The sequence below is a fragment of the Lonchura striata genome, chromosome 2 (genome assembly GCF_046129695.1).
Source record: "Lonchura striata isolate bLonStr1 chromosome 2, bLonStr1.mat, whole genome shotgun sequence".
In the NCBI taxonomy this organism is placed as follows: domain Eukaryota; kingdom Metazoa; phylum Chordata; class Aves; order Passeriformes; family Estrildidae; genus Lonchura; species Lonchura striata.
The window spans coordinates 86,435,153-86,678,945 of NC_134604.1; the positions used below are offsets into that span (position 1 = coordinate 86,435,153).

General features: G+C 39.8%; 9 protein-coding genes and 2 long non-coding RNA genes across 21 annotated transcripts; 5 read left to right on the plus strand and 6 right to left on the minus strand.

Annotated features, from left to right (window-relative positions):
* Nucleotides 1-7,862: 7,862 nt before the first annotated feature.
* Nucleotides 7,863-49,030, minus strand: CRACDL (CRACD like). Of its 4 annotated transcripts, XM_021546617.3 has the most exons (12): nt 48,741-49,030; nt 48,595-48,658; nt 32,914-32,990; nt 31,823-31,985; nt 28,722-28,857; nt 28,192-28,356; nt 27,509-27,577; nt 24,118-24,345; nt 20,802-22,383; nt 10,995-11,194; nt 9,261-9,393; nt 7,863-8,394 (listed from the first exon to the last, which is right to left on the minus strand). In XM_021546617.3, exons 3-12 carry the CDS (start codon nt 32,978-32,980, stop codon nt 8,249-8,251), a joined length of 2,889 nt encoding a protein of 962 aa, XP_021402292.2. In that variant the 5' UTR covers nt 32,981-32,990; nt 48,595-48,658; nt 48,741-49,030; the 3' UTR covers nt 7,863-8,248. The 4 variants fall into 4 exon arrangements, with proteins under 4 accessions (XP_021402292.2, XP_021402295.1, XP_031359912.1 ...); XM_021546620.3 differs by lacking the exon at nt 48,595-48,658 and having other exon boundaries at nt 10,995-11,215; XM_031504052.2 differs by lacking the exon at nt 27,509-27,577 and having other exon boundaries at nt 10,995-11,215.
* Nucleotides 49,031-69,429: 20,399 nt separating this feature from the next.
* Nucleotides 69,430-72,398, plus strand: LOC110479403 (uncharacterized). The gene is made up of 3 exons (XR_013342078.1): nt 69,430-69,581; nt 70,570-70,688; nt 72,273-72,398. It is a non-coding gene; the product is annotated as an uncharacterized LOC110479403 (long non-coding RNA).
* Nucleotides 72,399-96,699: 24,301 nt separating this feature from the next.
* On the plus strand, nt 96,700-101,534 carry LIPT1 (lipoyltransferase 1). The gene is made up of 2 exons (XM_021546621.2): nt 96,700-96,763; nt 96,955-101,534. The coding sequence occupies exon 2, from the start codon at nt 97,198-97,200 to the stop codon at nt 98,314-98,316; it is 1,119 nt and encodes a 372-aa protein (XP_021402296.2). The 5' UTR covers nt 96,700-96,763; nt 96,955-97,197; the 3' UTR covers nt 98,317-101,534.
* On the minus strand, nt 99,530-104,434 carry MITD1 (microtubule interacting and trafficking domain containing 1). Its single transcript, XM_077781536.1, has 7 exons — nt 104,204-104,434; nt 103,269-103,370; nt 102,677-102,813; nt 102,508-102,594; nt 101,808-101,920; nt 101,433-101,493; nt 99,530-101,345 (listed from the first exon to the last, which is right to left on the minus strand). Exons 1-7 carry the CDS (start codon nt 104,361-104,363, stop codon nt 101,250-101,252), a joined length of 756 nt encoding a protein of 251 aa, XP_077637662.1. The 5' UTR covers nt 104,364-104,434; the 3' UTR covers nt 99,530-101,249.
* Nucleotides 104,342-106,823, plus strand: MRPL30 (mitochondrial ribosomal protein L30). 2 transcript variants are annotated; one of them, XM_021546623.3, is made up of 5 exons: nt 104,342-104,416; nt 104,861-104,941; nt 105,380-105,526; nt 106,321-106,394; nt 106,494-106,823. In XM_021546623.3, exons 1-5 carry the CDS (start codon nt 104,402-104,404, stop codon nt 106,624-106,626), a joined length of 450 nt encoding a protein of 149 aa, XP_021402298.1. In that variant the 5' UTR covers nt 104,342-104,401; the 3' UTR covers nt 106,627-106,823. The 2 variants fall into 2 exon arrangements, with proteins under 2 accessions (XP_021402298.1, XP_021402297.1); XM_021546622.2 differs by lacking the exon at nt 104,342-104,416 and adding an exon at nt 104,501-104,599.
* Nucleotides 106,824-109,308: 2,485 nt separating this feature from the next.
* Nucleotides 109,309-111,017, minus strand: LOC144248906 (lysozyme g-like). Its single transcript, XM_077790888.1, is given in 4 exon segments — nt 109,309-109,439; nt 109,814-109,852; nt 109,855-109,930; nt 110,868-111,017. Coding segments are annotated over 4 exon segments (396 nt in total).
* Nucleotides 111,018-120,083: 9,066 nt separating this feature from the next.
* LOC110479378 (lysozyme g) lies at nt 120,084-123,464 on the minus strand. Its single transcript, XM_077790876.1, has 5 exons — nt 123,422-123,464; nt 122,513-122,602; nt 121,349-121,545; nt 120,987-121,125; nt 120,084-120,214 (listed from the first exon to the last, which is right to left on the minus strand). Exons 1-5 carry the CDS (start codon nt 123,462-123,464, stop codon nt 120,084-120,086), a joined length of 600 nt encoding a protein of 199 aa, XP_077647002.1.
* An 8,841-nt stretch (nt 123,465-132,305) lies between these two features.
* TXNDC9 (thioredoxin domain containing 9) lies at nt 132,306-142,331 on the minus strand. 3 transcript variants are annotated; one of them, XM_021546646.2, is made up of 5 exons: nt 142,250-142,331; nt 140,372-140,588; nt 138,131-138,249; nt 136,009-136,263; nt 132,306-133,819 (listed from the first exon to the last, which is right to left on the minus strand). In XM_021546646.2, exons 2-5 carry the CDS (start codon nt 140,558-140,560, stop codon nt 133,702-133,704), a joined length of 681 nt encoding a protein of 226 aa, XP_021402321.2. In that variant the 5' UTR covers nt 140,561-140,588; nt 142,250-142,331; the 3' UTR covers nt 132,306-133,701. The 3 variants fall into 3 exon arrangements, with proteins under 3 accessions (XP_021402321.2, XP_021402319.2, XP_077637663.1); XM_021546644.3 differs by having other exon boundaries at nt 142,130-142,275; XM_077781537.1 differs by lacking the exon at nt 142,250-142,331 and adding an exon at nt 141,381-141,523.
* Nucleotides 142,332-144,278: 1,947 nt separating this feature from the next.
* On the plus strand, nt 144,279-180,050 carry EIF5B (eukaryotic translation initiation factor 5B). Its single transcript, XM_021546723.2, has 24 exons — nt 144,279-144,408; nt 157,301-157,426; nt 157,518-157,605; nt 157,965-158,616; nt 159,067-159,287; nt 159,460-159,610; nt 161,057-161,152; nt 161,925-162,011; nt 163,442-163,525; nt 165,645-165,940; nt 166,550-166,657; nt 166,805-166,915; nt 167,780-167,847; nt 168,955-169,096; nt 170,636-170,767; nt 171,411-171,593; nt 171,720-171,881; nt 173,591-173,722; nt 175,031-175,162; nt 175,272-175,348; nt 175,460-175,624; nt 176,616-176,754; nt 177,286-177,447; nt 178,303-180,050. The coding sequence occupies exons 1-24, from the start codon at nt 144,374-144,376 to the stop codon at nt 178,408-178,410; spliced, it is 3,657 nt and encodes a 1,218-aa protein (XP_021402398.2). The 5' UTR covers nt 144,279-144,373; the 3' UTR covers nt 178,411-180,050.
* Nucleotides 180,051-182,153: 2,103 nt separating this feature from the next.
* On the minus strand, nt 182,154-237,310 carry REV1 (REV1 DNA directed polymerase). 5 transcript variants are annotated; one of them, XM_021546719.2, is made up of 23 exons: nt 237,301-237,310; nt 222,792-222,858; nt 221,888-222,020; nt 219,957-220,125; nt 214,162-214,311; nt 211,471-212,183; nt 209,572-209,679; nt 207,932-208,048; nt 203,180-203,312; nt 202,087-202,215; nt 201,278-201,432; nt 200,230-200,349; nt 198,593-198,813; nt 197,457-197,629; nt 194,793-194,895; nt 193,103-193,259; nt 192,526-192,728; nt 190,731-190,964; nt 186,597-186,705; nt 185,373-185,584; nt 185,046-185,205; nt 184,086-184,188; nt 182,154-182,578 (listed from the first exon to the last, which is right to left on the minus strand). In XM_021546719.2, the coding sequence occupies exons 2-23, from the start codon at nt 222,846-222,848 to the stop codon at nt 182,467-182,469; spliced, it is 3,771 nt and encodes a 1,256-aa protein (XP_021402394.1). In that variant the 5' UTR covers nt 222,849-222,858; nt 237,301-237,310; the 3' UTR covers nt 182,154-182,466. The 5 variants fall into 5 exon arrangements, with proteins under 5 accessions (XP_021402394.1, XP_021402395.1, XP_021402393.1 ...); XM_021546720.3 differs by lacking the exon at nt 237,301-237,310 and adding an exon at nt 237,055-237,292 and having other exon boundaries at nt 203,180-203,309; XM_021546718.3 differs by lacking the exon at nt 237,301-237,310 and adding an exon at nt 237,055-237,292.
* On the plus strand, nt 236,529-240,744 carry LOC110474859 (uncharacterized). The gene is made up of 2 exons (XR_002466168.3): nt 236,529-236,656; nt 240,383-240,744. It is a non-coding gene; the product is annotated as an uncharacterized LOC110474859 (long non-coding RNA).
* The last annotated feature ends 3,049 nt before the right edge of the window (nt 240,745-243,793 follow it).

Sequence of the window (243,793 nt, forward strand, 5' to 3'; positions counted from 1 at the left end):
CTGAGAGAAACAGAGCTGTAATAAATGACAAGACTGACACATGCGGTCCTTGTTTTTTAAGGTGATTACAAGCAACAGAGGCCACATGTGTAGCAAAATGTTCCAAGGATGACTCCTGTTAATGGATAATTAAACTTTTAAACCACCAAGAACTAGGTGTTTTCCCTGACTGCCAGAGCCTAAGTGGGGGAAAAGGAAAGAAAAAACAGAGAGCTTCACACAGGTGAAGTGGACTTGTCTGGAAAGCAGTAGCTTTCCTCCCTGTCTCTCCCATGCTGCAGGCTGTGTCTCCTTTTCCCTCTGCATTTAGGTGAGGTTGTCAAATGCAAGAGTGTGAGCCTGGGGTTGGCCTTGCTTACCAGGGAGCCCAGCTGAGGTGGTATGTGGTCCTTGGAGAAAACACATCTGACTCTCTTCTCACAGAGTGTGGCTGCAGCCTGGCTCTCAGTCTTACCATTGCACCAATCCTGTTTCATTAGAACCTGTTTATATTTTTAATATTGTATCTGCTGCTAATTACAGCCCAACAATACTAACGCAGTGTGCAAACAATACCATCATCCAAATATTGTTTTGCATAACCAAAATGCTGGGGTTGCAAACATTTGCATAATGTTTAATTATTTAGGCAGAACATAAAATTTGTCTTCCTCTCAAAAGCATTTTTGTGAAATGTCTCAATAATTAAACACCACTATGTTTATTAACAGCAGGGAAGATTCATGAAATGTATTAGTCAGAAAAAAGCAAGTAGCTGCATCTACAGTAATCAAAATATGCCATTCCAAAGTAGGTCCCCAGGCAAGGCAAACACCAGCATGAACTCCTAGGTGCAACCAAGCAGAAGACAATTAAAAGTGTAACAGTTCAGCAGCTGTAACTTGGAGGGGTCAGGGAGCCAGAATTCAATGCATTAAATCACTCTTTAATCAATACATAGCATTTTGCGAAGAGTGGATCAAATATATTTAGCCAGCTGAAGTAAGCCTTTTGTCCATGGAAGATAAAATTTGGAGTCAGCTGGAAGCCTACACGTGGTGCTGCAGCCTGGACAAGACATCTGCAGGCTCCTGCTCCGACACGCTGCCCATTGGAAGGTGCCTGGGCCTGCGCGCCAGGTGACTGGCCCACATTTGTCCCACCCAGTGGCACCTGGGATAGGGGTGTTTTTTTCATAGGGTTCCTTGAGGCAGTTGCCTAACAGACTGGAAAAAAGCAAAACAGCATCTAGTAAAGTAGCCAAAATAATAAATAGAAACATCTGCCCTGATGGCATAAGAAAGGGGTTTCTTCTGCAGCATTTCTGCACCGTTGCTTGATGATAGGGAAGAGTGACGAGTTTGGATCTCAGTCATTGTGGTGTGTAAGTACAAACATTCTCCTAAAATTAATGGTCAGAGACTGAAGTTGACAGATGTGTCGGGATATCCCAGCACAAGGCAAGATCCAGAGGTTCTTTCAAGCAAGTAAAATTTGCAGGCTGCAAAGGAAGAGGCAGACCCTGGTGTCACCTCCTGGACTCCAGTTTGATCAAAATAGTTTCTTTTGCACAAGTGTAAAAGCACCAAATTGTATTATGTTGTTTGAAAGGAAGGCAAAATTCAGGAACAGAGATTGTTTCTCAATTAAAGGGAAAATTGCCCACTAAATTAAGAGGAAGTATGTCTTATGTCGTGGAAACAAGCATTCACCTCTAAAGTCAAATATTTTAATAATTTGAAATTATGAGCTTGCATATAAGAGAAGCATAAACTTAAAAGGTTATGTTATTTTACTTGGGTAAGATTGAGGTTTTTATCCTCTCTTTTAAATTTAACTTTATATTTCAGTTGTATTTCAATAACATTATGCAAGAAATTAAGCTTGTGTCCTTCTGCCCTCTCTGAAAGTCATCTGTTACTTGCTAACAAGAACTCTATATTACTCAAGCCAATTTCTGCAAAATGCATATAGTCAAGAGGCTCCCTTTTTGTCTATCAATTACATAAAAGCAGCCAAGGAAACCATCTCTCCTGCTCCAATACCGTTGGTGTAACTTGCAGGGCTCAGTCTGAGCATTACTGTTTTGTGGCTCGGTGCCAGGGGTCCTGTCACTCGGGACGTGGTGAGGGGATGGCTGACTTTGGTAGGTGAATTTGGGTGTTTGTGCAAAAGGATAAAGCAACCAGGGAAACCAGCACAAGTCTATCTGCTGCAATAACCACCCTCTGCTTTTGCCACAAGAAAACTTGGGCTCACATAAACAGGCTCTGACAGCAAATGCTGCATTCTTCCTCAGCCAAAACTTCCCCTCTGCTTTCGCCACATGAACACCTGGGCTCACATAAACAGGCTCTGACAGCAAATGCTGCATTCTTCCTCAGACAAACCTTCCTTCCCATCCTGCTTTAGGGCAGTAGGTCACAAATCAAAATCTGTGTCTCCAATCTGTTTTCCACAACCCTAAGGTAAGATAAAATATATTCTCACTTTAATGAGGAAAGCTGGGGCATGAAAAGGCAATTCAAAGGCTCTCTGGTGAGCATCTGACAGCACCATCCACCATTAAAAGTGCCCTGCACTCTGCTGCTGGACCAAGCTCAGTAGCTGGATCAGAAAAATAAGACACTCTTGGGTGCAGGCAGCTCTTCTGGGCTGATTCAGTATGTATGGAAAACAAACAGAAAATCATAGAGGAGGAAGCTCAAGGAAATCCAACAGTCAGAATTCAGCTGAGTTGGAAAGGTTCCCTCTGCTACCTCTAGCTCCAACTTCTTTACTTTGTATTGCTTTTCTTCCTTCCAAGATTGTAGCAGCACCGTAGCCAGGCTGTGCCCAACACACTGCCGTGCTGTCCAAAAGCACAGGCAGCCTATCAGGTGTTGGAGCACATCCTGTAAGCACTGGAGCTGCATTTACTGAAGAAGCTTTGCAGTGTCACAAGGTTGGGGGCCAGGGAGTGACTGGTGCTATGACTTGTCTTACTTGGGACTCTCGCTGTTGTGGTTTAACATAAAGGCATAAGCTAACCTACAGGCTTCATGAAGCAAAAAGCAATCCCTACTGTGTACTTGAGGTGAGTGCTGCAGGAAGAGGCAAAGGAGTTAAAAGAAGGCAAGTTGTATTATAAGGAGTGGCTAGATGGGGAAGATGATGTCTGTTTTGCCTGGACAGGCTCAGGACCTTATTCTGCTGCCTTGTCTGCAGGCAGCCTGCCCATCAAAATTATCTCCAGCGCTGAGTGCAGAGAGGATGAGCCAACAGCTTATTAAACAGGAGTCTCTGTTATTTCTGCTGAGAAAGGTGGCTTTTAGTTTCCTGAAGGGTAATTAACTGAATTCTTCCCTTGTCATACTCTGGCTGTTTCCCTTTGCTTTTTCCAGACAGTTCTCCTTGGTTCTTCAATGGAGGCAATGACTCGGTAGTCTTGTTAAATTTGGGGCAGGAAGAATAAAAATAATATGGACATAGGATTTCTTTGGGAGACACAATCACCAGAGCCAGACTTTGGGACAAATTTGGCTCTGCAGTTCAGCAACTGCTCATTTCTGATAGAGTGTTGAAATCTTCACAGCACCTTGAACTGCCACCTGCACAAACAGTCCCATAACTGGAATGGGACCCCAGAGATGTGTAAATGTTGGCCTCACCTCAGTGTGTTTTGGTACCAACTGCTGGCTGGGGAAAGCAGCACAGATCATGGTGGGCAATAGGAGGGTCTTGCCAGATTCCTCTGCCTCGTCACCATCTCTGATGGGTCTGCTTGGCCCAAAAGCAGCATGGATGGCCTGTTTGCCTTGTCTCAGAGCTGCCAGCATGGGTCACAAGTGCTGGTAATTGTTGCAAGACCCATTGGTGCAAAGTGTCATTTTTTAGTAGACAGTGACACAGAATTCTTTCTTTTTATTCTTTTTGATTAGAGCTTTCTCAGGAAGAACTGACTCTCAAAGGGAGGGTAATAATTTACATGTCAATTCTAAACTTGAGAAACCAAGCCATATTTGGGAAAAAGTGGAGACTACTGGTTACAATGAGTTAAGATAGTACTTTGCTCAGCAACCTTGAATCTGCTCCAGTGGAATTAGGAACCTGCAAAATACACCATTTCACATTATTTGCATAGGTAAATGAGCAAAGCAAAAAGAAATCAACAGTGAAAGCATTCAGTGTGATAGTGAGTGAGATGGAAGGAAGGAAAATTGTCTTCAATCACTTTGCTTCAGTAATATTTATATGCTCTTAGCTGCATTCCTAACAATTCTTAAGAGAGAGATTTGGATCCTGGAGAGGGAGATAGTTCAGCATTTCCCAGAATGATCTCCATTTAAGTTGCCTTAAGTGAGCTAGAGTGATTTTCTTCTGGGAATACAGCCAGCATACATAGAGACTTAGAATCTGCAAGAATACTCCAAAACAAGATCTGAATGATCTGTGAGTACATGTCCCATCAGTCCCCAGCTTCAAAGTGAATTCTCTGTGAGTAATAATCCATTAAAAATCTGTACGTGGTTTTTATTTTGTGAAGTCGGACAATAAAAGGTCCCATGCTACAAAAACTCAATGGCTTTTGTCACTTGTTGAGCATCTTGGCAAACATTGGGAGTATGTGAGCCTGAGTGAGATCTGTGCCCCACTGGAGCTGAAATGCCTTCTCCTAAAAGAGTTAATCCCATGCAGCCCCACTGTGCAGGATCACACAGGGTTACCTTCCCCCCTGGGGTTTTTACAGACACACAGCACTGCCCAGTGTTCACATTGAGTTTTTTTGTTTGGTTTTAGTTTTGTTTTGGTTTGGTTTTTTTTTTACTCTATAACAATACAAAAGTTATCTTCTAACCACAAACACAAAATCCTATAATTAAACCTTTGTTACCCACAGCAAAGGGCTCATCATGTATACAAAGCAAACATTTTGGCAAGTTTATTGTCTTCCTGGAGACTAAGACAGAATTAATAGCATTGCAAAATTACAGCAAGCTGCTTGCTACACTGCTGCTGGATTTTTTCACTGGAAACATGATTTTTATGTTCCTCTTCATCTTGAAAAAATAGTGCAACAGTTTTTATTGTCAAAGGCAGCACAGTGCAAAACACCTTATGAAAGTAAAGACTGATGGCATATTTTGGCCTTAAAAATTGTACTTCACAGTCCATTTAAAATCATTTAGGTGCATTTTTTTTTTTTGCATAAAATTACTAAACATTGGGAGGTAGCTAATTAGGGTAATCCGACTAGTAAACTACATGAATCATCAAATTTAGGGCTTTTGTGCTGAAAGACACAAGATAGGTAGATGACAGAGAGATAGATTATTTCATTTTCATTATGTGAGGCCTTTCACTACTGGGAAGGCACCTTGCTCATTAAACAGAAAGCCAGAGATGTCTCATGCAGCACTTCTATAAGAGGAAACTTCTATTTTTCAAGTCCATTTTGTTGTTGTGCTTTGCCTGTAATTCCAACTCTGTTAGTTTATGTGCGTGAGTCATGAACAAAAGGTGAATTTTTACATTTAATTTCCCTGTTAGGTATCATATTCCAATGATATATATTGCAGCTGCCTAAGAAAAATGGATCAGCCTGAGTTAGTCATACTACCTCTCAGCTGGAAAAGTATAATGATGTCCTCAGGAAAGCTGATCAGATCTGAAAGGCTTTTCTGGTGGCATTGAGTGTGAAACATACCTCACTGTTCATACAGAGGAGAGAACTGTATTTTTATTTGCATCTTTCTCTTTCCACAAATGAGCCATTTCATCAAAGAAAAACACATGTGTTCTAAAACTATTTTCTGCCTACCTGCTGCAGGACACCTATAGCAAGTCCTACTTGCATGACCCTTTGTCTTAGAAATCTGGAGACAGAACAGCACTATGAGAAAGTAAAAACTCCCCTGGCTGTCGTATCAAAGGTTCAAGTAGCCAAGTGGCTTCTCTTGCACAAAGGCCAAGGCCATTGCAGTGGTGGGAGAATATGAAAAAGACTACTGATTGCAAAGGTTCTTGCAGTTTTAATTGTTTTAAACAGGGAGGGAATTGTAAGAAGACATAATGGACTTTTAACTACATTTCCTGAAAACCTCTTCATGGGGCAGCAATAATTAGAGGGTACAAATTTGGTCTTTTTTAATATATTATATTTGTTAATTAGAGAAACTGAGTTTTTTTAAAGATTGTTACAAAAGCTAATAGCGTATCTCAAAATTATATTTTTTGCTAATTAGTTATTTATTTCAGAAAGAGTGTTTTGAAAAGAGAGGGAGTTGAGATGGTTTTAATGTATCTCAAAAATGTGTCAATTTCCAGTGTGGGTCCTAGAATATTAATATCAAAATGAAAAAATATCACTTGAGATTAAGGACTGTGCATGCTTGCTCATGGGGGAGAAGTGTGAAAGTTTTTTGCACAATTAGCCTCTGGGCAATGGAGCCCAAGGCTGCATGTCCTGTAATTAAGTTACAATTTCTGATGTGGATCTGTTTGACAGAGAGCTGTCTTGCCACTTGTGCTTTCAGCAGGTATCTCACACTGTCTTTTGCCATCTGTAGGACGGAGGAAACCCTGGGGCAGCTGGCAGAACCCTGTTTGGGTCAGGGCTACTGACAGTTCTGTGATGGGCTGCAGCAGGTCTGGGCCCATTCAGGACCCCAGCAGCCATGCAGGCTGACCCTGACAGCAATGCAGGCTCACTGCTCTGTCCTCAGGCTCTGACAAACACAAAACTAGCTTTTCCTCCTCCTGTTTTCAACAATGAAACACAACCTGACTGAAAACCTTTAACAGCGTCTTGAATATTCACGTGCTCAACTCTCTATTTCTTTATTCATTACTAAATGCAGTTGTCAATACCGAGAGGGGCTCAGGTTTTCCTTTCCGCCTCTGTAGAGAAGACAAGATTGCAAAACTGAAAATACAGGTGCTATAAAATCCTGTGTTTCCTAAAGTATCCCCACATATTTCCAAAGAGAATGTAATGTGATAATAAAAACAAAACCACTAACATAAACATAAATAAACCTAGGGATTGCAGTGCTAAGATAGTACTTCACCCATGCATACACAAAATTAAATGTGTGTCTTAGCAGTGAGGCATCACAGGGTTTGTCCTTTGCTTCTTTAACTCATAGGGAAGTCTTAAAATATGTTCAGAGTAGTTTCAGTCAATCAGCAGTAAATGATTTATCTTGTCAATCTTGTTAAACAAGTGAAGAGCCTTGGAGACTTAATGAGTGGGAGTCACAAACTGTGGGGGAGACTCAGGCCAATGAGCACAAGGATGTTATACAGAGGTATAAGTACAGACATGCTATCTGTATGTTACTGGTTTTTAATGAGGAATTAAGATTACGTGGGGGATGATATGTGAAGCTGGCACTGTGATGAAATTCACAGTTTTCCCCAGCCTTTCAGTTTGAACTTCAGCTCCATGATTTTCAGTTCTTAATTGTTAATTAAATTCATATTGACCATTGTTACTAATACTATCCTCCTGACTGGGAGGAAGGTTTCATAGGAAGGAAAGCTAGTTGCAGACAGATGAATCCAGGTAGGAAAGCAACTGTGAATGCACTGATGAGCTTCCAGCTGCAGTTCCATTTCCTTACTCCTTGCCTGCTCGAAAACACTGTGCAACTCAGGTTGCTCACAGAAAGAACTGAGAATTTTTTTCATGGTCACACATAAATGTGCATATTTGTGCCTCCTGAAATGCAACCTAACCCCAGAAACTGTACAACTGGCTTAGCTAGGCAAACCTGAAGTTCAAGCAACACATTTTAATGGAGTATTCACTAGCAGCTATTCAGGAATACCTCCATGGGCCTAACAGCTTTGGCAGAAAGTGTGTCATGTGATTCCAGTGAAACACATCAAGAGAATCAGGATGTAAGTGCACAATTTATAACTGTAAACAGAGAAAACCATAACAAATAGAATTTTCCAGCAATAACAGAAGTTCAGCAAAGTTTAGCAAAGATCCTGTTTGGATACAATCATAAGTAAAAGCAGAAAATGCAGGAAATACATAAGGCAAAAGTTTTATTTTCCAAAGTGTAAGTATGTCCTTAGCACAATTTAAGTAATCCATTGACATTGCAATTCTGATTGCTACAAAATTGAAGGTAAACTTTTTGACTGCACCTATTGCACACTTTCTCCACAGCTGTATAATAAAACCCTCTGTATCAAGAGATTCTTCACTGTGATTAGCTGGTCTGTAGGAGTTCAGTTAAGTAGTTCACTTATTTATGCAAAAAGTGTTTGCATCTCTCTATTTTATAATCTGTGGCATATCACTCCAAGCTTGAGACTTCTTTTTGGCCAGCTCCATCCATGCTGGCTGACTGGGAGCAGCATTACTGGCTTTCCTCAAGTGGCTTATTTCCTCCTTATCCACCAGTGCAGGCGATGGAGATACTGGGAATAAAGCACATGGACATTTTACACTTACCTGCTGAGCAACTAAACACCCTCTTTATTAAATACTTCTCATGCTTTGCCCTGTGGTAGAAAATCTTTACATTTCACATGGAAGTTTCTTATGCAATAAGTTCTTGAGAAAATTACCATTCTGTGCTCTAAATAACATAATGTTTTTCTCATCACTAATATATTTTGATCCCTCAATTTACCAAAACTCAACATGATGACCTGGATTCCTTGTTGTGCCCTATGTTAACACCCACGCCAAAGAAGTGAGAGTCTTTTCATTAGCTAAAGTATTCAAGTGTCAATTCCTCCTTTACTCAGCCCTCAGCTCACAGGAATTTTATTACTTCAAAACTTCTGACCTTCTTTCCAATTTTAATTTACCAAATAGATTTAAAACAAACTCATTGTGGGAGGACTGACGGTCAGACAGTTTGTGATCACACCATTCCTCAGCTGGCTGAGGAAGCCACATTTAAATTGAATGCTATTGTAAATATTTTTGTTTACATTTTACACTGGGATAGTGCATTTGGCCTCTGTCCTGTGAAAGGGCCTGAAGTTCTTGATTCGCATTTCTTTAACATAAGTTCTTGGCTACCCCTTTTTACTCTTGTTTGTAATCAAACTGGTCAAAAGAACATAAATAAATTAAACCTCAAATAAAATAATAAATAAATAAAACACCAAATAAAACTCCAGATGTGTGCTGAGAAAATTCTTTGCCCTGGCTGATGTGGGGCTGAGGAAGAGATTATGATCTACCCCTACTCCTTTTGCAGCACACTCAAGCAGGACTTCTTCTGACAAGGTTGAGATGTAACAACCTATATTTTAAGAATTTTGTTTCTTACCAGGGACATAATGTGACAATGAATTGGTTCTCAACAGGGGCTTCTCTGCAGACTTCGAGTCTTTCCCCTGCTCTTCAGAAGTGCTTTTAGGTGCCAAGTGTGAAGGTTTATTCCATTGTTGTTTCACTGGCCCCTAAGCACAGAGAAGGATAAAATCCAAGTAATTCAGGGACAATGAGTTCAGTTTGGAAGAACACAAGCAAAGTAGTGGATGGGGAGCCTGCCACAGTTCAGGAGACATTGGTCCCCATCCTCTTCCTTAAGCTGACGCCTGTTCAGAAAGTTACAGTGTTTTCATATAACATCCATGATACTCAATTTTACTAATTAAAACTTTTCATAATGGTATGAGTAGATAATTCTAGTCTTCACTGCAAAATGTATTCCAAGTCCTTTGCACATCTCTACAAGCATACACAGGATTTGGAAACAGCCTCATTCTCTCATGTTCTCCCTCCATCTCCCAAATTTTGTGGGCTAGGACACTGTATTTTTGGACAGTTGATGATAAATGGATTTTTCATAAAAAAGAAGTCAAACATGTCCTCCAACAGATTTACTTGCCAGTATCAAAAACTACCCTGAAGTGATAGTGCCTGGTGCCATGTGGGAGAAAGTGGGAGTAGTACAGTGGCACCAAGCCACACATGCTGCAGTCAGAAGCATCTTGGCATGTTTCTCTGCTAGCTGCTACAGGGAAATAAAATGCATGGCATGAATTTCAGGGATCATTGCCAACTAAAATCTGGAGTTTCCTGTTCTGACATAGGAACTGTATTTTGGGATCATGTTGGGCATTACTGCAGTTCAGAAATTGGCCTAGACATCTTATTAGGTATTATTTCTTGTTAATCTAACCACTGCTGTTTTTCATCATCTAGAAACCATCTCTTATTCCAGGATATAATACACCTGCCTGAGATGCTAGAAGTGCCTGCCTGAAGCAAGAATGTAGGTAATTTGCACTGGGAATGCCATACTGGTATAGGACACACATGCTCCTGCATCAGAGCAGGGTTCTTCTTTGTGCAGGACACAAAACAGGCAGCAGGTGAGTGCTCTGGATCCATGCCAAGCACTTCCACAGGCACAGCTGTGTCATCTGGGAAGCTCATTAGCTACAGGAATCACCTTGTTTTGCATGGGATCTCTGAAGAGGCAGTGTCAGCCCATATTCCATGGCACCACATGGGCTCCATCCATATACAGGGAGCCAGAATTTATATATTAGCACTCTCTACAAATTCAAAAGTTATTTTTATCCTACTTCACTTCTCAGGGCTCTAAAAATTGTTACCAAGGAGCTTCTAGGACCAAGCTGTTCATTCGGTGTTAACTCAGTCAGGAGATATAAGAGGTTCAATGAAAGGCTATGCTTAGAAGGATAGTTAAAAGAGAACATATTTCCTCTGCATTGAGGAGGATCAAAGACTACAATTTAGCACTTCCTTTTGGATATTTCAGCATGCAATACACATGTTGGATCTGGTAGGTATGCCAAGAAATTTTACACATTTCACAGAGTTCCAGGATTTCTTGGACACAAAACCAGTTCTCTGAACAATCAGAGAACTTTGAATCTGTAACACATTTATCAGAGCAGTGTCTTTTTTAGTTACAGTTACACTCATTAAGTATCTATAATGACTATGACATGACTGGTAACATAGCAGTAGATCCAAAGAATACTATAGGAGGTGATACAAAAGCATCACAAATTTGTACTGCAAGTACCTCTGTTTGTTCATTTCCTTTATTCTGTTTCTCTGTATTTGACTTATTATCTGGAGCCACAAGTTTTTCTCTGCTGAGTTCCTTCTCCTGATGCATGCCCCTCTGCTTTTGCCTTGCAATGGAAATCCAGGCTGGTTCTGTAGGAGTGTCAGGATCTCTTCCAGAGTCGCTGGCAGCCATGGGGGAAGGCACACTTTTCTCTGTTGACAGATTATTTATGTCTGGTTAGAGGAAACAAAGTTGTAATTAGCTTCAGCTCATACTTTCTCAATAGACTGATTGGTCCCAGGATATGAAACCAGCCTGGATAAATAGGAATTCTGTTTAGTTTGGTCTCCAGAGAGCAATTTTCCCGTGCTCACAGGTTTAAGTTATTATTCTACTAGTGAGAAATGCTTTGCATCTTTCTTCAGCTGGAGTCACAGTGTCACTGCTCTCACATGAGGGAGATGCAGAAATATGAATCAAACTTCTGTACTCTACCCATTTCCCAAGGTCTGCCCCTTCTGCTCCCTCTTCCACAGTATTTTAGAGACAAGCAGCAGACAATTCAAATGTAGACACAGAGGGACTGTGGTGTTGCAAAGGCAAACTTTTCCCCACTCTGGCATCCCTCAGCTCCCACTCTTCTGATGTTCACACAGCAGCAGCCACGCCTTAGTCTGGTTCCTGCCTTCCTTCTGCTCCTTTAGGAGCAGCTTCCCCCCATGCAGCAGCAGCCTGTGCCTTAGTTGTTTCCTGCTTTTCTTACACCCCTTTAGGAGCAGCCCCCCACCTCAGCTCTGTGTAGTCTGCAGGTGCAGATTCAGTCATGGGTGCCTGCGCACAGCAGTCTGTGGTGACTGAGCACACAGAAGTACTGCTAAAACCACAGAGTGACTTTCTGGTCTTTTGATGTGAGGTTTACATTGACTTATCCCTGCTGATGCTGACCATGGTCTTCACTGGGGCCAGTAACTTCCATTGTGCTCTACCAGAAATGAGACTTGAGTGACAATAAAGGAAAAAAGACAATTTCTGGAGATGAAAGTCAAAACTACTACCCTGCTGACCTCACCACTGCTACCCAAGGACATGTAGAATCCAGGGTTATGGGAAAGAGAAATCCAGGGTTGTGGGAAAGAGAAATATTCAAATATTCTGAGAAGGGAAATCCTGTCTATTCACTGAACAGAACTCAGTCAAGAGAAGAGTCTCAGCAGCTCCATTGGCTCCATCCCCCTGGTTCTCCATTTTGACTAATACTGAACACAAAATTGAGTTTCCCAACAAATGGTAGAGCTTCTGTGTAATAAAAATGAGGAACAAGAACAGGACTAACAACCTCAGACCCAAGAAGATTGATTTCACCTTTCCCAGCCAGTTCTGGTCACTGATGTATCAAAATTTGCAAGAGCATTCTTGCAAAGCAGAAGTTAAGCTTCTCATCCTCAAATCACGTGTGATCCTGCTCTTTGGAAAAGTTTATTACTTAGTCAGCATCCTGTTCAGGGGCCTGGGAGGAGGCAGACCCTGCCAGAAAGGATTACTGCCCTAGGGTCCCTTGGGAGCTCAGCTGCTCTGCTGACAGTGTAGCCAGCCACAGGACCCTGTGCAGCTGTCAGACACATTCCTGGAGCACTATGGTCTAGTTTGGCAGAATATGGCCCTGATCAGGAAAGCAGGAAAATGCTTCTGAAGGCACAATTGAGATGCTTCATGAAGGCATGGAAGATAAAAGGGATGATGCACTCCCAAGAGCTGGAGTCTGCCAACACAGGCATATTATGAAAGCCCACAAACTTGCTTTGCTCAGGGATTTTCTCAAGTCATTTTTATACCTCACCAGAGAGAAAGAGTAGTTATTTGAACAAGAAAACATTGTAAAGCCTATGTCAGCTAAAAAATGAAAAAGAGAAAAACCCTTTAACACCAAAGCAAGATGTTTTGCCAGCTGGTGCCTGCATTTCTCTTCACGTTCACCTCATGCAATCTTTCAGGAAAACCTCTGGAAGAAACAACTCAGAAGTCCAGCAGCACAAACAAAACATGGTCCCTGAACACTGAAGAAGCTTCCCTCCCTCTTTTACAGCATGTTACACCAATTCTCTGCATTCCACCTAACCCCCATTTTTGCATGACAACAGCTGTTCCTCTCATCTTTTTCCAATCACTGTCTTTTTTTTTTTTTTTTTTTCAATCAGGCTTCAACTGGCTCTCCTTGCTTCATTTTTATCTCATTTTACAGGATGATAAAGAATAAGGCTGGGAGAGATCTCAATATGTCTTGTAGTCTATCCTTCAACTGCAAGGCAAGATCAGCTGAAAGATCAGTTTCATAGAAACTGTTTGCTCACAAATATATATCTAACTCTCCAGAAACAGGACAGGACTCAGAGTCTCCCTAGGCAACCTATTCAATGTCACAGCTCTTTTTCTCTCTCTCTCTCTCTTTTTTTTTTTTTTTTTTTTTTTTTTTTTTTTTTTTTTTGGTTTTTTTTTTTTTTTTTGCCTATTGGGTAAGTAAAATCTTCCTTGCTCTAATTTAAATCCATAACTACTTCTCCTACACACTATGGACATGAGCAGATTACTCATAGTCTCCTTGCAACAGCCTGTTATGCATTTGAAGACTTAGACCACATTTTCCCTACTTTTTAAACTTTTCTGATTAATCATATTCTCTAGATCACTCTTTCTTTTGTAGGAATTGTCCTAGTTTAGTCAAATCTCCTTCAAATATGATGGAACACTGTTAGCACCATGACATGGAAGGACTACGCCACTTCACCTGGAATGGTTTTCTGTACACGTTAGTCAGTCCCCTTAACTTCCACAGCTCTCCAAGGCAGTCCAGTCAAAGTCTGCTAGCCCATCTTCTCTCTGTCTTAGGACAAACCTCATTGGGATCTTCGTAAGTAAAGCCACATAGCTGAAACGATGTGATGTCTGCTAATGCATCACATTTCCTCCTTTGCTTGCAGCCATACCCTTAAGCCCATCTGCAGGCATCTGCACCTTTTCAGGTGGTGGGCAATTTGGGCAGGACTTACTAGTGCATTGCCCAGTAAAACCAAGTGCTGTGCTTCATCAGCTCCCACAGCGCTCCTGCGGCACGTGGATGAGCTGCCACGACTGAAGGTGATGTCCCCTGTTCCTCAGAGCTGAGGAGCAGCTCTCTGGCTGTACAGCTGCAGATATGCCCCCACATGCATACTCTTCCACCACCTCTTTACCTTCCTTCACAGTCTGTAATGTCTTGGAGCTCAAAAACTTCAATGTCTTTATCCTGAAGGTCCTTTTCAATCCACCCACACTTTTTGATGATACTGGGAACCTGGCTTCTGCCTTGATACTGCTAGTGATGTACATCTTCGGTGCTGTAACTCCAAATCCCCCTTTGTGTTTTGTTCCATTTTCCCTGTCACACCATGGGAGCTTTATGTAAATATCAAGGTTATTCCTTCTCTGCTTCAGCCACACAATCCACACTGACAAAATGAATGCTATGCCCTGGCTCTATTTACTGCACTACATATAATGGTCTTATTGCTACCTGTGCTTCCATTTCTCTGTCATCCTCATGAACTTAGGATTCATCCTGCTGTAATTTCACTGTGCATTTCCTGGGACAACAGGGTTCCCAGTCCTGCAGTGATCTCTCTGGAGGCTGGTATTATGTTTTCCATAAGGCAGACGCTCTAACGAAGGCATCAAGCACCCTTACTCGTCAGGCAGTTCTCCCTGATGAGATGCCAGACATCCTAGTCATGCCAATTAGAAGGCAGCCAATTTAGAGCCAGGTATCATTCCATAAGAGATGGTATCCAAATGTCCCTTTGATAGTAGGGAACAAAAGCTCTTCATCATAATCTTGAAGATTTTATATGTATCTGTACAGGCAAACTTAGGACAGCAGAGTAGTATCACCTACAGAGGATCAAGAAAGCATGTGCTGCTGGGAGGGGCTTTCTTGTATCTTTAAGCAATTACATTCTACCCTTGTTCCTTTGACTCTTTGCTGCAGAAAGCCAGACAGGCAGCAAGGCAGAGGAAGTGCCTTATCTTCAGAAAAAAAACCCCAAAAAAACCCAAACCACATCAGATGCAACCCACTCAGGATTTCCTACCTCATCCATCAGCCAGAATTACTGTAAGAAGTAGAAGAGGCTTATTCACTATTTATTCTCTTTCCCATTGCCCAGAGGTCCTTTACATCCTCCCACCTCTAATTAGATAAGGTTTCTTGGCAGTATATATGCACCATTGTTCCAGCCAGAAGGATGAAAGGTGGTGAAGTAATTCGGAGATAGTATGGCGAAGAGAGCTGGCAGTTTAAGGTGACCTGAGACTGTCCTATGAAGCTCTTGGTACCCTAAGGGATACAAAGAAGCAAAAAGCTTTCTCAGGAACTGACTATTCTCAAGGGAAGTGCTGCTCACACATCTTTCTGGGTTCATGACTGTCTGATTACCTTGAACAAGCTCTGTCTTATCTAGTCATGGGATAGTCCATGTGCTTTTATGGTTCACCATGTGGCAAAGCACAGCATTTAAGGAACTGGGTAGCCAGAGTGGAACCAAAAGTACTCAAAAGGACAATTTTAATTCCTGCTTCCGCTGCATGTCACATGCACAATAACTGACACAGAAACTCCCAGCTGGTAAATGCCACTCTTGGGGAGATAACAAAGAAGTACAAAATGCAAGCAGTGGTATCCTCCATCCAAAGCTTAGTCAGTTTTGGCAGATCACAGCCTTCACAAATGCCCTGTGTTCCATTTCTCCTTTGTTGAAGCAGGGCTGAGCTTCTTCTTTCCATGTAGCACTTGAGAGATTTTCAGAACAAAACCAAAATCTAAATAATATTCTTCATTTCATATTACAACATGTTATTTTAAACAATGTGCTATTCAACTCATTCCTTAATAACTTCATAAGCTAATAAAGAATATTGCTGGCAGCAATTTGTCTCTCATTCATTCACAGCTTTAACCTCGTGATTGCATCTTTCCCTGGTTTCCTTGGAGTTGGCTTGGCCTCAGGCTTTTTTGAAAGAGAGGAGCCCCTTCTTCCCCTTGGAAGCCACCAACAATGGAAAGATACCAGGTCAGAACTTGTCAAGCCAGTCCATGCATAATGTCACCATGTGTAAAAGCCAGCAATTAATGTAAGCTCCTGAGATCTTCTGCTGCCACTTGAAACCACACCCAGAGGCTGCTGAAGCCTTCCCTTCATGTCCTCTCCACAGCCAACAAACACACATGGGACAGTCACAAGGTCAGCTGTTCTTGCTGCATTCTTCACCACTTCCACAGCTTCCAGACCAACCACTGAGGACAGCTCTGAAGCCAAGTGAATCATAGCCACCTTCTCAATTCCCTCTGGCAGATCAGAATCCCCTGAGCTTTCCTCCACTGAGTCTGAAAGCATCAGGCTGGCTGCCTCACTGGTCCTCTAGAGAGGGGAAACTCCCCTGCTGCAACACCATTTCATGTAGGTGTCTGTTTCTCCTAGTATCTTCCTAAAACAACTTCCTTTTTTTCCCCTCAGACTAAAGCTCTGATCTTACAGATGAAATTTCTTCTGCCTAAATATTGTGGAAATATCACTTCTCAGTGATATTTGGATATTATCCTGTAATGTGTGTCAGACTGGTTGTATGAACAATAAGATGAAGATAATACATTAATCTTAATGTACAAAAGGAGATATGATTGACTTGTTATTGTGCATAGGTTTATACACACACAGAGGAACTGAAAGAAAAAGACATACCTACTTCTGTCTATTGACAGACAGATATACTTCATGTATTCAAATGTACCTCTCTGTGTGTGCTGCTTATACAGATAAATACCACAAAGACGTATTTAACCATTACCCTGAGATTTAGGGATTAACTTTGTATGTTTTAGAGATGGCCTCAGATTTCTTTAAATATGATACCTGTTCTCTTTACATCTAAAAGCCTCTGTGCACACAAATTGTAGCAGAAGTTCTTTATGACATGGAAGTCATATACTTGGAAAAGAATATCTTATGCCTGCAAGGACTGCAAAGAGTGGTTATTCTTGCTGCACATGTGTGCAGGTGAAAGGTCAGAGCCAGAATTTAGAGTCTTTTGAAAGTCAAACCACTAACACCAAGCAAAGCTAGCTTATGGATTCCCTGAGTGTTTTAAAAGCAAACATACTCTAAACTAATCCAAACAGCTTTACACAGGGAGATAACACCCTCTGTATGTAAGTGTCATTGTTTTATAACACTGCTTATGCATGCATATTTAATTCCACACTGTTGTATCTTCACTTGTTTATAAAACTCCAGTTATTTTAAGAAGGGCTTTACAAATGCATATAGCATTTAGAGTCCTGAGTACATATTTCCCTTTGTTTATTAAACTACTACATGCATTCATGTCAGCATGCACACTCAATTCCTTAATTTCAGGTAAAACTATTCTAAAGATTTGGTTAAGTATTTCTGACACTTCTTTCTTCCCTAAGCTGCTCTGAGAGGTATTTGACTTTTGACTAGATCTATACCACCAATGCCAGAAGAGTCTTTTTTACACAAGAAACTGCTGTTTGCATCAAAGTCTATTTCACTGCTGGAAAACAGCCATGTTGCAAAATAGACTGACACAACTGAGAAAGCAACTTCTTTTTTGGGGGAAAAAAAACAGACAGCTTGTTTTTCAGCCATGGCCTGGACAGCATTAAAGCAATGTCTTTTTGATGTAGAGAAAAACACTTCTCTTGTCATTCCAGAGCCTGTATTTACCAGACAATACACACCAATTTCATTCACCATAACATCCATCGTTCTTCCTTGAGCACTTTTGCTCTTTTCAGAGGATGTCTACCCACTACAGCTCCTCAGCCACTGATTTTTGTTTATCCTAATATGCAGATTCAGACAAGTATTGCTTACTTGTTTTGCTGTTGTAATAACCTGTTAACAGATGGTAATTGTTTCTGCCCTTTATAGGATTTATAGCAAAGTGTATCAACTCCAAACAATGCATCTTAACCTTTTAAAGCTTGCAAGGACTTGTGCCTTTAGCTCCAGAAACTTAAAAATTACTCCTCCTGGGGTGACTAATTTCACACAGGCATTAAAGGCCTCCCTTATAGCCTGAGGGAGGGAAAGCAATCCCTCATTAGTTCCCCAGAAAGCTCTGGGGAGCAGGAGTGATAAGCCAGCATCCCATCAGCTCTCCCGTTCCTTTGGTACCAAGAGTGCTGAAAAGCAAAAATGTGAACTGAATGAACCACATTGCTCCTGCTGTCCTCAATGACACAGCAAACTGACTGTTTTGAAATGTATGTGCATGAGAATGGAACTGAATCCCCTTGTATCACCATTTCACAGTTTGTCTTCTTGTTCAGCACACAGATTTCCTAACATGCAGTGGGAAGAAACTCCCTGACAGCATAAATACACATCATGTCCTGATGTTGACCACAGCTCTTTGAAAAGGTTGATGAACTCAAGGGCTAGGAGAATAAAGTAAAAAAAAAAAAGAAGCATCCAAGCAGATCCGTAAGCCAGAGATACCTGATAAGACACATGTGGGGCCATGTTGATTGTGTTTGCCAGATTTCTCCTATTTGCAGTTGAAAAGACATAGTCCTGACTCACTGAACTGAGGGAAACTTTTCAAAGAGCTTAAAATTATGTTTGGGCAGGTCTATTGCCCTGCCAAGTCCTCACTGCATCCCATGACTCTCCTATGCCTCACAGAGGGACATGATTTTTGGGGTCCTGTGCAACTTTTCACAATAAAGCTGGTGTGGTTCCAGGGCACTCAGAGGAGGTGGGCACACCTCATTCACCTGTGACTTTAGGTGGCCAGGTCAGGCTGATGTGGCAATTAGGCACAAGGAGGTGATTGGTCAGGTGTCTAAAGGAAGAAAACTAATTGCCATCACAGACCAATCTGAACCATGATTTTAACCCCTCAGACCATACAGATTTGGTGTAATACTTACAGGGAGAGGGGAGCAGAGCAGGACTTATTAACCCTGTTCCAAACTCCAGGTGCATGCATCTCTATCAGGGAGACCAAGGCACAGCCTACAGATCCTATTTTGCAGAGGGCAGTCCTGCATCTCAGGGTAGAGTCTCCTTCATCCTAGGGCTGAGGAGCCACAGGAGAAGCCTGAAGGAGAAATGTGCCCCCTGGCTTCATTTCTTCCCCTTCTTCCTTCTCCAGCACTCATTATCTTTCACTGCAAGAAGACATTCCAGTCCATCTGCAGGCACTTTGGGACTCAGCAGAAGGGATGTGATAAAGGGCTGTGTGAGGGAACACTGGTACTCCCACTGCTTTCCTCCATACCCTGCCAGAACAACCCTACTATGCTAGGTCTTCTCCTTTCTTGTCCCAGTATGACCCTCCCCAAAATCTCAGTCCATCAGAGATGTGGGCTACTACAAATAATCAACTAAGGGCAACATAGAGAGGAAAACGCCTTTAAAGGAGTGTTGGGTTACATATGTATCTATCTCCTGCCCAGGGTGTGGGGAGGCTCTGGCTGGAAGGCTGTGGGGACCCCATCCAGCTGTGGATCTTAATGAATCTTCCTTTATGAGGGCTGGGAGAACATGAACATGGCCAAAGTCCTGCAAAAATGTATATGATGCTGCAGCAGAAGACAACTGGAATCAGATGTCACTTAGGACATCAGTAAGTTGCCTCTGGGGCCAGGGAGAGACTTTTGTCACCCTAGAGGACAAGTGGCGTCCTGTGCCCTGAGATCTTCTTCTGTTTTGGTGTTTCCCTATTCCAAAGCTCAGAGACAGACCCCCATCAGAGAAGAGCAACCAGGAAGCTCTGCAATGGCACAGAGACAGCCTATTATTTACTTGGCCAGCATCTTCTCACATTCGTAACATCAAACCCATGCCCATACAGGTCCAGGACAGGGAAGACTTTTCTTCCACATATCAGAAGACCTAAAGATTTATTTTTTCCCCTCTCAGCTGTTCTCTGAAGTGATGATCAGAGGTCTCCTGCCAGAACTGCTCGAGTGGGCTTCACCTAACTTGTTTATTGTCATTGAAAAGACCCCAGACAGTGGTGCCACTTACAGTCTTTTCTGTTCTAGTCCACAGTGTATAATTAGTCTCCAGAGGTCTGATTTTTTTTTTTTTTTTATCTCTAACCCAATTATATAATACAGACAACAGGGTAAAATAGAACAATCTGCAATATACATGTTCTTATGGTCTCTTCTGGCTTTGAACTCCAGGATGCTTCAGGGTTGTTAATTTTTGTTTTAAACAAGGAATGAGTAATGATAAAGACAGATAAATGAATAAGAAAACCTCACAGAAGGCAATAAATAAGTGGTGTGTTTACCATGGCAAGCAGTGATAGGGCCTCACTGCATTTCTGCTTCCATGCTATGGTGAAAAAGAAGGTCTAGAGGCCTGAGTCACTTGTCACACACAGGGCACTACACTTAATACGTGCTTTTGGATTTTGAATTGCCATGAAGCAGCTCTAAATGGGGACACTTAGTGGCTTGCTATTTCTGTTTTCCAATACATGCTAGTGTACTTTATTTTTTGAGTGTCACTTTGAACATCCTTTAAACAATACTCTGAAATTCAAAAATCAGAGGTAAAAATATCTTATTCTGTCTGCTGTTTCTTCCCTGCTGTCTTTTTGAAGGGAAAATAAGGGAGCAACTTCACTGAAGGTAGAGCCATCAGCTCATGCGCACCCAGCAGACATAACAGTGCTGCCTCATGCTCTCTCACAGGTATAGTCACTCTTTGCAAGTGAAGGTTAACTTCATAAACTTGGGAGTCTTACCAGGCACTTTACAAGCAGTTGACTGTTTTTCCAAGTCTCTGTCTTCATTTCTGAATTCAGGAGAGTCAGTAGCTTTGTCCTGCTTCTCCTTGCTTGCAGTAATGTTTGGAATGGTTATGCTTTGCAACACTGGCTTTTTAGGCAATGGAGGTTTGCAACTAAGCTGTTCAGATGACTTTGCTTTGGGTTTGATCTTCTCCTTTAAAGAATCACCAGTATTTGTATTGGCTGTTTTTCTGATCTCTGCCTTATCACCTTTTAAAAAGGAAGACAATGCCCCATTTTCTAAATTAAATTCTGCACTGTATCTTTTAATCCCTTTTGATTCTGGTGGTGAGTTGTCTTCATATTTCAAGGACAGTGAGGTGGATCTAAGTTTCACTTGAAAAGGACTTCTATCTTTACAACTTGGCTGATTCTGAGATACCACTGAAGAATTGCTTGGCATTGGTACTGGATCAACAGCTGGGGAAACATAACTGGCCAAACTTTCTGTAGGTTGGCCTGTGTTCTCAGAGTGGGACTCTGTCAGCAAAGCCTCCTTTTTGCTGCTACTTTTCTCCTCGTCCAGATCTGATCCCTTCTGAAAGTCATCTTGCCACTTCTCATTTCTTGAGGAGACCTTTGCTTTGGACAGGAAGAATCCAGTATTTAATGGGCTTTCCGACTCTGATCTTTCTGGGAAATACAGGCTTCTGATGCTTGGTCTCTCCCATGCAGAGGAAACAGAAAACTTTTTGAAGGCATTGAGTTCATTGACTGCTTTTACAGCTTTCTTCCCCAACTGTTCCTCCCTGTGGACCAGGGACTGACTGTTCTCCTTATTAGAAGCAGTTGCCTCCTGTGCAGTCTTTATCTTCTCTGGAGAGCAGAATGTAGATGATCCCATCTGCATTGAGGAAGCAGGATGTGAAACATGGAATGAGTCTGTGGGCTGGGAAGGACCCATGAAAAAATCCTTGCTGGACTCTGATAATAGGGTAAACTCTTTGTCTTCCCCTTTATTGCAGGGCATTTCCACAGGTAACTGATCATCCTTCTGTTTATTTTCTTCTGAGCTTCCCAAGCAAACAATATTATTCTTACTAATTGAAATGTTTTCTTCAGAAGGTAATTTATTTAATGGAAACACAGTAGGAAGCTCCTTATTTTCTTGATTTACGATATTGATTGATCCATCTCCAGACAACAGAACAAGCGTTTCTGAGGAATCTTCTTGCTTTTGTACTTCTCTGTTTGAACTGGAATAGGAAGAAGTTACAGAGTCTTTGCCTTCTGAGGGCAGTGAGGACTCAGACTCCTCACATGTAATTTCCAGTGCTGGTTGGCAGTCCTCTGGCTTATTCTCTGGTAGCAGGGTTTCCTGTCCGACAGCAGACTCGGAAACAGACTGAGTCATCACTGGTCTCAAAGCAGGGGGGAGGTCCTCAGGCATTCTGGGCTTTGGCCAGGAAGCCACATCCTGCATTGCAGCTGTGCTGCATGGCAGTTCTTGATTGTTGGGTTTGAAAACAGCATCATCCTCTTCTTCTTCTTCCTCTGGGGTACAGCTCAAATCAGTCAGAGATTCAGACTGGGTCCTCTGTAAAAAAGAAATCCAGAAAGCCCCATCACCATGTACAGCTTCACTTTTTTTCTTATTCACCATTACATTTACAGCTGAGATCTTTGAGAGGAAGGCAATACTTGCCTCCAGTGCTGAGCTTGCAGTTTCCTTGACCTACAGACTGGATGCTTTTTTAATTAAGCAGATCCTGGAATAATGTATTTAACCAATATAAAAGCAATGTGTGACATTTCCTTCTGCACAACTAGTGCTTTCATGCCCTTGTAGATGGGAAATCCATCAGAACAATGGCTATTGGACTGTCCTTGGCAATTGATTCTCCAGAGCATACTGCCTATGTTGTGCTGCTCTTGGGCAAAAAGCAACACTTGAAAGAGAAAAATCTGTCTCTTTGTATTTTGCTACTTCATACTAGCATTAAAAATAAAACATCCCACTCTTCCTTAAGCATGATTCTGAAGAGGAAAGGGTACATAGAAGCAAGAGCAAAAGCTTAATAAATCCATCCTGTTATGGCAACCTATTCCAGCTGAGTATCTGCCCCATGTGGAAGTCTTTTTTCTAATCCCACTGTCATACAGCATTACAGCCTTGCTTCCTTTGTGTCAAAGTTTTCTTTTTCTTTCAAGAGTTAAACTATTTGATAAAAGTTTATAAATTAATATAATTTAAAATAATATAAAAGTTTATATAATTAATATATAGTTTATAAAAGTTTATAAATTCATAAGTAGTTATCTGTGAGGTCTTGTGATTAAACTTGATGTGAGGACTGGCTAAGTATACAGGATTATTTGAAAGCACAGTACTGAGCTGCTGAATACGCCTTTTCATATGGTGCCTGTATTAGCTCACTGTTTCCCCATAGTTGGTTGGGTAAATATATACTTTGGATCTAGGCCCTAATTCTAAGAACACAAAACCTGCACTTTGAAGATATTTTAAGGTGCTTACAATTTCTTGTTTTGCAAATGCAATTGCAAAAAAACCCCAGTTGCAATGCCACCTGCATTCACAATCCATATACACAAGAACATAAAAGCAGAAAATATCAGTTAGCCAGAAGCAAGGAGCGCAGGCAGACTGGGGCAAGAAAATATTAAAAATTGTTTTATCAAAACATGTGAACACTCTCTGTGGGAATCCAGAAGGGCTCAGTCAGCTGGCAGTTATAGGCAGTCTGGACAAAGCAATCATATTTTAGTAACAATGTTAGAATGGAAAAGAAGGATTGATCGCTGAATTATTGCTTTATGTGTTTTTCTAAATAACTGGCCTTATCATTGTGCTGCTCACAGCAGTGTTCTACCAAGCTGAAAGGTCACTCACAGATTTGGAGAAATACAGAATATCAGCTAGTAATATTTTGAGACAGAGGGAAAAATATTTCTGGTAGTAAGCAAGCCAAATTAATGGTTTTACTGTATTTAAAACATTGCAAAAAACCCATGAACAGTAAAGTATAAATTCTGTAGTAAAAGTTTAAAGCTTTAGTGCTAAAAGAGAGAAAGAAAAGAAAGAAAGAAGAAAAACTAAGCTATGTCCTTCAGAAAATATGACAAGGGATCAGATAAATTGTGTTTAGGATGGTTTAGAAAAAAAGATTTTTTAAAAAATATTATACACTTTTTAATAGCCTTTTTAAAATAGTATGCACTTTCATTTATCATATCTGAGTTTGAACTAAAAAGTCCAGTAAGAGCTTTCTGGGTTTGTGTCAAAAGTGAGACAGTTTATTTTCACATGTACCTGAGAAAATTTTCTCATTCTACTGGATCTCTGGTTCCGTGGTTTTATTAAAAGCTTATGTTTAGCAGCAGAATTATCCAAGAAAGCAGAAAGCTCAGGTGGAATGTCAAAATTGGCTGTAGGGGAGATGGTACTGTCAGATGTCTGGGGAGACCCAGTTTTGGTACTTCCATGCCTAGTGAATAGCTGACCGTCTGTAGAGCGAGATCTAGAAGAACTCAGTGTAACCTGAAAAAAAAATTATCCCCAAATGGAGAATCAAACAAAGAAACAAAGACACAAAAATAGCAATTCTACAAATAGGTAGGCATATTTATTACCATTTTAAGTTTTTCTCTTTTTCTTTTTGACATTTCTTTAAAATGCATTGCATTTCCTAATGTTGCATGTGATGTACTTGTGTTAGCAATTCTGCATTTTTAGTTACTTGACTATTATGATCTACTGTCCAGTAGGAAGGAGCAAATCCCATCTAAAGAACACAAATACATGGACAGCATGTTTTAGAAGACAGATTTATGAAGAGTACTCAGTTACAGAACAAAAAGGGCCATTTTCCCTTCTGGGTCTGTCCTCCAGCATCTTTGTCAAGGCTACTATCCACAGTTGTCTGGTGCTGAGCATCTTTAGCTTCCTGAATGTCAACAGGTTCTTCCAACTCCACAATACCCTCCCCCAAAGACAAAAAAAATGAAGAATTAGTGGCATTGACAGTTAAGTCAGCTTGCATTTTTACCTCATGTATTTATATCTGCATTTACAGGAAATGTAAAGTTTCAATAGTAGACTATTCTGGGGAAGGAAGTGATGGACAATTTCTACTAGAGGCAAATAACCCATCTAGAAACAGCTCCTGAATGCTGCAAGGGGTGTCATACTTTCAGCTTGCCTGTGAGCTTCAACAAAAACTACCCTAGTTCCAGGGATGATGCAAAAAGAACACTGGAAAATTTATTAAAAATAAATAAACTCTAAAAAGGGTTCCTCCTTCCTTTCAGATTCAGTTTTGTAAATAGGAAAAATGGTATTTCCAAACTCTCTGTCACAGCATTAACATGACCTCTGACAACTCATGACAGCACTCCCTTTGTAAGCTTGAAATTCTGGTTCATTTCTTTGGAGATTTCCTCCTTTGTCATGCTTTCTTCTGTGGGCATTCTTCTTTCTTCTTCTTTCTCTATTTCTGGAAGTGGTATTTTACTAAGGAAGTTGGATGGGAGAAAGGCAGGTCAGGTTGGTGTACATTTTATTTTGGAAGGGAAAAAGCATCAGCAATTTCTGCAAGTAGAAATCTGCAATATGCACTTCAGCCCGAAGATACTCTGTAGTGTAGTGAGGGTCTGCTACAGCTTGCTCAATGGTCAAGGGGAAAACTCCCATTGATTTTAGCAGAGGCTGGATCCACACTTTCTAATAATAGTTTCTACCTAAGAAAAAGAAGGTAGCTCAGACATGCTGAATAATGGATGCTCTCATTAATTTTAACTCTACAATATCTGCAGTCTAGTAGTCAAACATGACTAATGTACAACAACCAATAGGTGGCTGCATTATATATTAGTACCTAACAGTGAATACATTGACATTTCAGCTCCATGATAAAAACACAGCATATGTTCTCTTTCAAAGCGTGTCATTATTTGCCTGCCTTTCTTCTGGCTCCTGCTTTTCCTCGAGAACTTTGCATGTCTTCTCCTTGGCAGTGCTCAGTGTTGGCCATTACACCAGAAAAATCCAAAATCTGATTTCTTATTTAAATTTCAGCAGCCTAAGTGAATGCTAGCTCTGAGCCAGCTGAAGAAGTTGTTTGTCCCACAAAGCTTGGCTTTGACAAAGCTTGCTGGAGAAGGAAAGAGCTGGCAGACCCCTTTCTCCAAATCTCATGTGCACATGGCTCAGTCATCCTTCAGCTGGTCGTGCTGGGTGGCACAAGGTAGGGGGCCAGGAGGAAACCCCATCCCCAAGCCCAGACAAGAAAGTTATGATTCCTTTCTTCAATCCAGAAAAGCTGCCAAGACACAGCAAGGTGTCACTGTTGCCCAAAACCTCAGGACTGGGTTGTGCAAAATTCCTCAGCCCTGTGAACTGGTCTCCTCTGACTTCTAGAAGCAGGGCTAACTTCTCCAAAATGCCAGGTAGTAGATCCTGTGGCTTGGGAGGAAAGACTTTAGATGGAACTGCATTCTGGCTGCACTCTCAGACTGGCATGGGTTGAAGAGAACTCTGAGCTAAATGATGGGGCATGTGGAAAAAGCTAAACAGCTGTGTAGTCACTGCCACGACTCAGGAGTCAGCAAGTGAGTCAGAAAGTAATGTTAATGCAACAACAGGGAGACATAAATCCTCTTTTAGCAAACATGTGTCTGGGCTGGGCACAATTACAATGAGCCCATAACAGCTTTCAAGAAATACTTCCTTCATGAGTTCTGTTGTTTTTATTTTAAGACTAATAAAATTGCACTGCATATAAGCAGTATTTTCAAACAACTTCATGTGGAATCTAAGAAGTAAGGCCAGAAATCTTTGCTGAGCCCTGCTGCAGCTGGTCCTGAAATACATTTTGCATAATTACCAAGAAATGGTCAGCTCAGGACTAATTTCTCTATTTCATTTCTGCAATTTCCCTCCACCCTTCCTCCTATTCCTAGAAAATGCTCTTCCCTCTACCCCCTGTGTTGTTTCAACCATAACTGCAGCTACAGACAGCTAAAAGGGACTCTCCAGAGCTTTCCAAAACAGCCCTTTAATCAGACAAAATGGCTGGATTCTGATTGAAGAAAGCCATCCATGTGCCTATAGTTGAGCTCTGAAAAACATCACTTCAGCAAAATTCACAGCCACAATCCCACTGAAGGCTGAACTCAGACTAAGCAGCAATGTCAGCCACTATCATCAGGCAAACACTTTCTGTGTCAGTGTGAGGTAACTTTGTACTTAAAGCAGGGTCTGGGCATGTTTCAGAGGATCTAGAGTTGTTCCCATCTCTTCAATAAACTTTCTTGCTTATCCTGCATGTAACTCAAGCAGCCTTTACTGCAATTTCCCATCTTGGAAAAAATGGACGCTACTTCAGTGTCTAAATCTGGTTGATTGTGCTTGGAGATTAAATCATGTCTATAGAGTTTGCTAAAGGATATGAGCTTTTCTAGAGACATTAATTATTATCAATGGGATAATAATGGGATGTCTTTTCATCAGAATTACGTTGATAAATAATCATAGTTTGTTATGTTAGACAGACACATTTAAACAACAAACAGACAGGCAAGCAATTACATGCATGCAAAGTTGTTTTTTCTGCAGTAGACAGGCAACAAAATACATTTTTTTAGTATTTCTTTTAAAAACTATGAGTAATTATTTGTCCCTTAATACATTTGGCAGAAGTTACCTGTTCTTCTTCTTCACTGCCTGTTCCAGCTAAACTCAAAGAGCTAAGATGCTTGTGAGAGTCAGAGAACTGTGGGATGGAATGAGGAAGAGATTCAGTAAAAGATGACAAACAAGGTGGATATAATTGCAGAAACCATCTACACAAAGTGCACAAAAGTACTGACAATGTAAGTTGTTTTTCTCTACAATCTTAAGGATTAGCAAGGACGCTGCAAACATAAAGTGTAAGACATGCAGATAAAGAATGAAATAATGTCTAAGAAAACTATCTTTAAGAAAAATCGGATTATTTTATGTTTCTTTTCCCAATGGCAACCTAGAAGAACATTAGAGAGTTCCCTTATCAACACACACAAGGGGGAATACAGATTTTTCAGCCTTGTTTTTTTATGCCTGGCAGTTCTTTGTAGTCTATAAAAAACACAGCATTCCCATTCATGCACACAATCACATACTCTTCTTTCTAGTTCTGCATTTTCTGGTGTGATATTTATGTTTTAATAGGAACACAGATTCTAAGTAGCTGTTTACAGAGAGAGTTTTCCCAATTCAAGTAAAGCATTTCTGAATTGCTCAGAGGTAAAATAGGGATACGTAAAACCAAATACTTTATTCTGCCATCCACATATAGGTAAAACAAGTTATTAAACATTCATTTTTGTCAACACTGGAACTACTTACTTTTGTTCTCATGCCTGAGCTTAGGCTTTCATGAAGCAAAGACATTTCTGGAGGGCTCCTGGGTAATCCATCATCTTCAGAACTGGTCCCGGTATCCTCTGTTCGCTTTGCATGAAGTCCAAATGGAGGTGGAGGTCCCAATTTCATGGTAGGCTGGAGTTTCAGCTTCAGCATGGCATAAAATACATTAGCTTGTGATAGTGATAGAGGTTTCCCCAGGACATTTTGTTAGCTGGGGTCAATGAGTTACCATTATTTTAACTTCACAACTGAATGATCCAGGCCACAAGACATCTGACTTTACACATTCTCTTAGGGAACCAAATAAACTACCCATTTTTCAGCTATCATTTATGTAGAACCAAAATGGGATACTGCTGTCTAATTAACAAATGCAACATTTGATGTAAACTCCAGACAGACATTACTTACTAATCAAACATTCAACCACAAATACTATAAAAAAAATCAAGCCTGGAAAGACATTCCATCTCGTGCATTTGAAAAAAAAATTATACTGTCTAAATTACCTGTAAAGCTCTAATCCGATCAGAAATGTTTTCTTGAGAAAACACTCTTACTGGCCTTGCAGCCTCTTGCCCAGTCTCAAGGATGAAAATGCTATCATGTGATAGAGCTCTGCTTCCCATAATGCCTTTATGTGTCCTAGAATAATATAACAAATGAGTGAAAACATGCAAACTTCTTGCCATTTCTCTTAACTCAAGGGGTCTACTGAATGTGGAATGGGAGACAGGGATGTACAGCATCACAAACAAGATTCCAGACTTCCCCATGGATACAGCCATTCAGGATAACCTAAGTAATACCTTTAAAAACAACCAGACAAAAAATTGTAAATGCTGTTATCTGTCAGGTTAACAAACTGAATCAAGGTTAAAGACAGTTTAACCCCAGAAGATGAGTTATGTCTTATGGAAAAAGCTACTGCCCCTTGAGTGGAAGCCAGCAGCTGGGTGGTGTCACAGTACCACAGGCAAGCCCAGGTGCAAAATGGAATTCATATAAATGAGTCTGTACTGAGACTTCTTGCTAATGTAAGACCATGTCTTGCAAATAAGTGACCATTGCCATAGGAACAATAAGGACCTTTACTATCTAAATGTGGTACAGCATTTAATATATTTCTGCCACATAGATCATTAGCAAAAAACATTTCAGGCAATGTACGGATGCATACATTTATGGATGCATAAATTTCATCCTCTCATGGAATCCTTTGCATAAATCCTTAAAAGGTGCTGTGCTCTAGATCAAGGTCCATTGAATTTTCTCTTATGAGCCTTTGGGACACATTTTTTCATTGACAAGCTTTGTGGCCTAGCTGGGGAAGTAGGAGATGCTTTGTGGCCAGTTTCTCTCATATTCTCTTTCCTACTTCTGACATATATGTGATGTAACTTCTTTTTGAAGTGGTGCATGTGGGGTGTGAGCACCTTGCTTCCTCATGGGAATGGTAGAGGAGGCCCACATACAGACAGCTACCTGCTAGGAGGTTTCTTGTGCTCATTTTCCTCAGCTTAGCTCATACCCTTACTGAGAAGGAACAAGAAATGTGTGCACACAGTATTTTTTAAGAGTACCTGTTTCAAAATTTTTAAATCAGGGAGCTATGAAATGGTAAATGAGTGCAGAATAGATAATTGTTTGGGTTTATGTAACTATCACATGAATTGTGCAGAAAAGAAAAAAGAACTGTATTTCTGGATCCTAGATACTGTCATAGGGACATTGAAGAAACATAAACAATCATGACAGACAGTAACATTTTCCTCATAGTGGCTGCTATAAATAAATTTGATAAAACAATAGCAGGAAAGAGTTGATCTAACATTCTTGCTGCAGAAGGAAGGAAAGCCTGCTACTTCTGCTTAATGCATTAGAGACATTAGAAGAACAATTCATCTGAGTGCAAATGTGATCTCTGTAATGCATCCAAGGTCAGACAGATCTATAGCAATTTGCAGAGTAGGTGCCAGTCAGGGCTGCAGGGGTGCCCCATGCACCAGCACTCAACAAGGAAGGCAGCAACACAGGCAGTGTTGCTGCATGGGCACATTATCCCAGCATTCCATCCTCATTTCCTCTTTCTAGCAGATGCATCCCTTCCAGACACATAATGGAGGTACCCTGCATGTCTCCTCAGATTAAAAGTGTTCAAATTAATTTTCCTTCCTTTCAAATAATTTCCTGGTCTTTGTCTGTCTAAAATATTAAAAAAACAATAGTGTAACAACGTTTCAGGTTACAGCACAAGAATATAGCCAGAACAGCCACAGACAGCACCCACTCAGACATGACCTTGTTAAGCCACACACAGGGGAAATAAAAATCTTACCATCCATGTCTTACAAGATGTAATAAATTGTCGAACAACAGCACCTCACACCACCTGGTGCTGTCAGCCCAGAACTCCAAGGGCTTCAAGCTCAACTAACTAATATTACTATTGCCAATGCCATGAAAGCAAAAAGGAAAAGAAAAATACAAAACCATCAAAAAAGAAAAAAAAAATTGCTAGTAATTTCTTCTGGTTGTTTGGCGCTGCCTGGTGGCCACATCGAATAATGTCGTTTTAAATGGCCAGGATAATTTCCTTTCCCATTCCTGGGCACAGCAGCAGCCCTCGCTTGAGGACCAGGAGGCTTGTTCTGAGAGGCACAGCATACACCAATGCAAAGACTTGCTTTTTAGTTATCGAAGGGGCTCTTCAGTCCACCTCTCTGTCCAGAGACATATCTCAATGTTTGGATTGGCTTCCTCTTGGTTACTTTTCATAGTGGGTAACATGAAGGCAGGGTTATCTGAGGCAAAGAAGTACACAGGATGGGACTCATCTAGTCTAACCTCAGACATCAAATTGCAGCCGTTTACACTGGAGGTGGTTATCCCAGGCTCCTGTTTACATTCAGTGGGGAGATATAGCCACCTCCAGAGCCTATTTCATGCATAAGGGTGGTACAGTCTTCATTAGTAATGCTGACTTCTCTCCGATTATAAAATGCAGCTGGTAGGTAACAGTCCCTGTCCATGGTGGAGAGGCTGGAACTGGATGATCTCTAAAGACCCTTCCAACTCAAACCATTCTATGAGTCTGTGGTTCTAGAACTCAAATGCAGACATTTTTCCTTTGGTCAGATGAATCCCATGGATACAGAGGAAAAAAAATGCTTCAGAGCCTCTGGTTCCTCCTTATTTCAGTCACAGTCATCCAATTACTCCTTCCTTGCTTTCAAACCCTGGCATAAATGGTTAGTCATCTGACTTTCTCTAACAATCCTTACTAGTTACATTTTAGGGGCAACAGACAATCCTGGTAGGATATAAACCAATTATCTAATTCATTTTTGAAGATGGGAATTACATTCTAACCCAAGGCTTATTTATGATTAAATGAAAGCTTTTTTCATTAATATTTCTTGCTACACCCCACACAATTCCCTTCTGATTAGCCTTGCATCAACCATTTTAATTTGTACTTTCTTGGGAAAAGCAGCTGTTTGAAAATACAGCATTATGAACAAGGTGAGGAGGCAATTTTGGGGTGTCTTTAATCTACAGACATTGTAAAATTTTGTATTTGTTTACCAAATAGAGTCTAAAGACTTACTCAAGTTCATCTTCAGAATCATAACTAGTGCGCATGTCATGAGAGGCTGCGACATCATTTGTTGACTGGCACAACTTCAGACTGCTGGTCACAGAAGATGTCTCTTTCCTTTTCTTTTTACCAAAAAACTTTTTGAAAGATTTGAACTTAGATTTTTTCTTTCCTAAGTGAAGAAACATAATGAAGAAACATAAACCAGAAGCATGTGCAAATTTTTGAAAAATAACATTTCTTTATAATTTCTTTGCATAAGTGGATTTTTTCCTGGAAAATGTAACACAGTCCACTGTTGCATCAATGTCTTTCAAGACTCTATGGATAGCATGAAATTAGTGTTATCTTGGAGAATGGATTACAATGTTTATGAGACACAAGAAGTAACCAATGGTGTAGGATCACTCCTAATAGAGTTTCTACTTGCCTCTTGAGGTAATTAAACTGTAAAGGAAAAATTTTGTCTTAACTGCTTGGGATATGAAAAAGAAATTATTACTTGGAAACCCACTGCCTTTGTTCAGCAAGCTAATAAGTGATGATAAGAGCAATGCTACCAAAACCAATTTAAACATAGAAAAGGCATATATAGGTGAATGCACAGTGTTGGGAGGCTAATGATTTTAAAATGTTTATAATACTTCGAGAATATTTTTAATGCTGATTACAAGATTCAATGGATCACAAAGTATTCATCTAAGGATAAAGCAATAATCTTGAAAAGCAATTCTAGTCTGCTCAGTGAGGAAAGACCTAAATTAGGATCAGTTGCAGCTCTGTGAAGGAAACTATTTCAAATTAAATCAGTGTTTTCCACAAGAATTCCAACAACTTGTGCCTGGCCTGTTTAAGTTGACATGACAGTACCACGAGGCATCTTGTTGGGTAAAAAAGTTAGCCTGGTCACAAGATGCTATAAAAATCTTATTTCAAGCCTCTGAAAATGCTGAAAACATGTAACAGCTCTTGGAAAACGGTGAAGAGAAAGGCAGAATGCATTCTCTAAACAAACAAATTGGCTTCTATAATAGAGCTAAGCCATAGAAGCTCAAGAAGTCACAGCACTTTTCATTCACCAGGGAAGGGACAAATTATACCTGAATTGTCCTCTCCATCTCCTTCAGCATCTCTCATCCTAGGGTCCATTGTCCTTGAGGAACTCATGTGGCAATCACTAAAGGTGGTACAAAAAGTGTTAGCTGTACCAACAAAATAACAGTACTTTACTATATATGTGTACACATACATACAGCAAGTTGCTAAAATATAAATATATATATAATAGAATATTACATGTATGCTTATATAAGTCTCCATAGATGTTTAAACATGTATGTGTACATTATATATAAATATGCATTAAATGTACATAATATATAAAAATATCCCATCTGGTACCTATTAGGCTCTAGAGAGTTATAATAGATTACACAGACTATTTCCACTTTCAGAAGACAACAGTACATGACAGTTTAGCCGATGCTTCTAAAAATATGTATCAGGGGATGTGGGCATCTTTGATTCTCCCTTTCTCAGCCCATTTAGGACCAGAGACAAAACGACAAAATTACAGCATTTAAGCAAGTGTACCAGTAACAATAGTAGAGAATCCCATGTATTTTCCCCTTACTTATATTGAACTTGAAGTATTCTACAGATTGTGGTTTTTCTTTCTAAAAAAACTTGGGGAAAGGTAGTGATTCTTCCCATTCCTTTCTTTTTGGATAGATAACAGAATTAAGGAGAAATAGTAACAGAGAAATCCAAGTAAAAATAAAACAATGGATTTTCTTATTTTCTTCTCTTTTCTTTACTTTTTGGAAGCAAAGTATTACTTTGCTTATTAAGTTTCCTAAACTAAAAAATAATTGCAAACTCCGTGTCCAAAGCCTGAAGACATTAGATCTGTAATTTAAATTCTATTTTTTGCGCAGTAATCTGTTTGTACTCTCTTTTCTTCATCTGGAGAGCCATAATTTCATGGTCAAGTGAGAATAAAGTCATGTATGCCACTGACTGGATAGTGAGTTGAATGCCGTAGAGTCACTCTTTGGGCTGTAATGGTGGTAGATTGCCACAACCTGGAGTGAGTAGACTGTGGCTAGTTTGATCCACTGTAGTACTGGGAGACTTAAGGAATAAGACTTGTAGATCCAACAAGCTGGTGAAATGGAAATGAAACCTTTATTACTCAAATCTAAAACACAACACATCACCTGAGCCATCTGCAGCCACTTGAGCTGAGCCACAGTGCAGGGCTGCAGGATTATAGCAAAGGCACCTGACTGCCTGGCAGCTCCAGGGCTGCTGCACCAGTCAGACCCACAGCTTGGGTGTGAAACACCCCCTGCCACCACCCACTGGGTACTAAATCAAAGTTCACACAAACATGAGGGTGAGCAACTTTTGGTCAAGGGCATCTGCCTGAAGTATGGAGAATTAATAAGAAATTTACCCTAGGGGGGAAAAAAAAAATGGATGAGGGTGGTGAAGCACTGGGAACAGGTTGCCCAGAGAAGCTGTGGATACCTCACCCCTGGAAGTGTACAAGATCAGGCTGGATGGGGCTTTGAGCAACCTAGTTGAGTGGAAGGTGTCCCTGCCTATGGAAGGGAGGTTGGAACTAGGTGTTCTTTAAGGTCCATTTCAACACAAACAATTATATGATTCTAGGATACCTTTATTTTTAAAGTAAATGTCCACTGGGAGGTGACAGATAAATATGTATAGTGGGCTGTGGCACACCTAGTCAATTGTTAAAGAGGGTGTCTCAGATTCCTGCTGTCACGTTGCAGTAGCAATGGCAGGAATGTAAATCAATACCTTTAAAGCTTCAGCTGCTTTATGCATGCCCTGTAGCATCTATAAGCTACACACATCCAGAAGTGGGAGTCTACAGTTTCTGTATAAATTGTGGATGACATAATTCACATGCCCATCTGTGGTTCATTGGCATCAGCCTGCTGCATTCAGCTGCAGTCAGGTGAGGTATATTATTTTTTATCCAAATGTTTGTATGCCATACTTCCCTAGTTCTCAATAGCAAAGCCACAGTGACAATGTTTGGTGAAAACATGCATGCAAGAATAAACATGTTCCCTCTGGCAAAATTCAATCGGATAGTATCTTATATTCCTGACAAACCAGAATTATGTTCCTGTCCCAAACCTTAGCAGCCAAATTTCTAGAGAATAAAACCAATTAAAAAAAAAAAGTTAGTTCCACCATAATGCATGCAAAGATTAGCATGATCCACTGAAACAATTGAAAAAAACATGTGGAGTTGACCTACTGGCAAGGGGAAGTTTGCTGTCTGGCCTAAGATTGATCCTGGTTTGGATTGTTATAATCAGAGAGAGATAACTCCCAAAGTGTGATTAGAGCTTGTGAGGAGATGAGTAAATGGAATTAAAGTACAGGAATGGAGACAGAGACCAGAGTAAGATATAATGACTACTACAAAATACTGTAGTGGTACTGCTGAGCTACAGGGCTCAACAAAATGACTCTCCAGACTCTTAATAATATTTTATTATTATTTATTATATTAAAATATAGTAGCAAGTGTATTTGTGGATCCAGCGGCTTCTGACATCTGCAACTATTTTAAGGATCACTTGTCAGAGTGACAAAGAGAAAATCAGAAAGATACTATATTTCCTGGGGGTTCTAAATTTGTCCAGTATGTAAACAATTTGTTACTTGCCAGCAAAACACACAAAGATTGCTTGAAAGATACTATTTTTCCATGTACTGCTTTATCCAGGGATTTCTTTGTTTAAGGACCTTCCTGAGAGATGCCCAACTCAAGCTGTAATGCTATTAAAAAAAGTACTTTTTAAATACTTTTACAGAGGAATCTGTATTTCAGCTTATTGATTGAGCAGAAACATAACAGAACCCAGTTATTGTGGCTGGCATGTATAATTTCCGTAACAGCTCTGCTGCCAGAGTCATCCCTAGACAGTTCAGTGTCACCTGGGGAAAAACCTGGCTGCCTTGCTGTGGGAGAGCTGCCCAAGAGACCGGGGCTGTGTGCAGGGAGGAAGGCTGTCCAGGTAAGATAACTTTGGAGTGAGGCAGAAAGCAACCCAAAGTGTGGGTCAGAGACACCGGGGTGCAGGAGACACTGGGCACAAATACCAGTGGCCTCAACCTCCTGTGCAGGAGCCCAGAGACTCTTTTACCCTCAGCAAGGCAATGGTTATTTTAAATTATGGTAAATAAATGCTGTAAGTTTGAGTCAGGTAAGCAATACTGGGTTTGCAGCGGGGTGACTGTAACGTTTTTAATAAACACTGTCTCTCAACTCATCATGCCATTATAAGGATTTGGTTTTCAGTTCAAAAGACAAGCTTCCAGCCTGAACCCAGGGTTTGGTGTGACTGTCCCAGGCCAGTGGTGGCTGACACAGAGGACAAGGTGACAGCAGCCCTTGCAGCAGTCACTATGTTGTGCAAACACACACAATGACAAGGGCAGCGAGGTGCAGCCACCCGCCCCATACCAAGGATGCAGGAAGAGTTTTGTGCCTTCTATTACCAAAGGGAGATTTGTTTGCATCAAGGGATGAATGGATACATGCTACCTTAACCCAAGAAGGGGTGGAGGGGAATCAGCAGGCCACAGAGAGGACTGGAAGAACTTGTAAAATGCTTCTGGGCAGTGTGCTGGTGTTCAGGTTTTCAGAAAAATACTCAAAAGTCAATAGATTCATTTTTAGCAAACCCTGATTTTGAGCAAACACTAAAGCTGACACTTAGCTACTTGCTTGAGCACTTTGCCAAGTGGTGGTTTGCATTGGAGCAATATCCCAAGACCGTGTGAAGAAATATTGGTCCTTGCTGAGCATCCAGCAGCTGCCAGACATCCCTCTGTGATGCTCTGCAAGCCAAGCACTACCTGCCTTAGTGTCTCACCAAACCTAGATGTGGACAATCACATTAATTTCTACCTTAAAATTTACTGCTGTTTTTATTAACATGGGGGAAGCTGGGTTTCCTTTTAAATGCTACCTGTGGAGATAATTCTATTTTTTTCCCAAAGGTATAAACTCAGAGAACCATACAATCTATATCTTCCCTTTTTCTTTCAGTATAATGTATTTTAATGGAATTTTTAGGCAGATTTTCAATCTTTCAACCTTTTCCTCATCATCTGCAACAAGCCCTACAGTATTAATACATTCATCATAGGAAAGATTTGATTAAAACATGACACTTAAGAGGAGAAACAAAAAATCCAGAGTTTACCCTTGATATGACTGTAATTGCTTGTCCTTTCCCTGATGTAAACAGAGATTGCAGTTTTTGCTCTGGAGCCAGGTTTTTTTACCCTCAAAGCTTTGTGCAAAATGTATAATGGCTTACAGGCTTAAGAGCTGTGCAACAAAATACTGACAAAATCCAGCAGCTCTGTATTTGGCACCCAATGGGAGGGGTGGCATTCATTGTGCACTTATGCTTGGATCTAGAGGCTTGGCTGCTGAGCTTTCTCATTTCCAGTTTCCCCAAGGATTTACTGAAGTCCATCACTTAATTAAATCAATCCATGATCTGAAAACTCAGCAAGATTTTCATCCTAAAGAAGCAACCTGGATTGGTTCTCCCTTGTTAGCCAAGGGCAAAATTTACCACACTACTGGCAGTCACACCCTCTTCCTCCTTTTCTTTCCACATTGTATGTGTGGTTCTTTTCACAGTGGAACACCAGAGATACTTGGTTTATCAATTCATTATGAGCTTTTATAAGCCAAATATAATGTCTAATGACAAATTTATAAATATTACCTGTTTATAACAGTATTTTTGCTATATTGGACTTTTTTTCACTTTCCTTCTTCCTTCCTAGGTCCTTTCTTGATAAGCTGTGATACAAGAAATATATCTGAGACTATTCCACTGCAGAGAATAGAGATGGAATATAGCAGCACAACAGGTTTTTATTTCCCTTTTTATCCCTTCCAAATGCCAGTACGCTCAAAAGTGTTTATCCAAAAACCAACAGCAATTTACACCTTTCACTTCTCTTTTGTATAATAATATCCATTTTCTAGTAGAAACATGGGGAGTTAAAAAATCTGAATTTAGGGAAATTATTTCACATGAGATGAAGAGCTGCTCTTCTCTCAGAACATCACAATATACACTAACATTCCTACTGGTATTATACAGCCTTGAAGATCTGAGCAGGGGGATGGGGGGAAGAAGAAAATAAAGCAGGGATTCTGAGGATATAAAGAAAACCCAAACACTCAGAGATACTCCTCTAGCTGAGGGAGTAACCAGCGCAAAACCATCCTAAGTGCCAGGAGCAAAGACTGAGGCAGCCTTTTCTCATCCTCCCACTCTCTGAGGACTCAGACCTGAAATAAAGGCATCATCCAGAGGCCACACAGCCTCTTCCCCTGTCACTTGGACTGCAGAAATGGGACAGGTCACAGTTTCCTGAGGGAGCAAGCCCAGAGTGCCTGCCATGGTCTTCTGCCATCCCAGGCACATCAGCAGTGTTTTCACATCCCTGGAGGCAGTCCAGCTCTTTGGCATGTGCATCAGCAAGAGCACCACCTGGGCACTGCCCCAGGGTGCCCTGCCTTGGCATAGCGCAGGTCCAAAAGTGTGTTGTGATCACCTGCCTCCCAAGCAAAGCTTTGTCTGCAGCCAGGGGAGACATTGCACTGAAAACATTGTGCAGGGTGCGGCAGAAAGAAGTGTAGGGCAGCAGGCAGGTATTCACACAGATCAAGAAACCCTGCTGTTCAACACACCTCTCTGCTCAGACCTCCTCCGGCTTACAGAGAGCACTGTCCACTCCTTTCAAACTCTCAGACAACTTTCAGTGCTCCCAAGTGATAATGCTTGAGCCTAGCCCAAACTAAATCTCTCACAGTATGTCCAATTATAAAATCACTTCCAAAGGGCAGCCATCACTTTGAGCTTTTCTTTGTAAGATAAATAACCTGCAAGAGGAGGTCTAAAAAGCATAGCAAAGTGCTCCCCCGTCAGCTAGCACAGCACATATGAGCCCAGGTATTAGGAGTGTCCACATGAGTGAGGTGCAGGTGTCTGGGAATCTCATTAATCTGTATAAACACATCCAAAAAGCTCATAAAAAGGAGAATTTCATAACAACTGCAACACCATTTCCAAAGCCATACATTTTCCTGCTTCAGACCTCTCCTTAGGTCAAAGGAGTTTCACTTTTCATTTTTAATTTGGCCTCAAATTTTTAAATGAAGGGAATAAATGCACCTGAGTGCATGCTTATATACACAGCCATCCTAGAAGCTTTATCCAGAGTGCCAGCACTGGGACTGAATGGTCATTCTGCCTTTCTACCATATGTCAGAACCTCCACAGTATCTGTTCATATTCTAGCTGCATCCTCATAATTTGTAAATTATTAAAAATAATTTAGCTCAGAGAAGACATTTTCTGAGAAAAGAAGACATTTTCTGAGACATTTTCTGCACTGGTTTGTACTACCAAGCCTAAATAAAATATCAAAAATAAACTTCATGCCAAACCAGGAAGAAAAACACCCTTTCACTTTTTGTTTGCAACTTTGCCTTTTGTTTTCAAAATTGGGCAATCATCTCCTTCCATTTTGTTCAAATGGTGTGTATCTCTAACCAAAAAGTATTACTTTGCTATGTCTATGACTTCATGTGTTCTTTGCTGTTAGCACTTGACACTGACTGATGTCCATGAGAACATCAACAAAACATGGTATTTTGACAAATTATTGGCTGTCTAAAGGACAGTTTGCCATCCATTTTCGTCTGTCTTGCACTGAAGCTGGTACACTTTACCCATCTTTTCTTATCTGCATTATTGGATAATAAAAGGTTTTGTTTCCTTGCTTGTGGCTAACATTTATCTCCAGCTAATGCAATGTTTGTAGCATGCTCTTATGTTAAAAGATAATTTGCATATTGCACAACCACACTGGTGTGGTGAGAACCTATGAACCACTCCTTGTGCTCAGAGCAAGTCTGGCTCAAACGTCTTTGCTAACAGCATCCTCTCCATGGCTGCACAAGTCCTAGGCCAGCATCCAGGTGAGAACACACATCCTGAACATAAAGTCAATCTCCTTCTCTTTTAAAATTCTGCCAGTTCAGGATCCTCTAATCCTCTTCCCACTCACTGTCATAATGAATAGAGCTAGCTGTGGATGATTTGCCCTTTCTCTCAGAAATAACTAATAAAAGTCAGTTGCACCAGCACATATCTCTTCCAATGCTGCTGTTTGCACCCAAGTTTGCTATTCCACCTCCAGCATGGGTGGAGGTGGAAGAATACCAAGCTGTGCGACAAGGACCAGCAATGTGTAAGTATTGACACACTGCTGCCCCTTTGCATCAGCCCTTGCCTTTGCAGTACTTGCATCTATCACTCAAATTCCTGTTGCATACAATGTAAACATAAGGTGGTGCTGGATGTCTCTGTGATCATTGAGAAGAGACATCAGGGGATGACATGTAAAAAAGTACCTGCTAAAAGGAAGACTGGACAGGGGAGATAGGATAGAGTTTGCTGCATGGACTTCAAGCCCAAGTCTTTGTGCGAACAGCACACAGCCTGCCATGAATAGCAGGTGAGGCTTTAGGAGCCAAAAGAGAGAACTCTTCTTGAATCCTTGAAGAGTTTTCTGGGCATTCAGTTGTTTTCAGTCTTCCACTGCTGTTGGGCAGTGTGTATTTTCCTTTGTCTAACCAGCCCAAATTACCCTCTGATGCATCTGCCCCTGCTATTCCAAACGCTGTGCAGATTCTCATCAGCCTTTCTGCCATGCCCCTGCCAAGAGCACATTCCTTTCTCTATTACAAGCACAGTGCATTTCCAAGAGATGGGAGGGAGAGGTAAAAACCTTCTTTTTCTACCTCTTTTCTCCCTCCTAAGAATTAATAGTCCTTCCTTCCCTCAGCATTTCTGAGAGAGGTGGGAAATACTCCATAAGATAAACTTTCCTCCCAAGCAGCTTGTGAGGAGTGCGATTTTTATTTTTTAAAACACTATATTGCTACAGAAAACACAAACAAAAGAGGTCAGACTGCCCAGTCTGGTGTCCTGGATAGTGAAGGGAATTAGCTGTTCCAGAAGGGTGAAGGGAACTTTCTTCCCTGATAAAGCCTGGTAACTTGAGGATATACACCTTCAAAAAGGTCATACTTTTTCATTGGAAAAGCCTTAGCTTCTTTAAACAAAAAAACCCAACAAACCAAAACTAAAGGAAACAAACAACCATATAAAAGAATTACAGGAAGGGAGGCGGGGGGAGGAGCCTGCATGGGCAAAAGAATAAAGCAAACTCATGTGAAATGTCATATTCCTATGCACTAATCCTTCTTTCTTGCTTCCGGTCTTTTACTTTTTGTGATTTAATAGAGGGTCCAAGAGATTTATTCCACCAACATGGAAAGCATGATTATAAAGAGAACTGTTAAAGTAAAAAAGCCACATTGGCACATTGGCTCTCCTTCTTCCTCAGCATTTAGGGATAATAAAGACATAGCTGTTTTATACATAAACACAAGATCTCCCCTAGCTAGCTTCATACCAGAGATCCTCTGCTATATTTATGAGCACAAACAGCTCAGCACACTACCAGACTTTTAGGTTTGTACCAGCCATTTCTACTCATAGAAGCACAATCTGTATTTTTAATTTAAATAATATTGAGTGTTTACATAGAGTATGTTGCTAATAATGTTCTGAAGAAGGTCATACTTTTTTAGAACAGCAGGCTAACATCACTCAGAGTCAAGTGTCTGTCAAGTGAAGTATTAAAATTTCACTGTGCTTCTTTGAAAAAGCAAAAGAGAAAATAAAGTAAAAGGCCTTTCTTTAGTTAGAACAAAATTACATTTGATTCTACATATTGCAATTGAAATTACTGTTGAATTCAGTACTGGGAACATTCCAGAAGCTATTTCACAAAAAATAATTATATCAGGTCTTTGGTATTCAGAATGAGTAGAAGTAGCAACAGTGTTATAAGGTCTCAGCACCTTTAAATTCATGGAAACATAACAGGGCATTGATCCCTCTTTGTTTTTTTGGAACCATTAATACAATAAATTGTCTAATCATCTGCATAGACACACTTTCCTTGTGGTGAAGAAAGAGTAAGTCTCCCCTGTAAGCACAGCAAGCCCTGAGCAATAGCTCACTGACACCTGCTGCCCCATCAGTTAATCTAATGTAAGGGTGCTCTTGTAGAGTGCAGAGGTTAATGGGAGTTTAAGATGCAGAAAGTGTTTAGCAGTACCTGGAATGAGATCCTTGTTCAGCTTTATCTGCTATTCTGATGGTGACTCAGTGGGCCAAGTTAACCAGATACAGAGATCAACTGCTAACATCTAGAGCTGAATTTGGCTCAAATTTTACAGGTCCATAATGTGTGGTATAGTCAACAGTGTAATTTCAACAGTTTTATGAAATTTTTTAAAAGTTAATGAAAAATCTTTAAAAATGTTGGTTTCAACTGAATACAAAATATAGTTATATCCTAGGCCTCTTTCTAAATATTTTGCCATTATTGTTATGAAAATTAGGCAAACTTTAGTAAAAAGGAAAGTGAAAGAAATAAAGGGATTAAGCTGGGCTTTACCAATTTCCTTGGGAATTCCTGTGCTGGAAGGATGAAATAATTATTGAAATCATCTATGAACCATGTGCAGAATAGTCTTAATATTGTACATTTAAAATAGAGAGAATAAAAAAGAAAGTTGGAAATACAAAGAGAATGAAATAGATATTTCTAGGAGAAGCCTGAGTCCTTCCATGCAGAGATACACCAGCCTACCAGCTGAGTCTAGCCAGAACATAAGCAGGCTGATTTCCAGGACCTGCTCATGAAAGGTGCCATCAGGGGCTCTCAGCCCTCAGCTCTACCTTGTTCCAGCCCAGACCACTCTGCTGAACCGGCTGCAGCCGTGTGCTAACCTGGAGTCCCCTCGGATGCAGGGATAACAAGAAGCCATGTCTCCAGCAAAGGACCAGGTCACACTCCTGGGTCATCCTGGCACGAAGGAGCAGCAGGAATGGAATGAGATCCAGATGAAGGTGCAGGATGGCAGTGGGACATGATGGGGAAGGGGGGCATCATGCCCTGCATTCTCTCTGTAGATTGCAGACTCTGAGGCCAGTTTTCTCCCCAATATCCACACAGTCCATCCAAGAGGTACAGCCACTGTCAGCACAGTCACAATCCTCTGAAATTTCCCCAGGCAACAGCATTCACATATTTCAGCAATAACCGCTACCTTGTAAACACATTCCACATTCCTGTTGCATTAAACCCCACAGGTCAAATGCAAAGCTGAACAGTCTTGTGTTTTACTGCTGTACAAGGCTTGCTCTAAGATAATTTGTGGCATGTTTTTATTTGGAAAGAACCATATTTAGCCTCTTTTGACTCTTACTAATTCAGGCCCTCTCAGCCTTCAAAGGATAATTATTTTCTTGAGCTCTGATGGGAGACAGATAAGCCACGGACTCCTTTATCTTTCCTTCATACCAGTAACATTCAGATCATTTCTAGAAAAAAGAGTATGAGATTTTTAACACAAAGTCACTGTAATGTATGACTTCCTCAGAGGTCTCAGGAGTTCAGTTAAGTTGGACTTCATAATCCAAATAATTTCCTACACAAAAAGAAAAGACTAGAAGATTGCTTTCTGTCCATGCCACAATAAACATCATGGCTGAGTCTCTTCCTCTTCATTTGAAACCTTTCTCCATAGTCTATAAGGAAAACAGTCAGGACTTCACCAATGTAAGAGCCATAATTATTTGTCATTTATTCCCTTCATGACATGAACCTGTAAATTTTCATTCTTAATATCTATTCAGGATGTAATTCTTCTTTATATTTGAAAGAGAGGAAATATTTTTCTGTAGCTCTTATCTCATTTACTTGCAGGTCTATGCTCCAAACCACACTGTGCTCCAAAGCAAGGAGATGAGCAAATGGAAATAACTGCCACTAGCTCAGATTTTTGTTTTCTCACTCACTCCTACCCTACAGCAATAATCTCAGCAAATATAACCTCTGGCAAGCCATTCTGTATGTATCACCTCCAACTACTGCTTTAGACTTGCAGACTTCTGAAAGTCAAAACCCTGAATGCAGCCTAATAGTTTTTATTGCCACCTTGTCAGAAATCCAGAGGCAAGTCTCTTGTGTGCCACCTGCACAAGCCCACTCATTCCCTTGGACTGGGAAGTAGAAAACATATCATAGAATCACAGAATTATTAGTGTTGGAAGGGACCCCTGGAGATCATCTGGCTAAAGCCCCCTGCCAAGGTAGGGTCACCTGGAGCAGGTGACATAGGAACATGTCCAGGTGGGTTTTTGAATGCCTCTAGAGAGAGAAATTCCACAACCTCCCTGGGCAACCCATTCTACTGCACTGTCATCGTCAAACATAAAGAAATTCTTCATGTTGAGGTAAAACTTGTGGTTTTGTTTATCACCTTTGCTCTCATCCTGTCACTTGGCACCACTCGAAAGAACCTGGCACCAGCCTCCTGACACCTGCCTTTAAGACATTTATATCCATTAATAAGATTCCCTCTCAGTCTTCTCTTCCCTAGACAAAATAGGCCCAGCTCCTGCAGCCTCTCCTCACAAGAGAGGTTACATGCTTCTCCTGATGTTCTCCCAGAGCAGGGATCAGAGTAAGTCTGTCATGCAGAAGCAATGCTCAGCTCCAGGCCTATCCCTTGGTCCAGCTCAGCTGGAGCCAATGGCACAGACTGAGGTTCCCTCTCTGGCCTAGGGCCCAGCTCCCCCTGGCACCTTGTGGGGTAGCGGAATTCAGGAGGCAAAGGGAAGTTGATCATGCTCCCCAGGTCTCCACTGTAATGGGTGCCATGGACCACGGATGGGGAATGCACTGTGAGCAATGTCTCCCTTTTCCCACACCATCACGTGCCCCCAGTCTCTTCTCCTTTCTGCCACTGGGACAGAAGTTCTTCTCATCCCCCTCTGACATGATAGGCACCTTCCTTATTAAACTCCTCACTGCTTAAGATCTCTGTCAGAAATCTCTTGTGTACACATTTGCTTCTGGAAGCATCTCCCGCTCAGCAATGGAGAGGAAGACATTTCAGGAGTGAATAAGTCTAAATCACTTCATCTGAGACACCCCTCTGCAGAGGAGATCTCTTCCTTTCTATCCCTTCTAAACCTAACTTTCAGGTTCCTGTATAGCCTTTGGGGCTTACTTGGCAAGGGGGATAGGATGATGGGGACAGGAATGTAAAGCCATTTGGAGACATTCCATTTATCCCCAGGCTCCCTTCTTTGAATATACCACAAATGTTTTACTTTAATTCTCAAAAGCCCAGAGACGCAGGTTATTAATTCATGACTATGACAAGATTATTATGGTTAATTTAACATGTGCAGGTACTTAAGTAACTACTGTTAGGAAATATTTGTCATTAATTCAAAAATTTCCTGCCTGTAATTTGGCAAATATAAATGCAAGTATGCAGCAGAAATCCAGCATGACATAAAGAGCACTCATTTGCCATCACCTTTACATGTGACTGTACAATGCTTGATCTCTGCCTTATTTAAACAAGCACAATAAAATATACTGCAGCATTCAGAATTAAATTCCATTGATATTCATATGCTAGAAAGAGCCCAGATATAGAAAGAGAAACGGAGAAGCAGACAATATCCCCATGGGCAGCAAAAGGGACACCACTGGGAGAGAGGGTGGCAGAGCAGTATTCCTAATCAAAGTTCAAAAAGCAAAGCTGTGCAAAAAACCCTACTTGTGTGGGCTTTTCTCCCACCTCCTGTGGGTCTGTAATAATTCCTACTAAGGCAGGTGGTGCAGAGTGAACCACCAAAGTGGTTTCAGTCAGGAACAACTTGCCTCTCACGCATGCACAGACCTCCAGGGTCACCCCATCACTCCTAGGGGGGGAACTCCCTGCCTCAAACTTCTGTGTTTTGCTTGCTTTCCCAGGGAGGTAGGTGAAAATTCTGTATGTATGGAGCTATTACAGCAACAAATCAGAAACACAAGCCCAAAATAATCAGTCTCACAGTATCTTAGAAGGGTTCCAGCACTTCTTGGCCTTTGCTGGTCCCTTGGGCAGGTCCAAAGCCAGATGAGTCTCACAAAGGCTCATTAGATCTGTGGTTTTGAAAGAGCTGTTACTATCAGATGCACCCTCCTCATTGCAGGAGCTCCATGCATTGCCTGGACTTTATCAGTTCCCTCATGTGGTGAAAACTCCTTAGGGAAATCCTGAGGAATGTCTTGGTACACTTATATCTTCACATTTCATATAGGTATTTCAGAATAAAACTTGGGAACATACTATCAGAGGGAACTTCCTGAGCATTTAGTGCAAGCAAACACTCAATATAATCCCTTCACAGGGTGATTAAAGTCTTATTTTGAAAACTATTCAAATTCAAATGCTATTCCAGGACTTGGTAACTCTGATGGTTAGAAAATCCCAGACTAAATGACTGGTGTATACCTGTTTGGTTCTGTGCTAATGTAATATTTTCCTTGAAGGAGCCTTTTTCTTTTTCCACAGGTATTTAGAGAAGATGTCTATCTTCCCTTTCAGCCTTCATATGCAAAGCCAAATAAGTCATGGCATCTTACTTTCCTCACAGATAGAGCCTCTCTATCATCCTGACATTTTACTAACTCTTCTCTGCACCTGCCCTGCTCCAAGCCTACCTCTTCTGGCAGCCAGATGCCCAGAACCAGACACTGGGTCCCAGGCAGCCTCTATAGTTAAATGACACAAAGATAACTCTTGGATTTAAGCTTCCCAGCTCCTAGTTAGGCTTGTACATGTTGATAGACAAACAGAGAGAAAGCATTCACCTGCCTCCTCTTGACTACTCTACTGAAGAGTCCAAGTATATGTTTGAGCTATTTACTATGAAGGAGCACTGTTCATGCAAGGCCAGTGTTGCAATAACCTTTCCAGACTTGGCTCTTTCCTAGGTCCAATCACCCAGATGCTGCTGCTGACTGCCAATACCAGACTACAGGACCCATTCCAGTTTCTTTTCAAACCCCAAAGTGCCAGCATATGCTCCCTTGGCTGAATTTGCAAGGGCCCAGCCATCTGTGTATCCACAGAGTGTCTCTGGTTTAGGTATAATGGGAAAATATTTAGCCTTTTACATGCAGTTGGCAAATATACTAGCTCAAGCCTGAAGAAATTCTGATCCTCTTTACTTAGAGGCCTCCTTTTTTTAAACATTTTAAAGATATGTGTGAGTCACAGCAATGGGTAGGGAATGAAATATCTAGCAGAGCTCCTAGGTCTGCCAGAAGAGCATTACTAAGAAGACACTACCAGGCTTTGTGAACAGAGAAAAGGTCAGGAGGTGCTGGGTGACTAAATCTCTCAGGTCCCATGCTATGCTCTGAGAGTGCTATTTTACTGAAAGAGCTAGATCAAAGCTACTGAAGAGGTTTCTGCTGTTAACTGCCTCCTGAAAGTTGTTGACCTAGAGATCAGAACAATTAAATGAAATGTGAAGCACCTCCTCAAACAGATATTTTTCCTACTCTGTCCTACATCACCTAACCAGACAGTAGTATGAAGTTACACACTTGGGAAAGCTTTTTGTAATAAAGGACATCGTGAACCGCATGAAGATACAAACCTGGTATATATTTTTTCACTCTTCTTATGTGGACACACACCCTACGAGTCCTAGGAATGAATGTATGAGCTCTCCCATAAGTATGATAGAGACATAAAGTCTGGGATACCAAATTGGACATGCACACTTAAAAAGCAGCTGCTGTATCAGGTATGTAATCTCAGACTCTGGGAATTGTTTTTCTGAATACTAAATGTGGAAAATATCAATTGAAGTTGCACTTAGTCTCTCTGAAGAAATCAGCTTCTGAATGCCTTAGAGTCAGCACTCAAATTAAACAGCTCCATATTAGAAATAATTAAAATATATTGCTTAAAAGTAATGTGATTTTTTTATGTCCCTATTCAGGATCCACCACTACAACCTTCTGTACAAAAACCATATAAACATGCTTACAGTGTACCTGTCCCAGAGATGTGCAGCCAGATCTTTGGCTGATGTCACTTAGCATGCCTTTGCTCAAGTTAATTTGAGCTGTATTAATTCATATTTCTGAAGAGATTGAATGTGCTGCTTATAGACTTCTGAAAAAGGCAAGTTAAACAGTTTGTATGCACCTAGAAACATTAATTTACATGTTTTTCAAAATATAAAAATTGTATTTTCTGTGAAGAGTGGTCCTTCAGAAAACTATCATGCCAGCCCTGTACCAGTACTAGATATGAACATACTCTGGTTTGATTGCCACTATTTGTCAGTGGAGAAGCTACAACACAAGGAAGAAAAATTTTGTTTATAAGTATTTTTCTTAGAATGGCATATTGCTCTAATTTTTACATTTGACAAAGGGCTTCTACTTGTAATCTATCAGAGGGAAACAAAATGCCATTGTGTTACTAACCAGAGGCAATGATTGCTGGCCTCTGCAAACAATACACAGCCAGAGGGACTTGCTGCTTTCTATTTTGCAAACATGCTACCAACAGTGAGTTGCAGTGAGAGCATGGCAACCAATAACTCTTGATCACTTAAAGATTTTTCATTAGCCAGTTCTACAATAAATTAACTAGAGAAGTTTAAAGGTTGTTTTCAACAATTTATATATAAACACACACCACAAAGAACAAGGGAAGATAGTTCAACTTCCTACTTAACTTTTTTACTTACCATCCAATGAAACATTAATAAGAACAAAGGCAGGTCAATAGTCCCAGAACTGAATGTTGTGCACCTGTGTAACCAAGAAACACATTTCACCTGTAGGAAAACAACTTTTAAAGTACCTCAGACATAAACTTTCTTCAGCTGCTTACCTGCGTAGGTTTCTGTCAGATTCAACACACCACAAAAGGCTACTGGTGTTTCAGAAGGGATCTGTCACCTTGCCAGACATTTAAGTGGTAGCAAAACAACAGAGGCACTTTCAAGTTTGTGCAGAGAATCCTGAAAGTCTCAATTCAGTTCGACTTGGACAGTGCATCCTACATCTCATCAGACACAGCATGGGGCTACTCTGCCTTCCCAAAGCATGAGTTACGAGCGCTGCCCTGATCCTTTCCCAAGTGATCCCTGTATCTAACGCGGAAGGAGTCGGTCAGAGGAAAAAGCACCAGTATCCCCCAGTTGCTAGGTAACAAGCAGGAAGATCCTGACCTGAATTCTTAGTGGAGGCTGATGTTACTCAGGAAGCTTAGCTGGGTCCTTCCTGGAAAGGGAGAGCCAAAAGTTACTCCTGGCTTTGTAAAGGCCACTGCGTAGCACCCAGGACAAAGGGACAGCTGCTGAGCTATTTTTATGATAAAAAGGCACCTGTTGTGAAAATAGGAAGCACACATACAAAGATGGAGGGTGACATTTTCTGCTCCTCACGCCAATGAAACCAGAAAGTTTTTAACCTTAAAATAAGATCTATTTCAAATCTGATAATAAATAAAGCAGAAGAAACCACCCACCCTGTGTACAGCCTCAACATTAATAAATGCAATGAGAATATTAAGCATGTGAAAACAACAACAAAAAAAAAAAAGTTATCCTATACACCATACTATGAAGTATAATCTAAAGCCAAATTCAACATAGAAAACTGGAAGGAAGCAGAATCAGGGAAATTTATGATGACACGAGAACACTGCATTTTCTGGCCATGTAAATATTTCAAGTTATTGCCATGCCACATATCGTCATGTATTAATTACTCTATTTAGCTTGCAAATTCCTCAGGATGTGTTTTCTAACAGATGAAAAGTAAATGCTGAGCCAGACCTGAAGAGCTTAAGTGCCTCTGAGTCCCTTGGATGTGGTACACCCAGCCCTATAATCCTGTATAACAAAAGTAAATAATGCCTCCTCATATGCAGAATAACACAAATGTCAAAAACCCAATTATCTGGAAAAGATGCCTGTTTGCTTTCTACTGGCTCCAAGGAACATCTTGGCAAAAATAGCATAAAAGCAGTGCTGTGCACACCATGTGTGACAACGCTCCCATAGGCTGGAGGGGCCCATGAGGCTGGGAGGGCTGAGGGGTATCGGTGCAGAAACAAACCCTTTCATTCCAGTCAGCTGCTTCCCCATCACATCTGAGCACATTGTCACATGTGAGCAGCTCTCTCATTGCTCATGTAGATTCTGCCAGTCCCAGACAGGGGTTTCCATGACGTCTCTAGCTCAGCCAGGGCACTAGCTTCCATATCTCTGCATGAGTTCACAGTGGGTGTACCTACCTCTGTTTGCAGTGGGTGTACTTACACCCAACCACTACACAGGCAATTGCTCTCCTAAAGAAGGGTCTCAGGGACAGCAGAACTGTCCTGTCACGCCAAGAGAAGTCCAGCAATAACCTTAAAAGGAATCATTCCACAATAGCCTTCTAGCTGGTAGAAACAAAGCAATGCTTTAAAGGAAGGAAAGGCACACAAGTGTCTTTGCAGCCCTGCTCAGCTGTTCAATGGCACACCTAAGGCATACCCCTAATGTATCCCCAAAAATGTACCGTAACAGATTTAATGAATTCAGTGGCCTGATAAATCTGTTTTCAGCACAGACTTGAGGTCAAGAAGAAGTCTTTTAACTATGCTTCAGATCTTTCCCTCCCCATAAACGTCTATTTATCCAGGGAATCAGACTATCCCTGCAGCAATTATAACTGCCCAAAACCAGATGAGTATTATGGTGCTTCAAGTACCTTTCTGAACAGGAGCCAAAGCTCCTATTGAAAAGAAAATTATAGTTCTTTCATTCATTTCCCTTTCTCATTTTATTGCAGAAAAAGAGCTCAGAGTTAAGTCCTAACCCATAAGCACTTAAATTTCCAGATAAAATAGTTACTGATGTCACAGTCTGAATTCAGCAGGGACTGAATTAATCCAGGTTTTAAATAGATTCAAAATATAGAAATCCCTATAGATAACCAGTAGGCATTTGGAGGAAATATGCTGAAAATTTAAGATATTAAATATATACTCACCTGCTACTAAAGAAAAACCGAGCATGTAACAACACAGCACAAATCAGAAAACACATCTCTATGCAGTACAACTGATTTTTAAGCAATGCAGATACTCTGAAACAATTTTCTGATGAAAGGCCATCTTACAGATACTATCACCAGGAGGCAAAACAGTGCAGAGAATCTACTCATAGAAATATCTGTGTTTTAGATAGCTCTAGACTATTTTTTTTAACATAGATTCAGCTTTTGCAAATCAAGTGAAGTGGATGGAACTTCAGTGCATCTTTTCCTATGAATTCTTCCAAATGGTCTTAATGTTCAGCCACGCAACAAGGTGCATTAAATAGCAGATACTAGAGAAACCAGAGGAAGCTTGGCAAGATGAAAGGTGTGGCAAATACAAGCTTTTACTAGTGAAGTCCTTAATAGAGGCAAAGATAAATTAAAAGACACAAGTATGGTAGATTTGAGAAGAAATGGAGAACTGCTGAGCCCAAAAGAGAGAGGAAGAAGAAAATAATTTCAGGATTCATGCAAAAGCTAGAAAAAAGATGTAGATAAAAACAATGCTGTTGGAAATGCTTATTCCATGGAAAGCACAAATTGGACACCTCTTCTCTCTTTTAGCATTTCCTCCTGTCATGTCTTGAACAGCAAGAACACGTAAGTAGCAAAACGGATTTAAGTGGAGTAGAGAAAATTCATTCCATAGTGTTAAAAATAACCTGTTGCATCTTCTTATTGTCTAAACTGGCATAACTCCACCCACTTCATTTTATGCCAGCTTAAGACTTGGTCAAATGCTATAAGAGGAAGGTAGCAGTTCTCTTACATGTTTCACTTTGCCTGCAGGCAGCCTTCTGCAAATGGTGTGTCTATTCCAGAGGAACATACTTAATGAAGAATTTAATCTCCCTGATGAATACAGATAGATGCCAAAGTGCCAAACTTGTCAACACACCTTGCAACAAAACACAGTGTTAAAATTTGCTTTACTTGGCTCTATACTTGCAAAGCCATGTAAAACAGACAGCTCCAAATTGCCTGACTTCAACCACTGAAAGTCAAATACTGCTGCTCAAATCCCTCTGCACAGGTGTAGTATTACAGTAATTGAGACGGTCCCTAATCTGCTCACATCTCCACTCACATCAGTGACACAGTGCCGAGAAGTCTCTGGGCTGTTCAGCCGCAGAAGGAGCTGCACGAAGCACTGATTCACGCTGATGAATTGTAACCAAGCAACACTGCCAGCATCTCTCCAGCCCATTGTTCAACTGAGCTGGGGAGAATAGCAGCAGAACAGCCCTGAAAAAACCTGCCAAATTCCAACTTCAATTAAAGGATACCATCGTCTTACACTCAGCACAGTAAATTCTTTAGCCAAAGTTTAACAGAAATAAACTGTTACTTCCCTCTCAGTAAAGATAATGATGTGCCTGAAGGCAGCAAATTAATTTCTGTGTGTCCAGGACCTCTCAGAAACCATCTTTACAAAAGCAAGAGTTGAAATTTACTTGACACAATAAAATGCAGGGCAATGAATTATTCATCTGAGCAGAGGGACAGAAATACTGCCTTTTTGTTAGTCTGGCTATTAGACACTGAGGGAAACTAAAGAAAACTTTCTCAGATACAGCCAACACAGTAACAACACAGAGGAAATGGAAAGAAAATAGATATTTTTAGGCTACAATACTGAAATATTTTCCTTTTTTTGCAGTTAAGTGGTGGGATTATTTGTTCTGTTTAATGCCACAGAACTGGATGTCAAGAACAAAATTCACTGCAAAATTATCCACCATTGCCCTTCATGGAAATAAGATGACACAGTCTGCTAACAAAACTATTGGTTACTAGATGTTTTTGCAATGTTCAACAGTATCCTCATTTTACCAGAAAAAGAAAAAAATCATGTATAACTTAAGAATATGATACAGAATTGACTTGTTTTTTAACATAAAAGACAGGCTAGCAGCTGTAGGCATTTCTCAGAGCATAAAAACCAAAAGCACTGACCTGTAAAACAGAAATAGTAATAACATCTGCTAGACTTCTGGGCTCTGAAATCACATTTCCTGAGAGCAAGTTTCCAAAAGAAAGGCTGGGCACTTATGTAAGATACCAATTCCCTTTTCAATGGACAATGTTTCTCTTTTGAAATTTTACGTAAAAGCCTAAGTGCAAAGCCACACACATCTTTATTATCCAGGAATTATTGTAGTAGGGCAAAGTAACAAAATGCCATACCACTGGCATAAAAATAGATTTATCAATGTCTTTCAGAATTTGTGATATCACAGAATTATAGAATGGTTTGGGTTGGAAGGGACTCTAAAGATCATCTAGTTCCAATCCCCCTGCCATGGGCAGGGGCACCTTCCACTAGATCAGGCTGCTCAAAGCCCCATTCAACCTGGCCTTGAACACTTCCAGGGATGGGGCATCCACAAATAATATTAGATCACCCTATTTGCTTACTCCCACACTTGTCTTTCTAGTCCCTTTCTAAAAACAAGGTTCCTAGGTGTGGTCTTTTCAATCCCATCATGGGGGATCAAGCAGTTCTGTAGTCACTATTCTATGTGGAGTATCACCAGTATCTCACAAAGGCAGGAATGCTACTGCTTAGACTCTGCCTGCTTGATAGTTTAGGGTCCTTATAAATCCTCAAATCTGCCACAGGCTTTGGCACTACACAGGACTCCTTATAGGCTCAAAGCCTGCTCTCCCATGGTATGAGTTCCCACCAACTTCCTCTCAATGTGAGCAGATATTTAAAGCAGAACTTGGTCTCATCATCTTCTTTCCCTTCATATGTTTGCCAGATGGCTTTATTTAATGTCTGTTCTCTGAATTGGCTCTTAGATAATTTTTTTTCCTTTACATTTGCCATCTGCTGGTCCAAACAGCTGAATGATACACTTCCTTTTCAATCTTATAGCATAAATTCATTCTTGCTGTCAACTTGGCATCCAAAATAGTATGGCAGGCAGACTGGCAGGTCTGGGTGATGCCTTGCTCCACCAACAGAAATTCTGTCCTTGTCCCTTTGACAGCCATTAGCATAGGAGCAAAGTTTTAAGTTAAGATGGAGCAAAGTACAAAGCCAGAGCAAAAGACAGGTACCAAGAAGAACTGTGAACCACGTTCAGTGATGAAAAGTGGTCTGTGTTGCAGCTGTTTCTTGGAAGCAGGATTTGCAGCCCCAGCAGCTGGCAGGGGCCTTCTTGTACAAAGAGAAGAAATCAATTTATGCAGCAGCTGAATGCAGAGAATCACATATGGACTTCCAAAAGAAACAAATGCTGTGTGGGGAAAAAACTTGACTCAAAACCTTGAAATAATTTTCCAGAGTCTTCAGCAACTGTCTTGCTCTTTTCACTGAAAATGTATGAGGACTCTTGTGAAATAACTGATGTGGATATGCGACTGTGCCTTCACCCCACAGGGTGCCCAGCCTGGTTTGCACTACAGGGGCAGTGCCAGAACAAGGGCTTGCAAAACTGCAATTGCAGCTGGCTGGGAAGGGCGTCAGGAGGAGGACAGAAGCAGCACAAGAGGAGGAGCAAGGGAAAGGTGCCAAAAAGTCTTGTTATGACCCCACCTAAATGCCTAAGAGCAAGGTATTACGGAATTGCTTGAATGCACATGTTTTACCTGTCTCGTTACGTTAAACTCAGAATTTTTTAGGGAATATTCTGTCTCAAGTGTTTGCACAGTTCCAAGCACAATAGCTTTTTGTGCTGAGTCCTTTGAATACTGTAAGAATACAATTGAATAATAAGAGCAGTAAAAAGCCTGATGCTATTCATACATGAGAATATCTCACATGGCTCTGGAAAAATCACAGCCACAGCAACACTCTCAATAAACACATTTGCTACTCCTCTCATTACTATTGTGGCTTTCTTTTATGGATAAAGACAGAAAAAATGTCATGAAAAAAATTAACTGTATTTCATATCTGAATGCCACAAAAGACCAACAGTTTATCCAAACAATGTAAGTGAACAAAAGCTTGAGAATTCCTACTTTAATGCTTCTATGTATATCTAAATTTGCAAATACACTTGTCTTTTTCTGTTTCCCCTATGGTTTTGGTGGCTCAGCTGACATCCAGTAGCCTGTCTACTCTTCACTTTCTGCACACATTACATGGTCAAGTAAGTGGAAATGGTGTGACGTTTGCAATGTCTTGATCTCTTAATGTTTAGATAAATGCCGATAGTACAGAGCTGATCCTAGTTTTCCAGAGTTTGCTACCTCAGTTATGAAGGTAATAAACCTAACCTGGTGGTTCAGTGCTCTTGGTCTCAGCAGCTCTGTAGGTCCATTGAAGCCTAAAGAAAAACTCCTTAATTAGCCAGTTAGTGTCAAATAAAGCACAATTAAGCTCAAGTGCCACTAAAGAATAAGATGTATAAATTCTTTTGCAATGCAAATTCCTTTGCTGCTGAACTGTATGGAATTGACCCACCTGCTCCAGGTCTCCATGTTACCTGATACTTCGTACACCACCCAATGTTCAAGGGAGGGGTGCTGAGAAACAAATTTCTTTAAATTCCCAAGCTGCTTTATATGCTTCATGTTGCTGATTTGCAATCAGATTCTGGTTGTCACCATCATGAATGGAAGGATAAAAATTCAGTGACAAGTTATGAAATGTTACATCTGCTCTAAAAGGTAGAACGACCAGCCAAAACCAATGTGTCAAAGAAATGTGTAAAACAGCTCCAGATTTATCCAGATCCAGCACAAGCCAGGTCTATATTTGAAAGCTGCACTGGTGCAGATGTTAGTAGGTGTATGAATAAAGGGTGGGAAGACTGTACCACCAGTTTACATATCCATGGTAACTAAGAGAGGATCTCCTGAGAAAAGGAACTGTGAAATGGGGAACAAAGAATTCTTTTCCCCTTTGAGGGCTAAATAGCTCACACCATCTAGTGAGATTATTTAGGCTGGGGACACATGCACCTCCGTATCATAAGAGCAACACGGAAAAAAGAACAACATGACATCTTCAGTCCTCAGAGGGCTTGTCTAGCCTGTACTGTGGTCCATGTCTCTGCATGTTCACAGCTCTTGTTCCACCTAGGCTGAAGTTGATGCAAACACACCCAGTGGCCATTCAAACAACCCATTATAATATACATAATACAGTACAGTACCCAAGACATACACTGGCTGGGTGGGATGTGAAGACCAGAAAGAAACAATGGCCTTCTATGCAGCTCTCAGGTTACAGTATTTAGGCACCAATCACAGAACCATTTAGGCTGGAAAACATCTTAGAGGCCACTGAGTCCAACCTTTAATCCAGCATTGCCAAGTACTAGTGTAGCTTATTTCCCTCTGTATGTATGAGTATGCTCTGAATACATTTATGATGACAAAACTGCATCAGCTCTAGGCTGGGTTTTACAATTTATACTGATTCATGACTACTCATAAAAGTTCTATTACTATTGAAGGACAATGTCCAGAGGAAGTATAAGCAATTTCAGAAGAATTAAAAAGCCAAAAGACTCCGTGCAACACAGAGTGATACCAGTGTCCTCACACATGTTCCATGATTCAAATGATTCAAAGGGCAACCACTTGAGTTCCCAACTGCTGTGTTCCCTAAACAACACTCACAGACAGAACAGACAGAACTGCCATCTATCTCCATTTCCTTACAACCATCATTGGAGCAGGAGGGCAGTACTATCACCAGCACTAAGCTGAGCCCACCTGGACTGGATTCTGGGTGCCTGCATGCGGAGCTGCCAGGCAGAAGTCAGACAGAACAAAAGAAATAGGCAACATCTTCCATGCTGCTGTACATAACCTCTGAAGCAAAAGGATGAAAAATTTCTACAAATATAGTTTCTTTGAATAACCTCCTTTTCTTATTCTACTGCCTCTGCCACAATTTTTAGTTTTAGATATGTGAGTCTCTGCATATGGTCAAATTCTCCAGCTTATTTTGGGTCCAGGTTTTTCTTGGGTTTTACTAGAGGCAAGAAAGATTGATATCAGAAAGAAAGGGGAAATAGAAAGAAAATTGAGGAAAACAAAGCCTTTACATAGCCAGAAAGTCACCTGAATATCCAAACAGAAGCAGAAATGTTCCTTCCTCTTTTTAAATATATCTTCTGTTTCCATGTTATACTAACTACATGGTATGTTTTTTAAATAATCTGTTTTAAAATAAATTGGGTGTGATCTAGTTGCTAAATGTTGTGTGATTTGATTTGATATTTACACAGCAGAGCAAACTACTTTCCTAATCTAGAATAAGATGTAAAATTCTACAATGCCTTTAAGAAAATGGGACTTAAGTACTTTTTTTTTTTTCCAATGACAGGTAAGCCTAGGAAAAAGTAATTTTCTATTTTAGTTGGTTTTCAAAGTCTTAGAATTGACAATTGCATATAAAAAATTTACACTTTCACTTTTACAGCTATATGAAATCAGCATTGATTTATGCAGCACACAGTGTCTTTATTTCTTGATTAACTTCCCTTCAGGTTTTCACTGTAAGCCAGTGATATTTTATTAGAGATAGCAGTGATACTTGTATTAATTTCCTTTATTATATTCCCTCATTATAGTCCCTCATAACTTTGGCAGGTGGTCCTTTGAGTAAAGGGACAAAAGGACTTTTAGGTCCTGTGAGTAAAGGGACAAAAGGATAAATAATTTGTGATGGTGTAACTGGAGTCCACCCCACATACAAGAGGCAGGTTACAGCTCCACAATGAACTTTGGTTCTGACACACTCAGCCTTGTGCTTTGACTCAGCAGAGTAAATAATGCTCTTTACAAGCAGTCTGCACAAAATTGCCAGGGCGTTCTGGTTTAACAAACAGAATGTTATCAGGCATTACGCATCCAATATAATTAATTAAGACATTTAAAAACTGAAGTGGTCTCACCCAGTATTTGGCAATTTATTGTTACTAAGCAAAGTGGCCAAGTAATAAGAAACATCACAAAGACTAGCTAAAAGTTGAAGATCATTTTGATAACGAACCTTCTCATGTAAGTAGACCATTTGCATGTTCCTATCACAGTAGCACTCCCGCCTTCACTAGCAAATGGCTTCTGCTTCCTTACCCTAACCTTTTAAAGCAGATACTGTCTCCAGATCACTATAAACTGTACAGACTGTTGTGGAGTAAAAGTTTTAATAACATCACAGCAGACTGTGGCTTGGGCTTGGGCTGAGTTAATTCAGCCTCAGTCTAATTCTAACAGTCAAATAAACAGAGTTAGAATGATGTTCAGTGCTATTGTAAATTTCAACCACATTCCATACTGCAGAGTGGATGGAAAAAACAAAATGGTGTAATCACTTATAAATACTATGAAGAAAACTAGATTGGTCACTTTTATTTTGCCCTATGCTTCAGAAATAGATGCTATTAAAATAACAACTAGTCAGATACAAAAAGCTAGGAGGAAATGAGACTTTATGTTATGGAAATACAGCTGACAAACAGTGCTGTGTAGGAACAGATGTGGTTGAAAAACAATGAAATACTTTTCAGCAGAATTTGCAAGTTTGTTTTGTGGAGGTGGAAGAAGGAAGCCCTTGCTGGAGATTCTCACACCATTATCCACAGATCCAAAGTACCTAGGAGTTCGACAGGAAGTTGAGGTGTACCTATCTGCACACATGGTACTCTTATCTTGTGACTGAGCTACAGCTTGTGACTTTCATTTAGAATACGACAGCAAAGCAGCTGAGCTGGTTATTAAACCAGACTGTTGAAGCAATATAAGTAAAAACTACAGAATTTGATTTAAAGTCTAATTGTCAGTATTTCACTTTGACTAAGAAACTCCTTACACCAGGCTCATTGCAAGAGTTGCAGAGAATGTTTCAAGAAAACTGATCAAAAATCCTTTGTGGACACATGACAATTTACAGTGCTCTCTGCTCACAGAATCATTTCATATCAGATTCACAGGATTAGCTATTGCTAAAAACATCCTCTCACTGTGAGAAAGGTCATGGAAACAACCTCTTTACTCTAGAGCAGACAGCAGTTCCTTAAAGTATTCCTTCAGAGTCCAAATAAAAACACTCATACACTTGTGTTAACAGTGTTGAGTTACGCAAGCATTGGTAACCAGTTTAAAGAGCATAATTTTGTCAAAACAGCAGGCCAGCTACTATTATTCTTCTGTATAATGCAGACTCAATGCAAATGTCAGAGTAGCCAGACTGTTTACTCAGTTCAGGTATTTCTGAAATGGACTAACCTTCAGTGTCATAAAACTTTGCCCGTTCAAGGGTTGAAGCCCTCCTGGGGACCCTGGGTTATCAGATATGCAGTGCTATATTATTAAAAACCCATTATTTCAACTTGCTTCTAGGAAAGATATACTTCTTTTCCTCCCATCATCTTCCACTGTTAAATTCCAAGTTAATAATCCATTGTTGCAACAGGTTTAAGCATTACTGACGCAATTCAAAACAAGAGTAAAATGCAACAGAGCTTCCTTATCCAAGGACATAATGAAAGCAGCAGAACCATTATCTATAAATGTGTGGCAAGTCTAAAGGAGCAACTTATGTTCTAGGGCAGAGAGTTGTCCCTTAAGATTGCCATCACAAATGCAGGTATTTGTATGGCAGAGATGTTTCTGTGCAAAAGAAGAAAGCAAGGAAGGAGAAACTCTGCAGGGGAAACAGTAGTAAAGGCTGCAGAAAGTCTGAGGGAAAGGAAGAATTGTTATTGAAAAATCAGTCCTAAAAAGGGCTAATGATAGGGCACCACTTCACTGGTGGCGGAACAAAATAGGGAGGGATGCTCAGAGAAGCCTCCCTCCTCTTCAATGAATTCTACTTCATTCATGGAATCAAGGTTTGTTTGGGGTTTTGCTTTTAATTACCAGGATTAGATCTAGCTTCATCATCAGATTAACATTAGCTAAAAGCCTGGTTTTGACCTAAGTTTTGACAGCCTTAGATCTCAAGTTAATCTAGGGACATGACCCAATTCTGACCTTGCAGCAGATCCGTGCTCTGTCTTGCCCACATACAGCTTTTCATACACACTATACTGTGATCTCAAATGCCCATGTGAAAGTGGAAGCAGCAGCAGATTGACTTTCAGCTGGCTTTTGTTGATTTCTTTCACAGCTGTAGGAAGCATTAACACTGGCACACCTGTCAAATGAACCAAGAGAGCCTGTTCTACAGCCAAGAGGCCACAGATAGGACAATAGCTCTGCAGCCCACCAAACCATGGGATCCTGCTCTCACAGGCTCCCTTCTCCTGTGCTGAACTCCATCCACCTGTCCCAGAAGCCATAATGCTCCTCACTGTATTCTGCACCCCAGCTTACCAGACACGTTCTCTTCGCACCATCACAGCACCCAACACAACACTCCTCCAGACACATTTGCAGGTACCTCAGAAATTCTGTCCAGCACATAGAAGGAGCTGATTTCCTGAAGTCCTTTCGGCTTCTCTGCTGACTGCACTATGTGCCACAGTTTCTCAAAAGTAATCTGCTGTTTCAGAGAAACACAAGACTTATGAGGAGAACATGTCCATTCATTCACGATATACACTCCTCTACAAATACGTAACACAGATTGGAACTGACATTCAAGATGACCCACACCCTATATAAGCCTCATGAAAAGTGCCTACTTATTCACTTTTCCAGCTTGGCAAACTAAGCCTCCATACTCAGTGTCAAGCTAAAACATTTGTTAAAATAATTCTTGGCTTCCTTCCATTCCAAACAAATTCATCAGACAGATATTTTAAGTCATATTCTATTCAAGCAAGCAGAAGTAGAAAGGTAAAAAAAGTAGAAATGCAGAAGCCTTCAATAATTAGAATAATACTTTTTTTGGTACACCTTTCTCTTCCACATAAGGATAATGGAAGGTTTCAGCTATTTTTGAGGTCACTGTCTCCAATTAAGAGAAATGCATGAGCTTTAAACAAATCAGACAACCGTGGAACAATTTTAATCCCTGAATGAATAAATCCCTTGAGGGACGTGGCTGCAGAGAAATCAGTGGGCAATTCTATTAAGCCTTAACAGCAAATAAGGTACAATCTGGCTTCTACAATGAACCTCAAAGCCACAGATCCTGTCATAAGAATTTATCAGATTTGTGTGATCAGTCATCAGTGTAAAGAGTCCGATTATACCCAGAGTATCTTCTGCTTACAGCAGCTGTTGGAACAGTGTTGTACAGGGCCATCTCTGAGTTAGGGGCTATAATCTTATGGCAAAAGAAAAGACAGAAATAAGTGTTAGCTGGGTGAATACTCAGTTGTTCCAGTGAACTCCTACTCTTATCGGCACCCTGCTGCCCACTGACCTTACCTCCAGCCCCAAAGTGTAAAGAGAAGTGTGAGCTGTGACTGTGAGAAAATTGGCATTTGCTCCCACAGCCTTTCACAGCAACATATAAATGACCTCCTTTGCCCTACAGACTGGAAGTGCTTTCTCTAGCTGTGGGATCAAACACAAATCATTCATACCAAGCTATAAAAAGTCCACAGACTAGCACAGAAAATAGAACTGTGCTTTAAAAAAAAAAAAAATCATCAAAACAGAAGATGCAATTTCCCCTCCCCTTCAATATACCTAAAAGCTCATCTACTGACCCCTGCCAGGGTAAGGACAAAATCACTTTGCTTGATGTGGGTGATACAGCTTAGCTCATATCTAGGAGCCTCTGCCTCAGGCTGCATCTGCTCTTGTAAGTGAAACACTCTCAGGACTGTTCTGTGGCACCGGAGGCAACGCTTGAAACCAAACTGCTAAACTCTCATGATCTTCAAAAGAGGTTGACTACATCCACTCCACTTGCTGCAAACCGTCACCAACCTATCCAACCACGATTGCATCCAGAGCTGTTCCAACAACCCAAGATCAATGACAGCCTGACCCAGGAACATTTCCTGCACTAGTAGTTTAGATGCATCTTCCCTGTCCACCTACCTGAATTGTTCAGATCTGTAGCATGACCAAGGTACATGGCAGCTGCCTTCTTTGCTCACAGAATTTCCTTTCCTTGAAATCAAGGCATGTGAACAAGGAAAGAGGATGAAAATGACACACATACAACTACTAACCAGACATGTTTCTTTGCTACAGACATGGCACACCCCGTGCTCCCAAGTTCAGAAGTACTCCTTATGAGCACCCACTCTTCAGATAAATAGTTATTGAGGGCCAGGTTTTCACAGCTATTAAATACCTAGAGATGGGAGCCATCACTTGCAATGAATAGGAATCATTATCCAACAAGATCCACAGCAGGATTTTGAGGTTAGGTGTCTCCTTCCTATTGCAGTTGACTGGGATTTATCCCTGAAGATGCTGAAAGTCTCTGTGTTGAGTGTCATGCCTTTGTTATCTCTTTACATGAAAGTACAATGTCTCCATAACATTGGCTTATGAAAGAAAGAAATACAGAAGTAATAGTACAGGCAAGTGATTTCCTCCCTCTGCTGGGTAAAAAAAATAACACCTGCATATTCCAGCTTTGCAGTCTTGCTTCATCTCTATCTCTGAGCAAAGAAATTGAAGTCCTGTGGAAGCTGCTCGGGTGAATTTCAACACTACCTGGTAGTGTGAGACAGGCAGAAATAGTTAAATAGCTGAATGCACACTGGTTTGTCATTTGGTCAAAGAGATTTTGTAGACATAATCAAAAAAAGGGAACCTTAAGTAATTAGAAAGAGCAAATAATTTTCACAGTGACACTTGACTTTTTTCCCCCAGCAACCTTTCACTGATGCAAGTCACCCAGAACTCTGTAATCTGCACAATCAGTTTAAAACACTGACATACATCTAGCACCTCGCTTTAAAAAAATAAACCAATAAAGCACAGCACTCTTCATCAGTTGGTTCAGTAGCAATTAGACAAACTGAGTTTACAGTCTGCACCATACTTCATCTCACAATAAAATTTGAAAAAGAGCTAGGCTACAATATTAAATAAAAAAAAAACCAATACTTGTGCTCCCATGATTTTGTAACAAATAACTTTTGAGAGAAGTACATATTCAATTGAATATTTGAGAGCAGTAACCTCTACAGTATCTTATAAAGCAGGCTGCTGAGGAACAAGAAACCCATGGACCAGATACAGCCTGTGACTTCACTTTGATAATTTTAGACTGAGTGATTAGAGGGGAATGCATTAGGACAAGAAAAAAAAAGTGTATCTGGGCCCTGTCAAATGAGTCTGACAGTTCTCCCTGGGCTGCAGTGAAAAAAATTCTCATTTCTCCTATAAACCAATACTAGGAGAAAATGATAGTGTACATTGACATGAGAAACTACTCCTCATTAACAGTTCCTATAAACCTTAATGACAACTAAGAGGGACAAAAGTAAAAAATGTTGTCCTCCTTATTTTAAAAACAGATTTATTTTTCAGAATTAACTTGGAAGTATTCATGTTAGGAAGCTACATCCAAAATACCTGAAATGGGCTCAATTTTCATAAACTGTTGAGTACTTCTCTCCATTAAAAAATCAACCTTTAGTCTATCCACCTTCAATGTCTCAAAGACATTAGCCACCTGGGACAGGACACCTCACTGAAATACACTAACTTGTCTTTCTTCAAATACTCCTTTTTAAAATCCTGACACAACAGTCCTAATGAGAATAGCATTTTCTTTTCTTGCTTGGATTATGTGCCAATGTGGCAAAATTCAACTATCACTGATAGCTTGAATGCACCAAGCAAGATATGGAGAAGGATCTCTGCAAGTCTGCATGTTCATTCGTGTTTGCAAAAACTGACATCACACAGATTAAGAGACTGATTGGCATATATTAACTGTTTGCTTAAATGATGATCAACTCCAGGTTTCTCATCTCCTCCTTTTGTTTCACACTGTCTTATGTATTTTTTCATGACATGCTGTTGAAGAAACTAAGGGCTGATTTCTCTTTGACTAATGACATTAAATAAATTCTGTTTTATTATGATGCTGCCACCTATAGTTTTTCTGAACACCACACCACCTCTGCACAGTTTTGATTTGCATTTAAATTTCTAAAAAATGCATTGTTTATCTTTTGCTAAAACTTTCCACATCACCCCACCCAGCAATGAAAACATCAAATAAAATGTTTGAGGGGACACGCTTTTGTCATCTTTCCTCTGTGATTTTCAGCTCCACCAAGTATTCTCCTCAGTTTTGGATACTCTGATGTTCTCTGATGAAGAGACTGCTTTCAGAAGGTCTGAGAAGAATGGGTGACTCAGAGGTGAATATCTATTAAACCAGCATGAACTGTTAATTTCAAACACCAGAGAGGATGCCTGAACACACTACACAATCAGCCTACAGTGCAGAAGACAGGATGAAAAACACATCTGAAGTTTCTGTGAGGCCTAAAGGAGAATTCTCACCAGATACTCCCATATATACTTCATTCATGCACTACTTCTGTACTCTGATTAGGACCACTAAGCAGAGACATAAATTCTCTTCCTCTCCTGATGCTTTTCTGTACTTTTCTGAAGCTAATTTATCATTAAATAAAAAGCAGACCTCAAATAGAACAGACATACATGCCTTCCACTGCAGAGCAACACACAAAGTGATGCGGATCTGGAATCTCTCCGTCCTGTAGTCCTACCAGTCGAGACCTAAGCCACAGGGATGTTTTGCACAGTGCTCCTACCTATGAAACTGTCAACTCTATGGTGATGCATTAAACACCACTACACCAATCAAAAGGCCTGTAGCTGCAGAAATTAGCTATTTGTTCTTCTTCTAGGAATGGAATTAGAAGGATAGGTAGACATATGTTTGTTCCTCCTTAACCTCCAATTCGTCCAAGTACCTATGGAAACTCTTGCATGTTTCCATGGTCAGCTGATGCAGTGCAACTCCTGCATCTGCCCAACCCCCTAATACCTTGAAAAAACCTTAGTGATACTGATTCCAGTATTAAAGAAGGAATGCCATAACTGTAAGATTAAAAGAGCTACTAATTTTGATGGCATACAGTGCCCTGAGTCCTTTAAGTTCCATATTATATTATATTTATAGCTTCTTTGTTCAGTTCCAGAATATTTTCCATTTTAGGAAGGAAAGAAATCTACTCAAGAATCAAACAAATCCCATAATTCTAAAATACAGGCAGCTGACTGCATTGTATTAGACGATGAGTTAGAAGATGGAGCAGTTCCTTTGTTATATTCTGTCTCTTTAAATAGCAGAATTGCCAAAGTTGGTGTGACAAAAGAATGACATTAAGAATGAGAACTGTGTAATCTTCCCATCTCAGTCAGCACTTAAGGATACAAAGGAGTAAAAAATGCTACTTGTCTCCATTGCCCAAAACTTCTATGTGCTGCAGATAAAAAACAAACAAACCAAAACACACTGAGCTTTTAGCTTTTCAGGGATGCAATATTAAACAATTTCATTAAAAATAAATTGCTTTTTTTAAAAAAATAAACTGATTTTCTGTTTTTAAAAAGGGAAAAAAACAGATCTATTGTGTATTTTTATCCACTGAACAAACAAACTGTTTATGGAGACTGTATCTCAGTGCAAGCTGAAGCACTTTTTATAACTGTGTACTCTCAGACTGTAAACTGAGATATTATCCCTAAAATCATTTAGTGTTTCCATAAAAGAAAAAGTTGTGCTGTCAAGACATTTTCCTTGAAGGACTCTTTTCAAAGCTACTTCTGTCTTAACTTAGCAACAAACTTCAGCAGAGAACCAGCTGGCAGAGGACACTACTGAATATACACGTGTAGGTTTTCCACATTCTGGAGCTGTCTGATAAAGTCTGCTCTGAAGCAGCTGGGAGCACGGAAAACCACGGGCCTGAGAATTCTGAGAAACCAAATGCACTGGAAGAAATACCAAAGAAATCAGTGCCCTGTTTTATCTCATTCTCTTTGAACATCAACTGGCTGGCTAAAAAAACATTTGTCCTAAGTAAATGCTCTAGTAATTACACTTCACTAGACTCATTCAAGGTCATGAAGAGTCAATGGTGATCAACTGCTAAAAAGCCCCACTTCTCTTATACTTGTTTTGATGCATATTTCTCTGAGTCATTGATTTAATCTTCCTTTTGATTATTTCAAAATTTGTCAGAATTTAAGGCATCACTAATTTCTACAGTGAAATTTACTCCCAAGGTGCATTTCAAAAGTGCTGCACAAGAGCAGATACACCATCTGCTGTTTAAAGAGTTCCAAGACCATTTTCTGTTACATTCCTACAACTGGATAAGCCACTATTGCTAAGAGGAATTCTACTGACTCCCTTTGAGGCTATATAGAGTACAGGCATCAAGAGTAACAGGACTTGCAAGAGGTATGAAAATGGTAAAATGGTACCCTTGAAATTAAGAAAATGATTATTTAAGTCTGAGCTTTACTAGAAGCATCACTGCTGATAGTTTTCACAGAAACATATACATTTACACTCTGCTCCCAGACTGCTGTCTGTATTTTCCCAGGGGGCAACAGACCCAGTTGCTTGGCTTTGAGCTGCCAAGACTTTTAGTTTAATCCTGTTATAACTCATCAAACAGATGTAGGCATTTTACACTCAGAATCCTACAACCCACTATGTGCAGTCTTTACAGATACCAAAAAACAGAATACTCCAGAATCCCTGTACTGATTGCATTGTTTACTTTTATGCTTAATTTCAAAACTTTACATTTTAAATGTATTTCAGAACAGACTCTTATATTGAATTGTTATATTGCACTGTTTTACCCACATCTACTTCCAAAAAGTTAGTCAAATACTGTATCAGGAAGATCTTTCTATTAATGACTTTATGAGATGACACAGATTTAATGAGCCTGTCTTAGCTTAACCCTCTTCATGTGTAGTGTGGAAGGAGAGAGACTGCAGTGCCACACTGAGAAGGCACTGGGGAGGGATTTGTGCAAGTATTGACCAGTTCAGAAACAAACTGAGACAAGGTTATCTAATCCAAATAATTCTGAGGGAGTTCTGCTGTCTTGAGGATGAGCAGCAATGCACAGAAATGCTTTGGTACAGATAAAGCCATCTTCCTTAAGTGAAGGAATGGATGTTTCACTGCAATAAAAAGGGTAGGTAAATGGTCTCCTTTCCTGACCTTTTTGCACAGACTCTCCCTTTAATAATACAGAAACATAAATCTTGCAGCAAGACTGTATATTTAATACCTTGGATAAATTACATTTTATGACTGAACTTCCATCTCTCTTGTGATTAACTCTCTTCCAGTATATGCACAGCTGGAAATGAAGCAGCTTTTCCTAAGAGCATCTTACAATCCTGGCATGTACAGCCTTCATTCTATTGCCTTCCAACAAAGATTCCCATGTTCAAGTGGACATCCTTTAGTATTTTGGACTTTTACAAACTAGCCATATTCAGTTCATCAGCACCTACAATTGCAGAAAGGCACTTCTAGGCTTCTGTAATGAAAAAGATAAATGAACTGTGCATGGCTGGGTATATACTACGTTTAATGGGCCAAAGCCTGAGCTTGCTGTTATGAAGCAGGAGGGCAGAGAACAAGAGAACTGATGGATTCCAGCTGTGCAGGGCACTGGAAAAGAGACCTGTGATATAGTAACAACAGACTTCAGAGTCACCTTCACTTCCTGCACAGTGAGTGCTCTGCAGGTCCCCATCTACAATGTGTGTTGGTTATACTCTCCAGTCAAAGACCAGTTGTGCTCAAAACACACATCTGAAATCAAGAGTGGAACAGATGGGCTGTGAGGCAATGACCATTTATTAAATCTTCACATAAAACAGGGAGAACTTGTCTATGTATTGTTAGACATTGATGATTTCACTTTTGTGCTGGTGATTCTGAAATGCAGCTTTACTACTGCAATAAATATTTGCCTGAGACATTTCCAAAATTCAATCCTATTTTCAGCTCCTCAGTAACAGTTCAGTGCCAATCCTTGTTATTTAGGAGTTTTTTTTTTTTCTCCTGTTTGCTACTCTTGTCATGCCTGTAAATACTGAGGCTACCAGCCAAGTACTGTACAGCTGTTAATGTCCTGCACGACAGAGAGGACAGCACAGGACAGAGAGGACAGCAGAGGCTGTCAGCACCTCCACAGGCTGAGTGGGAGCAGAACCCTTTCTTCTGTAGAGCTCAATGGCAGGCAGCACACACTCGTATTCCCATCCACTGCCTTAGAAACAGCACTGCCAGGTTAGCTCTTTTTTCTGTTTTTTTTTCCAAGAGAAGAATTAGACCCTATACACCCAGAAGCACATGCTAAATAAAACATTTTTTAATTAAAACCACAGCAGAATTTAAGTTCACAAGGTCTCTGTGAAAGCAAAGAAACATGACCTTCTACTTTCTCTAAACTCTGACGTCTATACATAGACAAACTAATTACCCATCACTATAAACAACCACAGACAGTTCCTACCTCATCACTGGATAAGCCTAAATGCACCTGCTTCCTTTTCTTTAATGATAAGCCAACTCCTACCCTGAAAACGCCTTCTTTCAATGATTAAAGAGCTACAAGGCAAGTGCCAGTAATAAAGTTACATTTTTTTCTTTCTGTAATTTAATCTTTGCCCTGTAGAAACTGCTGATGAGAGCTCAGTTCCACTTAAAATTTACATGAAAACAATCCATATCATGTTGCATGGAAAAGGACTGTTGCCCCAGTGTTTATTGGCATAGTGATACAAAGACTGAGAAATTACTCTGATGCAAAAAATTATGTACAGCCTTGTATCAACATCAAACAGGCTTTGATGTATGGTTGCTATTTTTGGAAGCTAATGATCTGTGAGTGATAAAGCAAATGAACTTCTTAATGATGACAAATACAGGAGAATGTACAGTACTAAGTAGAGAACATGAAGTCCAACCAAAGAAAGATTTATGGAAGATAGTTATGGTACCTAAGATTTATAATGGCAAAGTAAGAGAACAGGAAAAGCTTCTGGAAGATCTTGTGTGTCTACTTGGAATAACAATTCACAAAGGATGCAATGTACAGTCCACTGCATGCTTCTAGCTGATACTAACATTGCTTTTGGTATTTATATGCATATAAAGCATAAGACATGCAGTACTTTATCCAATTTAAATACAATTATAATAGCTATAGGAAAAAAAAACTGGGTTTTTAACTAGTGTGAAAATATGCAAATAATTAGTGTTTATATTGTTGGGGTGTTCCTATAAACTTCTCTTTTTATATCGGTGGTTTTCAGCTAATTCTGCGGCAAAACTGGCAAGCTGATGTTTTCACAATGAAAATTTCATTGTGCTCTTAAAAGGTTTTGAATTGAAGAGATTCCTATACAGCAACCTAAGATCCATCAGTGGCAATTAAAATTCAATACACTAAATATACTATGGATAGTAAAGTTTGGCAACAGAAGATAGCATAATAATGAAAACAATGCATTTGTGGTATTTCATGTCTGAAAATACATTAAAGAAGGGGGGAAAGTCACAGAATTTACGGCTAATTTCAGGGTAGAGGATCAGTCAGCATTTTGAGAGATATTTAAGGACAGGAAGAGAAAAAGGCACAGCCTTTCAGGGCAGGAATATACTGCCTGCTGAGCTCGGCCTTGCAGGTGGGAGCACAAGCCTCTGCACCGCAACCAATTCACACCTTCCAGAAACCCGGACCCGCCGGTCGCCAAGGAGCGGACATGGAAACCGGAGTCCCACCGGGTACGTGTGGCCTCCTAATCGAACCTCTCTTTTGCTTCAGGTTAAGCGTCTCCCGTCGCTGTGCTCGCAAACAGCGTCCTGACGGGACGTGGGGAAGGAAGCGAAGCCCTGGCCGACGGCAGCGGCCGCTGGCCCGAGGGAGCCGCGGCAGGCAGCGCCCGCTGGCCCCCACTCACCTGCAGCCCGTGCGGGCGGCGCGGCCCCGGCGGCCCCGGCGGCCCGGGCGGTGGCTCGGCGGTGCCGGCGGTGGCTCGGCGGTGCCGGCGGTGCCGGCGGTGCCGGCGGCGGGGAGCGGCGGAGCCGGGCGGCGCGGACCCACCCGGGCCGCGGAGCCGCCGCCACCTGCCCGCGGGCCCGCCCGCCGTCCCCGGCCCGCCGCCACCCGCGGCCCGGGACCCGCCCGCGGGGCCAAAGGCGAGGCGAGCCCGCGGCGCTGCCCCGGGGCGGGCGGGGCGCTCAGGTGCTCGCCTCGGCGGGACAGCGACCGCGGCCGGCTCACAGAGCCACGCGGGCTGAGGAGCGGGCCAGGCGCTGAGACAGGGCGATTCCAACACCACAACTTTCCACCTCGGCTTTTCTTTCCCCCTGCGCCTGCCCTAAGTGGCTTCAGGTAGCGACGAGCCATTTCCAGGTGATTTTCTCGAGCGAGTGTTGGAGGTGGCGGGGCAATTGCGGCACGTAGCTACACTCAGGATCCTTGCGGTGGTATCTGGTGAAAAGCTTCGGCTGAAGCCGCTTGTATCTGTACAACAGATGCAGTAGTTGTAGAACAGTAGTGCCCTTGGATCTTCAAATGGGATGTTTCTAGCTTAGCTTCTATGCCAGAAGTGAGAAAGTAAAGCTGGACGAACTGACTGGAAGAATTGACCAAAATAACATCATCTAGTTGGTCTCCCACTTCGGCATTTTATCTGTTTTAATAAACTTCTCTCAAACTTATGAGTTCTGGTTTCAACATGAGCACTTTTTTTTTTTTTTCCCCCTAAAGAGTCTCTCCCATGTAAAGTCAATGAGTCCGAGGACAGCGCTTTTGGATAGAAAATACAGATGTTACCTGATAAATGAATAAATGAATGAACACCACACTACACTGACTTTCAGTCCAAGGTAAAAGCATTAGAGTGAAAAATGCTGTGGAGGTTGCTTGTTTCTTAGGGCACTGATAAGGAAGGCAGAAATGAAAATGGAAAGCTGGTGCACACTGACTCAGTCTTAAAATGAAAAATCATTTCAACACTACTGTGGTCAAAAAAGAAATTTAATTATAGGTTTTATTTCTGCCAAGTAGCATTGTTTTAAAAATATTCATGCTATATTGGCAAAAGTGATTTTATAAAATATTTCTATGTGCAGGAAAGATGGACCCCCACGTAAAGCAAATCTGAGAAGTACATTGTTCACTTGCTCGGTTGCACTGCAACTCTGACAACAAAGACATTTTCTGCTTTGTGTACTCTATATAATTGCTTGGGTGTAGCCTGCATTCAAGATAAAAAATGTTTGTTCTTCTCCCACCACAGGAAATAAAAGCACCAAAAATACAACTTAGATGAGAAGCATAAGATAGGAAACTTAAAACTAAGCTTAGAATTTTGCATGTGCTGAAATAAATTATTAAACTGCTTCATGGATTTTAATAAAAATCAAATGTGGGACAGCCTAGAGAAAAATCAAATTACAGTATATTAGAGAGTCAGGTAAAAAAGAAATCCATTGGAAGGGAACATCATTTCAGGCCCTATCTTTATACATAGTGTTTTAATTACAAACCAGTATTGTTTTTTCAAAGTTTATTATTAAAAATTCTGATCCTTGTAATGAAATACGGTTGCATTTTTTATATATTCAATCCAAGTAGAGTCACATTAAAATTTTATCCATCTTATCAATTCTTTTTCTTCTGTTTGGAAAGTGTCCAAAATGTAAAATTAACTGAAGTACCTTTCCACGTGTTCAGATAACAGTGCATGTTAATACCACAAAGCTATGTATGATTCATTCATCTTCATTTCACTTACTCCCTCTGCTGGGAATTAGCATGAAAGTTCAGTGGATCAGAGGAAAGATCATTAAGAGTGCAACATACATTAAAAAGCCTCTTTTGCTTCTTTTAATAAAAGATCACACTTCTTTTACAGACCCTCCATTCTGTATCAGTAAATCAATTTGCATTTCTTGTTGCAGGGCTATTCATCCCAAAATGATGAGGAAGGAGAAGCTAATGCAAGTTAACTAGTTAAATACAGAATATATACTATGTTCTTATGCATTCTGCCTTATCATTGTAACTGCCAATATCGAAGATTAAATAAATACAGAAAAGCAACTGAGTAACAGAACTCCTAAACTGTACCTGATGCTGATAGCCATGTTGCTAATACCCCACTGCTTACACTGACTCCAACAGGATTATTTGGTCTGAGAAGAAAAGGGGTAGAAGGGATAGAACAAAAAATTCAGTTGTAGTACTACCAAACACTACCCCACACCATGAACATTTTTTCTGCTCAAAGACTGAAACCACTTGCTTTAACACTGACAGCAGAATCTTAATTCTGATCACATGTTGCTAAAGTTCATGCTTTATTAGTGACTGAAAAGAAGAAAAAGAAAAGATGGAATGATGACAATGGTCAATAAGGGGTCAACAAGAGATGCCATATTGTAATGGAGATACCACTTTTCTTCTAGTATGCAGAAAAGATAATAAGGAGGATGACACCAGAGATACTGAATTCTTTCTTCTACAAACCCTGTAAACCAGTTATGCTCAAGTGAAATATCTTCTACTAAGTAGTGGGGACAGTTTCCATTACCACAGGTAAGCAAACTTAGTGAGAAATAACTATATTACCAGTGGCTAAAAATTATCATGAATACTTTTACAAATACTATAAGTTTCTTTGTCATGCAAACCGCATGATTTTAGGTCATAACAGTATAGCTGAATTTAAAATACTCTTATTTTTTATAAAACCACAAATTGTATTTTCAAGTTTGCCTATGTAAAAATATTGTGGTAAGAGGCAATTTAAATATATGTATAAAAATCAAGTATAGCATTGTTCATAGTTGCAAATAAATGTCACAAATGCAAACAACGGATAAATAGATTTTTTTTAGGTCTCTTTCCAATCAAAATATTGTAACTAAGCAATGACAAGAAAATCACAAGTAACCCACATCATGAGGAAATAGACACAATCACAAAGTGTGTAACACATTTCAGGCTGGGATATACAACAGTAATTCCTGGGTATTGAAAAAATTAAGATGTATTACAGATTAGATTGTTTGCAACCAAAAGTAAAGAACTGTAAAAACTCTGAGCTTATTGAATGCCTTTAATATTCAGTCATGGTCTGAAGGTTTCTAGAATATACTGTTGGGGCAGTACATACAATTCCCAACCAACAAACACTGTTCCAGTCCTCTTGGGCTATTACTACAGACATTGCCAGCAAGCAAATTTAAACAAATTGTTTGAAAACTTCAGCAAATTCAATTATTTTTTTTCTTTTTTTTTTTTCTTTCAGTTTCTGATGTAGATCAGACATAGGGGTATTGCCACTACAGTGATCCTGCTCTCTGGATATGCTCACTTGAATTGTTTTTTTTCCTTAACCATCAAAAATTATGCAGCAATTAATTGCTGTCAGAAGTCACTTGAAGTCTGTATGTCATCACCAATGACAAAAGTTCCTTTGGCTCTATCCATGATATTGTAATCCCCTTGCAATTTTCCTGCAAAAAAAATTAAAGTTTTCATTTCCAAAATATTTTTTTTAAAGAAAGGCTAACCCTAATAAAAAGGTTATTACTATATCAGAGTACTAAAAAAAAAAACCAAAACAGGTTTATTATATATTGATATTTATATCTCATATTCCTTTATTCCTCTCTGCATAAGAGAAGAGTTTTTAAGTCCAAATTGCTTAAGAATCTTCTGATTTTACTTTTTAGGTGAGTACCTAGCCCCTCTTTACTGACTTTTTTTATTATGTTACATGGAAAATCATCATTATTGCAACTAAAGAATTACTTCTTAGGACATGGGCCTCTACACAGCATATCCACTCCCAAAAAGAGCTCTTTTTATCTGTACTAAGTTTATCTAATACCCGCTTCTCATCTTCTAGATGATAGGGTATTAGTTTTATAGACTAAGATCACATATCTCAAACTGGTTTGTGATCATCTTCTAGGAAAAAAAAAAATCAATACAACAGTATGATTGCAAAACAACAAATCTCTTTCCCATCTTCCAGGATAATGAAATTATCATCATGTCTCATCTGGGAAAAGTGTACAATATGCCTTTTAATAACTGCATAATGTGGCAATGGTTAATATAATTGTGTCTGCTCCTACAGTCTTTATTTATTACTTGCAAGCAGTCCCATTAACACTGGTGATTGCTGATATGACTTCTGTGGCTGTCTGCCAAATAAAAAATGAAGAACCAGGACCTCCAAATTAAAATCAGTTCACCTGTACTGAAAAATAATGTTACTGTTGTGGAAAATAATCCTAAAATTTATGTTGCACATATATATATATACTTTAACTTTTTAAAAACATTATTCATTAAACTATTTTAGAGGTTTTCTAAAGCCACCTGTTCCTAAAAAAGCAACACATTTCCTTTATTTCAGTATTAGGAGCATTCAGATAGGTTATGCTGTCTTTAATTATTACTCAGACATGTATGTTAATTTTGAGCAGTCAGTTTATCACCAAAAAAAAAAAATTCCCATAAAGGAATACATGTGGAAGTTTATGCTTAGCCCATTATTGTTACCAACATGTCTTTGCTTGCAGAAATAAACCAGAGACCTAATTAATTATTCTATGAAGATAGCAAAAAAGATGAATCTAGGTGTGGATTCTGAAAACACTTTGAGGAAACTTCCTAGATTCTTTAACAGTCAATCCAGAGCATTTGACAGATTTGATTTTATTGTATAAAAATGTCATAGCATTGGACTCCTATCACTTAAGAAAACCAGACAGAAAAGGTCTTTCCCACCAGTTCTGCAACACAAAGGATGTGCAGGGCACATCCTTTTCACTTTACTGGAGCAAGGACTCTGGTACAATAAGTAGACAGAGAAAGACGGAATAATAAGAAAAAGTCACTGTCCAATTTACTTCAGATATCACATCCTCCACAGAATGAAAAGGTGACTGCCTCATCTCCCATCACAGACTGTCTGCTGAAATAGCAGCTGGAGACAAGGAAGGGCATTAATTGTGATTCCAACACCACTATCTCGTTGTACTTCATGTATACTGCAGAGTCAAAAATTAGCTGTGGAAGAAGCCTCTTCAGTTTCTAGCAGTTGTTTATACAGTACCTTTTTCAATCCCTGGTGACTTCTCTTACAGTGTCTGAAAAATGAGACTTCCTCTCCAGGAGGACCCTCCTGGAATAGTAGTACACTACTTAACAGGAATTTACACCTAGATCGTATTTCATCAATTCCCCAAATATCTATTTTTAAAGTCTTAATTCTGTTATGCTGATGATTATTACACCCAAATATTTGCATTAATATTCTTGCTTTTACTCTCAGGCAATATTCTACATTTGGTTTTTTTTTTTTTTTTTGTTTTTTTTTTTTTTGTTTTTTTTTTTTTTGTGGTCTCAATGAATTTTCTAAATCTTTCTAGAGTTAGCTGAGAGGGAAATCATCATTCATAGATACTTCATATATTTCTACTATTCCATCTCATTCTTGATTGACACTCTAAGTTCTTGACATAAATTTATCAAGAACTTTAGTACTGTGGACATTAAAGCAAATATGCAGATCAAATGTAAATCACTTATACAAAGCAGACATTTCCAGGTTCAGATCTCTGCTCTATTTTAGGACAGCCTTTTCTAACAGGCTATTTCATTCATCCTTGTACCACTACAGTACAGAAACCTGATAAATTCTTTCAATTGAAGCTTTTAAAATGTAGCACAGACTGCTAATGTTTCAGTAATTATTGCTTTTTTTTTTTTTTTTTTTTTAATGCAAACAATCCAAAACCATTTAGCATAAACAAGTAACTAAGTAGTGCTCAAGGTAATTGAGCAACCTGGTCTAGTGGAAGGTTAGAACTAGATGGTCTTTAACATCCCTTCCAACCAAAACCATTCTAGAATTCCAGGATCCTGTAAGTATGAAACAACCTTAGTCCTTCCCATGTAGCAAAAAATATAACAAGGAAAATAAGTTATTAATTATGTTAGTTATTACATATTAATTAGATATCTTGAATTCTTAAAAATGAAAAATGACCAAACAGAAAAATGGAGTTCATTGCCATGCAAAATCTACATTGATTTAATTAAGACAAATTTAGCTTAAAACAGTCTGAAAATTTTGAACATACCTGGCTCACTTACTTTATTTTTAGTCTTTAAACTCATTGTACCCTAGGCATGTGCAAAAGTCACATAAGGCCAACCAGGATAAAAAAATTCAAATCAAACCAAAAGAACAGAACGCCAAGAAAAAATGTCCCACAAAACCGGGGGGGGGAGGGGGGGGGGAGGGGGGGGGAGGAAAGGAACATCAAGCAAGATAGGAATTGAATTTCTAATCTAGCTTGCTGAAGATTAGTCTTCATTTGTTATTAAGCAAGAAGTTTACTTCTTGGAGTGGAATTTTATCACCCTCTAAAGGGAGAAATGCAACTAGAAAAAGCACCATAATTGTTAGTATCAGTGTGGTGACTACCGGATTGTTTCCTCTTCTCAAGTATCAAGTGTTATGGTAATTAAAAGTAAATGAAACTGTTCCAAATGACACAATGTTTCTTTCAACAAATTTAAGGGCTACAGTGTACTCAGATGAAGGAGGAGTAGACACAGTTCTATCAGAGGAATGAAGACTCCCTGTACTTGCAATCAAGGATTAGCAGTAGCTAAAAAATAGCTGTCATGCACAACTGTGTTTTCTTCCTAAGGGCACCAGAACCAGCTCACTGACCCGAGGAAACTTGTCTCATTTTATTGGGACCCATTTTTAATACTTAGAGAAGCCTTTGATAGCAAAGATTAGTCAAGTGCCAAAGGAAATAATCTCAGTGAACAAATTAAACTTGGAAGTACATAGTAATTTCAAAAGCAAGTCATGAACTGAGACTTCTTCCTCCCTCCACTGGCAATATTTTTTTTATGCATGCTGTCAGCATCTAAATTTTATTTTAAAAGGAAATGTAGTTTTCATCATATTCTTCTCTGAAAGACACATTAGTGAATCTCTTTGTATTATTCCCTTACTGAGATTTATTTCTACGTATCCATTGTCTCAATTCCCCCTGAAAGACAGAAGATATCCATGATAAATGCAGGTTTAAAACTAAAAACTATAAACATCTCCAGGGAGGAAGAGCCTAATTTTAAAGTTATAAAGTTATTCAAAAGTAAGAACAGTGCTGCTTGTGATATTCCTATGCTGTTTGATTTGGCAAGGCCAGTGGACTAGAGTCTACTGAAGTGCCCTGAAACTGATGGATATTTAAGAGATGCTGGAATCCCCAGTGGGAAAGTTGCAAAATGGAAGTCCAGTTATTTTGAGTGCAAGAGATGGGGCTGGATATTAGATCAATCCATAGCTCCCGAATCTGGCTGTATGGGAAGGAAGTATGTGGGGATTGGATAACCCACTGGAAAGTTTTGATCTCTGGGATCGTGGTTTCAGTCTGTCAGTGGTTTACATTAAGGAGAATCTAGTCTGTGTTGGATTGGGAAGCTACTGGGTAGGGTGGCTACAACAACCCCTGGGTTTCAGTGTGGCCCAGCCATTACCACAGACCTACCTGTGGAGTGGACCACTGAAGGAGGTAACTAAAGCCTGCTGGGGAATGATCACATTCAGCACTGGCCCAGGGAGCTGGATCTAGGGACAACAAAAGGACTTGCTTGAGCCACAACAGCGCAGCAAACCCAACAGTCCCTGTGCTTGGTCATCATAGCCAGGGGAGGACAATAATTAAAACCTGTTTTTTCCACGGGAGTCCAAACTCCTTCTGCAGTCAGAGAGATGGGAGGGATGGGGAGGTAAAGAAAGAAAAAGAAAGCCAGACTGATGGATGAAGCCTCCTGGTATCACTGTTTTGGTGCCTATTAAAGGTCTGACAATGTTGGCACTTCCACCTCCTAATTTCAGGCATTATTTCATTCTGCACTAAGGCAGTAAATAAGTATGACTAGTCCATCTACTGTTATGAAAAGGATAGCATATACCCACTTCTTCAAACTAACAACAAAACCAAACCAGTCACTACTACTCGCAGCTGTTGCTTCCATTATGTACTAACATGATACTGACTTTAATGATAGTATTTTTCTTATATGGCAAATTTTCTGTTTTTCACTTGCTAGTGGCAGAAAAATACTTTGGCTCTGAGAAGATGCTTAATTTCTTCCCATGAAGAAGATGATAATCTCAAAGATGTACTCTTCAGACCCTTGATCCTTACTTACGGGAGAACAGAATATCAACAATTTACTGGTTAAATGACACACCTCATTCTCAGACTTGTGCAATAATCACATCACTCTGCTTCTTTTAGATTGTGGTTTTACGTATTCAAAATAATACCCAAAACTGTAATATTTTATCCTCAATACATTCATGAAAGAGAAGTATTGTTTTTTCAAATATAAGAAAACTCTGTAAGACACCAAGACTACATAAATTAATGCAAGAAGCAGGACAGGGACCAGTCTCTGGTGCTGTGGTCAAATCATGTGAAATAGTTCCTATATGTTGTTAAACTCTCTTCTTGCAAAATTAAAAAATACATGTATTTGTCATACTGCTATTTGGGAACCACCCACAGAACTTCAAGTAGCACCTGGAAAAATAGGGTTTGGCACAGGCGAAAATCATTCCGGGGGCACAGAGAATTAGTAGGCTCTAAAGCACTTGGATAAACAGCTAGTCACCTGGATTTTCACTATAGATCAGTTCAGCCATCAGTACAAATGAGTGAAGAGAGATGAATATCTTCAGGAAAGTGACCCACCTCATCCTAAACCAGGCCATTCCAGAGGGTAGTTAATCTCACTGTCTCATTCTGTTGGCTATACAGGCAACCTACACAACTAATTTAGACAGCATGTGTAACAGCTGAATAGACTAAATTTAGTTACATTAATAGTCTCTGAACACACAGGACATGTACAGCAGTGTAAACCCAAATTTTGTTTTTTATCTGACTAATTAGCCTAAGTCTCAGTAGTATACTGCATTTCACCCCAATTAGCTGCAGGAAGCACAGTACAAAAACATATACTTGACTATCAAAGTGCTCAGTCCCCAGCTGTGTTTTGGTGATATCCAGTTCTGACTCTGAGTTGCTCTGTTTCTGAGGTGAGTAAATTCTTGATTCTGCACAGCACTGTGAAGTCCATACACATTAATTAGATAGTAACTGTAATTCTCTAAGCATGTAGCCACATGCAATTATTCAAAATTAAATGGACAGCTATACCATGCAAATGAGATTAAGAACATTTTTTAGAGCAAAATACAACACTATAAAGAAGAGTCTATTAGGGTTTAACCGAGAAATCCAAAGAGGTTTTTGGTATCTTCTGCTATTAATGTAGTCAAGGCACATTGGCCATTTGAAAATGCAGCTAGATATAAAACCACATCTGTTTAAATACATTGGAAATAATGAGAAAAACTGCAATACTGTCCTTGTCATTTACTCACAGATTGTTTTCTACTGAAGGAAGCTGTTCCTTGTGAAACTGAATTTCAGAGACTTTCTCTTGGTTTGCTCTCTGTGACTGAAATTCATTCTCACAATTGGACACAAGTGAAGATTCCAGGTTTTTCATAGATGCTTTTTCATTTCCCAGTTGTTTTCTCAGCATTTCTGTTTCAGAATGGTTCGGCTCACAATTGCTCTGCAGATAACCAAAGATTTTAAAGTTTCAGGTGTATGTATGTCCATCAGGCTTACTATTGGGGTAATCTTAAAAAAAAAAAGATCAATGGGATCAATGACAAAATTCATTTTCACTGCAAATGAGTGGGTAGTTTCATATTTTCCCAGTCAAAATCTTTTGTAAGATTTATAAAATCATCCAAAGCATATATCTTAATATAAATATCCTTGATACAAATGAGAAAATGATATGAAATATATGGATCAATGGATCCTGTAGACGGAAACATTAATTAAGAGGAAGGAAGTTTCACATTTTGTTGAGGCAAGAAGCTGTTGATGAATTGTTTGCACGCAAGAAATAACATGTGGTACTACAAAACAGTACCAGCATCACCAGCAGAGTGAGATTACACTTATTTTACTTACAGGAGCATCAAGAATAAACTGGGGGGAAAGGGAAAACAAATAAAATCCAATCAAGGAGGTTTAATATCTATATATCTTTGCAGAACCTAAAAAAGAATACCCAAAAAACCTAATATAATTAACTGCAGAGGGAACAATGGATATAGCGGAGACATAGCTACACACACACGTTGAAAAAATAATTCCAGAGACTGAGAAACAGAAAAATCAGTTGGGTCAGCTACAGAGACAAAGAAAACTGCCTGTTTTAATCTTAGCATAAGTAAACTGGATGCTATTTTCCCTTCATTTTTTCATGTACGCACTATAGTCTGACTAACTGAGTCTGTTTGGGGTGCTGCAACACTTTTATCTGTATTTTACTCAAGCCTAGTTTACATTAAGCACAACAATGCTCAGCCAAAGGTCATGGGAAATCTATGAACTGAGACATCTTAACAAATTCTCCACCTCTCCAGCACATTTCTTGGAAATTTCAGAAGATAACCATTTGTGTATTCAAAGGAGGAAGATACTGGAAGAACTCAGATCATAGGCCAACAGAAGGGGGAAAAAAAGAAAAAAGCATTTGTAATTTATTGAAACAAAAGTATTTTTTTTTCCTTTACCAAAGTAAACTGAAAGGTTTCTTCATTCTGAAAGATCCAATTTTCTATGAACTGTCACTCAAAAATCTAGTTGCTTTGCAGAAAAAGTTTTGATATTCTACATCTGTATTTCAGAAAAAAAGAATACTGAAAACTGTAGACAGAGAAGATATAGGAAAATAAACTGTATTAGAAACAGTGAAAGAACAATATTATTCAGAATCAGGCTTAGTTTCCACTTCTGAATATAAATATGCTGCAATCTAATAAGGCAGATTCTGCACTGGAATACTGTGTAAAGTAAGAGCCTTATCTGAAGGTTATACATGGCTAATGAAAGACTACTGGCTGAAAGATACAGAAAAATCAGTTTAAATTTCCCAACTTCTGACTTTTCTCCAACTCTCCAATTCTCATTTCTGCAGTTTTCTTTTCCGAAACTTGCTCTTCTCCACAGTGCCACCAATACCCTTCGCAGAAGGATCCAGGGAGGCTGAGCCATATTAGATCTCATAAAAGTTTCAGATAAATGTCATATGCTGGAACTCTTCCATATCAAAAGAATCATAGAGGATTTCCCAAGGATACAAAAGACATCACACACATTTGGCTGGAATGCGAAACCAACTACCAAACAGCAGCTTTACCCACTGTGCTTCCAAAATACATAAAGGTTTACAGAGACTGCTGGAAGCCTATAAAGAACAAGAAATTATCTCAGCTGGAGTAGAGGATGGATAGGTCAGTAATAGAGTCACACTGAAAATAGCTGAATAATCTTCGTGTGTATGAACAACTTTTCAAAGTTTATCCAAACTGAACTTTAAAAAAATTATGTATCACACATTATTTTTGTAGTTTTGTAAAAATCAAGGTCAACAAAAACTGATTTTTAAGGAGAATTAAGAAAATATAAAAGATATTGATACTTCCTAAAATAGTCAATCATTCTAAAGTTCCCACCAAGTTTCATTGCTAATAATCTGCTCCAGTTATACTGCTTATCTAGTGACTAGATGTAGAAGGTATCTTTCTTGAAAAGAACAGTAATTTTTAGCCCTCACTTTTGAGTGTTCATAGTAAAATCCTGCAAAGCAGTGAGGCAGTGTCCCTTTCAAAAAGTGTTCAACTCATACACTTTGAGGAGTAAGCTCATGAGAAATGCCAAGTTAAACATTTAAAAAATTTAAAACGTGATCATTCATTACTCTAAAGTATATTTGGATCCCTTAAGTTTAACATTAACATAAACTTATTTTTCTAATATATTTCACATACCCTTTCTACCTTCTCTGTGGAAATTAAATGCTAATTTAATTGTTCTTTGATTGCATCTGGTTTAATGCAAAGTTCTGGTGTAGATGTGACATTTTCAAGTACAGAGACTCTCTCCAAATGTATATTTCAAGGCCCTCTGCCCATTTTCACAAGAGAGTTGCTTAAGGCAGAAATAAGAGACTTGTATGCTGCTTCTATTGTTAAATGATACAGAAATGCAATACAAAACTCTATTAAAAAATTAAAATAACTTACAAAATCCTACAAAATATCTCTATATAATTGTGGCAATTTTTAAGATGCTGCAGTAATTTATTCTACAGTAAACTTTAAAATTATTTATTTAAATTACTCCTGTATATAAAAATTAGAAGAGTTCTTGCTTCTGACAGCAAACTTGTCTTCTGGCATTTTAAACTCTATTCCTAGATTACAGAGCTAATAAGGTTGAAAATTCTGCCATGGACTGCATTTTATTTTCAGATGAGATCCTCTTATTTTAGCAATAAAATTTGGTTTTGTATGTAGATGATCTGTGAATGCTGAGATTCTGTCAATCATATTTATACCACTGTCACCTGTAAATTCAGGCCTGACTAATGAGTGTCACATTAAAGTGGAGTCTACAAGGCAGCAGAAGCAGGTCTTACTAAAAGCATTAAGAATTTTGAACATTTCAAATTAACATAACCTAGGTTTTCCCTTTTTGAAAAATGCCTGTACTTTGCCCAGGAGTATTCCTGGTCAGCCACTTTCAACTCCTTAAGTTTCAGTGGGTGGCAGAATGAGTGTGGGAGGTTAACAGAGAAAACTGAGAAGTAAGGCACTGTGATTTGCTTGAAGGATTTATTAGAAATGACATCCAAAAAGATTATTTTATGGGAGCATATCACATAGAAAAAAAAAAAAAAAGGAATACAGAGATCTGCTGAGCACATTAAGATTTTTGAATACAAACTTCTGTGTTTTAGATATGTGCCTTGCATATAACTGTATGAACTGGAATATGACATTTAGAATTCTGACCCAATATGTTGACATAGTGTTCATGAAGAAGCCTGTTCATTCCTATACTTAATAGCAGGCATGTGGGAAGGACTTAGAAGGATGAAATGTCTGCTAGTTTCAGGCTTGTTGGACAAATTAGAACCATGTACCTGTTTTATTGTCTCTTCAAGGAATGCCAAAATCTGCCACACCACCCTCCTGTGCTGTTTTATTATTGCTGTGTTCTCATTCACTTTCTTAACAGCAACATTTTGATTCCTCTAGAGTATCTAATGTTCTTGAGTAGCCCTCAGCAGCTTATGTGATGTTCAAGAAGCAGAGGTGATCTGCAACAAATATTAGAGATCCCCCAAACCATGTTTATATGCTCACAACATATTTCTAAAACCACACTATTAATTTTTCTTTAAGTTCTTCAGATTTTCAAATGGGAAGAGGCTCTATGGGACATCTAAAACAGTGGAAAGAAGACTAAGAAGCTCAAAGCAAGAAGAGCAGGGACAGGAATATGACAGGATATGATTCAGGTGTGCTGTGGAGTTGTGTATGACTTAATGCCTTCAGTGATTCCAAATCATGAGAGCATTTAATTTTTTTGCTTTCCTTAAATTTTTAAAAATATTTTTTTCCCAAGTGTGACTAGTGGAATTTTGATAATATTATTATATAAAGTAAAATGCATACAGTGCATGGTGGAAAATCTCCCTGAAATAGAAGTGGCATTATACATAATTTAAAAATATTACCAGACCATTTCAAGGGTGAACTATGGAAAGAATTATTTCAACTCATTTGCTCCATCTGTGTTTCAAGGGACTCTATTTTTCCTTTCCAACTGTGGCTCTCAGGCTGCACTGATCAGTGCCAGTCCAACAGGAAAAGCCTGTTTCTCTTTCATGGCATTTTGCTTCACAACTTCCTTGTTCACAGGCTTTGTGATAATTCTCCAAGAACTCACAGTTCTCCCTCCTAACACATAAAGCTTATTTATTTAATAATTTACAGTAAGCTCAAAAAAATAGGGATATTTATAGATCTACAGATTTGGTATTGGATATACTTTTTCTACTGAAAATTCTGCCATTTAGTGAAAACATTGAGAGACTTCTCAAGAATCAGAGCTTTGTCCAAGATGAGTACATTTTAATGATCAATAGACATCTGTTAAGAATGGCTAGGTTAACATTAGACAAAGTATAGCAATATAGCACAGTAATATTTCTTTTTATTTTAATCCCATAAAATAATAAAGAGAAAAGAGTTGCAGGTCTCTGTATTATTCCCTGTCTGACTTTTTAAGTTTAATAAACACACACATATATGCATATATATATACATACATTGTGGTTTTACATATATATATATATATATATATATATATGTAAAACCACAATGAAGTATTGTACATTAATTTTGTACTGCAAAAACAGCCATGAAAATGTGTCCAAACTACTAAAACTAAATTAAGGGAATGCAAATGAGTTTTGGTTAGGAAGCAAATTCTTCTATGGAGATATCTAAAAATGTAATTTTTAGTTAAAAAAACAACAGTTTTAATCTGTATACTCACTTTAGACTTCAGCACATGCTTCAGCCTGAAAATATCTCCGTTTGAATCCTGTGCTTTCAACTTCATATCATCAAACTCAGTTTGGTACTTTGCTAGTTTTTTATATAGTACCAATGAAGAAAGGTTTTTCCATAAGGTTTAAGTACACTGCTTGTACCTTAAAAAAAAAAAAAAAAAAGAATCTAAGGTCTACAGCTTTATTAACTCATTTTTAAAGGCTGTGTGAAATGTAAATTACGTGTATGTTTATAAACAAATTTTTAATTTCTGAGAAATATTTTTTTTACTTATAAATAATGCTAAATCTTATTAAAAAGAAGAAAAATAACTGTAAAGGAATGTAGCAGTTAAAAAGAAAAAAAACAGATGGTTTATTTAGCATCTAGGTTGTCCCATTTAACAAGCAGAGCTCAATCAGTTCCATCTCTATTACATTACAGTTTTTTAAAAGCTTATATTTTTAAAACTAGAAGACAGATAAAAAATTAAGTAATTTAATTATTACAGAATTGCTTACATTATATTTAATCAAATGCTTATCTCCCAATCAGGAAAAATAAAGCCACAAGTATTAGGAGAACAGACACAGAACTTCTGAGAATTATTGCTTGAGAAAGTGAACAGAAGAAGGAAAAAGAACTGCAGAAAGGCTGTCTTGAACTGCACAGTTTAGAAACTTCTTCTGTGCAAAAATTACTAGGAGAATTCAGCTGCAAAACTGGGGGAAGTGTGGTAGTGTGGGGAGGGCTCTCTGGAGAAACCCCCATTCCTGTTGCAAAAAGGCTGTGAGTTCCTGAGAAAGGTGTTCTGGAAATTTTCCAGTAAACCCAAACAAATAATGATAATACTTCTAATACTTGGAGTATCAGCTCAATTAATGGAAGAGCCTGGAGGAGCTAATACATATTCTAGAGGCAATCCTACAAAAAGTACTTAATCCTATGAGACATTTTGTTTTCAACTGCTTCTACAAGCATCCAGGTATTGCAAAGAAAACTGTGAAACTTTCAAATGTAGCTGGGAGCAATAGGAAGCTGCATTTTGTACCAGCTGATATCATCCTTATAAAGCGTGATTCGAAGAAGAGGTGAAGAAGTGATTCCCTGGTGAACCTTTGGGAGTCAAAGCCACTACCAACCTCACCTTTTCTAGGAGGGCACTTTAAAAAAATTAGAATGTTTGGGAGAAAAGTTATGCAGAAGGGAAGTGATCTCAACAAAGAATTAAACACCTGATCTAAAGCCATTAGCTATACTACCTCTATAATGGAGAAAGCTAAAACTAATCACTTAAAGAACTCGGGTGGAATGAATCTCCTGGAGGACTTTTCTTCACTTAAAAGGGACCCTTAATGACTTAAAAGTTCTATATATCTGACATCAAGTACAGTTAATTTACTCCTTTAAAACTGAGTAGCACTTCTAGAGGAAGAGAAAGTCAAGTGAGCAGTAGAGTAAGTTCACAGATCAAGTACCAGAAAAATTAAGTGAAGGCGAGAAGCTGAAGAAAGAGAAGAAAACCACATCACCATAGAAATTATTAACTTCTACATGTATTAAGCTAGATTTCTATCTGCATGGAAAACATATTGGTGCAGGAGTATTGCGTGTGCATGAGATGACACTTCAAATATTTTAACTACTTTCACCAGGAACTGCACAGAGATAAAAAACACAGTAGATAATGTAAGGCTGTATTATAACACACTATTTCAAGTATCTTCTATCCAAAATCGGCTCTTGAAGAAACATAAATACAGTATGTGTTGTCACTGAAACTTACCAGACCTCTGTCACGTAATTTTAAAATGCAAAAACCTTTCAATAATGAAAGAAAACAAGAGTTTTGCATTCAGAATGCTAAAACTTTCAGAAGTTTATTTATTTATTTATTTGCATTCAATGCCTTTTCTTTCAACCCATTAAAAAAAAAGATGACTGCAGAATATTAAAATCAGCCCATTGAATTTTATTATAAAAATTGGATCTGTTATTCACCAGTTTTTTAATCTAAATTCATAATTTTCTTATAACTAAGTTGCATTTGAAGTTTTTTCTTCACAAGGCTTCACTGAATCTATGAAAGACTCAGTTCTGTCTTTTCATTCAATAAACTGGAAAAGCAGAAGCATTAAACAGGAGAATTCAGACACGGATATACTATTTTTTTCTTTTATAAATGTCACTAGAATTGCAAAAGATAGGAAAAATTGAGAATTTTTCTATCTATTTTAGACTGTTTGGGATATTTCATTAATGTTATCTTGAATCTCAGTGTATTAAATTCTGAATAATTGCATAAAGGACTACAGAAAAGTAAGAAGAATTCTTTGCAACAGGTGATTATAAGGAAGTCACAAAAATAATTAAAATAAAAACATCACCTGGGACATCCATTGGAATGCCTGACCTGCTTCAGTTATAACCAAGTTATCTGTTCAAATGTAGTAATATTTGTGATTCTCACACTGTTCAGGAAACTGAAAAGAATCATCAGTTTGGTTTGGGGGTGTAAAGAAAAAGATCTTTTAGTAACAGCGCCTAGTTTTCAACAGTGTTCATAAATCTTACAATTTATTATAAAGCAGCACTCACTGACATATGTTTTATTCTCTAAAGGCTTTGATTGAGTCTAGTCCCACTGTGCTTCTGAGCATGGCTGGGAACTCCAGTTGAGCAGCAGACCAGAAGACCTACACAAAGATTCAGTTTTACTTCCTCTCATGAAAAGGCTCCAAGACTAAGAAATTAATCTTTAAAACTAACGACATGACTGTCACTAGTTTACACGTTTCACCGTTTTTATTTAAAAAAAAAAAAATAAAATTATTCATATACTATTTACCAAAACCCATCAATCCCTGTAGTTTCTAACAGAAAGCTCCTAACTCTAAATTACGTGAATTTTATTTTTTCACTGAAGATAGTTTCCACCATATCATCATATCAATAAGACAAGAACATTTACATATAAATAGGCAATGAAGAAAACAATTTCATTCCAAAATAAGGATGTCTCATAAGCAGCTTTCATAAATTTATTTCCCTTTGAGCCATATAACAGTTACAAAAACCAGTGAACATAGGTGTGGCAGCAGCTCTTTGGCTACAGAGAGAGGCACACAACTTTCCCAGGCCTTTCTGGGAAAGGCTGTGAGAAGATCAGAGAAAAGAACGAGAAACAATTCTTATCTTCACTTGCTGCACCTGTTGATGTGAACATGTGGAATGTGTTACGGAGATTTGCTTACCAAAGGGTGGTTTCTTAATTGACCAATGGTGATGGTGTTTAGACTGGAGGACCAGTTAGGTCCAGCTGGATTGTAACTGTCTATAAAAGCAATTGGCTTCTTATTAAGAACAGACTAATAAAGAGATTGATCAGCCTTCTGAGAATCATGGAGTCAATGCTAATCATTACCCAGCCGGGGGCCTGCTGTGGCAACACACAGGCTGATGTTACCAGTCAGATGAATGCAATGACATACTTTTACTTAAGAGAAGCATAGTCAGCTTCCTGTCAACTCACTCAGTTTCAGAATCCAGTACTTTTCTTGTCAATCTTTTCATCTCAGTTTCTAAAGACTCAGTGGTGTCTTTCATCAGTGCCACTTTAGACATCTGTTCTAACTGTTCACTATCTAACTATAAATATAATCAAATATTAACAGCTGAGGGGGAAAAAAAAAAGCTGATTTATATAATTTATTTCAATTTTTACTCTGTTTCTAGCACAAATCTTTTGCTGAAGAAGAAATGTCCAAGCATTTAATTTACTCAAGACCTGACTCAGTTTACTGAAGGTAGTTGGCAAAGACTTGAAATGTGACTTTCACTTCTTTTGAAGGTAAATCAATTTCCCATCTTTCAGATCTCTGGGAATATTTTCATTTATTCATATAAATTTTTGGTTGGTAATTATGCCCAAGGACAAAAAATATTTGTCATTGATCAACATTAAAAATTTTCAGCACAAAATAGCATAGAAGAAAACACCATTATGAAGGGAGAAATCATGGTTTGGGACACAACATGACAAATAATGGCTTTAGGCCTCTATTAAGTTGCATGCCTATGTCAATAACTAAGTAGAGAAATCACTGTAAAATGCTTGCATAAAGCACTATGTAACCAAGTTACCACCATGAGGCCTTCAGGTCTGTAGCTAAAACAAATAACAGATCCAAAACCTGTTCCACAGACTCCAGCAAAGCTGGTTAGAAATCTTCAGTCTAAAGAAACCTCTATCTTTTTATTAAAATACTTACACTTAACATTCAAAGGACTGTCCTTGCTAAATTATTTGAAACACATCTTTTAAAGTACAAAAATTCTCACCCCGTCCCTCTCCTCCTTTACCAAATTTTTCAGTACTAATTTCTATGTTACTATAATCAAAGTACAGGCTTCTAAAGATTAAGTCAGTAAGCTTCTGGTATACAGTAGCTTCTTCAATACTAGTGCCATAAATTTCACGTTGATGTATCACCCTCAAAGGGTACCAAAAGAACTGAAAAAATAACATGATGTACATAAAACAGGGCTCCCAATACTCACTACATGTCAAATGTAGGTGTGTGATTAAAGTTAATTTTCTACTCTGAGCTATTTCAGCCTACAGTGTATTCTTCATATCGATGCACTCCATTTAATATTATAAACTGTGGTATTATATTTATAAGCTTATCAGGATTTTAGAAGGCTGAGGCAGAAAAAGAAGATAAATCAAAATTTATAACCACAAGATCTAGAAGAAAGATATACAGCAGAAATCAATATTTATTTATTTAAAAATCAACCAAGACTGTAAGTAAATTTATGATTTATATTCATTTTATTAAGGTTTCCATTTTCTATTTTTTGTGCCATTGATTAGCAAACAATTGCACACACAAGTAACTAAAACCATATGAAATACGACTTGCCAGAACAGTGCAATTACATTTAGCTTTGAGGCATTGGGTCTTAGTAATACACAGTCATAAGGGAACTCACATTTGAATAGACTCCAGGTCTCTAGTCCAAACCCCTGCTCAAAGCAGGACCAGCTCTGAGGCGAGGCTGCTCAGGGCTTTGTCCAGTCCAGCCCTGAAAATCCCCAAGGCTGAGGACTACTCAACTGCCCTCATGAGAGGCAAGTATTTCCTTGTATTCAGCCTGAACTCTTCTAGTTTCAATGGCTGCCTATTGTTGCTCATCTTTCCACCAAGCACTGGAGTAAAAAGTCTGTTAATGACTTCTTGATGTCAAACCTTCTGGCAGGTAGGACTTATGTCCCTCTTAAGCCACTTCTACTCCAGGTGAAACAAACCTATTCTCATCTGGATATAAGATCACTGTGGGTAACACTGCCTAAGCTTGGTACAATATTAAAATCACAGAAACACAGAATGGTTTTAGTTGGAAGAGACTTTAAAGACCATTTTGTCCCACACCTCCTGCAATGGGCAGGTTGCTCTGCTCACATCAGGTTGCTGAGTGCTCCATCCAGACTGGCCTTGAACACTTCCAGGGATGGGGCATCCACAACTTCTCTGGGCAACCTGTTCCAGGGCTTCACCACCCTCACAGTCACAAATTTCTAATTTGTATCTAATCTAAACCTGTTGTCTTCCAGTTTAAAACCATTCCCTCTCGCCCTGTCACTACATGTTCTTGTGAAAACTCCCTCCCCAGCTCTCTTGGTGGTCCCCTTTAGGTACAGGAAGGTGCCAAAATATGCCCCTGAAGTCTTCCCTTCTCCAGGCTGATCAACCCCAACTCTCTCAGCCCGTCTTTGTATGAGAGGTGCGCCAGCCCACTCTGATCATTTTCGTGGCCTCCAACAGGTCCATGTAACTATTAACGTTGGAGACCCCAGAGCTGGACACAGTTCTCCAGGTGGTGCCTTACCAGAGCAGAGTAGAGGGGGAAAGAGTCTTGGTAAATAACATTCACGGCTCTCAGCCTGCTGTTTCCTGATAGCAGTCTGGCTGGTGCTGCAGGATTAACCAGGAACATCACCTGTATTATATTTACAATTCCATAAATAATTTCCCTTGTATCGTGAATAGTAATTTAAAGCTCTTCAATTCTCTGCTCCAAATGAGCCTTTTCATTAAACACACTTTCTTGGGAAATCCGTATCAAATAACCCAACAACAAAAGCACATATAAAACAAGTCTCAACTCACCACAGACTTGTAAAGCAATTAATTCTCAGGACGAGAAGATAAATCCTTAGCAACTTTAATTACACTGCTAGGTAGTTTTCATGTTTAAATAATGTGTGGGGTGGGGCTGAGGTGGGATGGGACAGAATCAAACCTGTAACTGCTCCCTGAGGCTATCATGTTCTGTAGGCATCCTTCGGAAATACGACAGTGCTGTATCCCTTTCTATCTGCATGTGTCTTAAAACAGCTTGAGCTGTCACATGAGTGATAACTTTTAGGAGTCCTGGGGCATTTTATAACTTCCTGGCAAACTGGGAAATCTCCTTCCGTGCCAGTTTTTAAAACTATAGAATAACAGAAACATAGAATATATTACTGGGTCCTGTGGCTGGTAATGTAGAGCATCCCAGAAACTATGTAATATCAGAGATGAAGTAATCATTTGTGCACATATTCTTTGATTCAGGAAAGCATTTTTAACTCAAGACAGCACTTACAAACTTTTATTGAACTGACAGATTCAAATCACAGAATTTCCATAACTTTTTAAAAAAGTATTTTTAAACAAATACTTTGCATTCTCTCTTTTTTCTTTCATACTAAGCCAAAAGCTTTTCTTGCACATTACCTTGTTATTTCAATTAATCGCAAATACAACTACTTGTTCATAGACTGAGAATTTTGTCTCTTTCAGCTGTTAAAACTTTGAAGTTACCCTGAATTTCTGCCATGACATTCATTTATTTTCCATATTGACTCAAGTTCTTCATATTCAATATTTTCAAGACTTCTGGATCAGAAAACACTTCCTTAAAGAATATGGTGATATAGTGTTAAAGAAGAGAAACAAAACTTGAAACACTTTCTTATTATATCTGGTTTGAAAACATCTATTATTGGCTCATTCCTATTTCATGCATCCTTCTGTGTACAATCAACTAGTTTTTCTTCCTGGTAGTTATAGCTTTAGTAGTTTAACATGAGATATATTCTAAAAAATATATTCCTCCTCTTCCAAAGCTTGGGACTTCCCAAGCTCACCTGGATGGGAATGTAGTGATAGGACAAGGGGGAATGACCTTAAGCTGAAGGAGAGAAGGTTTAAATTAGACTATAGGGAGGAGTTGTATATTTTCAAGAAAAATTCACTTCTTTGGAGGGTGATGAGGCACTGGAAGAGATTGGCGAAAAAGGCTGGGGAGTCCCCACATCTGGGGGTGCTCAACATTAGGCTGAATGGAGCTCTGAACAACCTGGTCTAGTGGAAGGTGTCCCTGTCCATGAAAAGGCAGTTGGAACTAGGTGGTCTTTAAGATCCCTTCCAACACAAACTATTCTATGACTCTGATTTCCTTAAGTCAGGAGTTCTGTAGGACAGAAGCCAAGCAGCTGTGATGGACATACTGACTTCTGGCTCAGTACCAGCACAACAGCTTACCTAAATATTTGTCTAGCAAGCATGCCATCTCTGCAATTTATTTTCTTTACTCTTGCTTTCCAAGATGATCATAATATCTGTTGTCCCTACAGGTGTATATGACTGAAATTCTATAGGCAAAACAAAATGAGAGGTTAGAAATATTCCTAAAAATAATTTTTAAAAAGATGGATTGTAAAATCTTGTACAAAATTATCAATAAACACCTTTTCCCATTAATGCTGATATAAATATTAATGCACATTGCTTTCATAGAAATTTTAATTATTTCTCTACTTGGTTTCATCTTGTGAGGTTTTTTAATAACTCTTATATATGAAAATTCAACTTTCTGTATCAGGTTTATGATGTGGAGTACAGTTTCTCAACAAACGTTACTAAAGTCAAGAAAAGGTGCTCATATTTATTTCTGATTTTAAGTACAAATGAATACTGAGTGACCACTTGCTGCTACATCTTTTTGAAGAGCTTTTCTGTTAGGGGAGGGAGTTAAGCCAAGCTTCTCCTCAAGTGACACAACACTCTACACCTTAACAGATAGGAAGATTACTTCCTCAAATAATAATTAAATTCTTCATAGTTATTTGGGGATGAAAACAGGAGGATGGATCATAAATTGGCACACTCAGATACATGCAATACAACCATCCATTGTTGTTTTGAGTGAAATTCTTTTAAAGAATTCCTTTAAAGCACCTTTAACCCAAACCTCCCTGGCCCACACATAGAGCATAGGCCTTGCCTGTGGTTAATGCAAAAGCCTCAGCAAAAGGCAGGGAAAGGCAGCATGAGCAATGCTTACAGGTCACAGGATTTCAGAGACAAAGCCAAGCAGCCAAGTCTTGTCAGTCCAGCCCCAGGAGAGAGATGGGTACTCTGAAACTGCCACAGCTGATCAGGCAGGACTGACAGTGAACTCCGGGAGCTCCACTGAACACCTCTACTCTAATTAGGTTCATCACTTCCAGAAACTAAAATCCAAGGAGACACTTTCCCAGATGAAAACTCCAGCAATTGCTGCACAGTCTCTCAGGCCTGACAAGAACAAAGAAAGTGTTACGATAGGACTGACTTAATCTTGTGAAAATAGCTTCCTTTAATTAAACCTTATCTTCTATCCAAACCCATCTAATTTATGTATCTATTTGTAAGCCTATGTGCCAGCTGTATCGTCCAGAATAAATATTATTCTTTGCACTATACTTGTTCCTTGACAGTGTCAAACATTAGCTTCACTCATATGATAAACTCCAGTCTGCACTCACTCCTGATTTTTAATGCCAGGACTAACATATTACTGATTTACAGACATCATGAAGTTAAAACATCAGAGTATTACAAGGCTAATTAAGCTTTTCTGCATTCCACTGACAAAGTACTTTCAGAGAAATTGCTTCTTATGTTTCCTTATATCCCAAGATAGGAGTTCTTATTTACAGTAGGAGTTCTTATTTACAGTACCTCTGGCTGCACATATCTTCTTCTTGGAATAGCACAGACAGTGCCAAGCAGGCTGGTGCCTTTGAAGAAAGTGATGCAAAAAGGGTAAGGAGGCCATGTGAACCCTGTGACTCCTATTGCCTGCTCATGGCAAGGATACAAACAGCCTTTGTAAGAGGCTGCTTTAGGTAGTCCCAGAGTTGAACAGAAAAACCAGACAAAATGTCCTCTCTTCCCTGCTAGCCACTAGCACAGGTTTTATATTCTGGAGACAGTGCAGGGTGAGTAACGGGGTTTTTGGCAAGCAGCCATGATTAAGCACTCATGGATACAGCTTGCCTTTTTAGACATTAAGAATGAATAATACCTCTGAAATACAATCCCCACCTAATGCCAGAAAATAAATTGGAAGATTTTAATTTCCACAAACAGAGCTAGAGAAACAAGTCTTTTTCTTTCTCCTTTCCCCATCCTGGATTTCTTGTAAATATTACTTTCAGATTTTGGTATGGTGGAAGTAGAGACTCTGTATTATCATGTTTATCTCCAAAAAAGATGTGAAAAGGACATCTCATGTTTTCACAACTTTAACAAAATTATTCTTAACGAAAATTCATTTTAGGAGTGAAATTATTTAATTGGTTTTGTTCTAGTATGGTTCTACATTTTTAATAGTTCTACATTTTAATTGGTTTTGTTCTAGTATGTCTAAGGTACTCTAAGGGACATATGGTGAATTATTTTTTATATCTTAATGCTGGTTAATGTTTTGCAGAGCAGTTGCATTGCTTTTTGAATATCAAACAATGCTCTGTTGATCAAAAAAGAAATTAGATTCATATATAGAATTGTTTTCAAAAGTTAAAATAATATTTGGTGTATTTTACAGATATGTGATTTATACAATAGTAGTTGGGACATAAAAAATTTTAAATGTCCAGTCCAGAAGAGATAAATAAATAATGTACAAATTCATACTTTTTGCTTGTTGTCAGAATATTTCTAATTATCTTGCTGGATTTGTCTTCAACAATAGGAAGGCATTTATTGTTGTATGTGTAATTCATCATTCAGCTTATCAGAAACAGACCCGTGACATTTTAATCTGTCCACCTAGTATTCTGCACACTCTAAATTTTTTAGCAAATTATGGTTCTAACTATGAAAACAGGTTTTGACTAGAAAAACACAAACTGCACCATCTCACAGAAGGTTTTTAGGGACACCCCGTGGCAAAATGACACACTGCAAACGTTCAAGAATCAAATGCCAAAAAGGAGACAAGTGGTCCCACATGTTTTGGGGATTTTAGTAACATCAGTTGCCTCACAAGATGCATTTTCATACTTCTGACCAGTGTTAGAATGCACAGGTTTGTGTTTGCATTTTGTCAACTGCTTTCAACATTGATTTCCAGCACATTTTTATGGACAAAGTCCACATGCTTTTTACCTTGTGCAATACAGGATAGCTCACTCCAATGAAAAAGTATTACCAGTCTAATTCAGCAAAAAGCTCTATCAATTTCAAATTGCTTTAAGTTTTGTTTTTATATGACAGTACAACATTAAAGGTGCTGGCATACACATCACATCAAGATCCTTTTAGAGACTGTTTCTCTCACTTACCACAAGCAGCACACATGTTGTGATGGTTTCTTACTTTTACTTGCCCTACTACACCCACACAGCTCTTTTAAGGCAGAATGGAACACAAAGGCATGTAATGTACCTTTTAGAAATACACATCAATGAACAAGAGAAATACAGCACATATTTGCCTATAGGGATACTACTATGTGGACAAAAAACTTCAGCTAGCACTGAACATTGTCCCATGGTGTAAGCTTAAGCACAGACAATAGCTTTTGATGAAGAATTATAGCTAAGGTCAGGTAGACTTTAAGAATGGCTTAAATGCAAATCTGAAGACAATGTGCTGCCAGAAATACGTCTAGTTTTTGATCACTTTCCAGCTTGGTAATGAATTATGCTATCAACATTTAGCTTCTGTATCTTCATGAGCACCATAGAGAGTGTATTTCACAAGTCTCTGCATTTCCATTATCTCTGTCTCCTTGTGAACTCATAAAAACTTCTAGCATCCAGAATATCCTGCAGAGAGGAGCTGCACATCTGGGTCTTGCAAGAAAAATCATCCATTTTATGCATTGTGCACTGGTTCTTGTTGCCCTGTAAATATTGTGGGAAATGCCCAAAAGTATCTAATGCAAAGGTGTGAAGAGGATGAAGTCAGGCTCTTCTTGGAGGTGCCAAACAATAGGATGAGAAGCAACAGCCAGAAATTGATGTACAGGAAATTCTACCTGAACATGAGGAAGACTTTACCGTGCAGGTGACCGAGCACTGAACAGGTTGCCCAGAGAGGGTGTGGGGTTTCCCTGACTGGGGATATTCAAGAACCGCCTGGACACAATCCTGTGCCAAGTGCTCTGGGATGACCCTGAGTGTGAAAAACCCCAATCACTTGGTTTTCAAAATTTTAAAAATTTAATAATAATAAAAATGGTTATAAAAATAGTAATACAATTAGAGTAATAAAGTTTAGAGTTAGGACAATTACAAGACAATATAAAGCAAAGAATTACAGATGTCCGGATGCTCTCGGACACTAAGTCACGACGAAAAGCATGACTTGTGAAAAAAGGAATAACCTTAAAAACAATACCCTGTTGCATATTTATATAGCCTTCATGGTTATGCATACATTCTATTTAAACCAAGAACTCTGTCTGTTGTATGTCAGCTGTTTCCTTTAATCCCCATGGCGTCTTCAAGTCTGAGCAAGGTCTGAAGAAATTAGTTTCTTCTGATAAGAAGCAATAAATTCCTCTCCTTTGGAAGATTTAGGTGTTCCTCGAAGCCAGTATCTCATTCCTAAAAAAAAAAAAACAAAAAAAACAACTCCCCCCACATATATAATCTCTATTTTAACATTATGCTGGAACCTAAAACTATATTTAACACACTACGTAAGAGAATTAACACAGCATAACTTTCTAACATTACACATATAATATTCATTGTAATATTTGCGAAAAGCCAATCATAAACCATGCATTTTTCACACTGAGGTTGGACCAGACGCCCCACTGTGGTCCCTTCCAATCCCACCAGCTCTGTGATTCTGTGCCTTGGCCACTCTCGCTGTCGCCAGCTGCATCCCCGCCAGTGCCGTGGCCGCGGTGGGACCGGCGCTCGCACCCGCAGCACCCGCACCGCAGCCCGCCCGGCCCCGGCGGCGCAGCGCCCGCCCGGCCCCTCTCACCCGGGAAGCGGAAGGCGCTGCCGAGGCCGCCGGTTCCGAGGATCCCGCGGGAGCAGGGACGGGCGCCGGGAGCGCTCTGCTCCTCACCGTGAGTAGCGCAGCGGGGCTGTGCGGGCGGAGACGCGGCGTCGGGGGCTCAGGGACGCCGCGCTAGGAACCCCGTGGAAAAGAAGGCAAAAAACCCTAGCAAAGCTGGACTGCGCGAAGTGAAACTGAATTGGGAAGGCTGGGTTGAGTCAGGGGAAAATACACGTTCCGTTTGTTCCTTTGATGTTTCAGGCAGCGGGACTGCGGGGAGCAGGTGCTGTGAGACCCGCGGATGTCCGGTGCGGCTGCCGCCGGCTGTGAGCGGCAGCGCTGGGGAACGCCGTGCCCGGGAGCTCGCTGCTGCTCGGGAAGAGCCTGGCTGTCTCATGCCGCCACCGGCATTTCGCTTCTGTCACAGCAGCCGGCTGCGCTCCTGCCGCATTCAGCATTAGCAGAGCAGGCATTCCTTCCATCCGCTGTGCAGTTATTAAAAACATGGTGCTCCACTCATTAAAAAACTGCCTTTGGCTGTCCTGCGGCCTCAGGACTCCAAAAGCTTGCTTCTGGAGCACAGCTGGTGGAGCCCTCGTTATCCAGTCTGTTTCTAATGATGTTTACCAAAATCTAGCTGTGGAAGATTGGATCCATGACCACATGGATTTAGAGAAGCAACAGGTCCTTTTCCTTTGGAGAAATTCCCCTGCTGTGGTAATAGGGAGACATCAGAATCCCTGGCAGGAATGCAACCTCAGGCTACTGAGGCAAAAAAATATAAAACTAGCCAGGAGAAGAAGTGGAGGAGGGACAGTTTACCATGACTTAGGTAATATCAATTTGACTTTCTTCACAACCAGAAAAAAATATGAACGAATGGAAAACCTGAAGCTCGTTGTGAAGGCACTGAAAGCCTTGCGACCCCAGTTAGATGTACATGTCACTGACAGATACGACATCTTGCTAGACAGGCAATACAAAATCTCAGGCACTGCTGCAAAGCTGGGAAGGACAAGTGCTTATCACCACTGTACCTTACTCTGTAATGCAGACAAGTTTGTTTTATCTTCTGTGCTAAAAAGTCCTTTTAAAGGGCTAAAGAGCAATGCCACTCCTAGCGTGCCTGCCTTGGTGAAAAATCTCTTTGAAGAGGATCCTAGTTTAACTTCTGAGATGCTCCTGGATGCCATTGCTAAAGAATATGCTGTGCAACACCAGATAGATCACCATATCACCTTAATAAATCCAACTGATGAGACTCTGCTTCCTGGAATTAGTAACAAAACTAAAGAACTACAAACCTGGGAATGGGTGTATGGAAAGACACCAAAGTTCAGCATTAGCACATGTCTTAACATGACCTATAAAGATTCTGTTCTTGACATTAAAGTAAATATGGATGTAAAGCACGGAAAAATTGAAGTATGTAACATTGATCTGCCAGAGAAGTGGCTGCCACCAGAACTGTACAGTGAACTGGTCAAGAGTCTTATTGGCAGTAAGTTTTGCCCAAATGAAACCACGACACTTGTTACAACATTGCTAAGAGTGTGTCCACAAGATGATGAGCTGCACAGCAGGTGGAGTTTACTATGTGAGAATATGATAAGGTTAATGTGACTTGCATTTTGAAAGTGTAAGTTAAACTTCTGCTGCTTTTTTACTTAATGTATCAAAACCAAAATTAAAACAATCACTACTAAGAGAAAAAATCAGCTTGTAGAAAACAAACTGTTCAATCTTGTGCTTGCATTTAATGTTACAATTAAATTTCACCCTACCTGCACCTGATATTCCCGAACTGTAGGATTGAAACCGCTGCTGACAAGACATCATTGCTGCTTGAACCAGGGAAAATGGTGGGGACATCCCAAATTGGCCCTGTAGCAGAGAAGGTGCAAATGGCTGACACAGATGGAATGGGGTAGGTGTAAAAGTGGCGTTGTGCTGCTGCACTGGATGCCCCAGCCTGCATCGTGCTCCTTGTGGATTGAGCCCAAACTGAGCTGTGTGGGAAGGTCCACCCTGGGTTAGGGCTTTTGTCCATGCATGTGCCAGAGCAGGGGAAGATTAGGAAATTCAGTGTGGGGGTTTACTGGGACAGAGGCCACGTGTCTCCTTCTGACTGTCTTGTGCCTGGCACAAAGCTGGGAGTCCCTGCTGCCATGGGTACTGGTATCAAAGCTAAACAGTTGGAAATGCAAATACAGAACAAGGAGAGATTCCTTATGTTCCCATCTAGCAGATTTTCCCCTAGAAGGCACCAATGAACTGAAAGTGATAGATTGTTACATAATAGTTATATATATAGTAAAATTATTAAAGAAAGGCTCAAGATGTATTTCACTGTTGTTGAAGAAAAAGGGTAATGCAATTTTGATTAGGTCAGAACAGTAGCTGAAAGGAGGCTGTGGCCAGGTGAGGTTCAGGCTCTTCTCCCAGGCAACCAGCAACAGGGCAAGAAGACACAGCCTCAAGCTGCACCAGGGGAAGTTTAGGCTGGGCATTAGGAAATAATTGTTCATAGAAAGAGTGATTGGGCATTGGAATGCTTGCCCAGGGAGGTGGTGGAATCACCGTCCTTGGAGGTGCTTTAGAAGACTGGATGTGGCACTCAGTGCCATGCTCTATTTGACAGGGTGATCTCAAAGTTCTTCTCCAGCCTAGTTAATTCTCTATGTTTGAAACTGATGGACTAGGTTAAAAGACTTAAAGCTTCACATTTGGGAAATTACTATATTTACGGTGAGCCTTCTCCAGAGCGTGGCTGGATCTATGAGGCATTATTATGAATTTCCTGATGTTGTGAAGAAATCAAACAGATGACTTAAGCTACAAATGATAAAAAATAACCTTTATTCCCATTAAAAATAAGCATATATTATACACAACTGAATGAAATTCACAAGTGACTAGGAACTTCCTATCACAGCAGCAAACCAGGGTGCTCCTATGGAATGTTTAGGGGAATGATTAATAGCACACAGCTCTGTGGCACATATTATTCATTCTGCTGATGCAACACTGCAAAGCTGAAACATTATTATGAGAAAGGATAAAGAAGGCAGACTACTGGCTAATTATGACCCAGAAAATAAGGCAAAGACCAGCTCCATTTCTTACTGGTTGCTGTGGAATAGATTGTTTGTTACAAGCAAGAGGAAAAGAATAGCAGCATTAGATAACAGAAGATGAAATAATAAAGTACATTAAGGGAAAAAAAAGATAACAGAATACACCAACCATCAGGAAAAATAAATATAGGAAACAAAAAAAGTTCTAGCAATAAATAAGCTACGAGACTATAGAGGCCTATTGTATTACAAGGCAGAAAGTGTAAGGCACTTGTCAGTCCTGAGGATGAAAAGTTTTTGATGGGACCTGAAAAAGAGGACACTGGCCTGTTTTTTATCTCAGACTGTATGACTTGGGCAGAAAAAGCAGCACTTCTAGTAATACCTTCTAGCTTCCAAAGGCTGAAGGAATGACAAGGGAAGACTGTCTTTATTCTAAATAGCATATTGCTTAGAATCGCAGAATATTTTAAGGGACTTTTTATATTTTGAGGAACCCACAAGGATCAAGTTCAGCTCTTAACTGAATGACCCTTACAGGCATAAAACACATGACCTTGGCATTATTCACACCATGCTCTGACCCACTGAGATACTCAGGGTACCCAACTTCTGAAAAAACTTCAATTTATTCTTTTTAGGGGACTACCTTAGTAGTAGCAAAATAGCTTACTGCAGTTGAGAGTGGCATGAAAAGCCAGTCATTAGACTCTAAAGTCAGACAGTAAGACCAGGAGAGGATCACATCCTTGCCACACTTAATGCAAAAGATGGTATGAGGTATATGGTCATGAATCATGGAATAAAAGAATACACAGGAGTGTCAGGGAAGAGATTACAGCTGTTTGCAGCCTTCCCAGTCCAAAATCCATTATGCAGAGACACATAAGACAACCCTAAAATGATTGTGTACTGAACACTACCACAATTATAGGCAAAGAGCTTGGAAAGTGGAATGTGAAATTTGGGATTACTAGTAAAGTCTGGGAAATAAAGTATTACAGGATTGACAAAATCCCAGCAAAACAGTAGTCATGACTAGAATACAGGAATTAAAGGAAATAAATAAGACTGCTTATAAAAGAGGACACGTGGTAGCCCAGCTTCCAATGATTGTGAGATGGTCAGTTAAAGATATAAAATCCAAAACAGGCTCAAGACAAAATCAACAGTAAAAATAGAAATGGCATTAAAGAGGCTTTTGAAAGACATTACTGAGGGTCTGTTATCAAATCAAGATAAAATTTAGATATGGATTGTATTAAGATTACAAAAGAAGTACAATGAAGGAATCATGCGGTTTTGATTTCTCAGACTGGAAAGCCTCAAATATTCTAAAACATATAGATTATAAAAGCTGTGTTGCACTAAGTACTTAGAAGAGTTGCTTCTGTGGGCAACCAGCTGGACTCAAGCAATATCTTTCAGTCTTACATTTTTATGTTTATGAAAACACTTATTAAAAGCAGTAATTTCTGATCACATTTGCTTTGTGTGTTTAGTATGAAAGACATCCACTGTTGTTTCATGACAAGGTCTCAAGTCCAAGTCACAGTATCCAATGCTGAAACGACCCTGCAGAGATGAACAGAATTTACATGGTGAACATATACTGTAGAAGAGCTCATTTTAAGTTAATTAAAGAAGTCAAAGCATCCTTACCTGTGGTTTCTTAAAATAATCAAGACCTCTTCCAATCTTAATCATCCATCCATTGTTGAATCTGTTTTAAAAATGCACAATAAAAAGGTTACATCCACATGATGCACAAGCTCTTTTGTTTCAATCAGAATTATTTCAATCACAGTTAGTTCCTAGCATCACCAATACCTGTGTGGTCCACAGAAAGCACCATTCTCTAGAGATATTATATATGTAATACTAGTATTATATTCACAATTAGAAAATATAGAACTACAGTGGGCTGATTGCATCCAGTGAGGGCCACTACCTCTTACTTTGTTACCCACAGCAAGTTAGGGTTAAATAGTTTGACTTCAAATAACTGCCATTTGGTCATTTTTTTACATCACCTACCTGATTTCTCGATCATGTATGGAAGATGAAAATTCAATACTCAGTGTTACTCCATAATTACTCAATGACTGTTGTATTCCTTCCAAGGCAATCCTCTGTTCACTCCTACTACCCTATCAAAAGTAAAAATAACATGATGGGGTTTTGTTTTCTTTTTTAAACTATATATTCTACTTCTGGTCACTACTTCTTAAAGTCACACACAAAATCTTTTCAGTATCAAGGCAAATCAAAAGAAAGAAAGAAACTTGGATGAAGGCACTTTTACAGTTTCAAAGACAGGATAAAAAGCAGACAGACTACGGTATATTTGCTGAGAGATGTGGAGGATGAGCTCACTCTCAGCCCTTTGAAATTAGATAGGTACTATTTAAGTGCAGTAATAGTTTAAATAAGTGCAGTGGTAGTTTGACAGATTTCAGCTCATGAAAGCCTCTAAAATGACAAATACAGGTGTTGGAAGAGCAAAAAAAAACTTGTCTCAACAGATGCTTTGGTTTTTATGACATTTTCCACAACAAAACTTTTACAGAAATTTCAATTTAAGATTCTGCTTACTCAGAATTTGTTAACCAGAAAACTCTGAACTTAAAAAATTATTTATGTTAAACTATCTAGGAATAAGTCTGTATTTTTATATTTTGTTTTCCATGTGGCATCATCAGTGCAGGGAAACAGAACCCAAAATCTAGACACTTACCTCATCACAGGAAGTGAGGAGATGGATTGTTTTCACCTTGCATGGCCCCTTAACTAGCATCTCACAGAACCGTAGAAAGTTATACAGCTGAAAAAGTTTTATTTAATTTAGTAGTTTGGAATTTCTCTAGTGGCTACATCTGTATTAACTACACCAAATATCAACTTGCCTGATGAACCTGTCGAATGTATGGATCTTCCACCCAAACTTCAGAAACAATCTCAGTGAGGTACTCGTGGAAAAGCTTTTCATAGCCAAAACCTGTTGCATTTTCTTCTATCCTGATTTGCTTATGGTATTTGCCATCTGAGAAGAAAGTAAATCACTTTTGCAGTAAAGGTCAGGACGTCATTTTCAGGTTAAACCACCTCGTCCATCAAACATTCACGTAACAACAGCCATTTAAAAGCAAAAGGGTATATCGGGTACATCCCAGTTCATGGAATCATGGAATGGGTCAGGCTGGAAGGGACCACAGTGGGACATCTAGTCCAACTCCTGCTCAAGCAGGGTCATCCCAGAGCACGTGGACGGGATTGTGTCCAGACAGTTCTTGAGTATCTCCAGAGAAAGAGATTCCACAACCTTTTTGGAAAATCTGTTCCAGTGTTCGGTCTCCCGCACAGTGAAGAAATTCTTCCCCATGTTCACAGAGAACTTCCCGTGCATCGATTTCTGCCCTTGCCTTGTGTCCTGGTGACTGGCACTACGGGGCAGGGCCCGACTCCCTCCACTGGGTACCCCCCACTTAGTATTTATACCTTGTTTCTCTTTCTCAATGTGTTTTTTAATGTCCTCGGCTCTGGTCATGTACTCGGATATCTTCTGCCGGTAGCGGTGCTTCTTCGCCTCATCTGTTGTGGCTGTGAATCACAAAGAGTCACGGGCCAGCTGAACACAGGGCCGATTCTCCCGGGATCCCTGCCCGGCTCTCCCGGGATCTGCCCGGCTCTCCCGGGATCCCTGCCCGGCTCTCCCGGGATCCCTGCCCGGCTCTCCCGGGATCTGTCCGGCTCTCCCGGGATCCCTGCCCGGCTCTCCCGGGATCCCTGCCCGGCTCTCCCGGATCCCTGCCCGGCTCTCCCGGGATCCCTGCCCGGCTCTCCCGGATCCCTACCCGGCTCTCCCGGGATCTGCCCGGCTCTCCCGGGATCCCTGCCCGGCTCTCCCGGGATCCCTGCCCGGCTCTCCCGGGATCCCTGCCCGGCTCTCCCGGGATCCCTGCTCGGCTCTCCCGGGATCCCTGCCCGGCTCTCCCGGAGCCCTGCCCGGCTCTCCGGGGATCTGCCCGGCTCTCCCGGGATCCCTGCCCGGCTCTCCCGGGATCTGCCCGGCTCTCCCGGGATCCCTGCCCGGCTCTCCCGGGATCCCTGCCCGGCTCTCCCGGGATCTGCCCGGCTCTCCCGGGATCCCTGCCCGGCTCTCCCGGGAGCCCTGCCCGGCTCTCCCGGGATCCCTGCCCGGCTCTCCCGGAGCCCTGCCCGGCTCTCCCGGGATCTGCCCGGCTCTCCCGGGAGCCCTGCCCGGCTCTCCCGGGATCTGCCCGGCTCTCCCGGGATCCCTGCCCGGCTCTCCCGGGATCCCTGCCCGGCTCTCCCGGGATCTGCCCGGCTCTCCCGGGATCCCTGCCGTCTCTCCGCGGGACGCGGGGCTCCAGCCCTGCTCGCGTGTCCCCAGGGCCAGCCCGAGCCCGCACCTTTCACCACCTGCAGCAGGAGGTCGATGCCCTCCTGGTAACACACCAGCGACTCCTGGAACCGGCACGCCACGTCCAGCTGCACCGCCCGCTTCACCGTCTCCGCCCCGGCCCGCTCCAGCGCGGCAGTGCCACTGCTCCCCGCCCGCGACATGGACATGGACAGGGACAGGGAGCGGAACGGGGACGGTAACCGGGATGGTAACCGGGATGGTAACCGGGATGGCGACGGGAACGGGACGGGGCGGGGAACGGAGCGGAGGTGTCTCACCTTTGTCCTTCCGCCCGCCCGGAACTGAAGTGCCGAGGCACCGTGTCCGGCCGGGACGAAGGGAGCGCGCGAAGATGGCGGCCGCGGCGGGCCGGGCGGGCCTGGGGCTGGCCGGCGCCGGGAAGGTGGGCAGGGGGGATGTGGGGAATTCGGGGGGGGATCCAGGGAGAGATCTGGGCTGGGGATGAGGCTTGCAGCCTCCGGAAAAGTGGGGATCCACGCGGGATCTCGTAGGGGCTGATCCAGCTGGGGATCCTACTCGGGGCTCCGCGGCCGCTGCGAAGGTGGGGAGCCAGGTGGGGCTGGGACCCAGCTGTGTCTTCTGCTTTCAAGTGTTCACAGCTCTGAGGAACGCGCAGACGGGTTATGCCATCCTCTCTTTGCAGGTGCTGGGGAAGAGGATGGAGGGGATGGGGTCCCCGCTGTGGGTTCGTTGTCTCTTTACCAGGTCGAATATTCCAGACTCGGTATGTACTTGACTTGCACTTTACATTTTTACATTTTTAGTTTTAGTTTATTTTCGCAAGATACCATCTAGTGTCAGTTGACTCTTTTCCCTAAAAGCGTTCATAAAGCCTGTGGAAAAACTTGCCATGGAGAGGCTGAGCACAGTCTCCCTGATAAAATGGATGTGAATTAGGTGTTGTGCTGGTACAGGGTGTTGTCCATGTATTTCTGTGCCGTTGTGTGGCTAAACTCAGGAGTTACTATGCTTATTAGCAAACTGTTACAGAAATATATTTGACTTCATGTTATAACAGCTAAATTTGAGGTCACTTTGTTGGTGCTTTGCCTGAAAAGAAAACTATGTAAGAATTTTTACCAAGGTTGAAGTATGTTTTGGACAGCACTGATGACCAGATATTTAGGGAAAAAACCTCTGTTTTGTGAACTTTATATTCTAGGTATTTAAGCCACGGCCTGGAGATCATGAAAAGTATGGAGGTGACCCCGAGGAGCCCCACAAAATCCACGTTATTACTAGAATAAAAAGTGTCATTGGTCGCCCATATTGGGAAAAGAAGATAATACGTGATCTGGGGCTGCATAAAGTATGATTGTTTTTTGTACTTGTGTATGTCAGAAATGTAGCACTAAGGTGGTGGGTATTATAAGGACCTCCATTTTGCAGTCACAAATTAGAATTACATTTACAGCAGCCATAAAGCAATCTGAGAAGTTGATGACGTGTTTAAGAGCTGAGGGGAATGCTTGTGACAAATGTGCTTTTAGTGGGAATTCAGAATACCTCTTTATGGTATTGTGCTGCATTGTCCAAGGAGAACTTTACCCTCAGAATTCTTCTAAAATAATAGAAATAGGTTTGTAAATACTTTGAATTCAGGTCTCTCTGTGTCAAATTACTCTCAAATTGTAGCAAGGCAAATAAAATTCATTTATCAGTGAAAAGGCATCCAAATTCAGGACTCTAAAAGTTTGTGTCAAATATGTGTTTATCCAAGTTTTTCAGGCCAACTGCACATTATGCAAAGATTTGCCTAATCAGTGTTGTATTACAGAGAAAAAAATGTGTGCTTGATTAATTTAAGCTATAACTGAAGAAAGCAGTTTTACCCCTAAGCTCTTGTATTTACACTTTCAGTACTTCTAACAGTTGGAAGAAAAAAGCATTTATAGTGAAGTAGGAATAAAGCTGAAATTGTTTTTTTTACTGGAATCGAGTTCTGATTGCGTATTTTTATGTATGTTCTTGATGCATGGCACTTCTGTAAATCTTGCATTTGCAAGTGTGGTTTATTTTTGTACTGGTAGTGTGCAAAGTTCAGTGAACAAAGATTTGGGATTTGGCAAGACATCTGTAAAACTTGTTTTATCCCTTATGTAGGCACATCAGCCAAGACTGCACAAAAATATCCCTTCTGTGAATTCCAGACTGAAAATTGTTAAACATCTGATAAGGTTTGTTAACTATTTGTTTATTTATTTGTTTGTTTGGAATATTTAATATAAGACCCTTCTAGTCACAGGACTTGACTAAGCAGATTCTTTTGCCTGTAGAATACAGCCACTGAAACTACCCCATGGGCTGCCAACAGAAGAGGAACTGTCCAGCACCTTTCTGACAACCAGGGGAGAGCTTATCATTAAAAAGCGCCTGAAACCTGTGGAGCAGAAAGAAATTAAGTCATAAGGTGTGGTGGTTGGATTTAGATTTTATAAAATAAATACTTTAAATCCCCAGTTAAGAGTTTGTGTATGAAAAGTAGAAATTCTTACTCTGGTATGAATGGCAAAGGTGATGCTGATGCTTAAAGAAGGATTGCAGGTGTACAGATATGAAATTCAATGTTGTTAATAGTTACCTGAAATATTAAATTAATTATGGGCTCTCTGTCTTTGTGTTTTAATTTTGTGGCTAGATTGCTGCAGTTTTTGGCTAACTGTAAGTTATCTTATAGTTTGACTTTATTGGTAAAGTCAAATAAGCAAAGAAGCAAATAGAATAGTTCTAGCTAATGATGGCAAGGACATTTCACAGGTAGCAGTAAAGATTTACAGCAATACTGGAGGACTTTCACTGCACAGAGGAGGGAATTGGAATTGGAATTGAAAAGCCCTCTGTTTACTTGTCATATAAGAATTGACTGGCTCTCCACAGAGAGTGATTTACCACGGTTATCCAGATGTCACACTTGTTCCCTAGCAAACAGTCTGCCATCTGACTTCTGTAGCTTACAAAGCATGTGAACTCTCCATTTGGGAGTAACGGGAGTTATTCACCTCTTAGTTGGTTGTCTGATTTATCTTTCAGAAAACCTGCTGTTCCCCTGATCCTTAGGCTGTTCAGTAAGAACAGCCTAAGAGCTGCAGTCTATGTGAAAGTTAATGCTTTTCCTTTTCTAGAATGGTAAATGTTAGAAATATAGAGACCCTGAAGAAAACCTCTGATGTGAGTTAGAATTATGGGCTGCAAGCTTATAAAATACTACCATGTATGTAGTTTTATTTACAGTTTTAATATCTGTGGCCAAAGTTAGCAAGCTGCTGCTATATCAAATGATAAAGTAGTTTGCATTCCAGTCAGGATAAATTCTGCAATTTAACATGCTGTGAGCCTCTCCCACATTAGGCACACTGAAGAGGTTTTAATCTTAATGACTGCATGTTGTGAGAACATCAGAGGGATGCAGTTACTGAGAATTAGTGTTTATCCTTTCTGGCTGATTGCAGAGAAGAGTAAGCACCTGTAGGAGTTCAAAGGAATAGATAAATCAGTACAGGGACATAAGAGCTGGAGGCACCATGCAGAGAGAAAAGGATAGGCTGTGGTAGTGGCATTGAGGAATGTAATGGCCCCAATGGCCAGGCTGAAGGCAGAAATAAGAATTTGAGCTGAAATAACGTGGCATGGAAAAAGTGATAAAAATAGATAAATTAATAATTTTTCAGATAAATTAATGTTGCTTTTCTCACCTCCCTTCTTTCTTCCAGCATCTGCACAGCATCTTGTGCTGCAGTGTAACTGCAGTCTCTGTGAGGCGTTGACCATATTCCCACAGGGAGGTACAAGTTGGAATTTGAGCCCTTTTGAAGGACATGCATAGTGCATCCAAGGCATAGGGCATTCTTTAAAGAGATGGTGCAAGTACTAGGACACAAAAAATTAGGCAAATGGATCTTGCTGCTGGATAGGAAATAATAAGTCTTTGTGGCCGGATCACCAGGGCCAGGCTGGCTCAGCCTTGCCAGGCACGTTCGGGATTCACGTCCGTGGAACTGCAGCCTGGGGAGCTTCCAGCAGAGGGCCCTGCCAGGTCTGTCCCACACGCTCTGCAGATGGATTTGCCTATGGATCTACAAAAATGCTGCAAGGTATCCCAGAGGGACTGGGTTGATGAAAGGCTTGGTACCGTTCAAACCTAAAGAAATGTCTGATAAACTATTGAAGCTCAAGCAGAGCTAATAGCAGGCTCCCACGTAGAAGGGAAAATACATAGTACCTGTTATTTCTGAATAAGATCCAGCTGCAAGAGATCTTAACAGAGATGTTTAATTGACAAGCTGACAGTTCCAATGAAAAGAAAATATGTGAACGTTTGGGTGTTTCTGAAATGGTATTTCCCCCAAGGACCCCCACTGTTAATCTGCTATCCCAAGCCTTCTCTCTATGAGCATACATTCTCTCAAGATTTGCTCTCAAACCCTAAAACCCGAACCAGCAATGTGCACAAATACAGTGTGTGTCCACACCCTTTCAGTAGTGGAGCTTTGTAATGCTCCATGTGAAGCACACATAAGAGACATTGCCTTTTTGTGTAGGGAACAAACAGACTGACTTAAGATGATTGCAAAATTCTGATTGGAAAGTACCTTTTTGGTCTCTAGTCCAGCCTTCTGCTCAACACAGGGCCAGTACTGAGGCCAGATGAGGTTGTTTAGTGCTTTGTGCAGTTGGGTCTTCAAAGCCTCTGACAGGGACAGCTCAGCCTCTCTTGACAGCCAGTGCTGCTATTTTGTACAGCTGTATCGACAGATAAAACCAAAAGCAGGTAAAATCTTGTTAAGTAGTGTTACAACTTCCTTGCAGCATTAATCTGCTGCTTGAGAAACTGCAGCCACAGATGAAAACTCTGAATATTCTCATGAATTAAGATGAAAATTAAAGGTAAGTTTCATTTTGGACTATTAGCCATGTTATCTTTTAAGTTATTTTTTTAGCCTTAGCTGGAAAAAAACCCATTGCAAGTTTGTTCTTGTTCCTGGCTTTGTTGTCCTGCCTGATTTTTATTGTTTCTGGAGGAGAAATTCCGAATGTTTTTAATTAGAAACAAAGTATGCAATCAGGGCCTCAGATCTAATAATTACTCAGATTTCAATATCCATTTTTCTTATAAAACCTGGCTCTTACATCCACATCATTGGCATAGTTGTGTGTTTTGCCAATATCCATTTTGTCATCAGTCTGGACAGTGTTAACTCCTGCATTATAGGCTAAGAGCCCATCTGGAAAAAGGATGAAGGAAACACATAAACAGAAGTGCTACTTCATCGGTAAATAATACTTCAGAGTTGCCAGGCTAGGCAACCAGGGAAGGTTACTTTTTGTAGGTGGGTATACAACCACAAAACAGATGGAATGGAGAGAGGAGGGGAGAGCCCACCCTTATTCCTTGCAACTGAAAAATGTCATGGTATTTGCCAGGTTTCAAAAAAATCCTGCTGGAAGGCTAATCTTACTCCTTTATTCCTTTTAATGCGTAGTGAGGAATATTATTCCACATGAACATAGGGACTGGGATATGTTTAGCTTTCTGCAATGCTTACAGCATTATCCTGCTTGACTTTATATATGTGAAGAGTTTCAAAGCTAACAAAACTCAACTGTTCCTTTGTCCAAGATGGAGATTTCTTTCTAGATTTAGCATCCTGTATAAAATCTCTGTGTCTTGTGCTAAGTGCTCTTCAGTGTCCCATGGCTCGCCAGCCTTATGGTACTATTTGCCAGCCTGAAAGTGAGACAGCAACATCAGCACACCAGATACCCCACTATTTATCCAGAGCTCTTTGTTGCTTACAGGCTGCTTGTGTTAATTTTGGTCCTCAATCTCAGGATTTACCTCTTTTGTGACTCTATGGAGAGGACAGAAGCACTTCTCACAGCACAGGCAAAGCCAGCAGGTGTGTGAAGGGTAGACATTTGGGCACTGAAGAGGAATGCTGGCTCTACTTCCTTGTCTGTCAGAGCCTTAAAGAAAGAGCACAGCTGCTGTTGTGAAGGTGACAGTATGCAGAAAGCAGGATTACTGTTGCTTCACAGTGTTTCCAGATGCAAGGTGACTGCTCCTCTCCTCCCCAGCTGAATCAAGGGTGGGAAAATCCATTCTCTATCGGGATCTCCCCTTAATCCATGAGGTAGTAAAGCTCAAGTCTGAGGGTGCTGGAGCTGTTACAAAAGCAGATCCCATACATGCAGCAAATGTTTAGGGATTTTACAGATAAGGCTACAACCTGGCAAACAAGTTAGGCACAAATGTAGGCATGAATAATGAAGCAAGACCCCTCAAGACCCAGGCCCCTGTGGTGCATAGTGTAATTAACTTGATGGTAGTAACTGCAGCTACAGCATACTCAGTTTAAAAAAGTGCTTTTTGAAACAAGACTTATTATCTAAATGTGAAATAGGAAAAAGTAATGTCTTCAATCCCAAGGGAAGGCTGGGAAGCAATCATCAGTTTCACAGTGTAAAAGCAGTCTGCTTGTGCACTGATACTCACCCAGGTCCTTCCCTGGTGCTGGGAGCTGACATCCTGACCAGCGCTAGCTTTAGCCTCATCAGCATGGACTTTAACCTGGCCAAAGCCTTGGTTGAAAATGTTTCAGCAGGGGCCCCGCTACTCTTCTGCCTCTGCTTCAAAGAAGGGATGACTATACCTGCATTAAGCCAAATGCATTCACATGGTCACCCAGGCTGTCCTTCATTGCTGTCCCAGCCCTTGAAAGGTAATACCAGCAATCAATCACAGCTTGAGCAAGATCCTCACCATTGCCAGCTTTTGCCATCTTGGCCTGGTATTTCTCCATGTCTGAGGAAGGAACTCGTCTACAACATGACATGCATGACTTGGCCTTTCATTTTAGAATCCAAACCCAGTTTTAATAAAGGTCATTATGGCTGAGCTGGCATTTTGAATCCTGAATCTGTTTAGAGCAAAACAAATATAGAATTGACTGGTTTTACTGAAAGGTACCTTAGAAATCAATATACAGATGATATAAAATACTTCTTTGTTCAGATTCGGAGGGCAGTTATCTAGAATGCAGATTGAGAGAGAGGTGAGTCTTTTTTAAATCTAAGCCTTTGTGTGGATTCATCCCAGATTTAGTCCCTTTTAATTTAGGACTATAATGGAGGAATGTTCTCCATTATATGTTCAGGTTTTCAGGGAAACTCTCAGTGGAGAGAAAAAAGTAGGTTCAGAGATTGGATGCACCCAGCAAACTTTCATTCTTTCTGTGATAGTCTTAAATGTAATCTCAAAGGCAATTCTATTCCAAATATAAACTTACGTGCCCAAGTAGGATCTTTGCTAATTGTGAAAAAAATCTGCTGCTTGACTGATGGTCAGAGACCAGGATCCATAATAGGCATGAGCTTGTGTATGGGTGTAAGGGGGGGATGAGCAACTGAATTCGTGCCTACCTACATAGCTCAGACTGTCTGGTTTCACAGTTGGCCCCAAAACTCCAGTTGCATCAACATTCAGTATATTCCCCTAATGCTCTGAACAGCCTAAGAACACATACTGGTTTCGGCTGAAACCAGCACAGAGCAGTATTTACAACCAGATGTCAGGCCAATGCAATGTGTGACTTGTGCTGTTACAATGCTTTCAGATCCCGGACTGAAACCCATGACATCCTTTTGACACTAGCGCAGGTGTTTGTGCTAGCAGATGCAGTCATGGTGTGTATGGCCTGCTCTGGAGGGGATTACCTCTTGATTATGCTGGCTTATGTACCTTGTGAACTGGTGCTTTGTGCCCAATTCATCTCCCCTAATTACCTAAAACTTATCTTAGTCTAAGGTTGTGACTTGGGCTGCCTGCATGGCCAGTGGAGGACGGTATCTCAAAAAGGCAGGTTTTCTATTCCAAATTTTTTAAAGTAAAAAAATATGAGAGCCAATTGAAATCCTACACCCTTTACTGGGCCCAGCTTGCTTTTCCATAGCTGCAAGAAAATCAAACAGAAACATATTTTAGTTACACCCATTACAATTTATCTGACTTGCAGATTGTTTGACTTGCAATTTTTCTGCATTTTTCTGTTGTCTTAACACACCATTGCAGGAGGGAAAACACGCGAACATCAACTGAGAGGAACAATTCACCTAGTAGAATACAGACTTTGGTATAGTGAATAATTTACAAGAATATTAGACAAAGATCACAGACCTGACATGTTTGCTACAGGATGTCTCCCCACATTCTCAATGCACTTCCTGGAGACGAATGGGCTTTGTATCTGCTGGCAGTGTTCTGGAACAGCTGGCTTAGTGCACTTCCCACCCCTGCTGGTCTTACAAGAAACAGAAACACCTAACAACTTGTGCATCCTCCCAAACACAACAGGGATTCTGTTCTACAGCAAAAACACAATTAGAATTTTTAAAAATGAAATAGCTTTTAATTTAATTTTAAGTCCCATTGCTAGGAACCATGGAGGAACTGGAGGAACCTTGTCTGAAAACAGCTGTTCCCCTTCAATTCTTGGAAGCAATAACATGCTGACAACGGGAAAACGTGCTTCTGGATTTAATGACATTTTTGCAGGCAAAGATCCAGGAATAATAACATGACCAGAGCTGCAACTGCTGAGAATTCGGATATGCAGAGTCTACGCCAGGCCCCTGTTGTTATCCTCTCTTGTGCAGAAACAGCAAAGGTCAACAACCCCAAATTAGCAGGCGGTGTGGATTTCAAAGCTACTGTAGCTGTTCAGCAGAAAGGAAAACAGCCGCTGGATGGCAGAACTCCCGCGGCAGAATCTGTCCTGACCCGCTTCTCCCCCGCGGGAGATTTTGAGGGTGTTAAATGCCGTTTTGCTCTTTCAGCAGCTCTTTTACATTTTTAGCGGGGGAATTCGTCCCGTGTCTTTGCACTGAGAGATTCTGTAAGTTTTTGCTGTCCTGTTGATACTTCCCATAAAGAACCAGCTGTAAAAAGTCACAGCAGCTCATGCTCTTCATGTTCACGATTATGGCTGCGTGTAAAGAAGGTTGAAACAGGAAAGTGCATCTGACAGGAAGGAGAATAGAACAGATGTGGCTCAAAACAAGTGACATTTAAAAAATTCAAAATACCACCAAAGGTGATTCACAAACCAGTAATCTCCAAGTGGTCTGTGCTACTCTTCCCTTATTTCTGGGGCAGAAACATAAAGAATGTACTAGTTTGCTTCTGCTACATCACAGTAATTGAGACACTCCCACCGTGAACAACTTTATTCTCTGCCCATATTCTCTATACAAACCTCCTTTGCCACACCTGGACAGTTTCACCTGAATTCCCTGGAACTTTATTTATACTCAGCTAGCTCTTCAGCCTCCATATAGAGTAACCTGACAGTTCTACTACTGAAATATTTTGTGCATGTGGTAAGTGTAGGACATCCACCTATAGTACATATAACAAGGGCCACAGTGATCCATTCAATATCAGTATCCATGATCAATTAGCAAGCAACTCTATTGATCACAAGAGTCACAGGGGAGGGCCAATTTTATTTACCCAGAAGCCAGGCTGCAGGGCACTGGACCAGATCTAGTACCAGCTACTCTTCACTCTTCTCTCATGTGTCTGGCAGGGAGGAAGAATTGCCTCTGGCAATTAAATGGTTCAGGGCAAACATCTGTGAGATAATCTGGTCCTGCATTTATGTGTCAGGCACACAGCTGTGCCTTTTTAGAATTTGTTATCATTTCTAGAGGAAAGGTACAAAAATATGCTGCCAGGATTTTTGTTATTATGACAGGAATCTATAAACCTGGTTTCTGTGACTGTGCACACACCCAAGCCCCTTTAAAAACGTTGTTAGTTTCTTGATCTGAATCAGCTAAAGGGTGGCTGAATAATTAGGGAATTAATAAAATAAAACCTGATTTAAAAGACAAAAATGAGTAGTCAAATTTCTCCTTGCCTGCTTTGGGACAAGAAACCTTTCCAGTTCTTGAGAATTGAGTGCTTGTGGAAGACTGAGGACTGCAGCAATAGAGTCTCAGGTCAGCCACATCCCCACTGTGTGGGTTTTTTCACGTTCTTGAACATTTCTTCTAATTGCTAATTAGCTAAATAAGAGGTGGGTAAGAAATGAGTGATCCTAGTTATGCTTTCAGGGGAGATACTAGGCTGACAACCTTCCCAAGGCAATCAAGCCCATTTAGGCTGTGGGAGGTTACCCAGCCTGTGTTAGGCAGGCACGGTGCTCTGGATGCTGGGAGAAGGTCTGTGTCCCAAGGCTGCAAGATGGCCTCAGGAGGAAATGCAGGGATTTGTAGGTGGGTGAGGCATGTGAGGAGCTGGCAAAACATGGATGGGCATAGAAGGGGCATAGAAGGGGCAGGCTGTGCCTGAGCTGTAGCATAGACAACCAGTGTCACTGGAAACTGAAGAGCTTTTAGAGGAACATTTCCACTAGAAGGAGGGGAAAGCTGACAAATACAGAGGAGTATCTAGTTTGAACTCATGTGATCTGCAAGGTGGACAAGGCTGACCTTCAGTTTACCTCTGATAAAACCATGAGGGAAATAAACAGCATGATCATGAGAAAGACAAAACAGAATACACTGGCTACCATTTGGCACATACAGTATTAAGCAACAAAGCAAAGACAAACTTGCAAGTGTTTTTGTACAGTTGCTAGAGACTTCAAAATCAAGTCAAAACCCAAATGCCTGGCTCAAATGACAACCTTGACACAGAAGGTTTCTCAGAGACTTGGTGGAGGCTAGAAAACCAATGAGATACAGCACTGCCAGCCTCACAGGAACCACTGAGTAGGATGTGGAGGTGTGATGCTGTATGTAGAGTGATCTGCATGTGAAAGATAAAAATGTTACAGCATAAAAATATTACAGAAAAAGAGAAGCACCCTAAAAACCTGTGGGTGGAAATCCCAGTTGCTACTGATAAAAATGCTGTAGTAGGACTGTATTATCATTTTTGATTTCTGTGAGAGTGGTCAGTGGGGCCAGGGGAGCAGTAAATGTGGGATGGTGGCATGAGTGGGAGCCTGCATACTGGCGGGATCAGTGCCTTATCAGGATGAGGTGCAGAAGCAGAATTTTTGATTGCTATAAATCCCTGCTTCTAGGACAAGCTGGTTGAGGAACCCAGAGAAACAAATGCTAGAAAGGCACAAGGGATGTTTGAGGGATGTTGGTGAGAAACTGCTCTGAGGTTGCAATCCTACAATGTGATCTCTTAACACTGAAAAGGGAGAAAGCAGGCCATGTGCATCCAATGCAATTAAACGGAGGCAAGCATTAGAAACAGTTACCCCCAGCTACAGCACTGGCACCATAGGGGTCCCTGGGACCACAGGCTGGTGCCTGTCCTGGGCAATGTAAGAGTTGCTGTCCTGGAGAGAAGTTGCTGGCCAGGAAATCCCAGTCTGGTTTTCCAATGAGTAACTAAGCAGAACAAACACAGTTATTCAGCACTGCATTGTGCTGGTGTTCCCTTTGTTTTCTGCATATCTCAGGGAGATAGACTTGGACAGATCCAGCTCCAGCAGCATTTGGAATCAGCCATCAGAATAATCTGTTCTCCCACGTAGCTTAGGGCTCTGACCCAATAGGGATTTGTTTTTGATGGTGTTTTCCTGCTGCTTCAGTTACTGCTGAAACAGATTGTTTAATTGGTCCCTCTACCTGGTTTCTATGAAAGCCAGTCATTGCAGCTCCAGACTCCAGGCAGATCCCTGCCTGAGGCATGGAGGGATCAGCCCATGCCACCTGCAGCTTAACAAGTTGATGAGAGAGAAAGACTCCACCTCACACTTGCTTTTTATTGTAGGAAGAACATTTAAATAGATTTCCCAGTTGTAACATCAGTTGTAAAACCAAATCACAAGACTCCAACAAAGAAGGTTTTTCTTCCCTGTCTGCAATTTGTTTTCCATTTGCTGGTTCTGATTTAGCAGTGTTAGCTTGGAAAGGTCCTTAAACAACACTTATTGCATTTCCCTCTCTACAAAATATAACTGCAAAGAGAGCAGGTTTAGATTAGATATTAGGAAGAAATTCTTGACTGCAAGTGTGGTGAGGCCCTGGAATAAGTTGTCAGAGAAGTTGTGGATGCCCCATCCTTAGGAGTGTTCAAGGCCAGGTTGGATGGAGCCCTGAGCAACCTGGTCTAATGGAAAGTATTCCTACCTATGGAAGGGGAGCTGGAACTTGGTAATCTTTAAGGTCCTTTCAAACTCAAACCGTTTTATGATTATATATGGTGTACAGCTTCTTTTACATGCTGGGCTTGAATGTTGTTTAAAACATCCAGGAAATGTTGCATTGCTTCATTATCCTGAAAGTTTTTTAAGTATCCAACAAATTTGCTGCTAAACTCACTGCTATTTGTCTTGCCCTCAAGGGGAATGGAAGCATGTAGGTCCTTCCCCTTAATTTCTTCTGCATAATAGAAAATCATAACTGTGTGCTTTCTCTCTTTTTTTTTTCTTTTTTTTTGGGGGGGGGGGGGGGCAGGGGAGGGGGGAAATCTAATTCCTTATTTCCACAGACTGTACTTTCCATCAGGGTTGTGATTGTCCTGAGCATATTTTTCTTGGTGCAACAGGCTCAAAAAATGTTGCCAAGCCTCACTGACTGACAGCTGAATAGCTGAGAGAAGAGTTACCCCAGGTGCTTTACACACAGGTGTGTGTATAACAAAGAGATATTCAAATGAGACATGCCTTCTTTTTGATTTCTTCTGTCTCTGGCATCAACTTTGCTTCCCACTAGGATCTCCAGCCCTTTCTGTGGGATGGTTGCCCACCTGCTACACTGCTGCTTGACCTCATTGAATGTTTTGCACCTGTGTTTAATTGATTCCTGTGCTTTGGTTCCTAACAGGTTTTCACAGTTTCTAATCACCACGGAAGTGCTCATGTTCCCTTTCAATGTAGCCCACGGTTTGATAGCTCACATCCTCCATTCATTTTCTGACCACAAATTTCAGAGAAGCTGCTGTAGGACAGACTTGTATATATCCACTTGAAAATTTCACCAGTTTGGCCAGCAGTTTATAAGCTTCTGCTAACCAGTGCTTTTTCCACTTATTTTAAAGCCCTTCACATACAAGGGCACTTCATATTTCTGCTGAAAGCGTTACTGACGCAACCATGACTTCTCTCTTGACCACTTACCTAGTTAGATAAAGATTTTAATTGATCTGAGACGGTTTTTCCCTGCCAAGCCAGGCTGCCAGCACCCTCCTGAAATTTCTTGCTGCTTTCTTGTCCCATAGGATCTCTTGAAGAAACCATTCAATTCTTTACTCTAGCCAACCTTCCTCAGCGTTTCAGGCAGGTGCCTTGGTCTTTGATTCCTTGGACCTTTCTTTCTCCTCTGATTTGGTTTTTATCTTTCCTTGTCTGTGGTTTTGCTTTTTCTTATATGTTAGTTAATATTAGATCATTTGCTTTGCAAGATGTCTGTTGTTTTTGTTTTTTTTTTCAATAGGCCATGGTCAAAAGGGTGACCAAGAGTGCAACTGCAGCTGCTCTGTCTACATCAGGCAGTAAAGGAACTTCCAGTAACATGGACAGAGGTGACCAGAAAAAGATCAGAGAGGAACAACAATCTGAACTCATTATTTGTCAGGAAACCTTTTGCTCAAATTTTAAGGCAGTATGCTACTGTTAAAATTTCCTTATTTATTTGGAAATACTCTTCCTTCCTACCAATTTATCAAGCTTCAACTCATTTTCTGTAGAGATTTTCTGTATTTGCTGCAAAGTGCTGATACTCTAAAATAAAATTTGGAACAAAATATGGAATTTCCATAACTTGGAATTTTAAATAGACTTTAAAATATGAATAATCCTTTGTGGTGTTGCTCCACAACTCAGCAGGCAGGTCTGCAGGCCCTTGAATGTTGCTACCACAACGTGAAGCAGCAGCCTCATGACTTCAAATTGGACTCCTGAGGAGCTCAGAGATCTGCAGGGCTGGCAGCACCAGTAGTGGTGACAAGGAGCTTGCTGGCAGTAACTGAGGAGGACATGAAGGCAACCAAAGAAAGCTCCACTCTTGTTCACCCTTGGTACTCAGCTCCCAGCTTTGTACATATAGGCAGCAATGAGATTCCCTGCCCCATGTGAAGTTTATGCTGATCTACCAAAAATTAATTCATAGGCTTTATATAAGAGGTTTATGTAACATAGGGTTACATAACATAATGCACCAAAGGCTTCATCCTATGAATTTTACATAAGTAATATAGACAACCATGTGATACATTTCATAGGTTTGTATTGCAAAGTTATTATTTTAGTAAAATTATATCAATATAATGCAAAATTCATTAAATACTAATATCAATATCTGTGGTTGCTCAACACTGAACTGTTTATGGTAGTCTTAAAAAATCAGTGACATTTGAGACAACCTAGTGTTCCCTCTGGTCTCCAGAGATGATAAAATTAGTTTGCTTGTAATGTATGTTAACCATGCAGAGTCCTTGCCATGATGGTAAGCAGATGAGTGACTGGCAAGGCAAGAGGCACAGTGTTAAAATTGCTCTGCTGGCAAAAGCTGTCTCCAACCCAGCTCTCATGCTGCCTGTGTTGACCCTGCCTGGCAGCTCAGGCACTTGCACAGCACTGCCCCTTACTGCCAGGCAAGGACTGCTAGGAGCATCACTTCTGCATCAGCAATGGTGGAAGCTGGAAGAAAAGTGCCCTGACACCTCCAAAATGGTTATTTGAAAGGCTAAATGTGAACATTTCTATTAGCATGTTCACAAGCTTGGGTCAGCAGCCAGGCTCAGGCCCAGGTCTTCTGACCTATCCAGCCTGCAGCATCATATTTCTCTCTCTCTTCTCAAACTGAGTTTTAGACCCCTTCCAAGAGTATTCAAGCTGTAGATTGCTACCCACTGAGCCCCATGAAACTGAAAAAAATAAACATTGGGATTTAAAATTTATTTTTATTTCTATCTTATTCTTGTTATTGTTCTCTAATTAATAAATTGGCATCGAGAGAGCCATCCACTTTCAAACAGACCAGAGCTCATTCACTTGTATTAGAAACTGGGATTCCTGGCAGAGAGACGGATGCTGAAATGCTTTTAAATTTGGAGGAAACTCAGCATAAATGTGCCAAAGCTAAAGCAGGAAAGGTTGTGGGGTTTTTTACCAAAACTATTGTTGTGATACGGCTCCCAGCATGGGTACATATGGGGTTGACTCCTGCTCCAAAGAGCTGCTCTCTGATGGAAAGGTGTTTTGCCTGCTGTGGGACTTGCAGTATTTTACATATAGATGCCATGATGAGGTCCCCAGTTGCATCATGGCTGTGGACTCAGGAGACCAACCAAAGCATGTTTAGAATTGTCCCCCTCAAGGCTGGCTACAGGAACACTCAGCTACTGCAGAGACCAAGGGCTCACTGAGAAGTCTCTTCATTGCTCCTTAGCCAGCAGCACTAAGGGAAGAAAACAGGGTATTCATTGCCTGCATTGGCCATGGAGAGGAAAGAAGGTGGATGCAGATGGGAAGAGCACAGCTGGTGCCCAGGGAGAGCTGTTTGTGTCCATGTCTGGGAGATGCACAAACAGCCCCAGGGTGCAGCTTTGAACAGGAAGAGTCACCTTCCTCACTCAAAATTAAACATTGCTGGTCTGTCCCCATCTGCCTCTCAAAGGTCTCGAGCTTGCGGAATCTCATCCCTGGGCGTCTCCTGGAAGGCTGTGCTGAGCTTGCCCATCAGCGAGCAGGGGGCTGGGATTTGCTGGAGCGAGCAAGGTGACATTGGCAATGCCACCAGCATCGGTCCTGCCAGGAGACCTGAGGAACTGCTCTGGGTACTACAATCACTGCTGGGCCAGTCTGCAGAAGGGAGGCTCCATGGAGGGGTGGGTTTAAGACCTAGAACCCATTTCTCTTAAAGTACTGGGCTCGCCTAATCACGCTGTTGACGTAGTTGTAGTCGCTGCTGCATGGGTCCTCCTCGTAGACCTGGAGGTTGCCCATTCTTGCATGGTAGGTGCAGATTCCCCCTGGAAAAAGTTAAGAAAGCATTGTTATGGGCTTGTAAGTAAGAGATAGAAATTTAAGAGAAAACGTTTGTAGCAAAAAATGCCATGCATCTCACCAAACAGGAACTGCTTGACGAAGTGACAATTGTGCATTATTGTTGAAAAGTGACTGGTTTTGTAAAATCTTTATTGCTTTAGTGAAGGAGCCCATGACTCTCTCCAAATGCAGGTGGAAATGGAACACTGTTACCAGAAAGGGTGTAGTCAGAGCAAAAGAAGGGCAGTAACAGAGCAAGGAAGGGAGAGTAAGAAACAGCATAGGGTGAACAAACCAGCGCACCAATAGCATGGATACAAGGAAATCTGGATTGCAATCTTCCTGGACACAACAGGTTGCCACAATAATTCTGTTGTGTTGTGATGCCTCAGATTCTGCATTCTCCAGTGACTTTTGTCCTAACAGCCATTTCTAATTGCCAATCTGCTGGTCTGGTACTGCTTCTGTTAAACTAGAAAACTCTGGTTCTGGTTGTTATTTCGGGACTTTGGGGATTTCTTTTGTTTGTTTGGGATTTTTTGTGGAGTTTTTTTTGTTTAGTTTAGTTTCATTTTGTGTGGTTTTTTTGGTTTAGTTTTGGTGGTTTTTTGGTTTTTTGTTTGTTTGTTTTGTTTGTAAGAGATGCTGTAAAATCTGCCAGGCTGATGCTCTTTTTCCTTTAAAAGTGACACCAACAAGCACACAGCAGTCCCATCAGTCAGTATGTCCCTCCCTAGTACAAAGCCCATTCCATACCTCTCAGCTGCCGGTCCCAGGTCCAGGTGGGATGTCTTGCCCGTACTTCATTAATGGAAAGAACCAGGATATTTGAGCATTGATTTATGTGTTCTTCACTATCCCACGCCACATAAGGTTGCAGTTGCTGCCTGCTGATCTAGGAAAACAAGCAAGAAAATGGGTTTCCCTCTGAATGCCACTCCCTCTTCATTGCACTCCCAGGCTTCCACTCATTGAAGTGACCTTATTCAGGATAACACCTAAGCACAGCCTTTGCAATAAAGTGCTCTTTCAAACACAGCACAGTCATTTGCTAAGATAAACCTTGGGGAATGCACTGGATTTCTGTGCTGTTGCTCATGCCTATCACCCTGGAGTACCTGCATCAGGCCGTACTTCTGGCGTCCCTGGTCCCAGCCGTTGTCCAGGAGCAGGCCGACACGGCTCTCCTGGGACATGATGGCTCCGATGAGTGCTGGGTCCAAGCAGAGGTTTCTGGCTACTCTCTTAATTGGGATCTCGTATCTCCTCAGGCGTATGAGGTCTGCCTCAGCAGTCCTCCGTATCATGGCATATCCTGCTGCATAGGAAAAGGCAGACTTACACACACCCCTGTACAAAACCCTTGCTTCGCCCTTGAGCAGGTGTGTCAAAGGAGTAACTCAAGTTTTTAAGAAATCACATCTTCATCAAGTTGGGAAGTGGGGTTTGAGGAACAAGAACAGCTCTATTGGCTCTGACTATGGCCAGGAAGCTGCTGTTCCACTGCCCAAGGATGACCAGGGGAACAGGGAGGCTTCTTAGGAGGTGGAATGCATGGTCCACTTCTTCTGCTGCACCTCTGAAGTCAGAAAAGCAAAGTTTCAAAATGGATTTGAAAAAATTGAGGGGTGTGTTACTACAGATTGTCCACAATTCAGTAGCAGCTATGTTCCATTTCTAGAGAGTGGGGGCTTTTTTAAAGCAAATTTGAAACAGTTTGGAAATAAGCAAGCAGGTTCAGATCTATGCTTGAACATCCACAGTCAGGCGTCTGCCCTGGAAGAGCCTACATCTGAGGAACATGGCAAAATCCCTGGAGATATCAGTGGTATGAATGTGACATAGTCAGTTGTGTGGTCACACCAGGCAGTAACACCAGGAAAGAAAGAGAGAAATGTGCAGCACTGGCCAGCTCAGCCAACATGCCAGCACTCAGGACCTGGCTCTGTGTATCTTACCCTGGAGCAGACAAGCCCTGGGACTTTGTGAGGCGGCTGATGCTGAAGTCCTGGCTGACAAAGAGGCTCTTTTGACTGAAAAGTGATGGTGCTATTTCCTTTTGCTTTGAGGCCAAAGATCCTGACTATGGGACAGGAAGTCTGTCCTTCCACTTCCCATCACGTCTGGAGGCTTCACCTGCTATTTTGGGAGAGGAAGTGTCACTTTCTCCCTTTTGGCTTATTGAATAGCTGCACCACATTTAATTTGGCAATGACGGGAGGTAAGGCATCTCTCTATCAGGTACAAACAAGTTGACACATCAAGCAATGAATGATACATACCACAATCAGAGGCTCTTACAGGTGTACAGGAGATCGTGGGGGCTTGAAGAGCACTTATATCACCATAGCAACTGTAGCTCATGGATGGAGCTGAAATATTAAACGGAGCTGTTTGAGCACATAATATCTCAGAGCAGTATTGTTCAAATCCTTCAAGTGCATACAAATCAAGCATGAGAGAGTCCAGGCCTGCAATCCACATCCTCTTGTGTTGGCCCTGCTTGTGCAGTTGCCACTGGTCTCCATCAGTAGTGTTATCAAAGAAAGGTAGAGAACAAAAATTGGTTCTTTTCTAATTGAATATTGAAGCAAATGGATCTAATGACTGTTTAGATTAATATGCACCTGCCCTGTTAGGCCTAAATGCTGGTGTGAGAGAGGAGAACCAGAGCCTCTGCATTTATTTCAGAGGGCAGTTCCCATTCAACGCCCTCCAGTGTTTGAAACCACTCAGATGATGGCTGGAGGTCACTGAGCACCCTGGCTGGGATTGCCTGCTGTGTCCCTCGATAACTTGGTGAGGAATTAATTCAGGAGAATGCTTGCCTCAGTCTGGGAAAATTACCCTGTTTCCCCAGTAACCAAGGAACAAATAGCCTCCATCAAATAGATTGCCACTTTTGTGAGAACGTTTCTGAGAAGGCAGGGAGACTGAATAAGCTTAGCTAGGAACCCTAAGAGGAGACATGGCTGTGACTCCTTTGGTTTCAGTCCTGTCCTCCAGATGAGATGGTTTAAAAGACACACGTGGGCAGCAAGCAGCCTCACACAGCAGCTGAGGACCTTCAGCCACACAGCATCTCAGAGAGCCATGCAGGAAGGGAACCTCAGGCCTGCTGCACACTTCTTCTCCAGGGTCCTGCAAACAATTCCCAGTGTGCTTCTGACAGCAACCCAAACCTGTCTTACCAACAAGGGCTGAAAGACCCAGCAACAGCAGTGCAGGGATCATGGTGATGGCTCTCCTCAGCTGTCCCGGGAGACCTGGAAACACAGTGGTTTGCAAAACATGAAGAAATTACTGCTGATTTTCAACAGCACTCTAGCAAAGTTGGCATGCCAAAAGCTTCCACCCTGAGGTGCCAGACAGGGATGGCATTAGCTGAACAGGGGTTGGGCAACAGAGGAACTTTCTCCCCCTAGGGAGGCTGGGATCAGGGAGGTCCCTGCTGGCAGCCTGGACCAGCAGGGACCTTTTTAGTCCCTGTCAGTTGTCATTGCTTGCTCACACTCCCCCTCCTGAAGGCCCATCATGTGTCTTTACAATGAGCAGGTCCACTAGCTTTGCTTTAATTTGAATAGGTGTTTGAAGTCTAATGTGCTAGAAAGTGCACACAACCTCTGCCTCTCTGCTCAAAAAGGATTTTTCCTTGGCTTTTGGAAAAACTTGTTTTCAAAAATCAAGAACTGTGACCCTTAATACTCTGCTAAGAGCATGCAAGGCAAATTCAATATTTATTTGGTGAAATAATACTTATCTGTGTGATGCTGGCAAATAACCACTTTACTAATAAATGTGTGTGTTGTGCCTATTTAAAAAATTCCAAAATATCACCAGATGATAGCTATCAAATGAAAAACTTGACTATATTTGCCTTGCTGATGAACACATTTAAACTGAGCAGCATTTATGGCTTATAATTTTTTTCCCCCAAGAAGATTTCAAACACAAAATACACCATGAGTTTTGTAGGCAATTAACACTAATCTTGTTAACACTTGAACACACATTATCAGTTTTAATAACATGTAGCCATTTCTCTAGCCTGCATTTCTACTGCAAACCAGATTATAGGTATGCAGAAACACAAATAATCCACCAGTATAATTGGAAAAACTCCCTTGTCCCGACTGAGTTTATTCAGGCCAGCAATGCCCACAGCCAGATCAGAGTACACTTGGTAGCTCTGTCTGAGCTCTAACACTAAGGCTAAGTATTCATAAGACCAGCTCAATACAGCTTGACCCAACACCTGAATGAATTCAATGGCAAATCCATCTGATCCTTATTGAAAGCTATAGGATATAGCTGTTTCCACATGCAGGAATTTTTTTTCATTCCACTCCCATCACAAAAACCTCACAGGCCTTATATAGAAACACTGTAGCAATCACAATATTGGCAAAATTCTAAATCAAAACAAATCAAGGCTTCTGGTTCTTAATAAAAATTCTGTGAGTGAATTCAGACTCACCTGTATTCAGTTGTCCTTCCTCTGAGGCAGGTCACTTGATGACTTTATATATATATACATGGGAAAAGGTATCCACCCTATGGGCTTTGGAATGTTAATTCCTACCTAGTGTGATGACTGTTTTATATTACACTAAGTAATATATATTATGAGCTTAAAACTCCAATGATTTCTTTCATCCAAAGACTTGCACAAAGGGTGGTTAGTCAGACTTGGGACAGCTCTGTGAAAGGAAATAAACACTGGTTTTTCTCCATCAATAAGCACATTGATGCACAGAAAATGACTTGAAGAAATTATTGAAGTGAATCAGTGGCAGAGGCTACGCAAAAACAGATCCCTGTGTAGTCCTCTCCTTGCTTTGCATCTGGACATATTTCTGGAAGGATTGTTTTTGTCTTGTTTCTTCAATGGTTTCAGATAGGAAAGCTTTTAATTAAGATCATACCTAATTAAGTATCATACTTTAATTACATACCATATGAATTTTAACAAGGACTATTAAGGAAAATCATCCCAGTGCTTCATTGTTTACAATAAACCCAATTCAGGATGGGCACTTGACGATTTTGAGAGCAGAGGCAGGGTCTGAGTTTAAGATGTGGGGAGGCAGGAGCTTGCAGCAAAAATTTGGAGGAAGAAACTGGTCTCTCAGCAACTGAAGTTAGTGGGGACACACAGAGGGGCTCTGAAAGACTTCCACTTTGCAGCCAAGACACTTTTCACATACCTAAAACATCTGAGTCACTTGTAAAAGGAAAGACAGTCTGAGAGGCCCTTCAATCCTGTTCCCTTTGCCACATTTTTCTCTTCCCTAGACTCTGCCTAGCATGCATGGAGGTTAGGAAGGCCAAGATTTTCTTCTGGTGGCTTTCTCTTTATTATTTAATGCATCACGAATCCATCTATTCCCATTGCTCTTTTGGGACTGATGTGGCAGGTAGGAAATGCTGTTTTGGCCAGATACTAATGAATATGTTCAAAAAAAGACATTGTTACAGGAAGTTTAGTATAAGGGTTAAGGTGAGTCTTAAATATAGAACTCCTACTGAAACCTTCCCAAAGATTACAACAAAGCTAGGCAATAATTCTTTGTGCACAAACCTGATATCTTCTGTGGTATCTCAGACTAGACTATCACGTAATCCTTTTATTGAGATTCTAACTTTTTACTGGGATTTTACTGGGGTCTAACATTTTGAACAGCAGAAGGTGACATTTGACATAATGAAAGGTGCACATCTTTGTGGTGTTGTCATGGTCTAACACTTAGAAAATAGAAACATCACATGTACAGTGTGCTTTAGTCCTTTCAAAGGCTATAGCTATTGATTATATGCTGAAGGGAAGGATAACAAGAAGAAATTATCTGGAAAAGCTCACAGGGCACAGCTTGATGGCAGCAAACCCAGTAGATATATACATTTATCCTCTACAGAATGAGACAATAATTTTGCATTAGAAAGAGATGTATTCTCTTAAATAAATTATAACAATTTAGTATTAACATCTGGGTATCCTTTTTAAAAACAGCATCATGTTAGTGACAAAAAACTAAAGTTCCTCTGTCACTGAGCCTGTGTTCATGCTGATGACTTGGGACTTTCTTTGAGAAGTAGCCTATAATCTTAGATAAGATTTATTTCCTAATATGTTGTCCACTTGCTTATGGTCCTTAAGATAAAGTTTTGAATTTAAATACTGTTCATCTTTGCTACATATTTTTCACTTTCATTTGTTGCCATGTAATCACATTTTTCTACATTTCACAGTAGTCCCATGAATTCTTAATGCCTATTCTGCATTGCATTGCTCCTTATATACTCACTGAGTAGTGGATGTTATGTTTTAAATGCAAGTTTTTATCTGTGCTGCTATAAGCTCTTAGGTCCCTGGGACAGATTCCTTGTATTCTTACAAAATCCACTGTAAGCCCAAATAAGAGGATACTTTTTCAGCAGTGCTATGGACTTTTTCTAGCTCAAACATCTTTATCCACAAAAATTTTTCCAACTGCCTTTTAGAGTAAAAGCCAAAAGCAAGCACCCTTTATGCTCATATACACTTAATGGAGCAGGGCTCTCAGCTAGTGCATTTGTCCAAGGCACCACCACCTAATAAGAGCTGCACCATGTTAGAAAATACCATCTGCTAAAAGATCTTTGTGGGGCTGTGTAAACAGAGAGCATTGAGTGTAGATGAGCCACTTAATGAGAGTGGGCTGCATCTGTCACTAGTACAGCATATTTTTTCATTTTTATGGTAGATTTAATTTGGAAATTTTCATCAGGAGTAGTGTCAATACCTATTCTCCTTGTGCTGGGTTTGGTCAGCACAGTGTGTGACTGGGAGGGAGGGGAAGGAAGTCAAGAAAGAGGAGGAGTTCATTTACCAATAGTATCTGCATCTTCTTAAATTTAAGAAGCAGGAAAGGTTCCTAGTATTCATGGGCATCCTGGCATTAAGCTGCAGTCAGTGACCACAAACACGCTTTCTCTGTGGTCTGTCAATGACACTGTTGGTTACATTCAGGTAAAGGGAGAGCAGAGTGGACAAAAAATGTTACCTGACACAATAGCATTTTCCACTTGTCTTACATAAACTAGAAGGGATCACTCCTGAGATGTAAAGCACAACAAGGTTCAGTACCAACAGTTCTTTCCTACTCACAGATTTTCACTTTATATTTTTCCCTTCATGCCAAGGGAAGTTTTTACATTCTGCTTGATGGAGAAGTGATCAAAATGGAGCATAATTTTGAAGAGGACTACATGCTGCACATGTTATTCTCCTTTAGGTTGCAGGTTTTAGCATCACATGTCACTGGGTGGTGAGAATACCATCTAAATTACTTGGAATGATACCCACATTAATTATTGTCTCCATTGTGAATTTCAACTTGTTCATAACATCAACAGGTAGGTGAATTTCCCAGGTTGTTCCTTTTGTCTTGGATGTAATTACAGGTAACACCAGATAGTCTCAGACTTTGTAACTGCTTTATAGGGAAGCTGCCCATCACTGCTGACGTAGGTTGGATACCTGCCACTAACTGACCAGCTCAAGATGCATCTGTAGCATCATCTCAGACAAATACACCCAAAGGGACACACCCAATTTAATAATTAAATTTCCATAGTTTTTTCTTTCTAACATCTAGTATACCTGGAAGTAATCATAGAATCATTTAGGTTGGAAAACACTTCTAACATCATCGAGTCCAGCCATTAACACAGCACTGCCAATTCCACCACTAAACCACGGCCCTAAGCACCACATCTACACATCTTCAAAAGTCTTCTAATTTGTAACACATGAAGCTGTCAGTTTTCACTCTCTTCAGAAGCAAAGAAGTGCTGAGGGTCCCAATCTGTTCCTTTACCTTGCCTTTCTGAAGAATCCAGATGAGCATTGAAGTAACACCCCACTCTGCAACTCTCTGGCCTTCACATAAAGTATCTAAGGCCAGAAGTGTTTATGAGGGAGGGAAACAAGTATTTTCCTTTTGTTCTCTAAAATTAAGTTTTTAATTTTACTGTAGGAAAGGTGTCCTAGCAAAAAGGTCACTGGATTGGATTCTGTGAGAGCATGTTCACATCCCATCTTAAACACAGATCTGTCACCTAAAGCAAGTAATTAGAAGTTTGAGCCAAGTTAGGGTCCTGCACATGGGTCGGGGCAATCCCAAGCAGAGATACAGGCAGGGGGATGAATGGATTGAGAGCAGCCCTGAGAAGGACTTGGGGGCATTGGTTGATAAGAAGTTCAACATGACCCAGCCATATGCACTCACACACCAGCAAGGCAGCTGTGTCTGGGCTGCAGCAAAGTCAGCTGTGGCCAGCAGGCTGAGGGAGGGGATTCCACCTCAGTTTCATAAGATCTGGGCTCCCAAAGTATAAAGGAGGTGCAACTGCTGGAGAAAGTCCAGAGGAGGGTCATCAAGGTGATCAGAGGGCTGGAGCACCTCTCCTGTGAAGACAAGCTAGAATTTGGATTGTTCAGCTAGGAAAAGGAAATACTCTGGGGAGACCTTATAGCACATTCCACTGCCTAGAGGGGCCAAACAAGAGAGTTGTGGAGGCACTTTGTACAAGGGCATGTAGTGCTATCACAAAGGGGAATGGCTTCAAAAGGACAGAGGGTAGGTTTGGACTTGATACAAAGAAGAAAGTCTTTGTGTGAGACACTGAAACAGGCTGCTCAGAGAAGTTGTGGGTGCCCCATCCCTGGAAGTGTTGAAGGCCACACTGTATAGGGCTTTGAGCAACCTGGGCTCATGGAAGATGTCCCTGCCTGTTGGGTTTGATGTTTAAGGTCCCTTCCAACCCAAACCATTCTGTGTTTTGACAATAACTATTAAGGACATTTCTGTGTGCCTGACATTAATGATACAAAGCATTGAGGTCTATTAACATTCCGCAAAACAAACAGGAAACCATTTCAGGCTTTTTTATAGGGTGGTGCACTAACAAAAGAAGTAATTATCAAGGAGGAAGTAGATCAGGAAGGTAATTAATGTTATTCTGTGTATTACAATCACCTGATTTTCATACAATGTCATCTTGGGAAAAGCCAGTGTTACTGGAGGTTGCATGGTTTGCAAAGAAGGTAAGTTCATTTTTAAACCTTTCTTACATGAGTCACATGTTGAAGTCATACCGCCAGATATGACTGCTGGGTGATGCTTGAACAGGCTGTGTTCCAAAATACAGATTGTATTAACACAGATTCAACACTGATCTGACACAGCTGCATGGCTACTGGACCAGTGTTGGCTTAGTTTAGGCAGCTCAAGCCATGGCTGTAACAATTAATCAAAACCCAAAAAATAGCTTTAGAATATGCATCTTATGGGCTCTGTAAAAGTAAGCTTTCTTAACTAGTTCCTTTCCATCAACAAGCACCCAGTATTTCTCAGTGTGCATGCACTTAATATGAATTAACCAAATTTGAACAAGGTATTTTTGGGTGATGCTCTGGGGTGTTATGCACTGCTTTAGCCAGTTTGATGTGTTACCTTAAATTGATGAAGGTATGAGCGTAAGATCCCTTCTTTAGTATGATACAAGAATGGTGCTCTGCAGAGGGACAGGGAACAAGGAGCATCTGGCAGACTGCAATGTCTTGGATCACCACAATCATATTGGACTGGCTGAATGCTGAAGGCTCCCAAGCATGATCCAAGAACAAAAGATTAGAGTAGACCTTTTTTGTGTCAAATGTGGTGGAACTTATTTCTATTTATCTTTTAAACGTGACTCAGGAGCAACATACTCCTCAGAAGAGTTCTCAAGAAGTCTACTGTAACATCAAGTACCCTCACCTTCTGATTCTTAGATGCTTTTCTTCAGCTCCAGAGCATAATTCTCATGCTCAAACTGTCACATACAGCTGTTTTAAAGAGATAGATCAGCCACTACTGACAGTTTTCCTTTCAAAAAGTGGGTTACGCAGTTATTGTATATGCAATGAGTACAAAAGCCATGTTATTTCTGCATCAGCTAGTGTTTGTTTTTGTGTATGTGAGAAATGATGTGACAGCATCCCTCACACTAGGTTGAGAACACCAGCTTTACTCTTGTGGGAAAGACAAAGGGTTTTTCTTAGAAACTGTACTGGTCAAAGCCAAAATTTCTATAGAAATTTCCATAGAAAAGCCTTCATTTTTGTATTTCTAGGTGGGGGATAGAAAAAAGGGGTTTACTTGTAACATAGGACTTGACAGCATCAATTCATCTTTTGAGTTGTCCTCCCTCCACCCCTGTGACACTTGCAGGTAATCCAGCCTACTAATGGCATCTGAGAGCAGCTACTCAGTCGATGCCCTCTCCAGAATTTGTTTCTCATCCTGCCTCTTTCTTGGACCAGACTTCTTCACACTCTCAAATCCAAAAGCTCAATTCAGCACTTCACTTTGGGGTAGATTTCTAGAAACAAAACCCAAGGTCAGTGATCAAGGAATGTCCAGTCATGTCCATATAATTCAGCATCAAGAGCTGAACAACTGAGATCTTGTTTGGTTATTATTATTGCCTTAATCTTTTTTTTTTAAATTCATACCAAGCATCAGGCACAGACTTAAGCACTAATCACCATTAAAGTTATATGCTGAGTTCAGGCATAAGCCCCATCACTTCCAAAGCTATAACTGAACATTTCTCATCTCTTTGTTGTCTAACAACCTTTCATGGCTGACACATGCCAGACCAAGTACCATTTTGTGATTGGTCGAGGCTCAGGAACCTTAGTCAGTCATGTCCTCACATACCTCATCCATCTGCAGTAAGCAATTAATCACTTAAAACCTGCGTTCCTTCTGCATCTTGCAAATCATCATCATCTCATCTATCAGCCATATGGCCACTAGATTGTTGTTGACAAAGTTAATCTTTCTGCTTTACAAGTCTGTACAGTTGACATTTATTTGAGCTGGTGTTCTCTGTATCGTGAAACATGTAGCTTGCTGTCCCAGGTCTTATGATCATAAACAATTCATTAATTTAACCTGCACAGCAGAATCATTAAACTCTACCACAAAAGAATAATTTGTTCCTCACTACTCAAACTAGATGAATTTCCCATTTCTTAAAAAATCTTCTAGATTTCAGCAAAAATAAAATGTTTAGATTTGAATTGTTAATCTCAAAGTAATATGCAGGCTGGAGGTGCAACCAAAAGGACTGTTTGGTAACAGTTTTAATGTTCATTCAAGACAGAATATGCAGAAACCAGAAAAGTTTCCATGAAAGACTTAAAGGATCAAATCTTTGAGATTGCTACTTTAAAAATAAATCTAAACTTAGAGTATGAACAGTCTCAACTTCCCTTGTTACCCGTGTCCACAGCAGAGAGGGTTGGAACTAGATGATCTCTAGGGTCCTTTGCAACCCAGCCCATTCCCTGAGCCTGATTCTACCCAAGCCACACATTCCTGCAAACTCCTTGTATCAGCACTAGACTATGTGTGGTCATGTTACAAGCCTGATGAAGGAAGAGGTCCCAGGAAGAAGGAAGATTAACCTAGAAAAAAAAAATCATCAGCTTAAAATGACATGAAACCACAGACTCCAAGTAGGATTTGCACTGAGTTTGTAATGAGGCTATTCACGTGTGGAACTGAGTAACTTCCAACAACGCACTGTGCTGGAATCCTGACAAGCCCACGCATTTCCACACAGCATGCAACTACATTAGAGGTGATTTTATATTTACACAGCTTATTCAACACAATTAGGGCTCATGATGAGTCCTGCTAACACACTTGTAAAAATACTGTTGGAACATTGGTTTCCTGGATTTCATACAACTGGATGCAGGGGAAAAAAGGAGCACTTTCTAATGCATTTAAATATTTTGTGCATTAAAAAAGGGATCAACATGAAGCAAGTCTCCTTTGTGCTTTCCCTAGATCAAGAGGCAGCAGTGTACATCTTAAGCTGATTGTGTTCTCAAAGTGATCCTGTGTTAGGACAGAACTGTATATCACTTGTTAGAAAATCTAGAAAGGGCTCAAACAAACTTTCTGATGGACTTTATTAATAGAGAAATTATTCCACAGCACCTAGATCTTCTTTGAAAGGATACAGTAGACAACATTAGAATTAAAATAATTTTATTTCAATGTACATGAACAGAAATAAAATATATTTTTTTAAACTTAGAGAGAAATATTGCTGGGCTGGCCCAATCACAAGTGTTCTCTACTACAAGGCAGCAAGACTGGCTAGACCCACTTCACTGCTATTTGGACCAACTGAGTTCAAAGTACCACTTCAAAATGGTCCTTCAGCACAAAGCAAACATTTTTTCTGAAAATGAAAAGAAAACTCATCAATGGTTCACTGTATCCAAGGAAGATCTCTCTTAAAAATTCTGTCCATGACTGAAGAACAGTACACAGTATGCAGCACTATATCTAAACGATCAAGGTTTCTCCCAAATACTTTTTTTCTATTCTACTCTCTTGTACAAAGCATCTGCTATAAAATCCACACGTTCACAATCACAGAATGACACAAGCCTGTGAACAAGGCTGTTTTCAATATGCTTGTTGCTATGTGCTATTGCCTGCTGTATCAGCTCTGACATGCAGCATTCGTAGATGGTAAAAGGGCATTTCTCTTGGCCATCTATTTCAGAATTCACAGAAGTTATGACTGTTTTTATAACTTATAGTGCAATGTAGTTAATTTATTCAATGGCATGATATGGCACCATAAGAAAAGCAATTATTTGTTAAAATGCACAATTTCTTTACTAATAATTTTGTGGTGCTTTACTGATAATGTAAGTAATAACAAATATAAAAAGACAATTGGAAGATGAACTTATAAAGAACAATCTTTTTTAGAAGTGTATATTACCTCCTTTAATAATGAAAAACAGAAAAAAAACCCTTGTCAGAAACAATGAAAACAATAGGAAGTAGTTCCTCACACAGCACAGTTAAACTGTAACCTCCTTGCCACATGATATTGATGCCTGGATACTATGAGGATTTAAAAAGATTCTTCTTCCATTATTTTAAGCAGCAAATGCTCTCAGATACAGTGTTTCCCAAGCCACAGATTGCTTAGAGTGTGGGGAAGCATTGCTATCTGGTAACCCTGTTTTCATTCTTCCTTGCACATCTCCTTTTAGCCACTGAGACCAGATCCTGGGCCAGAGGGACCTTTGGTCTGACTTGTTACAGCTGTTTCTAAGTTACTTCAAAACATTTCATAAACTTATACTTAAGACAAAGGGCTTAAGTTCATCATTTGCCATGTCATTTAGTTAGAAGGACTAAGATTTTCAAATTACAAATGACTTCCAAAAGAGGAAAAAAAATACTCAAGCTTTCTCCTGCTGTGACTTGGTTGTATAAAACTGTATAGAAAAATGAGAATTATGTGCAGATGTAATGAAAAGCAGTAAGCTTTATAAAAAACATCCTTAGAAATGTACCACGCATAAACAAAAGATGATTTACAAATATATTTAGTGGCTCTTCTAGTCATCATCAGAATCTGAATCATATATCTTTCCTCTGATGGTCTTCTTGTCCAGCTTCGTAAAGCTTGTTCCATATTTCTTTTGACTTTGAAAGGGTGGCTCCATCAAGTTTCCACTACAGAAAAAGGGTAAGAAAACTTAATTAAAGCCATATTCATACAGACAGTAAGCATCATGTCTAATGGCACATTCTAAGATAACACAATGCCTATATGCCACAGCCACCCTAAGCAGCACTGTGGTGTTGCTAGCATAGCACACCCTGGTCAAAATGGGCTGGATAACTGGAGTTAAGACAGGAGCGTGAAAGTAAACAGCACCTGTAAGTGGAGCTGTAAACTGAAAAGGCTTTTCCTGTGAACTGATCATGCTGAAGACAACAACCTGTCAGATTAAACTGCAACTAGGGAATTACAGAGAGACTTTTCAAAACAGGTGAGGAGCCACCAGCACAAAAGAAGCTAAAATGTTGCTAACAGGGTCTTTGGAGTCAAAACTGGGAAGCCACCTTGTGCTATCGCTGCTATCTCTTCCCTGCAGGACTGCAGTCTTCTACAGGAATGTGGTGGAACTCGCGCCTCAGTGTCCCCTATGATCCTGCAGGGGCTCTCTCACCACCACGGCCTCCATGGGAATGGGCCTGCCCTCCCTGTTGGGAGCACAGGTTTTCACATAAAACTGGAGCACCTGCTTCTCCTCCAGCAAATTGGGCAAGGAAGGAAATCCCCGCTGGCTGCTCAGAAAAGGGTGTGCCCTGCTTTTGCTCACATGACCTGTGAAGGGTTTGCATCCAAGCGTCAGTGACTGTGTGAGCAAATACAACAGTTACAACCTTCTGGAACTAGCTACAAAGGAGTGCTTAGAAATTTGTAGTTCTTTACAAAATGTGAATACTCTTTTGCTGAAATTAATCCTAAATATACAGTTCACTGATTGCAGTTTAATCACATACATTAACATACCACTTGAATCCTGATTTTGGACAAATAATCTGACCTAAACAGCTTTTCCCCTAAATAAAGTACACTCTTTTACAATCTGCTATCCCACAGGGTGAAGGAAAAGAACAATTTCTAAGCTCTGAGGTGGCCTATGCCCTTTTCAGGAGCTCCAGAGAGCGGGACATTACTTTCAGAGCAGTGAGGAACTGTGGCTCGCATTGCAAAGCCAGAGTCTGCCAAAAGGAATGAAAAACAAAATTCCCACACTCCACAAGGAGCTAAGAACAAATACACAGTACTAGTAGAGTGAAGTAGAAGTAAAATTATGCCATAAGCCAATGTATCAATGTTTAGCAAATTCAGTGGTGCTTGATACAACTCCAGTGAAGGATTTTACCATAAAAGGCTGGTGCTGTCTAAAATATGCATCCAAGCTGTCTCTGCATATTTGCTTTTTACTGAACTGGGAAATACCAGTTGTTTTAACTAGTATTGTTTTAACTGTTATTGTTGTCATTTCACTCCAAGTTCAACAGTTACTAAGCCAAATTGAGTAGTAGTTCCTTTGGCTTTAAGATACAATACTTCTTGCCAAAATTTTACCTCATTAGACATTTAAATAAATTCAGGTAATGAAATTTATAATTTAAAGTGCACTAAAGGCATTCAAAACAATAGAGCAAAATTAATCTAAAAAGAGAGATGACATTTGAACCACATTGAAAAGGAAAGCAGAATTTTGGTAAATTATTCTCCTGTAAAGTTAGGCTATTGTGGTGACAGATATGTTCTACTGCCTTTTGTTCTGTAGTGTTTAACAAGGTATTTATTATGATTGTATTGTACTGTTACTAAGCTTATTTACACTTATTCTAATTATTTTCAGTACAGTTTGTTGAAGAAAAAAGTATATTCATGTATGTAATAATGTACGTAATACTGACTTAGACGCCATTTAAGAATGACTCACTGAATTTGGATGAACAATGCTCAGACTTCACTGTATTGCAACTGTGACATGAAGCATCTATAGATGCTATAGGATTACATTAGATGCACAACACTGAAACCATATCAAAGCATCACTCTCATACTCCATCCACACCTCATGACAAGAACTGTTTATTTTTATTACTCTACAAAAAGGACAACTCAACACTCACTACAATGTCTCAATACTTTGTCAAAGAGATTATCATATTTTCCTTGATGAAACACACAAATTAAGTAACTAGATTAACTCTGACATGTCTTTTTTAGCATACAACATATTAAAGTTACAACTTTTCAGATTCTCCTGTCTGCAAGCTCATTTTCTTTGTACTTAACCTGAAAATAAAAGAATCACAAAATGCTTAATTACCTGTAATTAATTACATCTGCGCAGCCTAATCTCCATTCTAAGGTTTCTGTAGTGAAGTCATCAGTGTTACCGAGGTCAGTAAAGCCCACGACATAGTCTTGTGTTTTTCCATCTCTTATTAGTGCTAGAGTGGGAATTACTTTGATGCGCAGTCTCTCGCACAAGAAAGGAGATTTTTCAGCATTTAATTTCAAGAATTTTGTCTCAATGTGCTTTTTTGCCAATACAGTCAAATGTTTGTCCATTATTTGGCACCTGTGGAAAGAGTAACCCAAAATATATAAATTGATAGAATGAATTAGCTGACGAACATGCATTTGAGAGAAAGTTTAAGAGCTCGTTCTATCATGTTAATACTTAGACATTACCTCCGTAATAGAGAATTTAGTTTGAAGAGAAACTTTCAGAGGTAGCTGGATTTAATGACTAATAGTGGAACAGCTTGGAGCACCTCTACTGTATAATTATACCATCCCTTTCTCTAATTTCTTCCTAATTACCTTCCATACACCTGGAAGCCTCACTCTCATTTCTGGAGGCCTGCACTTACTGATTACATTTCCTTCTATTGTTCCAGCTCTAGCTTCACTGCCTGTCAACTGGAAAAATTTCTCTACAGAAGATTTCTTCAGAGAAGTACTCTCTCAGCACGTTAGAACGTTCTGGATTTTTGCAGTCACTACCTTCACAGCTGAGATGCAGTAACTCAGAGTAAGTGGGAAAAAAAGTGATTTGTACAGACTCCTTTACACAGTAATGCTAAAAGCAAAAATATTTTGCTTCTCTGTTGACTTGGAATAGGAGTGAGCATACAACTATTGTTTCTCAGCCATGGGACAGTGATGTGAACTGCTCAAAATACTTGTCAGATCACAGAGATTTGTGGACTTGTCACCTGCAGTCTCAGCTTTCTGGATTGTCTTCTCTATGCAGTTTGTCTTAGCTGCATAAACTCTGTGATGCAACTTCTTAAACTCGAGAGGAGATCTGAACAGATCAAAAAGCTGGACTGGGCAAAGATGAAAGCAACTTGATACGTGGTTAGTAAACCCAACACACAAGCTTCAACCTGTCTGTCAGCATGACACACTTTACAAAGCACTTTCTCTGAAGTTCCTTCTCCTGTCTGAGCCTACAGACTTTGCTGATTCAAGAAACAAGAACCCAAACCTGTCCAAAGCTACTTTATTTGTAGTGACAGCCTTTCACCCTCTTGAATAAAAGCTAGCCAAACACAACTTCTTTAAACACTTAGGAAATGTATGAAATGGATACCTCACTGCAAAATCCACTCTAGACCTCTTTCGATTTCTCACATGGAGGCTCTTTCAGTTTATATTCTGTAAGCTAGGGAGAATGTAACACCTTTGGGGAAAAAAAAAACCCAAAGAACCAAAACCAGGACAACTGGCTCCTCCATCAATAAACTACTCTACTTTGCAACAGCATTTTAACAGAACACATTGAGAGAGACCCAGTGAGGAACAGCCTGTAACTCAGAGCTCCCAAAATTCTTCCAAGGAAGTGGGACATCTTAGTTTGGGTTCCTATTCTGAGTCACCACATATTCTCAGATCTAGGTGTCTCACACTCTAAAAAAAGTGACAGAATCACAAATGCACAGGCACAAAGGGAAAGCAGCTGCAACTGATCCTTTCAAAGTAAAAAGTTAAATTCTTGAGATGCCTAGACAAGATTTTTGGGTATTTTTTTTTCTGTTTGCCGGAACCACCCAGATTATCTCTATCTGGACTAACCAAAGCCATCTTTTAGAAATGCTGCTCTTGTATGGTCTACATTTACAGACCTAGCTGCCTCAAACTAGATCAATAATGAAACACAGCAGTCTCTCAAATATTATCAAAGAGGTTATACAGCTATGTTCTAATCAACTATGTAGCAGCACACTAATTGTTGTCCAATCATTCTCAGATTAACTGTAGTGGAAAAAATACATTAAAAAAATCCAGTATCTTGAAAAGTGACTGAGAATTATAATGAAGCAATGTGAATACTTCTAAAAATGCCTGATCATGAGTAGGATTTGAAAGAACAAAAAATACATCTGTTTTTGTAGACATCTTTAAACAAAAGTTTCTTCAGCACAGCTTATTTACTGTACCTGAATGTTGTATCTCTATAGAAATGGCAAACCACATTTTTACTTTCTTTGACTTCTTGGAAAAAGTCTCTCTCACTTGGGATTTCTCTATATTCTCCATGTCCTTTTAAAAGCCACTCCTTGAAAAACATAAAAACAAATAATGTTAGTCTATCTGTTGTGCAAACTCTACAGTTTTAGAAAATGGAAGAGGGGGCCTGCAGTGAAAACACATTTCATACAGTAGTGGAGAAACTAATTACTTCCCCCCTTTTAGTTTTACTTTAAAAATACACAGATAAGGCCACCTTACTTATTTGGAAAATAAATCTTCTACAGAGCTACATAAAATTCTGCAATGCAGGCTCTCAGTAAGACAAGAATAGTTCAAATAATACAACAGAAACTCCTGGCATTTGAAAATTTTTGTGTACACTCGAACTCATCTAAACCTAGTCAAGTAATTACATGAATTAAATAAATTTTTTACCCTACGAAAAAATCAGTGAGAGAAAAAGCCTACTAACCCATCTGCAATAGATGATGGATTACCTATCAAATATACATTGAAGGGATCTTAACATGAACCAGGCTCACAGAAAATCACTCAGAAACATGTATGCACCATCAGTCATAACATCGATGCTGACACAGAATGTCACAAGCTAAAATTTAGAGGTAACTTCAAAAACTGTCTGATTAAGTGTGCAAACACAATTTCCAAAGAACTAATTTTCCACATTTTCAACAAACATGCTTAATAGAAAAAACCTATAGCCTCTACATTACTAACAGGTAATTGCAGTGTATTTAAACAAGTACAGACTAATCTAAATGATTAGAAGTAGTGCAGTATGACAAAACTTTACAAAAACCTTAACTTTCCAATGGGGGAAAAATTTAGACAAATTGCTGTTCGTAATCTTGCAGTTTTGTCTTAGGAAGGTGAAACATAAAAAAGGTTTCCAAACAAACCAAAGATATCCTGTAAGCTAAAATAGGACAGAACAAAGAATCTCCTGAATACTGTATACATTAAAAATTCATGGAAGTATGAGCATATGAAAAAGTCAGCATGATGAAAATCAAGAACCCACTTATTCCTCAACAGTGATTATGCATTAATTCCCCTCTCCACAGATTTATCCCAGAATAGTGTGACAGCACAGTCCTTTTACTGAGCAGTATCCTACTTCACATTTGCACTTGAAAGTGTGTGAGAACAGTGACTGAAGAACAAATGACATGAAAATGTTTTGGCATGAGATCTATCACATGTTCACATCCAAGGACATCTAAGTGTTATGACTTCTGAAAAAGGAAAACACTTGAATCAAACATAAACTGAACTTCTGAAGACAAGTGAATAGTGTGCCACTTTCTCTACTTCTGTATTTACAGAACCAAAGCTGCTGGTGCTGCCTATCCTCCGGCATCCCAGCCATGCCGTGCCATTTCACTGCATTCCCATTTCAAAGTCTGGCATCAGCTTTTAAGGACTCCATCACAGCCAGGCATCTCCTTCCAGCCAACTCACTTCTTCCCCACCACAATCAATTTCTTGTTTAGGTTAGCTCAGAATGAGTAAGCTGAGAAACCTAAGCTTCTTTACTTATAATTCAGGTCTCACACCATATGTCACCAAAATTCTGGTGTAAACTATTGTTCAAAAAGAGCTCTGAGGGAGCATAAAGACCTCATTTGACATGAGGTGTCAGGTCCCAAGGGAGTATATCTTTCCTGTAAGAAGAAATGAGCAGTCATACAAAGAGACCACTTCATTGGCTTAGAAGGAGTGTGACAAATAATTGCAGCCTACAAACAAAGAAAAATCCCATTTCACACTTCTACGAAATACCTTAACAAGAGGGTGCGTATCACATGCTGTGAGCAAAAATCCAGAAGCTTTCAGAAGGAATACACTTCAGAAGGAGCCTAAAGCATTATGGTTAGGTTACCTACAGGACTTATGCTTCCAGATAGCAATATTCTGTGAACACAGAGACTCAAATCTCTGTATGAGACTCCTTATCCTATCCTTATTGTAACAATCACAGAGGCGCTTCTCACCTCCTGTTAAAAAACACAAAGCATGCACACGTGGACAGACACTCTCCTGGATATTTTAAAATTAATAAGCACAGAAAGGAGAGAAAAATCCACAAACCCAACCAAACAACCCCAAAACACTTAGTTCACATATACAGTTTGCAAAAAGTCTGTTACACTCTACACATCAAGAGTCTGCACTACAGAAATTACTTGTTTCTGCTGCTGGCTCTTTTTTAGGGCCTCAAGCCTCCTCTGTTTAAGGCGTTCCAATTCATCTTCATCCATTTGGTCCAGCTTCTGTATTTCAGCATCCAGATGTTCTTCCACAACCTTGGTTGACTGAAGTATTTCATTCTCCAGAACTTTTTGAAGAATATCAACAGGGGTATCAGCAGCCATCTTCAGCTGGAAAGTGGTCTCTTCAGAGCTGTGGAAACATTGATACAAGGAATTAGCATTTATACAAACAATTAATTAAAATTCTGGTCTCTCTTTGCTTGCAGTTCACACCACAGGAAAAACAAAATTCTCTGCTATTTGAAGACAGGAGTAGTTAGCAGATAGTTCTTTTCTTTACTGTAACCCACTTTGGAGAATATTTTCATGACAAACACAGATGGCAAAGATACAAATCAAGTCTTATTATTTCAGCCCCAAAGGCAGCTACTGAAGATGCAAAGTAACTTAAAATTGCTTGTTAATATAAAGAAGAAAAATTCATCAGTTCCAAAAGGATACTCATCCTGAGCCAGATGTACCTACTTTAACAAATACTCTGAAACAAGAAGATTCAGTTGGAGAGCTCCAAGCTATTGGGAGGAGGTATAAGATGCCTCAGAACAAGTCTAAGCAACATTCAGTACATAAGTTTGTGCCAGTAGTTTAAATGCAATTACTTTAAGCTGCTCAGGCACATTAACATATATAAATCTGAATTAACTCTCCTCAGCTACAAGAAAGACAAGGTGCTCAACAGCAAATGCTCTAGGCCAATACACTGCTTTAATTAGTTCCAGAAAATTGCTATTGCAAACAGCACCCTATGGCAGCCAGCAAGAGGATTTTAAAGCTACTACTTAATTGCTGTGTGAAGAAACACAGCCAAAATAATTTTCTGTAAAGTTCTCCCTGCCCAAACACATCAAAAGACACAAAACTCTAATCAGAGTGCAAGAAGAGTTGTGGCAACACAATCGACTGTTCTCCTCAGTAAACTTACACTGCGGGAAATGATCAGTGTAGTGACTGACAGTTCTGAAACAGTGACAGTGCACAGTCACCCTACTCAGACTCTCAACCTGCTGACCACGGATCTGAGGCGCTGAATTTGGGTTCCACGTTACTCTTGGCTGCATTTCAAAGCAGGCGAACTGCCAGCGCCACTGGCTCTGCGAACACCTTGCATACACACATGCAAGAGAAACATTTAAGTAACGACGGGACAAGTTCGCAATGACGGCGGCAGCCGTGCAGTACCGCAGCGCAGTGCCCGGCCGCTGCCACACGTGTCACCGCCACACTCGCTCTGCCTCCCTCTTCCCAAAGATGATAACTACAAACTCTGTTTGCCCCACACCCTTTCTTATGTTTCCAGAGGGAATATGAACCTTGCCGACCAAGAGCAGAGGCCGGCAGGTCTCCAGGCAACGCAGAGACCCTGCTCAGCTGGGGCAAAGGGAGGCTCGTCCTCCGAGCACTCAGGAAGGAAAACAGCACCAGCCCCTGCTAGACCAGACCCCACTGCAATCCGAGGGGCCCGGCGGTATCCCGGCTCTCAGGTCGCGGAACCCCGCGTGCCAAAAGGCTTTTCCTCGGCACCACCGGCGGGGATGCGGTTCCGTCGCTCGGCCGGGAAGGGGCGCCGGGGTCCCGGTCGAGCGGGGCGGCACACGACGGGGGCATTGCGCAGGCGCCGCGCGCCTCCCTCCGCGGCGTCGCTACACAGAACGCCACAGGCAATCAACGCACCCGGCTGAGGACGTTCTCTCCAGGGGCGCCGCGCCGCCCGGCCTGCCCCGGGCTCGGTGTGGTGGTGTCGCCGCCCGGGCCGCACCCCGACCCCGACCCGGTCCCGGCGCCGCCGCTCACCCTCCGCTTCCTCGCGCGCCGGCCGCGCCCCTCCGCCGCTATCGCGAGAGCCGGCGCGGGGCGCACCGCGCGCGCGTGGAACTCCCCCCGGCGCGCTGATTGGCCGGGAAAGCGGGCGCGCGCCCCTGCGGGAGGCCGCGCGCGCACCCGCGGAACTACCCCGGACGCCCTGAGTGGCCGCGGGCCCGCGCCCCGCTGGCGCGCGTGCGTGCGCGTGCGCGTGCGGAGGCCGCACCTGCGGCGGGAGCCCCGCACTTGCAGCCCGCCCGCCCCGCGGGAGGAGCGCGGCTCGCCCGAGGTGCCCCCCCGCTCTGCAGCGCCGCGGCCCCGCCCCGAGGCGGCCCCGCCTCCGCCAGCACCGGCCTGCTGGGGCCGCTCACTCGCCCGCCGCGCTCAGGCGGCTGCAGAGGAGCCGCGGCAGCACCCGCGGCTGCCGCTGCTCTTTGGGGGATTCCTGCTCGGGGTTGGGCGTGAGGCCGAGGCCGGCCCCGGCGGGGATGTGGCGGTCGGGAGCGGCGGGGCCGGGCCCGGAGCGATGGCGTGAGGTAAGTCACGCTGCGGGAGCCGAGAACCGGGCTGTGCTGCAGCAGCTGCGGCTCGCCGTCTCTTTGCTTCTTCCTATAAGTGCGGTGCAAGATCCGCCCATATAAGTAATGGAATATTAAAGCGTGGTTCTCTTTAGAAAAGCAAACAGCAACTCCAAGGGAAAAAAAAAACAAAAAAAACCCCCAAAACACCAACCCCCCAAAAAAACAAACCCCGACACACGAGTTCTGCTTTCTTCTTTTCTTGGAAATCTCGCTCCCTGGTGCCGAAATTTGCTGACGGGGAAGGTGCGGTGGGAAGATAAACTCGGCCTTATCTGCAGTCCCTGGGAGCCTGTGTGGGAGAGACTGATAAGCAGCTACAGCCGTATAAAGGCAGAGGGAAGTAAGAAGTCAGGGTGTTATGGAGGTGGCGATCCTGAGGCTGAAAGGTGTAGAGAATAGTAAGCCTTGCTTTGTCCACCAAAGGAGTCACGGTGGCAGGGTGATGACAACAAAATACGTGCAGCTCTCAAAACCTATTAAATAAATACATGAAATGATATCTGTGCTGCCTGTGGGCGTTGTTATTTCTGCTCCATCTTGCTTTGCTCCGGAGGAAAGCGGTCACAAGAAGGTGAGGTCGCATCTGAGAGCCGATCCGCCCCCAATACATGGTGCTTCCTGCCTCCCTTCTCCGTCTCTCCGAACGCCGGCCACCTCCCCCTGCCCCGCAGGAGCCGGGCGCTCCTGCGAGAGGGCGCAGCACCTGCTCCCTAGACTCCTTGGAGGGGAGTGGGAGGGAAAGCTTTGTACACTGAGAAAATGTGGTAGCGGGGAAGGAGTTACCCACTCCTGGAGCTCCGTTAGGTCAGTGCCATGAACTCAGTGCTGCCTCGTAGCCCCCCCTGTTAGGGAGAAGGCCAGTCACCTCAGGGTGGGTGGTACACCGGTTACACTTGGCCTGCAGGGTCGGCGGGGAGGTGCTGGGGGTGACGGACCAGCCGAGCCCCGTGAAGGGCTGCGGGAGGTGTCCTGGGCAAGTCCCGTACCGAAATGACTTCTGGTCACTGTGCTGCTGCCCTGCTCCATAAAAACTTCCCCCTTAGCCTCTTCATTTCCCCACTTTGGTTTAGCTATCCCATTTGCCTCCAGGTAAACTTTGTCAAACACGCTTATTTCGACTATCAGTCAGGTTTCTTGGCCAAACGGGCCACAATCCTGCCGGGAAGTCTGCTGGAGGGCAGCTACAAGCGGGGGGCATCGTTTAGACATTTTCTGGGGCTGCCTGAGGACCAGGAGGGAAGCGACAAGGTTCGGGGCGTCGCTTAGACGTTTTTCCGGGGCAGCCCGACGCCCAAAGCGAGGCGAACAAAGCCGGTTTCGCGAGGCCGCTCGCTCTCCGGAGCGCCCGAGAGCGCCGGCGCCGGGCCCGTTCTCCCTCCGGCCGGCAGGAGGCGCTCGCGCGCGGAGGCGCGCGGGGCGGGGCCGGGGGCGGGGCGGGCGCGTGCGCGGCGCGCGGCGGTACCATATGCGCGGGGCGGCGCGCGGGGCGGCGCGCGGTGAGCGCTGAGGGGTCGCGCGTGCCGGTGCCGCCGCCATGGGCAAGAAGCAGAAGAACCGGAGCGAGGAGAGGTGAGGGATGCAGGGAAACCTCCTCCCGCTCCCGCGTCTCGCCGCAGGGACCCCGCGTCGGGCCGCCCGCGGCGGCGTGACACGGCCCACACGGCGCTGAGTCAGGCGCCGGGCCCGGCCGGGGCTCGCGGCCTCATCGCAGGCGGGGCGCGCCAGGCCCGGCTCGGCCTGGCCGTGCGTGTGTTTGTCCGTGAAGGGGCGGGCAGCTCGATTTCCAGGTGAAAAATAGCTGCTTAGCGCAGTCGAAGTGATTCAGATGTGGATTTCTTAATTATTCTTTATCTCTGACTGGGCGTTAGTGCTGTAGGTCGTGCTGTGACACTGGTTTCACACATGTTTCGTGTGCTCGCTTAATAAATGCAAATGTTGGATATTTTAGTGGTTGGAGGATAAGAGAGTCGCCTTTGTCGCTATATTCATATCGTCGTGGACAATGCCCCATCTGAACTTTTTTGTGTGGAAGAGTTTCCTATAAAGGCAGCTGTATTAACCATATGGAATGCTGACTGAATGACATAGTGTATATATACAATAGCGGGAGAGAATGTATTTTTACTTATCACTATAAAGTAATAATACAAAGAAACAATCAGTTCACAGAGTGTTTTTAGATTTTAATAGTGACAGGTAATTAAATGAAAGCTGATGTCTTGAAATGTGTATGAACTAGAAACTACAACGTTTTTTCCTGGAGCCATTAAGTGTTTCTCCTCTGGAAGTTCTCCCCATGATAGCTATGTCACAAAATACTATTCATCGCTAAGAACTTTTTACTTAAGCACGTATTGACGCTTGCTTAAGGTTGTTGCTCTGTATGAGGTTAGGGTATAAGCTGTTTCGGTTTCACCAGCCCTTTCTGGGTAATGAGTATTTTCTCAGTGAGGTATTTTCCTCATCTAGCTGTTTTTCCTGATGCCTTTTGCCATGCCATGTGTGTTGCTTTTTAGTGTCATTATCAACGTGTTTCACGGGCTGTATTTCGCAGGAATATCTTGGGAGCAGCTCTGGTGAGGAAGTGACTTGAGTGTGACGTGAGAAAGAAGAGGGAAGGGTTGGATATTTATGCTCTAAAGGAAAAAAGACCTTGTGCCCATCTTTGTATGCAGTGTGGTAGATGCCAAATGCATGGAAAAGCCTTCGGGTACTGAAACTCTGCTTTTGGGGCTGTTTCAGGGGTAGTGGTGGTGTGCAGGGAACACTTTGAGAGTCTTGGTGCCTACTGGATGCTTAATTCTTTCTGTGTATCTCTGCACATATTTCTCTGTGTGACTTACTGAGCACAAGCCTCTCTGGTGTGCTACACACAAAATGTCATTTTTGTCTAAAAATGGAAGCATACCTTAAATGAAAGGTCAAGAATTTCTTGTTAGAAAGTTGAAATCTTGAGAGTCTAGTTACTATTACATTAGAGCTTAATGTTGCAAAAAATAAAGAATAATAGTGCAGTTGCAGTAGTTGTGCTCCCTGTTGCCAAGTCCTAAGGTCAGTGGTTTCATCCTGGTGGAGGTGACGAGCTGATACAGAGAGCTGTCAGCATCAGGTGTCCTTCACCAGGTGTGTGTGATTGCTCATGGTTGTGGTTTCATCTTCCTTGCTCTAGGATCCACTTGAGATAATTTTCATATGCTTGGTAGTGTGGCTTTGCTCTTCTCTGATTATTCCATGAAGCTCCATGCTGTGGTTATCTACCTCCATTGGTTAGCTCCACAGTACACTTGTGTATTAAATACTATTTCTTTCTGGTTTGTTACCCCTAAAACCAATTTTATTCAGGGTTGCATTTCTTTTAGCCAGTGTCTCTCAGGTTGTGGGCTGTCCTGTGCCGTGTCTGTAGAGTAGAAGCCATCTCTGTTTATTGCACATGCCTGTGCCCTACGGTGTCCTGTCTCTTCCCTTCCCAAGGCCACTGCTCCTATACCAGGCCTGTATTTCTCTATACTACGTGATTATTGTGGACTTGTGATTATCTCATTCTGTGCAGTGACTGTTTGTCACTGATTCTGTATGAAACTAAGCATGCCCAGGTAAACAAAAGTAGAACCAATGAGGAATAGGCACCTGGTTAATTAGAGAAATCGGTGTCACAGCTAAATCAAGGAACAGTTGCAGGCAGGTCAGGAGTTCAGCCAAAGTAAGCCTTGATAGGCTTTAGTCCCGAGGTCTTGCCAATGCGGTACCGAGCTTAGTAATAGCTCCTGCCAGTGACAGTACTGTCACAGGACTGTGCAGTAGTATGGCAGGGGGAGGGATGGTGTGCAAGAATACAAACAGGCAGGTCTTTGAGAAAAGAGGACAGGATGGTTACACTGGCTGTGTTTTTTAGCAGGGGGTTTGAGGGGTGGAAGTGAGGATGGACCTGGAAGGCCAGTGATGTTTTGGAACCGGTGTTACCTGTAGAGGTAACTTTAATTTTCTCATGGTCTTGGTTCTAGGTGACGTCTTTGTGAATGTCAAGTTCCCCTGAGAGAGAGGATGCACTGCATGTTTTCATCTGTGGCTTGCATTTGGTGTTCCAAAATCCCCCATCAGTCTCCCCTCCATTTCCAGTCAAGTGAGAGAGGAATGGCCCTGTGTAATCAAAGGCTGCCAGGTGGATTTGCTTGCTGCATTTCAGTTCTGTGCCATATAGTGCTGTACTATTTATTCCCTTCTTTTCCTTTTTTCCCCCCACAGTTATGTTACAGGTACAATCCCTTATATCCTTTTTGGCTGCAGCTCCCAAGGCACATAGCTGCTCATGGGCACAACTTGTCTTCTCCAGAGGAAGCATGTGGGAAGGTGCAGGTGGTTATGTTTATGCTGTGAATATTTGTTTGAGAATTGATGTGGTGACAGGAAGGAGATTTTCTGCTTGACACACTAAGACAAATTATGTAAGGTGCAAGTAATCTTTACTCTGCTTTTTTCCCCTCAGCCCCATAGTTTGGACTTCTGTAGTTTCTTCCTCCCCTCTTTCCACTGAGTATGGTAGCAGTCATACCAGTGGACACTGATGTGTGCAGGGAAGTGAGGCTGAGGATGAATTTTGTCCCTGTGTATTTATATCCTGTTTGTATAGTAAGACCCTGAGTGAAATGATAGCTGTTAGGAGCAGGAAAAGAATGAAAATGCAAGACTGTTATGAAAACACTACAAATTTATACCAACAAATCTATACTATACCATCACCTCTGTTATGCCCTTCTGGAACTCTGTTAGTGACTCCCACTGCTGTGCATCTGCCAACAAAGAACATATTTATCTAGAATGGTCAAATACTTGGTCACTTTGTGGTGTGTTAGGTGCTTCGTAAAGGTGGAGAGTGGCTTGGGCAAAAATAGCTCCTAAGCCTGAATAGGGAAGTTGCTTTAATTGTTTCCTCATTGGAATTTTTGTGTTTGTGGTAATCACTTATTTTTCAAATGAAATGTCAGAGCAAATATTGCAATAAAAATTTGAGAGATCTGAGTTTTCAAGCTTTCCTAATTGAAGAGCAGGTGCTCTGATGTGTAGTCTAGCTCCCTTTGTGATGAGTGTTATGCTTTGGTTCTTTGATATGGTTGTAATAGTAGAAGGTTTGTCAAGGCTCTATCTTACTGTCTTTAGAATTTAGTTAGGATTTGTTTTTAATGTTTGTGAAGAAAAGCTGTTCTAAACTACAGAACTCTGCTTTGAATCTGAGCCTCAGATTGCTGCTGTAGACTTCCTAGCGAGTGTGCTATGTATTCTACATTACAGGTTATTGCTTGCCTAGAATATGGCTTCCCCTTTGAAGGTGTTAGCTTTTCATGTGCTTTTCCTCTTCTCCCAGCTTTAAGTCACCTTCTTTTTCTCTTAATAGGTTTTTTTTTAGCTTCCAGTAGGTAGTATTTAGCTGTGTTTATTCTTCTGCCCTTTAATAATGTGACCTGTTGCCTAGGCATTCCACTCTGATCATTCATGCTTATTGGTTTGGAAATTACAGGTGCTGGTTGTGATTCTGCAGCCGAGAGTGAACACAGCTGCTAAAATAAGACTTAGAGTGCTCTTACTGATACTGTGTGTTGCTTTTTATCTGGTATTGTCTACTACTCAGTATGTTTGGTTCCTTTTCTATTAGTGTGTTAAGTAAAATCTTTTCAATGTTGTGTAGGAAAGTTCTGTGAAGGCTAGAATGGAGTTTGGAAACATTCTGTACACCAGAGTGTCATTGTGAGTTATCTGCTTCTCAAAAATATTTCCACAAGGAAAGGCTTCTGCAGCTCCATCAAGGACAATAACTGATAAACCCTTGAAATCCCTGTTTTTCCAGTCTCATCTGGAAGATGGAAGATTTTGTACTGAAAGATGGAGTAAAATAATGCAAAATAAATTTGCCATTACACATTTGCATAGAACAGGAAAACAAATTTCTGTATTTCTGTTCCCCCCAAACCTATAGGTTTTAACACAGGCATTTCATATTTACAAGAAATTGTTGAATTTTATTTTAAAGCAAAGCATGATTGTAAAAAGTCTATAAAGATCATGAAATATTTGTGGTAAGGGCAGCATAAACCAAAAAACACTGCACTACACTAGGAAGGTTGAAAGAAGCTGCTTTTCTTGTGGAGATCTTTATTCTTTTTATTATCTTCATGGTGGCATCTAAATCTCATGTGTAACTACTGTTCAAGGAAAATATGAAAATAGTACAATGCAGGACATCGGGAATTGTAGATTGTTTCAGTTCTCTGAAGACTTCTGAAAGTCTGAAATATGTTTCTTTAAATACATGCTGTAAGATGAAATATTGGTTTTAATTACAGTTCATGTAGGTGGGCATTGTTTGTTCTTCAGGATTACAGGCAATGTAAAGTGTAGCTCTGAAGTTGCTTTAAATGGTGTTTTTGGGATGTATTTTGATTTTATACAGTGAGGTAGGATATGGAAGTTGTGAAACACTGAACTTGGTACTTTCTGTTGTCTTTGCACTTTTCTTAAACAAAAAAAAACCCCAAGAGAACTTGTTCAGGGAAGACTGAATGCTAGTTTTTTACTTAGTGTTTCATATTCCATGCTTTTAGTCATCTTATTCTCTTGAGATGATGAAGAGAAGCTTTTTATCTTGAAGCTTTGCTATATCTTTGTTTAAATGGGAATTTTAAATTGTGGGGTTGTGGTTTGTGCTTTTTTTTTTCCTTTGGTGACTTTTATTCTTCCTTTTTTGTTGATTGCTCATTAGGTTTGATGTTTTTTTCTTTTTTTTTTAAATTTGGGTTATATAAAGGAGATTTCCTATTTTTCTAGAATCTGTTTGGATTAGAAGTGTAGTTCTCTATCTTTTTCTTCAGAAGGTTTTTCTTAGCTGATAGTTATACCACTCTTTTTCCCCAGCCAAACTTGAAAGAGAAGGCATGATCCTTTAATATTAATAATGGAATAATTGTCTTGGGAGCTTGAATGAAAAGCAATTACCCTTTTAGTCAGATTTTACTTCCTTGCTCTCTCATGTAATTAGGTAGCTTCACCAGCTTCCTTCATCTATGAAAAATCACAAAGGTGTAGTTCCAAGTAAAACCCAGTTCAGCTGAGCTGCTGGACATTTCAAACCCTGTGGTGTTGCTCTTGCTGTCCCCAGCTGCCAGCTGTACCTGCTTCCATTGCAGTGTGTTCTGTGCTTATGGGCCCACAGTACAAATCAGATGTGTGTTTTCATCTGCTGCCCAAAAAGGGTTTTCTTCATGGACTTGTGGCCACAGGTTTGCCTGAGCTGGTAAGAGGGGAGAATGTGGCTGGGAATGGGCAAGGATGTCAATTTTTCACTCCCCTACATCTTGGTTTGAGGAAAAGGCAAGAGGAGGGTGCCCTATTTCTGGGGCTGAGATTTTATTTTATTCTTTAAGCAGCAGTTGTGGGTTACATAGCTGGTACTCACGTGGACACTCCTTCATTTTCTGGGCTGAGAAAGGAGCACAGTTCATTCTTTCCTGAATTTCAGACTGTCTCAGTCATATGTAAGTTAAATGTTTTCAGTGGAGCAAAACAAAAAAAAAAGAAGCTCGTGGTCTTGATGTACTTTGATAGGCCAAAATGAGAAAAAGGCCAGGGCTTTGTTTTCATGTTTTGAATAGCCTTGCTGAGCTAGCAGAAGCCTGCAGTTTTCATTTCATAACCCACTTAAAAGAACAAGTTGGCGATGCAGGGTTTTGAACAATTAAGCTACTTTGGAAGTAATAATTTATGTTTTGGTACTGTTTAAACCAGTTGCTCTAGAAGAACTTCAATTAGCATTCTGTCTTTCAAACAATCTTAATATTACAGGTGAAAACAACAAGTATGTCATTCAGCATTAGTAACTTGCTCGTTTTGGATAATCTTGTATTTAGAAATGCATCTTATTATGGGGCTTACAGGTCACATACATGGAGGATGGATAAGGTGTTCTAGGGAAACAATGATAAAGATCTGTCTAGAGGTATTAGTTTTACTTGGTCTAAAATTACTGCAAAACCAAACACATGGAAAGAGGTGGTTCAGGTTTTCTTCAGTCTTTTTGAAGGTCAAGGACATTTTTTCTTAAGCAAATAAAATTACTTAATGACAGTGACGTTCTTTTGAAGGTGGTTAGAAGAGCTGGTGTAATGTATCTGATGAAATATCTCCAAGGTTGCCTCAGCAAAAATGAGTCTTCTGATTATGCAGGAATGTGGGCAGTGAGTTCACAGCAGTGATGCAACTTTCTTGCTGTGTCAACTTGCTGACTCTTGTGCCCTGTGCACATGAAAGTTTAGTTTCTTTGTTTCAGTTTTTTTTTAATTGTACAGTATTTTCTTATGTTTCAACTTCACCTTAACAGAGACAGCTGAAAACCAATCCTAAATAAAAGATTTTAGCATGATTTGAGTTAGCATGTTCACTGTAAGATGAAGGGAAGCATAGCAGTAATTGTATTTGTGTTGCTCAGTGCAATGGATCAAAAAGTGCTTGTAATTTTTTAGCCTGTGTGTACACTTTAGTTTTGGTTTCAGCGGGACAGCGTTATCCTTTGTTTGCAAAGCTGGAAGTTTGATTTACAGTAATTTAGGGCTTGTCTCATTTTAAGCTGAATTCTTCCATTTATATTCTGCAGGTTCATTTACCTAATTTCAATAGAGTCACATTGATATGAATGAGGGCAACGCAGCTCCATTGTATAAATCTGTTGCTCCACTCTTTCCGTTTGTGAATGGTTTAGTAGTTTTCCTTTACCCTTGATCTCTCTGCTGCCTAATCAGGATACCATCTCTGTAGCTGCATGGTGCCTGTTTATAATGAAGTTTTTCCTCTGTCTGGGGATATGTATTATAGGTACTGTAATAAGTGCACTGGAAGTTCTAATTGTGTGTGGTTTTATGAAAGCATAGGAGGAAAACATGCATGTTTGCTGGTGGTCTTACTAATGTGATGAGCTTGTCTTTTGTTAGTGTCTGTGGTCAGGCTTTCCTTCACTAGAACCAGCAGGGAAAGCTGGAGGAGCTTGTTTGGCAACGAAAGGCAATTACACATTTTAACTGCAGAAGTTCACTGAGCAAATAAAAATTATAAAAGCTTATTAACTCTTATTTCAATAGCTGTAATACTGTCTTTCTGCATTTGGCTCTATTTTCCTGGGCAATGCTGAAGAAGTCTTTCAAATTTCCGTGCTTACATTTGTCTGTTGCAGAGATTATACTGGGACAGTATCTGTCCTTAGTATGGCAGGTTCACACTATGAAAATCCCTTAATGATGAATGTATTAACTACATTAGTACTTGAAGTAAGTTGTTAACCTTCCATGGAAGAGAGAAGTGATAAATAGCTGAAATGTACTTGTAACTGTTCTGATGTACTTTATTAAGGAGCATTGATATTTTTTTGTTATTTGAGAATTGTAGGTTTAAATCTTGACTTGGAGCATGACAGCTTCTGTTCTAATGAGTGATGCACTGATAAACAGCTGTAATATTGTTGACTGAAAGAAATGATGGAACTTCAGAACTTAAAAATAAATCTTGCCAATTGTGAACAAGTATTAGAAACTGTGAACTTCAGTGTGTGAGAGTTTTTTTTTAAGCAAAATGGGAAAGCATTCCTGTAAAAGACTAGAGTAAACCCTAGAATGTGAAAACTAGGATTAACGTTAATAGTATCTGTAAATCAGAGTTTGTGTTAAGGTCATCTCTGGTATCCAGATGGCTTCCCCAGGGAATTTCTAGGTTCTGGTTGTTGCAGGCTATTGCATCAGAAAAAGAACTTCATGCAAAACTGTGCTTGTTACTCATGTTTAACAAAAACCAAACACCCCCTCAAATAATAAACCCAACACCTTAGGGTGTTTTTAGTATTTTCTGGCAGATGTTTTTGCTGAGGGGTTGGTTGGTTTGTTTCTAAAGCTTGTTTCTAGTCTTTAATAGCGTTTCCTTGCTATAACAGCAAGAGAAATACAGCAGAGGTTTTTTTTTGTTTGTTTGTTTTTTTTCTACAGACTGTGCCTCTATCAGTCCCAAGAATTTTTTTCCCTTTTCTGACTCAATAGCTTGCAACTGTGTGGGATCTTATAAATAGCAGAGCTACTGGATGTCTTTGTACATCTGACTGAGCAGTGGTAGGTGACAGCTCTTTTATTTCCTAGCTGTTTTAATCTTCACACTAAAAGAAATGTAATGCTTTCTCTTATAGGCAGGATTTGGAATTGTACCTTTATTTGTTGTTGAACATGTTTGTTTAACATGTAACATGAGCAACTTGGGTTGTGTTTTGGGTATCAATTTCTGCAACTGGCCTGATTTGATTCTTTGCGTGAGAGGTTACTGAACTTCTTCTGTTGCCTGTGTCCATCTTAAAAATCTCCAAACACTTACTTGGGATGGTCTGGGAATATTTGATCCTGGCTTGGTACAGAATGCTGTGTTAGCACAGCATTTAACTTGTGACCCAGTGAATATTCAGGAATCTATCCCTTAAGTGGCTTCTCCCATGTAATACAACTGTTCATTAGTCTGTGCAGACAGCTTGTACTGAAACCCTTTGGGGAAACAGTAGAGTTCTTAATGTAACTCCTAGGGCATTAAGGTAAATATTTTTTCAGTATAAAGTATGTAAATGCTTCTGTGTGCTATTTTAAAGATTTACATTACTGTAATCTTGTTTAAATGGCAAAAGGCAGTGAAATTCTATAGGGAAAATGTTGAGCACTTTTTCTTTTTGATTAGTGATGTAATGCTAAAGAAAAAATATTTTGTTTGATGCATGAAATATAGTGATCTCTGTGTACATGTTATTGATTACTGCACTCTGCTTTAATTAACATGACTTGTCTTTTCCCACTGCAGAGTTTTGCCCTATCTTAGGCACAGACCTCTGTGGAAAAATGTCTGCAGCCATTTTTTTGAATACTGCTTGTTTAGGTCTGAGTGAAGTACACACACCTAATTCCTGCTGTAATTTAAAGCTTTGAAATACTGCTTTAGCTGTATCAATGCTCTTGTTATATCTGGCAGCAAAAATAGAGGCTGGAATCAAAGTACGTTAATAACAGAGGTGGCTTAGGCTTCACCTGTGAAACAAAGACAAAGGAGTATCAGGGAAGTAACTCCATCTCTGTGGTGCAGCAGCACTTTGTTTTCCAGATCTCCTTGAGCTTCTTGTGTTGGGGAAATGTAAGGGTTTTTTTAGTGCCAAAGCATTATGAGCTTGAATGGTTTAAAGTAGTGAGACTGTGAAATCTGTTTGTAAAGTCATCATGCAAAAGCAGTTCGAGGTCAAAATTGAAAACTACATGAGCATTCCAGTCCTTTCAGGTTCCTACATTCGGTCCTCTTAGGGTTGGACCCTTGTAAAGGCTGAATGAAGACCTTTTGGAGATCTTGGAGAAGGAGGATCCTAAAGGAATGTTTGAGCTTCTGAAATGTGTGTTGGAGGAATGGTTAAAAACCTTTACAAGAAGTTCCATGGTGTATCTAACAATACCCATAGGAAATGTGAAACATGTTATGTGTTGTAAGTTTAGTGGGTTCCTTATAAAAAGGAGTAAGAATCTCCTAGGAGTGGGGGGAGCAACTTCTTAGTTTTCTTTTCTGCTTTCTTATAAATTCCTAGTGGAATATTATTGGAGTTTTAAAAGCTAAGGAAATTCAAGATGAATATGGGGATAAACTCACAGTAATAGAAAACAATCTTTGAATTCCTTGGCTTTCCAATGCTATTCTTGCTTGTTAGCTCTTGTGAGTTGTAACTGTATATATAATTGCATGCAGTGTTAATTTTACTTCTTACTTCACTGAGGCTCAAATACTTGAAGCTTGCTCTGTCATTTCTTAGTAAATGGAAGTGTGTAGTGAAAAGTAGAGAGGATTTTTGGTTGCTTGGTTTGAGTGTTTTTTTTTTTGTTTGTTTTTTTTTTGTCAGAAACCACTGACCATTTTTTCAGAAACTAAACAGTGAAAGGCAAGTCTGAAAAGGCTTTTGTATTGATGCTGCTATTGCGACAGCTGGGTGATCATTATTATTATTCTTGTTGTTGTTGTTATAATTCCTAAAGTGTTCTTGTTGGTGGATGTTAAAACTTAATGTCTGTCAAATAGCCTTTTCAGGGTTTGAGATTTTTTTTTCCCTAAAGAAGTTTTCAAAGTTTGATTGAAGTGAGTTGATTTAACAGCAAATAAAATCTTACCCTCTTAAAGCCTGTACCCTGGAAAACATGAGATACCACTGACATCTTTGCTTGTAGTAAAAAACACATGTGTTTTATGTTTGGACATAACTTTCTGCTAAACTGCATTGTGAAAAGTCAGCCTTGGTGATAGCTATGTAAAATATGAGCTGTTTAAAGGCCTGGTGCTTTGGTGTCTGAACAATCACATGGTGAAGATCCTGTAGTAAGGGGAGCAGTACTGCCTTGGAAGAAGTAGGAGTAGTAGAACATGTGTTTTCAAACTACTTCAAGCTTGGCTATGACTCAGTCTCCTCCATTAGCTCCTAGAGGAAAAGAAGGTAAACAAGTGTGCTTAATAAAATTGATATTTAGCAATTAATGCAAAAACAAGTTCAAGGGCCTGCGTGTAGACCTGGATATAATGTAGTTAGCCTGACATTAGGGCTTTAATTCTAGGTATAGAAGTGAGTGGCATTTTTAGTTCAGCTGTTACCCCTGATATACAGCCAATTAAACTGCTTTAATTAATTAAACTTTAATTGCTGAAACATCAAATCATCTTAGAGTAAGAATGGCCAAAATATGTATTTTCTGTTGAGGGAGGTGAGGATTACTTTAGAGATCTTGCATTAACTATTTCAGAGATACATTTCTTTTGACAAATGTATTAGAAGTCAAGTCAACACATGAGGAAGTGTTACTAGGTGTTTTTTTTTTGACTAAAAGTTTCTGGCAATACAGGTGCTGAACTGTGAGGTACTTCATTGTGCTGCTTTTTATTTGGTTTGTTCAGTCTACCCAGAAGAAAAGACAAGATCTTAAAAATACAAATAATCAATCTTGGCCTTTAAAGAAATGACATACTTTGTTGCTTACTTGTGCTGTTGCCACATGTAGACAGTTTTTGGTGACTTGCATATTCCCAATATGTCGGATAAAATGTTTGTTAATGTCGACTTTCACTTGAGAAAGAATCCAGCCCTTTCCTTTTTGCAAAGAGACCTGCAACTTAGACTAACTGAATTTTAGAATCTGTAGCTGAATAAATAAATACTTGTTTTTCTTTATTAAGATTCAACTTCTGGGTTTTTATATTTGCACAACTGAAGCACTGGTAGTTTAGAATTTGCTGATATCTTGAAAGTCCTGAATCTGAAAAAAACTTTTTCCCTTATTTTCTGGATATAGTTTTGGGTATTTGGTGAGTCAGCCTTTGGCTGATTTATCCCGAGTGGGTGCTAATAAATGAGACAGTTAAATTTTAAAACAGCGGTTTTCTGTCCAGTTATCTAAGAGGCACTTAAATGAAATATTAACAGCTTGTTGAGTAAATGGGTTTTGAAACTGCAAGTTGTGGTAAAAGTAGTGTCAGACCAGTTTTGATCTGAATACTGAAGCTCAGGTGCGAAGCATGGAATAAGTAAGACTCCTTTCTTACAAGTGTATTGTGAGTGTGATTAGGTAAAAATGTCTGTGTGTGTAAAAATGTCTGAACAAAATCTTCTGGCTTTCTTTAGGCCTCAGAGGTAATACTAAGGCAAATGGTACAAATGATTGCTTGCCAACTACATAGGTATTTTTTGTGATATGCTTGAAAGTGTGGCTTGGGGCTGAACTCTCTTAATCTGTGTGACTTTTCTTTAAAGACAATAAAATTTTTTGTCTGATGGCAAAGCACAGACAACTGTTATTGTGATTTGGAAGCTGCAAAGAACTTCCACTTATTTTCTAAATAAAAATATAGTAGTTTCTTTCTTTACTAAAGGATGTTTGAAGGAACAGATAAATATCTCTTTGTAGGATCCCCTGGTTGTGAATTTGTGCTTCATTTTTACACTTTAATTGTAGTGGCTGCTTTTCTAACAATGACACCTGTGAATTGAAGGGCCAAACAACTTATCTTTTGGATGACCAAAGTCAAACATCTAGTTATGTTCTTCCGAGAAGTTGCATCAAATTGCACAGCTCAATTTTTAAAGTTGGGGTTGCAAGAACTGAATGTGTTTTATTGTTCCACCTCCCTTCAAGCAGACCACACATATGGAGGTTTTTTTCTTCTCTTCCTACTGAGTGGAATGAGGTAACAGTGCATAATCATGTGTTAAACGTGGAGGATTTACCTGCGTTGCATATATTTTGTGATTAGTTTTGCATTTTGAAACTTTGTTTTTTTAGTCCAATGGCTTCTACTTTTGTAAACTTAATGTTTGAACTAGTGATAACCCTGCTTTCCTTTTTAATTTTAGTGCTGATAACTCTGCTTTCTTTTTTAATTTTAGTGCAAAAGATGATATTGATATTGATGCCCTTGCTGCTGAGATAGAAGGTGCAGGAGCTGCAAAGGATCAAGAGCCTCAAAAATCCAAGGGCAAAAAGAAAAAAGAGAAGAAGAAACAAGATTTTGAGTGAGTTATGGTTTTTTTACACTTGCCTGATCTTACTCCATTGTACAAAAACACAGTTGCTGAAGTACCCTAACTTCTTTTTTTATTTTAGTGAAGATGATATCCTGAAGGAGCTGGAGGAACTGTCAATAGAGGCGCAAGGAGGGAAAATTGAAAGGGAACAACCTTCTACAGGAAAGGTGAACACTGAGAGGGAGGTGGGCTTTTTAATAGGAAATAGTTAAAATATGAGACACTTCTGTCCCAGAGAACTTCTAGTTGTAGTATAGTGGAAATCCTATGTTCTTTAATTAAATTTAATCATCTTTTCATAGTAAAAAGTCAATAATGAAAAAAACACGTCTCCGTGCTGATAATTATTCAAAGGCAGTCAGAATAAATCTTACTTGTGGGCTGAAGTATGGTACACTCAGCAGAAATAGTTATTGCTTTCAAACTTTGTGTTCAATAAGAGAGGTTTTTCTTGATGTATCTCAATGCTTAGCTCATGATGGCAAGTAATTTTTCATGGCTGATTATTGAATTGTTTAATTACCAGGTTGAAAATGATAATGAAGAAAGCATATCAAAACAAGATAAAACAAGAAAAGGAAAGGGTAAAAAAGCCAATCTGGAAAATGACTATGACAGTGAGGAAGTGGAAGATAAAGATAAAAGATCTAAAAAACCTCAGAAAGCTAAACACGACATGCTTTCTGGTAGTGATGATGATGATCATGAGACACAGCTTAAGAAAAGCAAAGGGAAAACTCAGAAGTCAAATAAAAAACACGATTTGTCAGAAGAAGATGAAACTAAAATTAAGAAAAGCAAAGAGCGCAGGGGAGGAGTGTCTACAGGTGAGAGTGGTGATGAATCAGATGAGGTTTCCCAGTCTAGAAAAGGACAAAAGAAAAACCAAAAGCCAAAGTCTGCTCCTGCTGCAGAGAGTGGGGATGATGAAGAGGAACCTTCATTCAAAGTAAAAACAGTGGCTCAGAAGAAGGCAGAAAAAAAAGAACGCGAAAGAAAAAAACGTGAAGAAGAAAAAGCCAAATTGAGGAAGCAGAAAGAGAAGGAAGAATTAGAAGGTGGTAAAGAACCAGCAAAGCCAAAGGAATCGCTAAAAAAAAATGAAGAGAAGGCTTCTCCTGAAGTTACAGCAATCTCTGGCCCTGGGGAGAAAGGAGAGACTGCTGCAGGAGCAGAAGGTTTGTAACATGGTTTCTTTAATTTAAATACTGCCATTTTTATAAGACCAGAGGGATGCCAGGCAGTGAGGATAGTGTGTTCGGTTTATTTTGAATTGTGAATACTGGAAATTTAGTAGCCTTGTCTGCCTCTCTGTGTTGGCTGACAGGTGGCTGTGTTTTCTGGCCTGCAATTTGTTCAGGTATATGAGCAAACAAGCCAAATGGTGAATTGTCATTACAGTATATGATTACAGTTCTGTATTGCAAGAGTACTTTTTCACTTCCCTGTTATTCTGATACTTTAAGAATTCAGGCCAAGACTGAATGTTTTCATTATGAAATGTTTATGTAGTAGCCAGTGAGAATATTCCTCATCTGATGTTATTTGTCATATTTGAAACATATATTGTATTTAGAGTATCTTTGAAATTTCTGGGGTCTTTGAAAATATGCCTCTCCTTTCTGTAGCTGATGACAATGAGGGGGACAAAAAGAAAAAAGACAAGAAAAAAAAGAAAGGTGAGAAAGAAGAAAAAGAGAAAGAGAAGAAGAAGGGTCCCAGTAAAGCCACAGTTAAAGCCATGCAAGAGGCCCTGGCTAAAATGAAAGAGGAGGAGGAAAGGGCAAAAAGAGAGGAGGAAGAACGCATAAGACGACTGGAGGAACTTGAAGCAAAACGCAAAGAGGAGGTACCATATATCTCACTCCAGGGATAAAATAAGGAAGAGAGTAACTTTGTCTGCTTCCTGGTGCAGTTGGTGAATTAATCCTTAATATGTTTCTCATAAACAGAATATACTTGGGAAGCTTTTGTGTAAAGCATACTTTAGAGTTTCTGCATGTTTATTTATCTTTCTCTAGGAACGATTAGAGCAAGAGAGGAAAGAAAGGAAGAAACAGAAGGAAAAAGAGAGGAAGGAGCGTTTGAAGAAAGAGGGAAAGCTTTTAACAAAAACTCAGCGAGAAGCCAGAGCCAGAGCCGAGGCTACTCTTAAACTACTCCAAGCTCAGGGTAAGCAGTAGAGTTTAATAATAATTCAAACAAAACGGAACCAAAAAACCCAACCAAACATTATATCTGTTATGGTTCTGTGTTTATTTTTTTTCCTATCTGGAGCTTTATTTCCCCTTTATTTCTTAAGTAGGTTTAAGTGCCTGTATTTCTATTGTACACTTTGAATATCCAGCTGATTAATACAGTCTACTTGCAGTTTAAAGATGTTACGTGTGGAACTCCAGAAAAAGCACTTAAAGTGGTGTACTGTAAAAGCCAGGAAAAGCACATGGGCTGTGCTGAAGGTCTTGTAAGACCTAGATCTTGTTGAATTAATTCACATGCTTAGTTAGGCAAGTGCGCTGTATTGCTTAAAAAACAATAGGGTAAGTCCTTGGAGAAAATATGTTTTTCTCTGGGATTTGCCAGGTCTATGTAAGAGCTTTCCTGCTTTTCTGTGAAATATGTCTCCATTGGAATGAAGTAAAATGTCCTAAATGGTTCTTGGCAATTGGTTTGTGACTAAAAAAAAAGTAATTTGTGGGAGCTGAGGGTTTTCGTAGAGTACACTATCTGACACTACTGGTAGGTGGATGTATAAATGTAGGAATTTTCGTAGCTAGTAAAATGTTTGGAGCTCTTAAACATATGTGAAGGCTATTTCTCCTTGGTTGTTGCTGTAGCTATTAAAATCTTTCTATTTATGTGCCCCTACAAATGGATTTTTGTGAGATCTGCAATATAAATCTCTGTGTCTGAAAAAAAATTTGGATGTGCAGCATTAATCCCTTCATATATTACAGCAGTCACTTCCTGATGAGGCAAAGATCAAGCTCGTGCATTGAACCTGGCGTTATTTTGATACCTGAAACCATTGGTATTGTAAAATTAAAAAAAAACCCTTAAAACAGCAACAAACCAAAACCCAAAAACCTGAACAAACAAAACAAATCAAAAAAACACAAACCTTCCCACACTGAGGAAAGGTTATCTGCTGGAAATATTATCTGCTGGACAAACTTAACATTTAAGAAGGGTTCTGCCTGTGAACTACTCCAAATTGTCTGAAACTAGGACCATTGGCAGACGGGTTTTAAGTGATTTTTTTGCATAGGAGATCTTAAATTGTTAATCATGATGTATTTTATGCAGGTTTGTGATAACTTCAAACCTGCAGTCATAGAATTTGATTGTTTTGTTTATTTTTTGTTTCATTGCCGTCACTTTCCCCAGTTATCTGATTTTTTTTGAGAGCAGACATGAGTATCTGAAGAACTATACTTAACTCAAGTTTTCTAGCTTTTGAATTCAGACTTCTATAAAAGATAAAATATACATTGAACCTACTTCCTAGTCTTTCTTCCTCCGTCTTCCAATTTTGGAAAACCTGTACTCCTTTAAACTGAACTTTGTCTATTAATTACCTGGATTTTATTTTTAACATTTTTTTGGTTTGTTTTGCAGGTGTTGAAGTGCCATCAAAAGACTCTGTGCCAAAGAAGAGGCCAATATATGAAGACAAAAAGAGAAAGAAGCAGCAGCAGCCAGAAAATAAAGAAGGTGTAATTTGCATATAGGGATACATAGTTGATCAGTCACATTTCTGGGTTTAGATTTTCTAAATGTTGGAGATGTACAGGGTGTAAAGGCCTTTTACAAATGTGATGTTGAATGCTTTGTGTGCATATGTATGTCAAATACAAAGTAGTTTAAATAATAGTGACTTAATTATAAGTCTGAGTTTGTTCCAGGATGAAAATACATTGATCCTAGTTTTAGTACTATTAAATTGGAGACAATTTGTTTGCTTGCTTTCTGGTATATAAAACCATTTTTCAGCTTCTGGGTGCAAGTTGTTGAGGGCAGTTCAAAGAGCTTGCATTTTTGAAACCTTAGAATTAGTTGTACTGGTAGATGTAGGTTGAATGCGTCAGTTTTTTACTTTTGTGCTTTGTTACTTTCCCCTGGGGGACTACTGTTGCTTTTCTGAAGACTATCCCTTAGTTTAAAATTTTTTTTTTTTCTTCTTCTTTTTTTTTTTTTACATTAGTTACATGCCTGCTTATCATTTATGGAGTGTGTGTAAAGAATTGAAAATGATGCTTATCTAAATTGTATCTTTATTTTAAAATTTTAGTGAAACAGTAGGGGAGATGTGGGTAATTCACTAGTATTACTTCATTTTCTCTTGTCTTTTAAAAAAGGGAGGAGTTTTTAATGTCAATAACTGACCTGTCTTAAAAACCTGTTTACCAAATAAGCTGTATGTGTAAGTCATTCAATTTGCACTTTGAAAGTATGTAGCAACCAACTTCCTGTCTTACAATTTCAGAAAGTGTGGAGGTAACTTCCCCAGCTGAAGATGCTGTAGAACTGGAAACACCAGTGAAAGAAGAGGCTGCTCTTCCTGTAGATCCAGGTTGGTGGTAATGCTAATAAATTTCAAACATTTAAGCTTGTGTGTGTCAGTGCTGCATCATAGTTATCATACCTTGCTGGATGGGGTTGAATGGCCATCCTTTATTGAGGTAGTTGCGTTTTTTCTTTTTTTTTCCCTTTCTGAAGGAAGGAACTGATGAAATTTTATGTAGTAGAATGCATGAAGCTTCAGAATGATCATGTAAAGGTTCCTTATTCTGGGTGAACACCAATGTTCAACTGGCTTGGTCAGTTATCTCAAATGAGCACATTCAATGCCTTATTCACTCCCTTGACTTTTCACTTGCTTTTCCAAGTCTATTTTGTCAACAGTTAGGTGGAGGTAGGGAGGAAGTATGCTGCTTCTAAAACTGATAGTGCGATATTCAGTGGTTGAATTTTTTATGCCAGATGCTTTGCTTTCACAAGTGCTGAATGAAGAGGATATGTATTAACTTGTGAAACTGAGTTATCAGCAAGTTTGCTGATCAGATTGTTGCCCACATATTTGCCTGCACACAGTACTTGCTTGGTCAAAATCACATTGTACTGGACTTCTTTCTCTGCAAGAGACTGTTTCAATTTTTGCCCTTATTAAGTCAGACAAATCCTGACAAAAAATGCAGCTTTTGAAAACAAAGCTGAATGTGTCCTGTGATTCTAGCTTGACTTATCTCATAATTGCTATTCCGTTGCCTTAGGAGAAGGGCTCACTGGCAGAACACTAGTTCCTAGCTAATATTCTAGCAGTGTGGAACTTAGTCTTCATTTCAGAGAGCCTGAAATGTATGACACATGTGCTGCAGCAAATATATATTGTGTAATGCCTTTTTTGGAGAGGGTTGTGTGTTTGCATTTTTCCATTCATCTCTTACTAAGAGCTGCTGTCTTTTCAGAAATCTAACAGAATTCCTGCTGAATGAGTATGTTTAATGCTTCTGGAATCCATGGTATATTTATGTTAAGGCACCCGGTGTCATTTTTATAGACAATTTGTATATTCTCACTAGTTAAAATTCTACTGTAATTTGTATTCTTGTTTCTCTGCCACTTTGTTACACATGGTGACTGTTAATTGGGCAACTCCTTGCAAGGATCATAATTGTGTTACAGGTTTGTGTGGCAGGCATTATGTAGATATTGGCATGATATGCAGACAGGAACTAGATGAGTAGGTTTCTGTGTCTTCCACAAAGGTTTGTCTAGCCAAAACTGCTAGCACTACATGATTTTTGTGGACAGAATTGGAGGTTATTTTTTAAGCTTGCAGCATCTTCTTTTTATGGAATGTGGAGATACTTCAATAGAATTATGGTAACAGCAAACTTGAAAGTTGCAGTTGTCGGTATGTCAAAAGAAGGGGCATCTAAAAATGTTATATGTTGCCGGACTGATGTTTTTTAACTTCAGTGTTGGGTTTCTTGGTTTTAGAAGAAAAAGAGGAAGAAGACGAAACTGAAGATGCAGGTCTGGATGACTGGGAAGCTATGGTTAGTGATGAAGATGGAGAGAAAGGTGGGCATGTAAATACCAAATGTATGTTTTTTCTGGTTCAGAGGCTTTGGGCTAAGTTTTCAGTTTCTATAGAAAACAATATTTTACTTAGATTTTTCCTCTGTTCTGTTAGACAAATGGTGAGGTAAGTATGATGATAAATACACACAATAACCTCTTCCCAAAAGCAGAGCTTTCAGAGGCCATGCAAATACTGCTTAAAACAACCCTTTGGAAATACTCTTATGTGGAGTTACCATCTAAAATAAATGGGTTGTAATTTTTTGCTCTTTGTTATGGGAATAAAAGTCCTCTAATATGTGCTTAAGCCATCTTTGTGAGCTTGGGGAAACATTTTACCTGATACTGTACCCCTGTGAGAAGTTTCCAAAGAAGTGGAGGAATAAAATGGTGTGAAGGTTAAGTGTGCTGTAAGCTCTCCTCTACAAGGAGAGGCTGAAAGAATTGGGAGTGTTCAACCTGGAATAGAGAAGGCTCTGGGGTGACATAATTGCAGCCTTCCAGTATGTAAAAGGAGCCTATAGGAAAGATGGAGAGAGATGATTTACAAGACCATGTAGTGATGGGACAAGGAGAAATTGAGTCAAACTGAGAGAAATTGAGTCAAACTGTGAGTAGGTTTAGTTGAGGTATTAGGATGAGCTTCTTTACTGTGAGGGTGGTGAGACACTGGAAGAGGTGCCCAGAGGGGCTGTGGATCCCCATCCCGGGAAGTGTTCATGGCCAGGTTGGATGGGGTTTGAGCAACCTGTTCTAGTGGAAGGTGTCCCTGCCCTTGGCAGGGAGGCTGTAACTAGATGGTCTTCAGGTCCCATTCAGCCCAAACCGTTCTGTGATTCTGTGATGTGCTTCTTTGAGAGGCAGGTTTAGAAGAAAGGAAAGAATTGCCAGAACATACATATTCCTGTTAATATATATACAAAAGGTCATATTCTGTTTGTACTCAACAGCAATATTTATGGGAAACATAGGGGTGTGCTACAGTGCAGGGATAACTTCTCAGATACTTTATTCCAGTGATATAGAGGAAAGTGTATTTCTGTGAGCCATCCTGAACAGGAGTTGATTACTGGACTTGGTGCTTCCTTAATGTCTTAATTGTTTCTTATGCTTAAAGACTATTTATTCATCAAGTACTTGTTACCTATGCTTCTGACACCATACTTTTGAGTGTAATATTTGGCATACAGATACATATACCAGAATGAATTTAATTCCAGCACAGGTGTGTTCCTCTGGTGCTTTTGAGTTCTAAGGGCTGCTCGCCTTCTTGAATGTTTGTTCTAGTCTGGCACCACTGCCTGGAGAGGACACAGCACTTCTTACTGCTTGGATTTGAAGGCTCTGCCAATGGGATACAGAAAAAGAGCCTTCCTGGGAATTAGATTTAGTGTATTACTAAGCTGATGGACTATAAGTGTAGCAAGGAAACATTACTAATTTCTAAGAGCAGTGAGCCTGCCAGCCAGTTTTGTAAGAAGGAGAATCCAGGGTTTTAAAGTGATCATCAGCTTGCCTTTCTTGATTTACAGGTGATTATAAATAGGAAGCTTTCAAAGAAAGAAAATTACTTATTGATAATTCTTTGTTTATTGAAGAATTCCTATGAAAAATGTCGATCTCTGAACTTGAAGATGAGATTTTTTAAAATTTGTATAAAATAGACCATTTGTTTTGATTATTGCGTCTGCTTAAATGTGCCTTCCTGATCAGTAGTGTACAGAACCCATATAGTAATAATTTGGAATGTTTCGGCTTTATTAAAAATGTGTTGGTGCATTATTCCTTTATGAAGCGCACATGACTTTAAAGAATGTCTGAATTTTTGCAAATAATGTTAAACATAAGTGTGCTGATAATATCATTCTTCACTCCACCCTAAACTTGTTTTCTTTCTGGATTTGAAACACAAGCCAACAACTCTGAACATGAAGCAATTTTTAAACTTTTTTTTTTCACATTGGAAGTTAAAAAATTATCTTGACAAGTACTTCTTGTAGAACCTATTTCAGTCCTCATTCTTCTCTAATAGTCTCTTTTGCTTTTTGGTGCTATCTCCCCCCAGAAGTGTGAACTTAATAAAGAATTTTTACTTTACTTTTTTTTTTTTTTTTAACAGAGAGCAAACCTGTCCATATTGAAGTCAAAGAACAAAATGAAGTGGAAGATGAAGAGGAGGAAGAAGATGAAGAGGAGGAAGAGGAAGAAGAGAGTGAAGAATCTGAAGACAGTGAAGGCAGTGAAGACGAGGATGAAAAGACTTCAGATGAGAGAGAGCCAGACTCCCAGGCTATTGGAAAACAATCTATGGAAAAAAAGCCTAGCAAGGAAATTAGCTCTGATTCCGAGTATGACTCTGATGATGACCGCACTAAGGAGGAGCGTGCTTATGACAAAGCTAAACGGAGAATTGAGGTATTAAAATACACTTGGATTCTTGTGTACCAAACAGATTAATTTTCAGTTAATTTTGTCAAATTTGTCAAAATGGTGGTTGTGTCAGGGCTAATATTTAAGAAGGTTCAGAAATTGCATTAAGAAAAAAAGCCTTTGGTTTTGTGTGAAGATAAAGTATTTGTTTTTGGTTACTTGACCACAAAGATGGCAACTTCAGTGTTGCTCCCCTTCACCTCTGTATCCCTCCTGGAAAAAGAGGCTTTTATTCTTTACAGATAGATATTTTCAAGTTCTATAAGATGTGTCTAAATTGTTCAGTGCTTTCATAGCTGCTAATGTTTTTGGTTTCCTCACCCAAGGTACTTGTTCAGAATGCACCTTTAGCAAAGCTACTGTTAATGGATATAACAGCTTAGCCTCCTAAATTGTAACAAGAACCAACCAAACAAAAATGTAACTGTTAGTCAAAATCTTTTGATTTACCAAAAGAGGAAATGACAGCCCTTAAATTGCCTTGAAAATGTAAGTCCCACATCTAAGTCTGTGTTTGTATGTATGTAATCAAGTTAAGAGGTGAGCTGGGAATTTTGGTTTATACTCACCAATTTTTATGTGTCTTTTACATAGAAGCGACGAGCTGAAAACAGCAAAAATATGAACACTGAAAAGCTCAGAGCGCCAGTTATCTGTGTCTTGGGGCATGTAGACACAGGCAAGACCAAAATTTTAGATAAGGTAAGGTGTGGAGTGTGAAAGCACTGCCTGTGCCTCTTGTTCATGTATTTCTGTTTTTGGTTGAAGACAGAAAGATTTAGAGAGTGCTCAGACAGTTAACTTTAGTCCCTTCTATGTAAGTATTTCTGGTCTTTTTTTTGTCTTTAGCTCCGCCACACTCATGTGCAGGATGGTGAAGCTGGTGGTATCACTCAGCAGATTGGTGCAACTAATGTTCCTCTTGAAGCTATTAATGAACAAACCAAGATGGTGAAAAATGTAAGTTACAGCACTTCAGCAACTGCATCTTAAAAAATATGGATTGTAGACTAATAAAGGCCTTGTGACGTTTCCTGACATGGACAGATGTACCTCTTCCCCCACCCCCCCGTCTCCAATTTTGTGGTTGATTGTTTTTTAATTCCTATCATTCCACCAGCAAAGGGGAGGCTGTCTCATTTTTCATACATCTGATTTCAGTTAATGCATTGCTGTTTCTTCAGAAAAATATGCGAATACTGTTTACTGTGTTCTGGGCAGTGCACATATGTACACAGACTGCTTATTGTCAGTATTTTGATTGTAAATTCAGACTCTTGAAACCTCCTGAGTATATTTTTTGTTAAGAACATACCCTTTTCTGCGTATGCTGAAATTTGGCCAGTTTCTGGGTGATGAATTTTGTCATGTTACAGAAATAGTAACTGTTCTGTATCATTTGTTTTGGATACTATATCCTATTTTGCTTGCAGAAGCAGCTGGCTGAAAAGCCTTGGTGTAGTAATGGCTTTTTCCAAGATTTTGCTCAACTTAGTAAACCTGTAAATGTAGGGGAGAGAAGAAAATCATCAAGATAAGGGTGGTACATCTCAGTACCTAGAAATGGTTTTTCTTCTGTAGGCTGCCTTGTCTTACAGACTTCATCTTAGCTTGTGGCCGGTTGGCACCTGGAGGAATGTGCTGCATCACTTTTCTTAATGTTGAAATGACTGTTGACTGATTTGGTTTATAGAGGGTGCTAGCCTTAAAATATGTATCTGGATTTTTGAAGAGTAGGCTATCAGTAATGTTGCCAGCTCTTATTTTGTTCCTTTTTTTTTCTTGTGTGATCTCTACAAGATGTCTAATATTTTGAAATGTTAGTTTGACAGAGAGAACATAAAAATTCCAGGCATGCTGATAATCGACACTCCAGGACATGAGTCTTTCAGGTAACATTTTCTCATAATGTACTTCTCAGAACTGATGGCAAAAGCATCTGGAGATACTCTTAGCCAAGTGTGGTCTTTGCTTAATTCATTATTTTGGTTCTCACTTGAAAAAAGTCCGACAAAACCAACTTAAAGTAGAGGAATTAAGTGGATTTGCTTCATTTGCAGGTGCTTTTTATATCTGGTTAATTGCTGGCCTTTTATAGCTGATTAATTTTCTGTCTTCGTGCCAATTGAGCCATGAATATCTGAAAAAGCATGTAAATAAATAGTTAGTGTAAGAGGAAAGATGGAAGCAGGAAGCTAGCTGGAGGAAAAAAGGTGAGGATTTCAGGTGACTTAAGTACTCTGCTATGAAAAATTAAATTTATTTTCCTAGTCTCTCATTCATAGTGTCCCAGTTATGGTAACTGAGTTTGTAAGACTGGAAGTTACTAATTATCCAAGTCATCTGAGTCTTAGCAGAGATCAAATGTATTCGAGGAACACCAGGGCAGACAGGCAAGCCACTAAATCAGCTTGACATACATGACTGAACTTACTGAGATCTTGGGTGAAATCTCGAAACAGAAGGATTAAGACTTTGATGTGGCATTTTTCAGTAAAAACCTTTGAAGGCATTGGATTGGTAATGTTCAGATCAATATCTTGGCATAGTACCTCTTACAGTTCTCCATCTTCTAGCCAGGTTTTGTTTGGCAACAAAGATGTGATAGTCTCTTTACCTTGTATTGTATAAAATCATGATAGTGTTTATGCAGTAGTATATTAAAAAAGTCTTGTTCAGGTTTTACACTCCTGCATTTCACTTTAACTGTCTCAATTGTTGCTCAGAAAATGATCAGAATATATCTTACATTGTAAAAATATATAATCATATGAAAACTTTGAGGGTAATAATTTCTTAGTTTTGCTTACACATTCTTTAATGTATTTTGTTAAACGAAAATTACAAATTGCCATTTGAACAGTTTACATTTTTGAAGGCAAATAACTGATGAGCTTTAGCTTTGTTTGTCAGTGTAAGTTTGACCTTGTACTTGGTGTTTTTATAAAGGTTCTGTTCCTAAATGACTGATTTTTCTTTTCTGTGTTTTAATGTCACAGCAATCTAAGAAATAGAGGAAGCTCTCTTTGTGATATTGCTATACTTGTAGTTGACATCATGCATGGTTTGGAACCACAGACAATTGAATCAATAAATCTGTTGAAATCAAAGAAATGCCCCTTTATAGTAGCTCTCAACAAGGTAGGATAGATTTTTATCCTAATAGTATATTCCTCCACTCTAATGCTGCATTTGGCATTTTACAATTTTCTGTTTTCTTCCTTGAACTGGAATTGTTTTGTGTAAAATCTAAAGGGGTGGTTCTTGGATCCTGTGTGTTGCATTTTTCTGTATCCTTGATACCACAATGGCTCTATGGGAGCTTTGCAGAACAATCAGAATTTCTTGGAGTCCTGACTGGAAAATTTTGTTGCCTTATGTAACTTTTGTATATGATTCATACTTCTGGAAGTTGTACTTCAGTTGTGGGGGTTTTTTCCCTTGTGCCTACTTATATAGATTTATGTGCATTTTCTGATAAAATTCCAACACAAGCTTCAGATTGATGAGTCATACTTCAGCCACTGATACTGGTCAGTTTGACTTAAAGACAAGCTGACTTTAGGCCATGGAGCAGTAATGTTGATCACTGGTGGGAAGTGTTTTGGGCTTTGCTATATTAGATGGAAAATCAGCCAGTTATTTTCTGCCCTGTTTTTAGAAATCCTATGCATGAGAAATTATGCTGCCTGTTTGTGATGACTCAATGAATTATTTTATATATATATGGAAATTACTTATGTCCAATGACTTTGGAAGCCATCTGACAATGCTGAAGGAGAGCTGTCAGAAGGCTATTCATGTGCAGTGTACAAATTGCAATATACTTCAAAAATGAAAGGAGCATTAAGATTGAAGGTGGTTGGAATTGAGGAGGCCATTATCTCATTGCCAAAACCAGCTACGTTTTGAAAGAATGCAGCCTCTTGGATGGAGAGGTGTCCAGGCCTTATGGCAGAGAAGTAGAGAGTTCCCTCTTGGTCAAAGACCTGAGTCTCATTGTTGGCATGAAAGGCCTACAGTGAGCCTGAAATTAAATAGCTAAGAGCTCTTGCATTTTCTCTTGCATTTTAAGTTATAGTTGTATTATTTCACCTGGTTATAATAAGATGTAGCTTTGATTTTTGGGCTAAGTCTGATTTTTGTGGATTTTTGGGCTGAGTCTGTCCTGCTTTGGCAGCTATTGTGAGGAAATGTTTCTGAAATAGTTGTCTTTGAACAACCCCACTCTGGTGCCTTCTCTGTAGCAACATGGGAAGGGGTCCATATTTACCAGTAAATTTTAGAAGTTTTGTAAAACTGGTGTAGTCTCTATTCAGGAAAAACCACAAACACCTCTGTGGTTTTGGGATTTTTTTGTATGTATGTGAATCTATAAACAGGTCTCTTCTAATGTTTTATTTTAATTTTGATGTAATTTATTCATATAAACTTTTTCCATATGAAAAAGATTACTATAGCTTGAATTTTTGAAATCTGAAGTAATATTGCTATTCTATAATACTGCCTGACATAAACAGAGCTAAATATAGCAGCTAAAGAACACTTTAATTTGATTACTGGAGCAGATAGATGGCTCGCTGAGTTGGTTAATAAAGTATTTCTCACTGATGATGTGGCATAAGCATAAAGACACTTCTTAGTAAACTGCATAAGTTGACATACTGTTGTATTTTCAAGATTGATAGGTTATATGACTGGAAAAAAAGTCCAGATACAGATGTAGCTATCACCTTAAAGAAGCAGAAAAAAAATACAAAAGATGAATTTGAAGAACGTGCAAAAGCTATCATAGTGGAATTTGCAAAACAGGTAGGTGGAATATTCAAGGTTCTTTGCTTAAAAGTGGTAGTAAAGAGGGGTGGGTGTGTGGTGTGATTTGTTTTGGGTTAATGGGTGGTTTTTGTTTTGTTTTTTCCCTTTCTTCAAAACAACTTGGAATATCAAGAAAATTGTTGCATCTCTTCTGACACATTGGTATTAATCTCTCATAAACCAAACTTTGTTGTTTTTGCATTTTGCATAATTTTAATTGCTCCATCTTTACTGCTGGTTTGGAGAAAAATAGCTAATTGCTGTGCATGGTCAATGGAGTCATGAATAGCAGATGAAGTTTTATGTTACTGTTCTCTTTCTTTGGGAATAGCCTGAGAGAATCCCATCTGTGTCTTTCTCTTGGATGCTGGCAGGGTATGAATCACATCAGTTCTGGGAGCTTCCTCTGTTGGTGACATACAATGCTGTCTAGAAGCTAGATGGGGTAATTAGCTTTGTAGAATTATCCCACACTGTTTCCAAGTGTGGATTGAGGCTTCATGTTCCATAGCATTCTGTCAGTAATAGTGTTGGCTTTTTAAATTGGGATTTTAAAAATGTAGTGGTATTTGCCTGGGGTTGAATGTTACTGTCAATGCTGATGTGCTTTTCCCTATTTAACTATTAATCCTGATTCCAGGGCTTGAACGCTGCCTTGTTTTATGAGAATAAGGATCCCCGCACTTTTGTTTCTCTTGTACCTACCTCTGCTCACACAGGGGATGGCATGGGAAGTCTGATAGCTCTTCTTGTTGAGCTGACACAAACCATGCTGACCAAGAGACTGGCTGAGTGTCAGGAGCTGAGAGCTCAAGTCATGGAGGTAATACAGAAACTCTTTCTTGAAATTCGTATAGAACTTTCTCCCTTCCCTGCATCCTTCCTTCTGGTAAAAAATGTGTTTGAAGTGCTTAAATAGGAAGTGACTTTTTTTTCCCCTTTCATTTAGGTTAAAGCACTTCCAGGCATGGGCACTACCATAGATGTTATTCTGATTAATGGACGTCTGAGAGAAGGAGACACCATTATTGTTCCTGGGGTAGAAGGTCCTATTGTGACTCAGATTAGAGGTCTGCTGCTGCCTCCTCCTATGAAGGAGCTACGAGTTAAGGTATGGCAGCTGGTTACTGTACTGATATTTAGAACCAGGAAAAAACTAAATCAAGCTTTATAAAAAGATAATGTACTAGAATGTGGTTATATTAAAGGGGGCTTTAAGGAGGATGCAGGGGACATCTGGTGTCTTTTGTGCAAATGTTCTTGTATGTTCCTGTTGGGGTGTGGTCACAGCAGTGGCAGGGAGGACGATCAAGGAATTACCTTGCAAGGAGGATTAGGGTGTGTGTGCTTTAATAAGAGATTCAAGTATGTGGCTACATGTGAGAGGGAGATACTCATCCTAAATGGAAACTGGAGTGTACTGGTACAGTGGCTTCTGAGTTAAAGTTATAATGTAGAAAATATGGAAGTGGTTTTTTTAGTAACAAAAACCATATGCATTTATGTTTGAGAAAAGTGAACGCATGAGTTTCTAAGGCTGATTGGTGAGTGGCAGTGACCAGGACTTCTGCAGAATCTGCAGCATCTTGGTGTTTTCAGGAGCTGTAGGTTCTGCTGCCTTAGTCCTATTAGCCTTAGCTCTGAATTTGAAATCTTCCTGCATGGCATTATATAAAACGAGGAGTTGACGCAGAATCAAAAGGCTGGGGAAAAAAAAAATTGTATATTAAAACTAATGCATGCAATTCAAAGATGATGAAAAGAGCCGTTTTGATGTTTCCTGTTTAAAAGGGAAGGAATAAATATCTGCACAGACTTGTTTTAAGGCAAAGAAAACCAAATAGATAAAGTAGGTGAATGTAATAGGATAGGCCTTTCAGGTTAGGGAACCTGAGCTGGGGAAGTCAACCTAGCATAGCTATTAGGCTCTTTTGAGGCAGGCAGTGAAGATGCATTTTAATTCAACTCATTCATTTGGAATTGTCATCCTTGAAATAAGACTCAAATTTTTGGGGTGGAGGGCTAAAGGATAGAGGTTTGGAGGAACAAAGTGCTTATTGAGGAAGGAAGCTGCCTTGCAGTTTTAAGAAAAGGGTGGGACATCTAAATAAAAGAAATTAAGAAACAAACCAGAAAATCCTTCCAACGTCAGTTTAAAGATCTTCAGAAATAACTGGTTTTGTTTTGTCTTAGAGCCATGCTCTGAGTGGAGATCTTTGAGGTTCCCCTAGATTAAAGTCCCCCGGGATCCAAGGAGAAGTTCCTTCCCTCTGCCCGCCTCACCCCACTGCCCAGCTGGCCGGGCTCCACAGAGGTTTTATCCCTGTGGATTTGAGGGAGAGATGCAGCACTAGATGGGGAGAGAACCTGGGAAATTGAACATGAAATTATGCACTGGACAAGGCTGGATGGCCTCCAGTGGGAGAGTAAGACAGCCCTTCCTGCAGAGAGGCTTGAACTGTGTGTCAGCTAAGCCTTAGTGTTTTTGTTAAGCTGTTGGCATCTTCCCATCACTTGCCTATGGGGCTGAATTTGTGGGGTTTTATTAGTGATTAGCTGCCTATTGTTGCTTGCCTTTTACTACTCTATGTTCCTTTCGGCCCCTTCTCTGCTTTTAGAAGATTTCCCTGTGTGCTGCCCACCTTGGCAGAGGTGCAGGGGGTATCTGAAGGGAGAGGAGCAGGAGGACTGAAACATGCAAGTGCAAAGTGAAGATGATCATGATCAAAGTAGGGAGCTGCTGCACTTCACTGCTCTCTGCTGTGTTCTTCAGCTGCTCTGCACAGAACCCTTTGCTAGTGTGTATATTCTCTTTTTCAGAACCAGTATGAAAAGCACAAAGAGGTTGTTGCTGCTCAAGGCGTGAAGATTCTTGGGAAAGATTTGGAAAAAACCTTGGCTGGTTTGCCATTGCTTGTAGCTCATAAAGAGGATGAAGTCCCAGTTCTCAAGGTGAGGTGGGTGATGTTGAACACACTGAGGGTAACTTGAGCTTTCTGGTAATGAAACTCAAATGTTGAGAGCTCAGTTTGCAAATAACTGGGTTTTTTGGTGTTTTAAAAACTGTTCCAGTAACATGTTTTAGCCTTGTGCCCATGTGACACTTTGGTGGTGTGATGTTTTTAGTATCTTGAGCATTAGTTTTTTTCCTGGTCTTTTGCTGGGGTGTCTCTGCTGCTAGAATAAGGTTTGAAAACAAGTATCATGGCATAGTTTGACTCTGTTAATTACTGATTTGGTATTTGTAGTAATTTATGGATGTATTCTAATCAAATTATATTAGGTACACATATATACTAGTGGAGTTCTGTAAACTCCTAATTGCAATACTAATTTAAGACTTTTGCAATAAATTTATTTTGTGACTTGCATGTTAAAAATGGTAGAGAAAAGGATGTAGCTATCCTAAACTCAAAACTGCTGTTTTGCCTTCTCCAAAGGCAGGAAGTTAGTTTGCTAATTTACTTTTAATTTACACGTTGCCAATTTACACATTGCTAATTTACTTTTAATCATAGTCTTCCTTTAGTTTTCTGTCTACTTACTTGTGCCTTCGAAGGGAGGTTGAACTTTTGGGATGTCCAGTCATAGACCTTGTTGCTGGGTCTGTATGAATATTTACTTCAAGTGTACTACTGGTAGTAGATACACAATGGCTAAAAAGTCAATGGCAAAACCCATTCATCTGCCAGAGGAAGAGACTTGAGTGTTTGAGGTTAGAAGGCATAGGCTCTGAAAAACGTGGCTTTTTCACTTCTCTAAAAGCAACACGTTGGCTTTGCTGCTCTTGCATCCTGTTTGGTACCCAGGCCTTAAGAGTATTCAGGACCCTTTCCAGCTCGTGGTTTTAGACGTCGGCTTTTGTCATTGATCCTCAGGCAGCTGAAGGCATTGCCACACAGTGTGGGCCATGTGTTTGCTCAGCCTTGCCAACAGATACTTGTAGTGCTGGGGAAAGAGATGTGTAGTCTGCAGAGAAATGTTACCAGCTCTGAAGGTGGGCATCTGCTCAGTTTCATATGATCATCTTCCTACAGAATCCTCAGGTCTAGTTCAGCTCGGGCTTTTCTAATGCCAGAAACAGTCAGTGTCTCACAGGCTGTTTATGATTTACACTGCAGTTGTGTCACTTGGGACCTATCACCATGGCTCTTGCATGTTTTCAGCAACTCATGAACAGGAAGATTTTGTACCCTGAGGCATAAATAGCAAGAGAACTAAAATTTGCTTTTTTCTCTCCTGTTTTTTTTTCCCCTAAAGGATGAACTAATACATGAACTGAAGCAAACACTGAATGCAATCAAATTAGAAGAGAAAGGTGTTTATGTCCAGGCTTCTACTCTAGGCTCTTTAGAGGCATTACTTGAATTTCTTAAAACATCAGAAGTGCCAGTAAGTACTACTGTGCTTTGTCTGATGCCATTGATTCTGTGTTTAGTCAGTAAATGTTTCCTTTTCACTCAGAGATTAGTAACTTGATTTTTGTGGTTTTCTTCAACAGTATTCAGGAATTAATATAGGTCCTGTCCATAAAAAAGATGTTATGAAGGCATCAGTTATGCTGGAGCATGACCCACAGTAAGTAGCTTTGCTTTACTGTGCTGATAAATGTGCAGTGGTGCTGCAGGCAGGCCTGGCCTGCTCTGGGTCTGTGGTGAGCCTGCTGAGCTGTTGGGCTGTTCCCTGCAGGTACGCCGTCATTCTGGCATTCGATGTGAGGATTGAACGTGACGCACAGGAGATGGCTGATAGCTTAGGAGTTCGGATATTTAGTGCTGAAATAATTTATCACTTATTTGATGCCTTCACAAAATACAGACAAGATTACAAAAAACAGAAACAAGAGGAATTCAAGTAAGTATGAGCAGTTGTGTTCTGGATGTTTTCCAAATGAATGTCTCTCTTACTTTAGTATAAATGAAGCTGCATTTAACGACTTGTTTCTTTATTACTTAGCATTTGGTTATGATGGAAAGGGAGGAGAGGAGGAAAATGGTAGGACAATAAATTGATAGTTTTCAAGAATTCAGTGCTCCAGTCTAATTGTTTAGATCTGGATTAGGCTTACTAGGGTGAGAGCTGTGAAAGTTGTGCAGCAGATGCAGGATTCAGCTAAAACTGTTGTATAATATGGAGTGTTTTATTACAGTTTGCTTTCTATACTTGGCTTCTCTTCCTGGATTGTGGCAGATGAGTTAGTCTTGCAGAGTTAAAAAAAAAACAAAACTAAAAGGATTTGGATTCTGTTGTTTCATATTCATGTGATCCCAGTGTAGAGGGCTTAATTCTGACTGCAGTAACATGAATATGTAATCATTCAAGGATTTATAGGGACCCAAAATTAATTTTTGGAATCATGTGTCATTGGGTGGCCTTCAGTAAAATAAGGACCGTCAAAATAAATGAAAATGTATTTTGTTTCATATTGATCCCAACTTGAGTTTGTTTAGCTCAGCTTTTAAATGTGTTTGTTCATTTGGCAAAAAAAAAACCACCTTGAAATTCTGGAGTTCAGGCAGTAGTATTTATATTCCTGCGTTCCTGTGAGGCTGTAATTACACTGTAAAATTACTACTACTCCTTTGGTCTTGGTCGAAGTTGAGTGCTCAAGCCTGTCAAATTAAAATCCATGCCAGGCATGAATGATTATTGCTCCTTGTAGTTCTTGAAGAACAGGTATGGACTAGAATTAGCAATATTGGAAATTAGTTTTTTTTTCCCTGCTTTTCTCCAAGTAACACTCCTAGAATAAATGTCCAAAAAGTGTGGGGGAAGGCAGAACTGTTAATGTTACATCCATCATTCCAGTGTATCTTTCAAAGTGCCTTTTCTTGTCATCTTCCAGGCATATAGCAGTGTTTCCATGCAAGTTGAAAATACTCCCTCAGTTCATTTTCAATTCTCGTGACCCAATAGTGATGGGTGTCGTGGTGGAGGCCGGCCAGGTGAAGCAGGGGACTCCCATGTGTGTACCTAGCAAAAATGTAAGTAAGGGCTCTTCCCACTGCATGTTTGATCCAGCTGGTAGTTCCTGGGATGATGCACCATAGAGTGCTTGCATGCATTTCCTCAGTGCAGAGATTGCGGGTAGGAGATGAGGGTCAGACTTGCAGATCGAGTCTTTCTTCTGGTGCTCAAATATCTCACTGCTTTCTGCCAGAAGAGTTGAGCCCTGGAGCGGGGCACAGGAGGTGTGGCTGGAGGGCACCTGCTGGTTCTGTGCTCTACTACTGAGTAATGGGCAAAATTGTCCTACCTGGTAGCTAAAAAAAGGGGACAACCGACTCTTGAGATTTTAAGGGCCAACCAGCTGATACACCAGATGAGCTGTTGGTGTCCCTGCCCTTTTTGGGACGGAGCACTTGCTGTGCTGTGTGTTTGGCTTGCCTGTGCTGAGGCAGCAGCTCTGCCAGTGCCGCACTTCCTGCAAGTCTGTACCTACAGAGAGGAGTTTAGAGAAGGGTGTGTGCACAGAGGTTTGGTGGATGTGTTACAGCTGCTTCATTGTATTACAGTTTGTTGAAATTGGAATAGTTACAAGTATTGAAATAAACCACAAACCAGTGGATGTTGCAAAGAAAGGCCAAGAAGTTTGTGTTAAAATAGAACCTATTCCTGGGGAATCACCTAAAATGTATGGACGACATTTTGAAGCAACAGATATCCTCGTCAGCAAGGTAAGAGCAGTCTGCATTTGCGGAGAGGGCTTAGGACAGAGTGGCAGCTTGCTTCAAGTGGAAATGTAGCATGAAGCATCAGAAATGGGAGGAGCCTTCTGTCACAGACTGACATGCACTTGGGAGGGTGTGTGTGTGCATCGTGCAGCCCAAGTCTCTGGAGCTGTGGTTTGAGGTCTATAGTGGTGCCTCTGCAGAGGCCTAAAGGAAAGGTGCTGTGGCTACAAAGACTTTGCAGCTCAGAGCACCTGAGAGGGCAAAATGCCACACTCACTATTTGCCAACTGTTTGTACAGGGAGCTCAGCAGTCCTCCAGGGCACCACAGCCTGTGCTTGGAATGGCACAACAAATAGTGATCCTCCAGTTGCTCTGACTGTGTGGCACTGGGCTTGAATGAGATGATCCTTTGCTCTGTCTTTCGCTGTTGGAAGTAAAGCCAGAGCTCTCCATCTTCCCAACTGCTTTAGCACCATGTCATAGGACACCTCCTGCCACACATGTGCCAGGGGTGTATGCCCACCAATGAAGGGCAAGTAGGGCCTGGGAGAGGGACAGGCTGGGATTGCTGGTCCTTAGGCCCTGGTGGAAGCAGGAGACCTCTCCAGTTCTTGCCTTGCAGCATAAGGTGTGGGATGGTCTGTCCAGCTGCAGCCCCTCTAGACAAGGGACATGGTGTGAGGAGAAATGAAGGAAAACAAATAAAGTGCGTAATTCAGCTAATCGGTAGCAAATGGGGGCTTAGAATGAGTGTACCTGGTGTGCAGACTGTCTTTTCTTCAGAATAACTGTTTCCAGTGTGCTGAAAGCTGTTGTTAATTCCTCTGTGTTTCTGACGGGTTTGTCTTGTGTTACAGATCAGCCGTCAGTCCATTGATGCTCTGAAGGACTGGTTCAGGGATGAGATGCAGAAGTCTGACTGGCAGCTTATAGTAGAACTGAAGAAAGTGTTTGAAATCATCTAGATAACTTCTACAGCAATGGGGAGGCAGGAATAAACGCACTCTTCCTGTTACTAAAAAAGTTACCAACAAAGTCCTATATTGAAGACAGTGTTGGATATATGTTTGGGAGGAAAATATGTGGATAAAATGTTTTCCATGAGAAACCAAGAAATTTACACTGGTTTGACAGTGGTCAATTTACATGTTCCCATGGTTCCAATGTGCCTGTTCACCTCTCCTATTACCCTTCCTAATACTGGCTGCTGTTTTAAAGTTTGCCCTTCCCTCTCTTACACCTTCCTTCCACCCTTTCTCCCTCCTTCTCTCCAAAATAAAATAAATTGAATTTTTATTACAGAACTAAAGCTCTTTCACTTTTATACTGATGAGAGCAGTACTGCAGTATCTGATTAACCAAGCTTCTGCAGACTTTGTGATTCTCAGAACATTTTTGATGTAAGAAATACTTCTTTATTTATGCATACCTCTTGACTTTCTTTTCCAACATTCTTCTGCTTTGTGCCTATAGAGTTTTTAAAAATAGAAAATTAGGCAATTGGGTATTTCTGTTTGCTTTGTGTGAAACAATGTTGTAAAGCATAGCTGCCCACCTTTTTCTGCTTGTACAGTTCATGGAAGTCAACCTGTAATCATTATAATGCAGAGCCACAAATAAAGGAGATGGACATAGCAGCCCATTTGTTTTACAGTTTGCTTCAGTAATCAAAATTTCTGTTCTTGGGCTGTGGTAAACGTGCAAAGGCCAGGCAGGGGTCCTCTTGCCTCTCTCTGCTCGGCAGAAGGGTGGAGGCTGTTCCAGCAAAGGCGTTTCCTTCTCAGAATCCACTTCCTGTGTGCTCAGGGCGGTGATGTCAGTGTTCCCGAGGCACAGGAGCGCAAGCCAGGTGTTTAGCACGGCACAACTCCCGGAGGAGCTCAGAGCTGCCATCTCTTCTCCAGCTGCTGCTCAGGGGTGCGAGCACCTGCCAACAGCTTCCAGCCCGGGAGCTGTGAACTTTGGCTGCTGCATCCCAGCTGTGGAGTCACCTGACAGCGTGGGTCTGAACTAGCTCCAGCGCGATGTTTGTGATGACCTGGAGTCACTGTAATCCCAGCATTTTCCTACCCCCCCTGCCTCCCTGCCTGGAATGACAGCTTGAGGTATTCTTGCTGAGGCTGTCTCTGGGTAACTTGCAGCTCATGTTGATGGGAGCAAAACACTCTTCAGAAGCACAAGCTGAAACAAAAGCAAGGATTGTTTATGCAGCTGAGATTTTTAGCATTTAAGATACTTACAAGAGTTTAACGTTCAACATGCAGTTTGATCATATTTCTTCTGTCACTTGGATTATTTTTTGTGTTGGAAAAATCTGAATGTTATGATTGAGATTATGTAGACTCCATTGCAAAGGAACATTTAGTAACTTGCCTCCTTTGCAAATGGAATTTAACTTTCTGGATTTTTTTTTTGGTTACACTTTAAACTTGCCATTGAAAAGGAACTTTTCACTATGGTTGGTGTGTGGTGCAACTTCCCATCAGTGGGTGAACACAATGATCAGAGGGAGGAGACTGCATTTAATTGTTAAAATTTTATTTTGCAAACTATGCAATCATGAAAACTACACTAATAAAATGTTCTTAAGAACATAGATGTCTAAGAGTGTGGTCAACATTTTCTTCTTTGTTCTCCCAAATCCCTAAGGGTGTTCTTTGCACAGATATAGTCTCTGGGAAACAGATACGCTCCTTTGGCAGGCTCCTGTTGTGGAACTGAAAATAGCCTGACAGTTAATTAATGCTGAGTTCTTTTAAAGACGCCAATTTTAAACTGTCTGAGCGCCGGTTCCAAAACCAGGGCTGTACCTGAAACTTGACTGGTAAAATACCTGCTTGAGTTTCAGCAATACCTGCCTTGATGTGAGCAGTTGATGTGCTGGTTTTTCTAAACCAAGGCGAAGAGTACAAAGCAGGGACTGAAGGGGGCCCAAAAGACTCGACCTGGAAACTAATGGAAACTTAAGAGATCTTGGTTCAGACAATGCCCATCTCTCTAGACATGATGGTATCGATGACTGGATGCAGGGAAATGAGCACCATCAGGTGATCATTCACATGGATCACAGCCTGCTCAAGGTCTGTGCTGTCTCAGCCCTCCTTGTGCTGTGGGAGAAGCTCCGCTCCCACTGGCACCACTGGGGCCTGCCTTTGAGGATTGCTCTGTGCCCAGCACAGGGCTCAGCACTGCAGCTGCCTCTCAGTGCAGAGCAAACGAGCTCCTGCCTTGACTCCTGGGGATCTTCCTCCTGCAGCCTGGCAGCTGCCTGTGCTGTGCTGAGCAAGCCCCAGGCCTTACTGCGGAGCTGGCCCCTCCCTCCCTGGGAGCAGAACCTGCTGGGACCCTGGAAGCAGGAGCCCCCACCCTCTCAGCCCACCCTGAGTCATCAGAAACGTTCTGAGGCTGCACCGCCCCATCGCCCAGGTCCTTTACCAAGGTGATGAATAGGACTGGACCTGGTACTGGCTCTGGGTGCCACTTGGACCTGGCCTCTAACAGGACTTTGTATCACTGACCACCACGCCCAGGGCCTGCCTGCCCAGTTTTCAGTAAACTTCTCTCTCTCCAGCCTGTACTTCATCAGCTTCTCCCTGAGGATGGTACAGGAGATTTAAGAAAAAGCTGTACTGATGTCATGGGAAGTGACATCTCCTTGCCCTTTCCTCAAACATCACCCAGCTGCAGAGGTTGGTACCTCTCCCAGTGTTTGGCAGGAGGAAGCCAAGGTCACACCCTAAAGCTAAAACCATGCTGCCACTGCTGTAAGCTGTGCTGCAGACAGGGATGTACCACACAGCTTTCTCTGCCCCAGCTGTACTGACAGCTGCAGCTGCTCTGAGTACAGCAGCTCCTGCCCTGTGCTAGGCAAGGTGCTTCCATTTAAATTACATTCCCGCTCTAAATTCTACACCCAGCATTATGTGGGATACTTCTCACCTCCCCCTATCATTTCTTCGGAAGAGGTTCTTCTTACCAATTTGTTTTTTGTCAAGTGTTCTTCATTCTCTCCAGATCCCTGAACAGCCTTGTTGAACGTCTTGGGCCAAGTACAACTGTGTGAGGCTGGTGCACACCTGTGAAAAGCAGACTTGCCCGGAAAACGAACTGCCGGGATGCAAGCTCAGCCCCCAGGCAGGGACACAGTGATGGGATGGTTTATTTTGTCTCAGCCACTCCCTACAACCTGTTTTGTTATGCTGCATGAAGGAAATGCATGCCACAGGCTGGGGAGAACGGTAGTGTTTTACACGTGTCTCTATCTTGAGTAAGGGGCAGTGTAGAGGATGGGTGCAGGCTTGACCAATGCTCCGTGTTGGCTACTCCCTCCTCCTTACGGTGCTGCTTTTTGGGGTGACTTGCCTTCCTCCAGAAGCATGTGAAATGTGACAGGACACCCAAGGTCAGACAGCACCCAGGCTTCAGCTGACATCCCGTGTGTGCTTCAGGAGTGGCTGGGCCACCCTGGCTTGCATCTCTGAAGGATGAAACTGAAAATGAACTAATATTCTTCCCTCAGCTTAAAATCTGTAATAATATTAGTGGAGAAGAAACAAAAAGTGGCCAGGTGCCTGTACAGCAGCCTTCTCCATGTGTTGAGGCAGTGCCACTGTGTAAAACTTTGTGAAATGAATCAAAGCTGCAGCTTTAGTAAAAGGGGTTCACTATATTCAAACTGAAGCATCACAAAATAGAATCAGTACAAAAATATACATACAGTTCTTTATTAAACAACTGTAAACACTTCACTGTAAAAATCCATAAAACTTTATAAACAAACATTTTGTAAATAGATTCTATACTACAATAAAAGAATTTTAACACAATTATTTACATGCAATACTGACAAATTTGGCACTTTCTGAAAAGAAATGTACAAAACACTTTTTTGTTTAAAAAGAAATTTGAAATTATAAAAACTCAGGGCATTACTATCATGCACTTTGCAAATACCTCACAAGCACTTATGGCACAGCTAGCAGAGAGCTCCAGGCTCTCATCAAGCTCTTTACTTTACAAGTTCAGATAACTTTTAATGTGCTTCCATAAGTTTGTTGTAAAACTACCTGAACATTGTCAAGAATGAAGTCAAATGCCATATTCCAAACCGATTCCACAGATGACTGCATTAACCTGAAGAGGAAAAGGAAGAAGAGGCTGAAAATTACCATTACAGAACCAGTCCTTTTTACAATAATTTTTGGTCTTCACACTGGAAAACAAGATCACAACAGTTCCCCACAAATGGAATTTTGTTTCAGTCCTGGTAAAGCCCTCCCTCTCTACTTAAACACACCAAGCCTTACTTAAGTGTGAGCAGTGTCACAGCAGCTTGTGAATGCTGGCATATGGCAGTGGTGTGAGCCTGTGAATTAAGTAGTGTGTGACCTTCCACCAACTGCCTACTGAAGACCAGAAATGGCAAGCTTCTGAATCCTGATCTTTACTTGCTCATCCCAAGACAATATTTCTCTATTTCCAACAAATACCAAGTGCAGTCAACACATTTAAATAATAGGGTTTGGGGCACTATATTATTTTTATGCTAATTTTTTATTTTTTATATTTATTGCTAAAAACAAAATCCACAGAGAACTGTGAGTTCTCCCTATGATGCGAGTTACTCTTATGATCAGCAGCTACAAGAAGTGTATGAAGGAACTGCCCAAGGAAAACAAAGCAGCTCTGCACTCAGTCTCCCTTCTAGATCCCTGTAGTGCAGGGGAGCAGAGGATTCCTACACTCAGAGCTCTGGAGGGAGAGTGTGAGCCCTTTGGAGAGACCCACTGCCATCAGTGGGTCTCTCCAACATGCAGGGATCAGGAATGGGACATTCTGACAATTCTGAATTTATAAAGAATTTACTATACAGATTTCATGAAAAAGTTCATTGCACAGTGTACTGTGCATTTTCCAGGGCCTAAAGATATCTCATAATACAAAAGCCCAGTGAACTTCCTACACTTCTGTAGTCTTTTTGGCGTTGACTCATTTTGTGAAACATATTTTGCAGATCTAAAACCTAGAAAACTGAGCCCCATGGTTAACCTTTAGTTAGTAATCAAGTCATAAATTAATTAAAACCTCAAACTCATGGGAAGAGTAATAGGAGCACAATTACAAAGTAACAGGAATGCATTTAAAGGCTGGAGGTGAGAAAGAATCTGGATACTGCAAGAGAATGAAATCTGGTCTAGAGATACCATGAAAAAAAGAACAAAAACAGGATGAAGAAAAGGGACAATGCTGATGAAAACTACAATCTTTGTCTCAAAATCGTTGCCCAGAGGGGCTGTGGATTCCCCATCCCTGGAAGTGTTCAAGGCCAGGCTGGATGGAGCTCTGAGCAACCTGGTCTAGTGGAAGAAGTCCCTGCCCATGACAGGGGAGTCGGGCCTGGGTGACCCATAGGCTCCCTTTCAATCCAAAGCATTCTGTGATTCTATGAATTACTACTAAATATTACTCTTAATTTTTCACAAATTACCTATTTTAATGCTCCAACTCCTTCCCTCAACCCCAGTTTTCAAGCTTTCATCAGTGGAATGTCTAATGGGTTAATGGGCTCACAATGCAGCATCTAGTGTATAGATTCTAACAGAAATAGTCTGGAGTTCACAAATACTAGCAATTAAGTTACCTTTTCATGTACTTAACAACCAGATCTAACTTTTCTAAGTCTTTTTCTTCTATTAGATCAGTACAGTATTTCACAACCTGTAGAATGTCTTCTTCCATAGGATCTGTAATTAAAAAAAAAATTAAAAATCAGGTATTTTCTCTACGTATACTTAGAATATAATCATGGAATAATGGGAATACAATAGAAAAAAATTCTGCAGTGTCAGCATATTAGGGGCCCACCTGACAATTTCTGTAGTCTCACACATCTTCCCAACATCAGAAGCTTTGCCCATAACAGGACTTCATGGTCCTGAAATGCCTGTCTTGTAGACATCTTTTTTTTCAGTAAGAACAACTGACAGCAAAGCTAACAGTAACCAAAGGGAAAGCAATGGCTGTTTTGAAACTCTTAGGAGAGTAACAATGTCTAGGGCAGGAAGGTCAAATTTCCCAAGGTTTTAAGGAGTTGCTATTTGTCTGACCTAATTCAAATCACAATTTAGCAAGAATATCACAGTTGCACAGTTTTTTTTATCTGGGGTTCTTCCCAGCATTTATTTTGACGATACCCCAAACCCTGCACTCCTTTGCCACTAAGAAGAGATCTTCACAAAAAAAAATGAATTCCCTTTCAAGAACTTTCATCTTAGTGGTTGCAATATGTTGGAAAAAGACAGTAAACCTCAGACACAAGTAAGATTGTGGCATAGGACAATGACCAGACACATGGCTTGAAGAGGGATCATGTTACTTTTCATGATGTTAAGCAAGACAGGGGAGCTGGCAAAGCCACAGAATAACAACTGGTAAAAAGAATCAAGTTCTTCCAAGACTGCTAAGGCAGTAAGACTTCAAGAGTACAAGTGAAAAATAAGCAGCAAAAGGAAAAGGGAAGGAGAAAGGAAGTACAAAAAGCCTACTCTAAGCAGCTTTCTTTGTGATGCACTGCAAGATCAGCCAGTGCGACATCCCGCACCTGAGATTGTCGTGATCCACTCTTTCAACAGCGTCTTCACATCGTTGAATTCCACAGCTCCAGCGAGGTTTGGGGCTTGTGGCCTGAACGAGCCTGGCTGCTGCTCCGTCTGCACAGCTGATGGGCCTGCAGAATCTGAAGTTGATGGAACTGCTTCTGCCTGTTCCAAACATGGAAGTGGACAATGCTCAGTCTGACAAATATGGGAGCACCATATACATACAGAGGAAAATGTCAGTGAAGAATCCAGTAAAGAAAAATAGCAACCTGAACTCAGTCTAAAGAAGCAGACACAGCTTTACCAAAAGCTGTGCATGTTAGAAGTACCTGAGCAGCTGTTCCTTCTTGTTTCAAGAAGCCATCTATTAGCTTCTGTGGGCTTCCAGATGTAGCTGGCATGTTTTTTGCAGGACTACCAATAAGTTTGTTTTTTAAAGGACTCTTAATCTTTTTCACAGGACTGACTGGATTTTTTTTCTGTATTTTTTTCTTATTTTTCACAGTTGTATGCTTCAGGTGTAGCAAAGGATTTTTTGACACTGAAAAACACAAGAATAGTCAGTGGTCGATACATTTAAAATTTAATACTTTTTCATTGAAAGGGGGACTCTGTATCTCCCACAAAAATCTAATAATCAATTGAGAAAACACAGCCTAGATAAAGCAACTTGAATACACACACCATTTCAAATTGAAAAGGACTTTCAGTGTACGCAGAGGACACTCAGCTGTTCATAGGCTTTTTTATGTGAGCATTTCAGTACTTGAATGCTCACATTAAGCAGCTGGTGAAATCTGAATCTACTGGACAAACTGCCTCACCTCATTCAGAGCACTGTGTTATCCCACCAGTGTTATCAGCAAAGCCAGCAGTGTAAAGCCTCCACAATGCTTTTATCAGTTTATAAAGGAAATCTCTCATTCCATCATTCTCACATATCTGCATTAGTCCACTGGCTATGAAATCAGGGTGTGATTATAATTACAATGCAGTGTTTAACTGGCAATCAAGCCAATAACATTTACAACTTATTTTTATGACAAAGCATGTTCACAGGGAATTATTTCTTTCTACTGATTATAGAAAGGAGACCTGGATGATCAGCTCAGAGTAAACCCAGCTGACTATCAGACAGTCAGTGAGATGCAGTATATCTTTCTCGAGCTGCTCCAAAAAGCTGCCACTGCTACAGGTTTCAGGGAACCCTGAAAAGAGTTTAACTACCGTGTCTTGTGATTTAAAGTGCACTACTTTAAATCACAAGAGACATGAAGTTTGGATTCCATTTGACAAGCATATGGATGTGGGCGAGTTTAGTGCCACAAATTGAATTAATTACCAATTTGTGTAAAGCTGGGCACCTGTTTGCAAACTGAAACCACAGCTGGTGGTAACTGACTGTTAAAAATAAATACAGAAATTCAGTTGAACACAGCATCTTCAGAGAAGCTTTGGTTATATTTTGCAGTTTGTTACTTAGGGTTGCATAGCTGTTTAGATAGCAAACAACTCCTATACCAGAAGACAACTGCACAACTACATATTCTCACCTAAAGTGTTAGCAGGCTGCTGCTCTGATTGCTTCTGCCTTTGATCATATGCATCTTTCAGCTCTGCTTGCAACTCAGCAGGTAGTGCAGAAAAAACCTCAGGGTCCACCTGAAGAATAACAGATTCATTTGATTATTTTAGCAGTGAGCAGCACCGTTTGCTTCCTTCTAGGTCATTCATATGAGAAAGGTATTTACATTTTATGCTAAGCAAAAATAAAGGAGATATAACTGAAATACTGTAAAACACACTGTACATTTTCTTTGTATATTTTAGTTTGTAAAACCAACAAAATGTACATTTAATATTACTCTATTTATTAAAATTACTATTATGAGCATATAATGCACTAACCATCTTTACCCACCTACTGATACCCAGTACAGCTGGTTAAGAGCAGGATTAAGCCTAACCCAGAGAGCACTCCCCCTTCAAATTCCAAAACACAAACCTTATGACTGACAGAATTTTGTTCCTCTTTTTCTTTTGATACTTCTAATTCCTGCAAGCTGCTATATAACTCAGAATATTCTTGGAAATGGTCTCAGTTCTTTAAGGACAGGAAAAGCCAAATCCAGCTATGTCATATTTTGAACTAGCACAAAAGGGTTTAATCTCCCACAGTTGACCACCACTTGCTTGACTGAGAAAAGCATAGTCCCTAGCAACTGTCCCAGGGACTTGGATTCTAATCAGGAAATAATTTGATGCCAATTGCCAGACACACTTATATGGACAAAATAAAATTTCTTGTATTATCAGTTATTTTTTCTCATTGCATGTCTGAAGTAGCACATCAGTGACAGACTCATCTTGTATTTGGAGTTTCCCATTACAACTAAACAGTGTTTTTAGCTCATAATCTTCAAAACCTAATTCAAAGCAAACCTATAGTTTAGTGGATAAATCTGCCAGTGGGAGAGTGCCCTTCATTTCACTGGTAAAATTCAGAGATGAGCAGAAACAACAAAAAATTGGTCAAAATGACAATTACTATTCTAAGAGTACAATGCAATTTCTATCATTATCTGAGATACTGTATATATTAATATCAATCTGAAAAGTTATTAAAATGTATCTCTTATTTTCAACAAAGATTTTTTTTTTTTTTAAACCAAAACATGTATACTATGACAGGGAGGTACAGTGTGCTAGTCACACACATGATATCTAAATAATACAGATCATAAATATGAATGTGCTCTTACGGGTTAGAATTCATCAATTTAGCATAAGTTTGTTCCTTTCTCAGAACTCCATGAGTCAACATAAATTTTTCACCACAGAATATGCACTAATTGAAGAAGGAAACAGGAACAGCTCTGGCCTCAATTACCATATAGATTGTGCAGAACAAAGCACTATAGTGGAATGCAGCCAATTACATCACAGGTGTAAGTTATCTTTTTAAATATAAATTTTACTTCATAAAACATTTTTAAAAAGGTAATGCTCTCTGGTAAAGATTCAAGAGTCAAGGATTTGGAATGCTCTACATTGATACTGTTTTTGTGTACACCACTTAATTTGTGCAGAAACAATGCAATACATGAACTGGAAGCATTTTTGTTATTCCCCTATCACTGCTCACTCAGAGTGTAACATGGAAAAATTCAATTAGAGGAGCCATAAGTTGAATTCACATGAATTCTCCAATATAACTGGAGTTTCAGGTAACTGATTGTACAATGTCCTAACAATGTCATATCTGAAAGCTTTCACATTATGGAGAACCTTGGTTTTATAGTCATGGATGACCTCAGCACACAGCTATCAGTATTTCTGATGTGCTTACATCAGTTTCCTTAGGAGGAATCTGAACCACTTGAAGACACTGAAAGGATTAAATGAAAACCTGCCACCATCAATTAACACCATTATTACAAATTTCATCCATTTCTACGCATCTGTAATCTTTACTTTTTGCATCATGCTTCTGCAGGATCCAGGCTACAGAGATATACAGCTATTCTAAATTTTAAGATTACTTCAGCAACTGCTGGAAAGGAATGCAACCTATCTAGACCCCTTTCACAGGAGAAATTTACCCAACAAAGGAAACTTTTCACATGTTTTCTAATAAATAAATCAGTATCAGCCAATTAGCTTTGCACCTGATCATAAAATCTCAGCTCAGACAAAAGGAATGAAGAGCTGCAAAACAAACTTTATTAAGCTATAAAAAGATGGCAGGGCATAATCTACCTCTGATGTAGATAAAGTTCTCATTTTGGAGTGCTTGGCAGTATTTCTATACCCAAAACCTATTACTACTCATTTCACTGCTTCACGGACCACAAAGTATATTTAAATGTTTGTATGCAGTCATAGCATATACACTACCACGAAGACTTCAAGAGAAAAAATGTGTCAAACTATTTAGAGTAAGATGATATTTTTGAATTAAATTAATGTCTGACTTTAACACAGAAAAAATTCCTCCTGTATTAATGAACTGGGTTTAGCATTTTTTTTTCTCACCACCAAGCCTACAGGAAGCTTTTCAACCATACTATTCTAGGTATGAAACTTGGACCTAACTCAGAAAATGAAAATTCTAAGTATTAGTCCTCTTTCTGCCAATAAAGAAAGCTGAAAGGCTTTCACAAAAAAATGTTGAGTATGAGCATAAGGCACTCTCAAATAGATAGTATAGATATCCTTGACAAATAAATAGAAAGTACTCAATTCTTCTTGAACTACATCTTCAAACAAAGAGGCTGCTCTACTAAGTTGCATTTTTGGATCAAGTAACCCGGTCACAAAATACATTAGTAGACAGAGACAGAAAAAACAGTGCAAAAAACCTAGGTCCTTTAAAGAAAACTTCAAAAAGTAATGCTGTTTTAAAAAATAACAATCAATTCTTGACTACCTAATTATTAGACAGATAAAGCATAAACAAACTAAAAGAATTTTTCTAGAAAGCCATATACAGTTACCATTTACTCTGAAAAACAGTACTGAGTGGCAAGCCAAGTGCAGAGGAGTGTACTTCAGAGCACAGCCTAATTTAACACACATCTTGCTTATGGACAGATGTAACTACAAAATTCAAAACAGCTGGGGCAGAGAGAACTCAGACATTATTTGCACACTAATCTATAGGGAAAACCAAACTTCGCAGTTCAGGAATAAAAACTGACACAACCGTTTCTGAACCAATAAACTTGAATCAAAGTGAGGAATTGTTAGTAAAAGAATAGACTACAATTTTTTTTTTTTTTAAATAACAATTATGCATTCCTTATTTAGTGGAATTTCTACATTATTTTCCCTGGATTTTTTGTCAGCTAAGCAACATCATGCATTAGAAACAGCGACAGATCTCTATAAATGTGATTAAGTGGAATTACTTCATTTAAGAATAGCAAAGGTGCAATGAAACAGAAAAATAAAAACACTGCTCCATTTTAAATGATGTAGTGCAAGACAGTGTATCTCTGGGTAACCCAATCTTTGATTTTTAATTTTTTTTCTTTTAATTTTTACACTACATTTCTCAGCAACTTTTTTGGCTGAAGAGCAGACTAACAATTAGAAGCATTCTTACTGCTCCCTGTTGCCCTTTCACGTCCCTATTTTGACAAACATCTTTGTTCTTTTCTCATCCTGGACATGCTGTATATTTAATAGCTATGGAGATATGCACAAGCTTTAGCCATAGCTACCCTTCTCTCAGGAATGGGATACAAACAAACACATGTACAGAGAAGCTAGCAGAGGTTGGCTTTACCCCATCAGAACACACACTTAACCAGAGTCTCTTGTGACTTAGCTAGGCTGATTTTAGGACTGCTTCAGACTTACAGTTTAGTGTAACTCAGCTGCAATAGAGAAAAAAAGAGATTTACAGCCTGGATTGCAAAGCAGACCATATATGAGGGGGTTTTACATTAAACAAGAGCAAAAACATAGGCAAACTGATTACTATAATCTTCAATAAATATTACCAAACTATGTTTCTGACAGATAGTGTAACATTTAAAAACAGACTTTTAAAAGACATTAAAGGACCGTGAATGATTGATTGTGGGAAGTCATAGGTTCCAGTTAATGCTGTCTCAAGAAAGAGCTTCTAACTTCCTATAGATGAAAAGTAATTGTTTATTGATACCATGCAAACATCCTACCTGTGAGAAAGCTGGCAAGGCTATTACATTGATTCCCATATTGGTATTTGGTTCTTGGAGCTCTGGTATTTGTAAAAGCACTGTTCCAACTGGTTGTGACAGAAGTGCAGGGTTACATCCATTTATTGGCTCTTTTTTGCTCTCCCCGTAACTCTCTCCTTGCTGAATGGTGCAGAGTTGCTCTACTTGTTCTCGGAGATCAGGTGGCAGAGCTTCTAGCACAGACTTATCTAGCTACAAGTACATAAAAGCTTTTAGATTTTTCGAAGGAATAGGTAAGAGCTATTTTAGTCAGAACATTAATTATACAGTTCCTGAATTTTACAAAATCTGCTACATATTACCCTGTGTAAGCAAACATCCTTAGGAACCTGAGAGTTACACTCTGCAGCAGTAAAATATCATTTAAGATTAAGCAGCTCAGTAAATATGAAGGCTCAGTTTTATCTTTTTATGATGACCAGTCTTTTTACCAAAAAACATAGACGGGTTTTCCTCTACAGCTACCTAATGATAAAGTAACCTGAATTCCGAGTTCAAATTATGCAGGCAACAGGTTGATATGAATGCTAAATTGGTGTCCAGCATAAAGCTGTAAAGCAATTAGTTTTTTTATACAGTTCTAGGTGCAACATTGTGAACTAAAACCCTACTTTCTATATTCAGATGATGAATTAATGCAGGTTTGTTTTAGAAATCCTTTGTGTTCTATTGTAACATAGCTATGAAGTCTTACTCAGCAGAACTTAGAGGCAAACATTGGCATTTCTCTACATAGTTTTATTTAAATTTTACTTGTGAGAAAAATTATGCTTGTCAGTTGTATTCATTCAGTCACTAGTGGAGCTGTCATTGTATACACAGCAGCTTCTGGACACTGAGGGGTTATCTCAGTTGTTTCAAGTGAATAATTGATAGTAAGTAAAAGCTTATTTCATCATCCAACTCTGGCAAATCTGTCAGTATACGAACATATGTAATGTCAGTAAAGTAAAATAGTAATAGTATACAAACAGCAGTGTAGCACTAAGTCTCACCACTCCTTCCCAGCCCGGAATTTTTTATTACATTCCATATTATATTGTGCCATAAGGCCAGCAAAGTAGGAACTCTGCTGAACAGCTACTGTGTTTTCGCTTGTTTATACATATTCCTGCTACGGCAGCATCTGAGTGTACAGAGCTTTGCACTGTTCAGTCAAGTTACTTTTAGATCCTGAGCTGGCTTGGATATTGCATTATAGGAAAACGTTTCCTGCCAAAAGCATAATTTGCTTCTTAAAATGGATAAATACTTGAGAAAGCTGTTTAAAAAACATCAGAAATGCTTTTACAGATTTAAATGACAGACATTTAAATGACATTTTTACAGAAGAGCAAGTAAATCTGCTTATACCTAAAATACCTGCAGAAGTCTGTGCAGCTGTTTCATAGCAGACACTTCTAACAGAGTCTACTTGAACAGCATGTGGAGAGGGAATAATTAAGGCTGTCCCTTTGTTAAAACACAGCTAAAAAAAACTCCAAATTGCACAGAAATATTTTACTTAAATAAAGATTGTCCTCCTCCCATCTAAATAGTGGTATCCTGTACAAATGTTAAGTGTGCATCCTAACTTCAACATTATTTATTTTATTAAGGCAAAATATTTTTCATCAATAAGTTACTTACAGTGCACTATATTTTACTAGAACTCTTCTTATTTAAGAAGAGCTCCTTTTGGGTCTGTCCAAATAAAACAGACAATCCCAAGTTATTACAATATACTGCAGCTGTTTAATACTCTCAGGTTTACCTGTGAAGCAGATGGAACCTCAATACTCAAATTGAGCCTGGATTTTACACTGATAGGAGAATGCACACCATTCCACTTGACAGCAGACTCAGTGTTGTTGGCATTAGAATTGAGACCAGGTGTGACACTGGTACCACGAGATGGAAGGAAGGTGCACGTCCTTGAATTAGAAGATATTTCAAGGTCCATAGCAGCCAAAAATACTATACATATGGAAAGAAAATACAGAGTGATCATCTAATAGTTTAAAATACTCTGAAGATTCAAGACACAGGAAAAGGTATTTTCTAGCCTTATTTGAAGAGTTTACACAACAAATAGCACCATCATAACACCTTTTATTTCAAATTATACTCTGTTACTATTAACTAAAACAACTAAACCACAAAAAACCCAATTGGACTAATCCTGTACAAAGTTTTATTAATAGCATTTTCATTTGCAACAGTAAACCCCACTCAGAAATTTTATGTTGCGTATTTTACACTGATATAATACTGAGTAAGTATTACAAAAGGTGATCTATGTTAGGGTCCTTCAGAACTGATCACACATGCTAAGTACAAAGCTTACTGACCTTCCTTAGGTTCTTCTTCTGAGTGTTTTTTTGCTTTCTGAACATGAAAAAGATCAACAACTGAATGTGATCCACCAGGTAAATGTCCAGATTGTACTGTTGAGAGAGCTGAAGTTGTTTTACTGATGGGAACTAGCTGCTGTACCTGTATTCCGACCTAAATCCAAAACATAAATGCATTCATTTAATGAAGTCTGAAATACATAAAATTAATTTAAAATTATGTAATTATATCATAATAACATTGCCTTCTTTGGAATTGCCTGCCTGTTGTGGCTGCAGGTAGGACAAATAAAAATATATTGAAATACACATAAACAGCCACTAAAAACATCCCAAACAAATCCCAGGATTACCCACCATAATCCAACAACTAAGAAATTACAAAGGTACTACCATCTTAACTTCCCTGATATAAAAAAGTGCTGTCAACAGGATTATTAAGCAATATGTTTTTTATGAAATTTCTTAGACACTAACAAATACAGAAATACTGACAAAATGTGGTTAGTATTAAATCTGGCTACCCAGCAATGCTTCTCCCCAGAGACAATCTATACTAAATCCACCACTTCAGTCTACAAATGAGAAAAATACTATTGTTTCACTTGTAAACACTGTTTCTGCAAAGTCTCACTGGATGAAAGTATTTTGGTAGAAATAGTTTTTTTTAGATGAGGTGTTCCTCATTTTTCCTGACATCCTAGTTTTTCATTTAACTTTTAAATACCCAATCAGCAGGGGTTCAAAACGTGTTTAATTAAGAATGCAGTGGTGCACTGTTATGAGTTTATTGCCAATCCTCCATAATTTAAAGAAACGAAACCTGACACTTAGAAAAAGTTATATATGGGACTCAGAAAGCATCAAGGAGCTACTGCATATATTTCTGCCAGGATTTCTTCTATAATTACATAGTAAGGACTTTGTTTATTAACACCTTCTTAGTTGCAATTATGGGATAAGATATTTAAAGTAAATATTTCCTCAACTCCAAGCCAGGGAGCTAACTTTGCAAGGCAACATTGTGAACCAAAATCCTACTTCTATATCTAGATGATGAATTAATGCAGGTTTGTTTTAGAAATCCTCTGTGTTCTACTGTAACTTTAACAAACCGATGTCAAAATAGCACCATCATGGGGTCACACTGCTATGACAAAACAACTGGGATGAGCAGGAGTTCTCAGATAAGCCATGAATCAAATGAGCCAGAAAACCACCTTCAAACAAAGGCCAAAACATGGGCTGGTAACTTTTCTTGCTCTAAAACTTGCAGTCTACAACAAAAGCTCCATTTTTGATTGGCATTACAAATTGTTAAATATTAGTTTACATTAGTTACACAATTAATGTATGGCAAAGGTTTACAGAAAATTCTAAGACAAAATTTACACATGCTGATAGAACTGTAGAAGATACAGTCTTCATCATCTCAGGATGTTTTAAGTTGTGCCTTAATTTATACCACAAAAAAAAAATTATTTTTTTTACATTTATTGCTTTGTAACCACATTTTTCAAAGGTTACAAAACACGATATAACTGCATACACTAATTTACATAAGCTTTGTATTATCTACACTTTTGCTTAAGTTTGGTTATCATCTACCATAAGGAATAGAAAATCCACAAAAGACAACGAAATAGGATGATAAAGAGAATGAATTTCAGTTTTCCCATGAACTCACCCCTCGCATATCAGATATATTCAGTTTCATTGTGTGAAACATGTTCAGAGTTTCCTTCCCAATTACTTTTGCACTGTCTGTTGCATGGTCTAGAGTCACAGTCCTAAAAAGAATAAACAAGTACGGTTAAAAAGGAAACTGTCACAGATCCTGAAGACAAAAATTCTGTATTTGTTCTAGAGAGGACCTGAAAGACAGATCATAATTTCTCGGCATATAGAAACTGAACACTTTTTATTTGTCCTGTTGTTTCTTTTTAAAGGTAGTGAAAACTAAGCATGATCTACAGAAAAGTAAGAAAAGCAGAATATTTACTAACTGAACATTCTTGGTGTGCAGTCCACACATTAAAAGGTCAAATTTAGTATATATAAATATATATATATATATACATGCAATCTACTGAAGCCAGACAAAAAGTTCCACAAGAAGTTTACACTTTGCACAAAAACACACTCCTGCATTTTTGTCTTTCATTCAAGCTTGGTTCACAGAAAGTTTGGTCAGTATTATTTCAGTTGTCAATTGTCTACAGCAAGAGTTTCAAAAGGAACTCGGAGGGGAAGCAGATGTAGGCATGTGCATGTGGATTACAAGCAAGAAGGAATTCAAATTAATGGCAAGTAGCTTTAAACAACATTCCAAATTATCTTAAGCTGTGGGCAATTTTTTGCAACAAGTCTCACAAAACAATCTGGCTGTGAGTTTTACAGATTACCACCTGAGAGTATGGCAGGGCAACAGAAGTGCTTGGATAGCTCTGGATTCTCTAATTGTCTAACCTTTGACAAAATTTCAAGTGGCTCATCAAATGCACATGAGTGATGTAAAGTTTCTCACTGAATAACTGATGCAGTTTTAGCTCTGATTGGGTGGGCTCTATCAACAAAATTAAGTTTGGTGTTTTGACAGGGTGCCATCCTGACAAGTTACTAAACACTTTGATGGTGTTACTCTGCTTCTGAATATGTCAGAAACCACCATGAACATCCAAGTGCTCTTTGGAAAGGTCTAGTTCTGCCAATATGAAAACAACCCTCAGACTGTGAACCACATGAAGATCTCCTTAAGCTTTACATGTTAGTATTTTTAAGAATCAGGATCAGTATCACTAAAGGTACACAACATTTCAGAAAGATATTTCAAAAAGGTTTGTGCTGAACTATCATAACTGGGTTTCAGAGATGCAGTAAAAATACCATTTAATCTCAAAAACTGAGTTTGATTTTAAGCATGTTGGCAAGTCTGAATCCTTTGTAGTACTACGGTTATCATCCTAGGGGATCTTGACCTGTAGGATGAGAAAGCGTAGCAAGCCATTCACCTGTGAGGCAAAGGGGCAAGAAATGGGTCATGAGCTATAGCTAGAGAAAATCTTAAACTGAAGAGAGAAACTGGTCACTTGAGGGAACACCACACTGAGGTTCTAATCCATTTGTTTGGATTCAACTTCTGGATTTTACCCTTCCACAGCTAAAAAGCTTTTTACTGGGCTGAATACAAATGCTCTAACAAAGACAGAACTAGAACACCTACAGCATAACCTGGATTGACTGGGGTTGACAAGGTCACTGGAAGCCAGAAGCACAGAGACAACACCAAACAAAATCCTGGCATCTGAACTGCTTTAGTGATGTGTGAACAATTTTTCACTCCTGGGTGCCCCCCTGACCTTACTGAAGACTTTATGAATTAGGGAAATTTCAGGGCATGTGTACACACAAGCATGCCTGACCACAGAAAAGGGGTCCAAAGCACTCATCTGTTCAGGAAAAAGCACTCTGACAATAGTTAAAATAAAGGTGGAATAAAGCTCTACCTCAATACTAAGATGTGTTCTTAGGCTGCTAAGAATAAATCTTCAGCTCAAAGCATTCAGGATAGCCAGAAGACAAAAGGGATTTTCTTCTTGGTATATATACCAATTCTAAAAAGTGATGAGCTTCTCATAGTGAAACATGAATTTTGTTGTTTCAGCTTTTATTAGAGCTGAATTCTATGTATCACAAGCATGATGGGCTCTATGCATCCAAGTCTTACTACCTAACTCTAACCCACTGAAACAATTCCTGGGCATGTGGATGGTGCTATGCAGGGCCAGCACCTGGACTTGATAATCCCTGTGAGTTCCTTCCAACTCAGCATATTCTGTGATCTGTGAACTCCACCACCTCTTCTGTCAGAAGCAACACCCACCAAACGACCTCCAGTTCAGGAGGGATTAGTCTGTTACAACCACCTGAGACAGAAGGAAAAGTAGAAAGACCTATTGTCTGTCAAAAGCCAGGATCATCCTGTACTGAAGAACAACTGCTTTGATAAACAAGTGTATGCCTGAAGAATATATGTGTATGCAGGTTCCACGACAATCTTGTACGAAACAGCATATGATACTCTAGGCCTAGATTATATCCCTGTGTTTTTAGTATGCAAGTACATAAATAATAATCAGATTAAAAAAATATTTAGTAAACATCATCCAGTTTCTCAATAAGGAACAAAGAGTAGAAGTAACAAAGTAATAGGAGTTTTGATAATAATACTCTACTTATTTTGGTGCAAGTTTTATACACAGACAAAGAAATACCAAGCACTTTGAAATTTCTGTCCTGTCTTCCTATAAATTTTAGATCCTGCAGAAGTGTGTTCATGCCTAGTACTTACCTGGCAATATTATCACAGATTCCATGACCTCCATATTTTGCAGGCTCTACTGGTGCTCCAGCCTTTCTGACCATAATTTTAAGGGTCAATCGCTTACCCTTCATACCAGCGGCTTCAAGTCTACGCTGGATTTCTTCTGAGAGGCTCAGAAGGAAAGCTTCTGCTTCCTTCGGCTGAAGGGGAAAACCAACATGTTTAGATAATTGCTAGTTTTCAAATACTGAAAGTAAATCATTAAGGGTTAATACAATCCAGGTTGTGTAAACTGAAAAGAGCAAGCTGACTCATAAGCAATTGTCTCATTTAACTTCAAGTGGTTTGCTTTCACTGTAGTTCACTTAATTTAGGCAAGATGGCAGATTCCTGTCCTAATGCTGAAAGACGTCTTTAAAAAATGTATTTAGAAACTCCAGCACGGAATTCCAAGTCTAAGCAGAAATCTAGAAGATGAAGAGCATAGGACTTAAAATCTTTTTCACCATGAGGAAAGTCAAGCAGTGGAACATGTTGCTCAAGGAAGTTTGCAGTCTTTGTTCCTGGAGATTACCAGTGCCAGACTACATAAAGTGCTGAGCAACTGGTCTGATTTATTAACTTCCCCTGCTTTGAGTAAAGGTCTGGACTACACAACACCATAAGGTCTCTTCAAACTCCCTTTTTCCCCTATCATTTCTATAAATACTCAAGATCTCAAAAAACTGCTGAGTTACTTTTTAAATACAATTTTGATAATAATGCTCCCCCCAAACAAAAAATATTTGTAAAAAAATCTAATAAAAATGCTGCATGGGAGCAGCTGGTGATAGGCCAGGCACTAGCATCTTCTAATAATCAGCATTTAAATGAAAGAGAATGCTAGGTGCTGACAAACCTACTGCACTTCTCTTTTTCTGTACCAGACTTGTGTAACAAATACAGAATAGCCAGCTAATTTTGTGCAAGCTCCTTTTCAGCACAATACTTTTGCAGTCTCTTCTCTCTTGTTTGGTCTCCTATTTCTTCATTTTCCCCATTTCTATTTCATCGCTAAGATGGTGCACTAACAGATCAAAGTGTAAGTGAAAATAATCAGGATATGAGAAGATTTTTCTACAGGTGAAAGAAGTCACTGCAAAAAAGAAGCAAGTTTAATTTACCTGTGTAAACCTTATGCCATAGTTGATTTCTGCTGAAACAGATTTTCTTTCTTTTTCTGTACGAACAGGTCGGTCATCCAAACCACGACAAAATCTATAGAGCATTTGTCCTGTTTTTGGACCAAATTCTTTTTGTAGTTTTGACATTGAAGCACACTGCAGATCTCCACAGGTTTTAATTCCCAAAGAAGCCAGCTTAGATTCCATTGTCCTGCCAACTCCTAACAACAAAGCAATTAGTTCTGTTAACCTTATACAATTCAAAGCCAGTTAGGTTCTGATTACATAAAATTTTTATTTTTAAACCTATATTAAGTCATATCAAATTAACAAATAAATATATATAAAATAAATTCTGCTCCATAAAACGGTTTGAATGAAAACTTTTGCTGTCATCACCAGTGTATCTTTAATCTGTTTCACATATTTAGTTTAAGATGTCACACTACAGAATGTTTGTTTATTTTTGGGTAAAATATGAATGAATCCCGCTTGGAAATTGTCTGCCTGTTACGATTATATCATTCTGAATCCCCCCAACAACTCAGTCCAAACTCAGTCCAAAATGAGTGTCCAACAAGTAATATGTTTTCCCCTCATGTACAAGTGATCTAATCTAAATGAAAACCACCAAATATTTTGACCATTGTTGCACTGCTTCCTAGGCAGAAAAATAATATTTCAGGTAGAAGTGATAGCATACCTGTATCACTTGTGCTTTGAATTACCAAGCACTGGAAATTGTAGGTATCCATGGCAACGGCACATATGGAAGTGTGATAAACTGAAGTATATTTCTGGGTTTTGGAGAGATGGCCTGTTACTTCCAGAAAATATTAATCCTATGACCTCACACTACCAAAGTCAGCAAAAATTGGAAATCTTAGGTAATCAGATTCTATTATTGATAATCTGTTTCTCTGTTGAGAGGGTATTATTAACACAAATACTAAAATGCTTTTGCTATGAACATGCAAGTGAATTCTGAAAACTTTAAAATGTTAAAGTCAAAGCACAGTACTATATAAGTAATAGTCTGGAGGAAAAATATCTCCTGTAAGTAATGCCAAAGATAAATTACAGCACAACAGTGCTGTAAATAGTGTTTGGCCACTAAGGGTTACGTAACAAGAATTTCTGGCAAACCTGCACCTGTCTATGGATGCTATTTCTGCCAGTCTTCTATTTCAGTGTCTACGGCTGCCTGTATTTTACTGTCCCTCCCTCTTGTTTTATCTTCAACAGATAGATACTATTTTTTAATATCTAACACTAAATATATGTGTATACATGCAGACTGAGGTCAGTTGATCACTGAAAACATAAATGAGTGCTTACTCAGCACTTTTTGCACTATGCCTGTGTCATGGTACACTGTCTATGTGTACTAAATAACAATATAGAGTTACATGCCAGAAAATGCTTTATGTTACAAACCTTTTAATATTCTATTAATATTTAAATATTTAATATTAATATGTTTTCATACAGGTGGATGCCATATGTCTTTACTGTCTATCACATTTTGGATCATAAACAGGGAATAACAGCAGCCAATCCTGTTTGATCTAGAAAGCAAATTTGTAGCTGAAACTGGTTTAATAGGAGGCAAAATACCCTCTAAAAGATAGGAATACCTGGAAGACTGGTAACAAGTTGCCCTCTGATAAAATCATCCACTTCTTCAGGTTTCAAGTGATACTGTCCATCTGGTTTTGCTTTACGAGTTGCCATTCTGGCCAGCAGAATATTGGAACCTATAAAAACAACAAATTAAAGCATGTCTGTTGTCTGTTGTAACTTCTGTCAATTCTCAAGTAGAATGCCATAGTTTAACATTCAAGGAAAAAATGCAGAAAATACAGTCAAATTCTTTAACTTTTACCAAGAATTTAATGAAATCTATTCATCTATATTTGCAATGTCTCCTTCAAATTACCAGCCAGCACTTATTTGCCTTAACAGCAGTTAAAATGTAGTGCTAACTGCAATTGCAAAGTTAATAAGGGAAGAATTCTCCTTGGAGTCATGAATTTCAGCTTGTCTCACAAGTGGATTTCACACATTTATATACACTCAGTACAGGTATGTACAGATACTCAACTCTAATACTAATTAGGAACAAAAAGAAAGGAGAAAGGAACCAGCCAAGACGAAACAAATCAAGGAAGTATTTTCAGATGTGTGATTTAATATACAATACGTACTACAAATCACACAAATCTTTGCCCTCAATACCTTCTAATAACTATGCAAAATCATGTCAGCCTATAAACTCCTAATGCTATTTCCATTAAGGAACACAATCTGTGCTTCTTTTTCTATTTACTGGAAACAATTTACTGGAAGCATTTCATAAAAATATGAATGTAAGAATGGAATTTTAGCATAGTGTTCAGATAAAGGAGAAATTATAGCCGGACAGGCTGTTGACTTAAGAGTTGGACTTGATGATCCTTGCTAGTCTCTTCCAATTCAGAAGAACATCCTGTGATCTCCGATTTGGAAATTTTATACATTTTTGCTTAAAACTTTCCAGTTATGAAAATTTTATTGCATTTTTAGTCACACTAATTTAATGTAAATGATAACATATTCCAAAAACACTGAGGAGTTTTAGCAAACTCAGCTTTGATACATGAGCAAAAGCAGTCAATGCTTATAAACAGAAATGCAGTTACTTACCCATACCAACAGAAGCTGTGCATTTAGTTTGGTCTTTGATTTCAGTGCGGATAGCGTTTGCAAATTCATCAGGAGTCAGTCTGGTCTCTGTAAGGATTTCAGTGATATCTACTAGTGCTTCATCACAACTGACTGCTTCGATGTTATGAGTATAGCTATCAACACAAAGTAAAGGAGGTGAAACACCAGCAACAGCTCACCATCTGTTAAAACAAATACGTAGCAAATAAAGTCTTCCTTTTGTGGTGGCATTTCCCTGCCTATTTTGTATTACACATCACTTAGATATTAAAAGTGCTAAAACAGTAAATTACAGTAATATAATGTAATACTAATTTCAACATGCATTTTGATTTTAAAGGAACAGCTAGAGAGGAAGTTGAATACTTGTTTTTCACTGACAATAACAAATTTTTTGTTTTATTTCAAGTGCATTTTAAACCAGAAAGTAGTTTCTGATAGATGTTACTCTAATAACCTGTTCTTAAATTACTCAAAAAACATCTCTTGGAAGGATCAACCTTCTAAGCAGGGATCTGCTTCTCACAGTAAAAAAACTTAACAGTGATTCATTTGGAAGTAAGATGTAGACTGTTTACAGCATTTGGCTTCAGGATAAAAGAATGCCAAGAAGGATGGTGCTTAAAGTAACAAAAATACTACAAAGGAAAACCTCAAACAGGAATAGCTTCACTGAAGTTGAAGAGTGGGAGATGAAAATACAAAATTAATAATAGCACTCAGTAGCGGCAAACAAAATATGCTTGATAACCTTACCATGAAGATTATGCCAACAAACAGCACATTACCTTGCTAGTATTTCATATACTGTCCGTGCAACTTCTTTGTATGCATCAAAATCATATGAAACTGCTTGAAGATTTGGACATAACTTTTTTGCTTGGCCAAAAAACATTCCATTCTTTATGCCAACTTGTCTAAAATTAAATAATAAAATAAACCCCAAGTAAACGCAGTGCAAACTTTTCCATAAATTAACTGGGAGTACTTTCTATTTAATTATTTGTCTTTTCCCACAAAAATGGCAATTAGAATTCAGTCAATAGAAGACAGAAATTTAACAGGTTAAAAATAATAACTGCAACTAGAATATCTGAACAAGCTGTGTATTATTATTAAGCCATGCAGCATGAGAAATCTCCCTTCAGGAAAATGCTAAAGACAAAGATTCCAGAAAGCATACTTGCTATTTTCTGTTTCAAATTAAAACCACACGTATACTACAGTGACTAAGGTAGCGAGATGTTATATTCCAAGGTGCAAGCTTACATAATTAGGCTCCTGCTAATAAATTAAGTCTTTCTGAGATACAAATAGAAGTCTGTCTATCCTAGCAAGCTTAAGAAAGCTTACAACCAAGAAGTAACTTCTGGAGTATTATTTCCGTCAGGGAAAACCCTCTGTATTTTGAACACTCTGCTTATATTTATAAAAGTTGTTTCATATTCTAAACCTTTGTAAGTTAGGTCATTGGAGATAGTCAGCAAAGTCTCTGCAAAAAATGGTTTTAATGGTTACACTTTTGGTTTGAAATAAAACCTTCAGAATGTAGAATTAATTCTACTGCAACTTTGATACAAAGACAGGATGATAACATGAATTCAAGAATATCACAGTGAAAGAAAGGCACAAGGTTTTTCTTCAGAGGCTTTATTTCAAGTTATACCTAGGCTGGTTTGAGAGCTACTGAGCAGCATCTACAAAGCAGCAGCATCCACAGGGAGGAGTTTCTGTTAAATTCAAACAACCTATATAATTACAAATTTTGAACAGAAACTTCTTCTATAGATAAATTCAAAGACACTAATAACCACTATTTTTGGCACCTTATGCCTATCTGCATGGGACTTTCAAGCAAACTTCTAGGTAACTTTGACCTACCTGGCTTCATAACTACAAGAAGCTATTTCAGCCATGGACAGAACAGTGAGATTGAAGTTGGCTCCATTCACATGTGTGGAATCCGTATTCTCCCAGACTGATGAGTCCAACTGATCAGGTACTCTAATTTCTGCTTAAAAAAATAAAAGTTGTCTACGTTATTCTTCCTTATAGTTCAACAGAATGAATGCAAATAGAATAAAAATAATGGATTTTATCTTATACAATTTCTATACTGTTATCTCTTTGGACGAAGATGTTCTTAATAATATTGATTCATATTGTGGTCCAGAAAAAAACCCAGACCCTTTCCCCAGTAATATCTTTCTGGATAGGTCTGTACATACTATTGAGAACAATATTAATAGAAAAATCCCTAGACAGCAGCTCATTGGTGTCTACATATACCATACTGTAAAATAAGAATGATCTTAGCTTAACTGACCATAAAAATGATCAAACACACATGGCTAACTGTTAGAACCACATCCTGCCAACAAATACAAGACAATAAAAATTATTTAACAACTGCTCAACTAAACAGGAAGACACTTAGCTATATTCCTTTTTATAAAATGCACCCTGATATCAGAATACTGAAATTTCATATAGAATATAAATCCACTTCATATTGTACTTAAAACTATTTTTCTAATAGACTAGATACCACTAAGTGAATTTTAAGAAGTGAAAACCAGAATGCCAATTAGTTGAGATAAAAAACACTAGCTAGAAACTTTTATTTTCTTTAACGCTCTTATGGGAATAGAAACTGAAATATCTTCTGCTTTTACTTACTAATAATTCCCTTATTAGGATATGTCAATTTCTTTCAAATATCACCGCAAACTTATCTTGGATCGAAATGATGCAATTACAAGTACCACAACCTCAGATTTAAAATGAGACAGACCTTCCCTAATTCTATAAAACTTTACTACATAGTCTTAAATAAATTTTAAAGGATCCTTCAGGCCCACTGAGTACTAGGTAATAGACAGAATTCCATGACACTGAATAATGGAAATAAGCAAAAGATTTCTCATTCTACTTGGGTTTTCACAGTATGTAAACCTTGAAATATGTGCTATACTCTAAATATGAATCAGCTTGAAAAAAATCACTAGACACAGAAACTACTATGCCTGCCCAACTCCCATCAGAATCAAACAATGAGGTATCATACAGATAAAATGCTTCTATTTATTTAAAATGAAATCCACTACGCAGTTCTTTTTCATTACTGTAGTCTATTTAATACCATACACCTTCATAATACCATAAATGGGAGTTCATTAGAGTGCCACAATGCCTAACTATATTCCACAGTACTAACAACTTACACACCGACAATCTGACTGAAAAGAAACCTGGTGCTATGTGCACATATGAGTAGCTACCAAACCAGACAAAGTGGTGTAATGAGTGAGTGGAGATATCAGGGGGAGAGCCTAACTCAGGTGGAAAACTGCTTTTATTCAGAATTTCTGCTAAATTTGTGCACTTTTAAATTTCTTAAATATTTTAGTTTATGATGAGCTCAGTAAGTTACCTAAGATGTCTGCAATTGAAAATTAGAGCAAAATTATGCCCCAAATAAAGATAAGAATGACAAGAACAACTTCTTTAGTCCATGCCTTCCTGTGCCCTGGCCTGAGATGATGCTGTCATCTTGTCTATCTTCACTGGATTCGTCGGCTTTTTCCACATCGCAGCTGAGCAGATCCCCCCATGAGCTGATGGAGTCACTTCATGTGAAATTCAGGGCAATGCAGAACACATTGTCCTCAATGGAAGGCAAGGTAGAGAACCTCTCCTCAAAAGCTGGGAAACTAGACAGGCACATGGTGAATGTGGAGCAACGGATGGAGAAATCAGAGGCCAGGACCCAAGTCTGTGAAAAAGAAATCGCTGAGAATAAATCTGTGACTAATATGATGGTTAAAATCTGCTGCTCTTTAGAATGAAAAGGGAGATTCTAGGGTTGAGGGAAAGGAAGTCTAGAAAACATTCACATCTTGGGCATCCTGGCCATGGAAGAGACCCCAAACTATGAATCCTGATTAACATATGTTAATCTTTTATCTTTAGAACATGGATGTTAAAGATGGCATGTATGTAGAGAAGTAACTTCTACTATCTAGAAAGCCTATCTCCAATTTGGGGACTTAGGGTGAGAATGGTATCAAGTTTTTAAATTTAAAAGTTATGCATTTTTAGATGAATCAATACAAGAAAAAGAAAGTGTTTCATAAAAGACTGAAGATTCTGTTGACACTAGATACTTGTCTAGCAATGCAGATCAAAGTCAGGAACTAGTATCACTAAAGAAGTAATTAAAAAAAAAGAAGTAAATGAAGCAGCAGAATTCAGTATTTTCAGTATTTGGTCAAAAGTGATTCACAAGGGTTTGGGGTTTTGTGTTTGGGTGGCTTTTTTGGTTATATTTTTGTTAGGGTTTTTTTTGAGGGGGCGAGGTGCTCTGTTTCCGTGGTTGGTTTGTAATTTGGAACCTTTTTTCAAATAAGCAAGATCTGGAGAAGGCAATATCAGAGAACAGCCTGGGAAGTATGAAGCACCAAAAATTGAAGTGGGTTCCATGTTGAAGCATGGATGTAAAAATATATTCATATTCTAAGCTCCTCCCAACGACCTTTCTATTTAATTTATATAACATGTCCCCATTGTGTCTGTTTTAACAGTCTAATTCACTATTCCGTACTTCTGACATTTTTGTAAAAGCATTCTTGCATGTAATACTTGTGCCTACTGCTACTGTATTTCCCTCTGGCATGGCACAATTAAATACATGCTGTGAAGTGTGTCACTTTCTAAGATACTGTCATGTCTGAGAAGCCTAATTAGTAATTCCACCTTTACATCTCAGGCCATAACTAACTATAATTTCTTTACCCCAAAAAGAAGACAAACCATGAAAAAATGCAAGCAGAAACAACAGGTTTGGGTTTTTTTAACTGGCAAAACAATTACACATGGAGATAAAATAAACAGAGACTCAAAAATATTATGAACGGTAGCTAATGAAACTGAGACTATAAAAAGAGTGTTTGGAAAAAATCCTTTCACCAAAACAACAGGCTACACAATCAAGCCTAAGTGTCAAGAAAGAAAGAGAGGTAGCTGCTTGCCTGCATGCAAGCCAGTTGAGACTGAATGCTGAAGTTAAAGAAATGAACGTGTGATATACAGAAAAATCTGCCACAGTAAGAAACTGAGCTTGTTATACAAATGAGGTTGAAAGCTGCTGTACACTTAAGCAATAAATACAGCAGAAGAGATACTAGTGAATTTGTCAATCAAAAGAACATGCTACGTATCAGCTAAACTGTAATTCAATCACCTAACTCTCCAAACCACTCAGTTGTATAGTCACATCCTTATCCAGTCTAAGGCCCTAATAAAAGTTAACAAGTCACTGCATAAACTGAACTACCAATAAATACTTCATACACAAGCTCTACTACAGAAAATCCAACTCCATAAAGACCACAGCTATCTCTGTCTAGAGCATACTGAAAAGTCCTTAAAAGCTTGTGGATTCCACAAACATATATTCTACCTCAGTTTTGAAGTGTTCTTAAACAACAGCAAAAAAGACAAATGAAATGGCATCAGTTCCAGTAATACCTTGGTTCAGTAAATGTCTTCAAAAACCCCCAACAACCTGCCAATTTCCAAAGAACTAATGTTTCATAAACAACCATGGAAGAACAGCCTGTCTTTTGCCCCATCTTGTCTCACCAAAATAAAAAACTGAGGTGTAAACTTTATAACAACAGTACTTAGTATCACAAATTTGGTAAAAACTGCCTAGACAAAAGAGCAAAGGAGAAATTAAATTTTCACGTCTAAATCAAACTTAAATAGCAGCTACCCCTTGCATATGCACTTTTTACCAACTTTGTAGCAAGAACTACACTTCTAGATGATTACACAGGACTGTTACTGGCCACTTAAGTTGCCAATATTCAGCAATATACTTTCTCATACTAAATAAAGTTCAGGCAGTATAATAAAACTTATTAATAAAACTTTGGTTTATATTAGTACACTACTACTTGAGGACATAGAAAGTAACATATTTCTAAATTATTGCAGGCAAGTATGGAATTCTCAAACTACAACACACAACCTGGTTTTCAAAAAACAAAATATTAAACTAACAATTCATTAAAATGGCACAGACTTTCCAGAGACCTAAAATGCTCTATGAACCACCCAAATTAAGCCATTGTACAGAGATATTCTACATATGCAACTCAAAAGCCAACTTCAAACAATCAGTTTCTCACTGGCCATGGGCTGTTGTTACTACTTTTACAGAAAAAAAACCTCTGAAGTAGACTTTTAAAATTTTTTACCTTATCTATACTTGACTTTCTGAGAAAAAAGTGATCCTAGACAACCTGTATTTATTTTTCATTTGAAATAACTACTAACATTCTATCTTACACTCAACCTCAAGAAAGTGAGTAAAACCTGAAATTATTCTAAAATAATTTACCACACTGAGCAAAGTGTGGGTAGACTAACTAACTAACTGACAAGAAGCCACAGTGTCCTGCTATTACTGAGGCCACAGAGCACTCTGTTGTCCAAAGGTATTTCTTTTCTGAAATCTCCCACATGAAAGAAATAAATTTATCCATGGTACACTTTCTGAATAATTTTAAAGAAAAAATCTTCCATAGCAACAGTTAAAAACATACATACAGACAGACTTATCTGTACCTGCTTTGCCATTCAATAGCTTTTTCTGGTAATATTGCTGTTCAAGCTGGGGGTTTGCACCAGGGCGCAGCAGTGCCTTCCCTGTACCTCTGTTACTAGTAACAGCTACTGGCTTTCCTGTGGAGAAAAAATGCATATACTTATAGGTCAATACCTGTAATAGCTTACATTTTAATAACAGCACAATTAGGATAAGATCATAAGGTTTTTTAATTTACTTTTTATAATTTCTTTCAAGCTTAGATGCTCTCAAGGCACTAAAGATGGAACAGCTACGAAACGGCCTTGGAATTGTGACAACGAACCTGTCTTAATTGTAGTCACATGTAAAGAAGAAAAGTTTTTCACAAGTGAAAAGACAGTTAATACTAGTTTGTCTTTAATAAAAAATATAAATGGAAGCTGTGAAATTTCACCAATGACCTAATGATTCATTAGTTTAAGATACAGCAAACACTGGATTGATTTTAAATACTTCAACATGTTTATTAGCTTAAGTATATCAGAAAAATATACACATGCCAAAACACTTAGTTCCACTTAGTTTAACTGTGAAAACCAAAATTTTTAGTAAACTTTTGACTTTTCTGCAATATCAACACCTCCATGCTGCTTCCAAAGAAAGCTAATTTATGCACTGAAAAGTCTGGCAAACTTCTGTGGAACAGAAAAAGTTTTTGCAGGAAAGGCCTACATTCTTTATGTTCCAGTAATGGAATTTGAAACTTGCAGGAAATCAAGTTTTAAAGAACCAAACATAGCAGAAGAATCTTTGATACAGCTGCTCCTGCCTTTGGACAGAAGAGAGCAATGGAACCATATATGCATCTTACTCTTTTCCCAGGGTCTGTGAGAGCTGGGAGAGTGAGATGGTCACCACTGCAACAAGTCTTCAAACTTGTGCATCCCTGAAGTTCAGTGTTTGCACAGAACTAGGATCTCCACTTCTGAATGGTACACTTGGAGAAAACAAACCCACCAAAATTTGCTAAGGTGTTCCACTAACTCTCATAGGTCTTAAGGATGATCATGCAACTCAGACTTCTAAAATGCCAACCAAATTGTTTCTGAATTCTCCAGCTCTTATAATAGCTCATGTGTAATAGCTTGGAGAGGAAAGGAAAGGAGAAGCAAAACTTCTCTTGAAAAATATGCATCAGGTAGAGACAATTAATTCTCAACCACAACCTTTCCACTTTTCTAGTTAAGCAAAGCTTCTTAAACTACTTCAGGAAGAATATTAGGCTATCCCATTTTGTTTAATTTATCTGTTTTTCTTTTAATAGACAATGTCCATACCCCACTTTTAATATAACTGGAATTTGATTTCCAATTTCTAATATGGTAGATTGAAATCTGAGTAAGTTTATGTACAATGTCACAGAGAATAATTACTACAGATTTAACTTCTCTCTTCTTACTTTAGATATTGAAAGGACATAGCAAGGAGAATTCCAGTTCTCTCTTCCACTTGCTTTTGGATTGTGAGAAAATAAACAGGAATACGAAAGTTGCATGGCCTAACTACTGCAGATGCAAAAAAAAGGATAATACGCCAAATTAATTTTATAATTGCACAGGTTTGGTTTTTTTAAAGGCTTAACTAAGTAAACTGTAGCACATAGACTTAAAATACTCACCTTTGAGATCTGGTCTATTTCGGATAGCCACAGACACAAAGAAGCAATCCATATCCACGTGCATTATACAGCTCTGTGGCTTGGCTGAGCTCGCAACAGACACATTACCTAGTATGAAGATACACCAATAGAAAACTTGAACCCTAATTTATACACTTTGGTACTACTCATAGTAGTCATCAAGGTCTATTATCTAGTTTTTACCACCTCTAAACCATAAATATTTTTGTTTCCTCTCACCAAGAAGGTATTTACTCTGAGAAAGATAAACATAAGCAGTAGACAAACAGCCTAAACAATGAATTAACTTAAGAGTTTTTGGTTTTTATTTTCTTATAATTAACACCTTTTACCCTAACAAGGTTCCCCGAATCCAAGGAGACTAATGCATATTGTTGGAACTTGATCTTACTTGTGCTGTGTTAACACTGAATCAGAAGAGAATTTTGCTCCTTTTTATTCATCAGAAGACTGCTTCGCAAGATAAAAATGTAAGTTTAGCTGCACTACGAGCTACCATTATTCTTCATTAAACACACCACAATTAGTTTTGAAAGTCCCATGCAACTGGATTTTGTCACTGCTGTACTTAGATGCATGCAAACATTCAGCGAAGATGAGCAAGGTGATTCCTCACTGAAAATCGTACATGCCTAAAATACTAGAAGTGCTTTCTACAAGTTCAAGTCTGCATTTCTATGTAGCTGATCTACTAAAGATGGCAATATCTAACAAAAAAATTTAACTTGAACAATGCATAAAGCGTAACAGTGAAAAAATACTTCAATACATCAAATGAACTGTTTCACTTAACCTCTGAGTTAATTACTGAATAATCAGAAAAATATCCTCTTCATTTTAATAATTTACATTTTGAACTCATTATTTGAAAAATAAGGCCTGTCTTATAATGACGTATTTACAAATCAAGCGATCAAGTAAAGGAGCTGCTACTTGCCAACTAAATCACAGGCATTAACTATTTGAATACTCTAGGCCAAATCAAAGAGAAAATAAAAATGTATTAGCTTATACCACATTCTGATTTAAAAAAATACACATTAAGCAGTCCATAAGCTAACATGTTTGATAACTGGGGTGTCCTAACACAAACACAGAATAAGTAAATTTATTATCTAACAATTTTTTTGATGTGGCAATTTCTCAAGCATATTTTCATATGATTACAAGTGAGCAATTTTACAGCACAGGAGTCAGAATCTCTTTAATGGTACAGAGCTAACCTTTTAATTTAATAAGACTGTAAACAAGAGATTCTAAAGATGCAAAATATTTTATCTGTAACACTTTGACTCTAATTAATTCTACATCTTTTCACTTTGGCCCTTGTTGCAATGACATTAAATATTTCTCTTGAAGCCAGGTTCAAAAGTCTCTTTATGACACTACTACCCACTTTAACAGACGCAGAGCTATATAAAACTCTAACTAACAAAAAAAATTTAGATTTTAACTCACATCTAAATATTACTCATATTTTAAATGCTCATGCTGAACAGTAAGGGTTTTTCTTCTCTTCCCCCCCCCGCTCCAGATTTTCACACAGCAACTACAGATTTGTGTATTCAGATATACATAGTATTTTTCTCCCTTATCAATCCAGGTATCTTGGTAAAGTCAGAAATACTATTTCTACAATGAAGAGTTGAATATAGACCAGAGTATCACATTAAGTAACATTTTAAGTTAAAAAACCCCAACAAAGCCAAAAGCACTTGCATCCATTAGTGTTCACTGCACCAAAGTCATCAAGTTTTTCCAGATAGTCTGACTATAATATGAATACTCAATACTAAACTATGTAGTCTCATTTGAACATTTAATGTACAAAGATACAAGGCATCTTCTTAACATAGACCTTCTTAAACAAGTATCTACCTGTGTCAGTTTTAAGTGCAGACCTGCCTGTTTTCCATTTTTTAATTTTTTCCCTTCCTGGAAAGACACCGCTGTTTTTTCTCTGCAGACTGTTGACAAACTCTGTCAGTTCACACTTCCATGTTGATATATGATGCAGTCTTGAACGTGAATAAAAGTCAGAAATAAAACTACAATCTGAAGGTTTGGACACAGGTAAGGAAGCTGCCTTGCTAGGAGCAGGTCCAGAAGTGCTTTTTGTGCTTGAAGGCCCCTGAACAGTTGAGTGGTGAGCACCATTTATTTTAGCATTACTGTGCAAAAATGAAGATGAGGATGAGTTACTCATAGTCCTGTGTGGACTCCAGGAAAAGTCTGTATTTTTGTTGCTTTGCTGCAACTGCTGCATTGTGCAGTCTCTAAAGTCAACCATGCCTTTGTCAGTCTTCCCTTCCTCCTGCACAGGGCCTGGAGATAACCTGCCTGCAACACCATTGCCGGAGGGCACCAAGCAATCCTGTGTCTTTAAGGCACTGGTAGAAGTGTGTGTGTGTCCATTAAAAAGGGTAGTGCTGTCTTTATGAGATTGAATCCCATTTTGTTTCCGTATGGGAAGAATCTCCTCCAGCTCTGTAAATCCAAAATAGTCACTTTCTTCTTCCTCTTCCTCATTCCAGCTGTTTATTCCATTGGGTGTGATTTCATTTTCCATTTCATACTTTTTAATATGATTTCTGAAACATATAATAATTAAATACCATATCTTTTAGAAACAAAGGCACATTTACATGTAATTTCAAGCATTTCCTTCTTAACTGTTCTCAATTTATACTTCACTTACGTTCCCAAGACAGTTATCTCAAATTCTGAGCCACATTCTCTCAATAGCACAAAATATAATGCCCTACCAAAGATTTTACAGATTTCATGTAATATTAACTAGGAGTATATATGGGAGTGACCATGCTCACATTAGAAAAGCTATTTCCAAGGCCTTTAATCCGGCAGGCTGTCTCCCACTGAACTACAGTAATTATTTGTTTGTTAACAGAACTGTACTGCCACACACAGCATGAATGTTGCAGGAGTATGCAAATCATCAGAAGGAGCTGTCCTTTTATCAGGAGATGTGATTTTCCTTAATTAGTTATAAACAAACAGAAAGAAAAGAGAATGTATACACAGAGAACTACTTTTTGGGGAATTATTTTAGATTACCGTTAGAGTCATTTTGGTTTTTTGTAATGAAAAATCTGTTCAAGCTCTAGAAATCACTTAGCTTTGATAAAAACCACAAACTGATTTTCAGCTTTTAAGCACATAAACCAAAATATTCTGTCACAAGCACACTAGCACAAAGACAAAACTTCCATTCAAAAAATTAACACTGGAAATGAAAACCGAAGTGTTTCATGAGTTCTATACACTCTTGATCTGCTGGAAAAAAAGAACAACAAACCCAACTATCACTCCCAGCTCCCAAAGCTAGTAATTTAAGTACACAAAAAAATGTGGGAAAAAATTAGCTATTCAGTACACCACTGAAACCAGAAACTCAATTAAGCATGAAAACAATTTGGTTAAGATTATCCAAACATAAACTGCAGTAAACATAGTATTTTTGAAGAGTTGTGTGGTTGAAAATGGTATATTAAGTGGCACATACTTAGTGGATAGGCAGGCTTTTGAAGTCATGTTTTTCAGACTACACTGACATGCTGGGAAGTCTGAATATTCTCATTTAAAAAATCTTTAACAACACAATAGTAAGATGTGATTGTTTAAAATATGGGTATGAAATACTGCTTATGATAGTAATTTTGTGAGACTGGTTTTATTTTCCAGACAAATCCCAGTCATGTGGTGAAGTCTCCTCAGCATTATGCACGACTGGATTGTAAAAAAATCAGCAGACTGGAAGAACTCAGATCACCAGTACAAATCAGGAAGTATAGTATCTTGCACAATATCCTTGGCCCTGCTTGAGTAGTAGTATTAAACCAGATGACATCCAGCTTTCTTTTCCAAACTAAAAAATTCTATAATATTATTATTATTGCCTATAAAGAACAAATGTGTATTTCTGAAAAAGATGAGGAACCTTCTTAATAAAAAAGAAAAAAATCTATAGACGCTCAAGTGGAATGTTTCTTTCCAAATTCCAATTCCTCTGCCAGTTAAGGTCTTAGGTCTCTTAGAATACTTTTTTATATTGTAATTTCATTTTTCAATCCATCTTCTCTCTCAAGCATGACTTAAACCTTGGTGTTAGCATACATAATGTATGTTGTGACTTCCTTTTTTTTTTTTTAAGAGGCTAAAAAAAGCGATTAATAACTAGAATGCATTTATATTCATTCCTAGGCACCTTTAGCAAAAGTAGTCAGCAGCTTTTTATTTTTGAAATAAAGCCTCACTTTTCAGTGTCACCTATCAGAATCCTTTAATGCATGCCTGTTGGTCCCACAGATATATTACATCCTAGGACTCCTAGGTCATATTATCAAACAAACTGTGGTCCAAAGACTAGAGACAAGGCTTGGTGATCTTTTTCCTCAACTATTTATACAGCTATACCTTACTTTTAAATTTCAGCTCCTCAAAAGCTTGCCTCTTACAATGCTGAAATGAGCTTTAAAAATGCTATTTACAAATGCAAACTCATTATGGGTGAATGATGAGCATCTGCATTACAAAATCAGAAATACTTACACCCTGTTGAGATCTTTAGCTATATTGCTTGGACCTGGCACAGCATCTTCAGGTTTGTGTATGCTGTTAAAGTTGAGACCTTTCTGAAAGCCTGACTGCTTGGTGTAAAGCTGATATGGAATGTGTGAAAGGAGACGTCCAGCTTTAATGCTGAAAAAAAAAAAAAAGAAAAACCATGTTACTGCTTAACAAATTAAAAAAAAAAAAAAAACCAACGTTCTCTGCTAAAAGAACTCCCTTATTTGTACATGTAGTGCATTCCACAACCCCCTTCTCACCTTAACTGGACTAACTGAAAAGTAATTTGTGCTGTGGCAACTGGTGCAACAAACGGTATTTGCAAAGATGTGTTGGTCAGTAGTCTAAATCCAGTTCTCTTTCCAACTGACACACATAAACCTCAAATATTTAATTTAAACAAAACAGTCAGAAAACATTTGGTTAGTGGTCCAGGTTGTTCTACCTGAACAATATTCACTGAGCTCTTTAACATGGAACAAATTGGGGTAGAATTTGAAAGAGGTCAGCTAGGATGTGGTTCAGTGTTAAAAATTAACTACTTTTTCCATTCCACGAGACTAATTACCTCTTCTTGTAAAACATTCACTGAGGCAAGTGAAACAGAAGAATAATTTCCAAACAGACCTTTCATAAGTATCTACAGCAATCATTCCAGTTATTCCTACTGTGTTCCAGTCTATCTCCCTCTTCATTTTCCACTGAAACTGCAATTATACTTGAGTAACTGCTAAATTCCTTAGGGAAGCCACACACTTGGAAGTGAAATAGTCTCAAAAATACACCAGAGGATGATTTAATCTCTCCACCTCAACACCTGTTGTTGGCAGAAGCAGTAACAGCCTTCCAAGCGTACACTTCACCTCTTCTCTGTATACAATTCTTCATACTGGACACTGGCTCAGAGATGCTGGGACTTCTTCCAGCAGAGGAACCTCCCCCATATCAAAGCAGATTAGTATTAGCATTTAGTTTTGAAGACAGAACTGGAGTCAGATTTTAAAGATAATTTAGCTTTGTGCTTTATTGTTTTTCAGCACCTGAATGCTTTCTCTTGCTCCAATCTGTACTACTGTCAAGGGAGCTGGACAGTAAAACAAAAGCCCTTGGGAGCTTTCTGGCTGCAATTAGAGACAATATAGCAGGAGATCACATTCCCCAATTAGATAAATTAAAACTAGTTAAGCATATACATATACCTGGTAAGGTTTCTATGGAAATGGAATAGCAAAACAGCCCCAAAAATGTATCAATTAAATATTGTTTGATACATGAATATGTATCATTCATAGGGAAGATTATTTGCATTAAACATTGCCAAACAGAATTAAAAATACCCCTGGGAGAGTTCCAAAGCTTTCTTGTACACAAAATGGTAATGCAGCAACTGAGTTTTAAAATGCCTGACTTGACTGTTTCTCCAAAGGCCATGTGAACATAGGTGCAGAACCAACTTGGTAATATTTCAGAGTAATTGCTACAATTTCAAGATGAATAAACAAACTTACATTTATTTAAGAACTTGTTTATGATGTCATGGTTTTAACTACTGGAGTAGCTGCATTACTAGATAAACAAACAGTTGTTTTTTTCCAACATGCAGCAATAGGAATACTAGTTTAGATGCACCATTCAACATCTTAACCCATTTCACCTTCCCGGTGTCACAGAATTCAAAATCACAAAAAAAAATTACATTGAAAAGGACTTCTGGAAGTCTCTAGCCCAAACACTGATCAAAACGTTACGTTTTAAAGTCATATCAGGTTGTCCAGGACAAAAAGTCCACCTAAATTTTGAGTATCTCCAAATGCAAAAATTCTATAACCCTCTCTAGGCACCTGTTTCATTGCTTACTCTCTTTTAACTGTGAAAAATCTCTTTCTTATAGTTGAAATTTTCTTTGCTGCTACTTGTGACTATTGCCTCTTGTCTTCTTGCTGTACATCTTGAAGAAAAATCTGGCTCCACACCCTCTGTAACCTCCATACAGGTAATGAAAGACAACAATTAGACCCCATCCTAGTCCTCTCTCCAAGCAGAGAAGAACCAGCTTCCTTTCCTCAGTCTCTTGTTATGTATCACATGCTCCTATTGGTGGTACTCCTCTGAACTGAACACCGCAGCTGTTAGTAACTTCTCTTACTGAAAAGTTGACACACAACTTCAGATTTAACTTCAGAAGTATTGATCAAACTGGAAGAATAACTTGCCTTGATCTGGACTGTGGTCTTGCCAATGCAACCAGTTACTGTTAGCCTTTATCTCCACAAGAGCACAACTGCAGCTTCATGGTTATCTTTTAGGGTAAGACTTGAGGGTCCTGGTGGATTACAAGGGTGTGTCCCAGCCTGGGAGTCCCTAGCCTCTCTGGTTGCATGGAACTAATTCTGTCTTGCGTCCAGGGCTCTGCATTTTGCTTTGTTGAATTTCACCAAGTTTCTGCCATCCCATTCCTACAGTCTGTTGATGCTCTCCAAAGGACAGACCTTCTCTCCAGTATCTCAGCTGTTGCCTTCTAAATCATCCACAAACTTGCTGAAGCTACTTTCCACTGTATCACCAATGTCCATGTTGTTAGTGAAGACATAAACTTTATCTGTCCCAGTATGAACCGTTCAGAAGTGCCCGTTGTGGGTATTTGCTAGTTTGACTCCGAACTGCTGACCACTATGGTGACCAAGGCAGTTGGGCCAGTACTTGCATCCCTCAGCCAGCAGCCCACTATCCAATTCATACCTCCCCAATTTGTCTTCAGTAATGCAACACGGGACTGTGTCAAAAGCATTACCGTAGTCAAATGATATCTACTCCTCTCCTTTGCATTTGCAATCCTCATCAGAAAACTATGTGTCATACCAGAATAGCATTTTTTTCTTATTATTTTAAACTATTTTCTTCATATTTGTATTAGATTAAGACAGGTCTTTAGGAGAAATATTCACCTAATTTGAAAATCAAAATAAGGAATCCACAAATACTGGTACCTCATGTTAATTATCCTCAGTCTCTGAAAAGTGATTATAAACGTCAAAGAATGTTAAAAGAATATTCAATTTTGAAAGTCAAGCTCTCAGATCATCTGAATTTGGCTTTCACTACACAACAATCTTTACATGTTACATAATGGTAGTATGGTGTAACGGTGCATTTTTCAAATAAATGAATGTATTTTCAAATAAAGTAATTGTGTATTTTTCAAATAAAGGAATACTGACTTAGAAAGGAGGCTTGCCTGTAATTCTCTTCATTTGTTGCAAACATGGAGAGGTAGCAAAAACACACAATAAGGGACATGCAGAAAGAATAATTTTGTCACTACAGCAACCACACTATTACCCTGCAACACAGGATTTTGCAACTGCTGTTAGAGAAGATCTCTATGGGATGCTAACTAAAGCAAAATTCTAGAGCTACTTCCACTTAACAACAGGTTTATAAGAGTCTGACTCTAGACCATAGCTCAGAATATTCAAAGCTTTTAATGCAGCAATAAAGTTCTACATATGCCTTACTATCCTTATGCAAGTAACTCTGCAGAATTTCCATGGCATATTCCAAATTATGAAAATTTCTGATGCTTTACCTCAATATCCTTTAGGTGGCTCTAAAAAAAATTAAATTAAATAACAGTCATTGTAATGGTGCTATGTTACATTCATTAATCTTTGGAAAGCGGACAGATGCTACAGTGATAAGCACCAATAAAAGACGGGAATTAATTATTCATTTCATTACCAGCAAAGAATTCAAGTCACATGCAATAAGTAACAAACAGGAGACAAAAGGAAAAGCCATGTCACTGTATTAGCAGTCTGCATCCTGAACTCAATCTTTTCTTTGCAGAGAATGTGGCAGGTGCCATAGTGAAAAAAGATAGCATGTGATTATGTAATTAAGGACTAAATCATAATAGATGCACATAAGAAACAAATCAAAGCTCCACAGACAAAAAACTTCCTAATTTTGCAACCTTGGGTGACAAGACCAAAGATCTGACAACACTTTTACCAGCAGTTTGTGACAGCAACATTTTAGGGTAGATTCTTAACCAAATTAAAAAAATTGCAAACCTATCATATTGCATACAAGAGAACTGCAGAGAGGTGCTTTGCAGGAGTGTGTAGTGACAGGACAAGGGGGAATGGCTTGAAGCTGACACAGGGTAGGTTTTTATCAGGTATTAGAAAGACTTTACTGTGAGGATCACGAGGCACTGCAACAGATTGCTCCAAAAAGCTGTGGATGCTCCATCCCTGAATGGATGAGGCTTTCAGCAACTTCATCCAAGGTCTAGTGGAAGGTGACCTAATCCATGGCAAGGAGGTTGGAAGTAGATGATCTTTAAGGTCTCTTTCAATTCTATGAAACTGGAAACTCTACATCTACTACACTAATTTTCACATACTGATGTACTGAGAACATAATTTGGTATTCCATATACAGAGAAGGATTATTTAATCACTGAGTATTCTTTAATACTATTGAGAAGAGAAACAAAAAGAAAGGTGGTTGTGAAATTAGCTTCTATTCTAGATGTGGTGTGTACCCTGTTCTGTTGAGACAGTGAATTCCCCCATTTCCTTGTGCTCAAACTCATGTATCTGTCTATACTTGGTTCTTCTGACTTATTTTACAGTATAACCTTCCAGAGCCGCAATGCAGAACCTGAAACCAGAATAAAAATTTTAGGAGATCTGACATATCAGATTGTATCAAGTCTCTGCTGAATGTATACAAATTGATCTTTCAAATCTGGTCAAAATAATAGCAAGCTCTAGCGGCACCAATTAAAAACAGTCACATCTTCCAAATAAAACCACACTTGCCATCAGTTTTCTAAGTCCTCAAACAGAGGGGTGAAGCCTTAAAACTGCTGGGGGGGGGGGGGGGGAAATCTATCTGAAGTCTTTTTCAAACTGAGTAACTTAAAATGTCTAACTAAAGTTTAAAAATTGACGATAAAGATACATGATATGAAACAGCTGATTACAAAGGACTGAATACCAGCAAATTGAAAATAAGATTTCACACATGCATTGCAGAACAGCTCCTTGCTTGTTTCTACTGGTTATCTAAGAAAGAGGCTACTTAAGAATGGCATGACACTGGCGGGATAATTTCTAGAACATATTCCTGCCTATTCTATTTCCTGTGAATTCCTCAGATGGAAGAAGAGAGATGCAAGCCACATTAACTGCTTTGAGCTTGGCTATTGTCTTTATCAAGGACAACTTCAGTGGATTCTATATATTCCAGTGCATGGAGAAACCAAAGAACATAGATATTTTGTAAATAAAATGCATACTTTTTTTTTTTCATTTAGTTTTTATTATTTTCTTATGAAGTCACAACACAATAAATGTTTAGATGGAGAACACTTTCAATTAACATCCTCCTTTATATACAGATGACATGAAACTTATGCAAATCACGTGACAGGAGATATAAAACAATCACATAGTAGTTATTTAACATCCTAAGATGAAGTCTGATTAACTGGTTAGATAATAAATGGAATTAACAGGATAACGTTCAGTTTCCTAATATGCTTGAGACTTTCTGAATGTTCTTGGTGAAGCTTCCTAGAGAACGATCCCCAAGAAGCAAATCTTCAGTGTAACAGTAGTATTTCTACCCAGTTGTTCTGTGACTTAATTTTTAAGCTAAACCATAATCTCAAAATGCAATCTTGAAGTTTTTTTCTCCCCAGATTTTTCTTGGTTTCTTTTCCCCCCAAAAGGGAAAATCTCCAAACACAGTAGACATAAACTTACCTTTCCACGATCCACTCTGGCCGAACTACTTTTTCTCCTTTCAATTCTTTTATTTTGGCATTTGGAAGATTGGTGGCAATAATGTGAGTTGTTTTTGATCTGGAATAGTACACATGATATTGGCCTCCATGTAACATCATCAACCGTCTTAATTCATCAGCTGAGGGATCTATAAAATTAAAACCAGAAATATTCCTGTTTAGTGTCAGCAACTACAGTGAGAAGAAGAACTTTAACTGATAAATACGATGCCATGGTCAGAAAGAGTGCAAAGCATTGTTTTACTCTGGAAAAAAACTTACAAGTTCTTCAAACAACAATTCAGAAAAACATTTTGCAAAAAAAAAAAAAGCAGAAAACTGTGGTTTTGAAAACACTAATTCAAAATGCGAATATTTTACTTGCTTTAGAGGAGCTTCCCACAATATGAATGGCAGAAGGCAGGAAAAAATACTCAAGCAGATGTAATGTTAAACTATATCAAAAAATGCTTTATATCAACATAATACAAAATTAGATTATCTTTTCACCAGAGTTCAGGAGAATAGTTTATACCCAGAAGCAACAGAAAATAATTTATATAAAAAGTGTTTAGCAACCACACAGAACTCCTACTATGTAATTTCTGATGTACTGAAGCAGTTAACTCACTCCTTCCTTACCAGGTTAGTCTCGAGTTGCAAGGAACAAAGAATACCTTTGTTACAAGGAACAAAGAATACCTTAAAAATCAACAACTTTTCTGATCTCCTCAATTGTTTTAAAAAGAGTACTTATTTTGTAAGCAGAGGTGGAGAAAAAAAAGGAAAAAAGTGTTAGCTTTGGAAAATGTTTGCAGTGGCGTCACACAGGCACCAAAAGATTTGGGTCACCACTAACACAATGTTTCAATAGTGAATCTAGCACAAGATATTTTTTTTTTTTAAGTCAAACAATATGAGAAGGAGGAAAATTTTTTTAAAGGATACAGTTACAATTCCTTTCTGTCAACTCTCAAAATATGTCTAATATTCATTATTCCTCCAACTTGTAACTAAAAATAGCACACACTTGGTCCAAGTGTTACCTTTCCTACTCCAGCCTTTTGGACAACTATCTTCTAGAGCTCTTTTTAGGGATTAGCCAATTGAAGAATACACAAATGCTGGATTTTCACTAAAGAAAATGCCTGCTTAAACAACCAATCCAGATGTATTAATGGTTCAACATATCCACCTTAACCTTTTTCAATCCATTTGAGCCCTGTGCTTAAACCAGCACTAATCTATCCCATAGAAGCTCTATGCATCAGTTACATAATAATCACAACATTCCTGGCAGAGACCCCTGAATAAGGCTTCTGGGGAGTTTCCAAAATGTTATTAAACTGCTTTACAGAAGTAAGAAGTATGAACATAAGCATGGTAGATTAAAAACCTTACTCCAGCTAACATGCATTATTAGTCCACCACAGATGGTCCCTCCAATACATAAATCTCTTACCTCTTCTCTTCTTCCTCCTTCCACTATCAGTAGGTTCTGTCTCACACCTTATACCATTCTGAGCAAGAAAACTTTGAGGAAACATATTCTCTCAAATGTAAATGTAAGGCATACAGTCTAACCATCACTAATTTGAAAAATTAAAAATTTAGTAAGTGTAAGTGGATGGAGGAAATTAAAAGGCCTGATTTCAAATAATAAGATCACAGAAACATGGAAACTACTCCTATTTCTAAAAGTTATGTTATGTAAATCACATAGTAAAGTAATATTTATATTCAGAATGTAAATCAGATTTTTTTATTGAAAACCTTAATCATGAAAAACACACAGAGTAATTGTCATGTATTTACTTAGCTGCAAATTCATGTGTTTTGCAGTTACTTCCACTCAGGATGGTACATATGAGAACAACACAATACAGATTCTTAAAAAAAACAAAGGCTCACCTGTCAAGCCATTGACGTAGATGGCGACTCCACTAAAGATACTTGATGAATTTCCATCCCTCTGTTGTTGTATGGCTGAATCTGACCGGAACTGATCCTCCAATTTCTTAACTTTTGCTGACATGTACCCACCCTAGTTTTTAAATTAAAACAAAACACAACCCATGATGACAGTCCTATTTTTTAATACTTACATACAGAAACTGGTCAATTATAAGACTTACAAAGGTAAGGAACATTCCTCCAAATTGTATTTGGCTGACACACGAAAGACATTCATTTTTCAAGTGAAAAACAGCAAATACTCCACCATAAACTTAGATAACTTCATCTTGTTATCAACATGGCAGAATTTATTTTATACTACTTAATCTTTTTCTTATAGGAAAAGATTCTATATATAAAAAAGATTCTATATATATAAATACTCTTATAGAATAAAAAGAAAGAATAAAAAATGGGATGATGTAAATTTGGGTGCTAAATTGGTGACTCATTGCCTAAAAAAACAATGTGGTTCCATATATTTTCAGTTCTTAAATATATACGGGACAGTAGTATTATAAACCCTGATGTAAATTAGGTGCCTCAGTTAGTGTTTGTCCAACCACAGGTGGAGATAACTGTAGATAGCTTTCAAATTTATTAAGTTTATTTTTAAATGGTGATTTAAAACTATTCGAGGGCCTGCACTTATTAATAATGAAAGTTAGTGATTATTGTGAACACAGACTTCAAAACCTGGTAATTAAAAATTTTATTTCCAACTTAATTATGTGTCTTCAAGTAAAGCAGAAGGGTTTAATTTATAGGGTTGTCTTAGCATGTAAAACAAAATTGTAACCCCTTTTTAACCACAGTACCATTTACCTGTTTAAAAAAAGCCACTAGGTTTTGAACATACCCATATTCCCCATCCATCGCCATCGGCAGCTCGTTTCCGCCATCCACCTCGCCTCATACTGGAGCTTCTGCAGAAGAACAACAATGCTTGATCAATTAAATGTTCATCAGTGACACTTCAATGATGGTACTACAGGCCATTTACAGATTATCACAAAGATTAAATGTTTTAAATCACTGAAGTATTCACTGAATACTTCACTGAAGTATTAAGTTTCACAGCCAATCTAGAAATGCAAGAGCATATAAAACCTGGTTCCTCAGTTTTGTAGTAACGCATACTGTGGTTTCTGCGACATATCAAAAACCACATATACACGTTTTGCTTTATTCACCCTGAATATAAAAAACTCCTTATATGTTCATTGTCCATTACAATTTATTAAATTCTTTCTGTTCATCATACATCTCCTATTAAAAAAGGAATAATAAAAGGTTCTCAACTACAACTGCTAATATCCATGCAAAATATTGTCTAGGTCATGAACTGTCTTTTATTTCGTGTTTGATACCATAGACATGGTGTGATGCAGGCAGCCCCCTCCTGGTATTAGAGACAGGCTTAATTTCACCACTGGATTTGCAGCTGATTATAAAACATCCAAGCATATGTTGCTGTAATGCAATACATCACATCAAAGCAAAAAATCAAAGGTGATCTTATGGTCAAAGAAAAGGCAGCTGTTTAAATGACCTAGTATGATCTATAGTTAGGTCTGTGATTTGAGTCTTTGGGGCTTTTTGTTTGCATTGCTTAATAAATAAAGAAATAAACCCAACCAGACAAATTTCAGTTTTCCTTTATGCAAGACACTTATCCCTGGACCACTATGTCCCCAGATGAGCTCGTAGTTGGCTAGAGCGGAACTGGATAGAAAAAGCAATGCTTGGACTGTGGCCAAGTGTTCACTGCACCCAAGTGATTCATATTTACTACAGCTGTTGTAAAACTGATTTTAGAATATTGATTAATGATGTGGTAAGATCATGAGGTCACTGCCTGCCATTACATTGCTCACTTTCCAACCAAAATAGTTCTCTAAATGAAAAGACAAAATAGTCTTTTAGGTCTATCAGCTCTTAGAGGATCAAGACAAGTCTCTGAAACTAAAAAAGGTGACCGTCTTAAGTCTTCTATTTCATTAAATATTTAATTTATATTCCTTTATCCTCCCTAAAAACCATGCAAAGCTACAGTAAATACGTAAAAGGAAGTCAACTGGTTTTATTTCCATCCTTGCCTGCTTTTGAGTCTCTGGACTATCCACAGCATTGTCCAGTAAGAAGTGCACAGAAGCTTCACTCAGTTTCCAGCTCACCAGAAAGCAAATACAGTTGTGTATGGAGATGACAACACATTCTGGCCATTTTCCTATCCAGGCCACCTACTGCACTGTTTTGGAGACTGCCTCATTTATTGTATTAACATTCCATTTCTTATGAACCTACCAGAAAGTGAGTTCTAGCTTTTGTTTCTTAATTCCCGTTTGTCCTAGAGGACTAAGCAGGCATACTCTGATATCCAGTTAAAACACCCTGGGGATTGCAAAAAAAGACATAGATGCAGCAGAAGTTTTTTTAAGTACTATCACTTTCACGGACTACTGCAAATATGCCAAATGAGGCAAACACAGAATTATAGTCAAAGCAAGGTAGCAGGTATTTTGAAAAGGTAAGCATCTATTTTGTTTCAGGACCTCCACAAACAGAAAGATCATGACGCACTTGGTTCTATGCTAACAGTTGCTTGTAACTTGATACACAACTGATGTACACATTGTTATATGTGCAATTATGAAGATCAATCCCATGTCAAGGAGATGAGCTCTACACCAACATCCACAACAAAGCAACCCCTTCTCAGACTGCTGTATTTCCCCTCTAGGTACCTGCATTTCTTACCCAGAGACCTGTTTCCAAGACATCAGGCCTTCTGAAATTAATTTTTAGTGGTCTGGATTGCATTTGTAGGTACAACAGAACTCTCAAGGAACACTGAGGAAACAGAGAAGATGAGCTAGATGACCACATAAGATACAAAATTGACTTTTTCCTGTAGAGGACAGTGTATTGTGAAAATGGCTTGATAACTTCTTTCATATGGAAAATTTGTATTTTTCCATCAGCTGAAGTGAAATGTATTTCACATCTATCACTTTCGACAAAGAAATTCTTGGAAAAACAGAAAAGGGTAAGTTCATGGAAAAAGAAAAAACATTAATGAAACTGTCATCTAGTTTTTTTAGATACTACAGATATCAGTGTATGAGCTCATACGAGACACCAGAAGTTTAACTAACTCTTTCTCCCTCTTAATAAAGGATGACAAAGTCTTAAAGGGTGGCTACAAAAATGCCAGAGACTCTCTCTTCATAAGGAGCCACATGGAGAGCATAAGAGGCAACTGATACAAGCTGCACCAGGAAGTTTCATCTCGACAAAAGAAAAATAGTTTTTAGAGTGAGAACAATCAATGACTGGAACACAGGAACCCAGCAGAGTCCTCGTCTCTAGAGATTTTCATGTTGCAATTGGACAGGGCACCAGATAACCTCAAGCAGGCTTCCCTACCCATGAAAAGTTGGACTAGGTACTCTTTTGAGGTCTCCTCCAATATGGACTGTTCTATCATTCTAAGAGTATATAAAAACAACTCATACAAATATAAACTCTTGCTCTGAAAAAAAAAAAAAGACCGTACAAAATACATACTACAAATCACCACAACTCAAATCACTGAGAAGACAGGATTTGATAGGTCTTAACTCTGACCCCAATACAACGACCTCCTGCTTAAACTAAAATATCTAATGCCTGATAAACTGAAGAACTGACTTCGTAAGAATCAGCTTTTCTGAAACCTTGAAACATGTTTCATTTTTATTCAGGACACTGGAAGGTGAGGAAGAAAGATCTCTAGTCTGAAAGTGAAGCCAATTAAAATCAGAGTCATGGTTACATGCAGAGTTTGATTACAATTAGAATTAAACAAAACTACTTAGGTCAAGGTGCTAAAAACCTGACGTAACAATTGCTCAGAAGATGTCTTTCTAGAGCCTGCAAAACTAGAGAAACTAGGCTATAATTCCTACCTGAAACATCTGAGAGTGATTTACCATTTCCTTAGCAAATGCAATTTTTGACTCAGTCCACCTAAGCCAGTCCACTTAAATTTTGAACACTAAGGTTAGGAACATGGTACTTCAGTGATTACTAGATGCCTCTGGCTCAAGTCTTCCCTTTCAGGGTCACGGATTATTTTCCCAATGCTGATATGAAAACATGGGAGACTAATTTCTCCCTTTATAGTTACAGGAACTGGATGATAAACCAAGGCTTCTGGACTACAGAGAAACCTCTCTGCTAAAGACTTGTCCTCACAGTGTGAATTTTTCCTTGAAAATGAAAGTAACCACTTATAGCTGCCTTGATGAAACCTAAGGAACAACTGAGCATGAGAAATATCTTCCCCAAGATTTTTGAAACCAGAGGAAAATGCTAATTGGTTCATGAAATGAGAAATGTAAAGATGGTATGATGATCCCCCTGAAGGGATGAGTAAGAGAAACAGTAAAGAACCTGTGAAGGTGGGAAGTAGATGAGATATGGGTGGGTAGAAATCAAGACAGGGGACTTCAAACAGCCATCACAAACAAGCCAATTTCAGACAAGAGTTCATTTTTCTTGTAATTCTTTCTCTAAAGTACCTAAATTGTTTCAGAACAGTTTTCTCTGCACAAATTCACAGAGACTCAGCAAACCACTATACTTACTGTTTTTGGTTACTTCTAGAGCCTGAACAACAAGCTACAAAGTGACCCTCTGCCCAGAGAAAAGCTTTTTAAATAAAATTCAAATGCTCACATTCTGAACCTGTGACCATAACAAAATCTTCTGCAATTAAAAAAATGAACACCAACAAACTTTGAAACTCTACAAAAGCCTGAAAAGATATAAACAGTATTCCTAGGAATACATTCGTGTTTTTCAGTGCAAGAGAAATAACTTTGCAAGCAAAAAAACTAAAGTTAAGAACTCCAGTGGTCAAAATTAGCATAATTTGACCCTCTATCTCCTTCTAGATTATATATAAAAGTTAAAATCTTATCATTCTACAAGCCAGGGTTAGCTAAAATTCAAATTTAATTGGTTAATATTTAAGCTAGAAGAGAAACAATAAGTTTTGATGCTTTGTACATCACTAGTGGCTCAGAAATAGTCTACACAGCCAAAGATATGTAACATCTCTTTGCACCCTGCTTCACAGGTCTAGCATTATACTTCCCAATCCACAACCACTTAACCCTCATACTAAAGACTGCTTATCAAAGTCCACAGATCAGGTAATGGAATTAAATGTTAAGTGTACATTATATAAATTCTATAAACATGTCTTGGTGCATATAGGACTTATACAGCAAGGAATGTAGATCTGAATGTTGATGCTAATATTTGTTTCAGTCTCATCCATAGTACAGACTAAAGAAAGTTATTTCTTTAAAATATTTGTATTATAAATGATAGCAAGACATTGGCTTTCCATTATCCTGGGCAGTTGGGGTAACATGGCTAGGGGTCCAACCCAGACAAAAACCATAGGTATTATGGGGGAAAATGGTTAGGATAACAGAATACAGATCTCAGTGACTCTGTAAGAGGTGAAAATGGATTGTCATGGGCTTTTTAATTCCAGTGCAGTACTAATTCCTGCTTCTGTCATACGTTTCACCAGTCTCTCTGCCAAGCATATATACAGTGCAGATGTATTTTTGCTACCTCTTCAAGTAGTCAACTTGAGCATGGCAGAATATAAACTTTATGGTTCTTCCCTACGTATGAACTATTTCCAAAGATAAAATGAGGTTGCACTCTGACTCAACAAATAACCCTGCCAAAATTGTGTCTAAATACATCAAACAAGTTATGTTCCATCCAGATAATCCAATTTTTTGGTAACTGAAAGCTGCATGGAAGTATAACATACTGTAAAAGCTATTCTGCATTTCTGACCAGAGTAGACCCATGCTGTCATTGTCCTCTACTGCAAAAGAACTTGATTTATTTAACATATTCACATGCCACAAGGCTATATAAAAGGTGCAACTCCAGCAGAAATACGGGTGTCTCAGGCCACTGCTAATGAGTATCAGAATCTTCTCCTTGAACTGTAGATTGAATTCATCCCAGCTCAGTAGGGCTTAGAAACTTTTTCCATCAAGTGGGTATTTTGTGGCTTGTTTGAGTTTCATGCCTCTACATTCCAGCTCCCACATCAAACTCACCACTCTGCTTGGCACTAGTCTTCAAGCCCTTTGAGCAAAGAACTCTCTTACATGTTTATACATTTCTAAGCACAAGAGTCCTATTCTTGGCTGAGTCTTCTGGAAAAGAGCTGCTGCTACAGGGTAGGAAACTATTTTCTACCACATATTAAGAAGTCCAGAATCCAGCAAAAAACTTTCACAAAAAAGTCAAAAGCTTTTTTAAAGATATTATATGCCTAAACACCTGTGATTTCACACAATTCAAGGTTAGCACTACTATTCCGCATTAAAATTACTAAATAGTACATTGCAAAGCAACTGAATTTTATTCTAGGTGGGAAATAAAGTCTCAGGGTGAAGTTTCCTAACATTTTTGAGCCAAATTGTTGGCTGACTACCAAAAGGGATGACTCTGCTCTTCAGCCTCTGCTGGCCTAACAGGTTTTCCCCAACCTCTACAGTACTTCCAAGCTCACATGACCCCTATGTTCACACCTGTGCTATGTGCAATTCAGCCCACTAAATCAACATAAAAATGACATAATATTATGGTTTAGCTTTCCACAAGTTTAGCAAGACAAAGTGACTTACAAAAGCATCAGATAAAGCCAAAGCAGACGCAAAGAAAGAGAAATGGATGGGATCTTAAAGTTATCTTAGCCATTTCTAGAAATTAACTTCTGGGTCATGACTATAAATAATGGCAGTATAAATGTAAATACAGAGTCCCAATGAGCTGGCTACTGTTCACTAAATAATGCTGGTTATGTTTTTTTCCCTGCAATAAACCAGAGGGATAGGCTACCTTACCTTTTCCATAGGGTAAGGGCTTAAAAAAAAAAGTTACAATCAAACAGCTCAATGTCTTATGCCACCTGTCCCTACAGGATAAGCACTGCTAACTACGAGCACCTGATGTTGCAGGGCTACCCAGCATGTTCTGTTTTGCAGTTCAATCTTTGATGATATTTTAAACCAAGAGAAATGAAATTAGCTGAAGGATGCTTGAACCAATAGCTATCCCCAAAAACACCCAACACTACCTCCATGTCCTGTAAAGATCAGAGTGTAAATAAGGAAAGAATAAACTTCAAAATCTTGGGCAATTTAAATATTAGAAAAAACTGTTTGAGAAATTTAAAAATACCATTTGTCTAAATTATGAGCATCCATGGCATTTGCTAGAAAGGCAAAATACCATACAACTCACATAAAACATAGAAAAACCCCCAAGTCATTCAGAATCAACTCCTTATGAGCAGATAACTATTCTAAAACTATGTTATGTGTGTACTTTCATTTGAACTTGAAAGCAAAGAAATGATACTATGAGAACCTCCAGTTCAGTTGGTCCCCTAGAAAGAGAAGTCTTTGCTAAACTAATCCAGTTTCCAAACTGACTATTTTTGCAATTCAAAATGATCCTTATTTCAGATCAGTTTTTCATAATCAGTACAATCATGGACTAAATACTTAACACACAAGTAACAACTTAGAAATATAGATTTCTTTTGCTGGCTAAATGTCACAATAACACAAAAAACAGCACAAAAGTTGTATAGCAGGTAACTGTTTATATCAGAGCTGTACAAGACAAAAGTCTTTATACCTTGTTACAACTAACTTGGGAGTCTGGGACAGACAAGTTTTAATTGTCACAACTTGAGGAAGCATGAGCATGAGGTCCAGAAATCAGGATCACTGTACAATCTACACCAGCTTCAAACAACCTGCTTTCAATATATCGTTTTTGCTTTTATACATGGCATTTGAGATGGTTAATTCTTTGAAAAATAGGAAGACAGATTTTACCTGAAACCAACTATCAATTCCCCTCTAGGAATAACACTCAGTAGTAGCTGCAGTCCCTTTATAGCCTGTCACAAGTAGTGGTTTAACCTGTTTTCTTCTTCTGCTTACAGAAGACTGGCCTTCAGTTTCAACATTCCTGCATTTTTTGTCTAAGTCATGACCTCCCGAGCCCCTTTAGAGTTCTCCAGTGATGAATAGCTTCTCTTTGCATATGTTATTGCTATATGTAACCAGGTAGTTCAATTCACTTTGTAGTTCAAGCATCACTTCTTTCACACAAGGGTTCTTAGTGCCACAATACAATTATAAGTTTCAGCAAACTTCCATCAGCTGGCTTAGTTTCTTTTCTGTGCTTAAATTCTTCTGGGGCTTCAACCCCAAAAGGACTTTGCACATTGATAATCTTTATGCCAACTTCTAAGTGCCTAGAATTCAGAATAAAAACCATTAAGTAAAATCAGAATAAAAAACACACTTTGTGAAATTAGGACTCTAAATAGCAACACAGTGAAAGGACTAAATCACCAAAAGGAAATGCTCTCTTGGACTTGAGTATCCAAAGCAAGAAACAAGATGAGCTTATGAGCTGCCTAGTGTTCCTTCAATCCCTTCTGTTTACCTATCTATAATATTTGAGAAGGGAGAATTATGTATCTTTCTTTTTTGAAAATGAAGACTGGGATGTTAATTTTATAACTAATAAATAAACAGAACTTGTTTAGAAGGTTTTCAGTTTGTGCACTCAGTATGACAATCCAGTCCCACAACTCCTGTCTTCCCCAAGCAACCTATGCTAAGGCAGAGGCCAAGAAGTCAGTAGGTAGCCTAAGTAAACTCATGATCACCACTCCAAATAATGAGAAGAGTTGCTATTGCTGAATGATTTAGGACTTTCTAAGACTTTTCAGGCAAAACCAAAACATTCTTGTAAAGCTAAAGAAAAACTTAAGGCAGAAAAAGTGGGTAAGTGGAGGTGTAATTATTCAAAAATAACTGCAAAATTTTCATGAGATGATCAAAGCAAGGAATCTGTGGATGCTCTGAATTTATTAACATCAAATTCAGAGGAACTGTGCTTGTGAAAACCTGACATATGCTACTTTCAGCTTCCCCAGACTTCAGCTCAGGAGATGGGTGAAATCCTTCAGAAGAAACTACATCTTTTTGTTTGATTTAGGTATTTGACTATACACCTGTGTATGGATATCTGTATGCACGTGCACATACAACAAACTGGTCTTTATTGCTGACCAACGCGAGTGGTCGCTACTCAGACTGACCACTTTGGCAGTAGTGACTGGCACAGAAACAACTGCCCGCCCTGGGTCAGCGCTGTCACCAGTGTAATGAAAGGCACATGCGGATTAACACAGCCAAGCACAAGGTGCTGCACCGGGTGGGGACAACCCTTGGAATCAATACAGGCTGTGGAATGAGCCGATCGAGACCAGCCCTGAAGGACTTAGGGGTGTTGGCGGATGAGAGGCTGGACACGACCCAGCAATGTGCACTCACAGCCCAGAAAGCCAAGCATACCCTGGGCTGCAGCCAAAGCAGTGTGGCCAGCAGGGCCAGGGAGGGGATTCTGCCCCCCTGCTCTGCTCTGGTGAGACCCCACCTGCAGTGCTGTGTCCAGCTCTGGGGTCCCAGCACAGGAAATACACCGGCCTGTTGGAACAAGTCCAGACAAGAGGCACCAGGATGATCAGAGGCATGAAGCACCTCTGCTATAAGGAGAGGCTGAGAGAATTTGCATTATTTAGCCTGGAGAAGAAAAGGCTTCAGGGTGATGTAATTGCGGCCTTCCAGTATGTGAAGGGAGAATACAAGAAAAAGGGAGAGACTACTACAAGAGCATGTAGGGACAGAACAAGAGGGAATGGTTTCAAACTGAGAGCAGCTTTAGATCAGATATTAGGAAGAAATTCTCTCCTTGTAAGGGTGGTCAGGCACTGGAACAAGTTGCTCACAGAAGCTGTGGATGCCCCACCCCTGGAAGTCTTCAAGACCAGGCTGGATGGAGCTCTAAGCAACCTGGCCTAGTGGAGGGTGTCCCTGCCCATGACAGGGGAGCTGGAGCTATACAACCTTTAATGTTCTTTGCAACCCTGACTATTCCATGATGATGCTGGGGATTTTTTAGGAGATATGCCCAAGGCTGTTGTGCTTTATGGTCAACCCAATGTTACCACTGAGCAAGTGTTGATCCTACCAGGCTTTTCAAGGAAAACAAGAGAGAAGGCATCCACTTTGCAAATGGCAGATGATGTCAGATACTAAGGAGGACTCTTCACTCATGTATGGGCAGCAAGACTCTAAGAACTCAACAACTTCACCAGCAAAAGCATTGATAACTACAGATTCAGTATTGAAATAAGTAAATTTTCTGTTCACAGCAGTGTTTGAATGACACTACTTAATTTCAACTGACATTGCATAGTCAAGTTCCCAAATGCTTTTCTGACATTGCCTTTGAAACTCTCAAAGCTGCAAAAGCTTTTTTGAAGTAAAATCTTCACAACATAAGGCTTCTGTGTTTAGCCTTGAAGCTTCAAGTTTCTACTCAAGTTTTCTACATCTTTCTTTAGTCCACAGATAGTACTTTTTTTTCATCAACTCAGACCAACAAGACTAGGAAGAATCAGATAAAACTAGCAAGTGGAGAGATCAAAAGAAATGGAAATATTTTTTAATCTATAGCCTAGTTTATTTGAAGATTATCTGACACTGGACGCCAAGGATGCTAAAAGTCCGTATCTGTTCAATAGATAAATGGAATAAAAACTTTTTTTTTTAAGGTAACAAACAACAGAAGCTCAGAACACAAAGCGAAAATATTTCCGTGTGTTTCTTATTGTTAACAAAACAAACTTCTGATCTGACCCAACATATTACCAAGTTTCTTCCTAGATTCAAAGAAAAATATGAAAAGCACAGTTTTTTTGTATTTTCCAGGAAAAATACAGCAAAAAACTACAAATGCTCTAATTCTTCAAGATCCTTTAATTTAAACTCAAATCTGAATTGTGTTCTTGGCCAGTACTGGTTCTAAATTGGTATTTTAAGCACCTCTGACATAAAAACAGCGAAGTTACACTGCTGCTTAGTGGAGACAGATCAACACAAAATGGCTACAGAGCAAAAATGGCCTATCCCAAGCAAATGCTACAATTGTAAAACTTGGGTTAAAAATCAATATAGAAGTTACAGGAAGGGGCAACACGTAAAACTTCAAATCAGCTTGAAATTACAGTAAAAAGTCATTACAAATTACAACTGTACCTCTCTCCTACAATTGATTTATTAAGAGGACTCTTGGAACTGCTTAACAAATAATGAAATTACAGCAGGAAAATCAAGGAGTTGTGACTGAAAAGGCAGTATTTGAGCCGAGTGCTCTAATGTTTCCTGAAAACAAGCAGATTCAGAAGTCAGAAACAGTATCCTTTCAATATAAATCATTATTTTAGTTCTTTACTTCAGCTAGGAGTTACACTCAATTTTACAGAATGGTAAAATATACTCACACTACTTGGGAAACCGCATTAATCATTTACCTTACATGCCATGGGGTCAGGGGCTTTCCTGTTTGTAAGAATTAATAGTAATTTCATCACTTCCTTTAAAAAGCAACAGCTCCTAGGTTTCCAAAATGACCTCAGTGGAGCTCAAACATTTGTTCAAGATGCTAACTCATCATGCCCTGAACAAACACCTGATGCGACTCAGCTCAAAGTGATGAAGTCATGAACATGGAAGACAGAACTTTATTTTACTTTGGATATTCACTGACAACTAGAACCTGACAAAACATACTATCAACAGTCCCCAGGATTCTGCCAAAATACACCACATACCTCACCTTAACAAAGACTGCCAGTCTCTGTGTTAATATGGAAAAACCTTAGAGTAGTTCTTGACCCTACCCTGCACAGCTTCTGCACTGCTTTCTCACTTTGGCATTCAAACCAATCCACCTGCATGTGCAAGAATGACTCTGCAAGGTACCTGAGCAGTGTCTTCTCCTAAGAGAATCCACCTTTCTCTGTTCTTTCCCTGTTCTTGATTTCATAAATCAAGACACTGAAGAGATGTGCATTAGTTGAGGCAAACCAAATAAGGAGGTTACAACCAAGAATTCAATTACACTGGGACTTGGGTAAAGTATTTATATGTAGCTGGGAATGGAAAAACAAAACCAACAGAATTAACCACAGTATGACTAATCTTTACTTCTGCAAGTAACTGAATTTCAAATCACCAGTTTCAGCACTACCAAATAGGTAGAATACCAACTAGGAAACTTGAAACCTTAAGATAGGAAAAGAGCTCCTTTACCCAAGAGCTAACTCTGAAATTCAGGGACCACAGTTTACCTAGGCATTTAAAGCAAGGAATATGGAATATACAATCCTTGCTATGGGTATACCATAAAACTAAAAGTATCTCCTAGGGGAATTTCATGGTCACAGATTCCTCAGCTACAATAGCAGCAGTCCTTAAGTCAATTTTGAAATAAAAGCCACAGGAATGGAAGTTATCATTACAGCCCAGAATTCAGGGCTGTTCTGCATACTCGTTTGTTTTCTGCTGAGCAATGAAAGAGAAGCCTTTCCTAATTCTGACTTCTATCTTATGAGCACCAGATATTCCACGTGAAATACAGAGAGAGGGGATCACAGACGCAGCAAGCCCTTTTCCCTAAAAACATTTGTATGTCCAATTAAAATGCTGTCTGGTTTCCACAATAGAGCAAAAACCTGCTCTTGGGGCAGAGCACTACAAATACCTCTCTGTTAGACAAAGACACTTCCACAAGTATAGTGTATGACACATGTCTAAAAATCCCTCATGATTTTTTGCATCCACTTAAGGTTTGCTCTCTTACTTCCAACTCTTTTTCGTAATGCCATGGCCACTCTCATTTCTATTTGTTTCCAATTTTTTCCTCATTTTGCTATGCTTAAGTAAACACGTGGCACTATCACCAAATTAATCTACCTTGTATTCTGGATGAAGGGTTTCAACATTTGGATATTTAGTTCCCTTGTTATACATATATCAGGAAAACCTCCTAAGAGCTGACAGAAATCTCAGTGATAATAATACACCCTTTTAATTCAAAGAGAAAAATGCTGAATTTAAAAACAAAAAACATTCTCTATGAAATAAACAATAGCTAACAAATTAAATGGGGAAAGTACATGGCAGGGTCAGGCCAGTTATTTTGTTCGTGCTTGTCCTGGGTTATTAAAAAAAAGTCTGTGTAATCACGTTAATTTTTTTCTACCTACTCAAAGCCAGATTTAATTCTTATTTTTTAAATCTCTCTAGTAAATGAAAGGGATGGCATAAAGATTGAAAATTTGCCATAAAAATTCATTCAAGAAGTCATGTGGGTCAAGAGATCAGAAACAACTAATGAAAATTGGCACTCTGTTACAATACACTATCACTGCACCAGAACAGGCTGTACCAGAGTGTATCTACTATTCAGAAAGATGGACCAGTCCTAGGACTGAAGGGCTCATTACTAAATAATGTACTGAAAAAAGACATACTGTATACAGAAAAAAACATACCATCACTTCACAGTTGAGGCTTGAATTATACTCATGAATTTTTCCTATTAGCGCTTTGCTTTTAAAACAATCTTTCTTCAAGAAGTTAAACGTGAGTGAGTCACAAGGTAGGTGTCTGCACTGTGCCTCTACTTAACACTGTCCTACCAGTGACCTCCACTGTGACAGTTTGGGATTATTTACTAACGGGGATTTGGTACATTATCCAGCAGAAGAAACAGACTGAATGAAAGTCCAATATGGTGGTAATAGACAATAACTACATGCTTGAGGCAAGATGGCATGGAATTTGTCAGAAATTTGGGTAAAATGCCATAAACCTTAGTAAGACAGGACTATTCCAGAAAAAAATTTTAGCTGTAACTTCTTGCAACTAATGGTTATTAGGTAACTGTTCAAAACAGTTCTATTTGAGCAACAATTGCATCTAAATGAATAAAGAATTCAGATTATAAAATTAAAGTCCCCTGGTTTTGGTTCTTTGGATTATGGTGTCAAATTTGAGGCAGGATCTTAGATCAAGATGCATAACAAACATCAACTAATCTTTTCATTAAGACACTTATTAACACAATTATTCACAGCCCTGTCATTTTGAAAACTGTAATCTTAATTTTAAAGCATCAGGAACAGTGGAATATTACAGCACACAACACAGACTGTCTACCAAAGGAAAGAAACAAACGTGCTACGTTCCTCTTCCTTCTTAAGGTTAACATGCCATTACAGCCCATTTCCCATCAGGGGCTTTTAGCTCAGTATCACAGGTCAAGTCAATGGTATCTGTATAGCAAAAAGCATCAAAATCAGACTGGGAAGGGGTCAAGATGTGAACACGTCTGTCCCTCAGTGTTGGTAAGCACAGGCTTACTCATCAAGCACAGGTCCTCCCTGTTCCCTTCTGCACACCAGTTATACCCAGCACTATTGCTCAGCAAATACAACTTGTGACAAACACTACGGGAAACCGCAGACAAGATTCACGCCGCTACAGCGCGGGGAGCGCTCCAGAGGGCACGGCAGCGCCAGGGCTCGGGCTTCCCCTCTCCTCCCCCTCCAGCCTATTTCCCTGCAGTGACCCCTCCGCGCCGGCAGACAGCTGTGGCACAGCCTCGCTCTCCGCCGCTCTGCCTGGGGGACCCGTGTTGTGTCTACAGCGCAGGCCCCATGTGACAGACACAGATACAGACAGACAGACGGACGCACAGGTGCGGGGCGGGGCGGGTGACCCGGACACGCGCGCACCTGGCGCGCCCCCGCGGCGCCTCGCGGGCGCGCGCGGGTCTGTCCCCGTGTCCCCCTCCCGCGCGGCCCAGGCCCCGCGCGCCGGTTACATAACGCCGCGCGCCGGCCCCCTTCCCTTCCCTTCCCTTCCCTTCCCTTCCCTTCCCTTCCCTTCCCTTCCCCCCGTTCCCGCGCCGGGAAGAGAACGGGAAGGCCCAGGCCGCGGGCCCAGGGAGGGGCTGGGAGGCAGGGCAGCGGCTGCGGGCCCCGCGTCCGCCTCCCGCTCCTCTCCCTTCCTCCCTGCCTGCCTTCGCCCGGCCCCGAGCCACGCTCCGCACGTCCCTCCCGCCGTGGGGGGAAGAGCCCGCTCCGCACCGCTCACCTTCTGCCGCGTCCCAGACGCACATTCCCGGGAGCGCCGCCGCCGCCTCCTGCCCTGCGGGGCCGTGCGTGTGTGTGTGTGTGTGTGCGTGGTGTGTGTGCGTGGGGCTTCACATCGCGGCTCCCCCTCCGGCACCGACGGACGCACGCAACCGCCGCCTCCTGCCCGCCTTCTTCCTCCTCCTCCGCCCCAGCGCCAGCCGCGCTCTCTCTCTCCCTCTCTCCCCCTCCCTCCCTCTGCCCGCACCTCGCTCGGTGTCCCCGGCACGGCCCCTCCTCCACCCCCACCCCTTCCCTTCCCTTCCCTTCCCGCGAGCGCGTCACGGGAGAGTCTCGCGCCACCAACCCGCCGCCGCCGCGCGGTCAACAAGCGGCGCGCGCCGGCCCGGGCAGGGCCCCTGGGCCGCGGCGCCCCCTGGCGGCACGCGCGCACGGACAGAGGCGCCCGGCGGCGGGGGCGCTCGCGCGGCGGCACGTGACGGCGGGAGGGGCGGGGCGGGGCGCGGCGCGGCGCGAGAGCTCGCGGGCCACTCCAGCCGCGCGGACGGGCTGCGGCGGGCGCGGGGCGGCGGCGCCCCCTGGCGGCCGGCCGGGCGCGCCGCAGGCTCGGGCGGGCGCGGGTTCGGGAGCGGGACGGGAGCGGAGCGGGCGCCGGGAGTCGCCGTGCTCCGCACTGCCCGGGGCTCCCGCGGCCGGGCACCGCCCCGCGGCCGGAAAGCGGGCGGGGAAGGCCCGAGCGGGGCTGCGGCGGTGCTCGCCCTTCTGGCCGGGAGCCGGGTCACCGCCCAGCCCTGTCCCTGACCAGGCTGGGTCCGCCTGGAAGGACTGGAGCTGAGCCAGCCTCAGGCCTCACCACCCTCGCTGTAGAAGGGCTTTCCTCCACAGAAGAAGGGCCTGCGTGTTCCACTCGCGTGCTGGATACAGGAATAACACCTACTGGCACTTCCCATGTGATTCTGCAATTAAAAATGCAGAATCACAGAATCTTTTAGATTGGCAAAGACTTCCAAGATTGTCAAGTCCAACCTTTAGCCAGTTACCACCTTGTCAGCTAAACCATAGTGCTATGTGCAACATCCAGTTATTTCTTGAACATCTCCAGGGATGGTGACTCCACCACCTCCCTGAGCAGCCCATTCCAACATTTAACAAGTTTTTCCATTAAGAAATTACCCCTGATGTCCAACCCAGACCTACCCTGGCACAGCTTGTCCTGTTGGTAGTTGCCTGGGAGAAGAGAGTGAACCCCCACCTGGTTACAACCTCCTTTCAGTACGCTGGGGGTACTCTGAAGTGTATTCATGGGGAGGCTGGAAAGCACAGAAGGCCAATTGTGGGGAGAGATTCCTGTATAGGAAAGCAGGTGTAATAGTGGTGCGGGAATGTAGGGGAAATAAGAGAGAAATACTTAGAAACACCAGCCTTATTAATTGTGCTACTTTATGCAATTTACATAAAAATTACTGTTGACTTCTTCTGATTCTGGTATATGGAATTTGTTATATAAATAACAAATAGCTGCAGTCCTACAATTGTGTCTACGTAAACAGATCTGCTATGAATCCCCAGTGGTACTAGGCAAAACTCCAATTTGGTTATAACCACACCAGTCAGATGGACTCAGACCCATATGGATTTAGTTCCAGGGATAAAGCTGTCTCTGTAAGACAAGGGCTTATGGGAAACCTTCTTTTCTCCGTCTGCGTAGCCACAGTTATCCTGTTCTGTGAAAAATGTTACCATTTCAATTTTTTTCCCCTCTACTTTCCTTGATAACATCAAAAACTCAACGAATGTCCAGCCTTTCAACCCATATCTAGTTACACACTGCTTAAGATATCCATGCAGGATAAGAAAAACTTGAGTTCAGGTCTGTGTCTCTCAGCTGAGCATCAGCTGTTTTAGCCAGAATGGTTGCTTCATTTCACTTTGAGAATTATTTATAGCTCAACTCTTAGCACCTTCATGAGAAAAATCCAAATATTTGACTTTTGCTCAGTATTTTAATGAAACTTGTCTTCACAATGTGGGTGTTTCCTGCCAGAGGAAAGCATTAACTAGAATTTTGACCAGCTTTATGTCAAATTTTGGAGACATTGTGGCTGGCTGCTTTCAGTCTAATTTTTATCAGCAATTATATTACCTGAAAAAAAAAATTCTGAAAAATACTATTTTAAAAATATGTTATCTAGGATATATCCATTTCACTGGGCCAGTATTTTCCAGTTTTGCCAGACAGTGACTCTACCAATCCCAGTCCTTGCCAGTCTGGAGTAAACTAGCTGTTAAAAGTATTGCATGAGTGGATATGTGCATTTTTTTTTTTTTCTTACAGAGCTATTTCTCTAGGGGGCAGTTGTGGAGCAGAAAGGCAGAAAGACAAGTGGAATAGGGATTAATTTAAGTTAGCAAGAACAGCTTTAAAATGGTTAGTCAATGATTGTATTTTATTTTTAAATAGAAACTGACATATAAGCAAATTATAAGAGGAACCAACAATTATTTAGAGAGGCATGTGGGGACAGCTATTTTGTTTTGTGAAATATAGCTGGGGTAAGAGTTACCAGTGAAAAAATCTGAAATAGCCATTCTATACTTTGAGCAAAGAATAGATACAGTTAGTTAAAATAGGCCAATATTAGTTTAGGAAGAAACAGAAAACAGAATTAAAGTTAAAAAGATGATAAAAATAGGGAAGTCTAGGAAATGGGCCAAAAAAGAAAAGTAGTGAGTTATCTTCTGTCTTTTAATGCTTTCACTCTCTCTATATAACTCATTTTCACCAGTGAGCTCCTGAACTGACAGAGAAACATCTTTGGTTTAGTAGCCACACTGGAACTGGGTTTATTGCTTAGTCATTGGTAAATATTTACAGGGTGAAGCCTGGTTCAAGCCTGCTGACTTCAGTAAAAGCATTATTGCTGTGTTCATTGAGTTTGGAATCAAATCTGAGGATGGGGAGAGAGGCACTAGGTGTTCAGTGGGACTGGGGTTTCAGGTGGGGCATCTCAATGAGGTGTTATTGTTGAGCAGCCATTACCTATAAATCTCACTTTCTGAGTCAAAATCTGCTCCAACTTACGGAAAGTAGGTCTGATGTAATTTCAGTAACTTCAGCACAAAGGCATTTCCAGGTGAAACCCGAGAGGCTCAGGGCCATGCTATTTGCAGCCTCATATAGGAGGCGTTACCAAGCAGTGACTGTGGCTGCTGTGGCCTCTGAGAGCTTCTGTCGGGATATCTCTGCATCTCATGTTGTCAGAAAGGGCATGTAAAGCCACCGATGGAAGATCCCTCCCCGTGCTGATATTTCTGTGTATTCTTTCTAGGCTCACGTATTTCCCAGGGCAATGTTGGCCTGTCAACTACACACCGATGCAAGGGCCAACAGAGCGCCAGCCTTCTGCCAGTGCACAGAGGAAGAAGAAAACTTGGGCTATGCCATTGCTTGCTGTTTTGCTGGTCTGCAGGTAGTTATGTTTAAAGAGCAGAGCACTTCCAATTGCTTGGCTCTACCAGAGCCAATCTGATTGTATCGTAGATGTCTTTGCCATCTTCATCCATGTCCAGAAAGAGTCCATAAGGTGAAACTGACAACCAGTTGCTGCTCACCACTTTACCATGGCAATCACCAGCCTGCAGCTGCTGTGAGCAGCATTTGTGACAGACAAATAAACAATTGAGAATAGCAGCAGTGGTCTTTTTCCTTGTTCCACGGGAGAAAGGTCCTTACTGCTTACTCTGTAGTTCTCCTGGTTCAGGAGCTCTTGGAAGGATCACCTGTGTCGAATTCGCGCTGGGTGGGTTCAACTCGGGTTCAGTTCTCAGGCACACATTCGGAGGCGACTGCTATTCGGGCAGCACAGGGATGAGAATAGGAGACACTGAATCCATCTGTGTCTCTGGACCCTTCCATACCACCAGGTTCAGCCTTGTAATTCGCTCAGGTGCGTGTCTCCGCCCAAGGCACGGAAGGCTGTTCCAGTGCCCGGCCACAGCGCCGCCCTCCCGGCCCGGCCGCGGAGCCGCAGGGAGGGCAGCGGGCTCGTCCGGAGTCCCGCACCGCTCTCGCAGGCCGAGACGCATTTCACAACTCCTGCAATGCTGTAGTAACACAGCCTGCCGTAGTAATGCCCTAAATATTGACATGTAAAAGCTGCAGGATTATTGCAGTCGTTTCCTGGCCGAGCACTATTGTTTCATGTTAACCAGTGAAACTGCTGTTGTAAAATCTCAGCTGTAGCATTAATATACTACATATCACTGCCTACACCTACCTTTTAATCATGATGCCTGTTTTTGTTAGCTCCTAAGCCACAGTGCAGTCAGATATTTTGAAGCAGAATAAATGTTTTATTACAATTATGATTAATTAGTTCATCCCTGTTCCACTGGTAGGATTTTTAAACATCACAGAAAAAAAAACATCAAACAAATAACAAAAACCCTCCAAACCTCTGCAGGATAATCTACACTTGCAACCAACCTGTTCTTCCCCCCCCCCCCCAAACATTTTTCTCAGCGTGTAACTAAGAACAGTCCTGAAAGGATGAAATAACATAAAATCAAAACTTGCAGAGAGCATCAGTCTATATTGTTTGGGCCTGGCATTAGGGGAGTTGGCTCTGAGGCTCTTTGCACAAAAGGCATTCTCAAGGCAAAAATAAAGACTAGGTAAAAAATTGTGGGAAGCAAAGCAATTATGAAAAACAAACAAACCTGGAAATGCTGTTGGAAAGAATCAGAGCCAACCTTAGCTTCAGGCATTTTGCTAATGATGGAGCAATATGGTTGTTGTGTTACTACTGCAGATTACAGGACCAGTGGTTGAAGGGAAAGGTGTCACCAATATATATTTGTCTCATGTCTTCAAACTGCCCAGCTAAGACAAGTAAAACATTCTGGCATGTGGTATTCACATACCCTCTGAACAGAGAGAGACTTAGCTATCTCAGGATTTTGCCTGAGAGAAGCAGAGAAGAGAGAATCAAAACAATTCTTACCTCATTTGCTTCGCCTGTGTTTATGTTCATGTGGAATGTGTTCTGGAGATTGTTTACCCAAGGTGATTGTTTGATTGGATTCTGGTGATGGTGTTTCGGATTAATTGATCAATTAGGCCACAGCTGTGTTGGGACTCAGGCAGAGAGACACGAGTTATCCTAGTTTAGTGATAGTTCTTATTAGTGTAATGTAGTGTAATATAGTTATAGTATAATATAGTATAATAAAGTAATTAATTAGCCTTCTGAAGTCATTTGAGTTCTGTGCATCATTCTTCCCGCTGCTCGGACACTGTGTTTACTATACCAGCATGTGGGCCTGTTCTCATGGCTTTATTTTACAAACCTACTTTACCCCCCAGGAATCATTTTGGAGAGGTGCACTAGTGCCCAGAATAGAGCAGTGTATCAGGCCTATTTTACACAAAGTGTTTATTTACCGAAGAGTCTAAAGATCTCTTTGTTCTGTCTTCCTCTTGCCTATTACCATTGGTGGGTGCAACACTCTTAGCTGGTGCAGACCCTGTGAGCATAGCTGAATGGTGAAGAATCCTCCTCCAGTCATACATCAGGGTTGCATCTGCCCTTGCAACTGGGAAGAATTCATAAAAATAAGTTTTATTCTGGCTAATTTGTGCTGAAACAGTTTAGGACACTGCAGCAGAATTTATTTTAGATGAAAATTGCACATCTGCAGAGATTTCTACATCATCTCAATAGTGCTCTGGCATCTCCATTTCAGCAGTTCCCTCCATGCAAAATTGCTTGTGTGAAGAGCAAAAATACATTATTGGATTGCCACCTGCAGCCTGATTTTTAATGAATCTGAAACTGGGGCTTAATACTCAAAGATATTAAGTAAGAGTATACTATGCATATATAGATATAATGTGTACCTTTATTTTGTTGGCCTTTTATTTTCTTAGTCTTCATAGGCTAATACTCACTAATTACAAAACTACAAGTTTTGCCTCTCTGTTTCAAAGAGAAGTTGGAGTCCTTGATGTTGTTTGTTGTTGTTCTTACAGTTTCTTGATTGTTCCCAGCTGAGCTCAGAGCATTGTTGGACACAGACATTCATACAGGGTTCTGCCTAAAGCAGTTGCTTGCTACAATATAGGACAGTCTATTCAAAACAACAGTCACTGTCAGACAACTGGAAGAAACCTCAAACCAACAACAAAACCCTGGGTAGACATATTGGATCACAAAAATATAAGGAAGCCTAAAGCTGTGTCTCTTACCTAATTGCCCTGTTTCTCCCTATCCAGAGACATGGATCTCTCTTGACAGTGACCCAGCAGATGCACTCCCTGCTGACTGCAGGACTTTGCAAGGCCCCTTGCTGACCTGTTTACAAGCTGCATAGGAGGAGAGTTCTTACCCTCTGAAATGTTCATTTTCTGCTGTGAACTCTAGGAAGGGGAAGGATTTTTCTCTTATGAGGCCAGTTACCTCTAGTTCTTTTCTCTTTTTCTGCCTGGAGCTAGTATTTTCCTCCTCAGAATCTTTTGAGATCTCAGTTGTATGGAAGCCCACATATTTTACTTCCTGCCAAGATTTTTTTTTTTTTTTTTTTTTTTTTTTGGTGGGTATTGCGATCAGAGATTTAATGGATGTCATTCACAACATTCAAACAGGCTTACATATTCTCTTCTCTCTGCACAGAGGCAAGGAATTATTGCTAGGGTTCTTTCTCTCTAAAGCCATAGGAGAGCTCAGCTTCCCCATGGTAGA

Coding starts and splice junctions, on each gene's coding strand:
- CRACDL (XM_021546620.3), bottom strand. CDS start 32,980: ATGAGTTCCTCAAGGACAATGGACCCTAGGATGAGAGATGCTGAAGGA. Junction 31,986..32,913: donor AGATGGAGAGGACAATTCAG/GTATAATTTGTC, acceptor TTCTTCACTTAG/GAAAGAAAAAATCTAAGTTC. Junction 22,384..24,117: donor GAATGAGAAAATTTTCTCAG/GTACATGTGAAA, acceptor TCTTTTTTACAG/AGGACCCAGTCTGAATCTCT.
- LIPT1 (XM_021546621.2), top strand. CDS start 97,198: ATGGTGCTCCACTCATTAAAAAACTGCCTTTGGCTGTCCTGCGGCCTC.
- MITD1 (XM_077781536.1), bottom strand. CDS start 104,363: ATGTCCATGTCGCGGGCGGGGAGCAGTGGCACTGCCGCGCTGGAGCGG. Junction 101,921..102,507: donor TCCTCACTTCCTGTGATGAG/GTAAGTGTCTAG, acceptor TACTTTTGATAG/GGTAGTAGGAGTGAACAGAG. Junction 101,494..101,807: donor ATACATGATCGAGAAATCAG/GTAGGTGATGTA, acceptor TTTTTAAAACAG/ATTCAACAATGGATGGATGA.
- MRPL30 (XM_021546622.2), top strand. CDS start 104,549: ATGGCGGCCGCGGCGGGCCGGGCGGGCCTGGGGCTGGCCGGCGCCGGG. Junction 104,942..105,379: donor GGTCGAATATTCCAGACTCG/GTATGTACTTGA, acceptor TTTATATTCTAG/GTATTTAAGCCACGGCCTGG. Junction 106,395..106,493: donor ATTGTTAAACATCTGATAAG/GTTTGTTAACTA, acceptor TTTTGCCTGTAG/AATACAGCCACTGAAACTAC.
- LOC110479378 (XM_077790876.1), bottom strand. CDS start 123,464: ATGATCCCTGCACTGCTGTTGCTGGGTCTTTCAGCCCTTGTTG. Junction 122,603..123,421: donor GGGTCTTTCAGCCCTTGTTG/GTAAGACAGGTT, acceptor TTAATATTTCAG/CTCCATCCATGAGCTACAGT. Junction 121,546..122,512: donor TGTAAGAGCCTCTGATTGTG/GTATGTATCATT, acceptor CCTATGCAGCAG/GATATGCCATGATACGGAGG.
- TXNDC9 (XM_021546646.2), bottom strand. CDS start 140,560: ATGGCTGCTGATACCCCTGTTGATATTCTTCAAAAAGTTCTGGAGAAT. Junction 138,250..140,371: donor AGAGCCAGCAGCAGAAACAA/GTAATTTCTGTA, acceptor ATGTTTTTCAAG/GAGTGGCTTTTAAAAGGACA. Junction 133,820..136,008: donor GCAGATGTAATTAATTACAG/GTAATTAAGCAT, acceptor CTTTTTCTGTAG/TGGAAACTTGATGGAGCCAC.
- EIF5B (XM_021546723.2), top strand. CDS start 144,374: ATGGGCAAGAAGCAGAAGAACCGGAGCGAGGAGAG. Junction 175,163..175,271: donor TTAAAACATCAGAAGTGCCA/GTAAGTACTACT, acceptor TTTCTTCAACAG/TATTCAGGAATTAATATAGG. Junction 177,448..178,302: donor CAGATATCCTCGTCAGCAAG/GTAAGAGCAGTC, acceptor CTTGTGTTACAG/ATCAGCCGTCAGTCCATTGA.
- REV1 (XM_021546719.2), bottom strand. CDS start 222,848: ATGAGGCGAGGTGGATGGCGGAAACGAGCTGCCGATGGCGATGGATGG. Junction 208,049..209,571: donor AAATAGACCAGATCTCAAAG/GTGAGTATTTTA, acceptor TTTTCTCCACAG/GAAAGCCAGTAGCTGTTACT. Junction 184,189..185,045: donor GTGGATCACGACAATCTCAG/GTGCGGGATGTC, acceptor TTTTAATTACAG/ATCCTATGGAAGAAGACATT.